General features: G+C 36.1%; 2 protein-coding genes and 1 pseudogene across 10 annotated transcripts; 2 read left to right on the forward strand and 1 right to left on the reverse strand.

Moving 5' to 3' along the window:
• Positions 1-15,954: 15,954 nt before the first annotated feature.
• On the reverse strand, positions 15,955-213,745 carry PDS5B (PDS5 cohesin associated factor B). 9 transcript variants are annotated; one of them, XM_029209802.1, is made up of 36 exons: positions 213,610-213,686; positions 212,752-212,919; positions 138,290-138,416; positions 135,075-135,278; positions 132,027-132,113; positions 131,821-131,918; positions 130,876-131,002; positions 124,250-124,330; positions 119,413-119,553; positions 117,113-117,228; positions 113,785-113,879; positions 109,177-109,322; positions 106,565-106,716; positions 105,201-105,314; positions 98,890-98,971; positions 95,523-95,571; positions 93,113-93,252; positions 91,456-91,571; positions 85,664-85,769; positions 83,084-83,244; positions 69,134-69,257; positions 66,188-66,346; positions 55,231-55,299; positions 53,676-53,812; positions 44,401-44,524; positions 37,434-37,638; positions 34,989-35,103; positions 33,070-33,202; positions 32,616-32,735; positions 31,535-31,597; positions 30,819-30,964; positions 28,725-28,830; positions 23,311-23,750; positions 23,110-23,220; positions 20,409-20,544; positions 18,133-18,960 (listed from the first exon to the last, which is right to left on the reverse strand). In XM_029209802.1, the coding sequence occupies exons 3-36, from the start codon at positions 138,395-138,397 to the stop codon at positions 18,925-18,927; spliced, it is 4,347 nt and encodes a 1,448-aa protein (XP_029065635.1). In that variant the 5' UTR covers positions 138,398-138,416; positions 212,752-212,919; positions 213,610-213,686; the 3' UTR covers positions 18,133-18,924. The 9 variants fall into 9 exon arrangements, with proteins under 9 accessions (XP_029065639.1, XP_029065632.1, XP_029065635.1 ...); XM_029209806.1 differs by lacking the exon at positions 212,752-212,919 and having other exon boundaries at positions 15,955-18,960; positions 23,110-23,217; positions 213,610-213,745; XM_029209799.1 differs by lacking the exons at positions 212,752-212,919; positions 213,610-213,686 and adding an exon at positions 148,391-148,464 and having other exon boundaries at positions 15,955-18,960; positions 23,110-23,217.
• Positions 181,965-185,977, forward strand: LOC114887982 (annotated as a pseudogene).
• On the forward strand, positions 202,875-213,545 carry LOC114888093 (translation initiation factor IF-2-like). The gene is made up of 3 exons (XM_029209962.1): positions 202,875-203,008; positions 212,387-212,579; positions 212,934-213,545. The coding sequence occupies exons 1-3, from the start codon at positions 202,875-202,877 to the stop codon at positions 213,543-213,545; spliced, it is 939 nt and encodes a 312-aa protein (XP_029065795.1).
• Positions 213,746-247,194: the final 33,449 nt, after the last annotated feature.

Raw genomic sequence — 247,194 nt, forward strand, 5'->3', positions numbered from 1 at the left:
TCCCAGTAAAATGATCCTTTTATTATTATGTAGTGATAATGCTTTTTTTTTTATGTAGTGATAATGCTTTTTTGTCTTAAGGTATCTCTTCCTCATATACCTTGCTCAGCTTTCATTTTGTTATTATTTGCTGGGTATATTTTTCCACCCTTTAATTTTCAATGCAGTATTTTTTAAAGCATGGGTTTCACTCTGATATCAGGGAAGAAATGAACTTTTTTAGCGTATAAATCAATAATAAAATTTTAGTGTTTTTTTTTTTAAGAAAACATTTTCAATTATTTTTTTCTTTATCTAACATAAAGGAGTTCCTTATGGTTTTACATGTCAAATGAAGTCAAAGCTACATGGAAACTGATCCAGGACAACAGGTCCATAGCTCACTCAGCATAACACTCTTGTCTGAAAACACCTGACACTGTCTTCCAAAGTCAGTTATTCCCATCATCTCCACCTTTGCTTTGATCATTTTCCACAGACTCTTCATGTATCTATCAATTAAAAAACTTTGTGACTTTTCTGCTCAATTATTTTTAAAACCACCAATAGTAATACCTATCCCCCAAGGTTAAGATGTCGAATTTCCTTTTGAACTTTATTCCATGCATACACATATATGTACAGACAATATGTGTATCTCTGTAGAAACAGAGAGAGACAGATCAGATTAGGGACCCAGACAGACCTAAATTTAGATCCAGCCTTGTCATTTTCTGTGTGGCACTTCCAAGATTAATGGGTTGTTAAATGCCTTTCAGTTGTCCTGGAATTTTGTCTAGGGCTCCGCGAAAGAACAAAACAATCCGTGACACCCGCGCAGAGTAGAAGATGAAAAGCGCCCACTCAGGAGGCACCCAGACGGTGATTTCACCCGCGGTTCTGCGCGCGCCCCCTGCCGGGTGGGGAGGGAACACTCAGCTCTGCAAGTCAAGTGGGGAGAGGGAGGCAGGGAGGTCAGGGGGACCATGGTGTGACCCGGCGGTACCTGGAATCCGGTATCCGGAGTCCAAGGCACGGGGACTGGGCCTGCAAGGTGAAAAGGAGCCTGTCTGTGATCACCCTTAAAGGGATCCTTCCCGAAGGGCCCTTGAGGGAGGAGTGAAGTCTGGAGCCCAAGGCGTCGGGTCACCTTCTTCTGTGGTCAGGGTCCCCCATGTCCCGGGGTGCCAATACCAGAGGCCATCTGAACCAGATTATAAATTTGGTACATTTGTTATCAGAATCCCTGAGTCTCGGTGGGTTACCTCATTTGTAAATGTTGATAATAATAGTAGTGATACCACAGTTTCCAGGAGGACTCAAGAGATAATAATAAAGTACTTCTGGGTGCTCTCCGGATTCCCCTCGTCACCTCTGGCTCTTGGAATCCCCCAAAACTCTGACTGATGAGCAGTCCTTACCCTGGCAGGCCTCTTTCTTGGACAAAATCTCTTTTTAAAAAATGACCCCAAGCTATTCCCTTACCCAAGTTCCACATCTGGTGCCCAGGATTCTGTGCTGTGGACCAGCCAGGCCAGCAGACCGGAGGGTATCACTTCTCAGGCACTGCCCAGGCACAGCCTCCCTCCAGCTGTCTTGGGCCTCTTCAGCTCCCTAGCCTGGGCTAGGACCCCCAGCAAGCCCCTCACAACGCGTGTGATGGGGTGGTGCTCGAAGCATGGCTTTTGATCTGAGAAAATCAATCCTCTCTTCCTCCCCACACAGTCAGCTATTTTACATCTTCCCTTATATGTAAGATCGCTTATATCTTTTCTGACCAATTCTCAAACCGCACATTCTATTCACAGCAACACCACTTCTGGGCGGGGGCGGGGAGAGGGGGGAGTGTGTATTTTATTTAGTCTTCCTCTGGTCGTGGCTCCACATCCTTGAGCTCTAAACAGCGCTGCACCTTACTCACTGATGTCTAAACACATCAATCTATGAAGGAAGCTCCACATTTTTTTTTTTTTTGCGGTACGCGGGCCTCTCACTGTTGTGGCCTCTCCCGTTGCCATGGCTCACGGGCCCAGCCGCTCCGCGGCATGTGGGATCTTCCCGAACCAGGGCACGAACCCGTGTCCCCTGCATCGGCAGGCGGACTCTCAACCACTGCACCACCAGGGAAGTCCGAAGCTCCACATTTGAAATCCTTCTGCCAAGAAAATAAGCCCCTTCAAATGCAAACCATTTTCTTTTAAATTAGTCACTCTGCATTTGAATGCTCTAGCTTTAGTGTGATTTTTTTTGTTTTTGTTGTGCAGCAGAAAATTTTGTAGACTTAAGTAGAGAAGAGGGGAAATATAAAACTTTACAGGCAAAGAGGGATAATTACTTCTGTTGCATTTGGCTTTTGGATTGGATTACGGTAACTGCGAGCATTATTTCTCCTACTTAAGCTCTACAGGCATATCAAAGTGTCAGGGATATGTGGACCAAAGGTAGCAGTGAAGTACAAAAAGAAAGCCAAGGGGAAGAAAACTGACACGCATGGAATAGGAGCTAAGGATCAGCGGTTGGAAAGGTCAACGTTTCCAAAAGCTGTAGAGCTCACAGGAAAAATGGAACTGAGAACCAATGCCAGGCAATGAAGGAGGAACCAGAAACTAAAAGAGGCAAGCACACCTGTTGCTAAGTCACTCACTGTGGCAAGTGGAATTTCCTGGAGAGCCACACCAATACATATCCCTTTCCCAGGCTCATCTTACAGTGCCACTGACACTTCTCCAACGAGAGGTGGGAGCTGTATTCAGGACAAATGACAAATGTGAATGTAGAATAGATATATTTTCAGATATTCAAATACAAAGTTTCCTTCCCATAACCTTTTCTTTCTTAGGAGTTTACTTGAAGGTGAATTCCAGCAAAGTAAGGAAATAATCTAAGAGGATGACATGAGATCTAGGAAACAGATTCTAAGAGAAGGAAAATCCAGAATGAGAGCTGCACAGAAAGACAAAGCTCCAAGGGAGAGGTTCAGGGGAAAGCACGGGGGTGGGGCTGGGGCTGGGATTCAGGAGATTTATTATTCTGAGAGTTTGAGACATTTTATTGAAGGCCACTCCATAATACTAGATTTTCCCAACTATGTACATTATTTATAAAAATTAAAAATTATTTTAATATAAAATAACACTGATATTCTTTGTAATTTGTGGCATACACTTACGGCTGTTTCTTTGCTTAACTCAATATGAAGTTTTCTTGTTTTCTACTTATTTTAATCCTTTTCAATGGTTGCACTGGTATGGAAAGAAAAAAAAGTCTTCTGGTTTTAAACAGTGGGATAAATAAGATTCCATGAAGGTCTATACCCAAGGTATCAAGTTGGGCCATTTAAAAGGAAAAGCTGAAGTTTAACAGGTCATAAGCAGAAGGCACAGGGCTTAGTCTCAGATTCAGGTTTGGTTTGGATTACAGCAGAGATATAATAAATAGGAATCAAAACAGAATCAGTGGTGTGAAGAAACCAGAACCCTGTGCACTGTTGGGAATGTAAGATGGCACAGCCATTGTGGAAAACAGTATGCAGGCTCCTCAAAAATTTTTAAACAATTACTACATGACTCAGATTCCAGCTTCTGGGTATATACCCAAAAGAACGGAAAGCAGGATCTTGAAGAGATAATTGTAACACCCATGTTCACAGCAGCATTACTCACAATAGCTAAAATGTGGAAGCAACTCAAGTGTCCACTGATAGATGAATGGTGGTTGCCAGGGGCTGGGAGGAGGGGGAAATGGGGAATTATTGTTTAATGGGTATAGAGTTTCTGTTTTTCAAAAAAAAAAAGTTCTGGAAATTGGTGGTGCTGGCTGCACACTATGAATGTAACTAATACCAGTGAACTATGCCCTTAAAAAATGGTTAAGATGGTAAATTTTGTTGTGAATTTTTCCACAATTTTTAAATGTTGGGAAAAAAATCCAACAAGATCAGTGCGCAAGATGAACTATCATTTGGACAATGAGCAATGGTCAGGATTTGAGAAACCACCGAAGGTGGACAGAAGACGGCAACATAGTTTGTATATTCCCTACCTCTGTTCCAAAGCAGTAAATATAATATAGATACCCTAATATACACACATTTACATGGAACTCTCAGTTCCCCATGACTGTATCTTGCTTTTGCAGTTAAATGTATTTTCTTTAAGGACCAACAATTACCCTCTTGTCCAAAAGTGGGTAAAGATCCCAATAACTGAATTACTGATAACTGAGGACTTTATCATCCACAGATTTTTTTTTTTTACACACACTATTTTAAATACTTTGATTGACTACACTTTGAGGTTTTTTTTTTTTAAGCTATTTACTCCCATTTTACAGATGAGGAAACTGCAGTGCAGACAAGTAAAATAACTTGCCTAAGATCATACATCTGTTACATCTGCAGAGCCAGTAAAACGAAAGCTCTGTTATAGCTATTTGTCTACACTTTCCTTTATACCTGGAGTATCACATGGAATGAACAGACCTACATCTAAAGTTTCAATAAATGTATTTTCCATATATGTAGTAGTATCATTCAAATGTATGTAGATAGGAATAAAAACTTACTGTGGCAAATCTAAAGTTGCCATACAAACTTGGGTATAGCTGAAAGTACCCTTAAAATCCCTTACATCTCCCATGATTTTATATACTTAACCCCAAGCAGTGATTTTCATGCACACTAAAATTTGAGAATCAATGCCCTAAACCTATGAAAGGCACAAAAGGATGTCAGGGTATCCAAACAACTCTGCCTTTAAGATAGCTATGAAAACACTGGTGAATGGAAAATAGGTAGATATTGCTTCTTGCAATATTTACTTCATCTTATTTAAATATTTGCATTTTATACACTTAGTCAATCTTTTTTTTTTTTTTTGCCACACCACTTGGCTTGTGGGATCTTAGCTCCCCAACCAGGGATTAAACCTGTGCCCTTGGCAGTGAAAGCGCAGAGTCCTAACCACTGGACCACCGGGGAATTCCACTTATTCAACCTTATTATATGCTGCTGAGGAGATTAAAGAAGCTAGTAGAGTCATATCTTTCAGGGGAATTAGGTTTTAAAATTAGTAAGTTAAATATATTTGTGATGTGGCTCTACTTATTATGACTTTATATAAATTTTCTCAATGGATACTGAAAGTACAATTTCTACTGTGCAGAATTCAGCAAAACTTTTTTGCCTTTAGAAAGAGGAAAGTTCATAACTCTTACATTAAGTTACAATGCCAATTAAGGAGTGGGTGAAAAGAAAAACCACTACTGAAAATAACAGATATTCAGAAGGGTAGGAAGAAAATCCTATTCTAACAGTGTCACAAGGGCCAGTCAAAAAGCAAGTGATATAGAGAAGTCCTGGAGAAAGAGGATTGAGAAGAAAGGACTGGATTTGGTCACTGGTGATCTACAATAACAATTCTGTAAAACTGGACAGCAGAAGCCCCCGAGGAACTGAAGTGACTCCAACTTACAGTGATAAGCAGCAGTAACATAACCAGACTTGCTAAAGATAGTTTTTGTTTTGTTTTCTTTAAAGCGGCCCTGGAAGGCTCAGTCAGAGATGATGCATTAAGTATAAGCTTAAGAAACTTTCATTTCCCCAGCAAACAAAAAGAAAATGGGTAGGGACACAACATAAGTGCTGGAATGAAGATGGAATTCCACTGGATCCAGACAGAAGATTAGGTGCTGGCAACTATCTTCCCTCATAAAATGAAAGCGGATAAGAACACGCACACATACTCCAGATAAATCCACAAGAGAAAGAAACATAAAATTTTGGCAAATTCTGGAAAGAAAAATCTTTTAAGTGAACCATAGCCCAAAACACATGCTAGAGAATAGCGTTGCAAAGGTAAAGTTCAGATGTGGAAGACAATTCGAAAAACTCTAAATACCTAAAAAGAATTCCAGAAACAGAACAGAGAAAATGAAGGGAAAAAAAACCCAGTAAAGATAGCTATATGCTGTTTTAAAATCAGATATAAAACAAAATGACAGAGGGAAGCTTGAAAAAAGGGGTATCAAATATTTATATCAGTCACAGAACTTCTAAGACCCGAACTCTGAAACATATGAAGTTAAAAAAAAAAAAAAAAAAAGAACTATCTCCTAAACTAACAGGTTTGACAGATGATAAAACCAAGATATATAAATTTAAATAACCCAATAAACAAGCTCAATCTAAAACACACATACATACACACAAGTTGGTACACAAAACACTGTGAATAAACCTAAATAAACCTTCTTTTCAGGCACATATGGATACAGACAACAAAAATCTCTCAATACAGACCAAGATGTAAAATTACACAAGGGACATTCTTAGCCTACATTCAGTTAAATTAAAATTAATCACAAAAAGATAACAAAATCACCACCACCATGCCCAACCCTATCTACTCAAAATTTTTTAAAAGTCTGCTGGGAGAAAAAGTCCCACTAAGCTTAAGACTCAAAAGAAAAATTATAAGCTATTTAGAAATTGAATAATAATGGGGAACACTACAAAACAAAACCTTTGGAATGTAATCAAGCCATAGTCAGAAGAGAAATGTATATATTATTAAAGACAGACTAAAGGTAAATGAACTGAGTATATACCCCAAGAGACTAAAAGAAGAATTAATAAATTCAAATAAATTTGAAAAAAGGAATGAAGATTATTGCAGAAATTACAGAAATAACATGTAACAACAACAAAATGCTCAATCAATAAAAACGAAAGCAGGTTCTTAGTCAAGAAAATCCAAGGATAGAGGGAAAAAAAAAGATTAAAAAATTTTTTTGAACCCAGAAAAAATAAATATATAAGAGATGCTGCAGAGGAGATTTACGAAATAAAGTAGCCTACTTGAACAAATTTTTAAATCTAGACATGCACAACTGCTAGGGAAAACATGAGTTACCAAAATTTCTCTTCAGGAAGACTGAAAAACTTGGATTAACTAACCATAAAGAAGCTAAAAAGATAATAAAAGCTTCAGCTCCTAAAAAAGCTTTTAGGCCCCAAAGGAGTAAGGGTAAAGGAGTGAGGATAGACTAAGCCAGTGTTCCTTATCTAACAGCAACAATGAGAAAAAGCAATTTTAAAGAAAAATAGAGTTTGCAAGATTGCTGTGAAGTAAACTTTTACTTATGGATATAAAAGACACCAACCAACCCAATTCATGGATGGAAAGATTTCAATATCATAAAAATGACCATTCTCTCCAAAAAAAAATTTCTTTTAATTCAATGCCATTCCAGTAAAAATCCTAAGGACTTCTCCCAGAATTTGGCAACCTGATTTTAAATTCATGTGCAGGTGTAAAAAGACAAAAATAGCCAAAACAATTTTGAACAGTAGTAATAAGGGAGATGCCCTACTATAAAACTACAGTAATGAAAATATACTAGTTGGAGGAGTACTTACATAAACTAATGGAAGACAAAAGAGAGCCTAGAAACATAAATATTATATTATTTTAAATATATTCTCAACATATAAAGGCACTTGGTATATGACAGCTATGGCATTTAAATCAAAGTAGAAAGAATGAACTATGTAGTAAGTAATAGTGCTGAGGTGAATGGCTATGCATTAGAAAAAGATACAGTAAGACCCTAACTCACACCACACACAAAGTTAATTTCAAAGGGATTCAAATCTAAAAATTAAAAGCAAATAACAGCTCTTATACACTGCTGGTGGGAGTATAAAGTAAGACAACCACTTTGGAATGTAATTTGGCAATACCTAGGAAGTAGAATACCCATATTCATTAAACTCAACATTCCCATTCAAAATAACCATTTATGAGACAGGAAGGATGCTCACTTTGGCCCTGGCTGTAATAATGAAAGTGTAAACAATCTGATAATAAGAATAAAAATATGAAAAATGATTAACTGCTATAAGAATGGATTAACTGTGGTATAGTCAAACAATAGAATACTTTACAAAAGCAATTAAGAGGAATTTACAGAACTTCATCAAATTTAATACATCGTGATTTAGGAAGCATCCTAATTTCAGAGATGTTAAATCGTGAAAATATAGAACAACATGTAACAAACATGGCTATACCTATACCTCAAAGACACAGTACTGAGTAAAAATAGGTTTCAAAATTATAGATACAATGGATTTTTTCCCATAAAATTTAAAAATATACAAAATACTCCTATGCACTTTTTAAAATACACATATGTAAAAGAAGGATGAAAACATGCATGGGAATGATACACATTAATATCAGGATATTTACTGCTTAGTGAAGAAGGGGGGTAAGAATCAAAAAAGGTTATAAGCTTTAACTATACCTTTTAGTATTTTACAACTTCTTAAAAAAAAAAAAAACAGGAATGTAGTTTTTACATAAAGTGAGTTTCTCCTCCCCACGAAAGGACAGACACAAATGCAATCACTCCACATCATCTATGACACAATTATGGAATGTTTATTCTTAAAACACAATAAAGAAACACTGCTTCCTAAACATTCCTGAGAGAATTTACTGCTCACTGGCAGAGGGAGCAAAGTGTGTGTGTGTGTGTGCACGTGCGTGCCTGTGCACATGTGCGTGCATGTGTGTGCGTGCATGTGCGTGTGTATGCGCGCATGTTGGGGTGGGGGGGAGTTATCGAGAATTGAAACAAATATGGTGAAGTATTAACATCTTTTAAACTTGGAGAATGAGATCATGATGGTCTGCTACATTATTTCCCGGATGCTGGAAATATTTTTTACTTGAAAATTGAAAAAATTAAACTAAGAAAAGCACCATGTACAATGTAAAATGTGAGCTCTATCAAGATTTCAGAAAGTAAATAATTCCTACATTATATAAACTGTTTCACAGACAAATAGAGAGACCTTTCCAACTTAATTCTAAAGGCTGGAAAAACCCTTCATACCAATACTGGAGTAAAGAGAACACAACAAAGAAAATCACAAACCAGTCTCAATACCCGACATGAATATAAGGATAATGAGTAAAATGTTACCACGCTGAATCTAATGGCATGACCAAGCTGGGTTAATCCTACCAAAGCAAGCAAGGATGATTCTATTTATGAAATCTATTTATATAATTAATTACACTGACAATTATATATTTTTTAAAACATAAACTGCCATGCAAACATGGAATTCAACACACATTCCAGATTTTATTTTTTAATAACTCTGATTAGACAGTAATAGAAACTTTCTTAAACTGAAAAAAGACAGGCTGCTTTCTATTTAACAATGCTCTGGAAGTGCCAACCAACACAATTAGACCAGAAAAACATGATAAATAAGTATCAGAACATCTGAAATACTGACAAAACTCTTTGCAGAGAGTGTTATCTATCTAACAAATCCAAGACAATTAAATGAAGAAGTCTTACAACTAATAAAAAGTTCAGCAAAGTGGCTGAAAACATACACAGTGGGTATAACCAGTTAGAAAATAGAATAACAATGTTAGCAATAACAATAAAATTCATAAAATATATTTTTTAAGATGCAAAGCCTATTCTTATGAAGAAAATAGTAAAACTATATTGAAAGGAAGGACTTTAAAAAAAATCTCAGTGGGCAGACTCAATATTGTAAAGATGTTGATATTTTGAGTAAGAGAAAATGACAAGAATAGCCAAGAATAACAAATAAGACATTGTTAAAATTAAAATTTAGGAAAATTTCTCAGACCAAATATAAAAACTTATTATATAGGTATAGTAATTACATTATATATTGGTTATAGGCAGAGACAAAGAGATCAATGAAACATGAGTCCAAAACCAGGTCCAGGTAGTAAAGATATTTACATCATGATACCTGTAGCATTTCAAACCAGTGGAGATAAAGGAAACTACACAATAAACTGTGTTAAGAAAAGTAACTATACACTTAGGAGAAAATTAAGTTAGACCATAATTACACACAATATACAAAAGTAGTCCCCAGGTAGAGTAAATGATTTAATGTTAAAAAAAAAAAGTGTACGTATTAGAAAACAGGAAAATAATTTCAAAATCTTGTAGTAAGCACAAAACTCAGAGGCCATATTGAAAAATACTGACAGATTTGAGCTCACAAAGAGGAAAAACTCTCACATTATATGACAGACGACACCACTAAAAAAACCTTAAAGATGGGAATTCCCTGGTGGTCCAGTACGTTAGGACTTGGTGCTTTCACAGCCTTGGCCTGGGTTCAATCCCCTGTAGGGAACTAAGATCCCCCGCAAGCTGTGTGGTGTGTGGCCAAAAAACAAAAAAAAAGCTCATTGATAAGTGACTAACTAGAAGATATCTTCCACGGACTTAACGAGCAAGTGAATAATGTGAGAATATGTAAAGAGCTCATGGAAAGATCGTAAGCTCACTTTTAGCATATATGCTAGCCAAAAACTACAGTATATTTTTGTAACAAAATGTAACATGGTGTGGCTAAAGTCCACAACCCATCCCTACCTCCTTCCTTTTTACCCAGAGATAAACAACAACAATGATAAAAAGACAAACAGCTAAATAGAAAAATGCGCAAAGAATATGAACAAGGAAATCTGGCACTTCAGCACAAAGACATTAACAGGAAAGATCATTTACTGCATCATTTGTAGCAGTGAAAAATGTAAATAACCCAAATGCCCATCAACAGAACAGTGATTAAATAAATCATGGCATATGTATACAATGAACCTTATGCAGTTGTTAAAAGGATGCAATAAACTCATATGTGCTGATAGCTTTATAAAAACATTTAGTAGAGGAAAAAGTTGTAGAAGGGTATAGTATGGTCCCACTTACATAAAAACAAGATATACAGGTATATATAAGCAAGGAAGTGAGACTGAAATCCTGATCAGGTGAAACGAAGGGTGATTTTCATATTTTGCTCTGAATGCCTGTGTTGTTTCTACCTCCTTTCTATGGGAAAGGATTTAGGAAGTACCTGTGTAATGTTTTAAATCAAAAACGACGTTCAGCTGGCTGTTACTTACTGTGAACGTTGTCTGTTTATTTGAATAATGGAACTACAGAACTCAGGTCTAACAATTACTAGTTATGAACAGTTTGAGGCTTAAAAACAAGGTAATTGCTTCTTCAGAGCAAACTACTATGCTAGTAGTCCCTTAAACTATATTGTAGTCCCTTAAACTGTATTACACACCCTTCTAAAGCTGTCATGTGAAAAGTCCTAATAATCTCCTAGCTTCCTTCTTTTGCTCTGAAAATCCATCGGTAGCTCCCTTAACTGGCTTTGTAACTCAAAGCCCTAAACTATGTTCTCCCAAAATACTTCTGCAAGAGCATCTCCCCACTACCCAACCACAACGCAGATAAAGTTCTCCCCTTCAGCCAAGTTGATCTCAATTCCCAAATGAACATGTGTGGTATGCACCCAAGCTCCAAACATCCACATACTATCTATAAGGGGCTAACAGTATTATCACCTCTGCAGGATTTTTTTCATGATAACTAGGGGCATCCAAGGGGCATACGCAGAAGACTACCTAGTGAACCAGTTAAACCCATCCACCAAAGAATGTAAATTATGTAAAGTAAATAAATTTACATTTTTATCCATCACTATCTAAGATTTGTCTGAAGCATTTTATATGCTTTCAATAAATAGAAAGCAGCCTGGGTTTAAGTAAGTTATTTAAATTCTAGTCCAAACCAATGGCGTAAGTATTACTTCAGACCATCAACTCTGGCTCTACTCTGTGACCTTTGGGCAAGTCTAGGTTTCTTTATAAAATGTTGATAATACACATTTCTCACAATGGGAGATAATGTAGGGAAACAGGTAACAGAGTATCCAATAAAATGTGGCCAATGCTAGGTTATCACCTTGACTGGGAAATTCCAACATAATTTGAGAATTATGTCACTACTTCTTTAAGACTTATTAATATTTATTCAATCAATGTTGGTTTGATGATTAATATTTGAGGTAGTACCGAAAGAGCATAGCTTTGGAGTAAAACACATGTGATCGACCCCTCAGTCATCACGTTAGAGATGAGGAATCTTGAGTAAACCATTACAATCTCTGACCCTCAGTTCCCACATCTGTTAAAGGGCATACCATCAATGACCACAGAGCTACAGTGAGGACTACATGAGATGACAGTGTATGTAAAGCTTTTAGTAAGTTTATCTGGCACAATAAATTAACAGACTTCTTCGTCTTAAATCAAACAATTTTTAATGTCTTATTTATCTACATTTTAATAAAGTAAATTTAGATTATTCAACAAACGTTTTTGAGTGCTATGTACACTAGGCACTGTGCTGTGTGCTAGAGATAAACTAGTAAAAAAAAAAGAAACACCACCTCCATCTTCATGTAGTTTACAATGTTGGAGGCAGTAGGACAAGCGTTAATCAAACAATTCAAATGCCAACTGTGCTAATAAGCTCTATAAAGAGGTAAACTAAGGGGGCGGATAACAGTGGGGGTTGTCCTGATCACAGAAATCTAGAAAGGCTTCCTAGGGAAAATTCTTACTTGTAGTGTATGAAACAACTAGACGCAGCAGAAAAAGGAAGAGTGCTCCAGGCAGAATGAATAACTATTATTTTATCTTTTGAATGTCTATATACCTTTATATGCACCCTAATAACTTGTACCTCTGGCAGCTAGGTATAAGGGGACTGAAAGAATAGCCTAGCTGACAGAGACTAAGAAGAAAAGACTGGCTAGATAGGACTGACCAAAGATGCTGAGCTTTGTTGGGCACATTATCCTAAATGCAATGGTGTAGTGTTATGGGATTGGAGGGTTTATACTGTAGGGTTGTTGCTGTTGCTGCTGCTGACAGGATCACTGTATTTCACAATATAGTCTGGCTACACTGTGAAAATAAATTTGAGGTCAGGCAAGAGCAAATGTGAGCAGACAAGTTTGGAGACAAAGAAATGAGAACTACTTTTTTTTAATACACTGATGAAAAAAAGTAGAAAAATTCCAGGAATAATCAGAAGGTAAAATCAACAGGACGTGATGACACAATGGATATGAGCATAAGGAAGAGGGGTTGGGAGGTAATTTCTAGATTTCTGATCTGCATTGCTAGCTGAATGCTAGTTCTATTTTCAGATATATAAAGACGACCAGATCCAGGAAGGAAAGGTTATGCACTCAGTTTTAGACATGTTAAGTCCAAAGTATTTTTTTTTAATTAAAAAATAAGAAAGAAAAACAGGTCCAGATCTTGCCACTCTTCCTACTCATCAAAGCCCTGCAGTGGATTCCCATCACTCTCTGAACAAAAGTCCCAAGAGGCATACAGGTATGATCTGATTCTTTGCTATCTTCTGAATTTCTCTCCTACCCTTTTATCCCTTGGTCACTTTCACTCCAGAAACACTGCCTTCTTGAAATCCTTGATGTACTTATTCTTCCCTAAGGACTTTTGTACGTACTCTTCCCTCTGCCCATAATACTTTTCCCCCCCATATGGCTTGATTCCTTCACTTAATGGAAGTCCATGATCAGATGTCACCTTCTCAAAGAACCTTCTTTGCCTGTCCTATGTAAAACAGTCTTCCTGCTGAGAGGCTGGGCTGGAGAGAAAAGCTGAATGACATCTCTGGTAGTCTTGCAAGGCCTGTCACATAATACAAGTCTTATTCCCAAGACTTTTGAAACAAGTTTGAGTCTAACAAAAGCTGCAACCCAAGCCCAACTCCATGGATTGAGGTAATCAAGCCCTAAAATGCCTAACAGAAAAACAAGGCAAATTCTCTCCTGGTGGAAAATGACATCAACTTCAATCCTTCAGTTCTTTTATAAACATTCTCCTGCAGAAGGGGAAAAAATTAAAAGCCCTATAAAGTGAGAGAAAGAAGTGTGACCAGGAAAAATGTGACTGGTAATCAAGAAAAAAAAGAACTAGGCAATGGGATCAGATCCACAGATGATGCAGATGTTAGACTTAGTTATATAATTCAAATGTTTGCCAGCTGTATTTTTTTTAAATGGGAGGAAAGAGTAAAAAGACAGAGACATTCAAAAGAAAAATGAAATCTATAAAATATAACTGGACATTGTAAAACTAAAAAATACAATATTTGAAGTCAATTAATTGGGTTGATTAAATGGAAGACTGCACAGTGCAGAAGGCAGGCTTGATAAATCTGCAAGATGGGTCAACAGAAAACACCCAAACAGATGCACAGAGAGAAAAAAAAAAGCAGAAAGATCAGGGAAGAAAATAAAAAGCACATGGGACACAAACAGTAAAGTATATTTATAACTGTAGTGTCAGAAAGAGAGAAGTGATAATAGAGTAGAAGCAATATGTGAATGGATAATTTTTCACAACTGATGGAATACTTCAACCCACAGATTCAAGAGCTCAGTAAACCCCAAGCATGATAAATAAAATGAAAAACATAAGTACACTCAGCACAGTCAAACTGCTAAAAACAAAGATAAAGAGAAAATCCTAAAAGCAGCCAGAAAAAAAACACACATTACCTACAAAGAGCAAAAAGGTTTTAAGCTGACTTACAACAAAAAATATGAAAATCAGAGGACAACAGAATGCTAACTTTTAAGTTGCCAAATAAATAAAACTGCCAATCTAGAATTCCATAGCCAAGGAAAATACCCTTCAAAAATGGTGTGATTAAGACCTTTCAAACAAACGCTGAATGAGTTAACTGCCCCCAGGCCTGCAGCATAAGCAATATTAAAAGTTCTTCAGGCTTAAGAAAAATGAATTGAGATGGAAGCACAAAACTACGAAAAAAAAAAAAAAGTGCAAAGAAAAAATGTATGTATAAACAAGTAAGAACACTGACTATTGAAAGCATAGATATTCCGACATTTATAACCACAAAATATATAACTATAGCACAAAGAGTAGAGGTGCAGCAAATGGAATTGAACTGTTTTCAAATCCTTGCATTGTTCAGAAGGTAGCAAAAACATTAATATAGCACAGACTATAATAAGTGAAATACAGATATTATAATCTGTAGGGTAACCACTGAAATAATAATACAATCGGGTGTAACTGAAAAGCTAATAAAAGAGATAAAATAGAATAGTAAGAAGTACTTTACCTAGCCAAAGGAAGGTAGGAAAAGGAGAAAATAAAGGAATAAAGAAAAAATTGGCAAAAAAATAGCAATAAAAGCTACTGTATCAGTGATTATACCAAAAATAAATAGTCTAAACACTCTAATTAAAGAACAAAGATTCTAAGATTGGATAAAAGAACAAGACCAAAGTATAAAACGTTTACATGACATGCACTTTTAAACATAAGGACATAAACAGGTTGAAAATAATGGAACAGAAAAAGTTTTGTCATGCAAACAATAGTTAAAACAAAACTGGTATGGCTATATCAATTATCAGACAAAGTAGGCATGAAGTATTCATACAGCTAACAAATGATGTTTTATAATTATAAGTGTCACTTCATCATAAAGACATTAACAAACCTAAATTTTACTGAATAATGCAGCTTCAAAGTATATAAAATAGCTTCTCCTCCAATCATTTCTACTCTCTATCCTGCTTTCCTTTTCTAATCTCCATACTTTTCACAGTATGACATTATATATTACTTATTGTTTTCCTTAGTCCCCCACCTCTTTGTGGAGAATGTAAGCTCCACAAGGGCAGAGACTTATTCTATCCTGATCACACTATATCCCCTGTAACTAGCCTAGCACATAGTAGGTACTCAGTAAATATTCACTGAACAAATTAATAAAACTGTCACTACAGTAACTTATTTTCTTAGTGTTTACTTTTAAAGTTTATATTATACATTTATTTTCTTCAGTTATGCAACCTTTTAAATAATACTTAGTAAGTCTCTGCCAGCCAAGATGTTGCATGAGAAGTTTAAACAAGAAGTCTGAAAAATGTTACTAGGAAATATATTTCCTCTTTATGAAACAAAGCCTCCAAAATTAAAAATCACTAAAATGTGCCTTCCTCCATTTAGTAAACATATTTAAATATATATAGATAGATTCACATAAATAAAATAATACAGTTATATATTAGCTTTCATGTTTATTCAACTTCACAGAAAATCCAAAACTGTGTCTGAAAATTGGTTATCTATCTAAATACCAACTGTTCATTACGGTGACATAATACTATGTGGTAGGGGAGATATGCCTAAGTTAAACAAATTCTTAAATTCCTGACATTCTTTAAGTGGGCAAAAGGAAAATCAAAAATCAAACTTACAAGTTATAAGAAAATACAGAAAGTAATGTAACCTTTAATACCCGGAACAAGTTTTACAGCCACATTTGTAATTTACATATACAGTGGAGATCACTGAAAAAGCTTCCTGTTGCACTGCAGCAAGAAATTTTATTATAGTGTAGATTAAACGGATTTGCTACAGAGTGCAGCAAGACAACCTCACTGAAGAATCATAAGATCTTCATAATGGAACTTGTTACAGTGAGTTAAATATTTTCTTAACTTTTTTATACAGTATATATTTTCAAAATGAACATTATCACTGAAGAGTTTGCTAACCACTGTTAGCAATTAACGTTTTACACATACTTAATTTTACTTTAGTTACAGTATGTGGTTCTCCAAATGTTAGTACATGAAATGTTAAGTTTCAACATAATGAGATAATCCCCTAAGATGACTCAGGACATCAAAACTTTGATCATTATTGCACCTATTTTTTCTACAGAAAAATGGAAAATTTACATCATAATCCTCCCAAAAAGTGAACAGACAAGTTATAAAATCACAGACTCACTGTCATTGAACAAAATCTACAATGAACATTTTTTGTGAATTGATGTACAGAATTAAATGTGCAGTGAAATTTGGTTAACTATGATCATGCAAATAAAAATCCTCCACAATCATTTTTTCACTGTTTTATAAAATGGTCTTAAAGATATACTCCCATAAACATTTCCGGTGCAATTTAGTCAACGACAAAAATACAAAGCTATCCCTTATTCTTTATTTTATAGATTTAAAAACATGCCTTTGTACTGCTGAAATAGAAATAGCGTGTTTGGGAGAACTGAGCTAATGACACATTTAAAAACCAACTGTATCTTGGTCCAACATTAGCTGCCTTGATATACAGCAGCCTCCCATAATCACTGGTGTCAGTACTGTTGTAGATGAAGAATAGTTAAATATTGAGAGATCAAGACACAATTCAAAACTTTTTTTTAAAAAATAAAAGGCTGTTTCATAAACATGAAGAAATCTTCAAAAGAAAAATAATCACATCAATTGTGATATACACTGGAAAATAGTAACATGTCACTTTCCAAAATAGTTTCTTTATTATATCCCCCATCTATTATAACCAACTTGGAAATATACCTTAAACATAATGGCATATTAAATGAAAATGCTCCATTATCCATTGTGATAAATTTAATAAGTTAGAATATGATTTTCTTTTCTGATGGTAACCATGAAAAAATGAAAGAACAGCACCTGAAATACTAAAATGAATTTAGGAAAGCATTAAGTTGTAACCTATATGTTTTGGTTGAAAATACAGTTCATAAAACTGTATAAAGGATGCTGCCTTTGTTTCTATATTTTGTAGATTACAACAAAGAAAAAAGATATGCTCTAAACCCAAATATATTTCCACTTCTCCCAATCTGGACGAAGTGGAATTCCATTCGAAGTTCATAAGATTGTGAACCTACAGTAGCTCATATAGTTGGATATATCACTCCCACCCTGCCCCTCCCCCCCAGAAACAATTTTTGGCTCCAAAATAAAGTACAATAATAAACTCTTGATGAAAAACTATGTTATGGGGCAATCTATCATATACTATGGCTAAATACGAATTTACAGAAAAGAGCACATCCCATTTTCAGCACTTTTTTTCATAAACATGCAACTCACTATAAAATACAAAACACTTGCTTTCAAGAACAGCTTTATAAAGACACACTGCATCAATAAAATTTTTTTCTTTCTGATTAACTTTACACTGTTATGGAGAACTGAAACACTTCTAATGTGTATATATCAGATTTTATATTATAGTGTAATAATTTGCATTTTCTGAACATAATGTTCAAGAGGAAATATCTATACACAATAACATTCTAGACTATTAAAAACTAATTCAAACTGCAGAATTTTATTGATACAGTAGATTAATAAAAACTGAAAAGGGATGATAAAATGGGATAAAGAACTCAGTACATTATTTTTATAACACACTCTTTAAAATTATAATATTTTAAATCTCTCTCTTTTTAAAATTTTCCTTGCCATGAAAGGCCAGAAAATTCTGGGACCAATACTGAGGTGTAAAATAATCAAACAACTTCAGGACTATTCCACAGTTTGCGTGGCGTCCTCCCATCAGAGGCATTGTTCGGGTGTAATGGCAGACAATTTAGCACCTCTGAAGATTAAGGGTGCCCAGGAGTAAACACTAGGTAAGATACGCAAGGGAAAGAGATCACTTTAACTCTCCAACAAATTGTGACATCAAGAAAATGACACCATTTGTTGAAAAAAAAATTTCACAGTAAAACTGCAGAGAATACAAATACAAACACTGACAGATTACTGCTTAAGATCTATCCTAACAAACTCTTTTCAAATCAATAGATCCAATAAACAGCTGGGTACTGTCAGTTTAAAGCCGCAGATAAAAGCTATACAAGCACTTTAGAAGTCAGAAACATTAAAAAAAAAGAAGAAAAAATATATTTACAAGTTTCTTCTTTATGTCTACATAGCCATCACACATTAGACTTTTTCACAAGACTCCATAGTCAATGTTATACCGTGCGCATGGCTAAAGCATGTGACCACAGATACATGAGGTCATCAGAGTAAGGTCCAACTGTCCACTCTTCAGCAGTCCCACTTTGTGCATCAAAGGCTTTACTCAGCCTGAAGCTTGACAAAAAATTATTTTTTTCAAAGCTTTCACATAGAAAGTTATTAATGACATTTGTTCATCGCCTTTCTCTTTTAGAACTTCGCCGCCGTACCTTGAAAGAAATATCACCAGATGCTTAATTAAAATGGGTACATATTAATTAGACACAGCAGTAATTATTATTTTTTAACCAATCATTACTCTTAACATGTTCTTGATTTTCTTTGCTTTTCTTTCCTCAAAACCTTTCTCCTATGTTCCTGCCTTGACATCACACATTTAGACGTACATAATACATGAACGCCCATAAACAGCCTTTCCCAGGATAGCAAAAGAGAGAACTATCTTACTTTTCTATTTAATAATTTTAAAGAGAAATGAACAGAAGTCAATGCCAACAGCAAGAAAAACAATTGCAAATATCACCTTTTTACTTATGTTTCTGTAGTAAAAGAAAACATTTAATATTTATGAATTTAGGCTTACAGCTGTCTTTCTCAGAAAACAGCTATTGAGTTTGGATCATAACTATCAAATACATATAAATAATCTGAAATTCAGACATATTACCACTTACTGGCAAGTACTAATGAAAGCATAAAACTTTAGTTCAAAAAAGATCAGTATTAACAAGAGGAATACAAATAGAACAGGATTTTAATTTAATTAATTTACAGTATAGTTTTTCTTTGATGAAGACATCAGTCACTATGTACAACTCCTCAGCCTTATTTTTACACCCCCCTAAAACCCTTTACAAGCAAGCCCAACTAGTTTGAGACCATAATTCAACATATTTATCTGTGGTCTTAATTCATTCACATAAATGCATCCTGATGCAGATAGAAGTGCTGATTATATTAAATGGAACAGAGGGGCAGGGATCAACCCTGGGACCTGATCAAACAACACAGGTTTCTCAAACAAAGATGGCTGGCTGAGCTGACCCAAAGATTCAGCATTAATGTTAGGAAGATGACAGCTCTTACTTAAATGTGTTAATTATATTTCTTCCAAAGAGAAAAAAATCTGAGATGTAACCAGCAAAACCATTCATTTCTTTAAAAAAAAAGTATCTCAGGAAGCATCACATTCCTACCTCTGTAAAAGAAGTGCGTATTACCAATTTTATGCATTCCAAAAGCTAATTTTAGTTAAAGACATGATTTTATTCTATACGACTAACTACTAGTAGCTAGTGGGAAACTCAAACAAATACTTACGAAACAAGAGTATATATAACAGATACAGGAAGAACTTAAATGCGTAAAGTGTTGACATCAGACTGCCACTTGTTCCTCTCTGCATTCAGTTTTAAACTGGGCATTTACACTTTCACTAGGCTACGTCTATTATTCTCACTTGGTTTCAGGTTTTCACAAAGGACATAGTCTCCACTATCTAAGCCGGCAGATGAAACACTATAAACTAATGAAGAAAAATATATAAATATTTAGAATTATTAAGTAACAGCAAGTGCTAAATGGATCTGACCAAATATTTACCAACTCTAAGTCTATATTCCATATTATTACACATGGCACTTTCATAAACACATACATTTACTGCAGAAACTTCTTCTTCCTCTGTTTCTTCCTGTGGATTATCATCAACAGGAGAGCTACCCTGAAACACATCTACTTCTTCACTTGAATCATTTTCTTTAGTAGCGGCTTGTTTGGAGCGTCCTACACGGCTAGAGTAAAACACATGTAAAATAAAATGAACACTCTGATCCTTAAGTGGTAGGTTACTTCATAACAGGAAATGCTTTAAATATTTCACAGGCTTTCATTTATTATCATTTTTATTCTCAATTACCTTGTAAGCCAAGAAATATTTTTCTTACATTCCGAACCCTAAACAAGCACTTAATCCTAGAATCTTACATATAAAAAGATCTACCAAATAACAAGTCAGTGTAACTGAGACCAATACCATAAAGGATTTTAAAACATAACCCAAAGTCTACTCTTCCTTTTACCTTTCCCAACTCAGTAAAAGGCTGAGTTGCTCAAAGCAGAAATTTTAAGAGTCTTTCATCATAGTCTACAACTCTTTATCTAGCCCTAAGATTCTACTTATAAAGAAATCTCAAATCCATTCACTTCTCTCCATCTTCATTGTTACTACATAATTTCTAAACCATTCTCATCTCTTGCCTCTTCTCTCTACAAGTAATTTTTCAAAAATGTAAAAACAGCTGATGCCACGCCCCCTAGAGAGCCCCCTACGTACTGAGAGTAACTGCATAAACCTCCTTAATACAGTATATAAAGCGCTGCAGACAGGCCTTGCCTACCTGTCCATTCTCATCTCCTTCCACTCCCCAGTTCCCCACAACTACAACACAGCAATATCCTTGTCTTCCTTCAGCTCTCTGAATTTGCCAGGATTTTTCCCACTTCAGAACCTTCCCAAACAGTGTTCCCTCCACCTGAAATGTTCCTCTCCCTACTCTCTATCAGTCTAACTCCTACTACTCTCAAGGAACCAACTGGTCACTTTCCAAAGAGAAAAAAACTTCCCCAATTCCCCAGCCCTGTCCTTACATTCTCTTACAGCACCCTAACTTTATCCTTCAGGGCACATATCACAATTTACTATTCCATATTTATGTGTGATTATTTAATGACTACATGCCCATTTAGATGGTAAGTCCTATAAGGATAAGAATCGTGCCTGTTTTGTGCCACTATATTCCCTAGCACCTAGTACTCTCTGAAACAGGAGACACTCAAAAATATGTAATAGATGTCACCATTTAATTAAATGTATCTCTCTTGATAAATATTTGTTTTTTAACTAAGAACTTAGCCTATCATTTCTATAAGCAATCGAAAATAGATATTGTTTAATCCATACTCAAACCAATTACTCAGATGTACTTGATTCAGTTTTTCAGAATTAACAGAAGAAAATACAAGGAAAATAATAGAATCTTTCTCAATTCCACTGAGGTCAGAACAAGAAAACAGACAAATCATAACATATGTTATTACATTACCTCTAAAAAGGGGCTTCCCAGTGAAAGGAAGTTAGATTGTTAAGACAGAATACAGAATCTCTTTCTGTATTGATTTTTTAACAGAAATGTTTGTTTGATTTAGAACACTCATGTGAGGAACTTGTGTAATTTTAGGAGGTAACATGATAAGCATCTAAGCCCTTAATTTTATGAGGCCCAAACAGAAACAAATTAAAGTTACAAGCATGAAAGATATTCACCCCGTTATATTCTTGTTATAAAATTAACCACGGGAATTTAAGATGCCTTAAGAATATTTTTTTATTGAGAAAACAATGATTTTCCATGGTTGAATACAAACACATTTATGAAGCTGCCACAAAAATGTACTTACCTTTACTTTTTATCTGAGGGAAAAATTATATGGAAAAAGGTAGGAAGTACTGGCTAGACACTCAGGTAACTTTTCCTCTTCCTATGGAATACACAGGAACAGGAAAAACTTTGAAGGTAACTGAGTATTTAACCAAGGTCTGTTGGCAACTCTGAAAAGTCAAGCTATTCAAGTATGGGATTACTTTCAGAAAAAGTGCAAAATTTCTAGTAGAAGACATGCTATTCTATTTCTACTTTGAGGAGAAAAAAGGGCCAATTTACAAATTACAACACTGATGCCCCTGTCACTTTAATAAGTTTGGGCACAGATTTGTTACTGTAACTCTCCTATAAACATGTACTTGTGTGAACATCCAAAACTATCTATAGATACAGATGTGTTAATGTGATTAGAAAACAAACAAAATCAAGACATCAAAAACTTGAGATCACCATGTGATAATTTCTACAGATGTAATTTAAGAAAAATGATGCCTGTTACTTTCCGACATGGTTCAAAGAATCAAAGCAAAAGTGTAAAAGCTATTTTTTAAAGCTGTTGAGGAAAGACACGAAGAAAAATTGTAGCATGGAATGACAAGGTAACGTGGTCTATACTGTAATTATTTAAAAATACTTCATCATCTCTTCAGCTACCATAAAGTATGTATTGGAAATAATAAACTATTTGGTATTCATTTATAAAGTTTTGTCTAAAACCTGTAAAAATGTACAAATGTCACCAAAGGTTGACTGGGTATCAATCACCTAGGTAAATTTACAAAAATGTTATGTTACCTAGTGTAATGGGGCTAAATATATGGGATTTAAATACAGCCCTATGTATATTTAGAAATTTATGAACCCCTGCAAAATAATTTGAAACTGGTTTGAAATTTAATATTATTTACAACTTACACATTTTTGGGGGGTTGTGATGGTGATGGCGTTTTTGATGGTCTTCCTCGTCCTTTCTGTGGTGTGGATTGTATGGATTCAACTGCACTAGTTTCAGGAGATTCTGCTCTGCTTTGGGGAAGACCCAAATGTGGATAGCATCAAATTATGATTTATAATATAGTAACCAAATGTATGCAGTTTAGAGTTAAACATACTTACCTTTGTTGTGCTCTCCTTGAAGTTCGGTGCTGTTTACTTTTTGACTTCTGTTCTGTGTTTCCACTTTGTCTTTCTTCTTCTTCTTCTTCTTCTGCTGTTGAAGGTCCAGGTTTTTTTTTGCTTCCTTTTTTAGAAGTTTTCATTGTTGGCTCTTCTTTGGGTGTACCTCCACCAGGAGGTTTTGGTGGTCGGCCTCTTTTACCTTTTTTTGGTGGACTATTCTGTTCATCCTCATTTTCTAATATATCTTCTTTGAGCCTCTTTTCCTCAGGCCACTGCTGTTCATCTGATTCTGAAGCCGTATGGCCTCTCTTCCTTCCACGCTGACTGCCTTTAGGTTTCTGTTCCTGTACCAACTTAGTCAGGTCATCCATCCCTAATTTCTCCTCTGAATCTGTTACAGGTGTTTTTTTCCGGCTTCTAGGTTTGTCCAATTCAGACTAGGAATAAAAGCCACAATTTCAAATATAAAACTTAGTATGCATTGTTAGTATATGTATTTTTAAGAATCAAAAAAAAAATCTGTTATCCACTTCAGTCATAAAAATGTACCTAAATAAGGTATAGAGTTCTGAAGTACATCAGAATGATAACTATTTACTTACTTTTATTAATAATTTTCTAATTTAAAACACTATCTGGGGGTAAGAGGGTACGTTTTTATTCTTCCTCAAGCTAGAGAGCCTCAAATGAAACCCCTCAAGTTCAGTATTTGATTACATTATAAATTTTTGGTGAAGAGCTATTTCATAAAAAAGAACATTCTAAATTGAATGCTTAAATAATGGACAACTATACTGAAGTATAATGGATCTGTTTTGATAGTCAATTTAAGTAATCCTAATTTTACCACACAATGTATAATAAGACATTAAATATCAACTATGTTATATATATATCATGCATACACATCATAAAAGAACTATTTTTATTTTATAAATGGAGGTTGCAAGATACAAAAATTTAAACATATTCATCATTTATTAAAAATTCTGAAAACACTTCTGAATCAAAGATACCACTTCTTCCCAGATACAACTAACAAAAAAAATAACTTAAAAATCAGTGACTTTCAAATTTAAAATAAAATACCAGTCTACATTCACTGAATTTAAGCACTGACCAGCAGACGGAGACTGAGGAAATTCTTCAAAGAAACCAAGAATAGTGCATATGAATTTATAATGCTCTCCACAGGTATACACATGTACATACGACACGTAATATTTATAGTGCTAAGTTAATTTCCAAAACGTTTGCTCCAGTTTACATTCTTAAAAAAACAGTGAAAAATTATCTAATTACTTATAATTTTTTAATATGTTTAATTAGTCACTTGTGTTTCCCTGCCTGTGAACTGCCTAATTATATCCTTGGTATTATGCCCTTTGTCCACCTGTTTGTTGAAGTCTGAGTTTTAATCTAAATATTCTACACTTTTGTGTATATTTAAATTTTATTTCCTATTTGTTATGAACTGAATTGTGTCCCCACAAAATTCATATGCTGAAGTGCTATGATATGATACTACTTGGAGATGTGGCCTTTGGGAGGTAATTCAGTTGAGATAAGGTCACGAGGGTGGGGCCTTCATGATGCGATTAGTATCCTTATGAAAAGAGACACCAGAGAGATCTTGCTGTCTCTCTCTCCACCATGTTAAGAACACAGTAAGAAGGTGGCCATCTGCAAACCAGGAATAGAGCTCCCACCAGGAACTGGATTGGCCCACACTTGATCCTGGACTTCCCAACATCCAGAAATGTGAGAAAATTAATTTGTGTTGTTTAAGCCTCCCAGTCTATGATATTTTGTTATGGCAGACTGAGCAGACTAAGACATTATTGTATCTTGTTTTAGAATAGGATGCTGAGTTGAGGTTCTAAACTGTTTTTCCTACTTCCACTGCCAAACAGACATCTAATCAATTTCAAAATCACTTATTTGTAATGCTTCCTTTATTTTGCATTATTTTTCAAAAAATAATGTGGGCTTTCCTGGTGGCGCAGTGGTTGAGAGTCCGCCTGCCGGTGCAGGGGACACGGGTTCGTGCCCTGGTCTGGGAAGATCCCACATGCCGTGGAGCGGCTAGGCCCGTGAGCCATGGCCTCTGAGCCTGCGCGTCCAGAGCCTGTGCTCTGCAATCGGAGAGGCCATAACAGTGAGAGGCCCGCATACCACAAAAAATAATAATAATAATAATAATATTTCTGGGCTAATGTAACAACAGTGCAATATTTTACTAATTATAACTAAGTATGTTTGTGTTTGGTTGGGCTGATCTTATTACTCCTCTTTTTTGCATCCATTTTGTTCTTCCACATGGACTTAAAATCACACTGGAATTTTACAATGATATCTTCATTTAGAAAGAACTGTCATCTTTTTAACTCATTTTTTCCATGAAGGAATATGGCATGTCTTCTCTCTTCTGTTTCTCAGTTTTGGTATTTTCTCCACATAGGTTCCCCCTACCTCTTTTTAAGGTTATGTTTAGATCCATCTATCTAATTTCGTTGTTGTAATGGCTAGTGTTGTAAAGTAAATCCCCTTTCCCCCAAGTGTACATCTGATATAAAGTAAAATTACCAGAGTAAAATTATAGTTACATATATACATACATATATATACATATATATACATATATATACATACATACGCCTACACTCTTAGTTTTTCGACTGCTTCCCTTATTTTTTTTAACAGTACAAAAATAAAAATAAATTTGTCTCTTCTTTTTCATTGTCATACTTCTGGGTCCTATTTAATGTCTTTCAGAACTGGTCAAATATTCTAGAACAATTTTAAACAACAGGTTGTTTTGTTCCTGATTTTTAGTAAGAATGTTTCAAGTATTTTGCCTTTAAGAATAATAATTTTGACTAAATCACTGACTACTGATTTAAACAGATAAAACTTTTAGCATGTTAATGAAGTATCTTTCTAGTATTAATTTACAAAGAGTTCATATTTGTCAAGAATGAATTCTAAATTTTATTTGTGTCTGCTTGGCATGATCTGAGATTATCTTGTTAGTATTTTTATTTGGGATGTTGATTTGCTTTTTATTCTTTTTAGCATTTAAATTATCCTTGAAATCTAGGGGAAAATAAAGCCCTATAAATAATTGGTTTTAATTTGTTACTATTTATCTAGAGTTTTATACATAAATTAAAAATTAACTGTCATTACTTAGAGATGGGAAGAGAAACATTAAATTAAAACTAAACCCTCCAATTTTCAACGCTACAATTCATTCTGACATCCAAAGATCTGAAAAAGTGGCTGAATTCATTTATGCTCTGGAAAAGGTTGTTGGCAAACCCGAAATTCAGTGTCTGTTTTCTTGAGAATATCATAAAATAATCTAAGCTTCCTAAAGCATTACATTCTCTAATTTTTCATTTTGTACCGTATTGTTTTCAGAACAGAGGGGGTATAAAATTGAGGTTAGAAGCAGGAAATGGAGAAAATACGTTATTTGTAAAGCTAAATATTACAATACAAATGTATATGAAGAATAATTCCTTTGCAGTGAAATTTCAACGTGAAGCTCGTAGTATATAAAAAAGACAATACTCTTTCACCATAATCTATCGGTCTTTAAATTGAACTTCTGTCTCATAATGCTCACCTCTTTGAGAATATTTCAGTTGAAATGAGCTTATTAATAAGGTTCTTCTGAAAATGGATGCAATGTTACACAAAAGACCGCCAAAAGCCTTCATTAATTATATAAATAAATCACAAAACTCAGAAATTCAAAACTGTTCTATAAAAAATAGACTTCAGGGCTTCCCTGGTGGCGCAGTGGTTGAGAGTCCGCCTGCCGATGCAGGGAACGTGGGTTCGTGCCCCGATCCAGGAGTATCCTGCATGCCGCAAAGCGGCTTGGCTCGTGAGCCATGGCCGCTGAGCCTGCGGGTCCGGAGCCTGTGCTCCGCAACGGGAGAGGCCGCGGCGGTGAGAGGCCCGCGTACAGCAAAAAACAAACAAACAAAAAAGACTTCGTTCTGCATTGCTCCAAAAGGTAGAACTAGATATGGAATTTATAGGCTAGCAAAATATTAACCATGCTTCCTAATTAAGGGGGTAGTGGGGAGGGAAAGGAGGCAGTATATGTGGGTATGGGTAGCCTAGTTGAGGTTTCCAACAAATGAGAGAAATTATAAGCTCTCCACTTAAGGCATTTTCAAGCACCAACTCTCATAAATGATAATGAAGAAATTTCTGCACTAAGTGAGAAGCAGGACTAGAAGACATAAATACCTTTTCCAACTCAAAGATTCTTCCATAAATCAGGATAACAGGATTCCTTTCTGGCTAAGCAATCAATTTTTAATTCTGTTTGGGTGAAAATTTTAAACAGCCAATAAAAATCTGAATTTATAGTATAGTTAGGATTTAGTAAGAATTTTAGAATTTTAATTTTTTTAAGTGGAAAGAGAAACAATCTGCTAAAATAAATTACTGGAGAAATCTGAAAAAAACTGAAAATAATTTAAACTTCTTGGGATATGTAAGCTTGGGCCAGTGGAAGACAGGAGTGCAAGTTCTATGTCAGAGAAAGAAAATGTTTTTATTAATAACCTTTTGCCTCTATTAATTGAGTAGATTAAAACACATTAACTTTCATTATTATGATAATCATTAATCAAAAATATTAATCTTTATAACAAAACAGCAGCAACAACTATTCATTTGGGCTAATTCATTTATTCTGATAAACCTTACCAGCTAAGTATCCACACTTCACTGATAAAGGAACTCATTCAGGGAACCTAATGGGTTATTCAAGAAATGTTTAGAGCTAACCTCAAAAGTCAAAATATGCTCAATTATTAATGCCATCAGGTTGTGTTGCAATACACAACTGTATTCTGTATCTTTACTAAAAGTACCAAATTTGTCTTCAAATGACATTTATAAATTATGCCTATCACACACACATCAACATCATTGCTATTAAGATTTTAAAACTAAACAAGGACTTTATGAAAACAGTAGCATTTCCTACATTTACTAGAAACTTATTTAGTAATTAAAGGCTCAAGAAATCAACTAAAATGAAGGAAACTTTAAGGACCCTCATTCTAGCCTCCTTCTCTAAGGCTAAGCCTAAATTTACTGTGTTTAAAAAAAAACACAAAAGCCAAGCAGTTCTGAGTATGGAACTGGCATGTTTGATTCCAAAGCTCTAAAGAATAAAGATTGCTTACTAGAATGACAAGAAACACAAGAAGTTCAATATACTTAAATTGCATGGTAGAGAATAATTATGAACTCAAACTTGTGAGTAAAATCAGATGTCAAACTTGAGAGTAAAATTAACTGGTTTCAGTGTAAAAATGATTATTTACATAGTAAAAATAATAATTATTGTACTTATTATAAAATCAAACCAAATATCTCACCCTTACAAGATCAGAGTCGTCTCTCTTGTCACTTTTTTTCCCCGGCAAAGGTGAAGACATTGTGTAATCTTCATTTTCACTGTGATCCATTTCAGAGCTATCAAGCCTTTTAATATAGACATTTGTAATTGTTATTACAATCAAATAACCTTAAAAGTTTTTCCTTTTCCCTAGTGTAGCTTTATAACTTTATGAGGAAAAGTTTCATTCTTTTCAAAAAGTATCCATTTTAGTATATTTAACACCATTTGGCTATTTTCCATCATCTTCCCTTTTCATCCCTTCCCTAGATTACTATTAGCTGACTCCAAAGTGGCATTTCCTACCTCAATTCTAGTGCCTCTATTCTCCACCAATAATCTGGGCAATCTTTTAAAAGCACAAATTAGACCACTAGACTCCAGAACATCTTCCAGTTTTACTTAAAATCAAACCCAAATTCCTTACATTACCCGCAAAGTCCAAACATAATCTGGGTACCTCACACCTTCATCCCTGACCATTATTCTCTCATTCCTACTCTCCAACCAAACTGATCTCTCAAACACACCTAGCTCATTCCCTTAGAAAGAATCTTAGCGAACCGATGGGATTTGGAGAAAAAAAGCAACAAAGGCTGAAAGAAAGTTTAACCAAAAGTAAAGTAGGGAAACTACGAGTCATTTGTTGTGAAAAACAATGGGAGATGAGGACTGGGTAAAACTATATATTGGTCTTGAAAACAAACAAGGGAAGCCAATTAAGATTTCCAAGCAATGGAATAACCTGAAAACATAGCATTTAAAAAAGATTATCTAGCAGTGATATGATATACAATACAAAGACAGAGGAATAAGAAAGGGAAATAGCCAAATACTACAGTAATTAAAGAAAGGGAATGAATATGATGATAGCAGAAAAGAGAAGTATTAAATAAACATTGTAGAGAAAAATAACTGGCAAAACTTATTAGCACAGGGGAAAAATCAAAGACAATTTTGAGGCTCTTAGCCTAGATGGGTGAATTAGATCATCTTTGATTATAACCAGGAATTCAAGGAGAAAAGCCAGTAATTTAGGAAATGAGTTGCTGGAAATGTTTTTGGTCATGTTAAATATGAGGCCATCCAGTAGAAAAATGTCTAAATGACATAGGTAAAGAACGGTCACTTAGGTATCAGCCACTAATATGCATTAAAACAGGAATCTAGAAAAAATAAGAACTTTAGATGTAATTTTTGTTTTAATTCGATTATACTATATATCATTTAATAATTTATTCATTACAAGGAAACTGATAAGACATTTTAGAATGTCTCCTCCCTTCTTTACTGATTGGTTATGAATTGTGCAAAAGACAACATAATCTTTCATAATAACTTAGCAAAATGAATAAATGGTGGCAGTTTAGCCTTGTACGAGGCTCTGCTGCTGACAAATGGTATGCTAAGCCCCATGCTAAAACCAGTTAAAGTGTGATTTTCCTTTTTTCTTTCTTAAGAAGAAAAAAAAAAATCTCCTGCAAAGCATAATTCAAAAGTACGTTTTTAAAATATTTTTTTAAACAAAAAAGTTTATATACGTACATGGTAAAAGAAATTCAAACCATATCAGAACATAAAATCATCTCCCTCCTACACTAGATTATTGTAAACACTATTAAGACGTTGTGTACTCTTCCCCAAATTTTCTATGCATATACAAGCAAATGAAAATACAAACCCTTCTTAAAAACTCAAAAATACTTTACACTGTTCTATTCTTTCCCTTTTTCACTCAATAATACATTGTGGAAACTCTTCATATGAGCTCATACCTCATCATTTTTTAATGACTATGTATTCCATTGTATGGATGAACTAGACATTTAGTTTGGAAACTAGCTTATGTCTACCAACAACAACAAGCTAAAATATGAAAGGCTAAGATGGAGTACCTACCTAAATGAGTAAGCAAATACATTTAACTTGTAAATGGCTACCAGTGTTAAAATAGGAATGTTCAGATATGCACTGATTTTCATTCACTGACATTAAATGTAAATGATGTTACTTTAGGTCTCATAGCCTTGATGGAGTCCTTAAATGTTAAGTATGGTATTTCTTATGTACTTACCTTCCTTTTATTCTTCCAGGAGAGCTTGGATTTGAGCTGCTGCTTGCATTGCTTACAGTTTCCATTCGTGATGATTTTGTCTGAGATTGTTTGCCTGCTGATGAAAGCGGCTTATTAACAGCTCCTAGAACATTGGTTGTTTTAGGCTGAAATGAAAAATGCATATCTATTTGATTAAAACCAAAAGAAGTTTAGATGTAAAGAATCATAAATAGTACCTGTCAAAGTATTTACATATACAAATCATGAAAAACTTGCTTATCCTTAAGCAAAATAAGAATAAGAATTATAAATTGAATATCACTGAACAAAAACTATATAAACAGAGTAATAGTTAAGTTTCTTAGTTACCTGCAGTAAAAGGCTTACATAGGAAGTGAGAGCACATAAAATGTATAGTCAAAAATGAAAACTGATAATTAGACTCTTGCTAGGGAAGGACATAAGAAGATGTCTTTTTACTTTAATATTTTTATCTTAATATTACAAGACAAGATATTTGAAAGAACGTCTCCAGGGTTTTATCATAAGCTAAAAAACAAGTTCTATATCTCAGCTTGCATCTATATAGTAAATATAACTATTTCTTACTAGTAAACGGAAGATAATACTTTTGATGTATCAATTTTTAAAGAAATACTAAATAACATAATTATGCCAACAGTCACACTAAAATAAACTACCACATAAAAATTAAAACAATTTTCAAAACATACTTTTCCAGGAGTGAAAAACGATTTCATTTCTGGAGGCAGATAATTTTTGGTGTTACTGAAGTTCTACAAACAAGGGAAAAAAATAATAGTCAATGACTACTGAAGCACTGTATCTAGGAGGTGATTCAAAAGCCAACAAAGCATAGAGCAGCTTTTGTTTTAAAGTACATTATAAAATACATATTTGTTTAAACTAAACAGTCAGTTGAAACACAAAGTTTTAGTCACTGATTTTAAATGCTGTAATAAGCTTAAACTAACCTCGTACTAATTCTAGTACTAACACAACATATTTGAGCTCTAACATGCTAGAGCTCTAAGAGCTCATCATCAGCAAACACATGCTTATGTAATAATACTCTCCAGGGAAGAGACTTCACATACTCCTATTATCTTAATCACAAAAAGGTGAATGCTTAAAAGCAGACAGTCCCTTTTATTGGGTGAACTTACAGGACTGTTCTGATCTCTGTACACTGGGTAAGACGTTAACCGGTATTTTGCTTTAAAAAAAAAAGAAAAAGGTAGTGGCTGTTTCCTCTCAGTTACTTTAACAGGCTTAGATGCACTATAAAACTCCAAGAGAGATTCTAAAAAACACCAACACCTTTTTTAGTATCATACAATACTTGAGTTTTCTGAGAGTGGTTTGGGAACATCCCTGTAGTGTTCCCAGGGTCTTGGGCCTGTTTAGTGTCAGTTCCCTGCTTGTTTCTTCATACCAGTTAGAAATCTCAAGGACTTATCAGACTATCTCTATCAGCATTCTCCTTCCCATTTTGGATCAATGGCCATTATCTCATAGATTTACAAGCTTTGATCATTTTTGCCTGTGCTCTTAGACTAGCATAAAACTTGGAATACAAACTCTAGATCATCCTAACTCATCTCGGAACCTATTTGTGTCCTCCAGTTTGCCCCATATTCTGGTCTTGAACCACATTGTTAAGACTCACGGCAACCTTTTCATGACATTAGTAGTGTGTCACTTCTTGATATTGATTCTTCGTGATCTTCCCACAACCTAGTGCTGAGAATACATTTTATTTCAACGTATACAAACAAATCCTCAAATAGCTACCTTGTCAGGTTGGGTGAAAAAACGAGCTGGTAGTACTGGGTCTTTAGGAGATTCCAAACTATATGTGGTGCTTTTTGACATAATGATATTCATGGCAACATCACACACAGTATACAGTTTCTGCAATGGTATTAAAAGAAAATTAGGTACTTAAATCAGTATCCTAGACTCTGAGAATTAGGAGTAATTCTAGAACATGCATTTAGTATGCAGTTTTCAGGACAATAGTGTAAGTTAAAAGACTTACTCTATTATTTTCATTAGTTTACTAGTAACAGCATTACTACTAATTCTATATTAATTCTATGTTAGTAAGTCTAATTACTACTAATATGAATACTACTATTTATTATACTACTAACAGAAAAGACTGATGTCTACAGAAGTTTCATACCCTATACTCAAATGCTTGAAATCAACATGGAATCATAACTATTTACAAAGAATTACATACTTCATTCATTTTTGCATCATCTGGTCCTTGAGCATCTTTTGTTTGTTTAATATTTTCTACCATCTTTCTGATAAATGCATGACTGTTATTTTCATTTTTAGCCATTAATATTTCCAGAACAAACCAAAGACACCTAAAAAATACCAAGAAAAAAAGAAAAAAATCACTGTTAAATACAGATATAATTCTAAATATAAATATAATGAACTCCAGGAGCAGGAAAAATTAAAAAGAAACAGCTGTAAATCAACAGAGAAAAAAAAATATGTCACATACATATCACAACATATCAGCAATGTACGTGCGAGGTCGTAATACCCCTTCTCAAAGTCTCACTAACTTTCTTAGGGAGGCAGGTTAAAAAGAAACAGAAATGGTGGAAAGAATGAAGTGATCTTAATCCCTGGCTATGACAGGAAGGGAAGACTGCCTAAAGGAATAACTGGGCCATAGATAAAGTGAAGTCTCAAATATTCAAGACTGACTGTAGTCCTGAATGGAAGTCTTCAAGAAAATCTAACCACCTTACTCAATAGTAAGAATCTTCATCAATAAATCTGAGGAAAAAGTCATGGCTGACAACTCTACATACTGTTTTTGCTTAAAGGAAGAAAAAAATAAAAGAAAGTGTCAGTACCTCAGTTTTAAAGTTAACTACATTAAATTCTACTCAAGAAAAAACTGAAAGTGCTTTGTCTCTGTGTTATGTAGACAGAATGGGACAGAGGGACAGCACAGAGGAGAAAATGGGAGAAGAGAGAAATGTGAAACAAGGTATCATTCTAGAAGGGAAAAAAGTAACCTTTGAGACCTCAGGCACAGGATAAGTTCTTCTGGTGTGGCTCTCTGCTGCGATGGAGATCACTCATGGCTGTACTAGGGCAATTTACAAATACCGCCCAAAATGTTTAGTAAATTCCAAAGAATATTTTATCTATTTCAAAAACTAATGTGTTCCGATAAGGAGGAGTGGCTAAAAGTTGTCATTAGTTATATAATCACTCTAACACAGAATTCATTTTGGGAAAACTAACTGCTTATTTTTTAAAAATAGAAACTGTGGCAAAAAGAGGGTAAAATCGTTTTCTCTTGTCACGAGAAAGTTATCAATAATTTAATTTTATTCTCTTGAAGCACCTCAAATACTTAACTATAAAATATTTCTATGAATCAAGAAACCAAGAGTTATTTTCCTTTAATAAGAAGCTAAAGGCATAAGAAATTAATTTATTCAAAGCCACAAAGGTCATTCTTTATTGTAACAGAAACAGGGTCTCATCCATATTTTAAAGAACTCTGGTAGTCTTACAAAGACTTCTCTAAATACCGTTATATTCCCCTATCCCACACCCAGGCATATATAGTCTTCTGGCCTCTCAACAAGAATCTTTGAAAGAACTGTTAACTGTCATAAACTTTAATTAGAGAATCACCAATGAAGTAGTAAGTGGGATCAGTTGCCTGGTTATCAACTTGGCCCATTACTAAATTAGACTATTCTCTATTCCTTACAGAGGAAGATAGTAACTGCAAAGAAAATGTGCTTACTATGTGAATAAAAGAGCATATTAATTCTCCCCACATGAAAATCTATAGTGTTTCAGAAGAAAGTAGGAAAAGATAAGAACTGGAATGGAAACTCTTAATGGTTGCTTCAATAAAAAAGAAATGCCAGACTGGTAGAGAAATATGTCAGTAATACAGTAATTATGCTAAGTTGTTTTGGGAAATTATATAAGAAATGAAACATGAAGAGATGGTATGAAAAAAGAAAAATAAGAGAACAAATAAGGTAAAGAACCTGAAACTCCTAAGAAATGAAATAAATTTAATACACTAATTATAACTGAGATTCCATTATCAGCAAGAAAGGGAAAAAACTTTCAGAAAATATGAAAATGGGATGGAAAAAGTCTTACTCTTTAACATCTTTAAGTTGTTCAATATCCTGTACTTTGACATAATCTGGGTCATGTGCCAAAAGGTGAATTGTATATGGAACAACATACTCGGGTAGAAGAGACAATAATTTTTCTGAAAAAGAAAAAGAAAAAACAAAACAAAACAAAACAAAAACAGCCAGGTTAGAAAACCAAATCTTACTCATTCTCTTTCTCTCTCTCTCTGATACTATGTTTCCTGCATCCCAATAGTTTACCACAATATGACTGGAAGAAAAATATATTGAAATGTCCAGTGCTGAGGTACATCATAAATTAAAGTTTATTCATTCATCCATCATGGCCAATATTGATTTGCCTACTAAATGCACCATGTGCTGAGGCTACAAAGACAAATATTTCAATTTTCAATAGATATGGGAAAAAGTGACCCAAACTATATTCAAGACTAAGGAACATAAGTCTATTTTTTTTATTATTAGTAACTCTATGTTCAACACTCCCTTGTAAGCTGCAGAGCAAAATGAAAAAAACTAGTAAATTTTTCAGTTAGTATGACACAAAAACAGGAAGTAACAGTTGATACTATTTGCTATTATTTGTAACATAAGAACAGATATAAAGGAATAGACATTGTTTCTAGGGCATTTTAAATAACAAACATCTTTTTAGTTTAAATTCAAATATTTTAATATTTTGACTGAGATCAGCATATTCCATTAGAGGCAGAATGGAAGTCCTAACTAGTTTTAATAAAGGTTACTCAAAAGACCAGGATTCATATTCTGAACAATTCTTTTTATATTTCCTACTCTCAAAATTTTAAATCAGATGTTCAATCTAGAGTATAATAATGTATGTGTCAATAAGGCACCAAGTTTTCTTTATTTCTACTGCTGAACTCAAAGAGAATAAGTTTGTGTGTAATATCATTCATTTCAAGGTAGGTATAGAAGAAAAAAGTAACAAGGTTCAAAAGTCAGTGAAAAAGTCTGTCAAACATTTATTGAGTGCTTACTCTTTTCCAGACCTTCTATTTTTATTGGGGCTTACTATTTTAAATATAAAGATGCATAAGACTAGATAAAAACCTCATACTAAAGCATGGACAGGACAGAAGCTATACTTCAATGTGGACAGTGCCCTAAAATAAGAATAGCTAACAACTACTGAGTACTTCTTTGGACCATGCATTATGCCAGGTGCTTTATACGCATAACTTTTTAATCATAATCATAACCACCATAAGCTATGAGTAAAACTATACCAGTCTTACAAAAAGGAAACTAAAGCTCAGATTGCACAAGTAACCCGCCCAAACACAACCAGTAAATGGCAGTGGTGGGATTTGACTCCAGAGCCCTCATTTTTTCTAAGGTGAGGTAGGAACAGAAAGAAAGAGGGTCCTAGTGATGAGGTAACACCAAAACCGTATTTTAAAGGATTCAAAAGGGGCAAACCACTCTCCTTCGTTTTGTTTGTTTATTTGTTTGGACAGAAGGGGGACGCAATTTCCAGACAGAGTTGACAACGGAGAAAAAAGATGGCTATACCGATTTCAAATAATCCAGAGTACAATGAGCACAGAATTCATAGTCAGGAGTAGCTAGAGAGAAAGCTTAAAACTCAGGCTGAGGGTAAACTAAAAAGGGCCATGCTGATGAGCTTCAACTTGACCCTATGAGCAATAAGCAATCGACAAAGGTTTCAAAGCAAGGACGTGATGTGATCTCATCTGTTTTAGAAAGATAATTTTGACAGCGGTGTGGCACAGCTGGAGGTGGGTCAGAGGAAGGGGAACATTTACAACAGGGAGTTAGTTAGGAGTATATAAAATAATCCAAGTGAAATACAGCAGTGTAGGAGAGTTGAGGAGAAATATTCAAGATATCCAGAAGAAGAATTAAGAGGATTTAGTGACCAATGAGAGGAAAAAAGAAGGCGTGAAGAATGCCTCTGATTTCTGACTTGCATAACTGGATGGATTTTAATGCTGTTGATCAAGTCACAGAACTCAGAGGGGCACAAAAGCTAATAGTGTGGATGGGGTAAAGTGAGCAGATTTTAAAAAGGCACACAGGAACTTGCTATTAATGTCAGCTACAGGTGAGGACAACCAATAAAGATCAAAGACCAGTACTTTTTTAAACTAAAAGATAGTACGTAGACAATCTACATAAATGTACCGCTTACTGTTTTATTTACCTCCAAAGTCACTGATTTTTTTCCCTTGGCCTTTTAGTCAGTTGCATAAAGAGCTATGGGTTGATATTTAAATACCCATGCGTTTATATTTTAAAATGACCTATTAAAAGGAAAAGCTGCTACTGAAAAACAGTAACAACTTCTTATTTAATGAGGGCAAGTTAGAATATAATAAATAACAGTAACATCATTTTGTGTTCTATAAAAGTGAAACTGGCAGGATGGGAAAGTACACTTTTCATTTTCATATACGCTTACCACTAACAGCTGCATGCTGTTTCAGATACTCGCGTCTCACATTGATATTTTTTACCAGACACTGCCTGGCATGAGCTCTTCTTTCTTTTACAGGATCTTTTGCACAAAGTGCACAAATTGCCATATACTCAAGTGGAAGCCGTAATCGGGAAAGACCTTTGTGCAGTTTCTGAGCAAACACTTGTCTTACTTGATAGCATTCATCCTGAAAGACACAATTATTTAACATATTATCCACATGGTACCAAAGAGTAACAACTTTAGATATGAAATTCGCTATATCAAGTAACCAGAAGGGTAAACATAGCAAGTTTACCCACAATCACTGCTTCTGTTCACAAGACTGAGATGTGATAAGTTAATATCAAGGCTGGAGTGACCACCTGGACCCTAGTAACTACCAGCTACCTGGTGTTAGAACATATTGAATGTAATCTTAAAACAGATAACACTAGTAAATATTAATCCATCCTAACTTAAATAAATGAGATGTGTAAAAAAAAAAAGTTTGAACACTATCTAATATTTAGCTTTTTCATTTGCTGAGCAAGATAAAACTGTCCAATTTATATATTTTAGTCCTGTCATTTAAAAAACTATTCAGATTAAAATGGACAACTCTGAAGGCAAGAGTTACTAATTTCAGAAACATCACATTACTTTCAGTTCTATAAATGAACCAATATGTTCATTGCCACCGTGCCGGCTTTCTTCACGCTCCCCACTCTCCTAGACCACCCACCTCCACTCTCCTAGACCTCATCTTTAACGACAGCTCCTGTATCTTTCAGAAATCACTGAGGAATCTGTATCCTGCATCCACTTCTGTGCTCCCTTAGCACTCTGTGCTTATCTCCACCACAGCCTTTAGTATACAGTATGAAAACAACTGGTTTATCTGTCTTACCCAGTGCTGTTTGTTCTTTGAAGATGAGAACGACGCCTTTATTTTTCTTTGTGCCTCTAAACCTAGCACAATATCTGGTACACAGATTATCAGAATTTTTTCTAAACTATAGGGAAAAGCTCATATGACTTTTGAGCCATATACGAGACATACAAAGACCTTCTATGACATAAAAAGACTTTCATTATTACACCTTACACTCCACCAATGAACATAACATGTGGTATGTTTCATATTATTGCAACTTTATGTTTATTTCTTCTATCGAGAATATAAATTTTGTTTTGCTTCGAAACCTAGGTCATAACATCTTGCCCTTATCATTAAATCCCTATTTTGGGTATCTTCTTTCATTTAACTTAAACTTCAGTTTATTACAATACCAAATACCCACTTTTTAAAAAGTAGTCAAGTGCAGCCACTATGGAAAACAGTATGGAGGTTCCTCAAAAAACTAAAAACATAGTTGCCATATGATCCAGCAATCCCACTCCTGGGCATATACCTGGACAAAACTATAATTCAAAAAGATACAGGCACCCCTTTATTCATAGCAGCACTATACACAATAGCCAAGATATGGAAACAACTTAAACGTCCATTGACAGATGAATGGATAAAGATCTGGTACATATATACAATGGAATACTACTCAGCCATAAAAAGAATGATACAATAATAATTTCATTCTTTTTTACGGCTAATATTCCATTGTATGTATGTGTGTGTATATATATATACACACACACCACATCTTCTTTACCCACTCATCTGCTGAAGGACGTTTAGGTTGCTTTCATGTCTCGGCTATTGTAAATAGTGCTGCTACGAACACTGGGATGCATGTATCTTTTCAAATTAGAGTTTTTATCTTTTCCGGACATATGCCCAGGAAAGTGGGGTGGGGGAGGGATGGAGTGGGAGCTTGGGGTTAGCAGATGTAAACTATTATATATAGAATGGAAAAACAACAAGGTCAAGGTCCTACTGTAGAACACAGGGAACTATATTCAATATCCTGTGATAAACCATCATGGAAAAGAATATAAAAAAGAACATATACACACACACACATACACACACACCTGAATCACTTTGCTGTACAGCATAAATTACCACAACACTGTATATCAACTATACTTCAATTATAAAAAAGAAGTAGTCAAGCTTTCACAGAAATATTGTCTATTATCTACCCTCATAATCCACAAAAGGAAGTTAAACTTATCTCATTCCTTCCTCAGTATTACTCCTATAGGGAGAGGAATTTTCATTATTCAATTATTTATTATAAAAATACCCAATTACAAACTACGTAAGTAAAAGTCAATATATCACAAATATATTCACAAATGAACAGACCATTCATTAAAATATTAAACAAGAGGGAGAGGAACAAATTAGGAGTATGGGATTAATAGATACAAAGTACTACACATAAAATAGAAAAGCAATAAGGATTTACTGTATAGCACAGGGAATTATACCTAATATCTTGTAATAAGCTATATAGTGGAATATAATCTGCAAAAGTCAACCTGAATCACTAAGCTGGTTACACCTGAAACTAACACAATATTGTAAATCAAATATACTTCAATAAAGCAAACAGAAACATTGAATGGCACTCAAACATCCCTCCCCCTACCCCTATCCCCTAGTTAGATACACTAGGGGGATAGACCATGTCATTCTCTCATTAATCATCGAGGATCCAACAGTACAATGCAAATTCATTACAAAGTCAATTGTGAATCATAGCAAAGGTAGGAGAGTTTCAAAAAGTCATTAAAGTGATGTTAGAAAAGAACTGTCAAATCATATGCCAGGCAACTGACACATTTAACAACAAAAGATTAGAAAACTGACCACAATGATGATACAGTATGTACATCAAAAGAGAATCATGTGAATAAAGATTAAAAGATGTGCTCCTGGGAACGAGGAAGTCTTCCAATGTTTGTTTTTTGCAAAGATTTACCCTTTTCGTTAGGTTATAAAAAAAATATGAAGGACAGATTTATCCCTTTGACTAGGTTATTAAAAAATGTGAAGTAAAGGTTTACCCTTTTGACTAGGTTATAAAAGCATGTGAAGTAAAGGACAGAGTGATACAATTTTTATCAGGAAAAATACACTCTCAAAAAAAGCACACTTGGTACTTTCATGTTATACTTATAACCAATAATTGGTTCAACATAAAGAAGATGGTGTCTAATACTACAAAATATTTTTCCCAAGGATAAAGTTCTGATCAAAGCTTTTATTCACTACTAAGAAATTAATTTTAGTCTGCATCTTAAATTAAATTTTAATGTCCTTTTTAAAACTGAAATATAGTTGATTTACAATGTTGTGTTAATTTCTGCTGTACAGCAAAGTGTACTTTTTAAGTATAAATTATCCTCAGAGCTACTTCTAGTATCTTGCAAATAGTTCAATTACTCTGTGTACTGCACTGTGTTATCAACACTTATTTATATTTTCTGTTCTCCTAAGAGGTTATCTTCTTGAGGGCTGTAGCCATGACTCATCTTTGCATTTACAGAACCTAGAACAATGCATAGCACATAGCAGTACACATCAAATTTTAATGAATTGCATTCAAATTCTAAAATACCTAAGTAATTATTAAATAATTTTAAGATTATTATTGAATTTCTATTCCTCTATATTTACTTTCTATTCAAATACATGACAAAGGTCACTGAGACACAATATTGCCTTTAAAGATCTCAACTCAAGCAAAGAGAAATAAACCATAGGTACATAACTAAGCACAATGCATGTATGTACCGGAGGACTAGAGACAAAATCTGTAGCTGTAAGAACAAGAGCAAGTTTTGTGGAGAAGGCTGTGCTTGAGCCTTGATTTGCAGAAAGGGTTGGATTTGGATGTGTAGAAATGAGAGGGTGAAAACAAAATTAGAGGCAGCAAACCACAGGTACATAAAAGAAAAAAATGTTCGGCTTTGTTAAAATAAGCATGGGTAAAGGGCAGTGTGCTAAACAGAATTTTTAAATGTATATTTGGGTCCAAATATTAGAAGGGCTTGAATGGCAATGTAAAATATATGCAATTTTTTCTTTCTTACGAGTGTAAGAGCCTAAATATTTTTGACCAGGGGAATAACATAATCAGAGCTGTAACAGAGAAATTTAGCGAACTACAGAGAATAGCATAGTTGAGAGCTAATGATGGGTACAGCAGTAAGAATGGTTAAGAAGGTATGAATAAAAAGAGATATAATAGATATCAAAGGACAGAATTATCTGTACTTTTGCAACAAGGTGCAACTACAAGCAAATAGTCAAATATAAATCATGATTTTAGGTCTAAGAAATGCCAACCAGCTTTATTTAATGCTTATTGAGGCTCTCTGCAGGTCAGGAAAGAATAGATTTGGGAAAGATTCAGTCTTACCTTCACAGAACATGAAAGTTTGAAATTTCTGTTTAGCACTGGAAGTGGGACCGGAAACTTGAGAAGGGCCAGAAAATGTAGTCAAGAAGCATGACAAAGATCAGGAGACAAAAAGAAGAGCGTTTCAAGAAGAAAGGTGCAATGAGCTGTGTCAAATGATGCAAAAAGGACATGTATAATAAAAATTAAGATCATTGGGGCTTCCCTGGTGGCGCAGTGGTTGAGAGTCCGCCTGCCAATGCAGGGGACACGGGTTCGTGCCCTGGTCCGGGAAGATCCCACATGCCACGGAGCGGCTGGGCCTGTGAGCCATGGCCGCTGAGCCTGCGCGTCCAGAGCCTGTGCTCCGCAACGGGAGAGGCCACAACAGTGAGAGGCCCGTGTACAGAAAAAAAAAAAAATTAAGATCATTAGATTGGGGGACTTAATTAGACCATTTTTGGAAAACAGTGAAGGCAAATGGCAAAATATGAGTAGTGAGGAGTGAGAGGATCAGAGAGACAAAGATACAGATTACTCTTTCTTGAGGTTTGGAGGTTTAAAAAGAAGAGACAAGCATGTGGTTTAAAGGAAAAGCAGAATTAGGAAAAAGTTTTGCATAGGATAGGGTAATCTCATGTTTGTAAGTTGTGAAAATGTGCTAATAATTAACTCTGAACCATTAACACATGTTCCACAGTCAGAATTTCAAAACAATCTTTAAACTTAGGTAATCTGAACTTTGACCTTGGGAATCTGGTGACTGAGACAGTAACATAAAACAAATAGTGTGCTAGAAAAGAAAGTCTCTAGAACTTACCAAGTGTGGATGCTTTTTGCACGTAGTGGACATTTAACTAATGATCTGCACATACTTATTACACACAGGGAGTTTCAAACAAAGCCCATCTCTTTTAACATATTTTCATACATCCCTTTTTAAAAAAAAAAAAATTTCTACTTCACAACCGACAACACCAATACCCTAAGAAATACCAGACCAAGAATCCAACAACTCAATGGACTGCAACTCAATGGGAGAAAATATTTGCAAATGAAGAGGCTGACAAAGAATTAATCTCCAAAATTTACAAGCAGCTCATGCAGTTCAATGTCAAAAAAACAAACAACCCAATCCAAAAATGGGCAGAAGTCCTAAACAGACATTTCTCCAAAGAAGATACACAGATTGCCAACAAACACATGAAAGGATGCTCAACATCACTAATCATTAGAGAAATGCAAATCAAGACTACAGTGAGGTATCACCTCATACCAGTCAGAATGGCCATCATTAAAAAATCTACAAACAATAAATGCTGGAGAGGGTGTGGAGAAAAGGGAACCCTCTCGCACTGTTGGTGGGAGTGTAAATTGATACAGCCACTAAGGAGAACAGTATGGAGGTTCCTTAAAAAACTAAAAATAGAATTACCATACGACCCAGCAATCCCACTACTGGGCATATACCCTGAGAAAACCATAATACCAAAAGAGTCATGTACCACAATGTTCACTGCAGCTCTATTTACAATAGCCAGGACATGGAAGCAACCTAATTGTCCATTGACAGATGAATGGATAAAGAAGATGTGGCACATATATACAATGGTATATTACTCAGCCATAAAAAGAACCGAAATTGAGTTAAAAAAAAAAAAAGGTCCTGAAGAGCCTAGGGGCAGGACAGGAATAAAGACGCAGACGTACTCGAGAATGGACTTGAGGACACGGGGAGGGGGAAGGGTAAGCTGGGACAAAGTGAGAGAGTGGCATGTACATATATACACTACCAAATGTAAAACCAATAGCTAGTGGGAAGCAGCCACATAGCACAGGGAGATCAGCTCACATAGCACCGGGAGATCGGCTGGGTGCTTTGTGACCACCTAGAGGGGTGGGATAGGGACGGTGGGAGGGAGGGAGACGCAAGAGGGAATTGATACGGGGATATATGTATATGTACAGCTGATTCACTTTGTTATAAAGCAGAAACTAACACACCATTGTAAAGCAATTATACTCCAATAAAGATGTTAAAAAAAAATAAAAAAGAGTAAATGCACAGAGATACGAAAAGTTTGAGTTGCCTGACACACATCCCAGCAGAAGTCAAACAAAGCAACGTTCTGCCTCCCTGCTTCAGCTCTCATTATCATAAACAAATGTCTGTTTGGTGGTCTCTCTAGTGCCACATTTTTTGCATTTTTATACTTTTTATTGGTGATTTTGTTGTTTAAAATAGCTCCCATGCATACTGCTGAAGTGCTGTTTCGTGTTCCTAAGGGCAAGAAGGCTGTATGTGCCTTATGGAGAAAATCTGTGTCACATAAGCTTCATTCAAGCATGAGTTACAGCGCTGTTGGCCATGAGTTCAATGTTAATGAAACAACTATACACTAAAAAAGGTGCCATTAAACAGAACCAGACAAAAAACAAAGTTGTGTTCTACTGCAAGTAACAAGAATCAACTGTACTATGTCAGCAACCCACAATTCAAACGACAGTTTTAGAACTCTGAAATGTTTCACATACATAAATTTTCCAAGAGGAGACACAAACATTCAAGATTTTTATCTCTTTATCATGGTGGACTTTCTCCTTCCTAAAAGTCAAAGACCATAGAAAGTCATGTTCTATATAGCCATTTTCCTTACATTGATAGCTAAAGCACATAGCTGATATTGTTCTAATGTGATAATTTCATGATAACAGGGTTCCTGTGCCAGCTTCACAATAGCACTCCCAGCAGCAAGTCTCAGACGTGACATATCTGGTTTACTGAAAAATAAGCAAGAAAGAATGTGAATTAGATTTCTAAATGTCTGCACAAAAACATTCCTACTTTGAATATTTAATTTTATAAAAATTCCTCTGGCCAAGGAAAAAAAAAGGACAGAAAACAATTTAGTGATACTGAATACCATATTATGCTTCCTTCACTTCTCTAAGATGGTGTGTAATGCCACAAAATTCTTCTCTTGAACATAAGTCTATGCTAGTCATTGAATTCTCTTATCCCACACAAAACAGCTTTCAGCCAAGCCTAGAAGAAATATATTTGTATGTTTAGTTGTTAGGTCTTAAGTCTTCCACTACAGATTTTTTTTTAATATGTGTTTACTTATACATTAGGCATAAAATATCCTAAGTTCCTAATCGGTCAACTGAAACTATGGTGCTAAGTACAAAAGAAGTGGAATGAAAGCGGGTGTAGTGGATAAAACATTACTACTTTTAGCTAGTATTCAATCTTTGAAATACCCCCAAGAGCCTATATTTAAGTTTAAGGAAAGAAATTTCTTGCTAAATGGGACATACTTAAACAATTAGGAAATTCCTGACTAGTAAATATATTTAAACAATCCTTTCTAATACACTGACATGTTAGATGAATTACTAATGTAACTGGACTAATGTAAGGAGGGAAACTGTAACTCCTTAATTAGGATCCCCTACGTAGTTCCATAGTAAAAGATTATTATTTAATATTCATACAACAAATATGTGTCAATTTTATATACGGTACTGAGAGGGACTTAAAAGAGACAAAGCTCATTAAAAGAGACAAAGCTCAGTCTTCCAAGATCTAATGATCTAGTTGGTTTAAGACTCTTATCTTTCTAAGGATTTTGTAAAAATATTTATTGAATGTATGCCAACATTAATAAGGTTCTGAAGTTACAGGTCCCAGAGGTGCTTTTCAGTTCATCAACAGCAATATTCCAAGTAGTTATTATAAGGTAAATCACCCAACCACTGCTAAGGAAAGTCTGATTTTTCTTGTTGGAGTTTTTTTAGTACAAATAAAAAATTACAATACTTTACAACTACGTTTTTGAAGACCCAGTTTAAAAACGGAGACCCAGTGAGTGCTCCTGCAGCGGGGACATGTCAGGTCTTAGCAGCTGCAGGCTCTGTGGGCATGTACACATGGGGGCTGGGCCGGGCTAGGGTCTGAGCTGCCTCCATAGCTCCCACAGTGGGTCCAGGTGCACGACTACTGCAGTCCTGAGACCTGACTTCAGTGGATCTGCACTGGTGGCCTTGTGGAAACAACTCCTGAGAGACACCAGGGACGACTGCTGGCATACCCACAGTTGAAGTGGGGCCGAGGGCAGTACCAACAACAGTGTACTTTGTGAGTCTGCACAACAGGTGAAAGGTGACACAAAAGAGCACACTCAGTTGAACAGCTCCAGTGGAAGAACACTCAGTGGCTCCTCTCCCAGTGGGAGCATTCCAATCCCACCTACCTTGCACCACAGCTTAGAAACGTTATCTGGGGCTTCTACTCCAACAACTAGGGAGCAGACCCTGCCCCGACAAGGCAATGACAACCACAGAGCAAAGAGAAGGCCCTGGTCAATATCCTGTGCAGGCTCTGGTCACCACAACATCAGTCACACCTCCTATCAAGGGGATAATGGCCAGCATACACTGAGGAAAGGGGTGGCAGGCATCCATACTAAAAACAGCCCTCACACCAAAAAATATTAAACCCACGCAGGCTACACAGGGACATTCCCACATAAAAATACCCTCCAAGACCACAGTATATAACTGTTTCTCCTAAACTCATAGAGCAAGAGAAATATAAGTAAAATGAAGCAGAGGAACCATTCCCAATTAAAAGATCAAGAGAATTCCCCTGAAAGAACAAACAATGAAACAGACTGCTTCAATCTAATAGACACCAAGTTCAAAAAGTAGATAATGAAAATACTGAAGGAATTAAGAAAGGCTATAGACAGAGATGCAGATTACTGTAAGAAGGACCTAGAAACTGTAAGGAGGAGCCAAGAAAAAATGGAGAATTCATTTGAAGAGACGAAAGCTGAACTAAAGGCTATGAATAGCAAAATGAATACTGCAGAAGAAGGAATAAGTGATGTGGAAGATAGAATAATGGAAATCACCCAGTTAGAACAGCAGACAGAAACCCAAATGAAAAAAAAAAAGAGCAATATAAAGCGTGTCAACCTACGCATAATAGGGATTCCAGAACAAGAGGAAAGAGAAAAAGGGATTGAAAATGTATTTGAAGAAATTAAGGCTGAAAACTTCCCAAGCCTAAAGAAGGAAACAGATATCTAGATACAGGAAGCAAAGAGGGTCCCAAACAAGATAAACCCAAACAGACTTACACCAAGACATATTATAATAAAAATGGCAAATGTTAAAGATAAAGAGAGGACTCTACAGGCAGCAAGAGAAAAACAAAGTGTTAATTACAGGGAAACCCCCATACGGCTATCAGTTGATTTCTCTACAGAAACACTGCAGGCCGGAAGGGAAGAGCAAGATATATTCAAAGTCCTGAAAGGGAAAAATCTGCAACCTAGGATACTCTACCCAGCAAGATTATCACTTAGAATAGAAGGAAAGATAAAGAATTTCTCAGATAAACAAAAACTAAAAGAATACAGCAATACTAAACCTATACTAAAGGAAATGCTGAAAGGTCTTCTCTAAGTAGAAAAGATGTAAGGATCCATACAAAAGAGAAAGTCATAATTGGAAAGTAAATCACTTAAATAAGCAAGTACACAGATTAATAAAACATCAAAAAATTTCTGTGAAAGCGATGATTACCACAATGAACAGCAAAAGTGTGAACATGAAGACGTAAAAGAGGACATCAAAATCATAAAATGTAGTGAAGTAAGAAAACATACATTTTTTTTTCAATTTGTTTGAGCCTGTATGACTACCAGTCTAAAGCAAGGAGATATAGGAAAAGTGTTAACGTATTTGAAAAACAGGGTAACCACAAATCAAAAACATACAAGAGATTCACAAAAACAAAGAGAACATAAGAATAACACAAAAGAAAATCATCAAACCACAAAAGGAAAAAGGAAAAGAAAGGGACAAAGAAGAAATACAAAATCAATGGGAAAACAAGGTTTAAAATGGCAATAAATACATATCTATCAGTAATTACCTTAAATGTCGATGGACTAAATGCTCCAATCAAAAGACACAGAGTGGCAAATTGGATTAAAAAAAAAAAACAAAAACAAGAGCCTACAATATGCTGCCTACAAGAGACCTACTTTAAGGCAAAGGAGACACACAGATTGAAGTGAGGGGATGGAAAAAGATATTTCATGCAAACAGAAATGACAAGAGACCAGGGGTCAAAATACTCATATCAGACAAAACAGACTTTAAAACAAAGGCTATAAAGAAAGATAAAAAAGGACACTACATAATGATAAAAGGATCAGTACAAGGAGAGAATATTACACTTGCCCACTTATATGCACCCAATATAGGAGCACCCAAATACATAAAACAAATACTAACACACATAAAGAGAGAAACTGACAGGAATACAATAATAGTAGGAGGCTTTAACACCCCATTCACATCAATGGACAGATCTTCAAGACAGAAAATCAATAAGGCAACAGAGATCCTAAATGATACAACAGAACAGTTAGACTTAATTGATATCTACAGTACATTACATCCAAAAAAAGAATACACATTCTTTTTAAGGGCACATGGAACATTCCCTAGGAGAGACCACATACTAGGGCACAAAACAAGCCTCAACAAATTTAAGAGTACAGAAATTATTTGAAGCATCTTTTCTGACCACAACGGCATGAGACTAGAAATCAACCACAGAAAAAGAATGAGAAAAAAACAATTACATGGAGACTAAACAATATGCTACTAAAAAACCAACAGGGCAACGATGAAATCAAAGAAGAAATTTAAAAACGCTTTGAGGCAAATGACAATGAAAACACAACCATACAAAATCTATGGGATACAGCAAAAGCAGTTCTTAGAGGGAAGTTCATAGCAATACAGGCCTTCTTTAAGAAACAAGAAAAATCTCAAATAAACAACCTAACCCACCACCTAAAAGAATTAGAAAAAGAAGAACAAATAAAACCTAAAGTCAGCAGACTGAAGGAGATAATAAAGATCAGAGAGGAAGTAACTAAAATCGAGATTAAAAAACAATAAAAAAAATCAATAAAACCAAGAGCTAGTTCTTTGAAAGGGTAAACAAAATTGACAAACCTCTGGCCAGGCTCACCAAGAAGAAAAGAGAGAAGACATAAATAAACAAAATAAGAAATTAAAGATGAGAAATCACACCTGATACCACAGAAATACAAAAAAAAAAAAATACTATGAACAATATTGTGAACCTAGAAGAAGTGGACAACTTTCGAGAAACATACAGCCCACCAAAACTGAATCAAGAAGAAACAGATAACTTGAACAGGCCAACCACTAGAATGATATAGAATCTGAGAAAACAAACTCCTACAAACCAAAGTCCAGGACCAGATGGTTTCACTGGGGAATTCTACGAAACATACAAAAAAGAACTTATACTGATCCTTCTCAAACTCTTACAAAAGACTAAAGAGGAAGGAACACTCCCAAAGACATTCTATGTAGCCACCATCACCCTGATACCAAAACCAGACAAACACATCACCATAAAGCAAATTATAGGCCAATATTTTTGATGAATAGACACAAAAATTATCAACAAAGTATCAGCAACCTGAATCCAACAACAAATAAAAAAGGTCATACACCATGATCAAGTTGGATTCATCCCAGGGTCACAAGGATGGTTCAACGTATGCAAATCAATCAATGTGATACATCACATCAACAAAAGAAAGGAAAAAACCACATGATCATCTCACTAGATGCAGAAAAAGCATTTGATAAAATTTAACATCCATTCATGATAAAAACCCTTAAGAAAGTGAGTATAGAGGGAGCATAGCTCAACATAATAAAAGCTATTTATGACAAACACACAGCCAATATAATACTTAACAGTGAAAAGCTGAAAGCCTTCCTGCTAAAATCTGGAACAAGACAAGGATGCCCACTCTCACCACTTCTCTTCAACACAGTATCGGAAGTCCTAGCCAAAGCAATCAGAGAAGGAAAAGAAATAAAAGCTATTCAAATTGTTGGGGAAGAGGTAAAATTATTGTTATACACACATAATGTTAATTATGAGAGAGCCCAGAAATAAACACACACACCTATGGACAATTAATCTTCAACAAAGGAGACATGATATTATTATATGTAGAAAACTCTAAGGACTCCACACAAAAAGTACTATAACTGATAAATGAATTCACCAAAGTAGCAGGATACAACATTAACATACAGAAATCAGCTGTATTTCTTTACACTAACAATGAAATATTAGAAAGGGAATGTGAACAAACAATCCCTTTTCAAACTGTACCCCCCAAAATAAAATACTTAGAAATAAACCTGACCAAGGAGCTGAAAGACTTATATGGTGAGTACTACAAAACATTAACAAAGGAAACTGAAGATGATTCAAAGAAACAGAAAAACATCCCATGCTCTTGGATTGAAAAGAATTAATATTGTTAAAATGGCCATACTACCCAAAGCAGTCTACAGACTTAATGCGATCCCTATCAAATTATCCATGACATTTTTCACAGAACGAAAATAAATAATCCTAAAATGTATATGGAACCATAAAAGATCCAGAATTACCAATGCAATCCTGAGGAAAAAGAACAAAGCAGGAAACCCTCCCAGACTTCAGATAATACTACAAGGCTATAGTAATCAAAACAGCATGATGCTGGCACAAAAAGGGACATATGGATCAACAGAACAGAACAAAGAGCCCAGAAATAAACCCACACACTTAATCTTCAAGAAAGGAGGCAAGGGCTTCCCTGGTGGTGCAGTGGTTGAGAGTCCGCCTGCCAATGCAGGGGACACAGGTTTGTGCCCTGGTCCAGGAAGATCTCACATGCCGTGGAGTGGCTAGGCCCGTGAGTCGTGGCCGCTGAGCCTGCATGTCTGGAGCCTGTGCTCCGCAATGGGAGAGGCCACAACAGTGAGAGGCCAGCGTACCGCAAAAAAAAAAAAAAAAAAAGGAAGCAAGAATATACAATGGGGAAAAAGCAGTCTCTTCAGCAAGTGGTGCTGGGAAAGCTGGACAGCTGCACGTGAATCAATGAAGTTAGAACACACCCTCACGCCATACACAAAAATAAACTCAAAATGGCTTAAAGACTTAAAGACAAGATACCACAAAACTCCTAGAAGAGAACAAAGGTGAAACATTCTCTGACATAAATCGTACCAATGTTTTCTTAGGTCAGGGTCCCAAGGCAATAGAAACAAAAGCAAAAATAAACAAATAAGACCTAATTAAACTTAAAAGCTTTTGCACAGCAAAGGAAACCACAAACAAAATGAAAAGACAACCCAGAGACTGGGAGAAAATATTTGCAAATGACACAACTGACAAGGGCTTAATCTCCAAAATATACAAACAGCTCATACAACTCTACAACAAAAAAAACAAACAACCCAATCAAAAAATGTGCAGAGGACCTAAATACACACTTCTCCAAAGAAGACATATAGATGGCCAATAGGCACATGAAAAGATGCTCAACATTGCTAATTATTAGAGAAATGCAAATCAAAACTACAATGAGGTACCACCTCACACTGGTCAGAATGGCCATCATTAAAAAGTCTACAAATAACAAATGCTGGAGAGGTGTGGAGAACAGGGTACCCTCTTATGCTATTGGTGGGAATGTAAATCGGTAAAGCCATTATGGAAAACAATATGGAATTTCCTCAAAAAACTAAAAACAGAGTTGCCATATGATCCAGCAATCCCACTCCTGGGCATAAACCCAGACAAAACTATAATTCGAAAAGATACATGCACCCTATCTTCACAGCAGCACTATTTACAATAGCCAAGACATGGAAACAAGCTAAATGTCCACCGATAGATGAATGGATAAAGAAGATGTGGTGTATATAATGGAATATTAATGGAGTATTACTTGGCCATCAAAAAAGAATGAAATAATGCCATTTGCAGCAACACAAATGGACCTAGAGATTATCATACTAAGCAAAGTAACTCAGAAAGAGAAAGACAAATACCATATGATATCACTTAAATGTGGAATCTAAAATATGACATGAATCAACATTATCTATGAAACAAAAACAGACTCACAGATATAGAAAATAAGCTTGTGGTTGCCAAAGGGGAGGAGGTGTAGGGGAGGGAAGGATTGGGAGTTTGGGATAAGTAGAGGCAAACTTTTATATACAGGATGGATAAACAAGGCCCTACTGTATAGCATAGGGAACTATATTCAATATCCTGTGACAAAATACAATGGAAAAGAATATGAAAAGATTATAAATGTTTACCTGAGTCACTCTGCTGTACAGCAGAAATTAACACACCACTGTAAATCAACTATACTTCAATAAAATTAAAAACTAAAGCAGACCCAATGTAATTCAAATACATGTGCAGAATTCAACTACACACGTGATTTTATTAAAGAGTAACATGGATAAAAACAGGTGAGGGACTTTCCTGGTGGCGCAGTGGTTAAGAATCCACCTGCCAATGCAGGGGACATGGGTTCAAGCCCTGGTCCGGGAAGATCCCACATGCCACACAGCAACTAAGCCTGTGCACCACAACTACTGAGCCTGCACTCTAGAGCCCGTGAGCCATGACTACTGAGCCCACGTGCCACAGCTACTGAAGCCCACGCACCGAGAACCTGTGCTCCACAGCAAGAGAAGCCACCGCAATGAGAAGCTCGTGCACTGCAATGAAGAGTAGCCCCTGCTCGCCCCAACTAGAGAAAGCCCGCGTGCAGCAACGAAGACCCAACGCAACCAAAAATAGATTAAAAAATAAACAAAAACAGGTGAGATCTAAAATGCACATAAACAATGTAATTAATAAATTTAAGACAAAACGTATTAACACTAAGGAAATTTTTCTCTATTATGTAAATCTTGAACGCTAGTATGTAATTATAAGAGTAGAAGGTGAAGACAACTAATTAGACTGAAGGAAGGTAAATAAATGAGTTACACATGTGGAATGCTTTACAGAGTTTTCTTATTATTTGATTTGTTTGAGAATAATGTGCTACTGTTAATATGCTATGCAAAAAATACAGCAAGAGCAAAACATATAAGAAGAAAACAAAGATGGAAAAGTATTAAGCAGCTGGCAATCACCATTTATATTTTGTCCTAAAGACTTGAAGCTAGATACATATGTTAAGGTGGGGGAAGTTATTCTCACATGTTTTATTACCAATAAGAGACAATAAATGACACTTGTGTTTTCACAGAGGACAAACTTCTAAATTTTAGCTAACCCTGACATAATAACCACTACCACCATCAATACTTCTAATTACTACGTGCTGGGCAGTGTTTTAAATACATTAAATATACTAACTTATTTGATTATCATAACAGCTAGATGAGACAGGTGTAATTATTATCTCTGTTTTATAGATGAGGAAACTGAGGTACAGAGAGGTTAAAGTAACTTGCTGAAAGGCACCTCGCTGCTAAGAGGTGGTGCCAGGATTTGAATCTGGGCTCCAGAGCTCATGTTTTCAGTCACTGTACTATACATCTTTCAAAGAAAACAAAATAAAACAAACAAAAAGGTATGTGTATTTTTTAAAATTTGCATCAAGGGCATTTTTCACATTTGCATATATTTATACTTCTGGAAACAGATTCAGTAAGTTGCCTTCTATCCAGTCTGTTCTTTTAGCTTTAGACATTAACAAGAATGTAAAACATCAGTTATTGATTGGTACAGTAACATTTTCACATTAGATATTCAAAACAGTAAACATCTATTATTTAAAATACTTAAGATTGCACAGCAGTACCTTGCACTAGACATGAGACTGTCATTTTGAAATAACCACTATACAAAAGCGTATTACAATAAAAATATATGCATACCTACAAAGCAATATTAATTATCTTTTAAAAAAGAAACCATCATTCAACAGTTACACCAGACATTAAAATAGTGTGTAATCCAAAGAACTCTGAAGTTGTAATTACATACCTAATTTTCCCCTGTTCTGTCAAGTCTCCATCACTATGCAGTATTGTTGTGAGCAATCTTAAAGTAGAAGTTCCTGATTTACTGTGATTATTTTTCATTCCAAGTAGCCATCGAACCATCATTTTAATAGCCTGAATCTATTTAAAATACAAATTGACAAATAAAACATTGCTACCATTTAAAGAAATTCTATATCAGCCTTGAAAAAGAATGAAGAAATGTTTTTAACAGATATTTTTTAAGAAAAGGAAAGAAAAAAATTATTTTTTTCTGCATGTGTGAAGATAACTTTTTGAATGTTTTAAATTAAAGATGTCTCACCCCCAGGTAGTTGACAAATGAATGATTTATCTAAAAACTGGTTCTTTTTGCTTTTTAAAAAATATTTCCCCAACAAACACTTTACCCTTTAGAACCCATAGTAAAATCGTGCTAACTTCCCTAGTCCAGAAAGATCCCGACTGAAAATTATATTCCATCTTTTGTGTCTAAGAATTGGTACCACCTTACATTTGTACTGCATTTGACAATTACGAAGTACTTAGTACTTTAAAACCTGTTATTGCCTCTAAGGCTTGCAACAGCCCTTTCAAAGGGGTGCATATTATCTCTTTTTCACATATTATCTTAATTTTTACAGATCTGAGGCTCCAGAGCTAAATGGGTTTTGAACAGTGGCATGTGGCTAACAGTCTTAAGATCCTCTTCCTGGGCCACTTTGTAACCATGAACTTAAGCGCAGGCGGCCCGCCTTCTAGTGCAGTGCTGCCCAATTATACAAAACTGCTGCTTGAGACCAATGCTGAGAAAATAGGTTTATACTGGAACTCAAAATTTTCAAGCATCATTCAATGATGCTAAAGGAAAGACTGCCCTACAGGTCTGGAGAAATAGTATCAGAATCTGAAGCTTCAATAATGTGACAGAATAGTTCACAATATGAAACATAAACAAATACACATACAACGAAAGGATTTGCAAGAAATTATAATTAGAAAAACAATATTTAATATATTTGTTCCTGGCCTTTACACCTTGGGCAGTGGCTTGATATGTGGTCTACATTACGGAGTACAGTTTTAGTAAAGCAATACTTTACAGCTGTGATGAGCAATCCTTTACCCATAACTCCTAATTCAAGAAATTACAGGTTGAATTTTCTTTAATAAAAATAAAACAGTATATCAAATCCCATGGAAAAGACGAACAGTCTTAAAACCTGGACAACCATCTTTGCTGAATAGGAGAATGTACCTAAGAAAACCAGCACTGCCTTTTCCCATTAAAAGGTGGATATCTAAGAATCAGCAACATGGAGAAAGTTTTCAAACTTTGTTTTCCAAACTAGATTATGTGCAGCTGCCCACATGCCTCAAGTTTCTCATTATTGCCCTACACTCTCACAGCACAGAGGATAATGTCATACAATAAATATAAAAACCTGAATGATTTTAATAGCCGTATCTTTATAACAGGAACAGACATTTTAACACCTATAATAATAATACAGTATATTAAATATATTAAAATCAACAGATCTATGCATATCACTCACTTTGACCATTGTCTCAGGTGAAACTTCTTCATCTGGAACCCAAAGCTTAGTTGTCTTTTTTCCTGGAAGCTAAACAAAAATTAAGGACTTTAAAACACAAATACACATTCTCATGTGTAATTAATATTTAGTGAATGAATGAAATTTTTATCTTCTGCAACAACAGTCATTATACATGACTATGTTTTCTGTTACTTACTCAAAAAGGTTGAAAGGCCTGTCTTCACTAGCACCACAAATGAACCTTATACATCCATCACCAGCTGGTTCTTTGTAGGTGTGAGATAGGCCCAACTTTAACCACTTATATATATACTTCCTTACTCAATCCCCTTTAATCTACTGTTTCAATTATTTAAAGCAGTTGGCAAGGACTAAGATAAAAATCAATGGAGCCAAAAAGTGTACAGATGACCCTTGAACAAGACAAGTTTCAACTGCACAGGTCCACTTTATATGTAGATTTTTAAATGTACACCTGCTACAGTAATACACAATCCACAGCTGATTGAATCAGAAATGCCCCGTGGATAGGGAGGAACCACATACAGAGAGCTGAGTACAGATTACATTAGGATTTTCCACGACACAAAGGGCTGGCACCTTTAACTTCCATGTTGCTCAAGGGTCAGCTATAGGTCATAAATGATGAAGAAAAAGGTATCTGCAAAACATCTTGAGCAAGGAACAAATTATAAAGGTTTGCAGAAGTAACAGAAAACATACATTAGTGTCTTCCTATTTAAATCCCACCAAAATGGCAACACACGCACATGCACGTAAACACACACCAGTTAGCTGGGCCGAAAACAAAAGGGGCCCCCCAAAAAACCAAAACCAAAGAAAAATTTCGAAAAGCAAAATATACAGTAAAAAAATATTAACAGAGCTAAGAGGGCTTACAACTCCAGAAAAGCACAGAAGGAAACACCCTCCAAAAAACCTTTTTTTTTTTTTTCAGCACAATCATAGTATAACCCTGAGATGATAAGCTGAAGGTATTAAGAAATGTGAATTCACAGTAGCAGCCAGGAAATTAAATAAGGTGACAAAAGAGCTGAACCCAATCTTGGAACACTGGAGGTCCCATTTTTACCTCGACCTGACAAGAGTAATTTCCAGTTGGAAACAGAAATCAAAAAGCACCTCAGGTAACCCTTTGGCAACAGGATAGGTAGCTCAAACATCCAGAAGGCAAACTCCCCAAACAGAGCTATTTATAAACAGCTTAAGAATTAATTCTTCAGCTGAGAAATGCCTTCAAAGTGTGAAGTGAAAATAATGAAATAAGGATCTCATTAGAAACATACTGATGAAATTTCTGAACTAAGAATATCCAAAAAATCTCAAAGCTTGCATGGAGGAACCTACCAAAAAAGAAACAAGAACCATATCAACTTCAGATTTCTTTACACACCAAAAAACAATATTCTGAATTTTCTGTTAGCCAAGTGACTTGAAAAATAGAATTCTAATCTTCAAGAATGAGGAGGAAAATATTTTCAGAAATCAGAGAGAAAGCTTCCAAATTACAAGCCATTCTGAACAAATTATTCAAAGATGCATTCCACTAAAATATTTAATTCACAAAAAAATTCAATCAGCATAAATTATTACAAATAGAAAACAAAAAAGTTATCATAAGTAAGACCAACAGACAGGTTCAAACAAAAAAGTTATCATAAGTAAGACCAATAGAGAGGTTCAAAAATAATAAATGAAACCACAACAGATGCAACACAACCAAAGACAGAAAAAAAATCTAAAACTAATGGACAAATACACTAGTCAAGATCTAAAAGCATTTAAACAGGATATGGATTTATATGGGATACTAATATAAAAAGGATATTGATGTACTTCTCTTTAACCTTACATAAGATATAAAATTCATGAACATCTGTAAAACTAGCAGTTTAATATCAAAACAAACCAAAACAAAAATGATTTTTTAAAAAAAGAACATCGAAAACTTCATCATCACAGCAGTAGACTTGAATATACCTCTTTCAAAAACTGACAGATGAAGCTGAGATGAAAAAAGGTAAGTACAGGAAATACATATAGAAATATAAGGAAATACATAGAGATAAAATATTTAAGGATTAAAAAAAATCAAAATTGGCCTTTCTCATAATTATGATGAAAAGTAAAGAGAAAAGAGTTTAGCAAGACAAGATGATATGAGATTAAAAACTACAAAATAATTCCCCAAATCCACCACAAAACAAAATAATTTTAAAAACTGAAATACCTAACAAAGTTGTGTAAGAGAAATATTTAAATTTTCTTTACAGAGAAAATTATAAAACTTTAATGAAAGAAAATTGTAGATGAGCAAACAAAGCAATGGGAAAGAATAGAGGCCATGTATGATATGAATGTTAGCACTGCAGATGACTGGAAGAAGGAGAGACCATTCCATAAATTCTGCTGGGAAAGTTGGTTACCCTAATGGAGAGTAGAAAGAAATGGAATCCTTAAGTCACAGCATACAAGAAAAAGCAAACAAATCAATTCCAGATGTATTAAAATTTTTATGTGTGAAAAGAAAACTTTAAAACTTTTAGAACATATGGGAGACCATTTTTATGACAATGGCATAGGAAATGATTTGTTAAACAAGATATAAAAGCATTAACTACAAAAGAATGATAAATGTAGTTAAATTAAAATTAATAATTTTTGTTCAAAGGACACAATGAAGGGAGTAAAAAGACACACCATAAATGAGATTTTATGCATTTTATGAACATACTTCAACATGTACCTGAAAAAATATTAGTGTGTGTAAAGACTACCTATGAGAAAAAGACAACCCAAGAAAAAAAAGCAAAAGACATGAAAAGGAATTTCAGAAAGGAGGCAACATGAATGATGACTAGACATATAAACTTTTTTAGTAATCAGGGAAATGCAAATTAAGACTATACTGAGACACTGTTTTATATCTAATTAAACGGGCAAAAATTAAGAAATCTGACAATAATGTGTGTTATACACTGCTGAGAGGAAAATAAGTTTTAACAACCATCTTCAAAAATAATTCAGCAATAAAGTGAAAAGTTAAATATGTGTACAAACTGATGTTCATCACTATATCACTCTTGTGAATGTAACCTGGAGAAATCTGTGCTCATATGCATCAGAAGGCCTCTATAAGAAATTCACAGGAGCACTGTTCAAAAGAGGAAAGAAATGGAAATACTCCAAATGTCCATTAGGAGAATAAGAGACATTTCACACAGTGATACAATACAGAGTAATGAATGAATGAACTACAGCTAGATTTGACAACAAGGGTTATTCTAAGAAACATATCCATAATGATAATATCAAGTCACCCAAGAATATATACGGTATAAAATAACTTTTACAAACTTCAAGAACAAGCAAAATTAAACAAGTACATGTTTAGAGATGAATATATGGTAAAATGGTGTTTTGTTTTAGTTAGGGAATAATAAACCAAAATTCAACAAAGTGGTTACCTGGGGCAGGAAAGAAACAGGAAGAAAAGTTTGGAGAATAATAAAACCAGGTGCTAAGAATTCATGGGTGTTGAATCTTTGCAGGCAAAGTTTCAAAAGAGGAGAATAATCAAGAGATTTGAGTCTGGCACTAAAACTGCTTTTCTTATATAAATGATGCCTGATTTTGAAAGTGAAAAAGGTTAAAAGGTTGAGCAATGTTTTCATCACTGTCACAGAGGTAGAAGGAAAAAAAAGTGGAATTCTGAGTTCAATAAAGAGTAGAGTCCTTGTTAAACACCCTAGACTTGTGGGGGGATCCCAAATAAAAACATCCTAGACATAAAAGTGACCAGAAAAAGAATGAGCCTGTCAAAAACTGAAGGCTAGCTTCCAATCACTGCAGTCTTGACTGAATGAATGTGATCTGACAGTAGCTCAACTGCCTGTCAGAAGCAAAAATAAATCCTGTTTGGAAAAATTATAAAATCACCCAGAGCCTCAAATTATCTCTACAATTTTTTGTTCACAAAGTCTACAGCTCAATCAAAAATAACATGTGTGCAAGATAAGACTTGACCAAAAATCAAGCGAAAAACAGACAAGAGAAAAAGAGCCCCTGGAGATCCAGATATTGAGGCTAACACACATAAACTTTAACATAATTAAAGATGTTCAAGGATTAAATGATAAGAAAAAGAATTTCGGCAGAGAACTAAAAACTATATTTAAAAACTAAAGGAAATTACAGAATAAAAATATATTAAAACTGCAATTAAGAATTCATATTTATAGGTTTAACATAAGATTAGACAAATCTGGAGAGAATGAGTAAATTCAAAGATGGGTCAGAAGAAAACAAAACTGAAGCATGAGCAGGCTGAAACAGGTATACCTCTGAGATACTGCAGGTATGGTTCCAAACAACCACAAGAAAGCAAATATTGCAATGAAATGAGTTACACAATTTTTTTGGTTTCCAGTGCTTAGAAAAGTTATGTTTACACTATAACATGGTCTATCAAATGTGCAATAGCATCATGTCTAAAAAAACAATGAACATACCTTACAAAATACAAAACAATACAAAAATATAAAAAGAAAAAGCTATTACAATAGCACCTATTAACAGTAATGACTATTTGGGTCTTTTGCCCATTTAAAAAAATAGCGTTGTCTTTTTGCTGAGTTGTAATCGTTCTTTTATAGAGTCTAGATAAAAGTCTCTTATCAGATATATGATTTGCAAATATTTTCTCCCATTCTGTAGGTTCACTTTTCACTTTTTTTTTCAAATTGATAATTCTTTTTTTAAAAAAGGAGACATAGGGCTTCTTCACAGTGGCTGAGAGCCCGCCTGCCAATGCAGGGGACACGGGTTCGTGCCCTGGTCTGGGAATATCCCACATGCCGCGGAGCGGCTGGGCCCGTGAGCCATGGCCGCTGAGCCTGCGCATCCGGAGCCTGTGCTCCACAACAGGAGAGGCCACAACAGTGAGAGGCCCGCATAACCGCCACCCCCCCGCCAAAAAAAAAGGAGACATAATTGGCATATAACATATTGGTTCCAGATGTACAATGATTCAATATTTCCATATACTATGAAATGATCACCATAATAAGTCTAGTTTTCACCCATCACCACACAGTTACAATTTCTTTTTCCTGTGATGAGAACTTTTCAAATATACTCTCTCAGCAGAAACTTTCAAATATACCATACAGTATTAATAACTATAGTCACCATGCTGTACATTACATTCCTTGACTTATTTATTTTCTAACTGTACCTTTAGAAGACTCCCTTTACCCATTTTGCACATCAGCCATCCCCTGCCCCTGACAACTACCAATCTGTTCTGTGTATCTATGAGTTTGGGGGGTTTTGTTATTGTTGTTGTTATTTGGTGTTTTTTAGATTTGATTCTGTGTGTAAGAAAGATCACACAGTATTTATCTTTCTCTATTTCACTTAGCATAATGCCCTCAAGGTCCATCAGTGTTGTCACAAATGGCAAGATTTTTTCTTCTTTTTTATGGCTGAATAATATTACATTGTATATATATACCACTTTTTCTTTATCCATTCACCCAATAGATGGACATTTAGGTTGCTTCTATGTCTTGGTTATTGTAAATAATGATACAATGAACATGGGGGTGCAGGTATCTTTTTGAGTTAGTATTCACATTTCCTTCAGATAAATACTCAGAAGTGAAATTACTGGATCACATGGTACTTCTATTTATAACTTTTTTTTCCTATTTTTAATTTTTGGAAGATCCTCCATACTGTTTTTCATGGTGGCTACATCAATTTACATTCCCACCACCAACAATTTATATTCCCACATCCTCACCAACACTTGTTATTTGTCTTTTTTATATTAGCCAATCTAACAGGAGTGAGGTCCTATCTTATTGTGGTTTTGATTTGCATTTCCCTGATGATTACTGATGTTGCGCACCTTTTATATAATTGTTGATGATTTGTTTATCTTCTTTGGAAAAATGTCTCTGCCTATTTTTTTTGTTTTTGTTTTTTTTTGCGGTTCGCAGGCCTCTCACCGCCGTGGCCTCTCCCGCTGTGGAGCACAGGCTCCAGACGCGCAGGTCCAGCGGCCACGGCCCACGGGCCCAGCCGTTCCGCTGCACGTGGGATCCTCCCGGACCGGGGCACAAACCCGTGTCCCCTGCATCGGTAGGCGGACTCCCAACCACTGCACCACCAGGGAAGCCCTCTCTGCCTATTTTTAAATCAAATTGTTTTTTTGCTATTGAGTTATATGTGTCATTTATATAATACGGATATTAACCCCTTATCAGATACATGATTTGCAAACATTTTCTCTCAGTAGGTTTCCTCTTCATTTTGTTGATGGTTTCACTTTCTTGATAATGCCCTTTGATGCACAAGAGTTTTACATTTTGATGAAGTGCAATTTATCTGTTTTTGGTTTTTTTTTTTTTAGTGTTTGTGCTTTTGATTTCTCATGTAGGGATACACTGCCAAATCCAATATTAGGAAATTCTCCAGGATGTTACTGTTACTTTTGTTCTAAATCATATGTATATAATCGATTATGTTTCATACTTTCTTAATTATTATAACAAGGTATGATATCTAGTAGCTTAAGTCCTCCAAATGTCTTTAATGATGACTTCTGCTGCTGCTGTTCCTCCTCCTACTACGACTACTTCATCATCATCTTCTTCTTCTTCAAGATGATTTTGGCTATGCCTTTTGCATTTCTATTGAAATCTTACAATCAGCTTGTCTCTTCTCCCTATACCACTCTACGCCAACATATACACACATCTGGCTAGAATTCTGATACATATTGTATTGAACTGTAAATCTGCAGATAACTGTCATCATTATAGTATCACCATCCCGTTCCATGGTATTATAATACTGACCTTTTCATTTCATGAAGACAGTATATACCTTAGGTGGCCTTTAACTTCACTGAGGAATGTTTCTTAAACATCTGTGTAGAGGTATTGCTTACCTTTCTTAAGTATATTCCTAGGCATTTAACCGTTTTTGATGTTACTGTAAATGTAATTTTTAATAATTATTTTCTAACTGTTTATTACTGGCATAGAAATATAAAGTTACTTCTTTTTTATACTGACTTTGAATCCAGGGACCTTGTTAAAGACAATTTTTAATTCTATTAACTTTTGCATTCTTTTAGGTTTTCTCCGTTCATAGTAATAACAGCTTTTTTTTTTCCTTCATTCTTAATGGATTTTATTTCTCTTTCTTCCTCCTAGAATGGCCAGAACCTTCAAAACAACACAAGTGGTGATAGTGGATATTTTTATCCCATTCCCAATCTCAGGGGGAAAAGACAGAGTAACAGTAACTAATAGAAGACTTGAAGACTTCTAAATGTCATATATAGAACTGTACACAACCCAGTTCTGACAAACTTTCTGTCAACTTTGTATTTAATTAGCATATTCTGCTTACATGTTATGTAAATAGTGATTAGGATTAATTGCCACCTGAGGAACTTCCCTGGTGATCCAGTGGTTAAGAATACACCTGCCAATGCAGGGACACGGGTTCAAGCCCTAGTCCAGGATGATCCCACATGCCGCAGAGCAACTAAGCCCGTGTGCCACAACTACTAAGCCTGCGCTCTAGAGCCCGCAAGCCACAACTACTAAGCCCGCGTGCCGGAACTACGGAAGCCCGCATGCCTAGAGCCCGTGCTCCGCAACAAGAGAAGCCACCACAATGAGAAGCCTGCGCACCGCAATGAAGAGTGCCCTGCTCGCCACAACTAGAGAAAGTCCGCACACAGCAACAGACCCAAGGCAGCCAAAAATAAATAATTAATTTTTTTAAAAACTGGCCAAAAAATAAAATAAAATAAAAATTTGCCACCTGATGTTTTTTCAGTTTGTTCTATCAGTTCTGTGCTCATTTTCATCTTCTTCTTGCCTTATTTTTGGTTAAATATTTTTATTCCATTCTCCTCTTTACTGGCTTATTCGTTTTATATTTTCCTGTTCTTTTAGTAGTTGTCCTAGAGAGTAGTGGCCTTAACTTATTGAAGGCCAATTTCAATAATTCTGTCTTAAACTTTCAGAACAGTAGTAGGTTCAGTATTCTAAGATAACTTAAAATACATCAACTCCCTTTATACTCTGATGCTTACTGTGCTCTTGTTCACACAGGACCATTACTGTTCTAATTTTATGCAGTTAATATTTATTTAGACTTACCAACATATTTTCCTCTTTCTCTTGTTTTTCACTCTGTTTTGTCTCTGTGATAATTTGCTTTCTACCCAAAGAATTAAAGTAGAAATTATTTTAGCTGGGATAACTGCTAATGAACTCTTCCAGTTTTTGTTTGTCTGAAAATGTCTTTGCCTTTCCTTTTTTTTTTTTTTTTTTTTTTTTTGCGGTACGCGGGCCTGTCACCGCTGTGGCCTCTCCCGTTGTGGAGCACAGGCTCTAGACGCGCAGGCTCAGCGGCCATGGTTCACGGGCCCAGCCGCTCCGCGGCATGTGGGATCCTCCCGGATCGGGGCACGAGCCCGTGTCCCCTGCATCAGCAGGTGGACTCTCAACCACTGCACCACCAGGGAAGCCCTTGCCTTCCCTTTTTAAAGGATGTTTTCTCCAGGTTTAGAATTCTAGATTGGTACATTTCTTCCACTCGATAATTTCAAGATATTATTCCATTTTCTTATCTTTTCTTTTGAAGTCAGGTGACAGTCTTGTCCCTTTGAAGGTTTTCTGTCTTTTTGCTGTAAATGCTTTTAATCTTTTCTATTTTGATTGGTTCCAGTTTTACTATATGTATTTGGGTGTGCTGTGTGTTATATTTATCCTATTTGGGGCTTCTACCTGATCTTGAATGTATAGCTTTGACGTCTTTCATAAATTTTGAAAAATTTTCTGGCATTATCACTTCAAATACTATTTCTGTTTCATATTCTCTTTCCTCTCTTGCTGTAGTTCTAATTACACTCTAAATATACAGTATTTTTTTTTTTACTGTGACCCAGCTGTCTGACATACTTTTTGTATACAGACAAAAATTGTTTCATTATGCTTCACAGATACTGCATTTTTTACAAATTGAAGGTTTGTGTCAAGGAAGTCCATCAGTGCTATTTTTCCAACAGCATTTGCTCACTTCATGTCTCTGTGTCACATTTTCATAATTCTTGCAATATTCCAAATGATTTCATTATTATTACATTTGTTATGGTGATAAGTGATCAGCGATCTTTTTTTTTTTTTGCGGTACGTGGGCCTCTCACTGTTGTGGCCTCTCACTGTTGTGGCCTCTCCCGTTGCGGAGCATAGGCTCTGGACGCGCAGGCTCAGTGGCCATGGCTCACGGGCCCAGCCGCTCCACTGCATGTGGGATCCTCCCGGATCGGGGCACGAACCCGTGTCCCCTGCATCGGCAGGCGGACTCTCAACCAATGTGCCACCAGGGAAGCCCGATCAGCGATCTTTAACGATACTATTGTAATTGTTCTGAGGTGCCATGAACCACTCCCACATATCATAGCGAACTTAATTAGTAAATGTGTGTGTTCTGACTGCTCTACAGACTGGCCATTCCCCCATCTCTCTCCCTCTCCCTCAGGCCGCCCTATTCCCTGAGACACAACAATGCTGAAATTAGGCCAATTAATAACCCTACAATGGCCTCTATAAAGTGTTCAAGTGAAAGGAAGCATTGCACATCTCTCACTTTAAATCAAAAGCTAGAAATGATCAAGCTTAGTGGCGAAGGCATGTCAAAAGCTGCAATCAGCTGAAAGTTACACCACTTGTGCCAGTTAGCCAAGCTGTGAATGCAAAGGGAAAGTTCCTGAAGGAAATTAAAAGTGCTACTCCAGTGAACACGTAATGGTAAGAAAGCAAAACACCCTTATTGCTGATATGGAGAAAGTTTTAGTGGACTGGAGAGGAGATCAAACCAGCCCAACATTCCCTTAAGGCAAAGCCTAATCCAGAGCAAGGCCCTAACTCTCTTCAATTCTGTGAAGGCCTGGCGAGGTGAGGAGGCTGCAGAGGAAAAATCTGAGGCTAGCAGAGGTTGGTTCATAATATTTAAGGAAAGAAGCCATCTCTATGACATAGAAGTACAAGGGGAAGCAGCAAGTACTGATGCAGAAGCTGCAGCAAGTTATCCAGAACATCTAGCTAAGATCATTAATTAATCATTAATTAAGGTAGCTATGCTAAACAACCGATTTTCAATGCAGAAAACAATCTTCTATTGGGAGAAGATGCCGTCTAGAACTTTCATAGCCAGAGAGAAGTGAATGCTTGGCTTCAAAGCTTCAAAAGGACAGGCCTACTCTCTTGTTAGGGGGCTAATGCAGCTGGTGACTTCAAACTGAAGCCAATGCTCATTTACCATTCTGAAAATCCTAGTTTTAAGGTTTTCTTTTCACACATATGTGTATATATCTAAAAACACAAAGACGTGCATAAAACTCAACGTAACTGTAAGGGGTCAATTCTCTAAAACCCAGAATGTCATGCCCTACCCCAAATACTCACATACTGGAGACAGAGAAAATCACTATTTCTTTCCCAATGTTTTCTCCCAAGGCTCTTTTAATTCTCTCTTGTATGCATGAAATGCAACAACTACTATCATAACAACCATATTATAAACTAACCTGTCAGTCTTCACATTTTTTAAAAAAGATGTCATTATAAAAATTAAACCCCTATAAAGTTAAAATAGACAGAATCAGGTAATATTTTGTATTTATGAAGGAAAGTATTCCAGGTCATAGTCCTATGCTCAACTAAAGAGATGTTTCAATGTTGTTTCACTTACAATGGAGATACAGCATGTTAAAAAGATAGGAAAACCTAAAATAAGTCAGCCAAATTGAAGTGTTATTTACATCATTTCACTTCTCTCTTTGATGCATAAAATTTTAGAAGATAGCATTATGAAGAACACACAACTAAAAAATAAAAATTACCCGATCATTCATGAGAAGATCTTTCACAATGAAAGTAGCTACCAAAGACTTCAAAGGAGCAGCAAACTGATCCGGTGCAAGGAGAGCAATATGACCAATAGTAACCAGCGGTGTTATGAGATGTTCCAGGTTGCTTGGATCCAGGCTCTTATGCAGAGGCTGAAAATGAGGAAAGGAAAATGATCAACTCCATAAACATGCAAATAAGCTGTTCACATATTTCACCTTCAAATTTTAAAAACTACAAAAGTTCCAATACATGGTTTAAGTAGTAGCTCAAGCTTACATTTAAACTTTTATAGGTTATTTATGTAGAAGGCATCATATTTAAATATTTTCAGTTTTGCCCAAGTTATATTTTAGAGGTTACATAAAGAACATTTCAGCATGAAGAATCATATTATGTATCATATATTTTATGACCACATATATAAGTATGTTAGAGACTGCTAAGGCTCACCAATATCCACTTCCATTCAAGGATGCCTATATGTGCAGTTAGGTGAGGATGTGAATAAGTTCTGGTTACCAGAATGGGAATAAAAGTGAGGTATGCCATGCCTGTACTGAGGCAGATATGAGCAATGTTTCTTCTCCACATTCTCTCTCTTTACTCACTGGCTGTCTTAATACCAAGGATCCAGTGGGACTCAAAGAGAAGCCACTAGTCAAAAAGGGTCTGTGTGTCTAAGCCACTGATTAGAATACAATCAAAGCACCCAATTAGACTTTTTTCAGGACCAAGAAATAAGTTTTATTATGTATAGTCACATGGATTTTTGTGGATTTTTATAGCATCAAATATTAATTACCATAACTAATAAAATTATTTTTATTATTCTAATAGGAAACCCAGCCATTAATATTCATTTTGCCATGACAAAAGAATGAGGCTCCTTATATACTCACATAAATTGATACCTAAAATATATTGTTAAATTTTTTAAATAGGAAAATCAGAAGAGTAACTACAGTATACTATCACTGGCATAAGGAGAGGGGGAAGGGACAAAATATGTGTGTATTTTGTGTATTTATATTACTTGCATATGAATAAAATCTCTCCAGAAAAGTACTTTAGAAACTGATAACATTGGCTGCCTCTAAGAAACTGGGTGGCTGGAGATATGGGGGTGAAGCAAAAGAGAAAACTCTTTACTCTTTAGTATTTATTACTGGATATTTGTTTTGTATCTCTTGATTTTGAAGCAAGTGAATATATTATCTATTAAAAATTTTAATGACACATTTTAATGCAGAATTGATGCTCTATCCTCCTACACTGAACACCAAGAATTCTAGGCTTGAAAAACAACACAAAACTGTTCTTCCCAACACACTAGGGCAATGTGAGAGGCTTAGTTTAGTCAAAAGTATACTTAAATGAGTTTACTTCTTGCTATTCTTGATGACCTCCCTCAGTACCTCCATTGCACATCTAAGTGATAACTTGTTGTTTACATTATAAACAAATACCTGATAGTGTACTTTTTTCAATTCATTTATTATAATGTGTGACAATTTTCCACAGTAAGATAATAAAATCATTTCTGAAAAAGCAAAATAAATGGCCAGCCCCTCGATTAATAGTAACCTCATAAAGGCCATATGTTTCTATGAGACCTTTTCTCAGAAAGCCAGCCAATCCTGTATGTCATAGTAGAAGGATTACCAGTTAGGTTCTCATAAAGATAAGTAAAAGATATCAAAAATGAAAATAGAAGTACCCTAAAAATTCAAGTTATTATCAGCATTATCCTCCTCCTCATCATCACTGGAAGGAACAAAAAGGAGACTATTCAAGAAAAACAAAAGCCTTCTAGAAATCAACATGAGTTCATTGAAGTCATCCTCTTATTAAAAAAAAAGACTATAGAAAGTATTTCCACCCCCAAATTTAAAATATATTACTATTTGCTATCTATAGCAAAGATGCTGTTTAATAAAGAAAACTTTTTTCCTCCTTTAGGTCTTTAACATAATATATGAAAATATGACAAAATTAGCATAAATATTTCTAAAACAGAGATAACAAGTCTAAGTATTTATGGTGGGTTAGTTTCAGCATAATTTCCAAATTGTTTTGACTTCGTTCAAAGCTCCTAAACTAAAATTATAAGTTAGGATTTTATAGATTTTCTGCTTAGCTTCTATTTGCAGGAAGAATGCTAAAGACAGCCCCTGATTATAATAGCTTGTAATGAAATTGCAATGCCTAGAAAGGGTAATAGTAATTCCAAGTACAGAAAAAATAATATAAAATACATATTGAAAAGATGGTCAGTAGACATTTGGTCCTATCCAATACATCCATAAGACACTTGGTCTACACACAAAGGTCCTCGATATTTGTTCATATTTGGTCCTGTCCAAAACCATTTGGCATGGACCAAATATGCCCACAGACATTCTGGAGAGCACCAAAATATCAAGGACCTTTTGGTGTGGACCAAATGCTCTGCAAGGGAAAAGGCACATTTTAACCTGACATAAAATTATGTCAGTCACTGAAGTACAAACTTATACTTATTTACCTTACATTACAAATTAGTATGGATTTATAGAACCCCACACTTCAGTAGTATCTCATATATAGAAATCTAACTTTCAAATCTGTAAACTGATAATCATCTACTGCTTACTATCAATAAGTAGGATTTTATATGTAATTACTTACTAATGAAAAATAGTTTCCTAATACTAAATGTATAAAGTAATGTCAAAAAATATTATACAACTGTTTGATTTCTGAATCTGAGTTAGCATTAAACATCTGAATAATCAGATATTTTCTGATTTTAATCGCCCATCAATATTGATTATACTAATTCAAATTCTGAAAATAAACTATAAAATGATACATCTCCAAATGTGAACATCCTATAAAATCATTCATATTTGTTTTTTAACTATAACATGAAACAAACAAAAAACTTTTCTCTTTACCTCAAATATCTGTGCAAACTGTGTCTCTTTACTAGAAAATATTGCATGGATACAATGAATAGCATATTTGGCTTGACGGGGGGGTCCTTTCTTAGATTTGTGATGTAAAACAGGAAGCAAAGCTCTAAAAAAAAAAAAAAATTAAAGAAAAACAATTAACCAGAAAAAACAACATGACTTCCACTAGATAGCTTGTATTTTTAAAGTAATGTTTTGTAAGAACAAAAAAAGTCATAACATCTACTCAGACATTTTCAATCTATAATTTCGCTTTATAAATATCTATATTAAAAATATAATCCAAATAAAGTATTTTTTCCTTTTTACTTAATAATTATAAAAACAAACAAGGATGGTGACCCATTTCTTCTTTTTAATGTCATTCCTTTAGCCTTTTCTATTTCATTCTCACTGGTACCACTTCAGCTAAGCTTCTGCCACCTTACACCTTCTTTCTCCAGGCTCTTCCTCTTCCAATTCGCTTTTTACTTTGTGCCAAAACAACCTACATGAACAGAAATTTGATCATTTAACCAATACAAATTGAGCACTTACTATAGTGCCAGGCACTATTAAAAGTCCCAAATCCTTGCCTTCATGCTACCAGCATATTAGGGATAAGACACATGATTATACATAAATTAGCAAAACATATGTTATGTCAAATTGTGGTAACTCCTGTAAAGGGAAAATAAGAAGCAGAAGAAGAAAAAGAAGACAGGAATAGGGAATGGGGCTAAGTGTGTGACAGTGTTACAATTTTAAATAGAGTGCTTATAGATGTGCTTATAAAGTAACATTGGAGTAGAGTTCTGAAAGAGGCAGGGAATGGGTCATATAGCTACCTGGAAGAACATTTATGTATCATATCATTCTACTATATAAAAACTTAAAATCCTGAATAAAGCAGAATCTCTTAGCTCAACTATTATGAATACATCTCACAGTGAAAGCAACTTCTGAATCCTCCCCCTTCCCCAATAACAACCCAGTGCTCCAGTAGAAAAAAAAAATTAGAGATAAAATAATTCATTATAATAATATCAGAGTCTCAGAAAAGATACCAACAGCAAAATATAATAAAAATAAATAAATGACAAACTGAAGGGAAACTTTGCATTTCATGTTACAGAGAAAGGGTTAATATCCCTAAAATGTAAACACCTACAAATAGGGAATGAAAAGACCAACAATATCACAGAAAAATGGGTTGGATTTAACAGAGTAGAAAGCTCTTCAAAAGAAGATAAACAAATTACCCAGTTATGTGTGAACAGATGTTTACCTTCACTCCTTTAAAAACATATATAAATACAAATTAAAACTATACTCAGAGGACTTCTGCTTCAGATTAGGACAGTATATCTGAGACTGGGTTTACTCTTTTACCTTCAACAAGTAGAAAACAAGATAATATGTTAATGGTTTCAGACACTGGACAATAGGAAGCGCAGTGCGGAAAATCCGTAAAAGATGGGAAACAAACTAGAAGAGCCCTACATCTGCCCCCAATTACTGCAAGGAGGTAGTTTCCAGACTGCAGTACAAGGAGAAGTAGAGACCCAAATAGAGCCTGGTGGTTGCATGCAGCTGAGGGAGACAGGAATGAGAATTCTGGGAGGCCAAGGGAGCTATACTTTCTACAGCAAAGCACCACAGAGGAGGGAGCTACAAAGAGAGAAAGAGAGCTTGAGTTCTGTAGACCTGAAGAGGGGTATCCCTGAGTCTTTGGCTGAATAATGATCACCATCATGCAAGAGCAAAAACTACCTAAGACCAGGAAAAGAATGTTAGAAAGAAGTAGGCCAAAAAACTCCCTACCACACACAGGGCTGGTAGCAATTCATGTTTCCACCAGCCACAGCAGAAAGACCTTCAAATATATAATCAGGACAAAATTAATCAATAGACACAGTCCCTGAAATGGCACAGGTGACAGAATTAGCAAAGACATAAAAACAGTTGTTATAAATATGCTCCATATGCTCATGAAGGTAAGAAGAAAACATGAACATGATGAGGACAGAAGTGAAATATATATATATTAAAAAGACCCAAATGGAACTACTAAATATGAAAAATATAATACCTCAAATTAAAAATATATACATAGAATAAAAGCAGATTATATATATTATAGAAGAAAAGATCAGTGAACTTGAAGACATAGCAATAGAAACTATGCAAAATAAAACAAAGGGGGGGGACAGGAAAAAAAATAAGAATGGCACATCAGTGACCTCTAAGACAATATTAAGTCGTCAAAAATACATGCAGTTGGAGTCCCAGAAACCAAGGGGGCGAGAAGGGGAGAACATTAAAAAAAAAAAAAAGAAAGAAAGAAAGAATTACCAAAACAACTCCAAATATGATGAAAATAAACCCACAGTCCCAAGAATCTCAATAAACCTCAAGCAGAAGAAACATTAAGTACACCATTCCAAGGCACATCAGTATCAATTTGGTGAAAACAGCGATAAAAAAAAAAAATCTCAAAACCAGTCAGAGAAGACATATTATGTATAGAGGAACAAAGAATGAAAGATCACTTTTCATCAGAAACTATGCAGTCCAGAAAATAAGAGAGTGACATCTTTCAGGTACTGAAAACCAAAAGAACTCTCAACCTAGAATTCTTATTCCAAGCAAAAATACTTTAAGAATGAAGATAAAATAAAGACTTTTTCAGACCAAGAAATGCTAAGGTAATTAATTATAAGCAGAATTATACTCTAAGAAACATTAAAGTTATTCAGGAACAAAAATGATACCAGCTGAAAACATGGATAGATATCCAAAACATGAAGAATGGTAGGTAAAAAAGGTAAATATATGTGTACAAATCAAAGAAATATGCTATTGTTAACCTGAGATATATCAAAGTGTTTAGGGCAAAAATATCAGTAACATATTGTAGCATTTATAACACACATAGAAACAAAATGTATGACAACAAAAGCGCAAAAGCCTGGAGGGGGAAGGCATGGAAGTATACTGCTGCAAGAGTTTTACAATATACATTAAGGGGTATAATTTTATTTGAACACAGATAAGCCAATAAAATAAAATCATTAAAAACAGTCAACCTCAAAGAGGGCAGAAACAGAAAGAAATGGGAACATATATTAAGATGGCAGCTTTAAACCCAACTGTATCAACAGTTACATTAAATGGTAAATGGTATAAACATTCCAATTGAAAGAAAGAGTGTGTCAAACTGGATTAAAACAACCAAAATCAAAACAAACCAACAAAAACAAAACAAAGACCCAACTCAAACTATAGGATATTTACAAGGTATTTATTTTAAATATTAAGCCCCAGGAACATTTACAGGGAAGGAAGGAAGGGAGGGAGGAGGGAACGAGGGAGGAACAGAAGAATGAAAGGATGAGAGAACTGGGACTTCCCTGGTGTCACAGTGGTTAAGAATCTGCCTGCCAATGCAGGGGACACGGGTTCGAGCCCTGGTCCAGGAAGATCCCACGTGCTGCAGAGCAACTAAGCCCGTGTGTCACAAATACTGAGCCTGCGCTCCAGAGCCCGCAAGCCACAACTACTGAGCCCGCACGCCACAACTACTGAAGCCTGCGTGCCTAGAGCCCGTGCTCCACAACAAGAGAAGCCACTGCAGTGAAAAGCCCACGCACCGCAACAAAGAGTAGCCCCCGCTCGCCACAACTAGAGAAAGCCTGCGTGCAGCAACGAAGGCCCAACACAGCCAAAAATAAATAAATAAATAAAATTTTAATGTTAATAAAAAAAAAAGAATGAGAGAATAAAAGACTGAAAGAAAGAGATATGCCTTGCAAACACGAATACAAATGAAAGTAGATGCTGCTCTCAAAGACTGAAGAACAAGGAAGCTAACCAGGGACAAGGAGAAACATTTCATTAACAACATAGTCTGTTGACAAGGCTATGGGGAACCAAGTACATTCGTACACTGCTGGAGAGAATGAGAAATGGTATAACTACAGAGGGAACTGTAACAATATCTAGTAAAATTATGTATGCATTTATTCTATGATATATCCACAAAATAAATATTTCAATGTGGAATAACCGCTAGTATATGTAAAGAGAAAAAAAGCAAGGTGGAGAAAGGCATGTATAGTGTACTTTTTATCATTCTTCTATCAAAGAGGTCATGTGAACACACATACATATACACATATGCACTGAAACATATCTAGACCGACATGCATAAAAAGACTTCTTTTAAGTTTATCTATAGGTAAGAAGGAATAGGGTAGAGTGTTGACGAGTACAAGCTAGACTTCTTAGAATATATCTTGCTTTTTCAGCTTGTCTTTAAAACCTGTGAATATTTCATATAATTAAGAAATAAAAATTTTTTAAAGTAACCTCAAAAAATAAAAAGAAACAAATGAACGAAAGTGTGCATCCATTTGGTGGCATAACCACACAAAGAATCATTCCAAGTAACTTTAAAACACAAGAATTTGACTGTAAATCCCTAGTGTGATGAACCCTAAATACATAAGAGAACTACATAAGGCAAACAAACAGCTGTTTTTAGGAATCACACTGGTGGTGCTACTACTATTCTGAGACTGTTCTGTATTTATTATGGGATAATTCAAATGAGTTATTATGTAATATCATAGTTTTATCATCCTGTATTAGCTCTGCATAGGGGAAAAGAAAAATGTAAAATGGAAGAGGCTCAATAAAAACCCAATTTGAACTGGAATAATCAATATAAACATACAATGCATTTTATCTTCCAAAAAACCTTTTTTTTTTTTAAGCTGTATGCACAGAATTGTCCTAGAAAAGTGACCCACACATTAGCAATTAGTACACACAAGATTGACATTCTGATTTCTTAATACTATTCCCATTAAAAGGAACCAGGGCTCCTCAGAGAAATGGCTGAATGCAGGTCTGGGGCAGGACATGTACAAGATGGGTCTGGAACATTTTCTCATACCAGGTTGCAAAGACATTACAAAGGTTAGTGGAGTTATTCAAAAGGATTCAGAAGTCAATCTGAATAGCCTATAGATGGGACAATGTGAGCATCCAGTGATCACTGTAATTGACTGAAACACAAATATGAGTAAATCCATCAGTTTATAATGATATTTTTAAAAGACGACAACAGAGGATACTAGTAAACTCCTCACTCTTTATTTTGAACTCTGTTCAATACATAAAAGAATCACCCACTACTTACAGATATGGAAAACAAACTTATGGTTACCAAAGGGGAAGTGTGGCGGGGAGGGATAAATGAGGTGCTTAGGATGAACATATACACACTACTACATATGTATAAGACAGATAACCAACAAGGACCTACTGTAGAGCACAGGGAATTCTACTCAATATTCTGTGATAACCTATATGAGAAAAGACTCTAAAAAAAAAGAATATATGTATAACTGAATCACTTTGCTGTACACCTGAAACTAACACAACATTGTAAAGCAACTATATACTCCAATAAAAAAAGATCCATGATGTTTAAAATAAACTGATAAATTAAATGAAAAAAAGCATTTTAATTTTTCTTTATGTGCTTTAAAGTAATGTTTATGTTTCTGCAAGTTAATTGACTTAGAGCAAAACGAATAATATTAGGTACAGAAAAAAAGCCTGAATAAATAACTTCTGACACTAAAAAAAGAAAAAAAGGAAAAAAGAAAAGTATCAAGCACTTATCCTGCCAAAGAATAGATGAGAAGTTCCTCTTTATAAAAGTATTCAGCTAACAAGTGATAAAGGAATGACACAGTATCATTACTGATTACTAAATATGATCAGCTGCTAACATAATAAAAGAGAAACAGCCAGGTATTACATTCCTCCTGACAGAAGAGCATACCACCACCTACAAAGTGGTCCTGTGACGACAAAATAGCTGAAGCAGAATCCAATCAGGCCTCTGGATTCAACTATCATTTTACAGAAAACACAGGAAAACGTTAAAGCATGCCAAAGGCACACAATTAGCAAAAATCAAAAGTCAGTTTATGTGAAACTCTTCAAGATAAACAACCTGGTTTCTTCATCAAACACAAAGAGAAGAGCTAACTGGAGGGGGAACCTACAGGAGAAAAGGGACTTCAGAGACCTATCAAGCAGTAACAATGTAGAAACCTCACTTGGATCCCGATTCAAAAAAAAACCAAACTGTTAAAAAAATATTACTATGTTTTAATTGGATATTATTATTAGGAAATTATTATTAACTGCGTTTACGATAAAAGCATTGTGATCATTTTTTTAGAGTTCTTATCTTTTGGAGATACTGAGATGTACAGATGAAAATATAGAGTCTGGGATTTGTTTTCAGATATAAGGGGAATGTGGGGAGTGGGCAGAATTATAAATTAAACAAAGTGGCTTTTAGTTATTTATATATAAACGGGTTGGTGGATACATGGGAGTTCACTATTATATTCTACCTCTTCTTTATATGTTTGAAAACTTCAATAATAAACTATGTAGAAAAACAATTCGAGCCTCACCAAAATGCCCTCTTTTTAGTCTGTGGTTTGTGGCTTCCTTGTGAAATGAAAAATTATTATTTTCTGGTTACTTCAGTAACTGAAGTCCCCAGAGAAGACCTATCTACTCATAAGTCAGACTTTACAATACAAACATCCATAGTCCCTTTTCTTAGTAATCAAGAGAAAAATTACAGGTCACACACAAGTAAGAAGCAACTATGGTGGGACTTTCAAAGATAGCATGAGAAATTTTAAGTTCATCCAATGTTCTGCATTCTCATTTAAACAGAAAACAGAAATAAACCAAAACAATAAGGAAGGGAAAAAATTCTAAAGCCCTAGGCAGACTGAGAAGTTAATGAACGTAAATGAAGCGACTACCTTCTGACTGCTTTTTATGTTAATAAGTTTCTATTAAAGGAAATCCTTTATTCCCTCATTAAATTGATTTTTCCCCTTCAAATTCAAGGGGAAACCCCCCTGCCGCCCCACTTGCGAACAAAACTGAAAAACACATTAAAAACACTAAAGAAAAAAACTCCAAATCCTACTACCCTGAAATAATTAGTGTTAACATATTTTAGAACTACTTCTAAAATTTCTCTGTACATACATACACATATTAAATAAATGAGAATACAAAATATATATTTGGAAACATTTTTTTTAAAAGGTCACACAGGTCTTCAGTGGCTGGCTATACCACAATTAATCTAACCAATCTCCTACCACTGAACATTTAGATAGTTGTTTTTTTTTTAAATCTTGACAACAAACAATGAACATCCCTGTGCTAGCTCTTTATCTAGTGTCTCTGAGCTTTATATCCTATAATCTGCTCTGAGATCCTGGAGCTGTAAATCTGCAAATTACATTTCCCAGACTCCCACAAGAGCTGGTAGGTTCTTCCAACAAGAGACACCACAGCTTCTTTAAGGCCTTCTCTGCAGTAGCTGTGCTGCCCTGCAGCAAGAGCCAGGCCACCCCTACTCTGACAGTTAGTTGGCACAATGTGGACAGGTTCCTCCACCCATTGGGCAGTCCTTAACACCGCTTATTCCCAGTTGTTCCACCAGCCCTAAGGGTGGTAACTGCTTCCGGCAAATCATAATCTCTGAGCTGCCAAAGCAACTTTTTGCTCTTTCAAGCTTCAAACATCTGTATTAATTAATTTATTTACGTTTAAAATACCTGGAATGGTTTCTGCTTCTGACTGGACCCTGAACCATATAACCACTATGTAGACATATTTTCTAATTATCTCTGGGATAAATACCTCAAAGTGAAACTACAGTATTAAACACCACACACATTTTAAGTTGGTAAGTATTACCACATTACCAACTCAGAAAAGGTGCATCCGTTTATATTCCAACTGAGAGCAGCACTGGCATGCTAGCTAAAACTGGTTATACAGCACGTGGGCATTGTATTTTCCTCCAGCACTCTTAGCAGGCATAAATGTCCTTTCCTAATGTGATGAAGGACTTCCTGTTTGTAAATTTCTTATTTATTCCCTATGTTAGTATTCTACTGTGAGATATGTCTGTTATTCCTTTGTTAAGAATCTTAATACATTACAAATATTAACCTTTTCTAAAGTCATATATATTGAAAATAGCTTCCCAGCATACCAGTTCTGTTTCCAATTTATTTCATGATTTTTGCTTTTGTCTAAATAGTATTCTCCCTCACTAAAATACAAGGGCAGAGACTTAACCTGTCATTTTCATTTTAACATCCTCAAGTACCTTACACACAATGAAGGCTCTACAAATATTTTTTCAATAAATGAATTTTTAAAAATCCAACCCATCAATATTTCAATTGTGACTTGGCATCAGTGTCCCTTTCACCACAAAGTAAGAAGTTACAAAAAATGTACTGGTTACTAATATGTTTATTAATTAATTTTATATATATTTGAAATCTTAGATATATGAATAATCTTTGACTCATCTGGAATATATGTAAAAGCAAGTAAGCAGTCTACATTAATTTTTCTTTTTAAAACAGCTTGCCAATTATTTACTCAATAATCTAAGTTTTTTGTTTGTTAAATATTATACCCCTCACTATTATAGGGTTGTACAGGGTTGCAAATTTCTTATACACTTTACTTCTGAATCTTCTGATTTCTACTCGTATAATATTTTCTAAATGATTGTTAATGGTATATAAAGAAAGCTTTGGATTTTTACATACTTATTTTGCCCATCTTATTTTTTAGTATTTTACTAGTTCTGCAGTTCATTCTCTTGAATTTTTCTTAGAATATGATAACTTTGCTTCCTCCTTTCCAACGCCTGCACCTCTTATTTTCTTATGTAATTATATTGGTTAATGCTTCCAAAACAATGTTAAATCATAGCAGAGCTAGTGTATTTTCTCATCTTGCTCCTGATTTTACTGGGAATGCTTCTAGTGTTTTACTATATGATGGTGTATACTGGTTTGAGAAGTATGAAGGCATTAAATCGTATTTTATTGGGTTTAATTATAAATAGCTGATTTTTTTTTTATCAGAAGCCCTTTCAGCATCTGTCAAAATGATCTATTGTGTGCCCTTTCCCTTTTACTCATTTATACAATGAATTACAACATGAATATTAGGCTTTTTAGTAGTAACCCTTTTTGTATTCCTGGAATTAATCACATTTGGCCATAGTATATTCTTGTTTTACTGTAGTAAATTCTCTTGTTGATAATATTTTATGTACAGTTTTTGCATCAACACTAGTAAGATTTGTCTTAGTTTTCTTTTGGAGGGATATCTTTTATCAGGTTTTAGCATTCCTGTAGTTACCTTGGCTTTATAAGAAGTAATCTAAATGCTTTCTTTTTCCCCCTATGCTCTAAACAACTTAAATAAATTAGAATTCCTGTGTGGTTTTTTTAAAATATATATATAGATTTGAAATACCTCCTTTAACACACACCTTTTATTTGCCCTTATTATTATTATTAGAGGGTAATTTTCTCTAATTCTTTTATAGTTAGAGTCTATTAGGTTTTCTTCTTCCCTCTACTTGACCCAATTTTATTTATTTACATCACCCTTAAAAAAAATTCAGGTTTTCAAATATCTAAGACATAGATATAGCCACATCTAAAACTTAAATAATGAAAGTAAAATGATGAGAAAAGACAAATCAGAGATATGCAAACAAGAAGAAAACAAGAGTTTGATTTAGGGGCATAAGCTAAACTGAATGCAAAGGGAAAAAAATCACACAACTTGGTAGACAGAGTGACCTCACAATAAAAAGGGGCTAGGGCTTCCCTGGTGGCGCAGTGGTTGAGAGTCCGCCTGCCAATGCAGGGGACACGGGTTCGTACCCCGGTCCGAGAAGATCCCACATGCTGCGGAGCGGCTGGGCCTGTGAGCCATGGCCGCTGAGCCTGCGCGTCCGGAGCCTGTGCTCTGCAATGGGAGAGGCCACAACAGTGAGAGGCCTGCGTTAAGGGGCTAATACATTCCTTAAGTCCTTGAATCCTAAATAATATCCTTCATTTCCCCTTATTTAAGCACAACTTGGCTAGTCAGGAAATGCTTTAGATACATTCTTTTTGTCCATCAGAACTCTCTAGTTGTTGAATCATTAATTTTGGAAATCTTTTGTGGTTGAAAAGAAATAAGTCAGTCTCATTACCTTTCCATTGTACATGATCTACCTTTTTTTTTTCCCTTGATGTTTATGAAATCACTTCTGTAATCTCTGAAAATTCAGTAAATTCCATCACAATATTTTCCTAAAACATGAGCCCTTTTAATCTCCAGATTCATGTTTTCATTCGTTCTAAGCAAGTTTACTATTATTTTTTTAAATGTTTTCCATTTCCCATTATTCTGTTGTCTTCTCCACAGAAACTAATCATGGCTTTTCACTATCTGCAATTCTCTCTAACTGCCTTCATTTCTTTGCCCACTGTATCTACATTCTATGCAGTTTCCTCAAGTTCAACAGAACCCTTCCTGGTTACATTTTCAATATTGTTTACTCTGCTCCTTGCTGTTTATAATAAATTACTTTCTATAATGCAAATATGTTCCTGCTCTTCTTTATCCTTAGTTCTGCCATTTCTCTTTTTATGTTATCTTATTTTTGTTCTTTTTTCCCAGATGTCATTGGCTGTTTAATTTTCTTGGCAGTTTAGAACAGCTGTCTAAAATTTTCTTTTTTCCTAGAAAAATACAATTCTTCCAAAGTGCTGATCAGCTATCTTTTGAATGCTAAATTATCCCCATAGGATTCATGTTTGTTAATTTATTTGTATTCTGTTAATTCATCTTCGAATAAGAGAAATTCTCTCTGGCTCCACCATTTAAACAAAAATGTAGATAGTGTCTCCCTGAGGACTGAAAATTGGGCACTTGTTTTAAAAGATTAACATCAGAACTCTCAACTCAAACTACACTTGCTAAATTAGTTGGATAAACAGCATGGAGGAAGAAGTTGGGACTAAAGGTATCAAGTCCTTTTTTTCTGTGTAATTTCTAAGTCTGCTTAAGCTCCCCCAATTGAGAACCAGCTCCACTTGGACTATGACCACACCTTATGCTGTAGGGGACTCTCAGTTTTGGCACATCTGCCTACTTTGGGATGAGCCAGATTCCTGAGAGACTTACTGAGTCATAATGGAACCCATAATTCACCATCATTTTAGTTTAGTGGGTCAGCACATAATTTTTTCTGTTCCTGTAAAGTTGGTGAGACGTTTGCTTCACAATTCTACTCTAAGCCTTACCTCACCTGTAAGCTTTGCTCCTCCTGTTAAGCCCAGAGAAAAATGGTATGACCGCAAAGTCTCTCCTTTAGCTCTATTCCAGCTGAAATTAGATTTTCCCTATTTCTCTCAACGCTGCCCATATCTCAAACTCCTCCCTCTAAATGAGCAAATGAAAAAACACTTATTATACATTCCCTTAAACATCTGATTCAGGGATACATTTATCAACTGTCAATGTTTTCACACTCAATTCAGTCTAAATGGCTTATCTAGCACCAATTCTGTCCAGCTTGTGGTAGCTTCTACTTAGATACATTTTTCTTTTAAATTATTTTAGGGAATTCAAGGGAAGATAATTTAATAAACATTCATTTAACTCTATCGTTTTTCCTCAACATCAACTCACCCAATTTAATAATTTAAAATATAAAATCTGCAAACATATTTTATCTCCTGGAAGACATATACTATGAATTACTTCATCGAGAACAGTGTGTACACACAGTAGGTATTCAATATCAGCTGAATTAATTCTCCTCATGAGATATCTGAAATATACTCAGCATATATATCAAATAACTCTAAGTACTTCAGTTCCATATTAAAGCAGAGTATGTTTTAAAATGCCCTCGTGTGTTCTAAAATGTCCACCTTTCAACCTTGCTCTCGTAGTTCTCCTACAAATATATCAAACAATGTTTCTTTAAAATATAAAGGGTACTAGGATAGACAGTTTAGAATGAAAAGTAAAACCTCCATTGAATAAATCAAACTAAAACTTGTTTAAAGCTCCAATTAAGAAAGGAACTGTGCCATAATGGATATGGTACCATAAGCACTGCAAACAAACAGGCCTACATTCAAATCTTCACTCTGCTATTTGCTAGCTATGTGACCTAGAACCATTTACCTCAAGTAAACATTAGACTCCCCATTTGGAAGATTAGGATAATTCCTACAAATCACACTGAAGTGTTACAAGGTTTAAATGAGATAATACAATAAGTGGGCATTCAGTATATGGTAGAGTCATATACAGTTTATACATATAGTGTGTGTGTATACATATATCTCCAAATTCTGATCTCTGATCTGGATAGGAGAGTCGCAGCTCCATTCCAAAGGGAAATTTATGTTCTAGGCTCCCTTAAAAATTAAGAAGCCAGTTCTAAACAATAAAGTTTCTTACCCTTGCCAAAAAGTATACTGTTACAAAATTATTTTATGTTTCAATTATCACTTAAATAATGCTTTTGTCCTATATATCAATAGTTTCTAGAATTAAGTTCATGAAAATAGAAAGTAATAACAGAAAGTATACCTGAGCCTCTAAAAGCTAGCTTTGTCCAAGTCTCTTTCTAAAGAAAAGAGCCGCAGGCAATTCTTCAACATGAAGAAGCACAGTACCCCAACCACAACTAACTAGACCAAAAGTAACGAGCTGGAAGTAAAACCAACCACCAGTGACTATGGCAATATCAAGACCAACTATCAGCTATGCTCTCCAGGAACAGGGAGGAGAGATGCATACAGAGAAGCAGGGATTCATAAAGAATGAAGACTTATTCTTTTTGAGCTATTAGAGAATTTGAGCTATTAGAGAATCTTGAACAATAATCAACCACTATTAGAGATCACCAGGATAAGAGCACAATTTCCAATTCTTGGAAATACCAGAACACACAAACACACACACATAACACACTGCTGTTAGGATGCTTATACCATGCTTCTCTGTTTCCCTGTGCCAAATAAAGCAATACTTCTGAAAATTTTCGAGTCAATACTCATATCACAGAAGAAAGTAAAGAGTGCTATGAACAATCCTGCTGAAATGCCTTTGGAATTTCCCATTGGATCTTAAATTTTCATGAATTACTTATCCTGTGCGATAATATGCCAAGGAACTGTTTTACTGTAAAACTGTTTTCATTAAAATCTTTAAGCGCGGGCTTCCCTGGTGGCGCAGTGGTTGAGAGTCCGCCTGCTGATGCAGGGGACAGGTTCACGCCCCGGTCCGGGAAGATCCCACATGCCGCGGAGCGGCTGGGCCCGTGAACCATGGCCGCTGAGCCTGCGCGTCCGGAGCCTGTACTCCGCAGCAGGAGAGGCCACAACAGTGAGAGGCCCACGTGCCGCAAAAAAAAAAAAAAAATCTTTAAGGGCTTCCCTGGTGGTGCAGTGGTTAAGAATCCGCCTGCCAATACAGGGGACAAGGGTTCGAGCCCTGGTCCGGGAAGATCCCACGTGCCACGGGGCAACTAAGCCTGCGCGCCACAACTACTGAGCCCACATGCCACAACTACTGAAGCCTGCATGCCTAGAGCCCATGCTCCACAACAAGAGAAGCCACTGCAATGAGAAGCCTGTGCGCCACAACGAAGAGTAGCCCCCACTCACCACAACTAGGGAAAGCCCGTGTGCAGCAATGAATACCCAACGCAGCCAAAAATAAATAAATTTTAAAAAAAGTATATATACAATTCAAAAAGAAAATCTTTAATCAAAACTGATGCTTCAGAAAGAAACACCATGCTCACCCTACATTTTCATGAATCTTCTAAAACCAATCAATGCTTTCTCCCAGGAAATGAGAATCTAAACTGAATATTTTAGACTTAAGATAACCCAGACATTATTTCCTCAAAACTTAAAAGATTCCAACTATTACATAAATCAAGAAACAGTAAGTAGTTTTCTGTCTTCCAGAATATTTATCAGAAAAATCTCAACTCACGATCTGATGTGTGGGAAATCCTCTTCAATTTTGCTTCCTGTGTTTTTGAAAATTTGGAGTGCAGCTTCTGCTACTTTTTCATCATCCATTTTCAGACAAGCCAGGAGAGATTCAAATGTTTCAGCAGAATGAAACGAGATGGGATGTGTAAATGAGAGTACCTAAAAAATGATCATAAAAAATGATCTGTAATCCTTTTCACCTTTATAAACCTGAAATGTTACATATTAGAAATACTACAAATCCAAGTAAATACAAAAATAATTATGCTAAAAAATCAATAAGAGCACTATAAATAAAATTTAAAACTTACTCAAATATATAACAGAAATGTTCTTGTGTAGGAAGACTGTACAGTCTAAAGAAACAATTACCTTCAAAATTAAATTACATGTACCATAATTCTACTCAGAATAATCTGGATTTGGTTAATGTCTGGAGAGGGGGGTGGTGGAGAATGAAGGTAGGAGAAAAGGAAAATGAGAAGAGAGAATTTTTAAAAATACCTCTATGATTCTAAACAAAAATTATTAGAAGAGACCAGCTAATAACATTTTCGGAAAAAAGTAATCTAGGGAAGGGGGTAAAACAACCAGACAATAAACGATATTGTAAGGTTACAATAATCAAATCAACATGGTACTAACATTAGAAGCAACAAAAAAAAGAAAAAATAAAGCAATAAATAGAGCTTACCGTATATAAGCACTTAAGATAGGGTGTAACCGATTATAAAGATGGTAACAGAAAATAAATGAGAATGGATGGAATTTTTATTTTTAATAAATAGTCCTGGTAAAGGTGGATAGTTATTTGGAGGAAATCAAATTAGACCCTCCCCTACAATACACAATTTCAAAATAAATTTTAGCTGCGTTGTTTCAAATTTAAAAATCACAAACAATAAAAACCCCTCTGAACATGACAGGACTTTTAAGCTTAAAATAAACAATTAGACTCAAATGTAGAATGTAAAAACAAGCAAGTAGTAGAAAAACGTATGAGCATAATGCCATATTTATAAGACTGAGAAACAAGCAAAATAAGTGATGTTATTTAGAGATATAGACATAAATGGAAAATCTATACAGAATAGTTAAGAGAATAATAAACTCCAAATTCAGTACAATCAGACCTGGGAGATGTGGGGTAAAAAGCCACTCAGTGAACTTCAACAGTATTAATATTCTGTTTAATTTGGGTTCGCATTCCTTTTACTTTCTATTAGTATTCATTTTATTACTATACTTTATAACTTAAACAGAATACATTTTATTTTTTTATATATCAAATATGTCCTACAAAAAAGCCAAGGAAGTTAAAAGCACACTTTAAGTCAGTTAAAAAAACAAAAGATTGAGATGTCAGTAGAAAATGAACACAGGATAAAAGCAATGAATTCGCTATAGAGAAGACACTAATGATCAACATATGAAAGGTGGATCTCACTAGCAATAATTATATAAATTAAAGCATTATTTTTCGCTTATCAGATTAGTAAAACTCTTAAAATTTTATACTATTCCAAATTTGTGAAGATAGGAGATAGGCACCTTCATACACTGTTGACTGAATTACATATACTGTATGAGTGCGATTTCTCTGTAAAGGAATTTGAATACACATATATCCAAGAATTTTGAAAGTGGTCATTCTCTTTGACCCAGTAATGTCCTTCTAGTATTTAAAAAAAAAAAAAAGAAAGAAAGACATTAGCAGGAGATCTTATTTACCTTAGCAGTAATAAAATTAGAAAAATCTAAATATCCAACAATATGAAAGTAGTTGGGAACACTATGATATCTCCAAAATGAACTAATCAAAAAATAATGTTAATTATTATTTTTAGTATGAGCCAGACACTCTGCTAAGACATTAAGTACATGATTTAATTTAGTCCCTGTGAGAGAAGTACTGTTACTAACTCCATTATAGATGAGGAAACAGAGGCAATTAACTTAAAGCATACATCTAAAATAAAATCTGTTTTTTGACACTTAAAAATACTGTCAAAAAACACTGAGAAAAATGCTTATAATTTATTATGGGAAAACAGTCAAGATACGAAATTTTATTTTCAGTCTGATCTCAACTATATAAAAGTGTACATTTTTCTAAAGGTTAAAAGGAAACAAAAGATATTTATGAATGATAGGCTTCTCAATGTTTCCTTCTTTATTAGTTTATATTTTCAATGTTATCAACAATTAACTGATATCTTTGTAATCAGTAAAAGGTAGTAGTATATTTTAGCTAACAAAATAACACACAAAACAGACTTTAAAATTTTGGTTCTTCCTGTGGTAGGGGTAAGCAAGTTCTTTGTTTACTAATGAAAGCTTCAAATTATAATCCTTAATATAATTAATACTAGGTTATATTATACAATTTAAACCTGAGAATATTTAGCTTACATGTTAGAATAAACATGCAATTTCAAAATTACCTAAAAATGATTAAGAAAATTTTACTTCAGGTTCTATAAACCTAAAGAAGCAAATCTCAAGTCTAAAAAATCCAAACTATATATGTTTAACAATTGTCTAATTAGGCACTTAATTTCACCTTAAGCATATTTACCTTGAGCAGTTCAAGACCAGCCCTGATGGCTTGATCAGTTGGAACACCCTCATCTTCATCATCTGCTGTTCCATCTATTGACTTGTTCACTTGCTTTATAAGAGCACTAAAGCATGAAAAGAAAAATTTTTTTTTCATTTTTTTAACTCTTCTATTAGCAATGTCTAAGAAAAATAATCCTGAATATTTTCTATATAGACCACAACTAAACCACATAAAATCTGATACAGCTGTTGCCCAACCATTATGGCAAAACAGAAAGCTATAGTAAATATAGCTTCTTTTTGAAATGATATTTTCCTTTGTCCATTCAAATGAGGTCAAAATGTTATCTGATTTGCTGTTTATTAATGCTATATTTTTATTCTTGTATTTTCCGTGTAAAGTTTATGCCTAAACATGTGAATGATAATAGATGTTTTCTAACTATCTAAAGTTCATTATTACTCCAGTAAGTAGAAACACGTATATTGAAATAAAGGATAAATGCAACATTAAGCACTTTCAAACCATCTAGCAAATATTACTGTGTCTGGGACTGTTATAAAAGCCAGAAAGGCCTCCTCCTGAAAGGTGTAAAAATGCCACATAACAGACACACAATAAATCCTCACTAGAACATTCAGAATATATCAAAAAGGAAACACATGGGCGTCCCTGGTGGCGCAGCGGTTGAGAGTCCGCCTGCCGATGCAGGGGACACGGGTTCGTGCCCCGGTCCAGGGAGATCCCACATGTCGCGGAGTGGCTGGGCCCGTGAGCCATGGCCGCTGAGCCTGCGCATCTGGAGCCTGTGCTCCGCAACAGGAGAGGCCACAACAGTGAGAGGCCTGCGTATCGCAAAAAAAAAAAAAAAAAAAAAAGGAAACACAACATTTTGAAATTTCCTTCTAAAAACAAGCTTATATAATTTTAAAATAATTATTTGTAATGCACTGTCTATTATTGAAAATAATCATTCACTCTGGTAGGTATTTGTTCTTTTTACAAAAAAACAAGTAATAGACACCAGGTTAGAGACATAATACATATCAAAATATAAGAAAATTCAATTATTCAATGTTCCTTAAAATGTTTAGTAGATCTACATTTCTACAAAAACATTATGTACTCAAATCTAATGTCAAGCTACAAGTCAAACATACCTGTCTTCCTTGCAGCGTCCTCTTAAATTTATCATTCCCTTAACAATTAGTATCTTTGAGGATGTTTTGTCCTTTTCTGCCCATTTTCCCTGATTAACTGATTCTCATAGCTCCAACCACCCCAAATAAAAATCTTCAGCCTGAATCCTCTTCCCATATTTTCATCAGTCCCAAGGTTTTATTTTTACCTAGATGTACCATAGGAATGAAAAATACCATATACCCAAAATTAAATTCATTATTTTCTTCCATGAGTAAGAGCATGAAGCTCTCAAGTCTAGCAAGGGAAGGCCAAAGGCCAAAAATAAGCAAACAAATACATTAAAATCAGGGAAAATAGGACTAGAAAGAAGGCCAAGACAAGAAGACAAGACTCTTGGTTAACCAGGGCAGTCAGGAAAGGCATTCCTGAAGAGGTACAATTGAGCTAGTAACCAAAGAACAAGAGCCAGTGATATTAAAAAATCTATGAGAAAAAGCATCAACCTGGAAAACCAAAGAGAATCAACTGAAAAACTATTACAAAATACTGATAGTTCAGTGAGGTGACACCAATAAAACACTAAAAATCGACTGTGCTGTTCTGTATTAGCCAAAGCCACCTAAAAAATACAGGCGGGTGAGGGGTAGAAGAAATCTATTTATAATGACAAGCCAAAATATACAAAATAACTAGGAATAAAAAGTTTTAGGGGCTTCTCTGATGGCACAGTGGTTAAGAATCCGCCTGCCAATGCAGGGGACACGGGTTCAAGCCCTGGTCCAGGAAGATCCCACATGCCACAGAGTAACTAAGCCTGTGCGCCACAACTACTGAGCCTGTGCTCTAGAGCCTGCGAGCCACAACTACTGAGCCCTCGTGCCACAACTACTGAACCCTGCACACCTACAGCCAGTGCTCCACAACAAAAGAAGCCACCGCAATGAGAAGCCTGCGCACGGTAACAAAGAGTAGTCCCCGCTCACCACAACTAGAGAAAGCCCACGTGCAGCAACGAAAACCCAACACAGCCAATAAATAAATGAATGAATAAACTTATTTTAAAAAGTTTTAAATGCACAGAATCTGTACATAACTTCTGAAATTATATTAAGGGAGCATAAAGATTTGAAAAAATCAAGACAAGCATGGAAACACAGTATTATACAAATGGTGTTTTTCACTACATCTCAGAGGAACACAACTTGGTGTAGGACAAGATTCAACAGACACATTCTATAGCTCATCTGGAAAAATTAATTAATGTTTGGGAACATCTAGTACATTTTAGGGGAGGAGGGATAAAAGAATTTTCTCAATGAGATAAAAATGTATCATAAAAGCCTCAAAAGACAAAGAAACCAAGGCAAACATCCAGTAAGACCCCAAATATGAGAATTTATGCTATAATGAGGGAACATCTTGAATCAAATGGGAAGGAATCAATTTTTCAATAAATGGAGCTGATACAACTAGCTATCAGGATTTTAAAAAAGGATGGATCTCTATCTCCACCTTACAATGAAATGAGTTCCAGACCAATTAAAGACTGAATGTAAAAAACATAACCATCTGATATTATACCAAAGGCAGAAAGAAATCATAAAGGAAACAAATAATAGATTATATAATTTAATATTTATTAATGTCAAGCACAAATTAGAAAGTAATCAAACTGTGTTACTAGCCTTAATTTATAAAGCATTCATATAATCAATAAGACAATTCCTCTAAGCCACTCACAGAAGAATAAGAAGAAACACAATTAGCCAAAAAACACATAGGGAAAAAAATGTTCAATTTTATTCACAATTTTTTGTTTTTTGTAAAAAAATAGTACCATCATTCACCTATAAAAAGGCGAAGACTGAAAAGGTTAAGTCACTATCAGGAAGAGTTAGGTGAATTGGACACTCATTGACTACTGGTGGGGAACAAGAGTGGAATCTTTCTGCAGTGTGGTGGCTAAAGCAAGAGGGTGCTGGAGCCAGACTTCCTCAGTTTAAATGCCGCTAGCTATTTCCCAGCAATGGGAAAGTTACTCAAACACCTGTGTAGCTCACTGTTCCTTACCTGTAAAATGGGAATAAAAATATTTCTTGCCTTATAAAGTTAAGAAGTAAGTTAAAACACGTAAAACACAGAGAATCAGCCCAGGCACATTATAAGCACTAATGGCTACTACCTGTTACTATTATTTACGTTTGAACACTTCTTCTGTAACACCATGACCTACTAACTGCTAAAGTCAAAGACCTGTTTTGGTCCTCAGTCTTTCTGTTCATCACACATATTACTGCTGGAAACTTTTTCTATCTTAAGTCTCAAAATACTGCAATAACCTGGTTTTCTTACCTTTCTGTAATTTTTCTACTGTTAAAAAAAATTTCAAGGTTCTGTCCATGATCTTTTTAACTTTTTTCTACATAATCTTGCTCAGGGATCTATCTATTCTCAACAGTTTCACTTTAAATTTAATTTGCCTTGATTAAAAAAAATTGCATCCAAATAAGCACCGCATCCTTTCTTACCAGCTCCTTTCATTCTTTTCATGGTAATACTATTCATCATCTGGACTTGACCCCGTATACTTGTGATTCCTTCCTTTTATTCCCCATTTCCAGTAAGATGACCCATTTTTTACGTTGTTCTTTTAAAACCTTCCTCAAATATGTTCTTTCCCTTCCATCCCACTACCACCATCCACAGACAATTATAACAACACCTTAGCAGTCTATCTTTTTGACTTCCCTCCTCCTATCCATCATCAATCATTCCTGGTTCTCAACAGAGCAAGAACAAAGTAAAAGCTCTAAAGTTAGATCTTATAGCCTTTCCACAATCTGATCCCAAATGCTTTTTTTTTTTTTTTGTGGTACACGGGCCTCTCACTGTTGTGGCCTCTCCCGTTGCGGAGCACAGGCTCCGGACGCGCAGGCTCAGCGGCCATGGCTCATGGGCCCAGCCGCTCCGCGGCATGTGGGATCTTCCCGGACCGGGGCACGAACCCGCGTCCCCTGCATCGGCAGGCGGACTCTCAACCACTGCGCCACCAGGGAAGCCCCCCAAATGCTTTTTTAGAATCACCTCATAACACTTTTACACTTCTCCATATTGTACTTTAAATAGATGGCAATCATTTTCTAAATATCTTTGTTCTTTCCTATCCCAGTTAGCTTGGCTTATATTAATCTCAATACCTAGAATACTCCTCCCTTTCCTGTAGAAATACAATCTTACCCCATTCTTCCTCTTAGGTCAAATACTACCCCCTTTGAGAAATCTTCTTTCAGTCCTCTGAACACTATCTGCACCAATTTTATAGAACTATAATATAATTTCCTGATTAAAACTCTCTATTCCCTTACTCAACAGAAGGTTGATGAAAAGCAGAAAATATGCTTTGCCAATATCTAACTAGCATCACTTCAAATATATTGTAGCAGGCATGGGATTATTTATTTAATTAATGAATTTCAGTCTGATTCAGATTCTTCCTTGTACTAATATAGAGGTTCTGGTTTTTTGTTCTGTTTCCTTTTGTTTTTCAAACTGAAGAACCCTTTCTTCAAATGAAAAATGATGCAAGAGGAGTCCAAAGTGACAAATGGGCATCCAAAGTAGGGTCTGTCTCCCTACTCTATGGAGGGTCACAAGTGAAAAGCTATACCCTATGCCCTCCTCAAAAAAAAAAAAAAACAAAAAACCCAAAGGGGCTTTACTGAGTACAGAGTGTACCATTATTATTATTTATTTTAGAATCCAATAAAGCTCTGAAAGGTACTACTGATCACTAATAAATCAGTATGCTATATATATATATTTTATAAGTACTTTCTTTTTTCAACCAGTTGAAAGATTTAAGGAAAAGCTATAAAAAAAAAAAAAAAAAAAAAGAAACGGGGACTTCGCTGGCGGTCCAGTGGTTAAGACTCTGTACTCCCAATGCAAGGGGCACAGGTTCGATCCCTGGACAGGGAACTAAGATCCCGCATGCCACATGGTGCAGCCAAAAATAAATTAATTAATTCATTAAAATAAAATAAAATAAAAACTAAAAAGAAATAAATAGAAAAGAAAAGAGCTCTTCCCACATTTTACAAAACCAAGTACAGATATAAATAGAAAGTATTTTCCAAGATATCACAGTCAGGTGATAAAAGTTTCAAACCTGAAACTTTAAATGAAGGTTGTTTTAAAAATAACATTTTCAGTTCTCAGATATCTGTGAAAATGCATCATATGTTGTTTTACAACATTTTCACTTAGTTTTCTTTTCCTGAGAACAGAACTGCAATTTGTTTCTATTAGTTAACCTATGCAAGCTAACTAACTACTATACTAGTAACAGACCAAAAACTAGGCTTGGATTGACAAATTCTCATCCAAGTTGAAAGAGTACCTAAATTAAAATATATAACAAGAAAAACTACATACATACATATATATATACAGAGGAGTGTATGTATATATACAAACATATACATATATATGAATAGATCTATTTACAGATATCTACAGATTAGGGTATAGCCATTATGTATATACATAAACCTATACTATGAGTGCCTTACTCAATAATGAGCGCAGGTACCCAATAATGATTGACTACTAAAGCATGAATGAATTAATAGTAATGAAAATTCAATATTTTAATATACAAATACCTGATAGATTCAGTATCTATGTGCACAGGTGCTATCCTCTCCAAGAGAAACTTGATCATTTCCAGAAAAGGATTTGTAGGCTGTTTGGGGTTGCCCAACTTCTTAGTTATTTCTCGCTGTAATGTAGATTTTTAAAATATTAAAAAAGTATTTTAAATAATTCATTACATTAAAATGTTAAGAACCTATAATAATTAAAACCACATAGTATTGGTGCTGGAATAAACAAATCAATAGGAATAGACTAAGAATTTAGCATAGGAGAAAGGTAATATTTCAAGTAAGTAGGAAAAAGGTAGATTATTCAATATATTGTTATATTGAAATACCTGAACAGACATTTAGAATAAAAGCAGAGTTATATCCCTATCTCACACCTTACACCAAAAATATTCCAAAACGATGAAAACAAATATGAAAGAATAAAACCAAGGGTCAGTGGATACACAAACTTCAACAAGCAAAATTATTAGGGGAGCCCATTAAAACTACAGATTCCTGGGTCTCACTGTGAAGATTCTCATTTAGTCAACCTGGCGTAGAGCCAAAAATCATCTTTTTTAAAAAAGAATTTAGGACGATGCATGGGCAACAGATTAAGAAATACTGACATCAGGGACTTCCCTGGTGGCGCAGTGGTTAAGACTTCATGCTCCCAATGCAGGGGGCCCAGGTTCAATCCCTGGTTGGGGAACTAGATCCTACATGCATGCCGCAACTAAAAGTTCGCATGCCACATCTAAGGGGCCTTCAAGCTGCAACTAAGGAGCCCGCGTGCTGCAACTAAGACTGAGCACAACGTAAATAAATAAATAAATAAATAAATATTAAAAAAAAAAATACTGACATCAGTAAACATTTTCATTGAACTGCAATAGCATGGGATTTCATAAGCAGGACTCCAAAGGCAAAAACCTTGAGGAGACTGCTGATAGACTTAGCGAGATAACAAAACTATAGTATGTAAAGGACATCATAAACAAAATGAAAAGGGAAAACTACAACAGACAGAAAACTATATCTGCAGCTTAATTAACATACAGTGCCATGACATACTAACAAATGAGATAAAGATAAATATTCCAGAAAAATAGGCAAAGACTAAAAAACACACAATTTACAAAAGAAATAAGAATAGCTAATATACTGAAGGAGAAAAAATGGTCAGATGACTAGCAATCAATTTTACAAATCCTATCAAAATAATTATGTTTTTGAGTTTTGCTTGTTCCCAACAGTGATAACTGGCCAATAATGAATTTATCCTAAAGAAATGAAATCAAGACTGTGTAAAATTACTTAGCTATAAAGATTAAGTATTCTTTACATTAATCAAAAACTGGGAAAAAATTTAAATGTGTAACACAAGTGGGCCGTTCAATAAATTATGGTACACGTATTCAATGGTGTGCTATGTTGCTACTAAATATAATACTGCAAAAGACTAATTAATGAGAAAGTAAAATGTACAAAGATACATGTATAATATAAACATACACCATAATATTAACCACTGTCTCTATAGAGGAATTACAGTTTAATTGTATTGTTATTTTTGTGATATTTTCTAAATTTTACGTAACGAATTACAAGAGAGGACAAAAAAAGATTTGGAGGTTTCTCCAAACATGAGCTCTTTTTAAATTTCTCTCCTTACCACACAACCTTCAGCTTGTTTGCAGGAGCACGTTGGACTAACAAGTACTTCTAACTGTTTTCTTATTTTCTCATCATCTTCTAACACCTGTGTGAATTTCTTCATGAAATCCTGAGCCTTACCAGGATCTGGCAAATTTCCTTAAATTAAATTAAAATTCAATTAAAATACAATTTTAGAAATTTATCAAAATAATAAATGAGATCAACATTTTTCATTCTTTTTATTACTTTGATGAATAATCCTAACTTACAAATTCATTTAATTTAATGCGATAAAAATTGTAGAGCACCTTCAATAATACATTTTCACAAATAAAAATCTGTTTCCTAGAAACATAAAATAAGATCATTGTGAAGGACCATCTATGCAGAGAAAGACCAAACTGGCTATTTCTAAATAACTCCTTATAATACTTAAAGGCATTACATGTCTACCTGAGTAATACCAATTTTATTACTATCCCTTGAGCTTGTTGTATACATTGTTCTTTTGCAATTCAGAGTAAGAAATGAAGATCAATCAGTTTTACCTAGAAGAAACCATTTTCCTGTACTGCACTGTTTACTGTTAAACCATCCAGAGATAATGCACACACACACGCATGCTACTTGGCACCAACACATGCTGAGCAACATGTTCCAGGTGTTACTGCTCGGTAGGCCATTATCACATGAGAAAGGATGAGTTCTTCTAGAATCATAGATGAGTTTTATACTACTCTCCTAATACATCATGTATCAAAACACTTATGAAAGCTAATAAAATATTCATCCTAGAATCTTTTTTTTCTGGCTACTCACAACTGTGAGGGAGAACAAGACTAGGTAGGATCCTTCTAATAACAGAAATTATAATATAGAACTATGGACTCTAATAAAAGTAGCAGAAATGTGTTGAATCTTAAAATATGAATACAGTAAATGCAGTCTTCAAGTTCATATACAACTCTGAAATTCCATTTTAAGTCTTGGCTAGATGACTGAATATAGTAAGAACAAATTTTCCTCCTAACTACTTGACTGTATGACATTTCCATATTTCTAGAATACAAAAATTCTACTGTACTGTTTGTCAACAGTTTTGGAAAATGTCACTTTACAGCCCCTCCATAACATATAGGCATCATATTAAAGGCTACAATAAAGCATATCATTTAAGAAACAAAACAAAAAGAAAGTGAAATGGGGATAGAGGGAGGGGGAGGGAGAGAGAGGAGGGAAGGACAGAGATGGAGACAGGGAGGAAGGGAAAAACAACAACAGAAAACCCCTTTAATTCAGGATTCTACAAATGTACTAGACCATGGAACTCTTTTTTCTGATGATACTATTAACACCTGCAGGATACTGGCATTCTTCACAAGAAAATTTGGGAAATACTGTACTTGTTAGAAGAAAATGGATAGGGGGTTAAAAAAAAGAATATAGGAGACGATCTCCTTTAGGGGACAGTGTCTGCAGCCAAACAACCAGAGAAATAGTTGTTAAAAAGCAATAGCACAAAATCACTTGCTTTAAGTTATCCAAAGGGACTGAAAACTAATTTATGTTTAGCTGCTCAGGACTAAAAGACATTTTGGTCTTTTTGGGAAATTTCTACTCATGCTAAAACTTCTATCACTTAGTCTAATACCCAGTGAATTAGGTTACTGTTCTCCTTGGTGTCTTAGCATTACTTCCACACACATCTTGGAATATTTGTTAACATCTCAAAAATCCGTCTAAGAACTCTTCATTACTACCACATGGAAGCTCAGTAGAAGCATTCCTCCAGGTGTTCCTGATTTTCCCTCCATCCATATGCTATACACAGTGATCCCTGAGGTGAGAGGAAAAGCAAATGACCTACAAAAACCGCTACTTTTTCCTACCCCTGCCCTGAACAAAGGAGGTGTTACACAATCCTTTAGTATTTACTGTTAAAGGCAATTAAATAACATTTTATTTAAAATCACTGAAAGTAAAAAAGCAAATTAACTTTTTTTTCAAAGAAGCTCTCTTGTAGTTATTAGGTATATCCTTCATTGTAAATTTCAGCTCAGGATGAAATTAGCTTCAGATAGATTCCCATTAGACCAAGCAATACCAAAGCACACATGCAGTTTTTAACAGCAAGGTTACGCAGTAATTTGAATGTATTCTCAAAAATAAATTTATGTAATAAAACCCAGCTTTTGCTCGTATCAACACACAAAATAATCCTCTGTAGTATGCAAAATAAATGAAAATCAGAAAAAAAAAAAGGAAAGCTGAGCGTGTTGGGGGAAAAAAAAAATCAATCAAAAAACTTTAATATTTTCCTATATTATCATAGCCTAAAATGGAACTCCAAGAAACACTTTATATTATCCGAAAGAAATGTTTCAAATAAACCTTAAAGTTTACATATAATATTTGAAATAACTTACTTGTAATAACCATCACTTTTGAAAATATGGCCTTGACACTGGCATCTGTCTGTAAATCACACAAAAAAATGCAAAATTAGAACCTCCTGTACCAAGTATACCACACTAAAACAAGATGTAAATAATAAGGGAAATGGGGAGAGGGTAGGGGTATATGTAAACTCTGTACTTTCTGCTCATTTTTCTGTAAACCCAAAACTACTCTTTTAAAAAAGTCTTTTAATTTTAAACAATTAGTAAATAGCAAAAAAAAAAAAATCTCCTAACAATAATCTTCACTGTATTCTTTAGAAAGTTAAATAAGCATAACCCATTCATGCTCTCGGCCCACGCCCTGACCACCACTGTATGCTCCTTCTTTAGCCATGTTTAAACTCCAGATGAACCGAATGAAAGGTAGAAGTGAAGTCATACTCCACTGTCGCTGCCTCTTCCCTTGTCCTGTTTAGTCAGCCTCCAAAACAAAAACAGATGACTGCTACATCAACCTTTTGGGACACAGAGATATTTTGTTTTTCTTAAGTACTCAAAGAACAGGACAACTAAGTTTAAAAAAGGAAACTAATCTGGAAATGTTGGTTTTCACATTTTTAGCCTATCTCAAACAAAAAGTTGACAAGTATATAATTCTGATTGAACTGAGGTATTCCTAAAATCGTTAACCCTGAGGATTATAAGGCATAGTCATGAAGCCACTGGGAAGACACTGGATGAAGACAATGAAGATGCCACTGACAGGTACAAAAATTTTCCAAGAGTGCTAGTTATTTGTTGCATCAGGGTAGTATTTCAGTGAATGAATGTGTTCATCACATCGTGCTGCACGTAATACACTCTGTAAAGTCACATGTATAAAGGATGTTTCTAAGAATAGTAGTTATTCATTCCATCAGGTGTTATTAAAGAAAAAAAGTCCCTGAGCAACTCTGCATAAAATACTGAGCTAGAGAAACACTGGGGTGAAAGCAACAAATCAAAAAATAAACAAATAAACAAACTGTCCCTATTGAGAAGGAGCTTTCTAAAAGGAAGGAGAGACAAAGAATAATAGAATAGCGTACAAGAGCTAATTCCCAAATATTTGGAACTTAATAGATCTGACTAGAAACATAAGATTTCTATTGTTTTTCAATTTGGGGGGAAAGAGGTGGTGCTGGCCTTACTAGAAGTTGATCCACATGAAAAAGAAACATCACCAACAAAGTACAATACTGCAGGGCTTCCCTGGTGGCGGCGCAGTGCTTGGGAGTCCACCTGCCGATGCAGGGGACGAGGGTTCGTGCCCTGGTCCGGGAAGATCCCACATGCCGCGGAGCAGCTGGGCCCGTAAGCCATGGCCGCTGAGCCTCCGCGTCCGGAGCCTATGCTCCGCAACGGGAGAGGTCACAACAGTGAGAGGCCCATGTACCGCAAAAAAAAAAAAAAAAAAAAGAAAAGTACAATACTGCAAACTACAGAGTCACTTTGAGTGACACTGAGCAAATCAATTTAGTTACATGAAGTAGAAGGGCTACATTACTAAGAAAGAATAAAAACTATCTTAATTAGAAGGAATAATGAGGAAGCCAATGAAACATGTACTGATTATTATATCTAAGAGTCTTCCTGGTAAAACAGGCAGAATTATAAACAGCCAAAAGTTAAACACAGCTTTGTATTTTCTTTCTAACTTTATAATATCTACTACAATTCTCAGTATAAAGTGAATATTAAGTAATAAGAGACTATGAATTCTCCTTTCACTAGAATTCCACTTTAGAGTACTATCCTCCTCCATTCTGTTTCTTCTTCATCCCCCACCACACATGAATGAGAATTCCCTCTTTGATTTGGATAACTTGTTAATTATTTTAAGATAATTTAAAGGAAAATACCACAAAGTGGAAGGGTATAAAACATTGTAACTTAATTGAGATTGTATTTTATTTCATGTAGACTGAACAGGAATGTCATGAGACCCTCCCAAGTTTTTATGAACAGGCAAAGGACAGAAGCCCCCACTAAATAAAATTTAAAGGGACAGTGAGAGTCAAAAACAGTTATTTTTGGTTACCGTCTCATACATCGCACTGTTCAACATATGATCTACACACTTATGCTATTCGGCTGCTAATGACTTCAATAATGCCTAAAATCAGGAATAATTTTATACACATGCAAATAAGAACATTCTTGCAACTTTACCTAAAGGAAGTAAATTAACAAGTCTCTAGGTGGCTAAAAAGGGCACTTTATCCAGAGCTTATTATCTGAAACACATCAACACTGCATTATAACACTGACTAACACACGTTTATTTGGTTGAAACACACTAACTTAACTGGGATTTTCCAATTTTCCTCCTTCGCACAGAACGTACTGAAATAGCAGAATCTCTAAAATTAGTTTTAAGTCATTGACTATAAGAAAAACTTCTTCTAGCAGGTTCAATATACTCAGGAATCACAGAAGGTTAAATTATGTTCAATAAACCATAAACAAAGAGGTCACTGTCAGCCTATAAAACAAAAATACTCCTCAGTTGTAAGCTTCAATCAGGCAAACAAGTGGTATGAAATGCCTTATTACTAGTGATTTAGAGGTTAAGAAAAAAGTGAGGTCACTATAAACCACTCAAACAACTACTGTTAGCTTACTGATTTTTTGGGCAAACAGCAAGATTTACACCTAGGAAAACTGGAAATTTTCTCCCCTTAGATGAAACAACTCCATTCTGTTGACCTCTGTCCTATGAACATGAGGTGTATGTCGGGGGGTGGGGGGGGGGGTGGTCCACTGTGCTTGAAAAAGAAACAAAAAATAACACTACACTGTTTTCCCTGGATGCAACTTAAAATGACCAGGCACACTGATTTTTAGATGAATTATACTTTTTATAGGCCTACATACAACATTCTCAAACAACATCAACTGGATGAATAACCACCATTAAATTATAATTATGAAGACCAGGTAATACATTAAAATTACCATATTAATTGTAAGTAAAAATATCATTATACTAAACTATAATTACATGATATTAAAACTTTCTATAACCACAAGACTATATAAAGATGATGGCAGCATTTCAGTGTAGCAACATTAAGTGTAATTTTACTGTTTTCTATGCTTTCAATAATGCTGAGTTATTGTTTGGTTTTATTTTTTTAATTTTAAAGCTACCAAAAAAGGCTTCATTCTGTGTACACAGAAGCACATTCTCCTTCCTGTTGGGTATCACCTTTTGCAGATATAGTAAATTTTTCTAAGCAATAAGTTTCTTAAAATTTTCAGTGTTCTAAGTTAGAGATCATAGGTTCTCGAGTCAGAAGTGTTCCACACAGAAATAGTTGTTCAACACATAGCAAAAATGTTGATAACTTACTTTGGGTTGCTTAATTAAGTCAAGCAAATCCTTTACTTGATGTCGGAGCAGATTTTGACATTTCCACATTTCATTCAGTGCTCTGAAAAACACATACATAAATTTAAATAACAAAACAGGATAAACATCCTTCCAGAATATCCCAACCATGTTAATTTTTTCTAAAAGTTCAAATTACAAATGGAGATGACAGAGAAGGGTAAAATTTACAGGACTAAGCAACTGGTGATACATGAAGAGAAAGAGAGAAGTCAAATATAAGAGATAATAACATTTGAGGAGATGGCTATATCAAAAGAAAGGGATTAGTGGTGATTGTTTTTTCTTTTGTATAAAAATAGTGAAAATCGGGCTTCCCTGGTGGCGCAGTGGTTGAGAGTCCGCCTGCCGATGCAGGGGACACGGGTTCGTGCCCCGGTCTGGGAGGATCCCACGTGCCGCGGAGCGGCTGGGCCCGTGAGCCATGGCTGCTGAGCCTGCGCGTCTGGAGCCTGTGCTCCGCAACGGGAGAGGCCACAACAGTGAGAGGCCCACGTACCACAAAAAAAAAAAAAAAAATAGTGAAAATCTATCATTAACTGGAACATGTTTGTAGGCAAGGGCATAGCAATGAACTGCAGAGATTACAAACTTAAGAAATAAAGCAATATTTAATGGAGTAAGGTCTTGTATTCAATAGCAGGCCGGATGAAAAGGAATAAAAGACACAAACGGAAAAGACTGAGCCCTGAGAGAATGGAGATACTTTTTCCTGAAACAAAAATATTATAATTTTACATATTATATACTTTTATTTATAAGTAATATTTATAAATTACATTATATGTATATAAGTGAACATTCATTTTATATGGCAAAAATTTTGATCACCATAACACTTCTATTGTTCTCAGGCAGAAATTTAAATCTAAAAAAAATTATATAGGTACTCAAAAAAATATACATAAATCACAGACAGCAGTTAATGTTATTTAAATATTAAGTTATAGAATATCAGAACCACTCACATTTAAAATTTTAAAAAGGAAATTTTCCAAAACCAAATAATACTTCTCATTGTTTTCAATTATCCATACTTCTATTAACCTCCATTATCACACATATGAAGCACTGCCATAAGAGTAATTTAATATAGAAGCATATAAAACCATATAAAAACACACTTTTTCTTTTGATAGACAAGGCAATTGTTTAATATTTTCACCCTCCTCAGCAGTATGTTTTAAAAATATCTTTGCATTTTTTAAAGGAGACAAATTAGCTTAGATTTGGACAATTCCTTCATAGTAGTCCCTTCAACATGGTACTGGCAAAACAACAGTGCTGGGGCATTTTCATCTTGAAATAGCTAAACTTTACTGTCTTCCAGTTACTAAAGTTCCGTAAAGTTTAACTGGCACACTTTAAGAATGTAAACATTAAAACAAAAATGACCATTATCCAGAGGACTGTAAATAATTTTCAAAGAAACAGAGTAGTCATCTGTGAAATTACTTGTGAACTCCAAAGTCAATGAATTCTCTCCTTACCTATACATTTTATCACTACTTAAAACTTCTGAAAGCCCTGGATTTGAAACTTGCTTTCACTTAAAGCAGAAAAATAAAGCAGAAATTATCTTATTTATTAACTTAAAGATGAAATCTTAAGCAATTCTAAAGCTTATTATAAACTATCATGGCTATAGCTTAAATCAAAAAGTGACCATCACTGACTAAGAATTTGTATTATAACATTCAGGGGGAGCATCCTCTTGAGCATTTCAATTAAATCACATTAAGCAGCAAAGACAATCTGTCCTCGTGCTTTGCCTTTCTAAACAGTACTTAAGGAAAAAAAGTTGTGCTAGTAGAAGCAGTACTACTACAATAGGAAGACAAATATCCATTTATTTAACATTAGCCTGAATTCCAGCTCTGTCACTAAATAAACGTGAAAAATCTGGATAGAGCCTGGATACTCTTCCATTTGTTAAGTGACATTTTAAGTAGACAACTAGTTCCCTCACTATGGCTTCTCCTTGTTTGCACCAACATACCACAGGTTTGCGTCAAAGAAACAGACGACTACCATTGGGCTGCCGTCAGAAACCTGCCCAAATGTTGAAGAGAAACTCTCCTCCAACCTTCTACTCCCAACTGGCAAATTACCCATCAGACTCCACAGTTCAAAACTGTCTAGATGAGAGCCTGATCAATGAAAGAGAAGATCACAACCAGGACACCTGATACTACCACTTACTCTTGTCACTGACAGTTGTTCTGGGGAACTTGGGGGAGGTGGAAATATACACCATGATCAGACAGTACCCAAGCTTGCCTCTATTCTCCTTTCCAGTAATCAGTATACTTACAGTTAACCTAGGGACTTACCCAAAAGTGAGTACACATCAAAAAGTCTAAAATATAGGAAGTATTTTGTCTTCCCCAAAAGAACACAGATATAGAATAAAATATATGGCTCTTTCAGTAAATAAGAAAAATCCTTACCAAACAAGTTCTTAGCAGGAACCCGCCTGCCAAGCAGCTAATTTTTTTTTTTTTGCTGTACGCGGCCTCTCACCGTTGTGGCCTCTCCCGTCGCGGAGCACAGGCTCCGGACGCGCAGGCTCAGCGGCCATGGCTCACAGGCCTAGCCGCTCTGCGGCATGTGGGATCTTCCCGGACTGGGGCACGAACCCGTGTCCCCTGCATCGGCAGGCGGACTCTCAACCACTGCGCCACCAGGGAAGCCCCCTAAGGAGCTATTTTAAAATACTTTTCAAACTAATTAGAGGTCACAAAAATTCAAACGACTTTCTGGGCTAGAATGGTAATATAAATGAATGAAGTAGGACAGGTGTTATAATACAGAGTATTATATACAGAGGACTGTGGTGAAATTAGAAACATTAAGTAAAACATCAATATTATTAGTATTCAGACCAATGAAAAAAATGAGAAAAAATTTGACCCCCAAAAGATTGGCAAAAAATAAGATGCCTGATAATGTTTTGGAGTAAGAGTATAATTTAGTATAATCATATTGGGAAATAATTTGACTAGTTTATAATGCTGAAAATGTGCATTCTCAGCAATTCCAGTCATAGCTGTATACCAGTGATCCTAAACCCTGGTTACCCATTGCAATCTCCAGAAACGCTTTCCTAAAAACCCCAATGCCCACACTACACTCCAGACAAATTAAATGACGATCTCTGAGGATGAGATTCATGTGTCAGTATTTTTTAAACCTTTCCACGTGATTCCAATGTGCAGCCAAATTTGAGAACCATTCATAACCATACGTTAGAGAAACCCTTGCATGTGTATACTAAATTGAAAAATGTTCACAGTAGTACTATTTGTATTATTAAAAAAATGGAAAGACACAAATGTCCATTCTTTGCACTGACTCAGATTTGCAATGCCAAGATGATGGAATAAAACTGTGGTTTAATGACAAAGTAATTCAGTACCACAGTGAAAATGAATGACCCACAAGCTATACATATAGAGTAGATGAAGCTTAGGAACGTAATAGAGTGGCGTGAAAAAACAAGTCACAGAAGAGTATACCCACAATTATTCCGTTTTCATAAAGCTCAAAAACAAGCAAAAATTAAAAATATATTATTAAGGGATACATACATACATATGATAAAACTTTTTTAAAAGGAAATGAGAAACACAAAATTAAAGCTAGTGGTTTCCTCTGGGAGGAGGATAGGAGGATGAAAGAGAGAAGTGTTCACAAGTTGGGTGGTAGATTCACACACAGTTTTATTTTATTACTATGCTTCAAAACTCATGATTTGTGTGCATTAAATACTTCATGATAATAAGTGTAAAGACTTTTGGAGAAAATAATCACAGATAAATGTAAAGTTAAAGTGTAATAAAATATTAAGAAGCATTAGGTGTATAGTTGGTCACTTAATTCCAAGAAGTTGATTAAAATAAAAAGTAATTTTAAAAACATTATCTCTCTCTCTCTCAAGTATTTTAACTTAAAAGAGATAAATACTCATTCACTCACCAACCATTTCTGTAGAATCAATTGATCCACAGATTGGAAATTACTTTCAACTTTTCCATGACATTATCTTCCAGTATATCTCCTATGTCACCATTTTTTCTTTTTAATTCAATCAAATGGACTTGTCATTTAAGTGATGAATGATATCTGATAAAAATATTTAGTTTTGAAACTGCTATTTATGTTTTGTGTATTCTATTTTCAATTATTTTTTATTTTCTTTTCCACTTCTGGTATTAAGGTTTTCATTAATTTTTTGCTCCTATGGGTTTAGAAGTTATACATTCGAATTCTATTTTTTTAGGGGTGACTCAAAGTTTTAATATGCACACTTGATTCATGGTCTAATTAATCAACATGTCTGTCCTCACTCTTATATGACAAAAGAACATTAGAACACTTTACCTGCCATCTTAACATGTTGTTATCTGACAGGGTCTACCCTGGCATGGGGCAGGGTATCCCAGGGACTCTCAAGAGAGTTCACATATCATTGCAGTGGTGTACACTGGCACAATATCAGCCTAGATGATAACCTACTTTTTAATCCAGACCCCAACCCCTTGTAAAGAAAACTTTATCCTATTCCTTCCTTCTGGATTCAATTTCCTTTTTTATTCTTTAGTAATTTTTTCAAGTAGGATTTATGAGTGGTGAACTCTCATTTTTTGCTTGCAAGTGTCTTTAATTCATTTTTACTCCTGAATGACAGTTGAACTGAGTCAAGGAGTCCAGATTGGGTGTGATTTAAATAGGTTGTTTCAAATGGGATATATACATATCCTATCTCATCCATTCTAAGAGGCCATCAACTGCACCATGAAGAAAAGGATGCATTACAATTCTATAGATGCTAGCATATGAAAATTTTATGTTTTACAATTAATTATAGAGGTAACATATTTTACTATACGCAGTGGAAAAAGAATGAGCTTTGGAACCAGGAAGAACTGAGTTCAAATTCTGGCTTTGGGGCTTCCCTGGTGGCGCAGTGGGTGAGAGTCCACCTGCCGATGCAGGGGACACGGGTTCGTGCCCTCAGTCTAGGAAGATCCCACATGCTGCGGAGCGGCTGGGCCCATGAGCCATGGCCGCTGAGCCTGTGCGTCCGGAGCCTGTGCTCCGCAACGGGAGAGGCCACAGCAGTGAGAGGCCCACGTACCGCAAAAAAAAAAAAAAATTCTGGCTTTGTCTCTTATTACTTGTGTAATTTTGTGCAAGTTCATTGATCCCTGTGGGATTCAGCTCATCATGTGTAAAACAGAAAAAAAAAAATCATTTATACTGGGAGTTTCCAAGCTTTTCCTATAAAAGGCCAGAAAGTAAATATTATAAGCTTTGTGGGTCATAAGGTCCCTGTTGAAACTACTCAACTCTGCCAATTGTAGCAGAAAAGCAGCCACAGTTAACACATATTCCTGTGCCTGAAGTACAGTGGGTATCAAGAAATGTACATTTCTCCCCCTACAACCTTTTTTCTCAACATTCCTATGAAAGATATAAATAGCATACATAATAATTTCCATGTGGGAAGTGCAGTTAAAAGTCTCATTAAGCTGTGGTAGGAATGAAAATTATATACAGCTCCGTAGACTTCTAATTTCTGAATATTTAATCCCCATTAGCTGGGGATTAAGTTACACATTCACTGGAATACTGAATCTAAACTTTCTGAAACCTAGAGCATATCCATCTCTAGGCCTCAATTTCCTAAGCCTCAGTACGATTCAATTAGTAATGCCTCTCCCATAAAATGCCAATTCCCTACAAAGCCATACAAAAGCACTTTTTGAATGAAACATGGTCATAAAAATGTATTTGTGCTTACCTTTATATCAAACTATAACGCCATGTTGAGGCTATGCAGCACAAAAATATGTATCCTACTGCCCTACTCTATAATTCAAATCAGTATCAGGTGAAAATAAGAAAGTACTAATTTCACAATATGGACCTTTCTAATGCCTTAAGGAATACAAACAAAAACAAAAGGTACATCAGCATTTCTTGAGACAACAATATGAAAATCTGGAGAGAGAAAAACTAAATCCTAAAAGATTCCATGTCAATCAGCTCTGTTTTTTAATTAGTTACAAAAATCCTTGTTAATCTCATGTTAATAGCAGTACTTTCTGAAAAAATATCCTATCCAAGTATTTTATTGTGTCTGACCACTTAAACAATGTTTGCATTACATAAATTGTTGACATTTAAAAATACAGTTGTTTTATTTTCCATAAAATCCAACATACTGCAAAAGATGGAAAGAACAGAGTTTAACATTTGAAACATACTTCACAGCATTTAAATCCAGTGTGGCATACAAATAATATAAGCATTTCATCCGTTCTGTAGTTTCCAAATTGTGGGGGACCATGTATTGAGCAAAGATCCGTTCAACAAGCAATCTACGAAAAAACATAAAGTACTGTATTAATTTCTTTAAATGTACGTATTAAATATGTATGTAAATTTCCAAAACACATAAAGAACACATATAAAAGAGCTTCTTCTTTCTGAGTAGAGATGAGATTTCCAAATCAAAGATTTCTTTCTATAAGAAGAAGAGCCAAAGAAAAAATTTTAGCTGGATGTACTGGAAACAGTCCTATACCTAACTAAGATTAACTACTTCTGCATGACCTTGGGCAAGTTATATACCAGGGACTCAATTTCATTGGCTAAATAATAAAGGGTTAAAAAACTACACCAGAACCTTCCAAGTGACAAATTCTAAACATCTATAAGTTAACCATAAAGAAATGTTTAAGATTCTTGACTTTTTGTAGTGATCATCATGAAAAGAGACCTAGATAAAAGTAAAAAAAAGAAAAAAAGGAGAAAAGAAAAATTAAATGGTGGGGGTGGGCTATGAAACCATAATGCAAATCTCTGTGCACTGATGCCACACGCTTAAAAAGCTTAAAAACGTCAATTTTCTAAAAATAATAACTATAAAGTCTCTTAGATAATATCAACCTAAGATACTCAGTTTCTGCTTCCCATACCTCTTAAAATTGTAAGATGTCCTACTGGTTCTTAATTTTCTCATTCTCACCTGTTAATAAGCAAGATCATTTGGACCCCACTAAAAATTCATCAAATCAATGCAGACTGCAAGCAGAATTTACAGTTCTACTAACTACTAAATCGCTAGGTTCCATATAAGATCTAACCTTACACACTGGAATAGAAAATACAAAGATTATATTCAGATAATGTGTTTTTATATAAATTTATAAACTAGTTTTTTTAGCCTTGAGTAGGAATTGTTTGTATTTAAAATGTCTAAATCCAAAGGTTGTATACTTATTTTATTTGAAAAAATGAATGTGAATCCTTATAACACAATTATCTATGAAACAAAATTTAAATCATAATTACATACACTCCTACTTTCAAATATTACTCTGTTAAAACATAGTATACGAAAATGACCATAAAAGATGTATCCATCCCTAAAGTTATATGTACATTACTACTTCATTTATGGCTTTGGTGGGAAAGCAACTAGTCACTCACTGCCTTTAATTTGCAGTAAAAACTGAGGAGGGAGTTTAAAGTTATAAAGAAAATAGTTAGCCTAAAACAATAGCTCAACAACAGTTATATAATACCAAAAGCACTAAACATTTTACATGTGGTGTCTTTAACTTACCTATCATCAATACTATTTTGATAATATATATGTAGCAATTTGTCTTTGATCCATGAAATCTGTTTTGCAGCATCTTTCCCAGCTGCTGATTGTAAAGCGTATTTCTTATAGATCTGCGCAAGTCCCATCATGGCTTCTTTGCGCACTCTCCACTTAAAAAAAAAAAAAAAATTTTTTTCTCGTAATTTAAAAATGCCTCCGTTATATTAATTCAGTAAAGTCTAGTTTCCCAGTTTTTTTATTCACTTTACACAATTTATTTTCATCATACCTCAGTTCCTGGATGTCAATCTGTAATGACTGTATGAAAAAACACAACTATCATTTTACTATATCTACTATGTCAAGCACAGACATCTATTAACGTGTATAAAGAATTTTAATGCTTTGATATACCCATTACCAACCCCTAAAAAACAAAACTCAATCACAATCTACTTAATGTCACTTAGAATGAGTAAGGGAAAGCATGCTACCAAATTGTAAAAGGCAAAGACAGTTAAGTGGATAAACTGTGAGCTATTCCTTATAGAGTTTTTTCCAAATTATGGTCTATATTAAGCATACCTGTATTAAAGGTATACATGACAATGGCTTTATCAGATGCTGAATGCAAAGACACATCAGTGGTTCATTTTGTATATCTGGCAAAGACGTTCAGGTATAAAGATATTCAACTATTTTCTAAAATAAATACATATCTGTTATAGTATACCTAACATTAATTATCTTGGTATGAGTTTAATCTTAAATTTTACATAAACACAGCACTATAATCAGTAGGGTGGAAGTAATATTAAGAACTTCATGAATCTGCGAAGATTATTAATTTTTCCTTTGCAGTCTGTCACTCACAGCAACATTTTTCTCTTGGTTTCTCTTTCAATTAATTACAGTAAATAATAGTCCTTATTTCATCCATCCACTGCATACATATTGAAATAAAAGACTTCAAAAGCTTTACTCATAAAATAAGAATTCAATATGTTTGTAAAAACTTTATCTCCAATTCCCTATCTTATCTCTAATTCCCGAAAGTGCTACTTTAGGGAAAATTTAAAGATATAGAGCATATTCTAATACTGCCAGTAACATAAATATATTTAATTATTTTTTGGTACTCAATATTTATATGAATGAACCAAGCAGTCCTATGATGAACACACCATGATGATCAAAAACATACATGAATTATGATCCCAATAATACACAAATACTTAGCTTAAATTCTAAGTTTAACTATGAAAAAGTTTACTTGAACACTTAGAAGGCTGTTATCCTACCATGACGCAAACCTCCTTTTCCTTCTTTACAGCTTTTGGCCTTTTCATTGTTTAATACCGTACTGAAATATTCAATAACAACAAGTCTTAATTTATCAACTAAAATAAGTTGCTCTGAATACCTACAGATTTGGAGGGAAAACCATGCAATTCCTGTCCATGTATTCTCCATCCACAACCCACATGATCAAAGAGAGAATTAAATGATGGAGATAGCACAATTGACCATACAAGTGACTTTCAAAATGTTGTGAAGTTTTTACCTAGTTAGAGCTATTCATATCTACCAAGAGACCTCCCACTTTCTTTGCTTATTAACCCCTAAATACACCAAAGATTTTCATCCTTCACCAAAATTACTCTTAAGTCTAAGTCTGTAAAATCCATGCCATCAAGGAAAGGCAAAGGGGAGGAGGGGAGAATAAATATTCACTGAAACACTTACTGAGTGCCTAATACATTCTAGGCAACATGGAATACAAATGTAAGACACAGTGCCCTCTTCAGAAGCCACTAACTAAAGAGTGGAGCTGTTCAGTGCTCTAGAAGGAAGATTTGGGGTCATGGGAGATAGGTTCAAAGCATGCTGCTCTGCTGGGGTTAGCTTTGCCATGTTGAAAACATTTTTGGGACTTCCCTGGTGGCGCAGTGGTTAAGAATCCGCCTACCAATGCAGGGGACACAGGTTCGATCCCTGGTCTGGGAAGATCCCACATGCAACTGAGCAACTGAGCCCGTGCACCACAACTACTGAAGCCCACGCTCCTAGAGCCCATGCTCCGCAACAAGAGAAGCCGCTGCAATGAGAGCATTGCACACCACAACAAAGAGTAGCCCCCACTCGCCACAACTAGAGAAAGCCTGCATGTAGCAACAAAGACCCAACACAGCCATTAATTAATTAATTAATTAATTAAAAGAAAAAAGAAAACATCTTGTATTTTCCATTCCATAGAAATTATAATACAATCAGCTAGAGGACTATGAACTGATACCCATATGAAAGGAAAAAGAGAAAAGAGAAGTTGTGTTCAGAGGCCTTTTCAAAAGTCACTTACTAAAATTAGGGTACAGGTTAAACATCTGATTACTCTACCATTTAGAGCTGACCCATTTTGAGGATGAGAACAAATAATCCTAATAAAGAAAAACTAATAAAATTTAATGTAACAAAAAGTAAAATCTTCTCATAAACATTATTTTAGATATTAAAATGCCTCCCCCCAAAAAGGGCTAATTACATTTAAATCTCAATATTTTCAAATGAAATACTATTAAACTTCAAGTATTCAAAATGCAAACCTACTAATAATTATTAACCCTACTTACCCGTTTGTCTAATGTTCTCTCTCTCACAAAATTAAGTAAGTGATCATTGACCAGAAGAATATCCTTTTTAGCAGCTGTAACTATAGACACAATAACATCATGTCTAATAGCTTCCTCAGGGTCATGTGACCTCACTTTAAGATACTCTGAAAGATAAAATTTTATTTGATTAAAATGAAACTTTGACAACTAAAACGTTTGAAAAGATTGCATAAGATCTTTGAAAGTAAACCACAACAAAAACAAAACCTAAGTAGAAGGTTCAATATTTCAAAAACATTAGGAGTAGGTAAGAGAGAAAGGGAGAAAGAGAAGGAAGAAGGAAAGAAGGTCAGTCCTTCAGGCAAAATACAGTAGTTTACATGCAACTGAGTGGTAAATCCCCTCCCCATTTGTGGGACAGGGTAGTTAACTAAGGAGTTCCTAAACTCATTAATTCAACAAACCATATAAATGAACCAAAAAGTATATCAATGTTAAATATTTCACTTTTGTTTTTTAAATGGTTAAAATATTCAAGTCAAGTGGTTCTAATCGGAAAAGGCTAGAGAATTCAAGTTTCTATCCCTTAACTATGTAAACCCTTAGTGAGGTTATTGAAAGAGTAAAATTAAGGTAATGGCAGCCAAGAAATAGGATTACAGGAAAGACCGTAAGGCAATTCTGTTTAACTGAACTAAAAGGAAGGCCAAAGGGAAGACAGAAGAAATGAAACACTTAACAATTACGAGTGACTAGAGGAGAATCTTAAAGTCAAAAACATGAAGTTCAGATCTGGCACTGAGAAAGCTGAAAGAAAAAATTAACAATCTTCAGTAATGATATATTAGGTTTAAAGAAGAGGTACCACAAGTGAACATAAATTATTATGCAGCTTTTTAATTATATGACCAGTAAGATAAAATTTCGTTGTTTGGATCTGGAGTAACATACATAGCCATGTCTACAAACAACAAACAGAGCTTATGATTGTGAATGGATTTACTTCTCAATAAATTAACAGTTAACAATATAATGCAAAAGCTCATAAAATCAATGCCCAGGTCCTAAGCCCCTCCACCTTGAGCATTCTCTACTAACAGGAACTATTTCAAAAAGTGTTTAAGACAATATGTCGCTAAAAAACTTCTGAAGAAATGGAAATATTATTTTATGTATCACAGAAAACAAGGCTATTTTTAGTATTGATTTCAAATGCCCCATGCTAAATATATCTCAAATTCATTTACCCCTCAAGATAAAGACAGGAGTTTTTATCTTTCGCTACACTTGTTTCAAATGTAATATGTATTATTATTTCAGGTGTCACTAAAAAATGGAAAAACCAATGACACACCATCAATTTTCAGATACATCCTCATTTCACTAAAACAAATCATTCATATTAAACAGGTATACACAAGAGCTATTAACTTGTAGATATTAACTGTGCAGAGGAAGAGAAAACAGGACAAAGAAGAAATTCTCAACAGTTAGCATGATGCAGCATCTAACAATACTCTTCCCAATATGGCTACGTCCCTCAAAACTTGGCTGAAGGCACAGGATGAAGCTCACAAACACACTATGGAGAAAAGAAGATAAATGTATGTTTTTAACATATTTATTTCAACTCACTCCTGAAACCCTAAGAAAATGTCTTTTAAAAGGGACAAGTAACAAGAGAAGAGATCATAGCAGAAGAGATTTCTCACCAAAATTTTGGCAGATGGATGACTGGTAAATGCCCAGAGACAAAAGAGAAGGATGAAACCTAAAAGGGAAAGAAAAGCCATAGACAAGCTCATTTCCAGGGTAGAAGAACCCTGAAATTCAAGGCACCAAGCAATGAGAAAGGCAGAGATGAAGACAGCAGCTGAAAACATGGAGTGGAGTGGCTGAAAATCTGCATTAATAGTTAGACCCCTAGATTTTTCAAATCTGTCTTTTAGCCAACTCTAAAAATTAAAATGTGCCAGGAAGCTAGAGACTAGGAAATACATAACAAGATAAATGTTTCACAAAAAATGAAACTGTACACTATCCTTTGATAAAGCAAAACATTCAAAACAATGAGAAGGACTAAAAAGGTTATTGGTGAAATTATTCACATCTAAAGTATATTTCAGACAGCTATAAAAAAACAAAATATCTATTATTTAGCCAAGAGTAAACAATGCATTGAAGCTCTGACTATAGAAAAAATACTTTAAAAAGATACAGACTATGTACAGAACTACTACAAATCAACAAGAAAAAAAAAAGACGAACAAGCCAATTAAAAAAGAATGGGTTTAAAATTTAAGCAGATACTTCATAAAAGAACATATGTATCAATATGCACATAAAAAGATGACTAATCTCATTAGTCATCAGGAGAATGCAAATTAAAATCACAACAAACATCAAGACCTATGAAAATGGCTAAAACCAAAAAGACTGACCATACAAAATGTTGGCAAGGATGCTGAACAACTGCACCCTCAAACATTTCTGGTGCAAGTGGGAAATAGTATAACTACTATGAAGAACTTGGTCATTTCTTATAAAGTTAAACATACATTTACCCTATGACCAGCAATTTTACTAAGTAGTTCCAAAGAGAAATAAAAACATAAATCCACAGAAACACTTATACAAGAATACTCACTGTAATCTTAATCATAATCACCCCAGACCAAAAACAACCCAGATATCCATCAAGAGAAAAAAAAATGGATATAAGCAAATTATGGTGTATTCATACAATGAAATACCACTCTATAATAAAAAATAAAGTAATAATACTTGGTGTCCCAAAGACACAAGCAATTAAAATTAAACTCCTGGTAGGATACTCTTTTCTGGGGCATCTGAATAGCCAAAGAGAAAGTATCTAAACTAAAGGTTTTCCAACAAACAACCCACCCTGATCACCCTACAGTGAAGTTCAGAGTGAACAATCCCATCCATACGCTCAGGGCTTTCTGAACAGCTTTTAATTTAGTCCCCCACTCTTAATAAAAGCCGACAGCCATGGATTGCCAAGCATTTGAGGAAAGCCTCTAACATGGAAAATAAAGACAAAAGCAAATAAAAAGTGGGAAAAACAAGTGGGTGAAACAGACATTTTTAAGAAAAAGAAAACTCCAAAATACTATCATTAGTATTCTCAGAGAATACTGCACCCATAACACAAGAAAAGGGTGCTCCAGAATAAAAGAAACATCCAGGATAAAAGAGAAGGAGGAAGAGAAAAGGAAGAAACAGACAGATACACACAGACACACCCATGCACGCACACGCACACACACACTCAGGGTCACACAGAAGGGGGGAGAAAAGAAGGGAAGGAGAGGGGGAAGGCAAAAGAGAGAGGAAGAACGGATCATCTTAAGATGAATGCTATAAATCAGAAGCTCACACACAGCGAGCAGTCCAAGTTCAGGTGTCAGCAGGTAGACAGAGGGTTCTCCAAGCAGGATATCTCCCAGAAAAAGCAGTTTAAAATGTACTATAAGTTGGTAAAATTTTAAAAAGAGTAAATAACTAAATAATAACAAGCAATAATATGAAATATGGGAAGGTAGTGCTCAGAGGTAAACCTTTCAAGGGTCCTGGATTGCTCAGAAAGAAGCTAGTGTTCTGATTAATTTCAGACTTTATTAATCAACTATGCAGTAAAAGCATGAAGGAGAATGTAACTTCCAAGCCCATATGGATAAAAAAGGAAAAATGAGAAGAAAACTAATCAGTTGGGCAGAAGAGAAGAAAAACAGAAATAAAAGAAGCAAAGAATAGGCATGCAAAATAGAAAACACAAAGTAAGATAGTGGGAATAAGTTCAACTATATCAAATTCAAATTATTTCAATAAAATTTTCAAATCACATAAGAATACTATATATAACTTATGTACCGATACACATGTGACATAGATAGAAAAACATGAACAGAATGCACAACAAATTTAATAGAGAGGTTACCCTCTACAGAAGTAGGAATGAGAGGAGTTTGTGAACAGCATTTCAACTGTATCTACAATTTACTTTCTTTTTTTAAACTCCTAAGCTAATACAGCAAAATGCTAACATTTCTGAGGAAGACAGTGGCTGCTGTATTCATCCATATTCTCTGAACTATTTCATAACTTTAAAAACCTTAACAGAGCAGCAACAGTCAGATACACAGTATTCTCATTACTATAAAAATGCAAAGTTCTGAAATACCTCATCAATATACAGATTTCAGAAAAGTTACCTCCATTAAGCATGGTTAAATTAGTTCATAAATTAATGACTCTCACCTAAGTTCTCAAAATATTAAAGACGACTGAAGTCCCATAATCTATGCAAAGTCAAGACCTGTTCAAATCCAAATGCCTGAAATACTTGTAGAATTGTTCTTAAATTAAGAAACCAATATTGTCTCTGATAATGCTACTTTTTATGTAAGTGCTTCTAGGTACTATGTAGGTACTAGGAGGTAAAAACTGTAGCTTCACCATGATGATGAACTGAAACAAGAAGACTTCACTGAGAATAATCACAAAAAACAACCAAAAATAAAAAGGTTTTTTTTCCTATATATAAAACCAATTTTTTTCACCAAAGAGCATCTAGGAATATTTGCCATTATGGGTATACAGTACCTGTTAAGTCCTTTGCTAAATCAGGATGGTTCATGAGACAATGGCTAGCAAATTTCACACATTCCAGGCGGATTGGTACATGGATATCATTAAACCTGATAAAATATAAAGTCACAGAGTAATCTTTAAAATAAGAGAGATAAGTGTTTATCCTGCACTTAATTTATATTTATTTCTCTAATTAAAAGAAAAAACAATTTATACAGGATAATTCAAAGCAGAACCAGACTATTTTAACAAAGTTTTTGATATACTATGTATGTAAGAATGCTTTGGAACCTCTATATTAAACTAGGTCAATCTCCTGTGAGAACTATGTACTTTTAATGAGGATGTTTAAACAGTACACATTTGGCTCAAATACAAGAACTGGAATGACAAAATTTTTCCTATAAATAGTATACTTTCTTTTTTGTTATATATAAATTTATTTTATTTTATTTATTATTATTTTTGGCTGCATTGGGTCTTTGCTGCTGCGCGCGGACTTTCTCTAGCTCAGGCGAGCAGGGGCTACTCCTTCATTGTGGAGCGCAGGCTTCTTATTGCGGTGCCTTCTCTTGTTGTGGAGCATGGGCTCTAAGCATATGGGCTTCCGTAATTGTGGCATGCAAGCTCAGTAGTTGTGGCTCGCAGGCTCTAGAGCACAGGCTCAGTAGTTGTGGCATATGGCTTAGTTTCTCCGCAGCATGTGGGATCTTCCCGGACCAGGGCTCAAACCTGTGTCCCCTGCACTGGCAGGTGGATTCTTAACCACTGCGCCACCAGGGAAGCCCTATAATTTCAAATGTATCTGTTTATGCAAGTATATTGTGTATACATAATACACATATACATTATTAAATCCCACACTGAAAAGAAAGCTTTTCCTCAAATTATTCTTTCTTAAATACAGAGCATTCACAAATGTTTGGTAGATCTTGCACTAAACCCTGTATTACTTTATATGACTCTAAAATTGTGCCGAAATTACTCCTATCTATCATAATTATTTCCACTAATATCAAAGCAAATTTTTACAAGTATATGTAAATACCTTAGTATGTATCTCTAAAAAGTTAAAACTCTTTGGTTTATAAGTCATTTAAGTATCTTTTACTCATATTTTCCCTATCTTTTTCTTTTCCTTTGTAATCTGGTGAAGCAACTGTTTTGTGTTTGTGTGTGTAGTGTTTTTCCACAGTTTAGATTTTGATAATTTTATCATTCTGATGTCAATTAACAGGTTCCCCTCTCTCCTAAATCCTGCACAATAGGAATCAGGTCTATAGACTTGATCATATTCAGGTTCATTTTTTAGCAAGACTACTTGATAACGGCATTGTGTTCCTCCACCAGGAAGCACATGATGCCTAGTTGTCTCTAAACCATTGATGTTCAAAGCCTATACACATAAGTTCATTGTGGACTACAAAGCAGTGGTTTTTTTTTTTAATCTTAAGTAACAACAAGAACTTTAAAGTGAAGCAAGAATTTTCCATTTGACATTTTCATGTCTTAATTCTCGAAGACCAAAAAGTCTCCAAATCTTGTATCACCTAATACCATAAGAAACAAAATTTAGCATCAAAAAGAAAAAAAGTCTTCTGAAGGAGCAACAAATTACTCATAAAAGATTATTATTAGGAAACAAACTGCTTTATGAAGTACACTCAAAAAAATCTAGTCTATAAAATCTAGTCTCTGGGGTTTCCCTGGTGGCGCAGTGGTTGAGAGTCTGCCTGCTGATGCAGGGGACACGGGTTCGTGCCCCGGTCCGGGAAGATCCCACATGCCACGGAGCGGCTGCACCCGTGAGCCATGGCCGCTGAGCCTGCGCGTCCGGAGCCTGTGTTCCGCAACGGGAGAGGCCACAACAGTGAGAGGCCCATGTACCGCAAAAAAAAAAAAAAAAATCTAGTCTCTGGTCTCATATAGTTTCCTGAGTGTTCTGAACCCAAGTACTCAATCCCTATACACTTTAACCTTTCTCAACTAAACATGTACCAAATAACCATTAAAAGTTAAAAAAATACTTTAAAATACTTTTAAAAAATACTCTAGCTCCCTAAAATTGGTAATAATGTGCCAGTTTTATGTCATTAATAAAACAAGGAAAAATTACAATGTAATCAAAAGGTAAAAAGTTTAAATTAGAATTTTTCCTCCTAAAATCCTATAAAGTATGCCTAATCCAAGTCCTGATTTAAAGATATATTAAATGTCTATATGTAAAACTGTATTTGTTTTAGCACATTAAATAAAACAGATTTTGATTTTAGTTGCACAGTTTAATTAAACAAACTATTTTGCCCTCTTGCTCATTGTATTTAAGGGGAAAAAGTCTAGAAATCAAACTCAAAATGACAACGGGCTAATATTTATTAGTTTAACACACCTTGTTAAATATTATTATTGAGCTACATAAGAGATAAGAAAACAGAGTAAGAATTTAGGGCTTAACATATAAAGGCTTATATGATTTGACAAATTAGAAAAACAAGACCAGAAGAGATTATCTTTATCATAATCATTGATAGTTCTGGTAACAAAATGGAAAGAAAAGTGGTGATGACAATGCAAATATTTCAATACAAAGAAAATAGAGTAAGAATCTCAATCCTATTTACTTGTTTATTTATGACTTAATTGCATGATTTGTTATAAGCATAATTATAAAAGGGAGAAAAAAATCCTCCTCTATCCTCAGGGTCAAAGTAGGTTTCAGCCAGGGCACTTGGAAGTGGTTTTAACATATTCAAGGTCGGGGTATCTTTAGAAAAGTAATAAAATAAACCCCTCTCACAGAAAAAATATAGAAACACATTCAAAATTTTGCAACCGATTTCAGGAGGTTTGTGGATCATTAAAAGCATGTAAGAAGCCCAGGTTATCATTTCCTCATTATCATAAGAAACGTAGAAAGGAGGTTAGTAGGAGGAATATACATAATCATTCATTTATTCATTCTATAGATACCCTTTTATCTTTACAATGTCTCCAAATAATCTAATTAAATACAATTTCTTTGTGGAGAGGCTGTATCTCACCATGATGTATTTCTGGTTGGAATTAATCAATCACTGCTATGTAACAATACACTTCAATTTCATGATTATAATACTTTGTGAGACAGTTTTTTTAATGTATCATCTTTTAAAAATCACTGAAGACAAAATAAGGGGAAACTGTAAATATGGCCAATCGCCATCAGCATTCAAGAATTTCAAAATATAAAACCCCTCATTTTTATGATTTCAGAAAACAATCTTAAATGTGGGTGCTGTTTTAAAATAGTAAGTAGATATAAACACATATTACTTTTAAACAGGACACCAAAATCATATACCTGCCCAAGTAACACTGCCAAAGTGGTTTGTTTTGAGAAGCCAATTCTGAATCCTTTGCCCCAAACATTTTTGCCAGTAGTTTAACAACCTGAAGGCGTTCCTCATTATCATTGCTCTAAAACAAAACACAACCACAGCTTTAAAACCATGAGGTAGATACACTGAGAATAATTTTTCCCCTGATTTCCCTTAATCTCCAATTCCACAGAAAACTTTTTACGAACTTCAGCTGAAAAATTATACATAAAAATGTTTAATATATTTTTCATAAAATTAAATGTTACCTTAAATATTCTAATCATTTCAAATTACATTAAAGGAGTACTCTCCTACATGAAAATTCATCCCAAAGTCTGATTAAAATTTAGTGGCCTCTCCTACAACTGAGGCTTGTTTCCATTCAAAATCAAAATCAAAAACTAACTTGCATCAAACCTACTTGGGACCCTTGAAAAACTATTCATGGTCTTTAAGAATAGACACTGATAGAGGCCAATCCTACAGTAAACAGAGACTTATGTATGAAGGTACTTGTTAAGCCCTTTGTAGAAATAAATATGCACTAAATCTCCCAACAGGAGAGTCCGTTCATCTACATACACCAGATTCATAATGGGAGTTCAACGACATGAGGAAGCCTTACACATGCAAAAACTAAAGTTTCCACTTTATAAAGAATATGGGTACTCTGGGGATGAGAACTCATTTATTACTGCTTTTGGTACCTCCAACAAATGACAATATTTAAATGAATGAGCCAGCTACAATACTAGACTTGAACACAAAATGTGACAGAGATTGTTAAAAGCACTAATATTCAAGGTACTTGGATGGCACTGTACAGATCTTTTAAATTTTAAACCAGTGCCAAAGCCCAGCATTTAAAGCCCCCATGATATGACCCGACTCATCTCTATTATTTGATTATTCCTCTAAAAAAGTATGTTTTACCCCTGGCTGCACGTTAGAATGACCTATAAGGCTTTTAAGAAACAACAAACAAACAAACAAAAACTCATGTCTGGACTCCACTGCCAGAAATTCTGATCTGGGTTAATGCCTGGACATCTGTTTGTTTATTAAGGCTCCACAGATGAAGATTCTAATGGGCAGCCAGGAATGATTTAAACTTAGTTTATGCTACCATGCAACTGTAATTCTTTGTGTTCTGCAAATTCACCCAGCACCTTCCTACCTCTATATGATTCTGCATGCTGTTTCCTTTGCTTCAATTGTATGCTGTCTGTATCTTTTATGATATTTATAATATTTGGCCTCTTATTAGATATGGATTTTTTCCTCTTCCTCCCATAATAGATGTTAAATTTGCTGAAAGCAGGGATGATAATTCTTATTTTTGTATTTCTTACAGTATTCAACATTTTTATTAGAGAAAATCAAAACAACAAATAATTAAAGGTATGACTGCCTTTTGCCTCATCAAAATTGCTAACTACATGAAAAAAGGGGGTAGAGGAAGGCCAGTGAATCAAATGTCTCACTTGAGAAATACACCAAAAATATGCCCCAGCATAAAATGAGAATAATTATTTGCTGCATTTTGGGGTATTTACACTACCAACATAAACTGTTTATTTTGTAGTTTTCAAAGAGACAAATTCAAATTTTTAGAAACAAGAAATACAACACAGAAATCATTTAAAAACTTTTCTGGGTGGTACAGTGGGGTTCATCAAACAGTATTAATTATAACCAGATTTATTTAATCTTTATGTAATAATTTGAAAGAGAAAACATGCCCCAAATCTGCAAATGAAACTCAATTTTATGGCATAATTTAATGGCAAGGCAATAAGGACGTTACCGAAAGATTCCAGAAAGCCATGTGAAAAGCAAAGGAGCTTTCAAGATAGGCTAGGCAAGTACAAGATAATATTCATAAAGGGAAAATATTTCACCCTATGTGGATAACAGATCCTAAACTATTTTTATGGCACATCAAGGGGTCTTGGGAACCACTATAAACTATGCCTTAAAAATGTAAAAGTTTGATGTATACCCATGACCTCAAAAGTTAGTCACAACCCAGAATTTATCTGGAAAACATCTGAAGGAAAATATCATTCTGCTAATCATTAATTCATCAGATTTTATCTGCTAGGCACCATGCCAGGCACTGGAGATACACAAATATGCAAGGCACAAACATGTAAATAAATAACAGTAATACCACCACATGGGTAACATTCAGTTAAAACCACTATAAGGATTAAAAATCCACAAGTAATGTGCTTTGCTAATCTGGTTGATAAAACCATATTATTTTTAGAATAGTTACCTTCAATTTAAATTCAAGCTGGGGTAAAACTGAGAGCAGCAAATGACTATCAATATTATAGAGCTCCAAAATTAAGTCAAAGACATGCTCTGACAAATCGCTGATAGATGTTTTCCCAAGCATCAGAACCTGATTAAAAAACTTTTGAGAAAGAAAATTTATCATTAATAGAAACAACATAGATAAAGTGAATTTTCTGAAATTTTATTATTCAATTAAGTTCATTATCGTTCTATACAGAGTCAAAACAGGCATACCAAAACATTTTCTAAGAACGTGGGAAATCACTACTGGCTACATAAAAACATAAAACATGGAATTCACCTCATACATATTAAAAGACAAGCAATTTGTACTGACTCATCAATTAGCATATCAATAAATACCCTACCTACCAAATACACTTTATTCCACATTATGGTACTTACCATATTTTATCCTATATTACAGTTATTTGTACACATGTCTTAGTTTCTCTACTAGATAAATTTCTTAAGGGCAAGGGATCACATTTTGTTCACCACAGCAGTATGGGAGACAACAGTATGGAAGACAAAGCCTTACACCTTCATAGTAGAAACCAATTCCATTTTTAAAATACGTAATTTTATATTTACAAGGCAAAACAATATCTTTCTAATACTTTGTCTTCTTTTATATTCTGATAATGTATACATACATACAAAGTTTATAGCACTAACTAAAGTCCAATTAAAAGCACATACAAACACAAGGAAAATCCAAATGTGAACAATTTTTTTCTATAAGCAGCCAGCACTAACTAGTTCCCACACTCAGATCATTCATATTACTACTGAAAATGGTAAAAATACATGGCATAATGATCAAGTTCCTTTCTATTTAAAGTCTTCCAAATATGTAAAAAATTAACCCAGAGCATATCCCACATATTCTCCACAGTATCTTTTATCTCCTTGAAGAAGGAATTAAGGATTCTTTACACCACACAAGCTGCCCTGATCTCTTCTTTCTGTGACAGTTAACAAACAACTTGGCTTAATCAGGTTTTCTATCTGGAAAGTACAGTCAGGACTTTACATTTCAATGTCTCCTCTGATTACTTTTAATTCCTGTGTTGTTCTTAAGTTTTTTAGATCTATGAACCTGTACCAACCACCTAGCCATGAAGGGATAAAAAGAAAAAAATTCTATTCTACTATTCTTTCTTTATTGGTTTTAAAAATAACTCGTCTGTCCTCCATGTTCATCAATTTTGTGGGAAAAGAATTTCATGACACCAAAGGTTAAATTCTCATTCAAGTTGAAGATAAAGTGGCTTCGTTGTTTCCATTTGAAAAATTTCTCCTGTTTAAAAATGATAAATCTACCTTTCTTAACAGAAAATAATCCTTTCCAAGCTGGCCATCTTGGTGATCAAACCATCCTCTTCTTCTATCAGTCTGGGGAAAACTCGTTTGAAAATGGAAAAAAACAAAACAACAACAAAAACCCAGTGTAACATCCTACAAATTCCATCAAAAACATTTATTTGACACTTATAATCTCCATCTATCTCCAAATCAGTCTTCACTGTATAACAAGAACCTGGTACACTGCCTGACAGAGGTATCCAAAATAGATTCAATAAATGAATGAATGATATGTAACAGGTACTATAATACAACTATAGGTGAAACAACCTTCCTGAGGGTATACAATTCAGTGAAGAAGCAGATACAGATTTGAATAAAGTATTTCCTACCAAAAAACATTAGTCTTTTACTTACAAATGGTAACTAATTTTCACATAACAAATTAAATTATAACAACTGCCTCCTAATGAAAAGAGTAAGAGGAGTTAAGTTAAAGGTCGATAAGAAATTCTACCTTAGATTTAAATGATCAATTTTAATTACAAAAGTGCTTTCACATCAGTTAACACATTCTCTACCATCACCCCAAGCGTTATTAACTCCAATAACTAAGGCTAAGTGAGATTAAGCAAATTAACCAAATTTTACCTACATCAAGACAAGCTTGATACATTTTTTCAATCCAACAAAATACTTTTGTGCTATCCCCTAAAACTTGTGATTAAAAAGATCTGGTAAAAAATAACAACATTACCAAGAAATGATCCATGTAGGAAATTTTTTGAATTGTCACTATATACTTTTTCGTTTTGATACTGTTGTACCTTATATATATATGGGGGGGGGGAGACACGGAGACACACACACACACACACACACACACACACACACACACACACACACACTTTAGTTTCATGAGTTGTCAAGTTACAAAAAAATTTATTTTAAAAAGTAATCTAGGGCTTCCCTGGTGGCGCAGTGGTTGAAAGTCCCCCTGCCGATGCAGGGGACACGGGTTTGTGCCCCGGTCCGGGAAGATCCCACATGCCGCGGAGCGGCTGGGCCAGTGAGCCATGGCCGCTGAGCCTGCGCGTCTGGAGCCTGTGCTCCGCAATGGGAGAGGCAACAACAGTGAGAGGCCCGCATACCGCAAAAAAAAAAAAAAAGTAACCTGTAACGCCACAGTGACTTCTTAAGTTCTATATATGTAAACAACACTGTATATAAAGAGGAAACTTGAATGTGTCTATATGCATGAGACTGAAAAAAGACACAAGTAAAAAAGAGACAGAAGTGGGGTTATTATTACCTTGACATCCTACCTCTATTTCTGCTTGCTAATTCTTTACTAGGAAGATATATGAATAATGGCTATTACATGTACAAATGCAAAAAGGCTGAGAATGATTTTTACACTGTACTAAAATCCCACAAGGAATTAAGCTCACCAGAAAGCATTTTACATGTAACTGTAGATTTATAAGGGAGAAGAGGAGAAAAAAAAAAGCAATTCTTAATGACTTCTTAGCTAACTCTCAAATAAGTCAAGGGACAAGAAAACAGGGAAAACAGAGAGAGATAAGAAAATAATGACAAAGTAATGGGAATAAATAAATATATAACTGAAAGTGCTCAGACTATTCTACTAATCCTGTGCCTCTTGCCCCCAGCCCCAGCTTCTGATAAAGACATAACCAAGTATGGATGGGGCTGTCTATTTCTGTAGGTAAGGCAGGAAATTAACCTGAGGTTTAAGTGACAGTGAAATGTTTTTACCTTGATTTACCTGGGAATGGTGAAAGTATTTCCTTCATCCTTCTTTCTTTTAACTTTTATTATAAATACTTTCAGACATACACAGATGTTGAGAGAATAGTATAATGAACCTAATCACCTCATTCTATCTTGATTTTTTTTCTTTTATTACCCAATCAAATATTTATTTTCCCAATCCTAGAAAATATATCAACGTAGTATAGTGTTAATTTCTTATTTTTATGCCAGAAAAAGGCATCAGAAAAAGGTAAGTGTTCCCCTAAAAAACATCTGGCTCAGCAATATCAACTTAAATAAATGACCACCAGGAGGAGCTCACCTAAGTGTATCTAATGGCCACAGAAACAGTCATTCACAGGCACTTGAAGCAAAGGAAAAGGGAAGGGGCACTTAATAACGGAATGCTTAAATCTGGTTCTACAGATTTCAAGTGCCATTATGTCATAACAGGAAGAACTCAATCCACTCAATCTAACCAATTTACTGCAGCCAATACCCAAGACTCACAAAACTTGCAGAAATCAATATTTAGAATTCCCTGGCAATCTGACTGGAGCTATTAAGACAGGTTACACAATTTAATTCTCCAGATTCTGAAAGTCCACCCTCCAAAACAATTTCTTTACAAATTAAATACATTTTTCCAAATCATCATGTGCTCACAACTATTTAAGGTCATAAGCCAGTAACAAAAACTGGAATTTACCATAGTACTGTTCCATAAAGTATGTTAATTTTCAAAGTACATCTTTTCATGATGTATTTTTATATACTAAATTAAATTTTGTATTTCTTCAAGACAAATTCTCCAATAAACTTCAGGAAAATTAAGTACATAAGTAATTATAAAAGGCTTTCTTTCTCACTTTTTTCAAGAAGACAGATTTACATGTTTAGATGTGGGTAAAACTGGAAAGCAGGTGGAGAGACAGACCAGCTACACAATTCCAGAGGCCAACATCAAGACTGCATTCTAGATTTGTTCCAGTAGGTACCATTCACATGGAAAACAATGTGAATGGTGCCACCTAGAGTTGTGCAACTCAACAGAACTATGGGGGAAAAATTAAAACTTATAATAAGCTTCTATCAGTGAATCTATCAGATAAAATACATTTCTTCTGAAAATAAATAGAAGATCGTTAACCATAAATAAGTAGATTTGAGATGATAATGAAAGGGCTCATTTCATTGCAATTCTTCCCCCTTCTCAGAGAAGGTAGATTTATATGGAATCTACCCCAGGGAGAGCAAGATAGGCAACTTTCACCACACCGCTGTTATTCATACTTGCCTTCAATTTTTATGTCTTGATATTAGTTCATATCTTCTTCTTATACAAATCAATTTAATTTCCAAAAAGCTGTAAGCAACTTCTCTGAATAATGATAAGTTCCATAAGATTTATCTAATTACATTTAACTCCATTTCCAAGAATAGAAACAGTATATCTTGCTAACCAAAATAAAAACTGTTTTAGTTCCTAGGCAATTTGAAAGAGAGAAATGAATGAACAAATATGAGAGCTAATTTTCTAGAAAGTATTAACCAATAATAATTTTAAATAAGGAGAAAGAAAATACACTTAATTATTAAAACAATACAAAATGTTAGAGTATGAATCACTTGCCGTGATTGCTTCTAGCAGTGTTTAAAATTTTGGCTTCTAGCAGTGTTTAAAATTTTGGCTAATCTTTCTGACAACCAATTGGACAAGTAAAACTTACATTGGTAATATATGGTTCAATAGCTTGAGCTGTCCTCTTCAGTAAAGCCTTTGCCAAATCATATGCTTGCTTGTTTAAATTCTGAAGAAAAAAAAAAACAGTATCTATATTATACACCACTAAATATGAAAAAGGAAATATTACCTGTATTTAAAAAGCTACTGTTAAGTCAATGAATGAGAAAACTGTTTAAGATTCAATTCGAATAAAAGGGCGACAGCAAAGCCACTTTTCTCCTAAGACTAACTGGTCTAGTAGATCTTAAGATCCCTTCCAAGCAAGGATAATTATATTCTCTTCATATCTTATTCACAGCATAAGGTAAACCACATAGAAAAGGTCAATAAATGTTTATTAGACAGAAAAGGAGATACTGAGTCACTGTAAAGCTAGTCGTAAAGTCAAATCTGTTCAGCTGAGTATAAATACAGGCTATTTCACTCCAAGACCAAAAGAACCAAAACATCATAAGAGAATGAACTGGGTCCTAGTGCGGGCAGAAATGGGGAATCCTCAGGTGGCGAAAGACAAAAGAGTTTGGGGCAGCTATGGGAAAGAAGATTTTCCCAAAGCACATCTCAGAGCATAGGGAAGCCCAAGGATATAAGAAACATAACAAGGGAATCCCCTGGCCGTCCAGTGATTAGGACTCAGCGTTCTCACTGCCGGGGCCCCGGGTTTGAGCCCTGGTCAAGGAACTAAGAAACCACAAGCCATGCAGCACTGCCAAAAAAATCCAAAGAAACATAGTCAAGTATGAAAAGAAAAAAAGTACAAGAAACAATACCTTAAGAATATATGTTTCTAAGAGATTTTGATGATGGAAAGAATCATGACCAAAGATCTGAAATGGAATCACTATTCCAGTTCAAACATATTACAGACAGCAGGAAAATTGTATATATCCTGAAACTCACATTCAGCGTATTTTTAGATTTATCTGCATTGATGCTTTGTATTGTATCATTTCATTAATATCTAACTGCTGTTTAGTATTTTCATATATAATATGCTACAGCTTATTTACTCATTCTCCTATTCATAGACATTAAGCTGTCTTGTATTGATACATGCCTCCTTGTGCATATAAGAAATAATTTTCTATAAATACTACCTTTGCCATTTTTCAAATGAGCTGTTTTGTCTTGTTCTTATTTGTAGAGTTTCTCTATACACTAAACATTTGCCAATTACATGCACAACATATCTTAGAGCCTATACCTATGTTTTTACAATGCTTATGGTATCTTAAGACATACAAAAGTTTTCATTTTAATATAACCAAATATATTAATCTTTTCCTATTTGGCTTGTGCACTCTCTATATTTTTTAAATTCTTTTCTATATTGAGGTTAATTCGTTGTTTTATATTTTCAAATAAAATTTCAAAGATTTGCTTTTCAGATTTAGATCTTTATTCTGCCCATAATTTATTTTTATGCATGGTGTGAAATAAGAATCTTATACTATTTTCCATATGGATATTCAAGTCCATTATTCCCTCCAATGACTTCCCTGTAATACTCACACTCTCAAGTTTCTATACAACCATGTACCATTTGTAAATTTTCCATTACTTCCATATGTCCCTTTGTCTATTACTGCCTGATTACAGTCAAAGAGACATATGGAAATAATGTCTTAACACCAGGTAAGATAAGTCCCCACTTTCTTATTCTTCAAAAACCAATTTGTCAAACTACACACACATGCACATATACACACGCAATACACATTCACAATTTCTATTTTGATTAGGTTATCTATTAGTATGTAGAGGAATGAAATTATTGTGATACTGAGTTTCCCATCACATAAACAATTATAACAAATCATGCAACATATTTAAGTCGTCTCTTACACTTCTCCAACAACTGTAATAACTTTGAACATTAAGGTCATGCACATTGTTAATAAATTTCTAAGTAGCTCAAGTCTTTGTTAAAGATACAAATAAAAATTTTTTGAAATTATACTAACAGATTTTTATATATTGATCTTATATCTAGCAACTTTGCAGAATTTTCTTATTTGGTCTAGAAACTAATCTGTACATTGTTTTGTGTTTTCTGCACAGGCAGTCATAACATCTGCAAATAATTTCAGTTTTGTCTCTTCTTTCTAATCCTTTTATCTTTTCTCTTGTTTTACTCCACTAACTTAAGGCTTCTAGTTTAATGCCGATTCGAAATAGCATACTTGACTTTTTCCTGAGTAGAAGTGACATCTTGAGAATGTTCCTAACTTCAAAGAAAATCCTTCAGCATTTCACCATTAAGTGCAGTTATCATACATAACCTTATCAATTTAAGGAAGTTCCTTTCTATTTCAAATATGCTAACAATATTTTTTATCATAAGTTATACTGAATTTTATCAAATGGTTTTCTCATACATCTACTGATTATTTTTTCTCTTTGTTCTGTTAATTTCCACAAATATTTTTTAATGTTAATCCATCTTTGAATTCCTAAAATTTAGCCAATTTGCTCATTACCAATATTACTTTATATCATTCTGGATAGTGTCCAGTATTATTTTATATTGGATTTACATGAATGTATTATAAATTAAATTAGCCTATTATCCTCCTTTCTTGAACTTGGTTTTCTCTAGTTTTCCCTATGAAGACTATATTCTGCTCATAATGTGAATTGTGGAGCATGCCTTCCTCTTCTATAATCTGAAAAAGTTTGCTGAATATCAGGACTACATGGCACTTAAATGATTAACAGAAATCTCCTGGTGATGTGTTTAAATTCCTTCATAGTTGGTTTGAGTTCTGCTGCTGTTGCTATTATTACTGTCATCGTTGTTTAGGAGGAAATATTTTTGTTTGTTTTATGGATATAGTTTTTAAAACCAATTAAATTTCTTTTATTGGTTAAAGGTTATTCAAGATTTTCTCTCTTGAGAAAAATTGGCAAGTTTTATTTTCTAGAAATTTGTTTTGTCCAACTCCAAATATGTTAGCATAAAATACTGTTCATGGAATTGTTTTTTGATCTTTTTAATGCCTGCTGTTCCTCATTTCATTCTAAAACTGTATATTAATACCATCTCCCTTTTTCTGACTCAAACTGCCAAGGGTATGCCTATTTAATATACTTTTTGAATTACCAACTTTAGGTTTTTCTGAAATGTCACTGTGTTTTCTATTTCATTCATTTCTGTTCTTCATGGTTTACTTTCTTGTACGGACTGTATATTCTAACGATACTTTTATAATTTCTTGAACTGGACACTTTAACTATAAAGTTAGATTAGGGCTTCCCTGGTGGCACAGTGGCTGAGAGTCCGCCTGCCGATGCGGGGGACGCGAGTTCGTGCCCCGGTCCAGGAAGATCCCACATGCCGCGGAGCGGCTGCGCCCGTGAGCCATGGCCGCTGAGCCTGTGCATCTGGAGCCTGTGCTCCACAACAGGAGAGGCCACAACAGTGAGAGGCCCGCGTACCGCAAAAAAAAACAAAAAACTAAAGTTAGATTAAAACATTTAAGTTGAATCCCACAGGTTTTAATATGTATCATTTTAATTATTATTTCTAAATTTCTTATAACTGACATCATGATTTACTCTTTTGACAGATTAATTATGAGTGCTAGAGGCTTGTTAGTTTTTTGTTTTAAAATCCTCAAGAACTGTTGGTCTATTTGACTTATAATCAATTGGAAATGTATTAAAATGGCCACCAAATTGTGAGTTTGTTTCTCCTTATAATTCTTCCCATGTATGCTTTATATATTTTGAGCCTATGTGAATACAAGTTTAGGCATCTTCCTGAGAACTAAAACTTATCATTGTATAACTCCCTTCTTTACCTGGTAAAGACTATAACATCTAAAATCAATACAAGTTATTTCAGTTTTCCTTCAGTTACTATGTGCCTGGCATGGCAAATCTTTTCTCCATCCTTTTAGTGACAACCTTTTTGTGACAGTATTTTTGTTATCTCTTATTAACAATGACCAGTTGAATTATTTTTAATTTAATCTGACAACCTGAAGTAGTAAATTTGGGCCATTTACATTTATTGTAATTCTTCCTTGCATTGTAATCCTTAAAATTTTAACATGAATACTTCATTTAAAGTTCAAAGTAGGGCTTCCCTGGTGGCATAGTGGTTAAGAACCCACCTGTCAGGGACTTGCCTGGTGGCACAGTGGTTAAGAATCCACCTGCCAATGCAGGGGACATGGGTTCGAGCCCTGGTCCGGGAAGATCCCACATGCCGCAGAGCAACTAAGCCCATGCGCCACAACTACTGAGCCTGCGCTCTAGAGCCCGTGAGCCACAACTACTGAAGACCGCACACCTAGAGCCCGTGCTCCGCAACGAGAAGCCACCACAGTGAGAAGCCCACGCACTGCAATGAAGAACAGCCCCCGCTCACCGCAACTAGAGAAAGGCCGCACACAGCAATGAAGACCCAACACAGCCAAAAATAAATTAATTTTAAAAAAATAATAAAGTTCAAAGTAAATCAATAGCTCTATACTCCTAATCATCAGCAAGATCATATCACTCCTTGACTCTATTAGGCCATTCAATCTTACATGTTATTTTTATCCAGTGGTTTAGGACCATTTTGTTAAAATTCCTTTAATTAATCATTATAATTATTATTGCTACTGTTCTTGTTTTATATGTTAGTTCTTATTTAGAGCATTTCATTGTTCACCAATACTTCTTACATTTCACTTCTTTCAAGTTCAATTTCCATTATTCTGAAGTACTCAAATAGTAGTTCTTTCAGGAAGGATCTATTGACAAGTTGTATATTTAATGTCTTAATTTCACTCATATTGGATAGCAACTGTGTGCCAGCATATACAGTTTTTATCTCAGTACTTTGGAAATATAGGTCCATTATGTTCTGGCATCTATCCTTGCTACTGAGAACTCAGCAATCAGTTTAATGTTTATTCCTTGTTAAGGGCTATGTCTTTTCCCTCTGGATGCTTTATAGATAATTTCTATTTTGTCATTCTACAAATTCTCCAGGATATGCCTACACTGGGATTTATTTTTATTTATTCTGTTCATGACACTTTTGTTACCTAACTCATAAATTTACGCTTTTCATCGTTCTAGAAAATTTTAAGCAAATATCTACTTGAATATCATCTCTTCTCCATTCTTACTCAGTGTTCTGCATCACTTTTAAATATACTGGACCTTTTCATTCTACCGTTTATGTTTTCCTTAACTCTACCTCACTGTATCTGTACAATTTCCTCAGCTCTATCTCCTAGTTCTCTAAATATCTTTTATAATCCAAAAAATATTTTGATGTCTATGAACATTTTTCATTTCTACTTTTCCTAACCATACCTCTTCTCCTTTCAGATGTCTAGCTATCATACTTAACTCTTATGCTTCTAGAGATTAAAACATAAAATTGTTATCTTTAATCCTTTTAAAGGTATTTAATATTTTTATCCAATAAATATATTATCTGAATTTTTACTTAGTGTCTGATTTTCAGTATTGACGGACTTCTTAAAAGTTTGGGAATTTTGGATTATGAGGTCATTTTTAATGAAGCATTATATTTGTGAATGCTGTGTAGCTATAAATTTAAGTTATATCTTTCCAGAAAGGTCTTAATTTTGCAGAGATCTTTATACTGGTGAATCACAGAACCATATTTCCAACTGCTTACTCAAGTGTTAGTCATTTTCGAAGAACGAAACATACAAAAACACACACAACACACACACAACTTGATTAATATCACCCAGGCAAGAAATGCTTGTGTCATCAACATATCCTTTTCTCCAAGTTAGTAAAGACTTCCCCTTTTTTTCTGTGTTTTTTTTGCAGTACGCAGGCCTCTCATTGTTGTGGCCTCTCCCATTGCGAAGCACAGGCTCCGGACGCGCAGGCTCAGCGGCCATGGCTCATGGGCCTAGCCGCTCCGCGGCATGTGGGATCTTCCCGGACCGGGGCACGAACCCGTGTCCCCTGCATCAGCAGGCAGACTCTCAACCACTGCGTCACCAGGGAAGCCCAAGACTTCCCTTTTAATTTCACCCCTCCCTGCCATCTACACTATCACTGTCTTTTACCTAAGGCCTTATTTGGTTGTGTATCTCCCAACATATAAAGTTATATAATAGCATCAAAGTAGCTATTAATGTGTTCCTTGAAACATAATCCTATACAAAACTGAGTTATTACAGATACTTTATCACATGTACTGTTATTTCTTCATTTAATTAGTGACTAATAAGTGTATCATGTTTTATTAAACACAAGAGATGTACATTAATATTAATCAATAAAAGTCTCCAGGGCTTCCCTGGTGGCGCAGTGGTTGAGAGTCCGCCTGCCAATGCAGGGGACACGGGTTCGTGCCCCGGTCCGGGAGGATCCCACGTGCCGCCGAGCGGCTGGGCCCGTGAGCCATGGCCGCTGAGCTTGCGCATCCGGAGCCTGTGCTCCGCAACGGGAGAGGCCACAACAGTGAGAGGCCCGCGTACCAGAAAAAAAAATAGTAATAATAAAATAAAATAAAAGTCTCCAAAACTATAAAGCAGGATAAATTGCATTTTAAACGTAAGCAAATTCTGGACCCTAATATTAACAAGCTTTCGATACATTTCAATATATATTGCTACTTACCTTATGGGCAGGTACCAGATTTACCAAAACTGTATCCAAAAGCTCCTGAGATACTGTATCACCTTCACAAATAATAGAACTCATGAGATCCACCATATGCATATGAACTTTCTGATTGTGGCCATTGCTGAAATTCAAAATTGATATTTCATTTAAAGTATATCTGAAATTTATAAGATTTAATCATAACATAGAACATTACACTTTATTTCAAACTGATACTCAGGTATTAATTAAATCAAATTCTACATATTCATTTAAAGCTTCGCTCTCTTCCAAATCTTACAATAGCATCCAAAATATTTTTTAAATTACATTTCCAGGATTACTTTTTCCTAATTTTTACCAGTCTCACAATCAAAAGTAATTAAATCAAATGCAACTTTAGTTTTGCCTTAAATTCAGAAAATAAAACTACTTTGTGGAAGTTAATTCTAGTAGATAAATTTAAGGAATACACAAAGAACTCAACTGTTCACATGAATTAAGGAGTCAGTAATATGTGATTTAAATAAAAGAAAATAACATAAGCCAAAAATATTTTATATATTTTTATATATTTTATAAATAAATATTTTATTTATAATAAAATATTTTTATATAATATATATATTTATTTATAAATAAATAAAATATTTTATATATATTATATAAGGCTTTAATATTATATAAGGCTTATATATAAGGCTTTAAATATTTTATATATATATATATTATATAAGGCTATAGATCACCTTATGCCACTATTATTCTCTACAGTACAGAATTAAGCTGTATTCACTGTCCAAACATCTATAAAAATTATGTTAATGAGTTCTTAAGTTATAACTCTTAGCCTTCCAATATTCATCATAGTTAACAGTTAACAGTTTATGCAGGTTCACCTGTAAGTTAAAAATTCTTTACATTTAAAAAAAGATTATATTCTTTGTAAAGTAAACTTACTTTATAACTGAAAATAATGTTCTGTATAATTGGGTAAAAATTTCATTGCTGTCTTCCAACTCAAAGCATATGTTATATGACTTGACCCAAGCAATGTTCTAAAAATAAGACATAAAAAAGGAAAAGGGTAAAATTTTAATTAGTAAATATATACAAGCACAAAACCCAGTTTAAAATGTCATCTCAAGATAGAATATATTGCTTACCTCAAGTAAATAAAAATACCTATTGAATTGTGGGCTCTTTGTATCCTCTAGCCCCTTCAACTGCCTTGTTATAAACATAAATATATCCTTTAAAAAAAAAAGACAAAGTTTTGTTTAGATTATGAAAATATCCACTAAATTCCTAAAGATAATTCAGCACTCATGTGTATCTATCATGATAAATTGTAAAGAACCAGTTTAAAAAAATTCTACTTGGCTGGAATTTTTAAAATGTGCATCATCATGAGATCACCAAATATCTTACTGCCCTTTAAAGGAAAACGGTAAATTATTTACTATGATCTTAAAGTAGAGAAAGAAAAACACCTTACTGTAGGTTAAAAAAAACAGACCTGAAAATGGAGTAAACTAAAATTTATGCTGTCATTAAAACAAACAGGTTGCAATGACTGAGAGCTGAACTGATCAGGTTTGCTGGAATAGCACTATATATGGTAATTATATAGCAAGAACATGGTTTAGGAAACTTGAAATTCCAAAATAAAATCACCAAGTGAGAAGACAATAGATTGCAGAAGCTTAGAAATTTAAAAAAGACCCACAGAAGTTAACTCGTCAAGCTTCCTACCTTGTCATTATAACTACTTGTTCTTCCCTACCATTTATCAATCTATCCCCATCTCTTGCTTTCGGTTTTTTACTGCACACCCCTTTGTACCTGGGTAAAGATAAGTTCAATATCACTTTGAGTCAAATTTTTATGATGATCGTTTTTGAAAAATTTGGAAAAGGTTAAAATTATTAAAGCTAATTCTACAAAGGAAGCATGCTAATCAATCAAAAAGAAAAAGATGTTTCCCTCATAAGTAAAACGATAAACAAGCGTTTCTTAAAAGGGAAGAAATAGAATATGCAGATTACTGAGTAGATTTTCAAGAAAAATACTATCACAAGTACATCCTTCAAAAATGGTTACTTTAAAAAAAGGTACAATTACTTTGTTAGTAGTACTGTATAAAATATGTCCTCCATGAACGAACCTTTTCTGGTTCGACTAAGAGAGAACAACTGCTGTACTGAATCTACCTGGAGATGGAAAGACAATATTCATTGATCATCTCTCTAACAAGCACTGACCTAAACATGAAGCTGGGTATATAAAAAGAGTTTTCTGATGACAATAACAAACTGACAGTGGAAAGGTAAGGATCAAAGTGTCACAATTTTCTATTATTACTACTGTAGACAAAGAAAAATACAAACTTGATACTAACCAAAACAGAGTGAAAACTATTCTGTAAGTATTCAGAAACACCCTCAAATAATTTTTAATACTACCCCAATAAAAGAAAAAAGTGGCATTTAAAATAAGAGCCAAAAAAATTGACCAGAGGGGGAAAGCGGGTGGGGGGAGGAGGGGTGGTGGGATGAATTGGAAGATTGAGATTGACATATATACACTGATATGTATAAAATGGGTAACTAATGAGAATCTGCTGTATACAAATAAATAAATTTAATTTAATTTAAAAAAAACTGACCAGAAAAAATAAAATACTTAAAAATTTTAACTAGATTCTAAAAACTCTAATTTAATCATACCTCTTCAATATTCTTCTCAAAAACTGTCCTATTATTAATAGAAAAGATTTGTAGCTATTCTTTTGGGAGGACTTTCATTACCCCAAAGCCTTGAGACAGATCACTGATAACGCAAACTGAGAAATCCACAAGAGAGGTAGAAGAAATCATGTAGCAGCACTCTTAAGTTAGACTTCCCTCTTCATGCGAATGCCAACAAAACATCTAGTGAGGAAGAGCCACAGCCCACAGTCAACCAAATACAATTACTCCTTAAACCAATTAAGTACCTCAAATTAAAGGTTCACAATTAGAAATCAGGATATACACCTGGGTACACAACTCCACAGGCCAGCTCATATTATCTACTTTAAGTCTCTAACCATTCTCAAATCTTACAATTCAATTTTACTTTTAGATGACAAATATTGTCCCCTACCTCCCCCATCCTAAGATATATGAAACAAGCATGTCCACAGCAGTTTGGGCATTCCTTACTGGAGTCTTGGCTGACTTGATCAAATGAGCAGGTTCCTCACTCCAGTTTTTAAGAAGCAACTCCCTGAGTTCAAGAACCGAGTCTGGGTTGTTTTTCACCAAGGTAAACCCAGTTCCTGACATATAATAACTAACATCAATATTTGTTAAATGAAATAAACCTAAATTGTCTTTTTGTTCCATACTGGGTAATCTTCCTAGGGACTCATTTCCTAACCGTTTCCCCAATTATCTTTTATTATTGTTGGCTTTTCTAATTTTCTTATAACTTGCCTCATTCAATAAATTTTTGCACCGCTCTACTTATTTTCATGCTTTCTACCCACTGGATTAATCATGCTATTCTCCTTCTTTTCTCATCTTTTAAAAATTATTTCATTCACATGCCTTTACTTACAACTACCATAACCAAGTACTAAGTGTGCTTTCTACCTTTCATTAAAATTTTGTTCATTGTATTTTCTTCAAAACAATTCACATCACACCTTACATTAAGTGAATTAGGATTCATATATTATAAATTCAGACTTACACTAGATACTGTGTTTTAAATAATGAACATGGTCTTCAATATGAATTTTTAAAAAGGAAAAGCAAGTGTCCCCAACTGATACTGAAATACCACTAATGATGACATAATATAAAAAGTATAGGGAATTCCCTAGCGGGCCAGTGGTTAAGACTCGGCACTTTCACTACTGTGGCCCAGGTTCAGTCCCTGATCAGGGAATTCAGATGCCATAAGCTGTGTGGCATGGCCAAAAAAAAAAAAAGTATAGAAAATACTTTACTAATCAACTTCTTATTCTGAAGATCAGAAATTGTTTTACAAAATTAAATACTAATGGGGGGTAGGAAATTCTACAGAAAACAGAAGTACAATAGTTTAACAAAAGACTGCTGCAGCTAATGTCAAAGAATCTAAAGAAATAATCTAAATACTTTAATTCCCATTTTAGAAAGATAAAGTATCAGTCAATCTTGGCAGTTCTTTTAATCAGTACTTGCCTTTAATTTATCAGGGGATGTGTAAGGAGCTTCAGGAGCATAAATCCTAAAAATATCAGCAAGGCAGCAGGCTACCAGTAATCGAACATCTTTATCAGGATGCTTGAGGAAAAAATCTGAAGCAAGATGTAAAGCTAGGTTTAAATAGAGCTCCTTTTCTTCTTCAGAGTCCTGGTCCATATCCATGAAAGTTTTCACAACCATCTATATAAAAACAAAATAATCAAATAATGAAGTCCTCCATGTAAAAATATATTCATTTGAAATAAAAGCCATATTAATTACAAAGGTTAACTTCCAATAAATACACTTTCATGTTTCCCCTAAAAGTATCTATCTGAGAGAACAAGACCTTTCTGAACTATAGGGCAAATACAACTTTTCTTTAAAAGACTAAATAAAATACTTTTCATTTACCCATCACACCTGCTAACCAGATTTTAAAAGTTTAAAAGTAGCTTAACATAGTACTTCTAGTCTCACTTTTACAACACTGAGCTAAAAAAGAATATATAAACAGATTCAAGAAAGGATGACAAAGATGAATCCCTAAACATTAAAAAGCTACCATGAAGTAACTACTGTAGCATCCAATTAAATATTTCTTGTACCACAGTTAAAGACAATATGAGATGGACAATTCATTAGTAGGACTCAATGGCATGTATGGAGTGAGCAGAAGAAAGCAAACATTGACATAAAAGAAGTGGGATGGAAACAACAATGATGAAAAATCATATAGTTTGAATTCTGTGAAGAGCTTTCTCTAATTTTAGTATCAGCAGTCACAAGGAAGCCTCAGTCTGTACTATTCCTACTTAACATAAGACTTGACAAAATTGCTGAACTCGTCAGGGACATTTAAACACAACTCTAATGCAAAGGTGACAACCTGGCATCCACTAGGTGGCGCTACAAATACTAATCAACAAGTAGGGCTGGGCTTGGTCTTTGAGACATAACTGCATGGATTTCCACTCTGCTGTAGAGTTAGACTTCTGAGTAATGAATTGTCCAATGTATTACTGAATTCTCAGAGCAGCTGTGGGTAACAGTGTTCCTCACAGAGCAGACCCTCAGTTCTACTACACCAGAGGCCAGAACCATCAGTAGACTAATCTTTCCAGTCTGACACTACAATTAGTTTAAGGGTACAATGTCCAGGGCTACTCTCCTAACTTTTTAATTTTATTACTTTTAAGATATATGCTTTGATGGCTTTGATGTATTATGAAAAAAGACAAAAAAAAAAAAGCTATATGCAAGGAACTCTTTCTTTCCCTGGAATGGCTTCACAAGAGTGAGAGATTCAGTATATTTTAAATAAAATGTTATAAGAAATTCTAGAAATTACATAAACAATGACACTTTACATATTAGCAAGTTTTTATAACTTATAAAACTTATACCTGTACTTGTACATATCAAAAATTACCATCATCCCACATTAAATCCTTCCTATATTTCTCTAAGACGGTTGCTATAAACAGTAGGCAGTGTAAATCAGGAAAAAAGAAAGAGAAGAAAAGTAACCAGATTATTGCTGAGCAGAAATGTCTACAAAATAATGAAAGCTTACTACAAGCACTAAATGTGAGCACTGTGGAAATCATTCCACCAAAACTATCAATAAAGTTTATTCAAGGGCTAGATAATGGGAATTCCTCAATACTGTGACCAACTCAAATGGTGTTATAAAACTCACGAATAACTCATATGAGTCCTCTAAATTAAAAAAGATGTCTGAGAAAATAACATCCATAAAAGACACTAAATGCTAAATGCTTGTAAGTATATCTCTGTGCTTAATGTTCATTTCTTAGCAAACAATAAGAATGATATCATTGCTGAAATAAACAAATCTGAGGAAATAAATGTATTCTTTCTCTAAAAACTTAATAGGTCAAGAAAATCTAAATACATAGAAATGAAAAATTTCATATCTAGAGTTTGTAGCTTAACCATTTTATTTTATTTTTTGGCAGTATACGGGCCTCTCACTGTTGTGGCCTCTCCCATTGCGGAGCACAGGCTCCGGACGCGCAGGCTCAGTGGCCATGGCTCACGGGCCCAGCAGCTCTGCAGCATGTGGGACCTTCCCGGACCGGGGCACGAACCCGTGTCCCCCGCATCGGCAGGCGGACTCTCAACCACTGCGCCAACAGGGAAGACCTGTAGCTTAACCATTTTTAATAAAATATACACAGTTCCCAACTAGATATAAAATCCACATATTGGTAAATTTAATCTGCTCAAAGATGTCTTTTGCTTTGAATAACAAACACCTTATATCTGACATTCTAATACTTTATGCACAGGATATAATACTAAGACTTTATGTGAAACTTACAATAGTATTAGGGTCTTTTTCCTCTAATAAATAAACCATGCAACAATAAAGTAGTACTTCAAGGCTCCTGGGCCTTCAATGATTAATTAAGGTAAGTCTTTTACACTTGAAATACTGGTAAATATTGATAATAATATAACAAGCAACATGTCTAGGTAGATACAACATTGAACTGAAAAAAATGCTCAAAAATAAAGACCATCTGAACTAATCAGCTTAACAATCTTCTTGGCCACTCTGCTCTTTTAACCATTTTAATCACGGAGACTATCACTGCCTCGAAGACAAAGATGAAATATTATTCAAACAAATGTGAAGAGAGTCTAACCATAGAGTAACTGCCTCACGAATGGAAGTTCACCATCAGTCTTGACTCACTGCTGTACATCAGAAGCAGAGAGCTAAAAGTAAAGCTCTTTAACCTACTTTCAAAATACAAGAAAGTAAAATACAGCCTTAGTATTCAGTAGAATTAAAATTTCTTTTCTCAAATTAAAGTGGTTGCTTTTATAAAATAAATGAGATATAGGAGAAGGAGACAACTTTCTAAAGATAATAATGAGTATAAGCGTATTGTGGGTTTGTTCTTTATACCCAAGTATAAACAGCCCTAGAAAATGTAAGCTTCACCTTTCTAATTGCACTCCCATTAACAATAGCTAAGGAAACCCTACAGTTCTTTATCTACTCCACTCTCTTAACTCCTAATTACAGCTAATTAGTTTTGGCCATGAGACATTTTCTGCTTTGATTTGCTTGAAGTTGCCCTAACAAGATACAGCCCTATGTGATTTCCACAGGTGTCCTCCCCCAGCTCTGCTTATCCTAAACGGATGTCCAAAGGACATAACCCAATTTTACTCACCTTTAACCGTCTCACCATTTCCTCTTTAGATATTTTATCTGAGATTTCCTTGACACCAGGAGGATAGGTAATTTTTCCATCATTGGTCCTTGTCTTTGAATGAGCCATGATGGAAATATCTTTACCCCTAAAATGAGAAAACTATTAGATGCAAACCAAAAAATAAGTATCAACAACATTCATAATAAACATGAAAAGGAATCTCTCCCTACAAAAAATTATAACTACTTCCTAATTTATAGTAATTCACTTATCTAATTAATGAAAATCATTTTACTGAATATTTCCCCAATTTTTAAAATTTTATTTTTACTTTCATTTCCATTAGTGGCAAGCTAGGTTATTTGCACTGACCCTCCAACAAAAAAACTCTAAGTGATTTTATTTATTTATTTACTTACTTATTTACATATATATAAAATACACACAGCATTTTTTTTAATAGCACCACAAATTACTTGGGCCAAAATCTAAGGGAATTCAGGAACCCAGAGAACTAAATGGAACTTTATATCCACTTACACCCTGAAGGCACCTGCCAACCCTGTCAAATCCAGAGTTCAGTTTTGGTGATCTTATGGAAAAAGAAGGACAGAGTCCTGTCAAGGAAGAACATCAGAGACCCTCCTGACATTAATGTAGAATACTACCCCAACCCAAAAAAGATAATACCTGCAAAGGAAAGAATTAAACCAAGTCAACATGTGCCCATGCTGCCATTACCACCCACAGGGACAGCAGAGAAGGCTGCCTTGGTATTAAGCAGAGCAAAGTAATAGCAGATACAAGGGAGGAACAGCTAATTAGTTTTGGCCATAAGCCTACACATTTGCTGAGGTTCACACTGCCTACGTAGTCCAGAGAACCTCAATACAAGAACTCAGTGACCCTCAACTGGTAACACCCCCATAATATAAGTACATTCAAGCCCTCCTAGAGGAGGGCACCTTCATGCTACACTTCAAATAATCCCCATATGATGTTTCTAGGACAATAAGCATTATCAAGTCAAAAATAACCAAGCATCTAAGCAAGCAAGGCACAATGAGCAAGAACCAGCAGAAATACCAGACCCCCCAAAACTTCAAATATTACAATCATCAAATGGATTATAAAACTACTATACAACTGTATAGTAGCCCTTGAACAACATCGGTTTGAACTGCATGGGTCCACTTATACACAGAACTTTTTCAATAAATACTACAATACTACACAGTCTATGGTTGGTTGAATCCATGGATGCTTATAACAGTGAATACAAAGGGTTAAGTATAAAGTTACACATGGATTTTGAACTGCGGTTGGGGGGGGAATCAGCACTCCTAACCTCCATTAGTTCAAGGGTCAAATGCATTTATAATTTTAAAGAAATAAAAGATAAGTCTAAAAATCTACAAGGAATAAAAAAATTATACAGTAAATTAAAAGATATGAACAAAAAAGACCTACTAAAAATGAAAAAATACAAAAATTGAAAGTAAAAGCTTAATGGATGAGTTTATTAGCAGATTAAGAAAAGCTATGAGACTTAATGAGCTACAAAAGATGTCCGAAGAAATTATCCAAAAATACAGAACAGAGAAACATAAAACTGCAATACACAAAAGAAAAAGTAAAATAGCTTAACTTATGATTCATGGGAGTACCAGAAGAAGAGAAATAAGGCAGAGGCCTCTCTATGAGGTGAATATCATAAATACCAATTCACAAATTCAAGAAGCCAAACAGAATTAAGTTCAAAATAATAATTCCAAAAAAACAAACAAAACCTTATAGAAGACATATTACCTTCAAAGGAACAGTATTTAAACTAATAGTGACTTCTCACTAGCAACAATATAAACCAGAAGACATCAAAATGTCACCCACAATGTGGTTAAAGAATATAATTGCAAAGCTGAAGTTTATATCCAAGGAATATAAGTTTTAGGAATACAGTGAAATAAGGACAAATGAGCCAGACAAAACTTGAAATGTATAATAAGTTACTATATATAGTACTTAGAACAGTATTTAACATATATCAGTATATTACAATATGGTATATATGGTGTACATACAAGATTTTTAAACTTCAATATAGAGAGATTACAAAAATTTTTTAAATAATGATATGAGATACTGAAAGTAAAAGGATGGAAAAAAAGGATGCAAACACTAAACAAAATAAAGCACTTAGGCTAAACATAAATTAACAAGCATAAATAAGTAGGCCCCAAGATACACTCCTTGGTATTTTACTCAACGGAAACACATACCTGTGTCCACTACAAGACACAAAAATGTTCATAGCAATACCATTCATATTAGTCAAAACAGAAAACAAAAAACCTATCAACAGTGGAATGAAGATACATTGTAGTATAGTCATACAATGAAATACAACACAGTTATAAGAGTGAATAAGCTACTGCTTCACACAATATGGATTAACATTACAAAGAAAGTTAGGTGAAAGAAGCCAGATATAAAACACTATACATAAAATATGACTACATTTCCAGAATTCAAAAATAAGGTAACCTAGCCGATGATGTTACAAGTTAGAATAGTGAATTCCTTTGGTGGGAGATGTAACTTGAAAGAGGAGTAAGAGAATATTTCTTGGGTACAGTTAATGTTCTACTTATATATCTGGATGCTGGTCACACTATTGTTTTCACTTTGTATAAAGTCACAGAGCTAGCCATTTATAATTTTTATACTTTTCTGAATTATGCTATACTTCAACAACAAAAAAAGAAAATCTCCAAACATTTAAAAATGTAAAGTGCTTTCTAAGAATCAATGAATCAGGGGTAAAGAAAAAAAAATAAGCGTAAGATCAACAAAGTAAAAAATCACAGGCCAATCTTACAATTTTCGACATAAAAACATTTAAAAATTTAGACAAACTGGAGAAAATCTATACCTTACCAAAAGTTACTCAAGAAGAAAAAATGCCACCAAGAAAGAAAATCAATAATCAATAAACCTTTCCACAAGGACAAATACCCAAGGCTACATGACTTTACTAATGAGTTCTACCAAATAACTGAGGAAGAAATAATTCCAATGTCATATAAATATTTCCAAGGACTAGAAAACAAGGGAATCCTTCCCAACTAATTTTATGTAACTAACTAGCATAACCATGATACTAAAACCCAATGAAAAAAATAAGAGAAAGGAAAAAAAATCACAGACCAATCTTTTCTGTGTTTACAGATACAGTATTTTTAAATAAAATATTGAGAAACCAAATGTAGCTACATATAAAAGACTGGGTTTAATCCAAGGAATGCAAGGTTGAATTCATCATATTTACAGATTAAAAAAGAAAAACCATGTGATAAGGTCAAAAATGAAGAGACAATGATAAAAATTCAACATCAATTCTTGACTATAAAACAAAATAGAAGAAAAAGCTCAACAAACTAAAATTTATATGAAAGTTTCCTTTATCTGAGAAAGGTAGGGTGCTATAAACACCCTACAGCATAAATCACATTTATTGATGACCTTTTGAAAGTGTTCTACTTGTTTTCAGGACCTGTAAAAACATACCCGCTATCATGACTTCTATTTCACACTGTAATAGAGATGCTAGTCAACACAGGAAGAAAAAGGTATCCAGTATAAAGATACAAAGTAAGGAACAAAACAGTCAATACCTGCAGATTACGTGATTATGTATACAGAAACTCCAAAGATTTATAGATAAAACATCAGAATTAATAAAATTGAGTTTAACAAGGTTGTAGAGTAGAAAAATCAATATGCAAACATCAATGACCTAGAGCTAACAAAATACTTCACGGCAAAAGACTGAATAATTCCTCTCAAAATCAGAAACAAGACAAGGATGTCTGCTGTCACCACTCTTATTCAACATAATACTGGAAGCCCTAGGCAGCACAATATGGCAAGGAAAAGAAAATAAAGGCATACAGATTGGAAAGGGAGAACTAAAATCATCCTTACTTCCAAATGACACGACTGTCTATACAGACGATTCCTGGGGAATCCTAAAAAAAAAAAAAACTAGTTCATCAAGATTACAGGATATATTGGACTTCCTTGGTGGCACAGTGGTTAAGAATCCACCTGTCAATGCAGGGGACACGGGTTCAAGCCCTGGTCTGGGAAGATCCCACATGCTGCAGAGTAACTAAGCCCGTGCACCACAACTACTGAGTCTGCACTCTAGAGCCTGCAAGCCACAACTACTGAGCCCATGTGCCACAACTACTGAAGCCCACGCACCTAGAGCCTGTGCTCTGCAACAAGAGAAGCCACCACGATAAGAAGCCCACGCATCGCAACGAAGAGTAGACCCCAATCTCTGCAACTAGAGAAAGCCCACGCACAGCAACAAAGACCCAACACAGTCAAAAATAAATTTTTTTAAAAAAGATTACAGGATAGAAAGATCAACATAAAAAATCAATTTTATTTCTATATACTCCCAAGAAACAGAAACCAAAGTTAAAAGCACAATACTACTTTCAATCACTACCCTCCCGTTAATAGAACGTTTTAGTGCAAACCTAACAAAACATATACAGAAAAAAAAAAAAAACATATACAGGACTGGTATGCTGAAAATTACAAATCACTGATGAAAAAAAAACACAGAAGATCTAAATGAATGGAGAGATATACTATGTTCATGGACCGAAAGACTCAAGATTCTTTCCCAAACTGATGGATTTACGGATTCTAACAATATCCCCGCAAGATTTTTCATAGAGACAAGCTTATTCTAAAGTTTACCTAGAAAGACAAAGGAACCAGAAGAGGTGAGCTAATTTTAGAATGAAGTGAGAGGAACTCATTCCACTAAACTTTAAAATTTCCTATATAGCCAGAGTAAACAAGACAATGTGAATTTGGCAGAAGAACAGACACACAGATCAATGGAACAGAACAGACAACCCAGAAAGAGATCCACACAAGCACGTCCAACTGATTTTTTTTTTACAAAGATACAAAAACCACTGAATGGAGCAATAACAAACTTTTCCACATATAATGCTGGAGCAACTGAATGTAAAGACTAAAAAAACAAAATAAAAAAACGACCTAAATACCTCATACTTTTTTTTTTTTTTTTTTTTTCGGTGTGTGGGCCTCTCACTGTTGTGGCCTCTCCCGTTGCAGAGCACAGGCTCCAGACGCGCAGGCTCAGTGACCATGGCTCACGGGCCCAGCCGCTCCACGGCATGTGGGATCTTCCTGGACCGGGGCACGAACCCGCGTCCCCTGCATCAGCAGGCGGACTCTCAACCACTGCGCCACCAGGGAAGCTCCCTCATACTTTTATACAAAAATTTTAAATAGATCATGAAGTTAAATATAAACTGCAAAGCAAACAAAAAACTTTTAGAAAAAAACAGAGAAGAAAATCTTCAGTACTGAAGCCAGGCAAAGAGTTTTTAGAAATGACACCAAAAGCAAAATCCATAAAATTAAAAACTGATATATTGGACTTCAAAAATTAAAATCTTTTACTCTGTGAAAAACTGTTGAGAATGAAAAGATAAGCTACAGAATGGGAAAAAATATTGAAAATACATATATGACAAAGGACTTATATCTAGAACTCTCAAAAGGATACTATAAAAAACCAAACAACCCAATTACAGGATGGGCAAAAGACATGAACAGACAGCTGAACAGGATATACAGATAGCAAATAAGCACATGAAAAGATATTCAACATCATTAATCATTAGGGAAATGCGAATTAAAACCACAATGAAATATCACTATATACTATTAGAATGGCTAAAATAAAAACTGGTGATAATATCAAACATAGGCAAGAAAGCAAACAAAATGAATCTATCACACATTGCTGGTAGAAATGTAAAATAGTACAGCCATACTTAAAAACAGTCTGGTAGTTTTTCATAAAACTAAACATGTATTTACCATACAAACCAGAAAATGCACTCTTGGGCATTTATACCAGAGAAATGAAAGCTTCTATTCAAACAAATCTGTACAAGAATGTTTATAGCAGCTTTGCTCATATACCTTAAAACTAGAAGTAATCAAAATGCCCATCAATGGATGAATGGTTAAACAAACTCTGATAGATCTGCATAATGAAACACTACTTGGCAATTTAAAAAAAAACTGTTTTACTGATAAATGCAATAACTTATTACTGAAAGAGCCAATCTCAAAAGGTTATATACTGTTATGCTCCCATTTATTTAACATCCTCAAAAACGACAAAACTATGGACATTGAGGACAGATTAGTGGTTGCCAGGGAGCATGGATGAGCATGACAAGTAGCACAAGGGAATTCCTTTACAGTTCTGTATGTTGACTGTAGTGGTGGTGAAATGAATCTATACATGGGATCAAACTACACAGAAGTACGCATACACATACAGGGAGAGAGAAATAGCGAGAGCGAGAGCAAGAGCGAGAGCAAGAGCAAGAGCGAGCAAGCATGCAAAATGTGAGAAAACTAAGGTCTGTAATCTAATCAACAACACCATGCTAATGTTAATTTCCTAATTTGATATTGTGCTACAAGTTACATAAGATGTCACCACTGGCAGAAGATGGATGAAGGGTTCACAAGACTCTAGGTAGTATTTTTGCAACCTTATGTCCATAATTATTTCAAAATAAAAAGGTTTTAAATGCAAAACAATCAATTATATTTATATAATAGCAACCAAAACCTTTAAAACTACAATTCACATTGAAATGCATAAACTACCCAGGAATTAATCTAACGAAAGATGTGTTTTACAGAGAAAAATCATAAAGCTTTATTGGTAGAAGTTAAAGAAAATTTAAATAAAGAGATATCTTGTTCACAAAAGTCTCAAATATTATAAAGATAGCAAATCTTCCCACACTGATTATGGAGTCACTACAGTCCCAATCAAGCCCAGGTTTTGATATTTAAAGAAAGATGACAAGTTTAATTTTTTAAACTCGTAAATTTACGACATGTAAATTCAAAAGGCCAAGAATAGCAAGATACTGAATACTTAAGAAAAACACAGTGAATGGACTTTTCTGCCAGATATCAAATACCTTTAGAAAGCTAAAGTAATTTAGATGGTGTGGTACTGGAGCAGAAAAAGATCAATGGGAAATATTAGCCCAGAAATAGACCCACACGACGTGAAATGTAATATATGAATACAGTGGCATGGCACATCAGTGAGAAAAGGAGAAAACAAAATTAGAAGTTCTAAATATTGCTTAATATTTTAACAATATTAAGTCTTCCAATCCATAAACACTGGATGTCTATTTATCTGTCTTCTTTTATTTCTTTCCCCAATGTACTGTAGTTTCCAGTATGTAAGTCTTTTACCTCGTTAATTTCTAAGTAATTTGTTCTTTTTGATGCTATTATGAAGGGATTGCTTTGTAAAATTTTTTTTCATATAATTCATTGTTAGTACATAGAAATATAACTGATTTGTTCATTTTGTATTCTGCAACTTTACTGAATTTGTTTATTAGTTCTAAGAGTTGTAATAGGGTCTTTAGAATTTTCTACATATAAGATCATGTCATCTGCAAACAGATCAAATTTTACTTCCTCCTTTCCAACATGCATGCCCTTTACAGTTAGCCCTTCATACACGAGTTCCACATCCTCACAGTCAACCAACCGCAGATTTAAAATATTCCCAAAAACATTCCAGAAAGTTCCAAATGGCAAAATTTGAATTTGCCACATACAGGCAACTATTTATGTTGAATTTATGCTGTATTAGGTATTATAAGTAATCTAGGGATGATTTAAAACATACGGGAAAATCTGGTTTTATGCAAATACTACACCATTTTATACAAGGGAATTAAGCATCCTTGGATTTTAGCATCCAAGGGGGATCCTGGAACCAATCCCTGACGGATACCGAGGGATGACTCTATTTCTTTTTCTTGCCTACTTGCTCTGGCTAGGGCTGCTAGTACTATAGTGAATTGAAGTGGCAAGAGTGGATATCCTTGTCCTGTTCCTGATCTAAGAGGAAAATTTTTCCATTTTTCACCACTGAGAAATGCAAATCAAAACCACAATGAGGTATCACTTCACACCTGTTAGGATAGCCAAAAAAAATCACGAACAAAAGATAAAAAAGTTTTGGCAAGGATGTGGAGAAATGGGAACCCTTTGTACATTGATGGTGGGAATGTAAAATGATGCAACCACCATGGAAAAACAGTATGGAGGTTCCTTGAAAAATTAAAAATAGAACTATTATATGATCCACCAATCCTAATCCTGGTTATATATCCAAAAGAATAGAAATCAGGATCTCTAAGAGATAACTACACACCGATGTTCACTGCAGCATTATTCACAATAGCCAAAATATGGAAACAACCTAAATGTTCAACAGATGAATGAATAAAGAAAAAGTGGTGTATACATACAATAGAATATTATTCAGCCTTTAAAAACAAAGAAAATCCTACTATTTGCAACAACATGGATGGACCTGGAAGACATGCTGAGTGAATTAAGTCAGACACAGGACAAATACTGCATGATTCCATTTACATGAAGTATCTAAAATAGGCAAACTTATACAAGCAGAAAATAGAACAGTGGTTGCCAGGGGATGCGAAGAGGGGGAAATGGGGAGTTGTTATTCAACAGATATAAAGTTACAGTTATGCAAGATGATTCAGATCTAGAGATGTGCTGTACAACACAGCACCTATAGTTAACAAGACAGTATTATGCACTTAAAAATTTGTTAAGAGGGTAGATCTCATGTTAAGTCTTCTTACCCCTTCCCCACCCCCCAAAAAAGGCAAAGGACACAAGGAAACTTTTAGAAGTGATGGCTGTGTTTATTACCTTGACTGTGGTAACAGTACCATAGGCGTATACATATTATGCATATGGCTGCATGTCCAAATTATGTGTATGTTCAAGTTGCATACATTAACTATGTGCAGGTTTTTCTGTGTATCAATTTTACTTCAATAAAGCTGAAGAAAGAGGGGAGGGGAAAAAATGAAGAAAGGAGGAGCGGGGAGAGGAGGAAGAAGAAAAAAAGAAAAGAAAAGAAAGAAAGAAATGGCCAGTGGGCAATTAGATCTCCAGAGAAATGTCTGAGCTAGAGACAGACTTGGAAATCCTTGCTGATAGATAAAACCAGGGGCACATGACAGCATTCAGGAATGTTTTTATAAAGTGACAAGAGTGATAGGCCAAGGAAGAGATGAGAGAAGACCCATCTTTGAAATGGGAAGAGGAAAAAGAGCTTGCAAAACAATCTGAGAATGATCAAAGAGGCTGGGGCTTCCCTGGTGGCGCAGTGGTTGAGAGTCTGCCTGCTGATGCAGGGGACACGGGTTCGTGCCCCGGTCCGGGAAGATCCCACATGCTGCGGAGCGGCTGGGCCTGTGAGCCATGGCTGCTGAGCCTGCGCATCCAGAGCCTGTGCTCCGCAACGGGAAAGGCCACAACAGTGAGAGGCCCGCGTACCGCAAAAAAAAAGAAAAAAAAAAAAAAAAAAGAGGTGGGCGGAGGACCCAGAAGGAAGCCCTGTCAGAAAGGAAGGAGCACACCAAGTTTCAAGAAAGGAAGTGGCCAAAAGTACTGGATACTGCAGAGAGCTCAAGATGAAAGCTTAAAAAGAATCCAGTGACAGATTAATTATAAATTGGCATGAGAGATATTACTGGACTGATAAAAATGTTCTAAAATTCGATTATGGTGATGGTTGCACATCTCAGTAAATTTTATGGTATGTAAATTACTCCTCAATAAAGTTGTTTAAAATTTTTTAAGTTCTGAGACACTTTCATATCTCTATGGGAAAAAAAATGACATTGTACCCATTATCTCACACCATATACAAAACGAATTCCAGGTCGATTAATGACCTAAATGTTGAAGCAAATGTAAAAGCTTTTAGAATATAATGTAGGAGAACAACTTCATGACCTCAGATTAGGAAAAGCAAGAATCAAGCCCACAGCTGTCTGTGTTCCTTCAACCAAAGAAAATATTCAGCAAATGCAACAAATCATTCCACAGGAAGGTAAATATAAACATGACAGGATTCCCAGTTTTCCACAGAACCTGGAATAGAAGGAAGTCTCTCTGCCTTACCTCAACAGAAGCAAAAGTTGTTCATCTTCCATAACAACAGATATACGATTGTGACCACAGACCGCAGCTAAATAATGTAGACATGCTGCCTTCGTAGAATACACTGATCCATATAGTCAAAATTTTATCAAGTGCCTATTACTTGCATGACTTCTTAGCAGTGACTAGAGGGCAAAATGAGGTAAGATAGATCTCAGTATCTACAAAGGAAATAGACTTTCCCCCTAAATAATTAAATCACAACGAATTCTGAAGTTATCAACAGAAATAACAAAAAACGAGCTTGGAAAAAAAAGACTGAAAGAAAACCCATTTCCATACGTAGATGGGGATGAAATATTAATAATATACAGAACAAAAGGACAGAGAAAACAATTTGAATAAATTTTAGAGAAGAAAGTTCAGAATTTGTTACTGGTCTAAAACCATGACAGAAGGAAAAAGTGGAAGGAAGTAAAGAGAGCTAAGAAGGAAAAGACAGAGCCAACAGAGAAGCAGGTTACTCAGTTTCTACTTCAGTTTTATAAGCAATAGTATTGTAAGCAGAGGTTTGAAATACATCTGTGAATATTCACAGGCTGTTTCCTTAGAGTAAGATATACTTAACTGGCCTCTCTCTACCAAGCAAACTCCATGTACATTAAATTCTCAAGTCTATGTTTAAACTTCCCGTGACCTCTCCAGGCAGAGCTAGGCTCCTTTCCCTACAGCTAGGCAAACTCTGAACATATCATAATTAGCATTTATCACATCATATTTAGTAAACTTATTTCTATGTCTGTTTCTCCTACTAGACTGTAAGCTCCTTAAGACAAAGAGAGTATATATCATTTTAGGCATCCTTACAGAGCCTAGAACAAAGTAGGTGCTCAGGAAATACTTGCTGAATCAATGACTAGAACTATTTTAAGAGATGGTGAATCCAACAGGAAATACAGACTAGACAGAGGAGAAATCAAATACACTAATAAAACCAGTTAGGAAATTGCTACAAAGTTCCAGGTAAGAACTAATAAGGTGCGGACTGCAGGCAATGACTGGAAAATAAGAAAACTGATGCAAAGACCATAAATGATTATTTGAGAGAAGTAGAAGATGATTACAAGATTCAAAGCCTTTGTTCCTGGAAAGTCAATTACTTAAATATTTACCGAGATTTTACTTGGTGTGATATAGCACTCTAGGCACTAGGAATACAATGGTAATAAGCAAAACACATACAATATATGTCCTCATTATAGCATAGATAGGGAAAACCAGAGAGAGATCAAATCAAGCCTTTGGAAAAATTAAGTTTGGAATACAAGGCAACTGGAGATGTAGCGCTGAAGTTCTAGAGAAAAGTCAACGACAGAAAATATTTTAGCACCATGTGTAGCTCATGTTTTGTGGGCTTACAATATCAGTAAAAAAAAATGTGTAGGGTGAGCTGAGATACCAAGACTGAACTTTGAACTTTGAGAAATATCTATATTGATGGGGAAGAAGGGAATCAGGAAAGAAAAGAGGGTCAAGAAAGATAGAAAAATAGTTTTTTTTAAATTAGAAGAAAATGAAGATTAAGAGGTGGTATATAGGGTTAGTTACTTCAGAAATACACATCACTGGTACAAAATAACCTCAGCAAATACTCCCTTGGACTTGGTAAGTTGATGTCTTTAAGAACTTTCTGGAGAATAACAGGAATGAACACCAAATTACAAGGTAAGGGAAAGAAGAAAGAGAGAGATGAAGGGGAGCAATGCAGAAGAAGAAAGGAAGGTTACAGGAAAGAAACAGGATCTTCAATTGTTATCTGAAGTCAAAGGGAAAAGATACATTAATATATAGTTGCTCCTCTGAGGTAAAATAGTGTCAAAGAAATTTTTTGACATTCATCTTTGTGGAATTTCAATAATATACATTATGGTAGAGCAGATACACTGAAAATGAGAAAATGATAACTTAAAAAATTATTTATATAAAACTGACCTGTGTCAGAATCCATTTATACATAGCATATAAATGTATATAGTATATATGTATATATTAATTTCAAATATCATTATATGCATGTTGTTATAAATATTTATATTTTGGGGTCTGGAATGAAAGTAAAACACAAAATATTCTAATACTAAACAGTTTACACAACCACTGAATAAGTTCAAAGAAAAGGATCATTAATTAAAAGAAACATCAGTAATTTTAAAAATAATACTAACAATCCTAGAAAGGAAAAAAAAACAATGAAATCATCATTCTTCCCTCTGATACTACCAGATGTAAATAAATGTTCACAAGATGAAACTAATAAAGACTGCAGTAAAAATATTTAAGATCCTTTCAGTGAAAGGAAAAAAAGAACAAAGCATTCACTGGATTAAAGAGCAAGGGTAACAGCAATAGCAATAGTCATTTTTTAATTGATCTGGGAATAAAGAAGGTATCTGCCATTTTCATGATGATTTTTCTTAAAAATCCAATATGTGACATGTTCAGAGACACAGAAATCAAATCAAGCCACTACTAGAATCTCTACTTGGCCACGTTTATGAAAAGCTGTTTTTCCTCCTGGGACTTTACTGCAGGTTTAAGGTGGAATTAGAAGGAAGGTGTAATTAGAAGGAAAACAAGATTTTGCGAAGAGTCTTACAATTGCAAAAGGCAGGCTTCCCAGAACCGGTACCTCTTATAACCAGCAGATGGTGCCCTCCATAAATACAATGCTTCCAGTACATAGTCATTACATAGCATAAGAAGTTGGGTTTATTCTTGGCCAGAGACAACTAAAAAACTAATGAGAGTGTGTTCTAAGAAAAAAGAGACAAAATAAATTACGTTATTCTCCCCTAAATATATAACCTTAAGACTACATTTACATATTTTCCAACTATTATAAAAAGCTTTTTTCCATATAAATGGAAACTCACCATTTTTCCATATAAATGGAAACTCATTCAGCTTGAATTATCTTTACTAATTCAAATTAAGTATATTTAATAGTTATTACTATATGTTCTGGTAATACAAAGTAATTTTTAATGCTTTAGGAAGTCCTTTTAGAAAGCAGGCCCATTTTGTTCATATTTTTAGTAATGTTTATTTATAAAAGGTTAAACATATGGTTACTCTCTTGCCTACATTCTTTTTAAGGACCATCAATGTTACAGACAGGAGTAGTATTAAACTAACTGGTTCAGACAGAAAAAGAGCCTCAGGCCCTAGAACTCCTCAACTAGCTCCAGTTTCTAACTAATAACACAAAGTGTTGTGTCAAATCCCTTTAAAGTAGTATTTTTATATAAATAATGATAATATCTCTCATTTACTGAATGATTGGTATTTTGCAGTTACTAGTCAGCTCAATGTCCCATTCATTGACAGGATAAAATTATGTACTTTCTCTATTCACATCAAACCCCAAGCACACATTCTTGTACAACCCCCCACTATCAGCAGCCTGCCTCTACTTCATTGAGAAAACAGAAGCTCTGTCAAACAGAAACTTCCCCAGTCTCCCACTACTAAATCTACTTGCCTATCTACATTTGTACCTATTCCCTTCTTCCTTTATGTTACCAAAGAGTTGGTAAGCCTCCTCACATCAAAAACTAATCCCTTCTCAAGTGCACAGAATCCCATCCTCTACAGGTCTCTCAAAGACTTTCACTTCATTAGTTATCTCCTCTTTCCTCAGCATCAGCATCCTCCTTCCCTCAGTATTCAGTATAAGTACTCTGTTCTTGAGTGGACAGAAGGCATTCAGGCAGGCAGGGAGAGAAAGTGCAACATGCCTGCTTAGGCTACAAGTACCATTCCAGCTACTGTCTTCTCTCTCAAATTACCTTCATAGCCAAGCTTCTCAAAAAGTAATCTGCACTTCTTCAGTTCCCATTAGCTTTTCATACAAATCCAATCTTGTTTCCAGGATCCACCATCACCAGCAATAATGCTTTTGCCATAATCAGTGTGACCGACTTCAAAAACGACAAAAGATTTTTCTCTTCCCTGTATCTACACCCTTGCAATGTGACTTTGTGGCTCCTCCCATCAAGAAGAGTGTTTTTCCAGCCCTTGAATCTGAGATGGTCTTATGACTTGCTTTGGTCACTGGGACACTGGCAACCTTAAAAAGTGCTTGTGGTTTGGAGTTTATTGACTTAACTGTACTTGGAACTCTGCTCCTAACAAGTGCACAAGCACAGAAGTTATCCCACTAGAAAGTGAGAGCTATAGAGACAGTCCCCAGTTATCCCAGCCATGATCATGATGAACGAACCCAGCCCCAGACAAACCATCAGGTGACCACAGACACTTACCTGTAGATGTATGAGCAAGCCCAGGTGAATCAGCTAAGGCTAACCCAGATCAGTAGGACTACCCAGCTTAAGCCAAACTCAAGCTGCCACCCTGCAAAACTGGGAGCTTAATAAATGATGGTTGTTTTAAGCCACTAAGTTTTGGGGTGATTTGTTATGCAGTAATAACCAACTAAAAGTCATCACTACCCTCCATGTTGCCAAATCAAACGAACACTTTTCTAATCCTAATTTTATTGATCTGAGCAGTATGACACACAGTTGACAGCAGCCTCCTTCCTGAAACACTCTTTTCCTTTGATTTCTACTACACTTTACCTTTTCCTGATTTTTCTCCTACCTTACTGGCCACTGTCTCCTTTATTTCTTTCTCCTGTATCCAACCTCTACATATTAGCAATTCATCAGACCTCAATTCTGTCCCCTCTATTCACTTTTTGGTCTTTTTGTTTTTCTTCCAAGGCTTAAGCCCTAAGCTTTCTTAAAGCTACTCCAAAGACTTTACCCCACCAAGAGCTCTCTTCTGAACTCCAGTCCACATATACAACTGCCAACTTAACATTTCCACTTAGGTATTCTTTAAGGCATCTTGAACTAAAAAAAACTCAAAACCAAACAACAAATCATCTCCCAATTTCTTCCCCCTCCAAAAAACACTTCTTCGATCTTCTCTCTGTGTATGGTGTCTTAGTGTATCCAATTTGTTACCCACAGAAAACTGGCAGTGACCCTTGAAAATTCTCTTTCAACCCTTAAGAGCAATTATCAAGTTCTGTAAATGCTACCTGAAAATATAAATGGAATTCACCTTCACTTGTCCATTACTTCACCACAACCTAATCGAAGCCACCTCCAATTCATTCTTCATACAGCAGCCAGAATGATCTTAATATGCTAAACTCTTCATATCACTGCCTTACCTAAAACTCTTAAATAGGTTCCCACTGACCTAAAAATAAGTTCAACATACACTAATCTGACCACTTTCTCACTACACTCGAGTCATACCTCTATTCCTTAAAGGCTTCAAACCAAAATCCTTCTAAGTGTGTGCTATTCTTTTCCTCCTCCTCTCTGTCACTCTTTCCCCTCATGCCTGACTAACACTAATTTTCCAAGTCTCATATGTCAGTTCCTCAGGGACACTTTCCCAAATCCGCCCAAGCTAAATTAAATCTCTACTACATGATCTCACACCACCCCTGTACTTTTCCTTCAAAGAATTTAATCATAACTGTAAATATTTATCCTCTAATGTCTGTTTCCCCTTCTAAACTACAAACTGTAAGAGAACAAATATCCTATTTTGTTCACTGCTGTATACCTAATGCATTACACGATGGGCAAAAAGCACTCAACAAATTTTCTTCCCCAAATATTCTTAATAATAAGATGAATTATATATTATGCCCATTTTATAAATGAGGAAACTGAGGATCAGAGAAATCAACTATGCTAAAGTTAACCAGCAACTAAACTGGAAATAATCTGTATCTGATTCCCAACGCCTATTCCCTTAACCTAATAATTTCCAATCTCTGGAGCACACTGAATCCCCTAGTATTCAGGCCCAAACCCCTGCATTTGAAAAAGTTCCATGGGGATTTTTACTAAGTTTAGCAACAAGCACCCTAATAACCAAAAAGTATAAACAATCCAAATATTTATTAACTGGTAAATGGATAAACAAAATGTGATATATCCATACAATGGAATACTAATCAGGTGTAAAAGGAAACAAATTACTGATATAGAAGACAACGAAGACGAACCTCAAAAACATTATTCAAGTAAAAGAAGCCAGACACAGAAGACTATACATATATGATTACATTCACATGAAACATCCATAAAGGGCAAATCTGCAGAAACAGAAAATTAGTCGTTGGCTAGGGGTGAGAAATGAGTGACTACAAATGGACATGAATGATGTTTGGAGGGCAATGACTAAAAATCACTGACTTGTACATATAAAATCAATGTTTTAAAGGAAACACAAATGAGGGAACAATTCATTCTATCAAAGACAGTAGAGAAAGTTGTCAGCGGCACATCACAGAGAGCTGGAATTTAATCTAAGCTGTGGAAGACAATAAGGTGTCTAAGTGAGGATTCAGGGCAGAGGAACACTGAGCCACGAGCAAAAGCACAAAGACATGCTAGGTCTGAGAAAAAGACAACCACAGGTATCTGTTACAATATAAGTGTGTTCCTAGAAAAACCTCACATTCTGCAAAATCAACACTTAAAAATAACGGTTATAACAGAACATTAGCAAAACAACAACAATCCTAGTAAAATACTAGCATGGTCAGTATCCACTGGCAATTGTTCCCAGCATCATAATCAAACTCCTCAGCCTTAAATCTTGGAGCTCAGGCTTTCCCCTTCAAATGTAGGCTCTTGAAGGTACTTACTTCTAACAGGAAAAAATTTAGCAAAATTAAAAATGCAATCCAGTGACAGCCTTCAACGTTTTGTTAAAAGTGGGGAAAATAGCCTCACAGATATTTCACCTACATTTGCAGCTGTAGCAGACAGCGTAACAGAAAGATTAGGGATTCTTGATACTGTTAAATCTTCTGCTTATAACAAACAGAGGCAATTTTTCATCTGGATTTTCAGCTTTTTTCTTTTTGCACTCCACCTATGGATCACTTACAGAACATTTTCCTTCACAGCACAAAAAATTTAAACAATCTTTTTATCAAACATCTAGATCTAACATAACTTCAAACATAACATCATCCCACATTTTAAGATTTCTTTTTTTTAAATTTTCACTGAGATATAATTGACATATAACATTATATTAGTTTCAGGTGTGTGATATAATGATTCAATATATGTATAAACTGCAAAATGATCACCACAATAAACCTAGTAAACATCCATCACCACAGTTATAAATTTTTTCTTGTGAAGAAAACTTTTAAGATCTACTTGCTTAGAAACTTTCAAATATACAATATGATATAAACTACAGTCACCATACTGTGCATTGCTTCCCATGACTTAATTTATTTTTTAACTGGAAGTTTGTACCTTTTGATCTCCTTAATCCACTTCGTCCAACTCCCCATCCCCTGCCTCTGGAAACTATCAATCTGTTTCTTGAATCTATGAGTTCGAGGTTTTGGTTTGTTTTCAGATTCCACATGTAAGCGCATTCATACAGTATTCGTCTTTCTCTGACTTATCCATCCATATTGTTGCAATGTGAGGACTTCCTTCTTTTTTATGGCTGAATGATATTTCTCTGTGTGTGTGTGTCTCACATTTTATTTTATCATTCATCCATCAGTGGACATTCAGACTGTTTCCACATCTTGGCTATTGTTAATAATGCTGCAAGGAACATGGGAGTGCATGTATCTTTTCAAGTTAGTGTTTTCATTTTCTTGGGATAAATATCTAGAAGTGGAGTTGCTGAATCACAGAGCAGTTCTAGCTTCAATTTTTTGAGGAACCTCTATACTGTCCTCCAAAGTGGCTGCACCAATATACATTCCCATCAACAGAGTACAAAGGGTTCCTTTTCTCCACATCCTCACCAAGAATTATTTCTTGTCTTTTTGATGATAGCCATTCTAACAAGTGTGATCTGATCTCACTGTGGTTTTGATGTGCACTAAGGATTTTCAGCTCTTATCTGCATACAATGTTAAAATATTATCTTTGGAAGAAAGATTGCCCTTGAATGCTTCAAAACACTAATGTGCTAGAAAAAAAGACATTTATGACCAATGATACTTCCACATTATACTTAAATCATTCCTCTACTTATCACAGAGCTAATTTATGTTACAGAAACATGTACTGCAACAGTGATGTTAACAGAGTGATTTAACTGGAATGTGCATGTGTGTATGGACCTACGTGCACATACAGGTGAAGAGAATTATAAAAGAAATTGAGACCAGTTAATTTCAGGTTCTTCTATATCCCTGATAAGGAGTTTGGTCTTTATCTATCACATAAGGCAGTTATTGTCTGTTTTTCTTTGTTCTCTAAAGAACACAGAGAGCAACCAGATTTGTATTTTAGAATTTCCAAAGACAGAGACATACCATTTAGAACATAAGAAGACTGCTAGGGCTTCCCTGGTGGCACAGTGGTTAAGAGCCCGCCTGCCAATGCAGGGGACATGGGTTCAAGCCCTGGTCCAGGAGGATCCCACATGCCGTGGAGCGACTGGGCCCGTGTGCCACAGCTGCTGAGACTGCACCCTAGAGCCCGCGCACCTGCAGCCCGTGCTCCGCAACGAGAGGCCACCACAATGAGAAGCCCGCTCACAGAAACGAGGAGTAGCCCCCTCTCGCCTCAACCAGAGAAAAGCCCGCACACAGCAACAAAGGCCCAACACAGCCAAAAACAAAATAAATAAATTAAAAAAAAAAAAAGAAGACTGATGGAATATATGAGAGGCTCATAGACATAATACAGGAAGAGAACAAAACATTCAAGGGAAGGATATGATAGAAAACAGGAGAGAAGTACAGTTTAGTGGGAGAAAATGGTTAAGATAACAGTAGGCAAGCTTTACCCCTGAATAGAGAGCATCCTGACCCTTTCTCAGACCAAGACAGGTATGGTCATTTATCTCCATGGCATCCCTGTTACTGTCCCTAAACCTTCCCTCACCTAGAGAACTCTGATTGAAAAACTGTTTACAAAGAGTCACTGTGTTCAGTAATAAGGTGCTCAGTGTAAGTAAATTAAACAGTGCCAACTCAGAGAGACCTATGCTTTCAATCCAAAACCCAATATATCTTGCATAATGCTACACTTGTATCTCTTTTTGACTACAATGAAATGGGCATAAATGTACCATCCATACTGATACCTATGGACCATACCATTGTGTATACAGAATAAAGTATAATTATTAATTCTATTTAATTAAAAGTAATAGGACATCCAGAATAATAATTAACAAATTTGCTTCAGAAGTTATGTACTTCCTGTACTGTAAACTTAAAATTTTAAGAAGGTAAATTTCATGTTAACTGTTCTTACCATGAGAAAGTTAAAAAAAAAAAGTTACGTATTTTGTAGATAAAACATAATGAATAAATTGGGCAGGGGTGGGAGAAATTGGAAGATAAGTCTGGATGTAAAGTCTACCAAAAAGTTCAACTTGATAAATTGCTCAGTAAATTTCTCTTAATGGTAAGACATACCAAAACCATCATAGTACATAAGCATTTGAAGATATTCCTGAAGATATTAATTTTGAAGGTATGCACAAGCGTTTTAATCTAGTCTCATTAATACTTTTTTCAGTGATTAACTGAATTATGTCTTATAATTCCAGATTTCCAAATTTCTTTGCCTATTTAGGATATTTTCCAACTGCACCATCCTAACTGGGCAGCTGCTTCTCATTCCATGGGAGAATTACAAAGATTTTTCTATGATTATGATATGTAACTGCCAACAGCTACCTTATATTCTTCCTGGCTAAAATCAACCCAACTCTGTTCTGTGGCAGTGCTGTCCAAACAAGGATGCTTGTTTTGTTTTGTGTTTATTTGTTTTTTGTTTTCCTAAAACAGCTTTACTGAGATATAATTCACATACCATACAATTCACTTTCCACACTTTCTGGTTGAAGTAATTTTTGTTTAAATTCAACAGTTTTAATACATTATTAGTTTTTTATTGTGGTAAAATATATATAACACAAAGTTTTCCATTTTAGCCATTTTTATAACATTCACAATGTTGTACAACCATCACCACTATCCATTTCTAAAAATTTTTCATCACCCCAAACAGAAACTCATTAACCATTAAGCAATAACCCCCCATTTTCTCCTCTCCCCAGCCCCTGGTAACCTCTAATTTCCTTTCCGTCTCCATGAATTTGCCAATTTTAAGTATCTCATATAAGTGGAATCACACAGTATTTCTCCTTTTGTGTCAGGCTTATTTCATTCAGCATAATGTTTTCAAGATCCATCCATGTCTTATCATGTATCAGAACTTCATTATCTTTTTTGATTGAATCTATTCCACTGTATGTATATACCACATTTTGTTTATTCATTCATCTGTTGATGGACACTTGGGTTGTTTCCACTTGCAGCTATTGTGAATAACATTGCTATGAACAGGGTGTACAAATATCTCTTCAAGACCTGGTTTCAATTCTTTTTGGTATATACTTAGGATCTTATAGATACTTTACAATCCATAGATTCTAGAGAAATGTCTGTTCAAGTCCTTTTCCTGTTTTTTAATTAGGTTGTTGGTTCTTTTATTGTTGAGCTGCAAGAGTTCTTTAAATATTCTGGATATTAAGTCCTAATCAGATATCACCTGCAAATTTTTCTCCCATTCTGTACGCTGTCTTTCACTTTCTTGATGATGTCCTTTGAGGCATAAAACTTTTTAATTTTTATGTAGTCAAATTTATCCATTTTTTCTTTTACTGCTCATGCTGCTGTTACCATTTCTAAAAATCTATTATCACACCTCCAAAGTCATGAAATTTTACCCCTGTATTTGCTTCTAAGCATTTATGTTTTTAGCTGCTTAGGTCATTGATCCACTTTGAGCTAATTTTTACATGTTGTTTGAGATGGGGTCCACATTCATTCTTTTACATGTGGCAATCCAGTTGCTCCAGTATCATCTGTTGAAGACTATCCTTTTCCTGTTTATTTGGTGTTTTTTTTTAATTGAAGTATACTTGATTTACAATGTTGTATTAGTTTTAGGTGTACTAATGATTCAGCAAATGATTCAGGTATATATCCATACATACACACACACACACACACACACACACACATTCTTTTTCAGACTCTTTTCCATTATAGATTATTACAACATACTGAATAGAGTTCCCTGTGCTATACAGAAGGTCCTTGTTGTTTATCTATTTTATATATAGTAGTGTGTATCTGTTAACCCCAAACTCCTAATTTATCCCCCCTCCCCCATGCTTTCTCCTTTTGTAACCATAAATTTGTTTTCTATGTCTATGAGTCTGTTTCTGTTTTGTAAATAAGTTCATTTGTATCATTTCTACAGATTCCACATACAAGTGATAACATGATATTTGCGTTTCTCTGTCTGACTTACTTCACTTAGTAGGGTAATCTCTAGGTCCATTCATGTTGCTGCTGATGGCACTGTTTTGTTCTTTTTTATGGCCGAGTAATATTCCATTGTATCTTGTAATATTCCATTGTTTACTTGTTTCTAATAAAGATGTCCTGATCTATCCTCTAGAAATTTTGAGTCAGTAGGTTTGAGGAGGAACTTCAGATTCTACACTTTTAAGGAGCATCTTAGGTAACTGCCATGGTCAAACAAGTCTGGAGAGCAATACAGAATACAACTTCAGGTACTTGACTCATATTCTAGAGAGGCTAAAAAACAAATTTATTTTTTTAATCCTGGCTTAGCCATCAGATACACTCTTAGCTTATGCTACCATCCAGGTAAGGACTTAGGTAAAAGCCTTAATTTTCACAAGAGGTGGTCAACTCTACCATCTGCACATCTGATCTCTGAAACATAGGGCTTTACCAAAATAAACACAAACTTGCCACAACACAGGCTCATGCCATTCGCTCTTTCAGCAACAAACATCTGAGCATGTTATCATAACCCAGCACTGTTCTAGCCACTGGTGATACAAAAGTAAAGAAAAACAAGATTCTTGCACTCATGAAACTTACTTAAAGTTGGAGGGAGACAGACAACAACTAAGTATGTATATGTGTTAGGCAATGTGAATTGTTAAGAGATAAAGGGTAAGTGGGAGGTGACAATTTGAGCAGAAACCTGGAAAAGAGAGAATAGCATTTCCCTGGTGGCGCAGTGGTTGGGAGTCCGCCTGCCGGTGCAGGGGACACGGGTTCGTGCCCCGGTCTGGGAGGATCCCACGTGCCGCGGAGCAGCTGGGCCCGTGAGCCATGGCCGCTGAGCCTGCGCGTCCAGAGCCTGTGCTCCGCGACGGGAGGGGCCACAGCAGTGAGAGGCCCACATACCGCAAAAAAAAAAAAAAAAAAAGAGTAAGAGAATAAACTATGCAAACACCTGAGGGGAGAATATTCAATACAAAGTGAGGCCCAGAGACTACAACCTTGAACTATCTACTACCCAACCATCAACAAAGAAACCCAAAGGAGAGTTACATTTTTGAAAGAGATCCAATTCATCTCTTCCTCTGATCAGGGTTTCTCAACCTCACCATTATTGACGTTTTTGCTCAGAATTCTTTGTTGTGGGAATAGGGGTATTCCTATGCAAGATGTTTAGCAGCATCCCTGACCTCTGCCCATTAGACGCCAGTAAGCACACACATGATGCCGCCACCACCCCTAGTGTGACAACCAAAAATTTCTCCAGACATTGCCAAATGTCCCTGCAGGACAAAATCACCCCAGATTGAGAACCACTACTCCAGACCAATTCTACCGATTTTCCATGTAGGAAACCCATAAACAGGCCTCAAGAGGTCTATGAAGCATCTACTCATCTGAAACAGTACATGAAGTTTGCATACGTGTGAAAATGTGCAATTTCCTGAGGTGAAGGTTCAGAGGTTTTAATTCCTAAAAAGGTTCATGAGAGGCCCGCGTACCGCAAAAAAAAAAAAAAAAGAACCTGCCTGCCAATGCAGGGGACACGGGCTCAAGCCCTGGTCCGGGAAGATCCCACATGCCGCAGGGTAACTAAGCCCGTGCACCACAACTACTGAGCCAGCGTGCCACAACTACTGAAGCCCGTGCACCACAACTACTGAGCTCGCGTACCACAACTACTGAAGGCCGCACGCCTAGAGCCTGTGCTCCACAACAAGAGAAGCCACCACAATGAGAAGACCGTGCACCACAACAAAGAGTAGCCCCCGCTGGCCCCAACTAGAGAAAGCCCACGCACAGGAAGGAAGGAAGGAAAGAAGGAAGGGATATTTCAAGTGGGTTAAACAACATCTGAAGCTCCAATTCTGAGCCACATTTGTCTTAGCCCCACATATTCGCCTTTGGTGGGTTGCATTTTGGCTTCTTCTTTTTTGAGGCTTCCATCAAGAAACCCATTAAAAGCCTATAAAACCAGTCACTGAATTTACTAGGAAATGTTTTGAAGAAATCATCAACTCCCATTCTATTATCATCCTTATTTAATGAATGAAGAAACCAATGTCAATAGAAGTTCATTTATCTGCCCAGGATCAGAAAGCTCCTGAATGACATAATTGGAGCTACACCACAGCTGCTTACATGGTTATGTGACTGGAAACAGTCACAGGAGCACAGCTAACTTCTTGGTTTTACTTAAGACTAAAATATAGAGCACTGTAATTATAGTACATAACAAATAACCCCTAACAAACTATCTTCAAAGAACATCAGATGAATAAAACAAACAGAAATATCAACTATAAAGATGAGCAACGTCCAAGAGTTGCTCAAGAGGAAATGAACCATTTTCTGAGTCTTCGCTGAACCCTCACTAGGTCAATGAGTGATATAAAGGATAACCCAGTAATGTTACCTAGAATAAGCACAAAAGTGAGTTTTAGTTACTTATTTTTATCCCTCAATGAAAGCCAAAGTACAATTCAAACTACTTAAAGTATGATTCAGTAAAAACACTCTACAGGAATGAGAAGCCAAACTATAAGGCACCCCAAAAATCAGTGATCTCAACGTCTAATTTGATCTAGGAAAAAAATCTAACTACACAGAGCAATGATTCTTCAGGCTTATTTTAATAACGAAACTCATTCTTCTAACCAATATTTTATAACAATGTCCAATATACTGAACAGATTAAAAGAGAACTGCTCTGGATGAATTTGGGGGACGGGTACCCCAATGCCCTTGACTCTTCTTCTTGTCAAGAAAGTCCCCAGGGAACAATCTGAAAACGACTGATTTGTCAGATGCTGTTGGAAATGTGAATTATTACAGCCTGTCTGAAAAGAAATGTAATAATTATATCTATTAAATTTTAATGACATATTCCCTTCAACCCAGCAATACCTCTCTTCCAACTCTATCCCACACAGAGTTGAATGAAAATGTGATATAAATGTGTAAGAATTTTAATTCAGTGCTGTTTATAGTGAAAAAACATGGGAAAAAACCTAATGAAATCGACAAGGAAACAGCTAAAAGAAATGTAGTAAACCTTTACTGTGGAATATTATGCAGTCATTACATAGAACAAATTGTATCAACTCATCTATACTAACACTGAGGAGTGAGAAAAGCATTATTCTCAAATGTGTATGTGCACGCAGATATGGGTGTAATAATGACACTTTTGTAAAACAAGCACCACTACGACATACACCAAAATTAAAAGCACCTCTGGGAAGAAGTGAAATAAAATAGAAATATATGTACAGATCTAAATTAACAGGAAATAAGAGAATTCACAATTATTCCTACTGTACATAAAGATGAAATATAGACATGATTTGAACTTGGGATTGAAGACAGTACTCTTACAGATGTGTTATTTCAAAGTACTGGTAATAGTTTTAAAAACCAATCCTTAAAGAAAGAAAACAAACCAATTATCTATAGGTATTATGAACTGCCTATGCTTCCAGCTCTTCTTAATTAACATTTTTTTCTTAAAACTGAACTTTCGGGCTTCCCTGGTGGCGCAGTGGTTGAGAGTCCACCTGCCGATGCAGGGGACAAGGGTTTGTTCCCCGGTCTGGGAAGATCCCACATGCCGCGGAGCATCTGGGCCCGTGAGCCATGGCTGCTGAGCCTGCGCGTCGGGAGCCTGTGCTCCGCAACAGGAGAGGCCACAACAGTGAGAGGCCCACAAAAAAAACAAAACAAAACAAACAAACAAACACAAACAAAAAAACAACTGAACTTTCAAATGAAGAGTAGGCAAAGATATTCAAGGTTTTATACTGTGGCAAGAGTCAAGAATGCAAACATTCTTAACTGTCAAAGACACCTCTGCCTGTAACAAGAAGAAAATCACAATCTCTCTCTCACAAAACATTCCTCTTCCTTCCTCCCTCGCTCCCAACCAATCTCCCTCTGCCTCCCACCGCAAGATCCTAAAAGGAAGTGAACTGAATTCAATTCAATTATATGATGCAATGAATACCATTAGATGACCCAATTCTCATCTCCATCCTCATTACACCTCTCTTCTGATCTAAAACTCTACAATTCTATTATCCTACTGTATCATATACTCCTAGTGATCTGCAATTCTTACTATTCAGCTCTCCAACAATATCAGTTAAATATGACCTGTTCACAAATCCATTAATGCAGTTACTCACTTACTTAAAATTAATTTTTGATCTTTCTTTTAAATTTTCTCAGGAAAACAAGCTTGCAACAGAAAAAATGTCAATACAGAAAATGGTTTTATCATCTTTCACTTTGAAAGAAGATATTTCTTTCCAATCCCCTGGCAAACCAATTTTCTTCCACTAAAAGGATAAAAACTCACAGAAAATGAACTACATTTTTAAAATACCAATCAGAAATAAACTTTAAACTACAGACTGTCTTCTTAGATGCAAATAGACAGCTCAGTAGATTAGCCTTGTGCAAAAAGCTATAGCTTATCCTACAAAGATGGCTCCATTTTCTCTTCTAGAAAATGTAGATAGTAACTATTTGCTTAAACAGTATATAAACTGTAAAGCACTACACCTATAGTTACCAAACTGTGCACCAAGACATCTCAAACACCCTAGACTTCATAGCAAACTCACAGGTACTGCGGGATATTTTTAATTATCAAGGAAAACACAGCTCTTCTCAAGAGCTGTCAGATACCATGTGAACTACTAGCTCGAAGGAGTTCCATTCCAACGTGAGATCATTCTAAATGCATTTTGATGGTTACCATATCTTTGAGAAACTGGGTTTAGGGCAGTGGATGTGATAAAAAGTACTGCATGGAAATCAATGTAAAATAGAAAATGCAGGTGGTAGTGTCTAATCTAATTCTAAGACTTCAGAACTTGCACATGCCCAACAGACACACATAATCCATCAATAGGTAACTGTCGTTATTTAATAATAAAAAGGAATGTTTTTTCTTTCAATGAAAATGTAATTCTTAGACCATAAATACTTATTAAACTATCTGTACCTATTAGATATTATTTTTTGCCTCTATTAAAAAATAATGAAATGTTAAGGGCACCGTGAACCAAGAACTTCTGGGAACCTCTCACTGTATGTTTACAAGGGATTTTCACAGACATTTGTAAGTTGCACCATGGTGCAATATCTTTATCCTATCTTCACTGGTGTCAGGGTGAAGAAAATTAAACTGTGAAGATTGAAAACACAGCAAAAACGAGTAGGATGATGACAGGCTGCTCAGTGTCACATTTCATTCTAGAAAAGCAGGAGACAAAACTAAAGGTTGAATACAATGATTAATAAGAAAAAAATATCCAAATGTTGCCTGTATTATGTTGGTTTATTTAAAGACAAGGGCTAATTTAGTTTCAAAACCTTGGTTATCTAACAATGGTTTTCAAACACTCTTTAGCAGATGAGCTCTATTTTCAAACAAAATCTCCCACTGTATTTTCTAAGTTACAAAATATCTAAAAAGCATAAGTCTCTGTTTGTAGCTGATGAGTAGCCTAGGACCACAGTCTGGCCTACCTCCTCCACACCTGTAACAGTATTCACTGGAACCACTAGGCTTCAACAAATAGTTTTAGGTTGCTGCAGGGAAGAGGAAAAGGCCTTTCCTGACCTTCAATCGCTTTATTGAAGATCTCATTTAAATAATGGATTCAAGGATGCACGGGATACAATTCATAGCCTAAAGCTAGGACAATGTCTTTCAAAATTTTTTTTATTTGCAATACAACCCAGTACATAAATACACTTTTAAAAAAAAAAAATCTCATTAAATAATATTCTTGTGTGTGATTCATTCTGAGATTTTCTATACAAACTGAAACTTGGTTTACAAAACTCTGACCTAAGAAATCACCTCAATGACTTCTCAACCTGCAATAAATAAATAGATATTTTAAAGTGAGTTAAGAGAGGAGGAGAAAGGAAAGAACAAATTTCTTACTCAGAAATAATACAACAAACAAACAAAACCCATTAAGATTTCCACCTCACAGTGCATGCTGAAAACCCAACAAAAACAACAAAAGGGGAGAAAGGAGGAAATAGGAAGGAGTGAATCTGCATGAATAAGAGCTGAATGTAAAAAAGTAAAATCATCAAAATCTTACCTCTAGTTAAGAAGGAACTTTTCAACCTGAAAATAAGAGTAAACCTTTAAATATTTTTCAGTAGTTTCTGATTTTACAGTGGTCAACTTCATAATAACATTTCTCTCTCCTCTTCCCCGAATCCATTAAAATGGCCAAAGACATGAAAACTAAGGTGAAAAAATGACAGCAGTGTTAGAAATCAGAAGATCACTGACAACACTGATAGTCAACACAAGCAAAACCAGGACTCAGTAAACCACCCCAACTCAGAATTAGGGGGTGGGGGACTGAATGAAGACAAGAAGATAAAAGTTCCCTAGGTTTGGGCGACCATAATTAACAAACAAGCAAACAGAATCTTCCAATAGCATACTCTTAACCTCTACAGCAACTCCTTTCCTAATTCCTGTTAATAACCTCAGCTCAAAGAACACAGAAAACAATAGGGTTTTTTTTAAGTAAATTTATTTATTTATTTATATATTATCTTTGGCTGCGTTGGGTCTTCGCTGCTGAGCACGGGCTTTCTCTAGTTGCGGCGAGCAGGGGCTACTCTTCATTGCAGTGCGTGAGCTTCTCATCGCAGTGGCTTCTCTTGTCGCGGAGCACGGGCTCTAGGTGTGCGGGCTTCAGTAGTTGTGGCACGCAGGCTTCAGTTGTTGTGGCTCGTAGGCTCTAGAGCGCAGGCTCAGTCGTTGTGGCGCACGGACTTAGTTGCTCTGCGGCATGTGGGATCTTCCCAGACCAGGGCTCGAACCCGTGCCCCGTGTTGGCAGGTGGATTCTTAACCACTGTGCCACCAGGGAAGTCCCAAACGATAGGATTTTGAAAGTCCACCAGACACCAAAACAGAATTAAGATAGGTAAAGACTTGGCACCTGAGCTTTTCCTGACTTGGCATAGACTGCAAGATAAATCAAGTTGGGATTTTGTGACCCAAATGCTCTCACAGCCATCTGTCTTGTTCACAGGAGATACAAGCCCTACCAATGTGCTCCCCGTCCACATACCCTAAAAATAACCCTATTTTTAAAGCCTGTCTCAGTTAATTTACAATACTAGGGATAACCCACAGAGAAAGAACTATGGCTACCCATTCCCTTGGAAGGACCCATCCAGACAAAATAATCCTAATTTGTACAACTGCTAAAGAAGCCCACACCTGCTACCAATAATGACTAATTTAGAATTCCATTTACAAATATAACTGCATAAAGAAAAATCAACAAGCACATCAGGAGACTCAGAGTACAAAACAGGTACACGAAATGAGAATCAGAGCAAAAAGGCCAAAGTTAATATAAATACACAACAGAAATACATTTTAAATTTTTAATTAGTACTGTCAATGAAACGTGGATACGTATGTATAATAAACGAAGTAAGCTTGTATGAAAAGTAGCAACAGTAAAACAAGAGAATTCTAGTGACTTGAGAGCATGGTAGTCCAAACTGGAAGGGATGAGGGGAGAGAGAACTAAATATCACCAGAAGCAGTGAAGAGCCCAACAAGCAAAACTGAAAAAATTGAACATCTGTATCAATATAGTCTATATATTATGAAGGACCCAACTGATCCTGTAGAAAACTGTTATCATATTGCTGAACTCATACAAAGAAAAATATACAAGGACATTTCCACACTCCAGCACTTCCATGCTCCCCACCTCTCCATCCCCATAAAGATAGAATGAGTTGAAACTTGGGCAGTAGGCAGTACGCACATGGAGATGCAAGAGGGTAAATGTCCATATCAGCACTGTGCCAGTTATAAGGAGGAAAGCTGAACCTGAGAGTCATCCTTTAAGCATGAACCCTATAAAGTTCCCAGAATATAACAAATCCTGTATCTTAGCAGATACAAAAGCAAATCCTCTGTGGGCTTAAAAAAAAACCTTCTCAATGTAGTCTCCCAAATTTCCCAAGTATTAAATAAGCTCAACAAAACTTGAGCCCTACTCAAGGATCACCAAACACATAAGCAAATGAACACCACATGTGAGATGCATGCACCACTGAATTCAGATATTAAAATTTAATCACCAAAAGGTAAGACATGGATGAAATATTGAAGAAGTTTTTTAAAATGAAATTACAAAATATGCTAGCAGGAAGAGGCTGCTGAGAATAACCAGAAAGACCGGGGGCGGGGGGGGCGGAAAAACCAAAAAACTGTAATGAAAAGTAATGGCTGATTTCAAAATCTCACTGGACCACTTAAACAGATTAAAGATGGACAGAGTCATAAAAATTAGCAGTTTGAAGAAACTACCTAAAATGCAGGGCTAAGAGACAAAGAGAAAAGAAATTTAAAAGGAAATTAAGAGATACTGAAAGATACAAAGAGAACTGTGAAATTCTGGTAGGAGAAATTTTTTTTAAAAAAAAGAAACTGTAGGGGAATTCCCTGGAAGTCCAGTGGTTAGGACTCTGAGCTTCCAATGCAGGGGGCACAGGTTCAATCCCTGGCTGGGGAACTAGGATCCCACAAGCCGTGCGGCACGACCTAAATAAATAAACAGACGCTTAAAATCACCTTTAACAAAAAAGAAAAAGAAAGAAGAAACTATAAACATGAAAGCAGAATACAAACAAGCACTGTACACAGTTTGTTAACAAGTCTCATTTGACTAAAATGCTGGGCAACATTATCATGAAAGTTGGGGGGGTATTGATCAAAGAGACTTTTTGTGTCATCTTTGAAAAAGGCTAAGGTATTCATCTTAAAATTAACTTTAAGTATGCAGAACAGAATTTCCAGGGTACCAATTTTTTATAAAAAGTGACTTCCATACGAAAAAGAAATAAGAAACGGAGGGTGACATCAGCATCGTGGTGGCATGAGTCATTCCTCTTATCACTCCCCTTCTATTTACAACTAATCAGAACATCCATAACCCAAAAAAGCACCTCTGCACAGCACAACAGGACACCCAAGAGATCCAAACATCTGTTCACCCAACAGTGAGTGGACCTTGCAGGAGGCTGGGAAGCAAGGGCAGTGGTGGCAGGTCCAGCAGAAGGTCAGCAAGACCTTTCTGGCAGAGAAAGTAAAGGTCTGCCCAGCCTCTGCAGCTGGAGGAACCCATTGTTCTGAGGGGAGACCATAGTGACTGGGGGTAGGGACACAAAAGGGAAGGTGGCAAAGAAAACTGAGGGAAAGTGTATCCTGCTATCTGCCCTGAAATTCTCGCAAGATATTTGGACCCATGGACCTCTGAGCACCCCCCAACCCCTGCTACCCCAACTCCAGGATCACCCTACTGGGCTGTGGGCACCCTCAAAGCCCCAAGTGCTGAGCACACACCTCTTCCCACTCTGCTGCCACTCCTTTTCCTCCGCCAGCTTTTTTTATGCACAGGCTCCCAACCTTAGCCAAGAGTCAGTGATGGTAAGAAAAAACAAAAACTTGTGCTATATAGTGCCACCTAGAAAACAAAAGACTCCTAATTACCAACCTACTGAACTGTTAGACTAAAAATAAACAAAGCCTTGCCTAAATAAGGTGTTCACTACTTCAAATGCAACGACAGAAACACTTGTCATCAAACACTATGAAAAAAACAAAGGAACACTGTATCATAAAAAGAGTGACAATCTTCCAGCAACAAATACAAATAGATGGAATAGTGTGATCTGACTGATATTCAAAACAGCTATTATGGAGAAATTTGACAAGCTGTAAGAAAACGCAAAAAAAAAGCAATATAACAACTTGATGAATAAAACTGATGAACAGGAGTACATTACCAAAAAAGACTGAAATTCTAAAAAAAGAACCAAACAACTTCTGGAGCTCAATAAATGAGATGAAGAATGCATTAGAAAGCAATGGAAATAAAGCAGATCAGATGAAGAGAGAATAAGTGACATTGAGGATAGGAACAGAGAATTCAGGTGAAGAGGAGAAGGAACTAAGATTTTTAAAAACTGAAGAAACCGTATCAGAACTATCAGACTCAATTAGGAGAAGCAATGTAAGATTAACGGGTATACGAGAAAAACAGAAGGAGAAGGTAATAGAAATTATGTTTGGAGAAATAATAGCTGAGAACTTCCCAAGCCTGGGGAAAGAACCGGATAAAAGAAGTCCATGAAACTAATACACCACCTTATTATCTCAATGCAAAAAGACCTTCTCCAGACACATTATGTTAAAATTCTCAAGTCAATGATAAAAAACTTTAAGGGCAGCCAGGGGAAAAAAAAAAAGACGGGAACCCCCCTCTGCCCCCAATTAAACTATCAGCAGATTTTTCAACAGAAACTACACAGGCCAGGAGAGAATGGAATGACAAAGTATTGAAACATTAAAACTGCCAGCTAAGAATACTCTATCCAGCAAAATTACCTTTCAGATATGAAGAAGACATAAAAGCTTTCCCAGACAAACAAAAGTGAGTTCACCACCACCAGACCTGCCTTACGAGAAATGTTGGGATGAGCAATTTAAACTGAAACAAAAAGACAAAAGTACACAAAACTCTAAGGTGATAAATAGAATTAGAAAATTTTTACTTTTTTTACAAAAATATATAAAACTCTTGATTATAGCATCAAGGTTAAAGGAAAAGAACACTGAAAATAACTATAGCTACTACAACTTGGTAATGAAATCACAGTATGAAAAGATAATTTGTGACATCAAAATTATAAAGAAGGAAGAGTAAAAGGCTGAAACCTTTATAGGTGAGTGAAAATAAGTTGCTATCCACAGAAAAAGGACTATTTACTTATGAAGTGGGTTACGTAAACCTTATGGTAACCACCAAGCAAAAATCTAGAGCAGAGACACAAAACATAAAAGAAAGGGGGGGGGGTTGACTGAGCAAATCCCCATGGAAAACCACTACATACAGGGGTAGACAAAAACAGAAAGGAAATGGAAGGACAAAATTACCAGAAGGCAAAATATAAAATGGAGATAGTAAATCTTTACATATCAATAATCACCCTAAACGTAAATGAACTGACCTCACCAACCAAAAGACACATAATAGCTGGATGGATAAAATAACAAGACCCAGGGCTTCCCTGGTGGCGCAGTGGTTGAGAGTCCGCCTGCCGATGCAGGGGACACGGGTTCATGCCCCGGTCCAGGAAGATCCCACATACCGTGGAGCGGCTGGGCCCGTGAGCCATGGCCGCTGAGCCTGCGCGTCTGGAGCCTGTGCTTCGCAACAGGAGAGGCCACGACAGTGAGACGCCCGCGTACCACAAAAAAAAAAAAAAAAAATCTCCCAATACAGAAAACTCCAGAACCAGACATCTTCACTGAAGAATTAACACCAATCCTCCTCAAACTCTTCCAAAATACTGAGGAGGGAAAATGTCCTAACTCATTCTATGAAGCCAGCATTACCTTGATACCAAAACCAGATAAGGATACCACAGGAAAATAATATATAGACCAATATTCCTGATCAATATAGAGATGCAAAAATTCTCAACAATATAGCAATCAAATTCAAGAATACATGCAAAGGTGTATTACACCATAAGCAAGTGGGATTTATCCCTGGTATGCAAAGAATGATTTAATGTATTTACATCAATAAGTGTAATACATCACATCAATAAAGGGCAAAAATCACATGATCATCTCAATATTTGCAGAAAAATTACTGACAAAATGCAAAATTCTTTCATGAGGAAAACCCCCAACATACTGGGTATGGAAGGACTATACCTCAACATAAAGGCCATATAGTCAATGGAGAGAAATTGAAAGTGTTTCCCCTAAGATCCAGAACAAGACAAGGATGTCCACTCTCACCACTCCTAATCAGTATATTACCAGAAGTACTAGCTAAAACAGTTGCACAAGACCAACAAATAAAAGGCATCCAAATTAGAAACAAAGTAAAACTGCTGCTATTTGCTGATATGATCTTACACATGGAATCCCAAAAAAACATAAAAAAACTGTTGGAATTAGTCAACAATTTCAGTAAAGTGCAGAATACAAAATCAACATACAGAAATCAGTTGCAGTCCTTTACACTAATGATGGAGCATTTGAAAAAGAAAGAAAACTATCTAGGTTACCATAGCATCAAAAATAATAAAATATTTACAAATTAATTAAACCAAGGAAGTGAAAGGTCTGTATAATGAAAACTGCAAGACTGCTAAAAGAAATTAAAGACATAGATAAATGGAAAGATATCTCACACTCATGAAACAAAAGAACATCGTTAAAATGGCCACACTAACCAAAGCTATCTACAGTTTCAACACAATCCCCATCAAATAAAAGGCCATTCTTCATAGGAATAGAGGAAATAATCCTAAAATTTATGGGACCCACAAAAGATCCCAAACAGCCAAAGCAATTCTGAGAAAAAAAGAACAAAGCCAGAGATATCACACTTCCAGATTTCAAACTATACCACAAGCCATAGTAATAAAGACAGTATGATACAAGCACAAAAATAGACACATCAGCCAATGAATAAGGAGCCCAGAATTAAATCCCAGCACATAAGGTCAACAGATATTCACCAAGGGAGCTGAAAATACCCAATAAGGAAAGAACAGTCTCTTCAACAAATGATGGTGGGAAAACTGGAGAAATACATGCAGAACAAAGAAACTGGACCTCAATCTAACACCACTCACAAAAATTAACTCAAAGTGGATCAAAGACAAACACAAGACCTGATACCATTAAACTTCTAGAAGAAAATGTAGGGATGAAGCTCACCTGGTTTTGGCAATGAATTTTTAGACTTCACCAAAAACACAAACAGCAAAAGCAAAAATCAACAAATGGGACTACATCAAACTCAAAAGCTTCTGCACAGCAGAAGAAACAGCAAAATCAAAAAACGTACAGAGAGAAAATTTACCCAAACCATATATTGGATAATGAGTTAATATACAAAATATAAAGAACTTAACAACAACAAAAAATCCAATTAAAAAATGGGCAGAAGAAATAGACATTTTCCCAAAAAGAACATCAAAATGGCCAACAGGCATATGAAGAGATGCTTGACATCACACTAATCACCAGGGAAATACAAATCAATACCACAATGAGATATCCCCTCACACATGTTAGAATGGCCATCACCAAGAAGACATGAGACAAGTGCTGGCAAAGATGTGGTGAAAATGGAACTCTTATAAATTGTTGGTGGGAATGTAAATTGGTCCAAGCACTATGGAAAACAACATGGTTGTTCAATAAAAACAACATGGCTGTTCCTCAAAAAAAATAAAAATAGATCTACCATACAATCCAGCAATTACACTTCTGAGTATATACTCAAAGGAAATGAAAATAGGATTTTGATGAAATTCATGCACTTTCATGTTTATCACAGTATTATTCACAATAACCAGGATATTAAAAAACCCCAAAGGCCATCAATGGATAAATGGATAAAATAGAGGTGGTATATATACACAAAGGAATATTATTCAACCATGAGAAAGGAGGTTATCCCGCCATTGCGACAACATGGATGGAACTTGAACACATTACGCTAAGTGAGGTAAATCAGGGAAAGACATGTTATCACTTATAAGTGGAATCCAAAAAGTTAAACATATAAAAAACACAGTAACATGGTGGCTGCCAGGGGATGCATGGGGTAGAAAGAATGGGGGATAAGACTAATGGTGTTCAGGGGTACAAACTTGTAACAAGTAGTAAATAAGCCATATAGATCTATGCACAGAATAATATAGACAATAATGTTGTACTATAATTATGCAATGTGATTAGTACCACTACTTCAGCAATCATATTACAGTATATGAATGTATCAAAGTAATATGCTATACACCTCAGACTTACACAATGTTACATATCAAGTTTATTCAATTAAAAGAAACTTTAATACAAAATAAAGAAAAAGAAATGGATTGTGGTAAAATGAAAATAAATATTTAAAAAGAAATAAAAGCAAGCAAAGGGAAAGGTTGGGCAAACAGAAAATGGAAACTACAAGAAAAAGAAAAGTGGGTACCTACATTATTATCAGACCAAACAGATTTTAAAACATAAAGAGTTATAAGACATCATCATAAAGAAGTCATCACAAAATAATTAAAATCGTGAAATCACCAGGAAGGTAATTTTAAATTTATATGAACTATTAAATGACATTAAAATACAGCAAAAATTGATAAAACCACAGGGATAAACGTATATATATCCATGAACAGAGTACAAAGAGTTTTAACACCTTTTCCACTACTGACATACACTAGAAAAATTAACAAAGATATAGAAAACTTAAGATAATTAACAAGCTTGACTTGTTGGTCATTTATAGAACCCTGCACCCTTACACATTCTTCTCAAGCGCAATACATAACACTTAGAAAAATTAAGCACGATCTGGCATACAACAAATTCAAAAGAATCCAAATCTCACCGACCACATCATTCTCACTAAAATGTCATCAATCAGTAGAAAACAAAAAGATAAATATGTCCATGTGTTAGGAAATGTAAAAACACACAAATAATAATTATAACAGAGATGTAAGAAAAAATAGATACAAAACTTGTAGTAATTAGGGAAAGTAGTATAGAAAGGAAAATTGAGAGCCTTTTATGTTTATACTGAAAAGAAAAAAACGGTTAAAATAAAGAAGTTAAGCATGAAACCTAAGGAGCCAGGAAAAGAAAATAAGAATAAAACAAAAATGAACCCAAAGAATAGAGGAAAAAAATAATAAAGAGCAGAAGTTAATTAGGAGAATACATCTAAACAGCCAAAAATTGGCAAATTTCTGATAAGGCTGATCAAGAATAGAAACTTTTAAAATTAACATTGGGAATAAAAAAAGAATGTAACTACAGACATTAGTATGGGTATTAAAAGCATGATAAAGAATACTTTAAGCCAAGGATTGGCAAACTTTTTCTTAAAAGACTAGACAATAAATGCTTTTGGCTTATGGCTCATACCTTATTTCCTAACTGCACTTACATCACTAAAGCAATCACAGACAATGTGAATGGGTGTGGCTGTATTCCAATAAAACTTTATTTACAAAAAGAGGCAGGCAGCCCGTGGGCAATAGTTTGCTGACCCCTGCTTTATGCCAATAAATCTGGCAACTCAGGTGATATAATTTCCTAGAAAAACAACATAAATAACAAAACCTTATTCTAGAAGAAATTTAAAAATCTAAATATACCAGTAATCATTAAAGAAACTGAAAACTGAAATCTTCCCACAAACGAAACATCAGGCTTAATGAGCTGTTTCAAATTTTCAAAGAACAGAATGGTTCCATCTTATACAAAAGCTTCCAGAAAACAGACACAAAGAGAATACTTTCCATCTTTCTGTGAAACTAATAAAACTCTGACATGAAAATCAAAAAATACTACAAAGACTCATAAGCAAACATACATACATGGATTAAGCACATAACTCCAGCAACGTATCTTAAAAGACAGCTATATCACAGCACTGCTCAACAGAACTTCCTGCAATGGAAACACTCTATAATTTGCACTGTCCAATATCATAGCCGCTAGCTACAATTAACACTTGAAATGTGGTTGGTATGCCTAAGAAACTGGATTTTAATTTTGCTTAATTCTCATTAAAATTAAACTGCTACATGGGGCTAGTGGCTTCTATATTGGACAGTGTAGCTATCTTATGACCAACTTGGGTTTATCCTAATAACGCAAGGTTGGTTTATAACCAGAAAAATCTATCAACATCATCTACCACATCAACACACTGAAGGAAGAAAGAAAACTATCTCAACACATGCAGAAATCAATGCCCATTTGCTAAATATACAGGAAAAGAAAATACGCTTACCTAAATAAAGGTTATCTACCAAAAACCAACAACGAACATCATTCTTAATGGTGAAACGTATCAAGTATTCCCTCTAAAGCCAAAAAATAATAATAATTCCACTACCACTACTGCTCTTTAATATTTACCAGAAGATTCTAGCTAGTACACTAAGAAAAGGAAATCAGTGTATAAGGATTAGAAAGAAACTACAGTCTCATTATTTGCAGGTGATATAATTTGCTATGTAGAAACTCATAAACAGCAAAATATTGGGAAACAAAAAGCTTAATAAGGTAGGCAGATTAGTATGCAAAAATCTACTGCATTTCCATACACCAGCCAAAGCAACTGAAAACGTAAAATAAAAAAAAAATTTCAAGGTACATTTTAAAGATCTAACCAAACATGTTTAAGACCTATATGATGAAAAACTGTAACACCTTACTAAAAAACATTATATAAAATCTAAATGCTTACAAAGATATACTATGTGCATATCATAAAGACAGCAGTTCTCCCCCAAAGTATCTTATAGATAAATAAGTCAACAGAGCACCTGAAAGACCTTAGCACCAGATTTTAAAATTATTCAGATGTGCAAAAACCTAAAACACACATGAAAAATGAAGTGGGGAGGAATTTGCCCTAAGAGAAAGCATAAGTTATTACAGTGAGGACAGACATATAGATCATGGAATAGAAATGAGTCTAAAAATAGACCTACACACATATGGTAACTTGATTGTGATAGAGTTAGTTTTGCAGATCAATGCAGAAAAGATGGACTCTTTAACAAAGGAATCTGAATATTCATAAAGGAAAAAATGGATTTCAATCCCTACCCCACTACTGATGAAAAAAAACAAAAGCATCCCCAGTGAAATGAAATGAAAGACAAAGGTTTAAAACAAGAGACATTTTTTATTACCCAAGTCTGGAAAGATTTCTTAAACCAAACTAAATATAAATAAAAAAATAAACCATGAAATAAAAGATTAATAACCTTTACTACATTAAAATTAATATCTCAATATGGGAGAAGGTATTTACAACTCAACTTTTTTTTAAAGTTAGTAATCAGAATATACACACGTACAAATAGGGAAGAAACACACAACCAAACAGAAAAAAAGTGTCACTATCAGGTGCATTACAAAAGACGAATAAATATCCATTAAACGTTTGACAAGTTGTCCCCTCTCTCCTTTGTAATGAGAAAAATAAAAATTAAGACCACAATAAGGAAGGATTTTCACACAATGAACTAGCAAACACTGAAACAGGTAATAACACCATTATTAAACCAGATGCTAGCAAGGGAAATGAAACTGCCACAGTTGGTTTAAACTACTCTTATTTAACCCTTGTGGTTCACTAGGGACCAGCCTCCTCCCAAGCACATGTAACAAACCTGAGCTCCATTTGCAAGAAAGAAGCTAACCACACTGTTTGCCACATTGGTCCCTTCCTTTCAGATATTTATACCTCTTACTTATCTCATATTTTCACACTGTCAAGATACCCAAAACAATGTGGGTATGTGCCTGCCTCCCCTACAACCATTACACCCCTCTTTGATAATGGAGCTGCAATGAATTTAGGGTAGCAGTAATATCTAACTCCATTAAATAGGCCCTAACTGCCCTAGATAATCAGAATAACTCCATCTCCCTAAAGAGTAAATACATGGTTTACAGTAAAACAGATTTAAGCTGATGGGGATATGCCAATTCTCCAAGCCAGAGGTATTGATACACAGGTGGTTCAACCATAGATCACGAATTTGTTTTAGCTGAGACAAATAATAAATATGCACATGAGGGATTCCCTGGTGGCGCAGTGGTTGAGAGTCCACCTGCCGATGCAGGCGACATGGGTTCGTGCCCCGGTCCGGGAAGATCCCACATGCTGCGGAGCGGCTAGGCCCATAAGCCATGGCCGCTGAGCCTGCGCGTCCGGAGGCTGTGCTCCGCAACGGGAGAGGCCACAGCAGTGAGAGGCCCGCGTACCGCGAAAAAAAAAAAATTCACATGATTTCACTTCTCACTAATGTACAATCTCTCTCTTGCAAATGAGTTCTCTCTGCAAAGACTCTCAACATCAGAGAATCTATTAATGAATGAATTATATTGACAGGCAAAAGAAAAAAAAAGCACAAGATCATCTAAATTAAACTACTCCCTATTCCTGATTTATATAAATCTCTCTTAGAACAAATCAGGAAAAGAGGAGAGATTCTTTAATATAATGAACAGTACCTTTCAGAAGTAAAGAGCAAATAATTAAACTTAGTTACAAAACACGAGAGCATTTCCACTTAGACAAGTGCAAGATAAGAGTGCTCACAGGGACTTCCCTAGTGGTGCAGTGGTTAAGAATCCGTCTGCCAATGCCCTGGTCCGGGAAGATCCCACATGCTGCAGAGCAACTAAGCCCTTGGGCGCCACTACTAATGAGCCCTCGCGCCACAACCACTGAAGCCCGTGTGCCTAGAGCCCGTGCTCCGCAACAAGAGAAGCCACCACAATGAGAAGCCCGTACAGCGCAACGAAGAGTAGCCCCCGCTCGCTGCAACTAGAGAAAGCCTGCGCGTAGCAAATTAGACCCAAGGCAGCCAAAAATAAATTAATTAATTAATTAAAAAAAAAAAAAAGAGTGCTCACAGTATCCATTTGGATTCGTGAAGTGTCAAGGAACAAAATTTCCTAGTCCAACTACATTCAACAACAAAAAAGAGTTTATTGTCTTGGGGAAATAAACAGTAATCCCAAAGTAGAGAAGGCTTTTGGTATGGTTCCATTACTGCTCTTGACTCTAATTCTATCCCAGGTCCTTGACTCTGTCTTCTCCACATGCCAGTTTGAACCCCAAGATACCAGGCAATGGCAACATGGGCTACATTTTTTTTTAATATATTTACATGCAGAGACGAGTGTGACAGAAAAGTATGTAAAATTACATGTCCTACAACAGTAAAGTTAAGCAATTTTTGGTATAAACATACAAAACTACACGTGATGATGCAATTTATGTGCTGACCCAGATCAAAGTCCAAAATACATCATTAAATTGAAAAGGCAAAACAATACATATAGCATGACCTCCATTTGTATTTTTCAAATATAAATTTTAAATAAAAAAAGTAATTGCCAGTTCTAGCTTAGCACTTTGAAATATTTCTAGAACTCAAGATGTAACTACTAAGGAAGTCTTTGGCTGCAGGCAAGTACATTATGAAAATAGTATTTTGAAAACAAAAGGCTACTTCTAGATTGCCAAATTATTGTATTTACTACATAGTAAATGAAAGAATAAAACTAACATTCATTGAGCATCTATTTGCCAGGAACTACATAAATTACTTTTACATATTCAATACTTGGTGTTACTCATCTTTCTAGCAACCCTGAAATATATGAGGTTCATGCTTATAAAGGATTAATAGAAGCAACATGTCCATAGCTCACAGGTCATAACTCCTGTAATTGACAAAGCTGGAATTCAATTCCAAATTTAATTCCAATAGAATATTATTCAGCCATTAAATGAAAGAAGGAAATCCTGCCATTTGCAACAACACAGATGGAACTGGAGGGCATTATGCTAAGTGAAATAAGTCAGAGAGAGAAAGACAAATACTATATGATCTCACTTATATGTGGAATCTAAACAAAACAAAAAACTGAATTCACAGATAGAGGGAACAAATTATATTGGTGGCTGCCAGAGCTGGAGGGTGAGGTGGGCAAAATGGGTAAACGTGGTCAAAAAGTACAAACTTCCAGTTATAAAATAAGTCATGGGGATGTAAGTGCAGCATGGTGACTATAATTAATAATACTGCATTGTATATTTGAAATTTGCTAAGAGAGTAAATCTTAAAAAGTTCTTTCCAGGGCTTCCCTGGTGGCGCAGTGGCTGAGAGTCCGCCTGCCGATGCAGGGGACACGGGTTCATGCCCTGGTCCGGGAAGATCCCACATGCCGCGAGCAGCTGGGCCCGTGAGCCATGGCCGCTGAGCCTGTGTGTCCGGAGCCTGTGCTCTGCAACGGGAGAGGCCACAACAGTGAGAGGCCCGCGTACCACAAAAAAAAAAAAAGTTATTTCCATAAAAAACAAAATGTGTAGGTGTGGTGATAGATGTTAACTATAACTAGACTTATTGTGGTGATCATTTCACAATATATACAAATACCAAATCATTATGTTGTACACCAGAAACTAATATGGTATACATCAATCATATCTCAATTTTTTAAAGATTTTTTTGATGTGGACCATTTTTAAAGTCTTTATTGAATTTGTTACAATATTGCTTCTGTTTTATGTTTTGTTCTTTTGGCTACAAGGTATGTGGGATCCTAGCTCCCTGACCAGGGATTGGACCTGCACCCCCTGCACTGTAAGGCGAAGTCCCAACCACTGGACCGCCAGGGAAGTCTCAATTTTTTAAACATTTTAACTTTACTAAGTAGCCCTTATCTTTCATTAATTCCCCATATATTTAACTTTCCACAGTTTGCCACCCTTAGAAACTCAATGTCCTTTTCCTTCGCCTTGTCAGTTCTCTAAAAATGCATTGATTGCTCTTTTGTCAGTCTAATTTGTAGGGTCCCAGCCAATGAATTTAGGATGGATAGAGGAAACAGATGTTTTCCTCCTATACAAGAAATTAGCAAAAGACAGATTTTTATTCATGTATGTATGTATAGGAGTTCACAGAAAAATGTGACTCAAGGAGACATTTACAATCTGAGGCTTATATGGCATCTTAATAGGAGATGGGCATTGATAGGAAAACAAATGACTTTTTGAAAAGATAAATGGGCCCTGACAAGAACAAATGGGAGACAGGGAAGTTTTGTGACAATATCTGTTTAGGTGTGGTGTGGAGACTTCTCATCTCCAGTGATAAGAGTCAGTCTTCCATGGCTGCTCCAGGAAGGGTATTTATGACAATTGAGTTCTTTGGGGAAGCTATGCTTTTAGGCAGATAAGAGATTTCAGGAACTCAAATGCCTTCTTCTCAAAATAATTTTTATGCCATGATAGCTTATTCTGGACCCCTTTAAGTGTCAAGACTATAGCAACAGAGGAGAGAAACTGGGCTCAACTCTGAATACAACAAGGATAAGTGGGGATTTATAACAAAAACAAAAAACGTTCGCGCTTCAAAGGGTAACATCAATAAAGTGTAACAGCTACCAACAGAATGGGAGAAAATTTATGTAAATCATATACGTATCTGCTAAGGGGCTTGTATCTAGAGTATACAAAGAACTATCACAACTCAATTTTAAAATGGACAAAGGATCTGAATAGTTTTCCAAAGATACACAAGTGGTTAATACATACATGAAAAGTTGCTCAACATCATTAACCATCAGGAAATGCAAATCAAAACCACAATGAGATACCAGCTCACACCCACTAGGATGGCTATAATCAAAAAGACAGACAATAACAAGTGTCGGCAAGGATGTAGAGAAATTAAAACCTTCATACACTGATGGCAGGAATGTAAAATGGTGCTGTAGCTTTGGCTTTTCCTCAAGCAGTTAAACCAAGTTAACATATGATCCAGCAGAAATAAAAACACGTCTGCACATAAGCTTTTACACGAATGCTCATTATAGTATTACTCATAATAGCTAAAGTGAAAACAACCCAAATACCCATCAGCTAATGAATGGATAAAATATAGTCTAGCCATATAATGGAATATTTGGCAATAACAAGAAATGAAGTACTGACATATACCGCAACACAGATGAACTTTGACAACATTAAGTTAAAGACACCAATTACAAGGGACCAAATATTTAATGATTCCACTAATATGAAATGTACAGAATAGGCAGATCTATAGAGACAGAAAGCAGATTAGTGGTTGCAGAGGGGAGGGGAAGGGAGATGAGACGTTAGGGGGTGTTGGCTAAAAGGTGTGGGTTTCTTTGCGGGATAATGAAATGTTCTAAAATTGACTGTGGTAACAGATGCACGACTCTAAATATACTAAACCACTGAGCTGTACACTAAAGTAGTGAACTGTATTGTATGTGAATTATATCCAAAAAAGGATGTTTAAAAACACCAATGGGGGGGCTTCCCTGGTGGCGCAGGGGTTGAGAGTCCGCCTGCCGATGCAGGGGACATGGATTCGTGCCCCGGTCTGGGAAGATCCCACATGTCGCGGAGCGGCTGGGCCCGTGAGCCATGGCCGCTGAGCCTGCGCGTCCGGAGCCTGTGCTCCGCAACGGGAGAGGCCACAGCAGTGAGAGGCCCGCGTACCGCAAAAAAAAAAAAAAAAACACCAATGGGATAAAAGCTATAATAAATCATATACCAATCCAGGGAAGAATCAGGAGTCTGAAAGTATGTAGTAGGGATAAGGAAACCTTCCCTGAAAAATCACACAAGCTAAATCTTTAAAAAGATGTGCGAAGTGTGCCAACAGAACAAACATACGCAGAGGATTTCACGTGAAATTAAAAGCACACGCAGATGCACAGACATGCAAGAGAATATAACAGTCCTGGATGATTTCACACAGCAGAAGTCAGAAATTCTGTTGCAAAGTAACTAAAGATTCTGCTGGAGAGGGAAGCAGAGACAGATTCATCAAGAGCCCTGAACGCTCAACTTTATTTTTTCTTGCAAGCAATGTGAAGTTAACATTTTAACCAAACGAATAAAATGATCAAATGTTTTTTACATAAACTATCTTGACAGTCCCTGGAGAATGGATTGGGAAAAGGTAAGAACGGAGTTAAGAGACTGATTAGGAGGCTTCTAAACTAATTTAAGAAAAAAATGATGAGCTCTTTTTTTGCAGAACCTCAGAGCTGGTCAGCTGCTTCAGGATGAAACTGAACATCTCTTTCCTAGCCACTAGATGCCAGAAACTCACTGAAGTGGACGATGAATGCAAACTTTGTACCTTTTATGAGGAGCGTATGGCCACAGAAGTTGCTGCTAATGCTCTGGGTAAAGAATGGAAGTGTTATGCGGTCAGAATCATTGGTGGGAATGACAAACAAGGTTTCCCATGAATCAGGGTGTCTTCACCTATGGCTGTGTCCATCTGCTACTAAGGGGCAGTCCAGTTACAGACCAAGGAAGACTGGAGAAAGAAAGTGCAAATCTGTTCAGGGTTGCATTGTGGACACCAGTCTAAGTGCTTTCAACTTGGTCATTATTTTAAAAAAAAAAAAAAAGGGGGAGAGAAGGATATTCCTGAAGTCACTGATACTACTGCGCCTCGCCGACTTGGGACCAAAATCACTAAAATTCACAAACTTTTCAATCTCTCTAGAGAAGATCATGTCCACCAGTGTGTTGTGAGAAAGCCCCTAAACAAAGAGGGTAAGTAACCTAAGACCAAGGCACACAAGATTCAGTGTTTGTTATTCCACGTGTTCTGCAACACAAACATCAGCATATTGCTCTGAAGGAACAGTGTATCAAGAAAAATAAAGAAAGGCTGCAGAATATGCTAAACCTTTAGCCAAGAGAATGAAGGAGGCCAAAGAAAAATGCCAGGAAGAGACTACCAAGAAAGGGAGGCTGTCCTCTCTGAAAGCTTCTACCTCTGAGTCCAGTCAAAAATAAGATGTTCTAAGAGTAACAAATAAATAAGGTCAGATATAAAAAAAAAAAAAAATGAGAAGAATTTGCACTAAACCAAAAGCAATAAGCATAAAGGAAAAGAGTGTGAGAGATAACAGAAATAGTAAATTTAATAACTAACTGGAGAGAGAAAAATGAAAAACCAATTAAGGAATGAAACTCAGGAGTGAGGTCAAACTTCACATGCTGATTTGAGAGTAACCAACATTAAACAGAAGCCACAGAAATGAATGACATTGTGCAAGAAAAGCTCAGAAAGGAGATGGAGAAAAAAACCAAAGTACCATGGAATAGTTTTTCCTCAAATTGAAATGTCCCCATATAACCAATTCACATCAGTAAAATCCATAATTACTATATTAGGAAACTAACCATAAAGATTAATACTACTTCATGAAAAAATTAGATGGCTCTAAAAAGAAAAGGGTGATAACTTCAGCCTCATTTAATATTTTCAATAAGAAAGGCTTTTAAAGGTTTGGACTAAAGGCAGCATAGTGTAATAAGAAGAAGAAAAGGAATAACATATAGAGTACCTACCTAGCCTGTGCTTGTAGTTCTAAACAATGTATATTAATTCATTTAATCCTCACCAACAATGGTGGGATGTAAGCAATCTCCTTTCCTAAAAAGTGAGGCACAAAGAGGTTAAGTAATGTGTCCAAGCCTGAAAGCCTAGTAAGGTCTGGGACAAGGACTCTAACAGTTCCAGAGCCCCCATGTTTTACCACTGTACTGGCTCTCAAAGGCCAGTATTAGGTTTTCAAAGCAAAAACAAAAAACCTTGGCTCAACGTTGGGTCTACCACCAACCTTGGCATACTGGTAACTTAAGCAATTCAGTCTGTCTCCTCAGCTATAAGAAGGAAATAATGACAGCATCACAGGATTATTATGAGTATTTTAGTCATGAATATAGAACACCTAATCATTACAAGTAATAATAATAAACATTTACTGAGCACATATTGGCATATATTAAGGCACTACCAGAGACACTTTACACAGTTTATTTTACCTAATCTTCAAAATTGTCTCAAAAAGAATCGTTACTCTCCTAGCCATTTTTACAGGTTACGAAACAGATTCAAAGGGATGAAGAGACTTGTGCATCATCATGTTGTATGGTAAAATGCTTATACAATGGCCCCAATTCTCCACCCCTCCTAGTACCTACACCCCTAGCAATGTGACACTGCAGCTCCTCCCATCAAGAGGTAGAGCTCATTTCCCCACATCTTGAATCTTGTCTGGCCTCATGACTTGCCTTGAACCAACAGAACGTGGCAGAAGTGATGTTGTGCCAGTTCCAAATGTAGACCTCAAGAGACCTTGCTTGTTTCTACTACCTCTCTAAGAATCCTGCCACCACCATGTGAAGAAGTCCAGACTTGCCTGATAAATGATGAGCGCCTCGGTCACCCTCCATCATCCAGCAGAGAGTCAGCCAACAGCCAGAAATGTGAGAAGCCACCATAGACTAGCCAGCTTCCCAACAATCTGCCAGGTGACCACCGATGTTATGAGCTATCCTAGATGAAATCTGCCAAATCTAGCCCAGGTGATTAGAACCATCCACGTGATCTACAGATTCATGAGTAATAACACACACTCATTTTAAGCCACTGAAATTGCGGGGGCGGTGGGGGAGGGGCTGTTGTTACAAAGCCATAGTTAACAGAAATTCATGGTAAGCAGAAGAGCTGGAATTTAAAGCCAGGTGGTCTGACTCCAGGCTCACCCTCCTTCTAGTTTCAGAGTAGATATGACAAGCAATGTTACTGTAGTATTTTCATTTGTGAAAATGAAGTCATTTATGTTCACTCTTCTATATTCTTTAAAATTAACTTATAAAAACTCAAAATAGTAAATGTAATTCTTATTTCCTCCTTTAGGTAAACAAAAAATCCAAGAAGTATATCAGATCTAAATTCAAAACTTGGGACTTTACTGGTGGTCCAGTGGTTAAGACTCCACGCTTCCAATGCAGGGGGCGTAGGTTCGATCCCTGGTCGGGGAACTAAGATCCCACATGCCGTGTGGCCAAAAAAACAAACAAACAAACACATAGATTCAAACTCAACTGCTACCAACCACCTGCCCATTATTAAATATGGGATAATAAAAACGAAAAAACTATATGCACGTTCTGAATATATTTACACTTCTTTCAAAGTAAATATTTCATATAGGGTATCCTACTAACTCCACAAGTATCGTGAAATGTACTATATTAATTTGTATTAACTCATTCTCACTCTAAACAGATTTACTTTGCTTCCCAATTCACTGACACATACAACACACCACATCACTTACCCGCCTATATCCATCTATGCCCATATAGTCCCTTTGGAAGATCTTAGTTTCCACCAAGGGATGCAGAAAACGATTCCATTAAACTGGAAATTGAGACTGCCACCCAGCCACTTTGGGTTATTCGTGCCAATGAATCAACAGACAAAGAAGGGGGTTACAGAATCGACTAGGGTTCTCATCTCACAATCAAGGGGAAGTCAGGTTGCTACCACACAAGAGGGGCTAACAGAAAGTATGTCTGGAATGCAGGAGTTCCCCTAGGAGGCCACTTAGTATTTCCATGTACTGTGATTAAAGTCAGTGGAAACAATCCAGGCAGGACTGCTAATGACCCAGACCCTTAAGGAATGAAGATTTAGGTCACCCCATCAGGCAAGAAACCACAACCAGCTGAGGTATTGCCAAGAACAGAGGGACTGTGGAATGACAGCAGAAGATAATTATAGACAGCAACTACAACCACATGACTAGTTGCAGAAATAAAAATTCTAATGAGTACTTTTTCCTTTTATGATATAAAAAATTTGTATATATATTAACCAACTTGTTTCTTATCTCCCTTTCTACAACCATCTGATAGTAGCTAATCTCATATCTCCATATTTAAGTTACAGGATATTAAGTAGAAAACGTGACATAGGTAGAAAAAAAATTGGTACCTAGAAACAGGTAGAAAAAAAATTAACCCACCTATGGATAAAGGGATTTTGTATCCTCTCTTAAGGAGGGCATTTGTATGTTATCAGGTGAACAAAGGATAGCTGCATTATGTTCACCAAAAGTATACTTTTGTAATTGTCTTTATTTATAAGGTAAATATGATAAAAAAGAGGTGTGCACTGGTGCCGTGGTGACAAGTGATGGTCTGTGATGGCTTTTTAGCTTAGCCGGGTTGCAACTACACTTTCCCAAACACGATTCATTCCCTGCATGGTTGTGGGTTAGGGTTGGCCTCAAAAAGAAAAAAAAAAAAAAAAAATTCCCATGAGATTAGAAGACAAAAGTGAAGCAGCCACCAGGTTCAGAATGTAAACCTAAAGTCAGGTGTTACTGCAGTAATCACACAGTGTCATGGAACTTTGGGCTCATTGGCATGGGGCAGCAATTGAGCCTACAGCTCATTCAGCTCCTGTCAGATCTCCACCTTTGCTTTTCCAAATAATACTGGGGCAGGTTTGTGTGCAGCTCCACGGTGAGGTGTGCCACACCTACTGCAGATTACCTACATCATCAAGGTTGCAGGTGTGGAAGCAGTGAGAGCCATGAAAGTTCAAGTTTGGGCTCATAGGTTCTAACTTATTGCTAAAAGTTCCAAAAGTTCTTTGCAGGTTCCAGTCGAACCTTCCTCCCCCTGCTTCATGTCCATGTTCCCTTTCCAACTACTAGCCCTGCTAACTTCAAGCCTAGCAGCAGATTCAGGTGTGTATAACTAGTTCCTACAATTGGTAAAAACCAATCACAATAATCTTACTTCTCTAATCAAACGCTAACTGACAAAGACAGAAATGTTATTTAGAGTTAGACTACTGTAGAAAGGGCTAAAGGTATCCACATGCCTCTTATCTACTTCTTATAGCACTAAATTAAAGATAAAAACTCAGGGGCTTCCCTGGTGGCGCAGTGGTTAAGAATCCGCCTGCCAATGCAGCAGACATGGGTTTGAGCCCTGGTCCGGGAAAAGCCCACATGCTGCGGAGCAACTAAGCCCATATGCCACAACTACTGAGCCTGCGTTCTAGAGGCTTCGAGCAACAGCTACTGAAGCCCACGCGCCTAGAGCCTCGGTTCCGCAACAAGAGAAGCCACTGCAATGAGAAGTCTGCGCACTGCAATGAAAAGTAGCCCCCACTCGCCGCAACTAGAGAAAGCCCGCACACAGCAACGAAGACCCAATGCAACCAAAAATAAATAAGTTCATACAAGAAAAAAAAAGTCAAATAGCACATATTCGGGTTATAATATACCTCATTTACCTTCCATCAGCAAAAATATTTAAGGATTTACCTGAAGTATGTTAGGTTTGAACACACTTACTTTCTAAATTTATTTATTTTTATTGATTTGTTTTCTGCTGCGTTGGGTCTTCGTTGCTGTGCCCGGGCTTTCTCTGGTTGCTCTGAGTGGGGGCTATGTTGCAGTGTGCAGGCTTCTCATTGCAGTGGCTTCTCTTGTTGCAGAGCAGGGGCTCTAGGCACAAAGACTTCAGTACTTGTGGCATGTGGGCTAAGTAGTTGTGGCTCACAGGCTCTAGAGCACAGGCTCAGTAGTGTGGCACACGGGCTTAGTTGCTCCACGGCATGTGGGATCTTTCCGGACCAGGGCTCAAACCCGTGTCCCCTGCATTGGCAGGCAGATTCTGAACCACTGCACCCCCAGGGAAGCCCTGCACTTACTTTCTATAGAAGCCAGTACAAATTTTAAAATCTGTCTCTTACTAAATTATATTTACATTAAAACAACAAAATAACCTTGTTCAATTTCAAGAGAACAATTAAAAATCAATACATCTTAAAATATAGACTATATTAGACCATATTAATGTTAACCTTAGACTTACGCTAAGCGCACAAGACAATCAATTTATTAGATGTATGTGCCATCTTTACAATCAACGCATCCAGTTCCCTCTTGGACACACTTTCTTTTTAAATATATTTTGCTTAAAAGTCAGAGCCATAAAGTCAAATTTTTGTAGAATGACTCCAAAAGGTCCCCCGGACCAGAGCTCGTCCTAGAGGACCAGAGCTCGTCCTAGATAACCATTTAAACATAAACAGATGTCCAATAGGCCTATCATGAAAATGAATTTTGAGCCAGAAGCAGCTGAGACAAACATTTACATTTTACTACTTTTTTCCATAGAGTAGAAATACCAAGAAAAGTAAAAGTCAAAGACAGGTGAAAAACAACATTTTCTTCCAGTATTATCTGGTCGCATGTGTCTCACTGCTATCTATCAGAGGCTGGCGCTAATAAAGGGGAAAAGAAACGGCAGTAGAAATATGGCTATCCCTTTCACCAATCTTTATAAGCATTCTTTAACTCTAGGCTTTTCACTAAATAATTACCTACTTAAATCAAATATATGTAATTGAATTAACAGGGAGTTTCTGGGGCCCTGAACAAAGATGGCGGAGTAGAAGGACATGCTCTCACTCCCTCTTGTGAGAACACCAGAATCACAACTAGCTGCTGGACAATCATCAACAGGAAGACACTGGAACTCATCAGAAAAGATATCTCACAAGCAAAGACAAAGGAGAAGCCACAATGAGATGGTAGGGGGGACGCAATCACAGCAAAATCAAATCCCATAACTGCTGGGTGGGTGACTCACAGACTGGAGAACACTTATACCACAGAAGTCCACCCACTGGACTGAAGGTTCTGAGCCCCACGTCAGGCTTCCCAACCTGGAGGTCCAGCAACGGGAGGAGGAATTCCTAGTGAATCAGACTTTGAAGACTAGAGGGATGTGATTGCAGGACTTCGACAGAACTGGGGAAAACAGAGACTCCACTCTTGGAGGGCACACACAAAGTAGTGTGCACATCGGGACCCAGGGGAAGGAGCAGTGACCCCAGGGGAGACTGAACCAGACGTACCTGCTAGTGTTGGAGGGTCTCCTGTAGAGGCGGGTGGTGGCTGTGGCTCACCATGGGGACAAGGACACTGGCAGCAGAAGTTCTGGGAAGTACTCCTTGGTGTGAGCCCTCCCAGAGTCTGCCATTAGCCCCACCAAACAGCCCAGGTAGACTCCAGTGTTGGGCTGCCTCAGGCAAAACAACTGACAGGGAGGGAACCCAGCCCCACCCATCATCAGTCAATCAGATTAAAGTTTACTGAGCTCTGCCCACAAGAGCAACAGTCGCTCTACCTACCGGGTCCGATGGAGAAATCAAAAGCTTTACAGACAAGCTTTACAGACAAGCAAAAGCTAAGAGAATTCAGCACCACCAAACCAGCTCTACAGCAAGTGCTAAAGGAACTTCTCTAAGTGGGAAACACAAGACGAGAAAAGGACCTACAAAAACAAATGCAAAACATTTAAGAAAATGGTCACAGGAACATACATATTGATAACTACCTTAAACGTGAATGGATTAAATGTTCCAACCAAAAGACACAGGCTTGCTGAATGGATACAAAAACAAGACCCATAGATATGCTGTCTACAACAGACCCACTTCAGACCTAAGGACACATACAGACTGAAAGTGAGGGAATGGAAAAAGATATTCCATGCAAATGGAAATCAAAAGAAAGCTGGAGTAGCAATACAAACATTAGATAAAATAAACTTTAAAACAAAGAATGTTACAAGAGGCAAGGAAGGACACTACATAATGATCAAGGGATCAAATCAAGAAGAAGATATAACAATTATAAATATATATGCAACCAACACAGGAGTACCTCAATACATAAGGCAACTGCTAACAGCTATAAGAGAGGAAATCTAGAGTAACACAGTAATAGTGGGGGACTTTAATACCTCACTTACACCAATGGACAGATCATCCAAAATGAAAATAAATATGGAAACAGAAGCTTTAAATGACACAACAGACCAAATAGATTTAACGGATAGTCATAGGACATTCCACCCAAAAACAGCAGATTACACTTCCTTCTCAAGGGCGCATGGAACGTTCTCCAGGACAAATCACATCTTGGGTCACAAATCAAGCCTCAGTAAATTTAAGAAAATTGAAATCATATCAAGCATCTTTTCTGACCACAATGCTATGAGATTAGAAATGAATTACATGGGAAAAAACGCAAAAAACACAAACAGATGGAGGCTAAACAATGTTACTAAATAGCCAAGAGATCAGTAAAGAAATCAAAGAGGAAATCAAAAAATACCTGGAACAAATGACAATGAAATTATGACGATCCAAAACCTATGGGATGCAGCAAAGCAGTTCTAAAAGGGAAGTTTATAGCTATGCAAGCCCACCTCAAGAAACAAGAAAAATCTCCAATAAATAATCTAACCTTACACCTAAAGGAACTAGAGAAAGAAGAACAAACAAAACCCAAAGTTAGCAGAAGGAAAGAAATCATAAAGACCAGGGCAGAAATAAATGAAATAGAAACAAAGAAAACAGTAGCAAAGATCAATAAAACTAAAAGCTGGTTCTTTGAAAAGATAAACAAAATTGATAAATCATTAGTCAGACTCATCAAGAAAGAGAGAGTACTCAAACCAATAAAACTAGAAACAAAAAAGGAGAAGTTACAACAGACACCACAGAAATACAAAGCATCCTAAGAGACTACTACAAGCAACTCTATGCCAATAAAATAGACAACCTGGAAGAAATGGACAAATTCGTAGAAAGGTATAACCTTCCAGGACTGAACAAGGAAGAAATAGAAAATATGAACAGACCAACCACAAGTAATGAAATTGAAACTGTGATTAAAAATCTTCCAACAAACAGAAGTCCAGGACCAGATGGCATCAGAGGTGAATTCTATCAAACATTTAGAGAAGAGCTAACACCCATCTTTCTCAAACTCTTTCAAAAAACTGTGGAGGAAGGAACACTCCCATACTCATTCTATGAGGCCACCATCACCCTGATACCAAAACCAGACAAAAATACTACAAAAAAAGAAAATTACAGACCAATATCACTGATAAATATAGATGCAAAAATCCTCAACAAAATACTAGCCAACAGAATCCAGCAACACATTAAAAGGATCATACACCATGATCAAGTAGGATTTATCCCAGGGATGCAAGCATTCTTCAATATGTGCAAATAAATCAATGTGACACACCATATTAACAAACTGAAGAATAAAAACCATATGACCTCAACAGATGCAGAAAAAGCTTTTGACAAAATTCAACACACATTTATCATAAAAACTCTACAGAAAGTGGGCATAGAGGGAACCTACCTCAACATAATAAAGGCCATATATGACAAACCCACAGGAAACATCATTCTCAATGGTGAAAAACTGAAAGCATTTCCTCTAAGATCAGGAGCAAGACAAGGATGTCCACTCTCACCACTATTATTCAACATAGTTTTGGAAGTCCTAGCCATGGCAATCAGAGAAGAAAAAGAAATAAAAGTAATACAAACTGGAAGAAGTGAAACTGTCACTGTTTGCAGATGACACGATACTACACATAGAGAATCCTAAAGAAGCCATCAGAAAACTCCTAGAGTTAATCAATGAATTTGGTAAAGTTGCAGGATACAAAATTAATGCACAGAAATCTCTTGCATTCCTATACACTAATGATGAAAACTCTGAAAGAGAAACTAAGGAAACACTCCCATTTACCACTGCAACAAGAAGAATAAAATACCTAGGAATAAACCTAACCAAGGAGACAAAAGACCTGTATGCAGAAAACTATAAGACACTGATGAAAGAAATTAAAGATGATACCAACAGATGGAGAGATATACCATGTTCTTGGATCGGAAAAATCAATATTGTGAAAATGACTATACTACCCAAAGCAATCTACAGATTCAATGCAATCCCTATCAAATTACCAATGGCATGTTTTACAGAACTAGAACAAAAAATCTCAACAAAAAATCTCAAACTTTGTATGGAGACACAGAAGACCCCGAACAGCCCAAGCAGTCTTGAGGGAAAAAAACGGAGCTGGAGGAATCAGACTCCCTGACTTCACACTATACTACAAAGCTACAGAAATCAAGACAATATGGTACTGGCATAAAAACAGAAACACAGATCAATGGTACAAGATAGAAATCCCAGAGGTAAACCCACAAACCTAAGGTCAACTAATCTATTACAAAGAAGGCAAGGATATACAATGAAGAAAAGACAGTCTCTTCAATAAGTGGTGCTGGGAAAACTGGACAGCTACATGTAAAAGAATGAAATTAGAACACTCCCTAACACCATACACAGAAATAAACTCAATATGGATTCGAGACATAAATGTAAGACTGGACACTATAAAACTTAGAGGAAAACATAGGAAGAACACTCTTTGACATACATCACAGCAAGATCTTTTTAGATCCACCTCCTAGAGTAATGGAAATTAAAACAAAAATAAACAAATGGGACCTAATAAAACTTCAAAGCTTTTGCACAGCAAAGGAAACCATAATCAAGACGAAAAGACAACCCTCAGAATGGGAGAAAATATTTGCAAATGAATCAACAAAGGATTAATCTCCAAAATATATAAACAGCTCATGCAGCTCAATATTAAAAAATAAACAACCCAATCCAAAAATGGGCAGAAGATCTAAATAGACATTTCTCCAAAGAAGACATACAGATGGCCAAGAAGCACATGAAAAGTTGCTCAACATCACTAATTATTAGAGAAATGCAAATCAAAACTACAATGAGGTATCACTGCACACCAGTTAGAATGGCCATCATCAGAAAATCTACAAACAACAAATGCTGGAGAGAGTGTGGAGAAAAGGGAACCCTCTTGCACTGTTGGTGGGAATGTAAACTGATACAACCACTATGGAGAACAGTATGGAAATCCCTTAAAAAACTAAAAATAGAACTACCATATGATCCAGCAATCTTATTACTAGGCATATAACCAGAGAAAACCATAATTCAAAAAGACACATGCACCCCAATGTTCACTGCAGCACTATTTACAATAGCCAGGTCATGGAAGCAACCTAAACGCACATCGACAGATGAATGGATAAAGAAGTTGTAGTACGTATATACAATGGAATATTACTCAGCCATAAAAAGGAACGAAATTGGGTCATTTGTTGAGAGTGGATGGATTTACAGACATACAGAGTGAAGTTAAGTCAGAAAGAGAAAAACAAATATCATATATTAACGCATATATGTGAAACCTAGAAAAATGGTACAGATGAACCAGTTTGCAGGGCAGAAATTGAGACAGATGTAAAGAACAAACGTATGGACACTAAGGGGGGAAAGCCGTGGGGGGGGGGGGCGGGGGTGGTGGTGTTGTAATGAATTGGGAGATTGGGATTGACCTGTATACATTGATGTGTACAAAATTGATGTCTAGGGCTTCCCTGGTGGCGCAGTGGTTGAGAGTCCGCCTGCCGATGCAGGGGACACGGGTTCGTGCCCCGGTCCGGGAAGATTCCACATGCCGCGGAGCAGCTGGGCCCATGAGCCATGGCCGCTGAGCCTCCGCGTCCGGAGCCTGTGCTCCTCAACGGGAGAGGCCACAACAGAGAGAGGCCTGCATACCGCAAAATTGATAGCTAACGAAACTGCTGTATAAAAACATAAATAAAATTCAAAAATTTTTAAAAAGAAAATATAGAGTTCTGTCTTATTCTAAAAATGTGTAATCCTGACACAAGGTGCGTGTTAAGTTAGCAACTGTACTTAAAGGGCCAGTTTGAAATGAATGAAAATCAGCCTGAAGAGTTCTAATAATGGTGGAGTAGTTTTTGTCAACTCATTAAATTAATGCTTCCACAGATAGCAATTATAAAAAACAAATAAAAGCTGTGGATAAAACACTTTTAAGAATGACTTGAAGGCAGAACAAACCATCAACAGCAGGAAGAAATTGGAAATCTGACCAGTGAAAGAAGGGAAGTACACTGGAAAAGGTTCAAATTTACATAGCTTTTCCCCTGAGGGCATTCCTAGTCTGCAATAGCATGGGCTACTAGAATTCAAGCAGAAAGTTGCAGTTTTATTAAGTTCATGGCCACAAAGTGGCTAGAAATAGAGGAAAAATTCAGGAAAGGAGTGAGTCACAGCAGCAGAAGCCTCAAAAACTAATATAAACTCCTTCAAATTCTTCACTGAGCCCTGAGGTGAGTATGCTCAGGGAAGATTTCAAGGAGCTCAATGGAAAACAACAACTGGAAATCTACAAGAACTCATCAGCGATCTCAGCTGCTGCCCACTGGAGAGGAGACATGAGCCTGTCCAAGTTACAAGGGCTTAAAAAAACACCTCAGGCTTTCTACAGACCCATCTTAAAGACCAAGCCTCCACAAGTTCAAGGTGATCAACCAGTTATTTAACTATACTCATCAGAAGACGATAAAGAGAATTTAGAGATATATCACCCACAATGTCCACTCTACAAATAAAATTTTCTAGACATGAAAAGCAGCAGGGAAGTGTGACCTACTGTCAAGGATGAAAATAGAACAATAAATGGAAAAAAACAATGAAATAATTCAAAGGAAGAAATTAACAAGCAAAGACTTTAAAGAAGCTACTATAAATTTGTTCAAGGACTTAATGGGAAACATGGTCACAATGGGGAATCTCAGCAGATAAATGGAAATAGTTAAAAAATGAAATACTAGAACTGAAGAGTATGTTATTTCAAAGTGGGCGTAGAGATATCTGCACCACCATGTTCACTGCAACATTGCTCACAACAGCCAAGACATGGAAACAACCTAAATATCCATCAATGGATGAATGAATAAACAAGATATAATATTCAAGAGAATATTCGCCACGATAAAGGAGATACTGTCATTTGCAACAACATGGATGAACCTTGAGGACATTATGCTAAGTGAAATAAATCAGAGAAAGATAAATGCTGTATGATCTCACTTATATATGGAATCTAAAAAGTTGAACTCATAGAAACAGAGAGTGGACAAGGGCTGAGGGGGGTGGGGGGGAATGGGGAGATTTTTGTTAAAGAGCATAAACTTTCAGTTATAAGATAAATTAAGTTCTGGGACTCTAGTGTACAGCATGGTAACTATAGTTAACAATACTGTATTGTGTACTTAAAAGCTGCTAAGAGAGTAAATCTTAAATATTCTCACCACACACACAAAGTAATGTTAACTGTGTGAGATGATAGATGTGTTAACCCACCTTATTGCAGTAATCATTTAACAGTACATACATGTATCAGATCATCACACTATACACCTTAAACTTATACAATGTTGCTTATCAATTATATCTCAATGAAACTGGAAAATAAGTAAATAAATAAATGGGGGAGTGGGGAATGGGCTTGACAGCATATTAGAAGCAAAATAAAAAAGAATCAGTGACCTTGAAGACAAATCAGTAGAAATTATTCAATCTGAAGAACTGAGGGCAAAAGATTGAGAAAAAAAATTAAAAATAACAAACTCACAGACCTATATTACATTTTTAAGGAAAAGAACAAGAATCTCAGAAGGAGAAGAGAGAATGGAGCAGAAAAAGCATTTTGAAAAATGGCTAAAAATTGGTGAAAAAACCAATCTGCAAATCCAATGAGCTCAACTATAAGCAGAATAACAAAAAAAAAAAGAAGAAAAAAGAACACGTCAAAGTGCTGAAAATTAAAGACGCAAAGGAGACCAGAAGACAATTAAGAACCTTTAAGTCAACCAGAATCTATGTCCAACAAAAATATTCTTGAAAAATAAGAGTAAGCATATATATACATAAATATATACACTTACTCTATCTGGGGGTGTGTGTGTGTGTGTGTGTGTGTGTGTGTGTGTGTGTGTGTACACATACACACGTAAGCTGAAGACTTTAATCACTAGACCGGGACATTATGCAATGTTAAAGGAAATTCAAGCTGAAGGGAAATGACATCAGGCGAAACTTAGATCTACACATATAAAGAAAATCTGAAACAACTATGTAGTTATATACAAAACACTCTCGTTTCTCTCCTTAAATTCTTTAAAAGGCGACTGACTATTTAAAGCAAAAACAGCATTGTGTTGAAGCAAAAATTAACACACCAATAGCAAAAAGATTAAATGTAATTATGCTTTTTAAGGTTCTTTCCTTTTACATCAGGTGGCATAATGTTAATGCTAAATGAACTTTAAAAGTTAATCATGAATACTGTAATCCCTAGAGCAGCCACTTATACAAAGCAGTACAGTTTAAAAAGCCCATTAAAGATCTAAAATATTTTTCAAAATTTGACCAACATAAAAGAAGGCAATAAGAGAAGGAAGAGAGAAGACAAACTGACAAAACACAGAGCAAAATGGGAGAATTAAACTTATCCGTATAAATAACATTAAATGTAAAGTTAACAAATCCTCCACTCAGAGACAGAGTTTATTAGATATATTTACTATTAAAAGAAGGGAGGGAGGAAGGAAGGGAGGAAGGAAGGGAAGAAGGAAGGGAAGAAGGAGAGAAGGAAACCCATTAAATACATGCTGTCTATAAGAGACACACTTTAAAAACAAAGACACAATCACATTAAACATATAATAAAAAATTATACACCATAAATATAAATAGTAAACATAAGGGAACTGGTATAAGTAAACTAAAGTCAGAAAAAATTAACTTCAGTAAGAGAATTATCAAAGGTAAAAAGGTCAGCTCATCCAGAAGGCATAACAATCCTAAATGGGAATGCATCTAATATCAGAGCTTGAGGGGAAAACTACATGGAGGAAATACATGAAGCAAAAGCTGAAAAAGTTACAGGAAGAAATGAACAAATGCACAGGTATATTTGGAAACTTTAATACCCCTCTCTCAGCAACTGAAATGGATAAAAAGCAATCCACAGGCATATAAATCAGGGGTCAGCAAACTGCAGGACCTCTGCCCATCTTTGTAAATGAAGTTTTATTATAACACTGCCATGCCCATTCATTTACATATTGCCACGGCTGCTTTTTGCACTACAAGGGCAAAGTAGTTAAAACAAACAGTATAATTCACAAAACCTGAACTATTGTCTATACAGCCCTTTGCAGGACATTTTCTGACCTCAGATATAGGTGATTTAAAAAACACTACTAACCAACTTAATTGTATGAGACTATATACTACACCATACAATATGTCTCACATTTCAAAAGACAGAAATCTTACAGAGTATATTCTGTGACTACAAAAGAATTACATAAAAAATCAATTTCAATAAGCTATCCAGGAAAACCCAAAATATTTGAAAATTAAGCAACACACTTCTAAAAAAATCCATGAGTCAAAGAAGAAATCACAAAGGAAATTAGAAAATATTTCGAACTGAAAATGAAAATACAACATATAAAAATGTGGGAGAAATTATAAATTTAAGTGCTTATATTTAAAAACAAAGTCTTAAATTTAAATATCGAAATTCCCTAATTAAATACCTAAATTTCCAGCTTAAGAAGCCAGGGGATAAAAAGAACAAATTAAACCAACTGAAAATAAGAGTGAAGGAAATTATCAAGATAAGCACAAAAGTCAATTAAATTATTGAAACCAAAAGCTGTGGAAAGAAAATTGCTAAACCTGTAGCAAGAATGACCAAGGAAAGAAGAGTGTAAAGAGGGGTCACTACAGATCCTACAGACATAAAAATGATCACAAGGGAAAATTATACTCTTTCTGCCAAAAGGCTTGATAACTTAAAATGAGACAGATATACTGCTTGGGGGGAAAAAGACAAAACAGAAAATCCATATAACCATATATTTACCAAAGAAACAAAACCTGTTACCAAAAATCTTCCCACACGCACAAAAAAACCTCCATGCCTAGATGGTTACCAAACGTTAAAGAAATTATATCAATCATATACAAACTATTTCTGAAAACAGAAGAGGAAACATTTCCTGGTTTCAGAAGGCTAGTCTAACCATGCTATTAGAAGGCATTACAAGAAATGGCAATCATAGACCAATATACCCACTGAACACAGACACTTAAATCCTCAACAAAATATTAGCTGACCAAATTCAGAAACAGATAAAAGGACAATACATCATGACCAAAGGAGATTAACCCAAGATTGCAAAATTGGTTTAACTTCCAAAAATCAATAAATATAATTCGCCATAATAACAGAATAAAGCATAAAATCCAGAGTCATCTCAATAAATACAAAAAGGGGGGGACATTTGGCAAAATTCAACACCCATCCATAATTTAAAAATTAAAATCTCTATGGGGAGGGGGAGGGGTGAGCTTTGACAGGGCGAGAGAGAGTCATGGACATATACACACTAACAAACGTAGTAAGGTAGATAGCTAGGGGGAAGCAGCCGCAAGGCACAGGGATATTAGCTGGGTGCTTTGTGACAGCCTGGAGGGTTGGGACAGGGAGAGTGGGAGGGAGGGAGACGCAAGAGGGAAGACATATGGGAACATATGTATATGTATAACTGATTCACTTTGTTATAAAGCAGAAACTAACACACCATTGTAAAGCAATTATACCCCAATAAAGATGTTTAAAAAAAAAAAAAAATTAAAATCTCACTAAACTGGGAATAGAAGGGAACACGCTCCATCTGATTTCTTTTAATCTACAAAAAAATCACTGCTGACATTCTACTTAACGTTTAAAGACAATGTTTTCCCCTAAAGATGTGGAATAAAACAAGAATGTCCATTCCCACCATCTCTTCAACATTAAATTGAAAATGCTAGACAGTGCAATAAAGTATCACAAAGAAATAAAAAGCTTATAAAGATGGGAGAAAAAAGAACAAAACTGTCTTATTCACAGATATGATTGTTTTTGTAGAGAAAATCCTAAATCTGCAAAAAAACTATTGGAACTAAATGAATTTCAGCAAGGTCAAAGAATACACACACAATTTTTAAGACAACTACTGTATCTGGATATATTATCAGAAAAAAATAGAAAAATAAAAGTTAGAAAATAGCATCAAAAAGAAAAATCTTTAGGAATAAATTAACTGCAAGATCTCTACGGAGAACATTAAAATGTTACTTTACATTGTATGTATATATGTTAACAGAATCATATTACATAATTGACATAGTAACATAACATTAATACGAAAAAACCTATTTCATTCAGCTGGCGTAAAGATCTTGCACAGATACATAGATACGTAAATATAAATTTGTTTATAGTACATATCAAAAAAAAGATGACCTAAATAAAAGGAGAGGTAAACAACTGTACTAATAATCTACTGCTGTGTAATAAACTACTCCAAAACTTCAGCAGTTGAAAATAACATTTATTTTCTCACACAGTTTCTAAGGGTCAGGAATCCAGGAGCAGCTTACCTGGTGTGTCTGGCTCAAGGGTCTCTCATGAGGTTGCAAACTGTAGTTAGGTCTACACTCAACTGAAGGCCTGAGGATCTGCTTCCAAGTTCACTCAAGGCTACTAGCAGAAGGCCTCAATTCTTTGTCATGTGGATGTCTGGAGACAATATTCCACTGGTCTCTTGCATTTCTTTCTGCACATCTTGCAACTGAGGATCTCACTGCCCTTTGTTCCAAACTAACTTCCCAAAAGTGTTTATAAAGTGAACAGTTGTGGAAGATAAAGTCTCCTCCAGAGCAAAGAACAGGTATGCTCACCGCCCATTAAAAAAATATCCAGGTTCCCTATGTTCGGAATTCCTCTCTTGTAATGCAAGCACTGCATGCGCAGTTGTCATCTGACCCTCTTCACATCAAGTGTGATTTGGAGCTTGAGGAACTGGTGCAAAAATGCTGAAGTACCGTGGCTACTACTATAGCTGTGACAATAACCTGTCTTTCGACGCAGACCCAAGAGTCTCATGTCTTTTATCAGCATCCATGAAACTGCAGTAGGCTAACTTGTTAGCTTGCAAGTAGGGTAAAATCTCAGCTCCTTCACAGGCTTGACAATGGGCCTCTCTACAACATGGTGGCTGTTTTCTCCTAGAGTGACTGATGAGAGAGAAAGACTAATACACAAGCCACTGTGCCTTTTACAACCTAATTTCAGAAGTGACTTCAACCATATTATATTGGTTACACAGACCAACCCTAATATAATGTGCAAGGTGACTACAAAAGGATACAAATACAACCAGGCAGAGATCAATGGGAAGCCTGTTAAAGGCTGACTACCAAATTCCATATTGTTATAGGTCAGTTCTCCCTAAATATTTTATAGAGAAACACAATCCCAATCAAAATCCCAAAAGGTTCTTTTTTTTTTGTAGAAATTGACAAACTGATTTTAAAATTTATATGGAAACACAAAGGAACTAGACTGGCCAAACAATATTAGAGGATTCACACTATTTGACTCCAAGACTTAAGGTGATAGAGACAGTATGATACTAGCAGAGAAGAAACAATTAGATCAAAGAAACAAGAAAGTCCAGAAACAGATCCATACATATATGTGTTTAAACATTCCTGGACAGGGCTTCCCTGGTGGCGCAGTGGTTGAGAATCTGCCTGCCAATGCAGGGGACACGGGTTCGAGCCCTGGTCTGGGAAGAACCCACATGCCGCGGAGCAACTAAGCCTGTGAGCCACAACTACTGAGCCTGGGTGTCTGGAGCTTGTGCTCCGCAATGAGAGGCCGCAACAGTGAGAGGCCCGCGCACAGTGATGGAGAGTGGCCCCCGCTCGCCGCAACTAGAGAAAGCCCACACACAGAAACGAAGACCCAACACAGCCAAAAATAAATAAATAAACAAATAAATAAAAACATTCCTGGACAAAAACACAAAGGCAGTTCAGTGCAGAAAAGAAAACAAAATTTTTCAAACAATGGTGTTGGGATTGGATAAATGCATTTGTAAAAAATGAACCTCAATACCTATGAAACTTGTAAAAGAAAACAAGGGAAATTATTTCAAGACTTGGGAGCAGGCAAAAGCTTCTTAAAACTCTAATCTATTAAAGAAAAAAACTGATTAATGGAACTTCGTCAAAATTAAAAACTTTAGCTTATCGAAATACACTGTTAAGGAAAACAAAAACTTACAAACTGGGAGAAAATACTCTCAATGCATTGATGTGACAAAAAACATATCCAGACTATATTAAGAATTCTTACACATCGATAATAAAAAGATAACCAATTTTTTTTTAATGTGCAAAAAACAAGGATATTCCACAAAAGAAAATACACTAATTATTGACAATTGTCAATAACCATATGAAACATCATTAGGTCGCAAGGAAATCCAAAATAACACAAGATACCATTTCACTTCCACTAAATAGCTAAAATTTAACAAATGATCATGCAAATGCTGGCAAGGATGTAGAGCAACTAGAACTAACACAGAGTCACAGTGAGAGTATGTAAGAGAAAACTGAATAACTACACAGCAGTTTTTTATATAGTAAAACACACATCTGCCTGTGAACCAGCAATTCCAATCCTAGGCATTTACTCAAGAGAAATGAAAACACATGTTTGCAAGAAGATCCCTGCAGGCCTTATTCTTAACAATAAGAAACTGGAAACAACTCAAATATCCATCAACAGAAGAAAAGATAAACTCTGGTATATTCATCTAACAAAATACTACTCAGCAATAAAAAGAACTCTGACACATCCAACCTCATAGATGCATCTGGAAATATATGTTAAGCAGAAGAAGCTAGATGCAAAAAAGCACACACTGTATGATGACCAAACAAAATAATCTACATTGTTAGAAATCACAGTGCTTGGGAGAGAGGAGAACGGAATGGAAAGGGCAACCATTAAACTTTCTGGGGTGATGAGAATGTTCTTTATCATCTTTTGGTTATCAGTTACACGGGTATAACTGTCACAACTAAAAGTGAACAGCTAAAATCTGTACATTTTATTGTATTTAATTTACATCTCAATATATATAAATAAAAACAAATTTTAAAAACAAATTTGAGCTCATAGTATTAATTTTCCATTTTTTCTTTGTCTTGGGTTGTCCACATATATATTTAGTGTGTGTATATATATATATATATATATATATATATATACATTTATGGGTTATCGGTAATTGTTACTCATCTACTATGTGCCAAACATGATGCTTGCTTACAAAATAACTGTTAAGTCCATGCCTCAAGAGGATAACAATCTAAAGCAAGGAAATACACAATAATACACAATGTGAGGGTTTACATTATAAAGATATACACAGGGGGGACTTCCCTGGTGGCGCAGTGGTTAAGAATCCTCCTGCCAATGCAGGGGACACAGGTTCGAGCCCTGGTCCGAGAAGATCCCACATGCCACGGAGCAACTAAGCCCTCGAGCCACAACTACTGAACCTGTGCTCTAGAGCCCTCGAGCCACAACTACTGAGCCCGTGCCTAGAGCCCATGCTCCGCAACAAAGAGAAGCCACCACAGAGAAGAGAAGCCCGTGCACCCCAACGAAGACCCAACACAGCCAAAAATAAAAATTAATTAAAAAAAAAAGATATACACAGGGACTTGTGAGAAGGAGAAAAGGGCACCATACACTGCCTGAAAGAAGAGTTAGGTAACAGAAAAGCCTTTTCGTTAGGTGAAGGATGAAAAGCAGGACTTCGGACATGCAGACAAGCAGGAATGGATCATTATAAGCAGAGAAATACCACGTGCAAAGACACAGAGGCAAAGAGTCTAAAACAACAGGGAGCTAGGAGCAGTTCAGTGTTTTTGGAGTTTGGAGAACCTATGGAAAAAAAGGAAATGCCAGCAAGGTAGGTAGGTACCATTCTAATGTTAAGGCATTTGCATTATACAGGCAGTGAAGAGCCACTGAACAGCTTTAAGCAAGGGAAGGACACATACAAATCTGCAACTACAAGTATCACTCTGCTAACAGTGTGAGAGAAAGCCTAAAAGAGAGTGAAAAATGGAAGCAGAGCTACCTGTAAGAAGGCACCTGCAACAAGCAAGTCATGTTTCCTTTTAGTAAACCAACCACCACACATGGACTGAAGAGAAATTCAAGAACCCCCAAAATGGACAGGAAAATGAGTGAAAATTAAAATCAGACTGTTCACAGAAAAAAAACAGAATGATCAAAATGGCCCAAACATATGAAAGGATACTCATCTTCACTCATAAGAGAAATGTAATGACATAAATCACAGCAAGATCCTTTTTGACCCACCTCCTAGAGAAATGGAAATAAAAGCAAAAATAAACAAATGGGACCTAATGAAACTTAAAAGCTTTTGCACAGCCAAGGAAACCATAAACAAGACGAAAAGACAACCCACAGAATGGGAGAAAATATTTGCAAATGAAGCAACTGACAAAGGACTAATCTCCAAAATTTACAAGCAGCTCATGCAGCTCAATGTCAAAAACACAAACAACCCAATCCAAAAATGGGCAGAAGACTTAAATAGACATTTCTCCAAAGAAGGTATACAGATTGCCAACAAACACATGAAAGGATGCTCAATATGACTAATCATTAGAGAAATGCAAATCAAAACTACAATGAGGTATCACCGCACACCGGTCAGAATGGCCATCATCAAAATGTCTACAAACAGTAAATGCTAGAGAGGGTGTGGAGAAAAGGGAACCCTCTAGCACTGTTGGTGGGAATGTAAATTGATACAGCCACTATGGAGAACAGTATGGAGGTTCCTTAAAAAACTAAAAATAAAACTACCATATGATCCAGCAATCCCACTCCTGGGCATATACCCTGAGAAAACCATAATTCAAAAAGAGTCATGTACCACCATGTTCACTGAAGCACTATTTACAATAGCCAGGACATGGAAGCAACCTAAGTGTCCACTGACAGACGAATGGATAAAGAAGCTGTGGCCCATATATACAATGGAATATTACTCAACCATAAAAAGAAATGAAATTGAGTTATTTGTATTGAGGTGGATGGACCTAGAGTCTGTCCTGTCATACAGAGTGAAGTAAGTCAGAAAGAGAAAAACAAATACCATATGCTAACATACATAAGGAATCTAAAAAAAAAAAAAAAAGGTTATGAAGAACCTAGGGACAGGACAGGAATAATGACGCAGATGTAGAGAATGGACTTGAGCACACGGGGAGGGGGAAGGGTAAGCTGGGAAGAAGTGAGAGAGTGGCACTGACATATATACACAACCAAATGTAAAATAGATAGCTAGTGGGAAGCAGTCGCACAGGGAGATCAGCTCGGTGCTCTGTGACCACCTAGAGGGGTGGGATAGGGAGGGTGGGAGGGAGACGCAAGAGGGAGGGGATATGGGGATATATGTATATGTATAACTGATTCACTTTGCTAAACAGCAAAAACTAACACACCATTGTAAAGCAATTATACTCCAATAAAGATGTTTTTAAAAAAAAGAGAAATGTAAATTAAAACTACACTGAGGTACCATTTTTCACCTATCATATTGGCAAAAATCCAAAAAGTATCATTGTATGCTGTTGCGGCAAGGCTATAGGAAAACAACTACTCTCGTGTATACATTACTGTGACAACCCTCACGAAGGACAACGGAACTATATCTATCAAAATTATATCCTACAACCCTCATGAAGGACAACTTAACAGTATCTATCAAAATTGTATCCGCTTTATTCTTTGACCCAACAATTCCACTTCTAGGAAGTTAATCTAGACACACTTGCATGTGTACAAGATGATATATGTACAAGGTTGTTCATGCAGTATTTTTATAATAGCAAGAACTGGAAACAATTTAACTGTCCATCAGTGGGCTAGTTAAATTACGGTCCATAAATGAACACTCTGCAGCTGTTGAGAAAGAGAGCACACATACTAGCACTTTATATACTAATACAGAAAGATCTCCAGGGTATACTGTTAAGTGACATAAATAAATAAATAAAAGGCAAAGCAGTTAAAGTTTCCAACATTAGTGTAAAACATGTGTTGGGGTGAGGGGAGGCGTGGGGTGGGATACATATACTTGTACAGGGTTGTATTTTTTAAACCCCCAGAAGGATATATAAAAAACCCAGTAATACTAGTAAGCTATTGTAGAGGAGTCTGGGAATTTTACAGATGAGGAAGGGTATGGAAAAGAGACTTTTTTCTCTTTTTGGTTTTTTACTTTTGAAGTATTACTGTGCAGATAGTGTTAAAAAAAAAAAACAACTTTGAACTACTGCATCAGAATCAACAGGATTTGTTAACTCATTTGATTTGAGAAGTAAAGGAGACAGAGAGATCAAGATGACACCCAAGTTGCTGACATGATGACAAACCTAGCCATTCAACTTAAAAAAAAAATTGTATTAACCAATGCAGATGTTAAAGGATAAAGGAAGGCAGCTCAGTTTTGGACATGTACTGGAAGTGTCGTGTCTGATGGCATATGAGAAAATGATAGGAAATTGAGAAGAAACGTTAGGGATATGGCTGTTAGCAGAAGCCTTGGAGGAAAAAAAGGGAAAACATTTTATATGAGCCTAATTTACCTAGGAATTATTTATTCTGTAAACCCAATTAACCCAGAGAATAAAACTAAAAAGGCAACTAACTCAAAGTGACAGCATAAGGCCACATAATCATACCCTTTTCTCACAGACACCAGGCTCTCACTAAAAGCTTATTTGTTACATTTAGATAACTTCCCAAGTTCACAACAGATTAGAAACATCAAAAAAGGGTGCGGGTGAGAATTCCCCAGCTGTCCAGTGGTTAGGACTTGGTGCTTTCACTGCCGAGGGCCCGGGTTGGGTCCCTGGTCCAGGAACTAAGGTCCCTCAAGCCTCGAGGTGTGGCAAAAAGTAAATAAATAATTTTTTTAAAAAAAGGGTGCAGGTGTAGCTACCAGAGGCAACCATTTGGCAGCAGCATGAGGCAGCAAAAAAAAAAAAAAAAAGATGGGAATACCACCAATACCTCAAAAAAGCACAGCATTCTTCAAGGGCTCTTCACAGAGCCAGAGTACCATATTTTATCATCTAAGACTTGGCCAAAATGGTCCCTCCTTTAAGAAGTTTTTCATGGTTCCTACACTCTTAACCTAAGTAATTAATCTCCCTTTAACAAATTTCCAATTTCAAGTATGTTGTTTACACCTTCCCAAAAGCACTTTATTCTGCCTCGTTTTATAATTATTTTACAATTATAACTGGTATAACTGGTATTTTGTGATACCAGTCTCCTTCTTCCCACTTGAATATAGATCTCTTAAATAAAGGTGTATCTTTCACCTTTATATCTCTGAGCACAATTTCCTTACATAGTATAGCATGCAAATATCCATTCAACAAATATCCATCTTTGCCTTCTCTAAAGTGTTGTGAATGGACCTGCCACAAATAGAGTCTCCCTGCCCCAAGTTATAGTTTTCTATTAAGTACTTACGTACTTGTCACCAAGGGAAGCATCTGGCCTGCCTTATATCAAAAACTAATTTAAGGGGTGACTGGAAGTGACAGCTAATGGCTTTAGGGTTTCTTTTATAAGAGACAGATTCTAAGAGCAGACTGTGGTGCTGGTTGCACACACCTGCGAATGTACTAGAAGTTGATGAGTTGCACAGTTTCAATAGGTGAACTGTATGGAATGTGAATTATATCTCAATAAAGCAGATTTTAAAAATGAGATACCTGCTATTATTCCCCACTTCACAGATTTAAGAAACTGAGGCTTGGCAATTAGGTAATTTATCCACGGTGACACAACTAGCTAGTGATGGAGGGAGGATAAAAACCCAAGCAGTCTTGACTCTATGTCTATATGCTTAACCGCCACGCTCTTCTGCTTTCCTCAGCAAAGGACTTCACTTATCAAGCATCATATTAAATGCCTAAATATGTTCCTACTGCTGTTCAAGTCTTCAATGCTAGTGACCTTCCAAACTCCACGTAGGACTGCAAAGCCTTGACCTAATTATGTTACACCATGAAGGTAGAGGAGAAGGAAAGAAAATCGTTGAAAAGAAAGGGACCAAAGAGACAGAGGAGGGGAAAAATGTACTCAAGATCTATATTTCAAAGCTTTCCATTCTGAGCATAAGACTACATGAAACATTACTACTGCTTGACTGCTATCATCAAAGTTGGTGGGCAGGCCTAATTCACCTGAGCTGGGAGCTTCCTGGACTAGGTCTGCTGAATCCAGGGTTTCTTGGCAAAAGAGACATTTTAGGCCAGATAATTTTTTGTTGTGGAGGGCTGCCCCACACATTGTAGGATGTTTAGCAGCATCCCTGCCTCTACTCACTAGATGCCAGTAGCACCACTCTTCCCGCCCCCCTCCCCCACCCCCAGTTGTGACAACCAAAATGTCTCCAGGCATTGCCAAAGGTCCTTGGGCGAGGTGCTGGGGAAGGAAGCGGTGTTCAAAATCACCCCCATTTGAGAGCCACTGGCCTAGACTAAAGGTAAAGTTGAAAAAGGGCCAGCCATTTGATATTAACTCGTGTATATAATAACTGGAGACAAAAACTTTTTTTAACCAGCTTTACTGAGACATCTTTGACACATAAAAATGTAGATATTTAAGGTATACAGCTTGTCTTTTGATATATGTATGCACTGTGAAAAGATCACCACAATCAAGCTAATTAACACATCTCTACATACTTACCATTTGCGGGGGGTTGGGATAGGTGGTAACAGAGAAGAGCCTTTTAAATCAATTGCCTCCCAAGCCTACTAAGAAAAAAAACTTATTTCATTAAAAAAAAAATGTGAAGCTGGGGTGGGGGCAGCATGTAGGGATTAAATAGGAACAAAGCTCATGCAGTCATGCCAACTTCTGCACAGGTCAGCATGTAATGCCCCTGAAACTAGCAGAATATCAACTATAAAGAGAGACTACTAAAGATCAGAAAATAGATCTAAAGAACATTAGAAATGAGAACTGCTCCCTTTGGTTTGAAGAAAAATCAGTTTCCCTTATAATAAAAACTAAGTGTTCCTCATCTCTGGAAGAACTGAAATATCAAAGTCAAGGTTGCCACCCCACCAGGGAAGTATAAATAAAAATGAAATGACAGTTGGGGCACAAGGGGGGAGTGGTGAGACAGGACAAGCAGACAGTAGGAGATAGAGCTTACCCTATATGAAATTACTTGCCCTGACTCTCAAATCTCCCTTCCTGCCTTTATATAATCTTCCATTAAGACCAAGTTAAGGGCTTTCAATACTTAACCTCTGGTTATTGTTCAAAGTCTAGCACTGCAGCCTCTCCATTCAGAGCACTGCTCCCCCTCAACGTGCCACAGGCTCTGAAACCTTATTTCTCTCTAAAAGTTCCATCTCCCTCAAACCATTTTAGATGGGGGGGGAGGGGTGCACAGATAACTTAATCTACTCAATCTAAAGTGTGCGCTGCAAGTAACCTCTGCCCAATAAGCATACAAAAATGTTTTCCCCTCCTCATAATCAACAAAATGCAAACCCAAAACAAGATACAAACTTCACATATCAAATCGGCAAAAGGCATAAAGTTTAATAAGGCCCAATGTTGGCAAACATGTAACAGTCATAGTCATATACTGTCGGTTTGTGTAAGTAGTTACAACCTACATACCACTCAAAAGGAGTCAGAATAAATTGTGGTGACACATGCATATAATACTCTAATCATTGTTTAAATTATGTTGATCTATATGTGCCAATATGAGAAGAGCTACATGACATCAACTACAGAAAAAAGTAAATTTCAGGAAAAAAGTAAACAATATAGCTTTTAACAACAACAAAAAAAGCAGTAAGTATAATACTATTTGCATAAATTCTTTGAAAAGTAAATTTTCTGAAAACTGTTAACAGTGGATTACCTTTTAGGGGGAAGAGATAAAGTAGCTTTTATTTTTATTTTCTGTACCACAAGAATTTCCTTATCATATACATGTATAACTTTTAACTTAAAATATAGTTCTTTAAAGTACTCTGTTCCCGCCAACCTTAACAACAACTCTCACTACCAACTCTCCATACGCACCCCAACCCCCATCCCAGTATCTGAAGGTTAACTGAAATTGCCTGGCGGAATTTCAACTACTTAGGGATGCATTCTGTAAATACACTTTGGATATATATCTGGGACTTTTCTTTAAAAATCTCTTCCCTTACTTCTCTAAAACCACCTCTGAGATGAAAGGGAAAAAGAATCCCTACACTGCCCAGGGAACCACAAACTCTTGTTTCCTTTTGGGCCCCCTAACCATTCTCTCCAAGAGAGAGACAATGCTTGTGGTCATAATGTCCCCTCCTTCACTCTCCCACATAAAGAGCAACCTCAACTGTCACTGAAGAGGGAGGAAGGCCTGGCCCTGGTAGAATCACTTAACAGCAGGGATCCTACTCTGGTTTTTCTCAGCTCTCATCACCTTGGTGCAAGTGGCAAACCACCACTCGAAACTTCTATAGGGCAGAGTCTCTGTCCTGTTTATTACATCATCCATGGTACAGTATATAGATGAAGCTTAGTATATGTTCATTTTAACTGAATCAGGTCAGAGCAATCTCTGTCAAAGGGAAGCAAGTTAGTGGAGTACTTCTAGATCATGGTCCTTTAAAGATGCCTCAAATTAGCTTCCCGCTTATCAGTCTTTCCTCCACTCCCCTTAGCTGACTTATAAGTTTTACACAGCTAAACCAAGTATTTCTAATTACTGCTTATCACTGATGTCTAATCATTAGAGCACAATAACTATCATGGATATTTTTAAACATCTCAGAGTAATGGCTTTAAGGTTTAAACAACTAAATTTAACTAATCTGACTTTAATCTTCACGATTTTCTCACTGAGCATGATCACCCCTATCAACTGAAACAATTACAGCAAACTTATCCTTAATTTTGAACTAATCAGTGAGAAAGAGTTATAAAACCTTTTTAAGTATTGGGGAAAATGGTTATAATCAGGTGGTTCATGACAGTACAGTGTGAGGAAGAGCTGACCTCTACACTCCAAGGAAGCACAATTTTGAACCATTTGGCAACTTCTTAAATGAACTTAAAAAGTAAATATATTCTCAGAGAAATTACTGGGTTTATTGTTAGACTAAGTATTTTTGGAATTTTTAACATTTCCAAACAGGAATACTCAAACCAAATACAATTTTCTCCAAACACCTACTGTAACTGGAAGCAAATGACTTGTGTAGCAAATTGAGTTTAAAAGTAAAAAAAGAGAAAGTAAAAAATAAAAAAATAACACATTCATGCACACATGCATCTTATAACAAAATAAAGTTCAACACTAACTTCCAAATTACCCTGGCTTACAAAGAATAAATAAATGCCTTGTCAAGTATTGTTACACAATGAAAGATCAAGCAACTCCAGGAGACAGAGACATGCAAGAGGTTATCTTCTGAGACAATTTAAGTGGACCGAATCCTGGATAGAAATTATTAAAACCAGACTCTGAAACAGATGGTTAACCTCGAAACTTTCTTGGTTGAATGAAAAAAAAGGGGGGAAAGGAGAAAGAGAATAATATGCTACCTGGCAATAATTTTAAATATTGCTTAAGTCCTGAATAAAACAATACAGACCACGTGGATACTTCTAAGCCTCCAGGAGATGTAAGGGCTGCCTCAATTCCACAAGAATATGACTGTGACTTTGAATAAATCAATCAAGTTACAATCTGAACCTAATTTCTCATGCATATAATGAGTGAGTTGGAGATCATCTAAATTTCCTTATAGCTCTCTAACACTAATAAAGGAAATACAAATTTATTCTTTTCTAACATAGATTATATACAGTACTTGTCATCCAAGCGAAATCAGTGAGCTCTCCTGTTGGTTCTAGGCACACACGATCAAAAGAAGTAGCACTGAAGAAGCCACAGGACAATCCTAATCTCCAAGAGGGAGAAGCAGAAAGAACACAATCTCCCAAAATACTCCCCTCTACACAAAGTTTTGGGTACCATTCAGTCTTCACCAGGGTAAGCCCTGTCTAATACAGCGTATCACTTTATTTTAGGCTTAACAAATTATTGACAAAGCCTGGTCCTCAAAACATGACTCTTTGTATCCATTAAAGTTGCAAACCATTTTAAAGTAAATTTAGAAATTAAAACTTTTATTCAACAGCCAACTCAGTAGAACTACTTGTCAAATACGCTTAGTACAAAACATTCCACGACAGCAAGGATCACTATCTTCACCACGTTACCTCCTCTAATTCTTGGGAAAAGTGAGGAAAAAGACATAACCAGACAAGAATGAAAGTGACAGGAAGAGTACAAAAGCCACTGTAAAAAAACAAAGTTAATACAAGGAGAATCAACCTCAACAAAAAAGGAGAAAATAAGAAAGGGCACAAAAGTTCTTTAAGAAAAAATAAAGGCCAATACAAACACTACCTTGTCATTTAAAATATTCACACATTCAAGTAAAACCCAGAGTATAATTTTTTAAACCATCAAAAAAGCACACACAAAAAATTACTATTTCAGTAATCAAAGAATATCTAATGTGCACCTTTTCTATATACATTTGTACATTTATTTTGAAAGAATAATGTTCTCATTTAAGGTTTTTTTTTTAAAGAATAATGTTTTCAATTTTTTTTTTTTACAGTTAAGGTTTTCAAAATAAATCTACCTTTCTATAAGAAGTTCCATGTTGAAACTGTCACCTACATGTTCATCACTATAAATTTTAATTAGGTTTTCTGCTATCACCAGACGATAGCAGATTAATCGTTCCACAAACTGACCTGCACACACCAGAGGAATGCTCATCTTATTGTCTAAAATTGCTAACATCTCCGACATATGTACTGCATAAATAAGTGTCCTTTCTAGCCCACATTTTGCTTAATACCATTTTTGTGCTTTTAACTATTTTACTTGACTACTGCTTACGTAAGTATAGAAAATGCTCTATCTTGGAACTTCATCTACATGTGTTGAGAACAATGATTATACTGCCATTCAAGTTTTAAATAATTATGACTTACAGCTCGCCTCATATATAAACACACTTGAACTTTTAGAAGTTATTAGGAAGACAGTAGAAGACCTCCAAAACTCACTCAAGACCGCAGACCAACCTTCGAACGTAAAGGCTACATCCACAGTCTCCTAAACGGTTTAACAAACAGGGTTGGGTAGGGTCGTTCAGGACAGTACTGCCCATCCATCATTTCATAACAGAAGTGTGAGAAGAGCGTTCAAAGCACGTCCTTCAAAATCAAATAAAGGATTCCCTTTCGGGGGTTGGTTAGGATGCCTAAACGTGTCAAGTAGGCAGGGACCTGCTCTTTCAAACCCTACCCCGAGTTTACACCGGCCGCGAAGGAACGCAGGAACAGGCAACTCTGAAGCCGACGAGGTGCAGCGTTTCAGGGTTCAGACTCATTCCCTCGAATAACTGTACCGCGGCTTAGCGTAGCTTTAACGTGTATACCAAAAGGCAACAGCAGCAAGAAACCACAAACAAGCGTTTCCTCTCGACCAGAAACTTTTCAGGTGTCACTAAGATAAGAGACTGCAAAAATGTCAACTGTACAGCTGCACACCGTTTGCATGGTCGCTCCGACTCCGAGGCTTCCGAAAGGAAAGCTAGAACTCAGTGGTGGCCCGGGAGAAGCCACTCCAGCCCGTGCTGGACTCTTCCTCAACTAGGTCCTCGGGTGCCTCCAACACCAGCTCCAAGAGGCGCGGTAGGCGCGCTTTATCTCCCGCGACTGGCAAGTAACAGGATAAAAAATGTCACTCGGTCGGCCCGTTGTCGTCGCCCGGAGCGGAGGCTGCGCGGCGTGGGCGACCCAGCGGCGGGGGCGAGGGCGCCGAGGCCCGCACACCGCCCCGAGGTCAGCCCCGACCCGCGCTCCCCGCCCCTCGCCCGGAAAGGGGAAAACCCGCCCGCGGGAGGATTCAACAGGAGCGCCGCGCCGCCCGCCTGCCGCCCGGGAAACAGCCGCCGGGCTGCCGGGCGCTGGGGGAGGGGCGGCGGGGCGCGGGCGGCGGGGCGGCGGGCAGCCGGCGCGGACCCCCGGCAGCGCGCAAGGTCACCGCCCGCCGCCCGCCGCCCTCGTCGCCGCGGGCGCCCCAGCCCTGCCAGGGCGGCAAGTTTAATTTCCAGAGGGTGCGGCTGAGCCCGCGGCGTGGAGGGAGCGCGCCGGCCGTGGGGCCCTCCCCACCCCCACCGCAGAACCCGGCCCACGCCCCCGGCCCGCGCCCTACTCCTCCCGGCCCCGCCGCCGCCAGGCAGCCAGCGGCTGCAGCCCCCGATGCCGGGAGGCGAGTCTCGGCTGGCAGGCGGGCGGCGCTTGAGCCCCGCCACAGACTCAGCCGCGGTGGCGGGCGCTGAAAAATGGAGCGCGGCGACCAGAGGGAAGAGACATTTTCTTCCCGTTAACTGAATTGCTTCCTACCTCCGGGTGGCCGACTCGCTACTCCTCTCACTCCGCTGCTCTCCGGGATCCGCCGCCGCCGCCGCATCCAATCGCCTCCTCCCCCCCCCTCCCCTTCCGCAGCGAGCCCGGCCGTTCCTCCTCCTCTCCGCTTCAAAATGGCGCCAAGCGCTATTCGGCGGCTGCTCCAATCGAACCGCCGCGGACGGCACCCGGGGGCAGGCAGAGCGCCGCGTGGGTGCGCAGCGCCCCCTGCCGACCGGACAGCCTCGCGCGCGCGCCGGCCCCTCCGCCCAACTCCCTTCCGCCCCGCCCCGTGCGCGCGCGCGTGCCCGCCTCCGCTCCGCCCCGCCCCGCCCGTCGCGCGCGCACGCAGCCACACGGGCACGCCGCCGCTGTAGCCGCGGTGGCGGCGAGACCGGCAGCTGTCAATGCTTTCTCGCTTCCTTGACTTTTGCCGAAAACCACATAAATTGTTATATATCTCTAGCCTTATGGATAAAAGTTGGGAATTTTTTAAAACAGTGAAATTGAGTACTAATGTGCGAAGTAAATAAAATTGGTGTTTACTTTGCTCCTTACTTGGGAACTCTGACCTAGTCACCTCAAAATGCCATAAAATAGCTTTTTTCTGCACTGTGTGTGTAATGTCTTTACTTAATCCCACAGCTTTCCCGTTTTCAGGTATTGTTTAGGTAGCGGGTGGGGGGACGTAGTAATTCCATCTGTAACAAAGCATTCCATTCATTCGTTTTATCACAGCTGTCCTTATCGGAGGAGAAACAATCTATAAAGACCACAAGGACGCTTACCAGAAGGTGGGTTTTCTAACCCGCTTCACCTCCAGGAGTTGCCACTCCTCCCTGCTGCAGCTGTGAGGGAATATGTTAAAAGTTATCTGGTGATTACTATTAGGATGGAGAGAGGCAAAAATCTTTAAGGCCTCAGTGAAGTATAGCTGCTAACCAAAGAGACTATGCTTCATGCAACAGCAAATGGATTTACAGAAATTAGTAATCTAAACCTTCATTTAAAGCAACAGTTTAGGAAAACTGGAATCTGAAGTTGGTAATAAAAGAAAAATAAATTTCTGTGTTTAGGGCTTTAAAAAACAACCAAATGTGGGGGCAGGGTGTACATGGGAAATCTCTGAACCCCTCTCTCAATTTTGCTGTAAACATAAAGCTGATCTAATAAAAGTAAAGTCCAAAAAATAACCAAGTTGTAATTCATCAGGAGCAGTATGTGGCACCCATCAGCCCACACTTCTACTGGCTTTACACTAAGAAAAGATTATTTTCCTTTCCGTTGAGAGAGGCAGATGAAAGAGACAGGGATGAGAAAGGCACTAGGATTTCCAAACAGGGAGAATAGCAAGAAGGGAAAGGATGCCACAAAGGGAAATTAGGGTAAGGGTTCTGAGATGACCTTTGCCTACAACACAGCTCAATGCCAGAGCCAGCAAATGTAAGCCAAGGCAGTTTCCTGCTGGCTTTCTTTCTTTTTAAACATTGTTTTAGAGGTCTCATCTTGTTAAGCACATTTAGTTCCTTAAAGAGTTTTTGGACCATCTTCTTACCTACCTAATAACTAATGGTACTCCCAATCTTCTATGCAGACACTAGACTGAAATTCTTAACTTTTTTTATTCTGAAGAACTCTCTGGGATCTTTGGGGATAATGTGTGTATGTGTGTTATCGAAGATCATTTGGGTAAATATACAGACTTGTTAAAGTCTTCTTGGTTTCCTTGGAGTTATAACAAATAGCATAGGTCACCATTGTGACTGAGGTTCTGAGCTGCTGGCTGAGAATTCCTGAATGCACTGGGCAGAACAGCCAAAGCAAAGACTGTTCAGTCTTATCCATGGTCAGCACTCAGCAGTGTGTGCAGTCCATGGGCCTGATCTTGGTTAACGGGAGGAAATTGCATTTAGTTACACTGTAAATCCACACTGTCCAAAAGAAATATGATGTGAACCAGGTATGCAACATAAAATCTTCCAATTTTAAAAAGTGAAAAGAAACCAGTGAAATTAATTTTAATAACATTTTATGTTATTAAACAGTATATCCAAAATATTGTCCTTTGCACATATCAACATAAAATTTTATTAATGACATAATTTACATTCTTTTGTTCATCTTGTGAATTTTACACTTAAAGCACATTTCAATTCCCATTAGTCACGTTTCAAGTGCTCAATAAGTACATGTGGCTAGGGGCTTCCTATGGTGAACAGCACAGCCAGTAGACTCTGGAATCAAAATGCTATTTTTTAACAACTTATAATAAATATCCAACATTGTTTCATAGTGTCTTCTTTGCAACTCTTGAAGTTTGTTAAGAATTATGCCAGTACCAGTTGAAGTGCATGTATTTAAATATATACGAAAAGAAATTAGGACAAATTGAGACCCCTGGGACAACATCAAGTGTACTACTACTCTCATTATATGGGTCCCAGAAGGAGAAGAGAAAGAGAAAGGGCCTGAGAATATATTTGAAGAATAATAGCTGAAAAATTCCCTAACCTGTGAAAGGAAACAGTCACCCAAGTCCAGGAAGCTCAGAGTCCCATACAGAATTAACCCAAGGAGGAACACACCAACACATATTGTAATTAAAATGACAAAAATCAAATATATATGTATATACATATACTCACATAGCATTTTATATATATATAGTATAGTATATATATTGTTATTTTATGCTCATGTTTTTATTTTGACATAGAACAATGACTTATTCTAAATTGCATATTTATATCAAGTATATCATTGGCTCAGATATGTAAGAAAGCAAATGAGAACTGATTTAAAGAGCATTATGGGGACTTCCCTGGTGGTCCAGTGGTTGGGATTCCACACTCCCAATCTGTGTTCGATCCCTGGTCAGGGAACTTGATCCCACATGCGTGCCGCAACTAAGAGTTCGCACACCGCAACTAGAAGCCCGCATATTGCAACTAAGGATCCCACATGCTGCAACTAAGGATCCCGCTCACCGCAGCTAGGACCTGATTCAGCCAAATAAATAAATATTTTAAAATAAATAAATAAATATTTTAAAATAAATAGCATTATGATTAGCCATTAGAATGAGCCATAATTCTCAGCAAGCAGTTTAACTTAATACCAGAAGCATACTTATAGTAATACATGAGCTTCTTTAAACACAGTTTCATCTAGAATAAAATTTCTTTATATGGTGTTAGAAGTCATGAGTAATAGAACAATCTGGCCAGATGACTGAATGGAATAAAAGTGAGGACTCTCTCCCTGACAGCCTATTTATATTTTGATTTTAATGAACTGTCTGGTATCCAGGGCAGATCCTGCTACTGTTGATTAGGTAGGTCTGAGGCTATGCAGCGGCCTACCCCTACTTATTCAACCAGACTCGTTTACTTAACTTAGCCACTTTAAATTACGTCTCATTACTCCATAATTCTCCACTTCCCACAACCATGCTGCTTTGGCCCATGACTTCCTTTGCCTGTAGACTTACCCTTCACCTTAATTTTCTTTTCCTCTCCATAGTCTTACTGCCTATTTACAACTGTAGAAAATGTTTGCCTCACTATTTTTTAAAAGGGCAAAAAAGGAAACACTCTATATTCTTTTTTTTTTTTTTTTTTTTGCACAGGCTCCAGACATGCAGGCTCAGCGGCCATGGCTCATGGGCCCAGCCGCTCCGCGGCACGTGGGATCATCCCGGACCGGGGCACGAAACCGTGTCCCCTGCACCGGCAGGCAGACTCTCAACCACTGCGTCACCAGGGAAGCCCCACTCTATATTCTTTTCCAAAGATTTCAAACTTCTCCCCAAGCAGGGTATGGATACTATATTAATTCCATATGTATATGCATATTTTAAAAGTCTGCTCTTTATAAGTTCATATCACATCTATCCATTGTAGCGGGGAGACTTACTTTATATAGGTCAAACTAGGTGTGATTTCTTATACAAAATATACCTAAGAGTCCTTTAACTACTTGATAGTTGCTTTTTAAATTTTATTACCTGTTTCCTTATATATATATTATTGCATTAGAGCTGGTTAGGAAAGGGTGTCAGAAAGATGCCATGAAAATATTTTGAGAATTTTAGGGTTCATAGAGCATAGAAATGATCACCTCTTTCAATTCATTTTACATAAAAAAAACTGAGACAAATAGCTAAGTAATTTGTCCAGGGATCCATAGTCAGGGGAAATTTTTTAGTGAATCTCATCATCTTCCAATTAATTTAGAAAGTATGTAATTTTAAAATCCCATTTCATCTTACAATCATGTTTGAATCTCTTTTTCAATTAAGTCCCATGTAAATCACAAATAAATATGATAAATTTGTAGAAATACTAATTGACTTATGAGGAGACCAGAAAAATGGATCAGCTCGATGCTTTGTGATGACCTAGAGGGGTGGGATAGGGAGTGTGAGAGGGAAGCTCAAGAGGGAGGGGATATGGGGATATATGTATAGATACAGCTGATTCACTTTGTTGTACAGCAGAAACTAACACAACATTGTAAAGCAATGATACTCCAATAAAGATATTTTTTAAAAAGTATAGTGCATGCTTCAATATGTTCTCTCAAACTTGTTATACATATAAATATATAAAAAAAATATATATATAAATATCACACATACAATATATATTTTTTAGACTTTACTTTTTTATCATGGTAAAAAAAATCATAAATTTACCATTCTAACATTTTTAGGTGCCCAGTTCAGTAGTGTTAAGCATATTTACATTGTTGTGAAACAGATCTCCAGAACTTCTTCATCTTGCAAAACCGAGACTCTATACCCATTAAGCAACAACTCCTTTTCTCCCCAGCCCATGGTAACTCCCATTCTACTTTCAGCTTCTATGAATCTGACTACTTTAGACACCTCATATAAGTGGGATCGTACAGTACTTGTCTTTTCATGAATGACTTATTTCACTCAGCTTAATGACAGATTTTACTTTTTAAGAGTTCCAAAGCTAGATGACTGAGAGACTTTTAAACAAAATATAATACCTCCTGTTACCATAAAAAGAGAAATTCATGTTAAGGAAAGCATTTATCATCAATTCAACTTCAGGAAATAATAAAGAGATATGGAAACAAGAGCAATTTCACTTCAAAATAATGAGAATGACATAGGACAGTTTAGACTGCAGCTCTGAATATGAATGCAAAAGTATATGAATTCCTACAATATGATATATTTAATACATATCAATATTCAACCACTAATCAATGTTTTTATTTTACACAGTCAACAAAATCAGCATGCCAATGTAAGATAGCCAAAAACACCAAACCAATTTTTCAATGTAATGTTTCTGTTCTAGGCAAACAGTCTATTTTTGTGTATGGGGTAATAGCCTACTCTGTATCCAACCAAATGTGTATCAGGTGAATTAACTTGACTGCAGATACTTCTCTTCATAGATATATAAGAAGCATCCTTTGTTTTAATAGAGGAATTATATTTCTTGTCCTGGCTACACTAAAAACAAAACAGTAATATTTGAAAATTAACTTTATTCAGCAGCCAGCAGATGGAGCTATTGAAAAATATTGCCGTTACTGAAAAAAAAAAAAAATTTACTGAAATAAAACCAGTTTAAGTATATTTTTTTAAGTGTAAATAATGTGTTTATTGTAGAGAAATCTGGAAATGCAGTTAAGATTAAAAGGGAAAATAAACCACTTATAATCATGCCACCAGAGAAAATTACCTTTAATGCTTTAGTATATATCAGTCCAGAATACATTCTATTCATATATTTACACTTAAATATTATAAAAATGTAATTTTATATGTATTTTAATATAAATTTAATATATTAAATATATACTTATAATGTTTTGTAATCTGCCTTCTCTCCTTGAAAACATCAGATGTATTTGCTTATATAGAAATCTCCACAAGCCTCTTAGATAGCCTCATCCACCACAGGGCAGACAGCAAAAGCAAGAAGAACTACAATCCTGCAGCCTGTGGAACAAAAACCACATTCACAGAAAGGTAGACAATATGAAAAGGCAGAGGGCTATGTACCAGATGAAGGAACAAGATAAAACCCCAGAAAAACAACTAAATGGAGATAGGCAACCTTCCAGAAAAAGAATTCAGAATAATGATAGTGAAGATGATCCAGGACCTCAGAAAAAGAATGGAGGCAAAGATCGAGAAGATGCAAGTAATGTTTAACAAAGACCTAGAAGAATTAAAGAACAAACAAATAGAGATGAACAATACAATAACTGAAATGAAAACTACACTAGAAGGAATCAATAGCACAATAACTGAGGCAGAAGAACAGATAACTGACCTGGAAGACAGAATGGTGGAATTCACAGCTGTGGATCATAATAAAGAAAAAAGAACGAAAAGAAATGAAGACAGCCTAAGAGACCACTGGGACAACATTAAACGCAACAACATTCGCATTATAGGGGTCCCAGAAGAAGAAGAGAGAGAGAAAGGACCAGAGAAAATATTTGAAGAGATTATAGCCAAAAACTTCCCTAACATGGGAAAGGAAATAGCCACCCAAGTCCAGGAAGAGCAGTGAGTCTCAAACAGGATAAACCCAAGGAGAAACACACCAAGACACATAGTAATCAAATTGGAAAAAAATTAAAGACAAAGAAAAATTATTGAAAGCAGCAAGGTAAAAACGACAAATAACATACAAGGGAACTCCCATAAGGTTAACAGCTGATTTCTCATCAGAAACTCTACAAGCCAGAAGGGAGTGGCATGATATACTTAAACTGATGTAAGGGAAGAACCAATAACCAAGATTACTCTACCCAGCAAGGATATCATTCAGATTCGATGGAGAAATCAAAAGCTTTGCAGACAAGCAAAAGCTAAGAGAATTCAGCACCACCAAACCAGCTCTACAACAAATGCTAAAGGAACTTCTCTAAGTGGGAAACACAGGAGAAGAAAAGGACCTACAAAAACTAATGCAGAACATTTAAGAAAATGGTCATAGGAACATACATATCGATAATTACCTTAAACATGAATGGATTAAATGTTCCAACCAAAAGACACAGGCTTGCTGAATGAATACAAAAACAAGACCCATAGATATGCTGTCTACAAGAGACCCACTTCAGACCTAGGGACACATACAGACTGAAAGTGAGGGGATGGAAAAAGATATTCCATGCAAATGGAAATCAAAAGAAAGCTGTAGTAGCAATACTCATATCAGATAAAACACACTTTAAAATAAAGAATGTTACAAGAGACAAGGAAGGGCACTACATAATGATCAAGGTATCAATCCAAGAAGAAGATATAACAATTATACATATATATGCACCCACCATAGGAGCACATCAATACATAAGGCAACTGCTAACAGCTATAAAAGAGGAAATTGACAGTAACACAGTAATAGTGGGGGACTTTAATACCTCAGTTACACCAATGGACAGACCATCCAAAATGAAAATAAGTAAGGAAACAGAAGCTTTAAATGACACAGAAGACCAGATAGATTTAATTGATATTTATAGGACATTCCACCCAAAAACAGCAGATTACACTTCCTTCTCAAGGGCACATGGAACGTTCTCCAGGATAGATCACATCTTGGGTCACAAATCAAGCCTCAGTAAATTTAAGAAAATTGAAATCATATCAAGCATCTCTTCTGACCACAACTCTATGAGACTACAAATCCATTACAGGGAAAAAACTGTAAAAAAAACACAAACACATGGAGGCTAAAAAATACGTTACCAAAAAACCAAGAGATCACTGAAGAAATCAAAGAGGAAGTCAAAATATATCTAGAGACAAATAACAATGAAAACACGACGATCCAAAACCTATGGCATGAAGCAAAAGCAGTTTTAAGAGGGAAGTTTATAGCTATACAAGCCTACCTCAAGAAACAAGAAAAATCTCCAATAAACAATCTAACCTTATGCCTAAAGGAACTAGAGAAAGAAGAACAAACAAAACCCAAAGTTAGCAGAAGGAAAGAAATCATAAAGATCAGAGCATAAATAATGAAATAGAAACAAAGAAAACAATACAAAGATCAATAAAACTAAAAGCTGGTTCTTCGAGAAGATAAACAAAATTGATAAACCATTAGCCACACTCATCAAGAAAAAGAGGGAGAGGACTCAAATCAATAAAATTAGAAATGAAAAAGGAGAAGTCACAACAGACCGCAGAAATACAAAGCATCCTAAGAGACTACTACAAGCAACACTATGCCAATAAATTGGACAACCTGGAAGAAATGGACAAATTCTTAGAAAGGTATAACCTTCCAGGACTGAACCAGGAAGAAATAGAAAATATGAACAGACCAATCACAAGTAATGAAATTGAAACTGTGATTAAAAATCTTCCAACAAACAGAAGTCCAGGACCAGAGGGCTTCACAGATGAATTCTATCAAACATTTAGAGACGAGCTAACACCCATTCTTCTCAAACTCTTCCAAAAAATTGCAGAGGAAGAAACACTCCCAAACTCATTCTATGAGGCCACCATCACCCTGATACCAAAACCAGACAAAGATACTACAAAAAAAGAAAATTACAGACCAATATAACTGATGAATATAGATGTAAAAATCCTCAACAAAATACTAGCAAACAGAATACAACAACACATTAAAAGGATCATACACCATGATCAAGTGGGATTTATCCCAGGGATGCCAGGATTCTTCAATATATGCAAATCAATCAATGTGATACACCAGATTAACAAATTGAAGAATAAAAACCATATGATCATCTCAATAGATGCAGAAAAAGCTTTTGACAAAATTCAACACACATTTATCATAAAAACTCTACAGAAAGTGGGCATAGAGGGAACCTACCTCAACATAATAAAGGCCATATATGACAAACCCACAGCAAGCATCATTCTCAATGGTGAAAAACTGAAAGCATTTCCTCTAAGATCAGGAACAAGACAAGGATGTCCACTGTCACCACTATTATTCAACAGAGTTTTGGAAGTCCTAGCCATGGCAATCAGAGAAGAAAAAGAAATAAAAGGAATACAAATTGGAAAAGAAGAAGTAAAACTGTCACTGTTTGCAGATGACATGATACTATACATAGAGAATCCTAAAAATACCACCAGAAAACTACTAGAGCTAATCAATGAATTTGGTAAAGTTGCAGGATACAAAATTAATGCACAGAAATCTCTTGCATTCCTATACACTAATGATGAAAAATCTGAAAGAGAAATTATGGAAACACTCCCATTTACCATTGCAACAAGAAGAATAAAATACCTAGGGAGACAAAAGACCTGTATGTAGAAAACTATAAGACTCTGATGAAAGAAATTAAAGATGATACCAACAGATGGAGAGACATACCATGTTCTTGGATTGGAAGAATCAATATTGTGAAAATGACTATAGTACCCAAAGCAATCTACAGATTCAATGAAATCCCTATCAAATTACCGATGGCATTTTTTACGGAACTAGAACAAAAAATCTTAAAATTTGTATGGAGACACAAAAGACCGCGAATAGCCAAAGCAGTCTTGAGGGAAAAGAATGGAGCTGGAGGAATCAGCCTCCCTGACTTCACACTATACTACAAAGTTACAGTAATCAAGACAATATGGTACTGGCACAAAAACTGAAACATAGATCAATGGAACAAGATAGAAAGCCCAGAGATAAACCCACGCATCTATGGTCAAGTAATCTATGACAAAGGAGGCTAGGATATACATTGGAAAAAAGGCAGTCTCTTCAATAAGTGGTGCTGGGAAAAGTGGGCAAGGTCTGCAGGGTGACAGGGAGGGGCTAGAGTGCCCAAGAAGGAAGGAGAGTACTCAGGGGGTCAGGAAAGTGACCATGTAACACCTTATAGAAGTATTTTATTATTTTAATAACTGATACAGCCACAGCAATGCACAGCAGCTGAACTATCAGCTCTAAAATATTTGGAAGAATATACAGACAGTCCCTGATTTAAGATAGTTTAACTTATGATTTTGAGTTTGCATCTTTTCCCAGGCTAGTGATATAAGGTACAACACTCTAGGGATGCTGGGCAGTGGAAGCAAGCCAGAGCCATACAATCATGTGGGTAAATAACGAATATACTTACAGCAATTCTTGACCCATACAACCATTCTGTTTTTCACTTTCAGTACAGTATTCAATAAATTACATGAGATATTCAACACTTTGTTATCAAATAAGCCTTGTGTTACATTATTTTGCTCAACTGTAGGCTAACGTTAGGTGTTCTGAGCACATTTAAGGTAGACTAAGCTAAGCTGTGATGTTGGGTAGGTTAGGTGTATTAAATGCATTTTCGACTTACGATTTTTTCAACTTATGATGGGTTTATCAGGATGTAACCCCACTGTAAGTCGAGGAAGATCTGTACAAGGATACGCAAACTTAGGGGACCTCTAGGAGGGAATCTGAGTGGCTTGGGAACCATGGTGGAAGAGAAATATTTCACTGTGTTCCCTTTGGTACCATGATTATGTATTTAACATTAAAAATGACTTAACTATCATGAATAACTTTCAGGTGAATAAATACACATATATCATTATTTTTAGGACTATATACTACTATTTCCTGTGTACCTATACCATAATTTTATTTATTTATTTATTTATTTTATTTATTTATTTTTGGCTGCGTTGGGTCTTCGTTGCTGCGCACAGGCTTTCTCTAGTTGTGGTGAGCGGGGGCTACTCTTCCTTGCAGTGTGCAGGCTTCTTATTACAGTGGCTTCTCTTGTTGCAGAGCACGGGCTGTAGAGCGCAGGCTCAGTAGTTGTGGCGCACGGGCTTAGTTGCTCTGCAGCATGTGGGATCTTCCCGGACCAGGGCTCGAACTCGTGTCCCCTGCATTGGCAGGTGGATTCTTAAACACTGCGCAACCAGGGAAGCCCCCATAATTTATTTAATGAACCTCTATTGTTGAACAGTTCAATAATGAATCGTAACATAAAATATGTTTAAATCCATGCATTCATATATTTTTTTAAATTTATTTTTTAAATTAATTTTTATTGGAGTATAGTTGCTTTACAGTGTTGTTTTAATGATATATTTTTAAAATAAAAACAGTCACTGTTGAAGAGATCTATTTTGAGATCTGGCAAATAAAGAGAAAGAATCCATCCCTGTTCTACACAAACTACAGCAGTAAATAATCAAATAGTTTTCTATGAACAGAAGTAGTCCAGCTAATAAATGAAGAAGGAATGATAGAATTAGAATATCATCCTTTTTCTTAAACCCGAATGAAAATAATAGATCCAGACATTGAACATAAATACCTGCTAATATTACACAGAAAGACAACTGAACATTAGATGCTCCCTGATGGAAGAACAAAGCAGCACCTATGCAGTAATATTTCCGTAATAATCCAACCTGAATTTGATCAAGTCTCTAGATGCAAGTACCAATTTACAAGAAATATGGAGGGACATGACATGGCTTCTTAAATAAATTCCAAGGGTCACACCAAAACCAAAGGAAACAAAAGCAAAAATAAACAAATGGGACTACAACAAACCAAAAAGTTTCTGCACAGCAAAGAAAACCATTAACAAAATGAAAAGGCAACCTACTGAATGGGAGAAAATATTTGCAAATCATATATCTGATAAGGGATTAATATCCAAAATATGTAAAGAACTCAGACATCTCAATAGTAAAAAATTTTTAAATCTGATTTTAAAATGGGCAGAAATTCTGAATAGACATTTTTCCAAAGAAGACATACAGATGGGCAATGCGTACATGAAAAGATGCCTAACATCCCAAATGATCAAGGAACTGCAAATCAAAAACACAATGAGAGGGCTTCCCTGGTGGTGCAGTGTTTGAGAATCTGCCTGCCAATGCAGGGGACACGGGTTCGAGCCCTGGTCTGGGAAGATCCCACATGCCGCGGAGCAACTTGGCCCGTGAGCCACAACTACTGAGCCTGCGCATCTGGAGCTTGTGCTCCACAACAAGAGAGGCCGCGACAGTGAGAGGCCCGCGCACCGCGATGGAGAGTGGCCCCCACTTGCCGCAACTAGAGAAAGCCCTCGCACAGAAACGAAGACCCAACACAGCCAAAAATAAATAAATAAATAAAATTTTAAAAAACAAACACAATGAGATATCACCTCACACTCGTTAGAATGGATATAAGAAATATTAAAAATAACATGTTGGCAGGGATGTGGAGAAAAGGGAATCCTTTTGCACTGTTGGTGGGAATGTAAATTGGTACAGCTGCTATGGAAAAAAGTGTGGAGCTTCCTCAAAAAATTAAAAGCAGAACTACCATATGATCCACCAATTCCATTCCTGAGTATTTATCCAAAGAAAACAAAACCACTAACTTGAAAGGATATCTGCACCCCAATGTTCAGAGCAGCACTATTTACAACAGCCAAGATATGGAAGCAACCTCAGTGCCCATCGACAGAGGAATGGGTAAACAAGATGTGGTTCACATATATACAATGGAATATTATTCTTCCATAAAAATAATGAAATCTTGCCACTTGCAACAACATAGATGGACCTTGAGAGCATTATGCTAAGTGAAATAAGTCAGAGAGAAAAAGACAAATACCATATGGTCTCACTTTTACATGGAATCTAAAAAAACAAAACAAAGCAGACAAACAAAAAACCAAGCTCCTAAACACAGAGAACAGATTGGTGGCTGCCAGTGGTAGGGATTGAGGGGGTGGGTGAAATGGTAAAGGGGGTAAAGGGTACAAACTCCCAGTTGTAAAATAAATCATGCATATGTAATGTATAGTTGGTAATACTGTATTGCATATTTGAAAATTGCTGAGAGTAAAGCTTTTTTTTTTTTTTTTTTTTTGCGGTACGTGGGCCTCTCACTGTTGTGGCCTCTCCCGTTGCGGAGCACAGGCTCCAGACGTACAGGCTCAGCGGCCATGGCTCACGGGCCTAGCTGCTCCACGGCATGTGGGATCTTCCCACACCGGGGCACGAACCCGTCTCCCCTGCTTCGGCAGGTGGACTCTCAACCACTGCGCCACCAGGAAAGCCCTGAGAGTAAATTTTAAAAGTTCTCATCACAAGAAAAAAAAAATTCTGTGACTATGCATGGTGACAGATGTTAACTGAATTTATCGTGGTGGTCATCTTGCAATATATATAATATAGAATCATTATGTTGTACACCTGAAACTAATATAATGATGTATGACAATTACACCTCAATAAAAATAAAAAAATAAATTGTGGACATCCCTGGTGGTGCAGTGGTTAAGAATCCACCTGCCGTCTACTGTATTTCTGGCCCTATGTAGGGACTGAATAAACAGAAATGACTAAGACATGGTCCCTGTGCTCAAAGAAGATAACCTAATGGTGTACTTTCTTCTGAAATATGCTGATATTGTTACCATACCAGAATCATGATTATGGTTGGTTAAACACATTGGTTAAATTTAGTCATTCTTTTGGTTGAAGCAACAAAAGTTGAGCCTCTTTAGTCAAAGGATAATTTTTAGATGAGGTGGGACCTTAAGGAAGGATCTGAATACATCAAAGGGAGAAAGAGCATTCCACATGCATAGAAATATGGAAGCGAGAAAGAATCTAGTTTTTAGAAGACAGCATGGCATCTGCCTGACCTGACAAGGAGTCAACGTCATTCACTGAAATCAAGTGGGAGAAAAGGGGATATCTGCAATGCTTAAAGTGTAAATAAAGTCTTTGGAAACGGCTTCCCTGTTGGCGCAGTGGTTGAGAGTCCGCCTGCCGATGCCAGGGGACACGGGTTCGTGCCGTGGTCTGGGAAGATCCCACATGCCGCGGAGCTGCTGGGCCCGTGAGCCATGGCTGCTGAGCCTGCGCGTCCGGAGCCTGTGCTCCGCAATGGGAGAGGTCACGACAGTGAGAGGCCCGCGTACCGCAAAAAAGAAAAAAAAAAAAAAAAAAAGTCTTTGGAAAGAGATTTGGCCAGGAAGTCAGGAGATCTGGATTTACTTTTGTAATGTTGAGCCAATCAGCCTTAATCTAGCAAGTATTAATTCTCCTATTCATAGAATGAGGGCAAAAATACATATTTGTTTATCATGTAATGCATATCTTCGTCACAGAAGGGTTTCTAGACTGAATAAGAACATAAAGCAAATTGCTTTAAGCTCCTGGAAGAAAGATGCTCTTCAAATGTAGGGAATTATATTAAGATTTTATATTCATTCACTTTTATATGTGGTTTTGCTAAAAGAGAAAGATTAGTTTGAAGTTTATCCTGCTGTTTGAGTAAAATGGTAAAAATGGCTTCCTGATTATTTTCTGAGCATAAAGAAAACTTATTGTCCTTGGCTAAGTAGATTACCAGCCATTTTCTTTGAACATCCAGAGCTCAAAAGTAGCATCTGTCTTATTCATATATAACCTAAAAAATAACACGTAAACTTTTAAATTTAAAGATAAGTTAAATGCATGAAACAGTTTTCAGTTCCAAATTTGTTTTTTCCTTTCTGTGTAATATAAACTAAATCTTTCTTAATGTTAATTTTAGCAGTTTCCAAAAAGGTTAATACAAACAAGTTTCTGTCAAGTATAAGAGCAACTAAGCCCGTATGCCACAACTACCGAGCCTGTGCTCTAGAGCCCGTGAGCCACAACTACTGAAGCCTGTGTGCCACAACTTCTGAAGCCTGCGCACCTACAGCCCGTGCTCCGCAACAAGAGAGGCCACCGCAATGAGAAGCCCGTACACCACAATGAAGAGTAGCCCCTGCTCACTGCAACTAGAGAAAGCCCACGCACAGCAACAAAGACCCAACACAGCCATAAATAAATAAATAAATAAATAAATAAATAAATAAATAAATAAATACTCCAAGGGGGAATAAATGAGAGATGGAAAGGGAACCTAAACACTAAAAGAGGTTAACCAATGAAACAATTGCAATATGTGGACCAACTTGCATTCTGATTCAAGAAAATAAACTATAAAAAAAATTATGACATTTATGAGACATTTGGAAATTAGAACACTGGATATTTAATATTATTGCTCAATTTTTAGGTATAATGGTTATGTTAAAATTTTTAACTTTATGAAGTATTCTGTTTCTTGATCTACGTATTAATTACCCAGTATGTTTAATTTGTGAAAATTTGGTGAGCAGCACCTGACTAAAAAATGGGCCAAAGAATTTAACAGACACCCCACCAAATAAGGTATACAGATGGCAAATAAGCATATGAAAAGATACTCTACATCACATGTCATTAAGGAAGTGCAAATTAAAACAATGAGATACCACTACACACTTATTACAAAAGCCAAAAGCCAAAATACTGACAATATCAAATGCTGACGAGGTTGCAGAGCAATAGGAACTCTCACTCATTGCTGGTAGGAATGCAAAAATGGTATGGCTACTTTGGAAGACAGTTTGGAGGTCCCTTACAAGATTAAACATATTCTTGCCATATGATCTAGCAATCACACTCCTTGGATTTACCCAAGGGAGCTGAAAACTTAGGCCCACGTGAAAACCTGAACACAAACATTTATAGCAGTTTTATTCATAATTGCCAAAACTAGGAAGCAATCGAGATGTCCATCAGTAGCTAAATGGATAAATGAACTGCGGTACATCCAGATGATGGATTATTATCCAATGCTAAAAAGAAACCATCTATCAACTCATGAAAAGATACTGTGGAACCTTAAGTGCATATTACTAAGTGAAAGAAGCCATTCTGAAAATGCTACATACTATATGATTCCAACTATATGACATTCTGGAAAAGGCAGAACTATGGTGACAGTGAAAAGATCAGTGGTTACCAGTGGTTGGGGTGAGTAGGGAGGAGGAACAGGTGGAGCACAGAGGATTTTTAGGGCAGTGAAAATACTCTTACAATACTGTAAGAATGGATATATGTCAACATTCACTTGTCCAAATCCAGAGTGTACAACACCATGAGTGAACCCTAATGTAAACTACAGACTTTGGGTGATTATCAAGTGTCAATGTAAGCTCATCAATTGTAATCAATGCACCACTCTGGTGGGGGATGCTGATAATTGGGGAAGCTATGCATGTGTAAGGGCAAAAATTATATGGGAAATCTCTATAGCTTCTCTCAATTTTGCTGTGAAGCTAAAACTTCTCTAAAAATAATCTTTATTAAAAAATTTGATGAGCGACCATGTGTATGTACATTACACTTCAATATAAAAAATATAACTACAAATAAATAACAATGACATCAAATGATTTTTTTTAGAAAAAAGAAATAATATGATATCTAGAATTTGCTTCAACATAATACAGACACGGGGAAAGTGGATGGAGTATATATGTAACAAGATTGACCCCAAGTTGATAATTGTTGAAGTTGGATGATGAACACGATACTTCATTATGCTCTTCTGTCCACTTTTGTATATATTTAAAATAGTCTAGAAAAATATGTTTTTAAATGAATAGATTTAAATTTTTTGATACATATTGCCAAACTGCCCTCCAGAAAGATTGTTCCAATTTTTACTTTACTAGTCATGTAAATCAACACGCACACATACCAGTATTAAAGCAATTTTATAAAAACAAAATTAGAGATAATGACATCACTGGGTATCTTAATTCATACACCAGTTAGTTTGGGTTTTTGCTTGGTACAATGTTATAAAGTACCACAAGTATTTTAAATGATCATATTATTTCTTTTCATTAAAGAGTGGCTAGTGAATTAAGTCTAATGTCTAGAGATAGCCTGAAATAAATTAGAAAGAAGCCTAATTAAAAAGATGAGTTAGGGCTTCCCTGGTGGCGCAGTGGTTGAGAGTCCGCCTGCCGATGCAGGGGACATGGGTTCGTGCCCCGGTCCAGGAAGATCCCACATGCCGTGGAGCGGCTGGGCCCGTGAGCCATGGCCGCTGAGCCTGCACGTCTGGAGCCTGTGCTCCGCAACGGGAGAGGCCACAACAGTGAGAGGCCCACGTACCGCAAAAAAAAAAAAAAAAAAAGAGATGAGTTAGCACATCAAAGTGAAAAGACCTACTTAAAGTATATGAGGACATGCACATCTACATACAAAGGCATGATAGTGTTTTGTAAAGAGAGTGGATTTTGATATGCCATGAACCTAAGTTAGATCGCAACCCCACATTGTGAACTTTGGGCAAGTTACTTAACCTTTCAAATACTCGATTTAATCATCTGTAAAATCTAAATAATATTATCAGCCATCTTTCAGAGATGTTGTGATAATACAAAACATTATATGTGAAGCCCCAGATACTATTGTTGGGGTGTTGTAGTCACCTAATAAATTGAAAATATTATTAAATTCTATAGGTAAGTAATTTTATGTTCTATAAGAAACCTCTTAAAATAAGCTAAGATTGACATATTGTTATCACTATTTACAATATTTTGTAAACATGGCAAAGAACAGGAGTTGGTAACCTTTCAAAGATGGTATGGAAAGTCTTCATTCATTCAACTCCTTGGCAAAGACGCTGCAGTTCTTTTTTATGACTTGGGAGCATCACCAGGCTCCTGAAGGCACTGCTAGCACTGCAAAGGCATTTCCTTTGAAAATGCAGAGCTTGAAGTAGAGGGGATGCTGGGGATGCGGAGACTAAGTTTAAGTCAGCAAACAGCTTATCAGTTGCTGAAAAAAGAGAGATAAACTGACTGCCAGTGGAAAGGAGACAAGAGTGAGTCAGAGGCTAGGCACCAGGGGGAGAGTCAAATATATAAATTATTTTCCCCAAGATCCGCATTTCTATGTCTTTACCTCCTACCATCATCAATGCAACAGCCTCCCCTTTCCAGCCCCATCTCCTTTATAACCAAATCCTCACAAAGTTCAAAAAAGCAATTCTAATCTTGCCCATTTCCCTGCTTCCTTCCCCTACCAGTCAAAGCCCAAACTCCTCTGTATGTTTTTTGTTTGTTTGTTTTTTTTGCTGTACGTGGGCCTCACGGACCTCTCACTGTTGCGGCCTCTCCCATTGCGGAGCACAGGCTCCGGACGCGCAGGCTCAGCGGCCGTGGCTCACGGGCCCAGCCGCTCCACGGCATGTGGGATCTTCCCAGACCACGGCACGAACCCGTGGCCCCTGCATCGGCAGGCGGACTCTCAACCACTGCGCCACCAGGGAAGCCCGCCTCTTCATGTTCCATCGAGTTTTCTGTGATTCTTACCCTGGCTTATTGTTCTAATACAATACATGGTCTATGCTATGAGGCTCTGGCCATATAGAATTACATGCAAGGTCCTTTCTCTTGCCTTCACCACTTTGAATGTTTTGTGCTTTTCTCCTCTAGAAAAACTCCCAGACATTCTTTAAGACTCAATTCAACTGCCCCCTTCTCTGAGAAGCCCATCATAATGCCCAGGGAGAGTTAGGTGGTCCTTTAACTATGCTCTCCACAATCCCTGCCTAGTATAACTTTATTCTCACTCTAATTACCCTGTATTTTGTTATTTATTAATTATATATTTATATCAATTACTAGAGCATGAGTTCCTTGAAGATAACCATAATTTATATTCACATTCTCAACTGTTAACCCAAAGAGCATTTCATATATATTACACAAATGAATGAATGTGAATGACTATGGAATATTAAAGATGACTGTGGTAATATTTGTGTACTAGAAAAACAATCATAGGCAGAACAACAGACTAGACAAAGCTGGGTTAGAAACTGGACTCCAGGCTTAGTAGCTATATGATCTTGGGAAATATATTCAATCTTTTTGAGTTTCATGTTTCCTCATTTGTGAAATGTTTTATAACTTCCACAACAGAACTTTATCATTTTTCTCTACATTGAGTAAATTCCAAAATGAAAATCTGACTGAATGACTTCCTGGCAATAGTAATATCTGACTGCCTTCAGGATAAAGTCCCACTTAGAATCATTATAAGATCCTTAATGATCCAGTGCCTGCTAACCAGATCAGCCTCATATTTTCTCCTAAGCCTTGATGTGGCTTGGAGTCCTTTGAAAGACCAGCACACTAAACAGCCACTACCAACTAATTCCAGTGGTCCCTTGAGATGAAGTCTATTTGACAACCTCGGTTGAGATATTGCCTTCTCCAACCCCTCATGTCTCAGTTAAGTGTCCCATGTACAGGCTTCCATAACACTCTGAACTCCCTCCATCACAGTACATATGTATTTGTCAGGGTTCTCCAAAGAAACAAACTCAATAGGAAATATATATATGTACATATAGTGTCATTAAATTTGAGTAGCAAAACTAGCAAGAGGAATGGGCCCTGTCATGGAGGATAGATCATGGTGAATTCAATTTTGTACATGGCACATACAGTTTGCCTGGAAGATCTCCAAATGGTAGTGTTGAATAGATATATTTGGCTGCATTCACAAGAGGGGCAGAGATGAAGATACTGGGGGTTTTCAGTAAGGAAGAAAACTAGGGGAAGCATTAGACTTGGAGGAACTCAGTCAAAGAGAATATGGGGACTAACAGAAAAGTCAAAGGCTGAGGTCAAAATCTTCAAGATCACTGATAATGGACAAGTGGGAAGGAAGAGGAGTCTGCAAAGAAGGAACAGAGAGAGCAGGGGAAAGTATCAAAAATAACGTCAAGGTCAACGATGTCAAATACCACAGGGAGAGAAAGACAAAACAGAATCCATGGAGCTGGGGATGAAGAGCTTACAGGAGATATTAGAGAAGGTTTTCATGGCACAGTGGGAGGTGGAAGCCAGATCACAGCAGGGTTCAATGTGAGTAAGAAGTGAGGATGTTTTCTTAAAGCACGGCTATGAGATTGTTATGATGCCTGTCATTTGCTTTAAAATAGTTCACATAGACACTGTGAAATAAATGTGTTCAAGTAACATTCTAGGTGCAGTTAGCAATCTGATCATTCATATGACAAGGGGGAGGGAGTCAAATAGCCTTACACCAAAAAGGGTGGTTTCGTGCACCACAGCTACTGAGCCCACACACCACAACTACTGAGACAGTGCTCTAGAGCCCGCGAGCCACAACTACTGAGCCCAAGTGCCACAACTACTGAAGCCCGCGTGCCTAGAGCCTGTGCTCCACAACAAGAGAAGCCACCACAGTGAGAAGCCCGCGCACCGCAAGGAAGAGTAGCCCCCGCTCACTGCAACTACAGAAAGCCCACGCGCAGCAACAAAGACCCAACACAGCCAAAAATAAAAAAAAAAAAAAAAAAAAAAAAGGGTGGTTCCCACCACCCTGCTGGCTCTTCATACCTCCATCAATACTATTTTGCTAACTAATGTGAGAAATGAGTTTTCATAGTTAGTGGCTTGTAAATATCATGAAGGATGTTAGAAATGGATTCTTACGGGTAGGATTAAAAATATTCAAACAAGTATCTTGGAAACACTCCCCACATTTACATGAACTAGTGATGAGAGTGGAGTGAGACCTGGAGTCTGCACCCTCTGGGATGGTATTCAGTCATAGGTCACGAGGATTTCTTGTTGTCTAATGCCAACTATAAAGAGCAACAGAATTTTGCCTCTGAAACACTATTGTATCTGCTTCAAAGGAACCTTTCATGCAAGGTGGTGGTCAGAGTACTAAAAGAACAAAGAACAAAATTACAGAAAAAGCTCTATGAATTCTTCTGTGACCGCTGTCTAAACAAAAATATTTGTTAGCAAATGTCTGTAAGTGAGACAGAAACTTGCTTTCAAGGTTATGGGGGAGCAGGTAACCCTTTATCGACTGACCATTGAAGACAACTGTTACCTATGAAAAAAGAAGCTAAGAGTTAGGTATTACTAAATTTGCTCAGGTCAGCTCGCAATAAAAATAAAAAGAAGGATGGGGGGCCCAGTAGTAGGGATTTTAGGGCTTTGAGAAGGCTCCATCTCTATGGTACCAGCTGCTTTGCCTCACCTGACTGTCTTGGCCTTACCATTCTCAAAGGCATAACCTGTTCCACATGAGACAGACGATTGATTTTATCATTGCCTGGATGGCAGACTTAATCAAAATTCTGTGACTTATTCCCCCAGAAAGAGATCCCAAGGCTTAAAAAGTGATGGGTTAGCTAACTTGTACTTATAAATGACAAAATGATCAGTATTACCATTTTATTTTACCACAATAAAAAAGTGATAGTGACCGGGAGATCTAGTAACAGAAGAAATAGGTATTTTCGGTTCTTGGATAGAAAGAAAATTCTTTGAAAGAAATTAGACGAAAAAAAATGGGATTAAACTTGAAAATAATTTCATGTAAAAGTGCCAGCAGAGATGATAGACAACATTTTTCTGCTTCTAATTTGTTCTGGTCCTCCATTAACTTTTCTGAATAAGGGAACCAAGGAGGTTGCCCAATCTTGGAAATCTTGGGATTTCACTGTACTCAAATCAATGGCATGATCTCTCTTCTGATGTTTCACCGTACATGATGTTCACAGAGCGTAGTCCCCTCCAACCTCCGGCGATAAGACATAATGCTTCAGAGGGGCCTTTACCTTCATGCATGTGTTATAAATTACACTTAAGAGTAAAAATTTCACATCTTCCCTTCAGTGTCATTAGAATGAGAATTTTAAAAGCAAGAAAAAAATAATCTTTAGTGAAAATGAAAAATAAAGTATTATTATTTGACCAAAAGGCAAGCTAATGAAAGTTTCCTTCCTCTCACTGTTGGACCCCGTAAACAGGGCTGGCTTCATGGACATGGGGCCTGCACAGCAGCACAGGGACCTGTGCTCAGAAGGGCCGGCACTTGACTTAATGCTCTGTTGTCACCACCTTGAAATGCTTAATAATTCTTTAACAAGGGGCCCTGCATTTTCATTTTGTACTGGGCCCCACAAACTATGTAACCAGTCCTGCCCATGAGCTTTCTGCTTCTGCAGTTAAATCTCTGACTGCTTGGCTGCCACTGGTCTGTCCCAGGCTCCCTTTGGGCCCTGCCAAGGACAGTAGTGTCAGCCAGTGCCAACCGTCCCACTCTATCCCTCAGCATCAGAAAGGGAGACACCCCAGTTCCCCCTTCCTCCCAGACAAATACAAAAGTGCCTTTGGTTTTATGGATTTTCCTATTAATAATTATAAGGGAAACAGAATTACCAAAGGGACCACTCCGGAGGTTTCAGTTACACAGCGCCACAGTGACGTCCCTCGATGTGTGCCGTTACAGTGTCCCTTCTGCAATGGCCACAGGATTATCTCAGCCCTGTCCTATTTCCCCTCGCAGACCTAGACTGTTAGGTGGGCAGGATTCATTTCTCTCCACAGGTCCTTCTGCCCAACACAGGTATCAGAAGAGGGAATTTCCAGAGAGCAACTGGTACACTACCAAAGTGAAATGTTTCCCACCAAAGGACTGGAAAAAAGCCAGCTGCAAGAGCATGTGTACGGGACGATCCCATTTTGTGAAAAGGAGCAGAAATAAAAGAAGAAGCAAGGAGGAAATCCCATATATGTGTGTATATATTTGTACAAACACAATGAATGATGTGGAAGGAGACATCTCACGACGTTAACATTGGTTACCTCAGAGGATTCAGGTGGAATGAGGGCTGGTGGGGAATGATTAGCTTTTCCTTTATATACCTCTGTATTTTTGTCCTATTACAGTGAATGTATATTATGTACATTTTTTGCAAGCTCAAGAACATTTTACAACATTGTTTTATAGTGATCAAACAAAAATTTTATAATAATTTTTACGTGAACACAGTGAAATCCTCCTAAAGTTAAGTTTACATATTATCTACAAGACATACTTCTGCTTTAAGTTTAGAGCCAACATAGTTATGTGGACCCTGAAGGCAGGTTGCACAGTTTCAAATTCTGGCTCTACCTCTTACTAGCTCTATGACCTTGAGCAAGTTATAGCTACAAAACCCTTCAGAAGCTCAGTTCCTTGGTTTGTAAAAATAATAGCATCTACTTCATAGGACTGCTCAAAAGATTCAATGAATCAATTAAGTAATGTATTTAGAATAGTATCTGGTACAGAGTAAGCACTATGTTGGTTATTTTTAAGCTCTCTGGGTTGAGAACCTATCATTTATGAATGAAGATCACTGTACAAAAGCTGAGGGCTTTGAAATAAAGTATTATTTATTGCCACAGTACTAAAAATCTCCATAGTAATACATCTGGGCAAATGCACATAAGACTGCTAGGCACTAAGAATTTTAGGTAATATGCTATCTGTAACAATTTTACTAAAAGCTTGACTATTTACTAGGATGTTTAAATTATTATTAAAGGAAGGTTCTCGGGTTATAGTGTATGAATAATAAACATGGAGTAAAGGAGGCAGCAAGAACACTTTTACATGAAAATCAAATCTGTCACAAGAAAACGTCACTTGGTGTTAAAGGATTATAAAATGGTCCAGCACTGTGGGATGGGCTGGGGGAAGACTCTGGTGGATGCAGAGATGTGGATGTGCTGAGGAGGTAACAGTATGTAGGCTTGGTTCTGCTTTCTAGAACACTTCACCAGATTCTTCACAAGCATAAGGGTGGAAGCAGGTCCTGACACAACCAGGCAAAAGACATTGTCCGTAGACTGTCATCTGATATCTGATATCGTTCCCATAAATTCCCTTCTGCTTAATCTAGTCAGAGCTGGTGTCTATGGGTAGCTCCAAGCAATGTAACTTCTCTGTCCTTTCTATATTTCCACATTTTTGTGATAAAAATCACTTTAATAAGATGGAAAAACTTTAAATAGGAAAAACACTACTGAAACATCCATCAATCACTCTCCTCTTGGAATCTTAGACAATGATTGAGCTAAAAATAAATTCAGCTTCTGCATTTCTAGGTTCTAAAAAAAATCATCTTTATGCAATGAAATGTCATCATTTTTTAAAATAAGTTTTTCTGCATGATAACTACAAACATTTATAATGGAAAAATCAATAGATCATATCACTGATGGGAAATTAGTGAAACCATAAAAGTCACATACGAGGTTTTATTGAAGCTGCATATTTTTTAAAAAGCAAATATATTGACTAGTTCTTCTGAAAGATTGCCTACAAGGTATAATTTCCAATGACTCTGGCACTAAACAGTCAAGAAAGATGTTATTTCTGCAACTCAATTACTAGCATAAAAGGCTTCATGTAGAGAATCAATAAAAATTGTGGGAATTAATTACATTCCATGAAATAAAACTATAAAGTATTTTACTGCACAAGTTAATTCTTTCACCCAAAACCCTGAAATTTCTTGTTCTAGATATAAAAATTACCAAATGCAGATTTTCTTTATGAATAGGATAAAAACTCATGTGGCTTTGTAGCAAGATAGTTTTATTTTAAGAGAAGCTTCCTTAAGGTTCATTGAAAATAACTGCTTACTTCTTCTTCCAATTTTTAGTATCATTTTATTTGTGTGAAGTCTGGAATGCCATATCCATTGTAAGTTTTGTTTTTTCTGTGAAGGCTGACGGAAAGTGGGGATAATAACAACCACTGTCGGAGACCGTACTGGTTAGAAGACGTAATGGTAGGCAGACCAAGGCCTGGCCCAACTGGAGAAACTAGCTGGCCCCTGCCTTGGCCTCATTACCTGTGTCCTTACCACCTTCCTTGCTATCACTCCTGCTAGGGAAAAACTTTCTCCCTTGCTTCTCTGTTTAGGATTTACTCACACTGCTACCCTCAGGGACAAGTGCACTAATCACCATAAGAAACAAATATATTATTTTCTTATTTACAAAATGCCTCCTAGTGTCATCATTTTGGGAGCAGGGCAGTACAAGTCAGACAGGCAGGATAAATGAACGTGGGGCTTGGCTTGTGACCTGCTGTAAATTATCTATAGTTTATTTTCAAATACTTCAGCATAAATAATGTGATATCATTGTGTGTGTGCTAGTTTAAATCTACACCGTAAGGGTGCTCTGTACCCTATTCAGGAATATATATTTTAGAGATGGTTAGCTAAAATTTAATAAAATGGTTACATTCTAGAGATGACTCCTATATCCACTTTAGCTCTATTCACCTCTGATCAATGCCAGAGTTTTGCGAATTAGCATACTTGATGCTAGAAATGGATTTTTGTTGATGAAATTAGTGGTGTTTAAGATGTATATGTAAATATAGAGAGAGACAGGTGTGTTGAAATATAGAAATAATCCTCACCCTTGCATTAGCAGAGTATCCTTTGAACTGGTATAAAGTTTTATTCTGAAAAAGTTTGTGTTCAGCCACTAATTCGGAGGATTCCTATTATCTTTCATCTATAAAGTAACAATTTACCTCTATCGTTGTTTTCAATGAACTCTTCATGCAAGTTGTGTTGGCACATTTAAATGACAAAGTTGGGGCTTCACTGAATTTACAAAATAGGTAAACTGCACCCATATAAGATGGCGAACTTAATCGATAAATGTTGTGCCTGTCCTGACTGCTCCACCAACAGGCTGCTCCTCCATCTGCCCCCTCTCCTAGGGCCGCCCTATTCCCTGAGACACAACAATATTGAAATTAGGCCAGTTAACAACCCTGCATTGGCCTCTAAGAGTTCAAGTGAAAGGAAGAGTCGCACATCTCTCACTTTAAATCTAAAGCTAGAAATGATTAAGCTTAGCGAGGAAGGCATGTTGAAAGCTGGGAAGGCCAAAAAGAATGTCTCTATGTGTATAACTGAGTCACTCTGCTGTACAGCAGAGAGTGGCACAGCACTGTAAATCAACTATACTTCAATTTTAAAAACACATTTTTAATTTTTAAAAAATTAAAAAAAGAAAGCCTGGGGACTTCCCTGGCAGTCCAGTGGTAAAGAATCTGCCTTGCAATGCAGGGCACGCGGGTACTGAGCTCACGCGCCTCAACTAGAGAGCCTGCGTGCCACCAACTACAGAGCCCACGTGCCCTGGAGCCTGCGCACCACAACTAGAGAAGAGAAAACCTGCACACCACAACTAGAGAAAAGCCTGTGCACCACAACGAAAGATCCCGCATGCCTCAACAAGGATATCACCTGCCACAACTAAGACCTGATGCAACCGAAATTAAAAAAATGAATAAAGAAATAATAAACAAATCTTTAAAAAAGAAAGAAAGAAAGCCAGGATAGGCCAAAAGCTAGGCCTCTTGAGACAGTTAGCCAAGTTGTGAATGCACAGGCAAAGTATGGAAGGAAATTAAAAGTGCTACTCCAGTAAACACACAAATGATAAGAAAGTGAAACATCCTTAATTGCTGATACCAAGAAAGTTTTAGTGGTCTGGATAGAAGATCAAACCAGCCACAGCATTCCCTTAAGCCAAAGCCTACTCCAGAGCAAGGCCCTAACTCTTCAATTCTCTGAGGGCTGAGAGAGGTGAGGAAGCTGCAGAAGAAAAGTTTGAAGCGAGCAGAGGTTGGTTCAGGAGGTTTAAGGAAAGAAGCCGTCTCCGTAACAAAAGAGAGCAAGGTGAAGCAGTAAATGCTGATGTGTAAGTTACAGAAAGTTATCTAGACGATCTAGCTAAGATCATTCATCTAAACAACAGATTTTCAATGTAGATGAAACAGCCTTATACTAGAAGATGCCATCCAGGACTTTCACAGCTAGAGAGGAGAAGTTAATGCCTGGCTTCAAAGCTTCAAAGGACAGGCTAACTTTGTTAGGGACTAATGCAGCTTGGTGACTTTAAATTGAAGCCAGTGTTCATTTGCCTTTCCAAAAATCCTACCCCTTAAGAATTATGCTAAATCGACTCTACCTATGCTCTATAAATGGAACCAAAAAAAGCCTGAATGACAACACATCTGCTGACAACATGGTTTAATCAATATTTTAAGCCTACTGCTGAGACTTGCTGCTCAGAAAAAAAGGTTACTTTGAAAATATTACTGCTCATTGACAATGCACCTGGTCACCCAAGTGCTCTGATGGAGATGTACACGAGATTGTTTTTGCCTGCTAACACAACATCCATTCTGCATCCCGTGAATGAAGGAGTGATTTTGACTTTCAAGTCTTATTATTTAAAAAATTCATTTTGTAAGGCTACAGCTGCTGTAGACAGTGATTACTCTGATGGATCCGAGTAAAGTAAATGGAAAACCTTCTGGAAAAGATCCATCATTCTATGTATCATAACATTCACGATTCACTGGAAGAGGTCAAAATAATAACATTAACAGGTGTTTGGAGGAAGATGATTCCATCCCCTCATGGATGATTTCAAGACTTCAGTGGAGGAAGTAACTGCAGATGTGGTGGAAATAGCAAGGGAACTAAAACTAGAAATGGAGCCTGAAGATGTGACTGAATTGCTACAATCTCTTGATAAAACTTGAAATGATGAGGACTTGCTTCTTATGGATGAGCAAAGAAAGTGATTTCTTGAGATGGAATCTACTCCTGGTGAAGATGTGAAGATTGTTGAAATGACAACAAGAGATTTAGAATATTACATAAATTTAATTGATAAAGCTGTGGTAGGGTTTGCGAGGATTGACTCCAATTTTGTAAAAAGTTCTACTATGGGTAAAATGCTATCAAATGATTACAGAAAAATTGTTTGTGAAAGGAAGGGTCAATCCCTGTGGCAAACTTCATTGTTGTCTTACTTCAAGAAATTGCCACAGCAGCTCCAACCTTCAGCAACTATAAACCTGATCAGTCAGCAGCCATCAACAGTGAGACAAGAATCCACTCCACTGGTAAAAAGATTACTACTCACTAAAGGCTCACAGGATGGTTAGCATTTTTTAGCAATAAAGCATTTTTTAAAATAAGGTATGTGCATTAGTTTTTAAACATATGCTGTTGTGCACAATAGATGGCATTATACTATAAACATAACTTTTTAAAAATAAATTTATTTATCTTTATTTATTTATTTTTGGCTGTATTGGGTCTTCGTTGCCGCGCGCAGGCTTTCTCTAGTTGCGGCGAGCGGGGGATACTCTTCGTTGCAGTGTGCGGGCTTCTCATTGTGGTGGCTTCTCTTGTTTTGGAGCATGGATTCTATGCATTCGGGCTTCAGTAGTTGTGGCACGCAGGCTCAGTAGCTGTGGCTCACGGGCTCTAGAGCACAGACTCAGTAGTTGTGGTGCACAGGCTTAGTTGCTCCGTGGCACGTGGGATCTTCCCAGACCAGGGCTCGAACCCGTGTCCCCTGCATTGGCAGGCAGATTCTTTTTTTTTTTTCTTTTAATTAATTAATTAATTAATTTTTGTCTGTGTTGGGTCTTCGTTGCGTGTGCAGGCATTCTGTAGTTGTGGCGAGCATGGGCTACTCTTCGCTGCGGTGCAGGGGCTTCTTATTGCAGGGGCTTCTCTTTGTTGCGGAGCATGGGCTCTAGGCACATGGGCTTCAGTAGTTGTGGTGCACAGGCTTAGTTGCTCCATAGCATGTGGGATCTTCCTGGACCAGGGCTTAAACCCGTGTCCCCTGCATTGGCAGGTGGATTCTTAACCACTGCGCCACCAGGGAAGCCCTAAACAGAACTTTTATATGCAGTGGGAAACTAAAAAATTTGTGTGACTTGCTTTATTGTGATATTCACTTTACTGCAGTGGTCTAGAACCATATCCATAATATCTCCAGTGTATGCCTATGTGTGTATACATACTAACATCTAATATGAATATATACATATTTATCTAATATGAATATATGGATATATATTAGACTATATATATATTAGAAAATACATATGAGAATATATATTAATCTAAGATATATATATATTAGGACATATGTGTGTGTATGTGTATATATATATATATATATATATATCTCCTAAAGCTGGAATCTTACTTAATGGAGAAACACTAAGACATTTCCACTGAAGTCAGGAACAAGACAAGGATTATCACTAACTGCATAACTATACTGTGCTGGAAGTGTTAGTCAGTGCATTTAGGCAAGAGAAATCAATTAAAGGTATAAGAGTTGAAAAAGAAAAAGAAAAAAATGACCTCTCTTTGCAAATGACATGATAGTACACTTGTTAAGTTCCAGACAATCAATGCTAAAACTAAAATAACAAAATAATTCAGTAAGATAGCAGGATACTAAATTAATATGAAAAACAACAGCCTTAACTTACACAAATAATAACCAGTTAGAAGAGCTCATGAAAGAGAAAAATCTCATTGATAATTGTAATAAAAAAGATAAAAATACTTAGAAATAAATTTAACAATAAATGTTCAAAACCTATGTGAAGGAAACTATAAAATATTCCTGACACAAAACTTGATTTGAACAAATTGAAAGATATCCTTTCTCAGTTATGATGTGTCAACATTACCTATATATCAGTTCTCCTTTAAGTTAATTTATGAATATAGTGCAATCCCAGTTTTAAAAATACCCAAAAGTTTTTTTTAGAGCTAGGTAAGTTGATACTAAAGTTTACATGAAAAAACAGACACTTAAGAATATCTAGGATATTACTAAAAAGAGCTATTCGAGAGGGGGTGGATAAGCATAGCAAGATACAATTTAAATAATGTAGTACTGGTATGTGAATAGACAGAAAGACCAATTGAATAAAATAGAAAACCTAGGCTCATGTGTACATTTAATATACTATAAAAGTGATATTGCAAACCACTGGAGCAAAGATGGACTGTTTAATAAATCATGTTGGAGAAAAATATGGAAATTAATTTCTTATACCATATATACGTATAAACTCCAAATTGATCAGAGATCTAGCAGAAAGTTTGAATGAATTCCTCTTTACCCTGTGTTATGCTTTGTGGCTATGACTTAAAGTCCATGTGCAATAAAGGAATGATGAGTTTTACCCCCATAAAAATAAAAAACTTTTACATGGAAAAAAAAACCCAAGCACAGTAAAAAAAAAAAGACATAAATCAGGAGAAAATATTGCAAGAAATATGCCACATATAGGGCTAATATCCCTAATATATAAAGACATTTTTTAATTGAGTAAAAAAAAAGATTTAAAAGTTCCAATAGAACATGGGCCAATGACAGACAATCCACAAAAAAGATTCAAAAATTGTCCCCACTCAAATTAAGAGAAGTATACATTAAAACTACACTGACATACCATTTCTCATTCATTACATTGGCAACAGTTCAGGTAAACTGACACTATCATATATTGCTGGTGGGAATGCAAAATGATACAACCTCTGTGGAAGACAATTTGACAATATGTAGTACATATGGATTTACCCTTTGACCTAGCAATCCTATCTTTAAAGATAGACTTCCTAAAATATAAAAACAGAAGGTTATTTATTGTAGCATTATTTATGATTGCATAATATTGGTTGCTACCTAAACATCCAAGCATCAGATTTTAAGTGAATAAACTATGGTACATCCACACCATGGAGTGCTATTCAGTTGTAAAAAAAGAATGAAGAAGATCTCAATAAGTTGATGCAAAGTGATCTCCAGAAGATATTGTTAACTGAAAAAACCAAAATGCAAAACAGCATATGTGGTATGTTCACTTTGGAGGAAGAAAAGAGGAGTAAGAAAACATATATATCTACTTATTTTTGCAAAAAGAAACATAGGAAGGATACATCAGAAACAATAAAATTGTATACATAAAAAAAGGTGGCAGGAAAAAGTGTTCAAGAGATAGGGAAGAGAGACTTCCCTGGTGGTGCAGTGTTTGAGAATCCACCTTCTAATGCAGGGGACACGGGTTTGATCCCTGGTCTGGGAAGATCCCACATGCCGCAGAGCAACTAAGCCTGTGGGCCACAGCTACTGGGCCTGCGCTCTAGAGCCTGCGTGCCACGACTACTGAGCCCGCCCGCCTAGAGTCTGTGCTCCGCAACAAACAGCAGCACCCGCTCGCCGCAACTAGAGAAAGCCTGCGCCACAACTAGAGAAAGTCTGCGCTGCAACGAAGACCTACTGCAGCCAAACATAAATAAATAAAAAATAAATCAATTTAAAAAAAAGAGAGGGAGGAGAGTGATATTCCTCTGAATATATCTTTTTGTATGGTTTATACTTTGGCAAGCATATTATTCTACATATTCCAAAAGTAAAATGGAATTATCAATAATGGAAGGAAAAATAAACTAAAACTGGAAATAGAAACAAATGAACTCAAGTGTATTTCAAATGACTAACTTAAAACCACTGAAGAGGGATAGGGTAGGGCGAGAGAAGAAATCCAAGTCATTTTTGCACCTAGTACTTTGATTTTCAACCCTCAGTCTGGGGAAGAAAAACTACCTTTTTAGTAGACTTGCTTATGTAATTATGTGAATGTATAAATTCTGAAACTGTTTTATGGGTAATTATGTGAATGTAGCAATTCTGAAACTATTTTATGCAGGATTAGGCAAATAAGTAAATGTGCTGTGAGGAAACAAGGTTCTCACTATTGAAGAAGGCAGACACAAATATGAAATGGGGAAGGCAACAAAGAACACTGTGGAATTCGATTGGAATTGTAAGTATCAACATTCATGATTTCTTAAATGAAAAAAAAAATCTATTCCCCTCTCCCTCACCTCTGTCTACTGAGATGACCTGAAAGCAATAATACCCCATTATCAATAAGCACTCTTAGTGCCAAGGTCTTAGCTTCTAAATACCATTCTCCAAGAAAAAAACAAAAGATACCAAGACTTTTGGAGAAATTGTTGATTCTAGGGTAGGAGTAATGAATGTACAGGACAAGCCCGGAAAATCTTGTTGTGCCACAAGATAAGGGAGTGTTCAATGTGTAGGTCAAAAGGAGCCAACCTGAAGCTAGCCAAATCTCAGATAATTTGAGCATCAAAATAAATAAGGGTGGGAGAGAAGAGGCAAATCTCCCATGCAGAAGAATTCCAAACAAATTATGTAAATACCCTAATGAAGGGAGAGCACTACAGAAATGTGTGCTGGGCACAGCGACTTCCTTCCAAGGAGTACAGAATGGAAGGGGGGCGGGGGGGAAGAGTAACTTTACAGTGGAAAAACCTGATAAACACGACTTTAATGATCAAGTGCAACATAAACAATCATAAATTATGTTGGTAGTATGTACACTTGTTACAATGTGATGAAAATGACATTTTACCTCTGCGGTCTTCCCCTCAAAACCCCATAACCCCAGTCTAATCATGAGAAAAGCATATATAAATTCCAACAGAAGAGCATCCCACATGGTACCTGACCAGTTTTCCTCAAAATTGCCAAAGTCATCAAAACCAAGTAGAGTCTGAGGAACTATCACAGCCAAGAGGAGCCTAAGGAGAAATGACAACTCCATATAATATTGTATCCTGGATGGAATCCTGGAACAGAAAGGACATTAGGTAAAAAGTAAGGAAATCTGAAAAACTATGGACTGTACATAATATTACTGCATCAATATTGGTTCATTAATTGTAACAATGTACCATAATACTGTAAGAGGTTAATAATAGGGGAAACTGTATGTGGGGTGAGGGGGATACATGGGAACTCTGTACTATCTACTCAATTTTTCTCTGAACCTAAAACTGTCTTTAAAATAGTCTATTAATAAACAAACAAATAAATAAGAACAGCAATGGATTATAACGCCTTGAACAAAAAAGAATTCATAAATTCATACTGATAGTAAATAAGTAAGGAGGGCTTTACTTTAGAGTAGCATCAGGACTAATAAATGGGGAGGGCTTGAAGGAGCTAGGGGGAAAAAAAATCAACATTTTGTAACTATCATTGCAAAGATCAATTGCAGTAAGGATCATCAATGGAGGCAAAACCTTAGAGTTTGATTGGGAACAAGACAGCTTGGCCTCAAAGTATCTTTTAACAGATTGCTTATGAGTTGCAAGGGGGAAAACAAACAGCAGAGAAACTGGACAACACCTTGATCCGGTGATAAAAATCAATATCACCTTATAATGGACAGACAGACATCCTGTGCCTCCGGATGTAATATCCCGAGGAAGGACACAATTTCACTTATGTGGTTGTTTCCACCGATGATGCATAATTTGAATCTAATCACAAGGAAAGATCAAATAAAGGTCGATGAGAGAAATTGTATTTGAGGACGAGTCTTTCACTGTAAGGGGGTGGATTGCTTTTGGTGAGCCCTCTTGGTCGTAAGGCTGTTAAGTAATCAAATGTAAATATTCCTGACTGTGGTTTTAACTATTATACTTATAAATTAAAACGCTATCGCAACGGGTTTATTTAAATACATATGAAGAGATTAGCAGTTTCCCTTTCAGGGACAGGAAAGAACGCATGTGAAGGAGCGGGTCTAGAGAGAGTGGGAAGGTGGTGGGAAGAGGGAAGGGACCCTCAACTGAGGATTGCCAGTTGTTCGGTTTATAGTTATTTGTCATTTAACAAACACTTTCAAAGCACTTATTTTTACCAATCGCTGTTCTATAGAAGAGCTTTTCACAAATCGACCTTTTTAATGGGAAAGCTCAGTAAACGGTCTTTACTTCCTTAAACAAAACAAAAGACAGCTGTGTCAAGAAGTGATTTTTCTCATAAGTACTCTTCTCTGTTATCAAGGCTCTGCTGCAGCGATTCTCTTCTTCGATAGAAAAACCTGAGCCTGCAATTACTGACTGGCATTTCATAGAAACGTCGGCAACCCTAGTTGACGAGACCAAATGTTAACTGCCCTTTAAA

This window comes from Monodon monoceros, unplaced genomic scaffold, assembly GCF_005190385.1.
Source record: "Monodon monoceros isolate NGI ecotype Baffin Bay Population unplaced genomic scaffold, NGI_Narwhal_1 Super_Scaffold_8, whole genome shotgun sequence".
Classification (NCBI taxonomy): domain Eukaryota; kingdom Metazoa; phylum Chordata; class Mammalia; order Artiodactyla; family Monodontidae; genus Monodon; species Monodon monoceros.

Excerpts from the sequence above, each read along its gene's own strand:
- PDS5B (XM_029209798.1), bottom strand. The coding sequence starts at position 148,422 with ATGGAAGATGAACAACTTTTGCTTCTGTTGAG. Across the intron at positions 131,003-131,820 it reads ACATTATTTTCAGTTATAAA|CAATGGCCACAATCAGAAAG; the intron begins GTAAGTTTACTT and ends TTTGAATTTCAG. Across the intron at positions 85,770-91,455 it reads ATAGATACTGAATCTATCAG|TGCTCTTATAAAGCAAGTGA; the intron begins GTATTTGTATAT and ends TTCATGCTTTAG.
- LOC114888093 (XM_029209962.1), top strand. The coding sequence starts at position 202,875 with ATGGATCATTATAAGCAGAGAAATACCACGTGCAAAGACACAGAGGCA. Across the intron at positions 203,009-212,386 it reads AAAAAGGAAATGCCAGCAAG|AAGTGTGAGAAGAGCGTTCA; the intron begins GTAGGTAGGTAC and ends ATTTCATAACAG. Across the intron at positions 212,580-212,933 it reads ACGAGGTGCAGCGTTTCAGG|GATAAAAAATGTCACTCGGT; the intron begins GTTCAGACTCAT and ends GGCAAGTAACAG.